Below are 240488 nucleotides of genomic sequence, written 5' to 3' on the forward strand. Positions count from 1 at the left end.
CATACCTCCAGGGTAGTAGCAGAAGAAAAGCAAAGTGCTGCTAACATGGTAGTTTGCCGCAACTGACTGGAGGTCAGATGGTAGGTGATCCCAGCCACTTTCCTATGTCAGGGAGACAAATTATACAGAGAATGTGTTTGCTTTCCTGAGTCAACTGGCAACCAGACAGTATTGCCAGAAAGCGAGGCCTTTTGGGACAGTCATAGGTTTTCCAGAGGAGGTTATAGTTCTTCTCTCTGTGCATGGAGTCAGTTTAGAAAAAACAGAACCACACCTCACCATACCACATCTTACCTCACCTTCCCATCACACCACACTCACCATACCACACCTCATCTCTAACACTCCTCACACCTCACCACAGCTCACCACACCTCACTATAACTCACCATACCACACCTCACCTCAGAACACCTCCCCACGCCTTACCACACCTTACACCCCCCTGGGAGAAGGCAGCCTGCATGCTGAGATGGCACTTGGAAGAGTGACTTCAGCAGCACTCAGGCAAGCCATGGCGTCAGCAGGCAGAAAGGAGTTGAAGCAATCACAGTAAACAGTAGTCAAATGTGGCACAAATTATGCGATTATAGAAAAGATGCAGGACAAAGTGTATACCAGAGGGAAGGACCAAAAAGCAGCATGCGTAAAACGAGAATGGAAGGGGAAAACAGAGAGACAAAGTGAATTTATTAAAAAAAACTCTGTCGTAGGATGAAGAATGCCCTGGAGCTAGTGGCAGGAAATGATGCTGTGAGTTTTTCTCTTAAGGCACCTACCTAAAAGGATAGAGGTAATGCAAGTATGCAATGACTTTAACAAGATCTACATCAAAAAAGTAATCCAAGAGGATAAAACAAGACACAAAGGACTTGAGACTTTAAGTAGTGGAGTCATATATCACAATTAGTTGGATATATTTCATTTAATAAATTGGTTACGATTCTTTCCATGTTATCTTTATTAAATTGTTTTAAAGTCTTCTTTTCCTTTTAAAATTCACCATTTCAGAACACTAACACAGTATTGTTTGATTCTGAAATTTCTGATTCCAGATGGATTCTCCCAACCCTCTGTACAGTCACCAATGTGGTTTCAGATGGAGAGCAGATATCTGAGCGCATCTACGTGTGCTTCTGTAAACCTGGGCAGAGAAAAGAAAGGAGCTGAGAGCTATTGCGTTAAACTCAGAATAGTGATGATTTACAATAGCATCTTCTTTTGTCAAATGGATATTTAGGGGAAAATCTATTTTGTGCTGCCAAACAATTTAGTAATTGAATTAGGAAACCGATTCCAAGTCATTGAGTTTTGATTCCACATTCTTTTCAGTTGATACTAGTTATAATTTTTAGAAGAGGAATCAAGATGAAGCGTGTGCTGTGACAGTCATCTCAGACTTTTAGAGATATATTACTTTAGAGATCTAGTCCCACCTTTTAAAGGAAGCTGAGAAGTGACTTCCCATGGTGGCAGGAGCAAGACCAGACCTGGGTCTCTTGATTTCCTTATATCAGTATTTGATAAATACTGTATAAATGGATCAGTATTTGATATAATGAAATCAGACTCTGAGACAGATTTGCATGCAGGAAATATATTGGGAAGTGCCCTGGGGGTCTATCCCTGTGGAGGAGTAGAGGAGATAGGGTTGGGCAGAAGGAGTGATGTAATTGCAACAAAGTTCAAGTGTTCCCACAGGGTGCTCTGGAGCTGAAAAGGCTCTTCTGAGTTGCCCTGCCTCAAGGCAAGGGCCTGGGGTCTCTAGTACTTCTTCCTAATCATGCAGTCATGGGATGCAGGCTGCTCTCAGTGGGGGAGCATGACCCTAGGGGGGACAGCAGTCTTTGGCTGAGGGCAATTCAAGAGGGACTTCCCTGCAGGCTTTGGGTCACGTCACTCCCAGTAGCTGGAGAAGTGAGAGCCACAGTGCTGCATAAGAACGTGTTACAGCCTCCACCACGATACCGAACACTAGCTTGATAATGGTGCGTTCACATATGTCCACTTGATTTCTCCCACTGGTTAACAAGACCCTTGTTGACAAATCCCTGATTTATATCAGGCTCAAAAGAAGCATAACATGTAGCATATTGCTAAAACGCTATCAAACTCAATAATATTTATTGACAGATAAAAATCAAAGAAATTAATTATAGTATTAACTGTGGTTCAAAGAAGGTAACTTATATAATGACATGTTTTTCCCTGGATTAAAGCTATATATTTTGAAACTAGGAATGTGGTTTATCACGTTAAGTGCATTAAAACATCTTTGCTTTTTGACTGGCTGTTAACCTACATGATTGGGGGGCAGAAAAAGCAATTAGAAACCAACATGGTATGTTAAGATAAAAGAACATGAGGTAAGCCCGCAGATACAACGTTGATGAAGGCCTCCCTGTTGTCCTAATTAATTGCACAGAAGCCAAAGCAGGAAAACCCTGCTAACTTCTAACTTAGCTCGATGTCCTTTTTCATTTGTGTCACCAAGGGGTACCAAGTGAATAAGTCAATATCCTTGCAGCACACACTTAAAAACGCTGAACTTTTTATCTCCCTAATAATTTCTTTTTTCATTAAGAAATAGGATCAAAGAGAATCTTCATATTTAAAGCAAGATGAAGACAAAGTCAGAAGGCTGTAACACTAAAATGTAAGACATTGTATGTCACTTATTAAACATGTGGGTTTGTGTTGAATACAAACAGGTATTCTCATACTCTGTGCCTCTGTGCGTGTGCACAAAATAGCTTTGATCTACGGAGAAGATATCCCCAAGTTTTAACTAGTACTCCAAACAAGAAGCAACCTTCGAGAATAACAGTAACAACAGAAGAATCCAAACATCACAAATAGCATTGAGAACTGTAATGAAAGGCTTTTTGTGTCGCTAAAGCATCACTTGGCAGGTCCCGCTGCAGCTGTTAACGTTTGGGGAACATTCTAAAAGGGCAGATGCACCAAAGTGTGGCAGTGCCCCTTTTCCTGGGGGCAGGACATCTTGTCTCAGTTATGGGCCTAAAAGAGCCACCTAGAAGCTCTCACCAAGGGGGCGGCCTTGGCTGTCTCAGGGTTAGTGGTATGAAGCGAGAAGCTGTCTCTTATATTTGAATCACAACTTGTCAAAATGCAAAGAATCAACTAGTTGAAGCTTCAGCTGAGATTTAATTTTTAAGAATTTTATATATATATAGCAAAAAATAAATATATTTATTTGGATACATTAAGTCAGAGCTCAAGATAATTTTCATAGAATTTTATAATTTTTTGCTTTCATGAATAGTTTGCTAAACAATTAATGATGCAAAGAAAAGGCGGTGCCTGGTCTCCAGCGTGCCCTCCCAAGCAGCATCTGGGGTCGGGGAGTACACGATGACCTCGAGGGATCTTTGCTGGAATTCCAGAACCAGTGGAATTCCAGAACTGGAATACCATTGCTAGTGGGTGCTCTAGCAATGCCGAAATAAGGCAAATACCCTCACCCCATCTCCCCAAACCACCTTACCCTTGTAATGAGGTCTCATTCCACGTTTTCCTGTTTTCCTTTTCTCGAATGCGACATTCATGTGTCCAGATTGGGTTGCCTTCACTCTAGTCCCCAGTGTCTTTCCTTTATTAGCAGTGTGTCCATATAAAAACAGAACTATTTGTGATTTGTTATCTCACAGACAACAAGAAGTGATTATCTTGTCTACAAGGTATTATGGTGTTATATAGATGAACAGGGCATATCCGGATCCTGACCTTCGTCCCCAAAGAGAACCCTTTAAAAATAAACGAGAAACCTTTTTTGCAAGGGGACTGTTTATTTGGCTTTGACTACTCTGGAAATCTAGATCTCGACTCAAATATATGGCCCATCTTGGCCAGGTATGTATATATTATTAGATATATTAATATATTATAATTACATGTATATATTTTTTAAATTATTATTATTTTGAGGAAGATTAGCTTTGAGCTGACATCTGCTGCCAATCCTCCTCTTTTTTGCTAGGAAGACTGGCCCTGAGCTAACATCCATGCCCATCTTCCTCTGCTTTATATGTGGGACGCCGACCACAGCATGGCTTACCAAATGGTGCCATGTCCACACCCAGGATCCGAACCTGAAAACCCCTGGCCGCCGAAGCAGAATGTGTGAACTTAACCGCTGTGCCACTGGGCCGAGCCTAAAATTATTTTATAATTATGTTTTATTTATATATTTATACATATTTATATATATTTTATAATTATAATATATTATAATATATAACTTATATTCTATATTAATGTATATTGATAAACATTAATATAATATATAATTATATAAATTATAATAATATAATTATATATTATTACTATATAGAGAGTAATAATTCCAGAGGGGTTTATTAAATTGAAACTTTATAAAAATCACAAACGATTTGTTGACAATGAAGTTACTCTCTGGAATTAGAACTATGTTGCATAGAAACATATAATTTGCTTTGTACTGTTTTTTCCCCAAAACAAATTAAAAGTTTTCTGATATCATTCTCCAGATCTTTCTAGTGAGTTCTTTTAAAATGGTTTAGAAAAGTCTTTTTGCTTTCCAAGCCTCAAATATGTAGTGAAAACCTTCTGGCTTTTTTTTGAGTGGAGGGTGAGAGCATCAATCAAGAGCATCTTAAATAGCCTCAAGCTGTGTTTGGACCAGACCACAGTTCTCTATAACAGACTCCTTCCTCTGCCTACCACAGTCTCAGGGACTTTTCCCATTCTCCACTTCTATTGTATTCTGGTTCTTGCTCTCTCCACCCCTTCGAATCTGATACCTCAGACTATCCCTTTCTCCCCAAGTTCACTATTGCCCAAGTCAGAGATTGTTTCCTTTTTCTGGTACCCCACTGCTAAGGGTCATAGTCCAATGTCCAAGTCCTAACCTCTGTACCCTAACCCAAGTCATACCGGATTCTCCACTTGAAAGAAAGGTATCCCCTTAAACTGTGTGTTAATGACCAGCATTTTACATGACTTTTGATAGTGTAAAGCAATGACTCAATATCTCATGGTGCTCTGGTCTGCGCAATTCTCAACTACTGTCCATAGCATTGAATCCTAGCCAATACTGTGAAATGGGTTTTCAAGAACCCTGAATGGGAGCATATGGACCACATCCCATCTAGCCAAAGGACCTCTGTATAGGGTCAAACAACATGTCATAAGTTTAGGACTAGAAGCTGCTCTCTCCCTATTCAGAGTTAGAGTTTTTCCAGTGTGTCCCAAAGAGCACTGGTTTCTTGCTCTTTTTGGCCTCTAGTCATTATAGTTGACTTCTTCAAGAGGGAGAGAAGTGTGTTTTATCTGCAAAGACCACTGTGTACACATGTGACAGGGTGCTAATTTATCCTGACCCAGCCCCCCCAACAGTCGTGATACCCACTGTTTCTTTGTATTTGTTTCTCTAGTCGTTTGGGGGATGCTGCTTAAATTCATCCAAGTCCACATTTACCCATCTACTATCCTCTATCCTCAGAATATTTACCTCATATTTGAAGAACATTTACATACCTTGACTTGTATCTGGTACATGTCCCTCCCCACAGGATTTGCGTACAATTCCATGTGCCACCTCATTCCATCCAAGCTATGGCTTCTGCTACTGCTGGTCTCCTACGTCCTCAGCACCGAGCTTCTGCACAGAAACTAGGACAAGAAGTCTGTTCTCTTAGTCCGCACTTAATGCTCATACTATCTAGCCTGTCCTTTGTTTTGTGCTAGGTTCTTGCTTCGCACCAACCGCCTTGAACTTGACCATCAAACTGTTTCTTGCTTCTGACATCTGACTGCACCCAGAACTTCATTCACCTTTGCTCTGTGCTCTACGGCCACGTTATACACTTAATGCTCTGGTTACGTACAATTACCTCTTTGCTTTGCATATGCCATTTCCTTTGCCTAGAATAATCCTTCTTTGACACTGCTTTCCTGGAGAATATGAGCATATACAAAATTTCCCTAATCGTCCCCCCCAACCCCTATTAAGTACTGACCTTTTGGGGCTATCTCTATACCTTGAAATTACTTCTATTGATTATCATAATATATAGACATTATTTATTTATATGTCTGTTTCTCCATTGTACTTGGATTTTTTTTTTTTTTTTTAAAGATTTTATTATTCCTTTTACTCCCCAGAGCCCCCCAGTACATAGTTGTATATTTTTAGTTGTGGGTCCTTCTAGTTGTGGCATGTGGGACACCGCCTCAGCATGGCTTGATGAGCAGTGCCATGTCCGCGCCCAGGATCCGAACCGGCAAAACACTGGGCCAAAGAAGCCAAGTGCACGAACTTAACCACTCAGCCCTGGGGCTGGCCCCTGTACTTGGATTTCTTGACATCAGGGCCTTTGTCATTTTTGATCCTCAATTTCTAGCATAGTGCTTAGAACATAATAGGCCCTCATTCATTCATTCATTCATTCTTTTTTTATTATTGAGGTAACATTGGTTCATAATATTATATAAATTTCAGACGTACATCATTTATATTTCAGTTCTGAGTAGATTATATCATGTTCACTACCCAAAGACTAATTACCATCCATCACCATACACATGTGCCCAATCACCCCTTTCACTCTCCTCTCTCCCCGCTTCCCCTCTGGTAACCACCACTAATCTCTGTATCTGTATGTTTGTTTGTTGCTGTTATTTTTATCTTCTATTTATGAGTGAGATCATATGGCATTTTACTTTCTCTCTCTGACATATTTCACTTAGCAAACTACCCTGAAGCTCCATCCATGTTGTTGCAAACTGCAAGACTTCGTCTTTTTTTATGACTGAGTAGTATTCTATCGTGTATATATACCACATCTTCTTTATCCATTTGTCCCTTGACCGGCACTTCAGTTGTTTCCCAGTCTTGGCTATTGTGAATAATGCCACAATGAAAATACGGGTGCATCTATCTTTATGCATTTGTGTTTTCACGTTCTTTGGATAAATACCCATCAGTGGAATAGCTGGATCGTATGGTAGTTCTACTCTTAATTTTTTGAGGAACCTCCATGCTGTTTTCCATAGTGACTGCACGAGTTTGCATTCCCACCAGCAGTGTATGAGAGTTCCCTTTTCTCCACATCCTCTCCAGTACTTGTTATTTCTTGTCTTGTCAATTATAACCATTCTGGTTGGCGTGAGGTGATATCTCATTGTAGTTTTGCTTTGTATTTCCATAATAATTAGTGGTGTTGAACACCTTTTCATGTGCCTGTTGGCCATCTGTATATATTCTTTGGAAAAATGTCTGTTCTGATCTTTTGCCCATTTTTTAATTGGGTTAATTGTTTTTTTGTTGTTGAGATGCATGAATTCTTTATATATTTTGGATATTAACCCCTTATCAGATATATGGTTTGCAAATTTCTTCTCCCAATTGTTTAGTTGTCTTCTCATTTTGTTGATGGTTTCCCCTTTGCTGTTCAGAAGCTTTTTATTTTGATGTAGTCCCATTTGTTTATTTTTTCTGTTGTTTCCCTTGCCTAGTCAGACATCGTACTTGAAAATAAGCTGCCAAGACTGATGTCAAAGGGTGCACTACCTATGTTTTCTTCTAGAATTTTTATGGTTTCAGGTCTTACATTCAAGTCTTTAATCCATTTTGAGTTAATTTTTGTGTATGGTGTAAGATAATGGTCTGCTTTCATTCTTTTGCATGTGGCTATCTGGTTTTCCCAACACCATTTATTGAAGAGATTCTCCTTTCTCTATTGCATGTTCTTGGCTCCCATGTCAGAAAATTAGCTGTCCACACATGTGTGGGTTTATTTCTGGGCTGTTCATTTTGTTTCACTGATCTGTGTTGCCTGTTTTTTGCCAGTACCATGCTGTTTTGATTACTATAGCTTTGTAGCATATTTTGAAATCAAAGAGTGTGATGTCTCCAGCTTTGTTCTTTTTTCTCAGGTTTTCTTTTGTCATTCAGGTCTTTTGTTGTTCCATATAAATTTTAGGATCCTTTGTTCTATTTCTGTGAAAAATGTTGTTGGAACTTTGATAGGGATTGCACTGAATCTGTAGACTGCTTTAGGAAGTATGCACATTTTAACTATGTTAATTCTTCCAATCCAAGAACACGAAATACGTTTACATTTCTTTGTGTCTTTTTCAATTTCTTTCAACAACGTTTTATAGTTTTGGGTGTACAGGTCTTTCACCTCTGTGGTTAAATTTACTCCCAGGTATTTTACGCTTCTTGCTGCAATTGTAAATGGGATTGTATTCTTAATTTATCTTTCTGCTACTTTGTTGTTAGTGTATAGAAATGCAACTGATTTTGGTATGTTGATTTTTGTATCCTGCAACTTTATCATATTCATTTACTATTTCTAAAAGTTTTTTGGTGGAATCTTTAGGATTTTCTATATATAAAATCATGTCATCTGCAAATAGTGACAGTTTCACTTCTTCCTTTCCAATTTGGATCCCTTTTATTTCTTTTTCTTGCCTGATTGCTCTGGCTAAGACTTCCAGTACTATGTTAAGTAAGAGTGGTGAAAATGGGCTTCCTTGTCTGGTTCCTGTTTTTAGAGGGATAGCTTTTGGTTTTTCTCCATTCAGAATGAGATTAGCTGTGGGTTTGTCATATATGGCCTTTATTATGTTGAGGTACTTTCCTTCTATATCCATTTTATTCAGAGGTTTTATCATAAATGGATGCTGCATCTTGTCAGATGCTTTCTCTGCATCTACTGAGATGATCATGTGATTTTTATTCTTCATTTTGTTAATGTGAGGTATCATGTTGATTGATTTGCAGATGTTGAACCATCCCTGCATCCCTGAAGTAAATCCCACTTGATTATGATGTATGATATTTTTAATGTATTGTTGTATTTCCATTTGCTACTGTTTTGTTGAGGATTTTTCCATCAATGTTCATCAGTGATATTGGCCTGTAATTTTCTTTTTTTGTGTTGTCCTTGTCTGGTGTTGGTATCAGGGTAATGTTGACTTCATAGAATGAGTTAGGAAGCTTCTTCTCCTCTTCACTTTTTTGGAAGATTTTGAGAAGGATAGGTATTAAGTCTTCTTTGAAGGCTTGGTAGAATTCACCAGGAAAGCCATCAGGTCCTGAACTTATTTTGGGGGAGGTTTTTGAATTCTGTTTTGATCTCCTTACTGGTGATTGATCTATTCAAATTCTCTATTTCTTCTTGATTCAATTTTGGAAGGTTATATGATTCTAAGAATTTATCTATTTCTTCTAGATTATCCAATTTGTTTGTGTACACCTTTTTGTAGTGTTCTCTTATAATGTTTTGTATTTCTGGGGTGTCCATTGTAATTTCTCCTCTTTCATTTCTGATTTTCTTTATTTGAGCCACCTTTCTTTTTTTCTTGGTGAGTCTGTCTAAAGGTTTGTCAATTTTGTTTATCTTTTCAAAGAACCAGCTCTTAGTTTCACTGATTTTTTCTATTGTGTTTTTAGCCTCTATTTCATTTATTTCTGCTCTAATTTTTATTATTACCTTCTTTCTACTGACTTTGGGTTTCATTTGTTCGTCTTTTTCCAGTTCCATTAGGAACACTGTTAGATTGTTTATTTGAGATTTTTCTTGTTTGTTGAGGTAGGCTTGTATTGCTATAAACTTCCCTCTTTTTTTTTTTGAGGAAGATTAGCCCTGAGCTAACATCTGCTGCCAATCCTCCTCTTTTTGCTGAGGAAGCCTGGCCCTGAGCTAAAATCCGTGTCCATCTTCCGCTACTTTATATGTGGGACGCCTGCCACAGCATGGCTTGCCAAGTGGTGCCATGTCCACACCTGGGATCTGAACTGGCAAACCCTGGGCTACCAAAGCAGAACGTGCAAGCTTAACCACTGTGCCACCAGGCTGGCCCCTAAACTTTCCTCTTTGAACCACTTTTGTTGTATCCCATAAATTTTGGCAGGTTGTAGTTTCATTTTCATTTGTCTTCCAGGCATTTTTTGATTTCTCCTTTGATTTCTTTGTTGACCCAATAGTTGCTAAGTAGCATTTTGCTTAATCTCCACATATTTGTGGCTTTTCCAGTTTTCTTCCTATAGTCGATTCCTAGTTTCATACCACTGTAGTCAGAAAAGATACTTGATATTATTTCAGGCTTCTTAAATTTATTGAGACTTGTTTTGTGGCCTAATATGTGATTTATCCTGGAGAATGTTCCAGGTGCATTCAAAAAGAACGTGTATTCTGCAGTTTATGGATGGAATGTTCTCTATATATCTACTAAGTCCATCTGGTCTAATGTGTCATTTAAGGCCAATGTTTCCTTATTGATCTTCTGTTTGGATGATCTACCTATCGATGTAAGTCGAGCGTTAAGGCCCGCTACTATTATTGTGTCACTGTCTATTTCTCCTTTTATAATTGCTTTATATATTTAGGTGCTCCTATGTTGAGTGCATAGATATTTAAAGTGTTATATCCTCTTATTGGAATGTCCCCTTTATATTTATGTAGTGCCCTTCTTTCTTGTTACAGTTTTTATTTTAAAGTCTATTTTGTCTGATATAAGTATCTACCCCAACTTTCTTTTCTTTGTCATTTACATGGCGTATCTTTTCCCATCCCTTCACTTTCAGTTTGTGAGTGTCATCAGGTCTGAAGTGTGTCTCTTGTATGCAGCATATACATGGGTCTTGTTTTTTTTTTATCCAATCAGCCACCCTATGTCTTTTGATTGGAAAGTTTAGTCCATTGACATTTAAAGTACCTACTGATAAGTATGTACTTATTGCCTTTTTTTTTTTTACTTTTTTTCTGGGTGTTTTAGCAGTTCTTTTCTGTTCCTTTCTTCTTCTCTTGCTCTCTTCCCTTATGATTTGATGGCTTTCTTTAGTATTATGTTTGTGTTCCTTTCTCTTAATTTTTTTGTGTGTTTATTATAGGTTTCTGGTTTGTGATTAACTTGAGGTTCATCTATAATAATCTATATTCATTCATTCTATAGGCAAATATTAATTGGAGAACTGCTGTGTTCCTACTCTCATAGAGCATAGAGGAAAGTACAGGCAGCAATAGCTATTTGTTTTTGTTTTAAATCAAATTCTATTTCTTTTCATTTTGTGATCCACCATAAATCTTCAAAACATCCTTGTTGGAGTCTTCATTTGAGTTCTGTGGTTCTTGATTCCTGTGTTTGCTTTGACTTTTCTTCTTTAAAAAATACCTCCAAATGGTCAGTGACAGGCATTTCCATGTGTACCTGAGCATGGTGATGTCTTATTTTATCTTAACTTTTGGTTTTTAGTTAGGAAAAATACTTTAAGTCATAATAATCTAGAATTTTTTAAAAATATTACATTTTTTAAATTAAAGAATGTTTAAGACTGAAGTATATAGTCATTTTTCCTGTGAATTTTGTTTTCACAGGAAATAAAAGTTTAAAGTTCTAAAAAACTTTAAAACTCTTTTAAAAAGTTGTTCTTGGCAGAGCTGGTTTAGAAGGTAGTCAGTGTGGTATGGTTTGTGGGCAAAGGGGCCTCTGGGTTCAAGTACAACTCAATGTGCCACACAACCTCCTTCTCGCCTTCCCCAGCCTTCAGCTTCACCAATCCACCTCTCTTGATCTTGGACCAAAAAGACAGCCACTGTGAAAATGCCTGGTTCCTGCGATGTAAAGGAATCTGGCCAAGTCGGTTTAGACTAGGATGATAACACCAAGAATTATTTTATCATAGTTGCTAATCGGGAGGCAAATGAGGCTGCCTGGGGCTGGGGGGTAGGTGGGGAGGGTTAACTGTAAATGGACATGAGGGATCTTGTCAAGCGTGATGGAAACAATTGAAAACTGATGTATGGTTATGGTTGCACAACTTGATAATTTACTAAAAAGAATCATTGGATTGTACACTTGAACTGGGTGAATCTTATGATATGTAAAATATACATCAATAAAGATATATTAAAAATCAAAGTGTAGAAAAGTGTATTTAATATGCTACCATTTAAATGAAAAAGCAGGAAACCATAAAGAAAGGCAAAGAGGCTGAACCTTAATGAAATGGTATGCAAAATAATTTTTTCCAATGAAAATAGTTACCTTTCTATATATTTGGGTTTTCACACTTGTTCTATGCTTTAGTCTAGACTTACCATCGAAATGCCAAAAATATGGGCATGGGAGAGGGTTTGTCTAAGGGGAGGAGAGGCGAAGGCGTCTGTGCTGCTGTTCTCCCCTGGCCCTGCACGTCGAGGATTCAGGGGGTTGTCTCCCTCTCAACATGTCCTGAATTGCGCATAGAGCTGTGTGGCAGGCATCTTGATTTCATGTGTGACCCAGCTAAAACTCTATACGCCACATTGAACAGGAACGGGCAGGGATATGCTTGGGTATCAGGTGGGCGGCCTTCAGGTAGAAGGGCAGGCTGGAGGTGCAGGCCCTCAGTAAGGCTAGGCGCTGGGGGGTGAAATGTGCGTTTGTGCGGAGAGGGTATGGAAAAGAGGAACAGCTAGACCAGCAGAGTAGGGTGTGATTTTTGAAGAGGGAATGCACTAAAGTGTGTGTGTGTGTGTAAGAGACAGAGAGAGACATGAGAGAGGAACAGACAGACAGAGAGGGGTGCAGAGCATCCTCATCATCTCCAGACATCACTAGCTCATGGTTGCAAAGCAGCCTCATGTGCTCCATATCTTCTCCAAAAGTGTTCTGTGACTTTATTCTGAGGGGACACAGTCATATAAAAATGTATTAAGACAATGTCATTTGAGGAGCATGGCTGGCCACAGCAAACCCGGCTGGTCAAGGTGGCAGGGCACCACGTGCTCCTTGTTGACCTTCTCTCCTGGGATTTCTTCCTGGACTTTGGTGAACCAGGCCTAGAAGGCACATGGAGGGGAGTAGCAGATGGGTGAGTCTGGGGAAGAGATGTGATGGTTTAAGAATTTGTTTGATTATTATTTTGTGTTTATTTGATCATTATTATTTGTCAAGGTTGAAATTATCTTACATTTTTGTTTCATGGAGCCCAAACGCGTTCCCTTTTAAAAAGTAACCAGGAGAGGATTGGCAGCACTTACCTTACGTTTCTACTGGGCAGAGGCCCTGAGCACAGACCTGCTGGACTGCCTGGCCACTCATTCCAAGAGTCAGGGCTAAAACCATCCTCACTGAAAGTCGTTTTGTGGAAATGCCTTTTTTGTTCTCTAATCGAATGTATATGTTCACGTATTCTTTGGAAAAAATATGTTCACTATTACTTTGTAATCAAAGTTCACTATTACTTTGGGGAAAAAAAACCAGATTAGCCCCTCAGATATGGATTTTGGCCTTCTTATTGATACTTTGTTTTCAGCTGCTTCCATCTTGCTGAGGGATCAGCTCTCATTTCACATGGTGTTTTCCTTCCCATAAACTGCAGAAACGGACCTAAATCTACTATTGATTAAAAAAACAAAGTACTTTTTTCAGATTATGAACCTAAATGCAATATTTTAGTGGTAGGTGTGTGTAGTGAGTTGTATAGTATCCCCCCAAATTCATGTCCATCTGGAACCTGTCAATGTGACTTTATTCGGAAATAGGGTCTTTGCAGACGTAATTGGTTAAGATGAAGTCACACTGGATTAGGGTAGGCCTTAAATCCAACAACTGGTGTCTTTATAAGAAAAAGGAGAGGGAGATTCAGACACAAAGACACAGAAACACACACATGGGAAAAAAGGCCATAGGAAGACGGATGCAGAGGTTGGAGTGAGGTAGCTACAAGCCAAGGAGAGCCAAGGATTGCCACAACCACCAGAAGCCAGGAGAGTGGCATGGAACAGATTTTCCCTCAGAGGCTCCAGAAGAAGCCAACCTGCTGACGTCTTGATTTCAGACTTCTAGTCTCCAGAAACGTGAGAGAATAAATTACTTTTGTTTTAGGCTACCGGCTTGTGGTAATTGGTTACAGCAGCCACCGGAAACCGAAATAGCATGTATTCCATGCTTTTACTCCACAGCAGCACCGCCAACACGGCAGCCTGAGAGATTTTGTTAAAATGTAAAGCAGATCGTGCAGCTGCTCTGCTCAGAGTAGACGGCAGTCAATAGAATGGTCTACAAACTCTGCATGATCTGTACCACTTCCATCTCTCCCACCTCGCTTTATCTCTGCCTTGTCATACTGCCCTTCTTGGTGTTTTTCTCATGCACCACAGGCCCTTTGCCTTTCTGCCATTCCAGAATGTTCTTTTGCTGATATACCCATGGCTCTCTCCCTTATCTCTCTCAGGTCTTTACTCTACTGCCCCCTTCTTGCCCTGACCTCTCCATTGAAAAGCACTGCCTATTCCCTAGCCCCATTGCAGCCTTATTTTATTCCTTAACACTTATCACTGTCTAGTATATCATATATTTTACTTGCTTATTTCATTTATAATCTGTCTTCCCCAAGAGAGGATTGACTCTCTGAGGACACGGACTTTCGTCTGTTCAGTTTACTACTGTATCCCCAGCACATATGTGCCTGACACATAGTTGGTACTCAACAAATATCTGTTGAATGGGGTCATGCGTACATTGGTGTGCCGTTGTGCTTTCAGTTTATATATGAAAGTGCCTAATTTCTGAATACCTTGCATATGAGTAGCTGCCAAAGCTGACAGAACTTACATTATTGTTATTGATTCTGGACCTGCCCCTAAAGCTGGACATGTGGCAGCCAGGGCAGGGAGCACCTGGTGTTCCTGTGTCCATGCTTTGAAGCCTGAAACACTACGTCCACAGAATCCACATGGTTCTTGGAGGTTAGCGTCTTAGTCTGCTCTGGCTGCCATAACAAAATACCGTTGGCTGGTGGCGTATGCAACAGACACTTATTTTCTTACAGTTCTGGAGGCTGCAAGTCCAAGATCGGGGGCCGGCATGGTCACGTTCTGGTGAAAGCCTCTTCCTGGCTTGCAGATGGCTGCCTTCTCGCGGTGTCCTCACATGGCAGAGAGCGAGCTCTGGTGTCTTCCTCTTCCTATAAGCCAGTTCTATGGGATCAGGGCCCCACCCTGATGACCTCATTTAACCTTAATCACCTCTTCAAAGCCAAGACAGTCACGTGGGGGTAAGGGCTGCAATATAGGAATTTAGGGGGACACAATTCACTCCACAGCATCAGTGCAAATCCAGCAAGATGGGGCTAAGTAGGCTTTTATGAATAACGTTCCATAATCTTTTCTTTAACAAAAGTGGATACAGGATTCCAAATATTAAATTCTTTCAAGTAATGTAGACTATCTCTCATTCATATTTTGGCAACTGCCTGGATATAGAAATGTAGCTGATTGATAACGTGTAGACAGACCCTGTGTACACTTATTTAATTCCCACTGGGTATTTTGTGGTGAGTGGTTTGACGTGCAGTCTAGATTAGGTTAGGGTTATAAATAAATCTTGCTTCTCCTTTTATACTCAAAGACCACCTGCTCTTAAGTAGGTGTGTTGTTAACAAGGCTGATTTCAAAGGTTCAGTGTCTCCTGAGCTTCCCTCCCAGCATGACCCAGTCTGAATGCTTTCAGTAAATCACTGCGGATATCTCAGATATGTGTCACCTGTCACAGGGTGGCTGGACAAGAGGGTGCGGATGAATCACTGCCACTCATCCTCAATATTAGAACAACTTAAAGCACGTGCCATACAGACTGTGGGTAGAATGTATGAATTTCCTAATAATAATGAAAAGAAGAATGGACTTTGAGGTGGTGAAGCAGCTTTGCCTGATCAAGTACGTGATCTTGGGTAAATCATTTATCATCTTTGGGCCTTGGTTTTCTCAACTTAAAAATATAAGAATTGGGGCGAGTTCCTTCCAATTCTAACATTCTGAGACAATGCCTCCCCCGCCTTTTTTTCATCTGCTGACAATCCTCCTCTTTTTGCTGAGGAGGGCTGGCCCTGAAGTAACATCTGTGCCCATCTTCCTCCACTTTATTTGTGGGACTCCTGCCACAGCATGGCTTGATGAGCGGTGCCATGTCTGCACCCGGGATCTGAATTGGTGAACCCCAGGCCGCCAATAAGCGGGACGTGTGCACTTAATCGCTTCGCCACCCGACCGCCCTAACAATGCCCCTTTTATGAAACTTACAAATTAAAGGGAAAAGGAAAAGACCACTGGTCAACAAGAGACTGGATTATAAGGTGTTCATTTTGGAGAAAGAAGCAGATGGAGAGGTCTCATCAGGCCAGAATTGAGAGGACCATTTAGGCCGGCTCTGTTCCTCCTGTGCCTCCGGAAATCTCTCCACTAAGGATGCTGTAGGGGATGCCAGAGGCAGCAGAGTTTTACGTGCCTGCAGGGAGCAGCTGAGTGTCTGAAAACTGATAGAAATCAAAATAAAACTTCTTGGACTCCCTAGAGCCCTTTGAACACCATATACAAGTTTAACGAAGAAAGAAATATTTGCCTTCTGGGAAATCCCAGAGAACCTCCAGCAGCCTCCTGCAAGATCACATGGCCGTAGGGGACGTGCCTTGAGGATGTGGTCTGGGTTGGGCTCATCTACCGTCTCTAGGATCTTCCTCCTTTCATTTGGTGTGCTCTGGGGACAGCATGACAGCATGCCTCGGGTTGGAGTAGTGTGAACATATTTGCCACATTTTCATCCATCCCAGGGAATCAAAATTGAAAATAGTCACCTGAATATTGACTTTAATTTGTTTTTTCTTTAAAATGAAGTTTTAAATTTATTTTTTAATGTTAAAAAGGCCATGTTTAAGGCCACTGGTTCTCTGGCATGGTGACGTTAGTGGTTCTGAATCTAGCTGCATCTCAGAATTACCTGGGGTGGGAGGGGGATTTAAAATACCTATGCCCAGGTCCAACTTGCAGAGGTTCAGATTCGGTCACTTTGAGGTGGGGCTCAACATGTGTATATTGGCAACAGCTCTGCATGGTGGAAAACTATGGTAAAATGACACCACAGAGAGAGCCACAGTAGGAAGCTCACAGAGAACACAGAAGGGTCAACTCTATAAAAACTCAGCTTTTATTTGTGATTTATGTGGATATATCCTTATGGTATCCTGTCAATCTTCAACTGAAAAGTTGACGTAAAACAAAACTTGAGACATTTTTATAAGAAGTAAAACAAACTCCTAATTCTTCCAACTGAATGCAATTGTTTTCATTTTTCCATTTCATCTTCTAGTCCTCCACATGTTCATCTGTTTTTCCATATTTATAATCACAATGGAAATGCCATTTAAAAAATACTGTCTTTTAACTTAAGGTTTTTTGAAGATATTTTTGACATTTCTGCAGTTTCACGGTTCTGACTTTTAATCATCACATAACATGACATCATGTTGATGCACTATGCTTTTCTAAGTCACTTTCCTGTTGTAGAAACTCAGGTTGTTTCCAGGTTTTGGCTGTTTAAGATAGCTGTATAATAAAAATCATTGCGCGTCTAGATTTTTGCTTCTGTGGATTCATTCTTTTGGATCAGTTCCCGGGAGTAGGATTGCTAGGTCAAAGGGACAGAACGTCTGTTGACTCTTTCTCCATATTGCAAAGAATGCAATTTAAAAATATTATGAATACAGCTACCATATAATTCAGAAATTCTACTTCTGGGAATATATCCGAAGACAATGAAAACACTGTGTTGAAGAGATATCTGCACCCCCGTGTTTACTGCAGCATTATCTACAATAGCCAAGACATGGAAGCAACCTAAGTGTCCACTGACAGAGGAATGGATAAAGAAGTTGTGGTGTATATATATATATATATATATATATATATATATATATATATATACAAAAGAATATTATTAAGCCATAAAAAGAAAGAAATCCACCATTTGTGACAACATGGATGGACCTTCAGGGCATTATGCTAAGTGAAATATGTCAGGCAGAGACAAATACTGTATGAGCCCACTTATATGTCGAATCCAAAAAGACTCATAGAAAAAGAGGTCAGATTTTTGGTTACCAGAAACGGGATGGGGGGGGCGGATTGGATGAAGGTGGTCAAAAGGTACAATTTTCCAGTTATAATATAAATAAGCACTAGGGATGTAATGTATAACATGATGACTTATAGTTAATACTGCTGTATAGCGTATTTGAAAGTTGTTAAGAGAGTAAATCCTAAGAGTTCTCATCACAAGGAAAAAAGCATTTTTTTCTTTTCTTTTTCTTTTTTTTGTATCTGTATGCGATGATGTATCTATATGAGACGTTAACTAAACTTATTGTGGCAATCATTTCACAATATATGTAAGTAGTCATTACGCAGCACACCTTAAACTTACACACTGGTGTATGTGAATTATATCTCAGTAAAACTGAAAGAAAAAGATGTCAAAAAAGTAAATAAACATAAGATACTATGGATATATATATGTTTATAAGTAAAAAATGGGTCTTATCATAGTATCAGGCTCCCAAGTGCTGGATGCAGGCTGAGTTCGTGCCAACATAAGAAATCTTGGAGACATCTCTGTTTGAAGGCAAATACAGGCAGATATAACTTCTAACAAAGGTGTAGTCAGTTTTTGAACATACAAGTCAGTGGAAAAGATATGATTTCCATGGGACCTTTGGGGGATTCTCACAACTGTTTCATCTCAATCAAACAAGACTGTAAATTTACAGATTCATTTGGATAGTTATTCTCCACACTATAGATCAATGTATTCCTCATGGTTATTTTAAGAAAAGAGAAATAGCTACTTGCTTTTGTGTCATTTGGAATCCAAAACCAAATTACTTTCCTTGCTCATAGTAGGCTCTCAAATAGTTGTTGAATGAATGAATGTGTAATTGTTCTGTTCATTGCCTGTTTTTAATATTTGATATTTGACTCTGATGAAGTTAATAAAAAGGTACAAGATCTTTAGCTTTACAAATCAAATTAAGGAGAATTGAAAAACAAGAAATATCACTTTTAAGAATGAAAATACAATATTATAGTTCATGATCAGTTTACTAAAATTTTCTACTCCTCATTGCTTGATTTAACAATTCAAATATATAATAATTTATATAACATCAATCAAGTCAGTTTAACAACTGCCAAAAAATTTGGAGGATATCTTTCAATCCACTTAAATTTACATCTGTTTCCACAGCCCTCTGTGTGTTACATCATTGGCATTTTTCTCCTACATAGCTTGAACTGTAAACTGATGATGAAAATAGGCTTGCACTGGGCACCAGCTATCATTTCTTTGGGAGTTTCGATTTTGGATTTGAGTAGTAATCAAAAATCTGTAATCAATTAAAAAATATAAACCCTTTCAGCTTTTTGAATTTTAAAATGTGCATATTTTTATAATCTCCTGCCTTAAGTCTCACACTCTGGGATCATGAATGCATATTTATTTATAAAGTAAAACGTAGGTTGTAAAGGTATCATCCTACAACACCTAAAGGATAAATAAGTTTTAGACAGAAAAGGGAGGCTTTGTAAAGCAGTGGACAAGACACTGGGAGACCAGGGTCTAATCTGCCTCCATCTTTCATGGCTGGCTCTGACTAGCCCTCTAGACCGCCTCTCTCGACCCACCAATTCACTTTCCCTTCTCCTCCCTTCTCCACCCTTCCGTGTGTATACTCAACTCTTTGGCTTTTATCACCATGCCATGCTTTTGCAAAATATTCTGCTCTTGCTCAAGCTATTCCTTCTACCTGGAATGCCCTTCACTCTCTGCTCTGTGTGGAAAATTGCTGACCACCTTTCACAACTAAGTTTAACTGTCACTTCTACAATTAACTCTTCCCTAACAGCCATCAAACTTTCCCCCTATCTTAGCTACACCGCCTAAACAAACAAACATGGACTAGTCACAGAAGCAAACGCACTCATTTCCTTCTCTAAGAGTACTAGGCACATTGATTCACTTATTCAAATGTATTATTGAATGCCTGTTGTAGATGCTGGGAAAACTGGTGAACAACAAAACCTTCTGAGGGCTTTTGGCCTAATGGGGACAAACAGACAATGAACCAAATAAGTAAATTTATTTATGTACTATATTTAAGGTGCTAAGTGTTTATGGAGGAAAAAGAGTGGGAGGTGTACTACAGAGTGCCTGGGGAGGGAGTGTGTGGATGAGGGATATGCTTACAAATTGAAATTGGGTAATCAGAGGAGAATTCAGTGGGAAGGCAACAGGTGAGCAAAGACTTGAAGGAAGTGAGGGAGTAAGCAATGAGTCTATCTGCTGAAGAGAGTTCCGGGTAGAGAGAATAGCAAGTGCAAAGACCCTGAAGTAGGAGCTTGCCAATAATATTGAGGAACAGCAAGGAACCCCATACAGATGTCTTACTGCCTACAAACATAGGCTGTTTGCCCACCAGACAACAGGGGCCAAATAAAAACTGGAATGCCAGGCTTACAGCAAGGAAAGGGTTTTTATTTTGGGTGATATCAGCTGGGAGATGAGAATGAACCCTCAAATTTGTCTCATTTCCTCCCATCTCCACGAAAGAGGGGAGGCGAGGGGTTTTAAAAGTTTGTCAGGAATGTGGCTGCTTATAGAGAGGTGGGGAGAGTCAGTGGTCTGAGCTTTCCTATCAGCCTGCATTTGGCCTTGGGATGCTGCTTGCTGGGAGGAAGAGGAGATAAGGAATCCAGGTGGTTGTCCTTGGCTGTTTGTCTTCACAGCAGATAGTGGATTTGGGAGCCAGGGAATAAGCAGAGAAAGAGTGCTTTGGTTTTAACCCCACATATGCTGGGTCTAATTTAGGGGAACTGATATCAGGGCCGGCATCAGATGGAACAGAGTGAGCAGAAAGAGCAGTATTAGAGAGTAGATCAGAAGGATAATAAAGTGGAGAGGGGGACCCAGATTTTATTGGATCGTGGAGGCCATTGTGAGGACATTGGCTTTTACTATTAGTGAAATGAGAAGCCGTTGGAGGATTTGATTAGAGAACTGACTTGACATGAGTTACAGTCTTAAAGCTTCCTTTGATTTATAGAATAAGGACTGTTGGAGGACAAGGCAATAAACCAGATGAGAGAAAATGGTGGCTTGGACCAGAATTGCAGAAGGGGAGGTGGTAAGAAGTGTTCAGATTCTGGATATATGTTGAGGGTAGAGCCAATAGGATTTTGTGATGGATCAAATGAGAAAAAAAAACAAGTTGAAAATGACTTCAAGATGTTTGGCCTGAGCAACTGGAAAGACAAATTTGGTAATGAATTGAGATGATGAGGGTTGTGGAAGGAGCAGATTTGGAGGGAAGATTAGGAATTTGGTTTTGGATGTGTTGAGTTTGAGATGCTAATTAGCCTTTAAAGGAGAGATGTCAGGTTGTCAGTTGAGTGTATGAGTCTGGAGTTTGGGACTGACATCTGCTGGAGATAAAAATTTTGGAGTCATCAGCATACAATTGATATTTAAAGCCATGACACTGAATGAGATGTGAAGGGAGTGGTTGTAGAGAGAAAGCATAATAGGTCTGAGCCTGAGCCCCAGGGCTCTCCAGTGTTAAGTGGTTAAGCATATGGGTCTGTTAGAGCATGTTCACATTTCATTGTAATTGTTTATGCCTTTCTTACACTTCATTACACTGTCATTTCCTTGATGGAAAGGACTGGATCTTATCCACTTTTTAACAACTTTATCTGAGAGATAATTTACATACTATAACACACACCTGTTTTAAGTACACAGTTCAATGATTCTTAGTTCTTTCTCATTTTATATCTTCAGTGACAAGTGTATGGTAAGCACTTAATAAATGTTTTTAGAAAGAATCTTGAATTTTTAAGTGAATTAATAAATGAATGAATGCATGTCATCTTAGATCAGCCCTTTACATGTCTGGATATCACTTTTCGGTGTACAAAATGAGGGTGCTGACTAAGGATTTTTAATTCTCTTTCAACTTTGAAATTTAAATGTTTCAAATGTTTGTTCCAGGGGCAAGGAATAAATCTCAGTGAGCTGCTCAGGTTTCCCTGTCACTAGCTCTAATAACGGTATAATGGCATGAAATGTTTCAGGAAAGTTTTTACTCTGCTGAGAATTGGTTTTTACTTTGCTGGGTCAGGTTATAACTATTACAACTAAGAGTGCTGTATGAATGGAATACCTCACCACAAATCAGGCATAATAGGGCAGAAAACTTGGGATCCAGTATTATTTGGTTTATAATACAAACAGCTATTATGTACATATATATACAAACTAGCACAAAAAAATGGGTGAAATGTTAAGTGAAATCTAATTGTTACAGGGTTCCTGTATTTCAGTATTAGAGTTAATTCAACATTAACTCTGAGCAGATCATGATAAGTTAAAGATTGTAATCCCTGGGGCAATCACTAAAGAAATAATGCCCAGAGATATAGTGAAAAAGTCAATACAGGAATTAAAATAAAATGCTACAAATAATTGATTAACACAAAAGAAGGTAAGAAAGGAGGAACAGAGGGGGAAAAAGCAGATGAGACAAATAGGAAACAAACAGCAAAATGGTAGACCAAAATCCAATCAAATCAACAATTACATTAAATTTAAATTGACTAAGCACTCCAATCAAAAAGCAGAGACTGTCAGACTGTCAGACTGGATGAAAAAGCAAGACTCAATTATTTGCTGTCTGCAGGAGACACACTTTAAATATAGAGACGTAAATAGTGTAAAAATAGAAATATCAAAAAAGATATGTCTGACAAACTGTAAGCATAAGAAAGCTAGAATGACTATATTAATAAAAGATAAAATAGAATTCAAGAGAAGTTTGATAAGAGGCAGTGAGGGACATTTCATAATGACATATTAAACTCTGTTATGATGCATAATAATCATACATTCAGAGTTTCAAAATATATGAAGCAAAAACTGATAGAACTAAAGGAAGAAATGGACAAACGCATAAGCGTAGTTGGAGATTGTAATATACTTCTCTCGGTAATTAATAGAACAAACAGCCAAAAAATCAGTAAGGATCCAAAAGATCTGTGCAACGTTATCAACCACTATAACCTAATTGACATTTATAGAACAATACACTCAACAACTTCAGACTACACGTTCTTTTCAAGGATGTATGGAATGCTCACCAAGGCCATACTCAGGGCCATAAAATAAGTCTCACTAGATATCAAAAGACTAGAATCTTGCAAAGTACGTTATCTGACTACAATGAAATTAAATGAGAAATAATAACAGGGGCCAGCACTGTGGCCGAGTGGTTAAGTTTGCACGTTCTGCTTCAGTGGCCCAGGGTTTCACTGGTTCGGATCCTGGGCACGGATATAGCCACTGCTCATTAGGCCTTGTTGAGGCGGCATCCCACATGCCACAACTAGAAGGACTCACAACTATACAACTCCGTACTGGGGGGATTTGGGAAGAAAAAGCAGGAAAAAAAAAAGTAGAAATAACAACAGTAAGATAAATAGAAAAGCACCAAATACTTTGAAATTAAATAGCAAATATCTAAATGACCCACAAGTCAAAGCAGAAATCACAGAGGAAATAAAATATTTTGAACTGAATGATAATGAAACCATAACATATCAAAATTTGTTTTGCTAAAGCAGTACTTAGAGTGAAATTTATAGCTTTAAATGTCTATATTAGAAAAAGGGAAAAGGTCTAAAATTGATTATTTAAGTATTGATCTTAAGAAATCAGAAAAAGAAGAGCAAATTAAACTCAAAGTCAGCAGTTAGAAAAAAATAAGAAAGATAAGAGCAGAAATAAATGAAACAGAAACATAGAGAAACAGAGAATATTAATGAAAACAAAAGTTGGTTCTTTGAAAAGTTCAATAAAAAAAGAGAGATGGTACAAGTTACCAATATCAGGGAAAAAAGAGGAAACACAGCTAAACAGCCTACAGCATTAAAGGATAATAAGGAGATATTATAAACAACTTAGGTCAATAGATGGAATAGACAACTTCCTTGAAGGACAAAATTTACCAAACTGACATAAGAAGAAATAGAAAATCCAAATAATCTTAAAGCTACTAAAGAAATTGAATTAGCAATTTAAAACCTTGACACAAAGAAAACCCCAGTCCCAGATGGCTCTACTAGTGAATTCTATCAGTCATTTAAGGAAGAAATAATACAAAGCCTTCAAAAACTATTTCAGAAAACATAGAAGGAAGGAATAATTTCCAACTCATTACATGAAGCCAATATTAACCTGACACCAAAACCGGACATAGATGTTACAAGAAAGTAAAATTACAGACCAATTTTCCTCATGAGCATAGATGTAAAATTCCTAAACAAATTCCTGCAGATGAAATTCAACAAGATATAAAAAGGATAATACGTTATGAACAAGTGATGGTTTATTCCAGGAATGCAAAGGTGGTTAACATTTGAACGTTGATCGATGTAACTCACCATATCGAGAGTGAATTTTGATAAAATCTCTTTTGATAAAATAAACTTGGAATAGAAAGTAACTTTCTCAATTTAATACAGGACATCTACAAAACAAAACAAAACAATACAAAACAAATCTTAAGGCTAACATCATCCTTTATGTTGAAAGACTGAATACTTTTTCCCTAGATTTGGCAACACAGCAAGCTTGTCCATTCTCACCATTTCTATTCAATATTGTGCTAGAGATACTGGCAGGACAATAAAGGGGGAAAAAGGAAAGAGAGAAACAGAAGACACAGAAATTGAAAATGGAAAAATAAACCTGGCTTTATTCACAAATGAAATAATTATATTGATAGAAAATCCTGAAAATCAAGAAAAATGCTACCACAGCTCATAAGCGCCCAAGGTATAAAGTTAGTATAGAAAAGTCAATTGTATTTTGATACAATGAAATTAAAATTAGAAAACGAAATTAAAATTTTGTTTATAACATAAAAAATGTAATACTTCTGGCAAATTAAATATGTACAAAGCCTATACACTGAAAAGTACAAAACACTGCTAAGAGAATTTAAAGGTCTGAATAAATGGTGAAATATGCCATGTTCACAGATTAGAAGGCTTCATGTTGTTAAGATGTCATTTCTCCCCAAATTGATCTATAGATTCAATGCAATTCTAACCAAAATTCCAACAGGCTTTTTTGTAAAAATTGACAAGCTGATTATAAAAGAACCAAGAATAGACAAAATAATTTTGAAAAAAGAAAAAGTTGGAGAAATTACTGATTTACCTGATTTAAAGCCTTACTATAAAGCTAAAATAATCAAGACAGTGTGATTTCTCATAATCACAGACATGTAGACCAACAGAATAGAACAGAGTACAAAAATAGAGATATACATTCACAGTCAATTGATTTTCAACAATGGTACAAAAGTATTTCAATGAGAAAGTATAGTCTTTGAAAAAATGGTGCTGAAACAAGTAGAAATCTGGATAGAAAAAAATGAACCTCAACTCTCACCTCATACTATACACAAAAATAAATCAAAATGGGTCATAGACATAAATACAAAAGTTAAAACTTTAATAAAGCTTCTGGAAAAAAATAGGAGAAAATCTTTGCAACATCAGGGTATGTAAAAAAAAGATGTTTTGATAAGATACAAAAAGCACAATACATAAAAGAAAATGATAAATTAGATTTCACTAAAATAAAAAAATGAGCTCTTCTAACAAAAATATGAGGAATAAATAGTACAAAATAATAATATGAAAATGCAAGCCACTGATTAGAAGAATACATTTGTAACACGTATATCTTACAAAGGAATTGCATTCAGAATATATAAAGAACTTTTACAGCTCAATATTAAAAGGACAGCACAACTCAATTAAAAATAGACAAAAGATTTGAATAAACACCTCACACAAGGAGGGATAGGAAATGGCCAATAATCACATGAAAATTCATCAGGGAAATACAAATTAGTCATCAGGGAAATGCAAATTCAAATCACAATAAATAGTTTCACACCGACTAGAAAGACTAAAATTTAAAAGACTAGTATGATAGTTAATTTTATGTGTCAATTTGACTAGATCAGGGGATGCCCAGGTATTTGGTTACACATTATTTCTGAGTGTGTCTGTAAGGATATTTCCAGATGAGATTAGTATTTGAATTGATGGACTCTGTAAATTGCTCTCCTCAATGTGGGTGGGCATCATCTAATCCATTGAAGGTCTGAAAAGAACAAAAGTGGAAGACGGAGGAATTTCCCCCTTTTCTCTGCCTCATTGCTTCAGGATCTCATCATCTCTGACCCTTGGAGTGGGAATTACATCATAAGCTCCCTTGGTTCTCAGGCCTTAGGACTTGCTCTCCCACTTGCAGATGGCAGGTCATGGACTTAGTCTCCATAATCATATGAGCCAATTCCTTATATTAAATCTCCTTTTATATTTTATTTGTTCTGTTTCTCTGAAGAACCCTGACTAATACGACTGCCAAGCCCAATATTGAGTGAAGATATGAAGTGACTGGTAAATTTTTGCGTGTGTGTGACAAAGATTGGCCCTGAGCTAACATCTGTGCCAATCTTCCTCTATTTTGTATATGGGATGCCGCCACAGCATGGCTTGATAAGTAGGGTGTAGGTCTGTGCCTGGGATCCGAACCTGTGAATCCTAGGCTGCTGAAGCAGAGCACACAAACTTAACCACTGTGCCACCAGGCCAGCCCCAGTGACTGGTAATTTTTTATAAAATGAAATATGTACCTATCCTATGATCCATCAGTTCTACTCATAAGTATTTACCCAAGAAGAATGAAAATATATATTCACAAAAAACCATATACGAGGATGTTCATAGCAGTTTTATTCATAATGGTCAAAACGTGGAAATAGCTCAAATGTCTATCAGCAGAAGAATGGATAAATAAATTGTGATATGTCTTTATAATGAAATACTACTCAATAATAAAAAAGAACACTCTTCCAATATATGCAACAATGTGGATGAATCTCAAAGACATGTTGAGCGAAAGAAGCCAGATACAAAAAGTACAAACTGTATGAATCCATTTTTATGAAATTCTAGGAAAACAATCTATAGTGACAGAAAGCAGATTAGTGGTTGCCTGGGGATAGAGGTGGTGGGGGGTGGGGGGGGTTGGCAGCTGGGATCCAGCTAGTGTTGTGTCACTAATTAGCTGTGTGAGTTTGAGCTGGTCCCCCTCCCTGCTCTTTAGTTTCTTCAAAGGTAGTAGATAACCAAAGAAACCCAGGTCATTTGTGCTGGTTGATCTTCACAGTCCCTGCCAGCACTATATTCTTGGTCTCTTGTGCATCCAGACCCATGGAAGAGTAAAGGAAATGAGTTTGTTAGTGGTATTTTCATTGAATTCCTAAAAATTAGCATAATTGTCATGAAGTATTTTTGTCAGAGAAGGGAATAATTTAGCATAATTTTTTTATTGAAGTATAGTTGACATACAATATTATATTAGTTTCAGGTGTATAGCATAGTGATTCAACATTTATATACATTACAAAATGATCACCATGACAAGTCTAGTGACCACCTGTCACTATAGAAAGTTATTATAATATCATTCACAACATTCCCTATGCTGTATGTCACAGTCTTGTGACTTATTTTACAACTGGAGGTTTGTACTCAATCCCCTTCACCTATTTCATCCATTCCCCCACCTCCCATAAATTTTCTCTGGCAATGTCAGAGAGAATTATGAATTAATAGCAAAATGGGCCAGAAAATCGAAGAAAGAGATTTTACTGCAGGAGCAAGAGGCCTGTGATTTTGATAGGAAGTGCTGAGTAAAGGGTGTGGTAAGTAGCAGAAGGAAGTGAAAGTAAAGAAAGTAGAGAAAAGAAAAAAAGAATAAGCAGCACAACATCCGACAAAGTTCTCACCAACCAAATTACTTTCCTGATACAAATCAGGCAACTGTAAAAGTTATATCCACTTATTTTCTTAGTAAGGCATAGTTCATAAGCTATTATGCACTATTTATAACCATCAAATAGACCCCTAAAATGCAGTTAATAAGGGATCTCACTAGTCTCTTCTCTAAATGAACACATTGCCTGTTCCGCAACAACCTCCTGAGGAAGGTACTCTCCTAGCACTTATCCTCCCCACTTACAGATGGGGAAACTGAGAGGCATTTCATTATATTGCCTTTCTAAAAAACAAGACATTCTGAATTTGGAAGCACAGCTGGCCTCATGACTGGATAAGGGATCATGGGTCGGTAATACCTAACTTGCTCAATTGTGGTGAGGATTTAATGTACCAATGTTTGTAAATCCCCAGCACATATTCAGTTCTCTATAATGGATAGTTATTACTTGAAGGAACAATTAATTTTAACTGTTAAAATTAGTAAAGTGTCAGGGGCCACCCCAATGGCATAGCAGTCAAGTTCATGTGCTCTGCTTCGGCAGCCCAGGGTTCACCAGTTTGGATCCCGGGCGTGGACATACGCACCACTTATCAAGCCATGCTGTAGCAGACATCCTACACATAAAAAACACGATGGGCACAGATGGTAGCTCAGGGCCAATCTTCCTCAGCAAAAACAGGATTGGCAGTAGACGTTAGTTCAGGGCTAATCTTCCTCAAAAAAAAAGAAAAAAGAAAAAAAAATTAGTAAAGTGTCTTGGAAGATGCAAGCTTAGGAAGAACCCGGTGGCAAGGCTATTATTGAAGACAAAGGAAAAAACTTCAACCAAGTTAATTGTGTATAGTGGAGGGCATATTCTGAGAATGTGAAACAAGGAGGTGGCATTAGGTTTGGGGATTGTAGAGATGAGGCCAGAAGGTTTGGTTGGGGCTACAATCTGTGCACATGCAACAGCAGGGAGACTTAAGCTTTGGTGTGTGGGGAGAGTGCTGGGGTTTGATGAGACCCTGTGAGGGTTGAGGAAAAGAACTCTAGTGACAGCGTGGAGCACGGGCTGAGGTGGGGGGCAGACATGTGACTGCAGAGAAAATCAAATGTCAGGACACAGTGATAGACTCAAGCAGGATATTAAGTGGGAGGGAGTGAGAGGGAGATGCTGGAGCTGAAACGTTCCTGAGATGTCAAGTCTAAGTCACACCTAGCTCAGTTGTGACTTGTGATCAAGCGCTTCAATAAAAAGGACTAGGTTTGTATGGCAGGATGAGTTCAATTCAGGACGTGTTGAGTGTGAGATGTTTACAGAACATCCAGTTGGAAATATGGGCCTGGGGCTTAGGAAATGAGTCAGCTGGAGGCAGATGGAACATCACCCCCTTAAAAGATCACAGCCGAAATTGCCCAAGTGGATGAGATCATTGAGGAAGAACGTGTAGCATGAGACGAATACTATCAATATTAGTAACCATAACAAGAATCTTTCTTTGTGCTTGGGTGATCTTGGCTGATAGGGGAAAGAGCATCAAACAAAATTAAAACATCTGCGTGTAACTCCTGCCTGGGCTCTTACACATATTCTCTTGTTAATTCTTTCAAGAACATTGTGGGGTAGAAAAAAAGAGGAAGGAGAGGGAAATCCTTGTTAAGGTCCCTATTTTCAAGGTTTATGCAGAAGAGGAACTAGAAAAGGGAAGAAAGACCAAAGTTTTAAAAAGTTATATTAAACCTCCAACAGCCAACTTACCATCATCAGACAGAGATCTTGCCTCCAGTATTCCTGGAACCTAGATGAGGATCAGGATGCACACATCAAAAGATGTGGAACAACCTAGGAGGACATTTGGGAAGTGCCAAGTGCATGGGACAACAGGTGCTATTTAACCGTGGATTGGGCTGGAGTGAGCTGGTCCAGGAAGGCTCTGAGAGAAGACATGTGTGCTGGGTCTTGAAGGACAGCAGAGCTCAGAGGAGTGGAGGAGAGAGCAGGGGAACAATGCAGGGTCACGGGGCCCATGGCTTTAAAGGTCAAGCATTTTCTTTTAACTCATGTTTACAACTGAAGTATACCAGAAAGTCTACAAACTCATAATACTCACAGCCTGTCTCCATTTTAACTCTAAATTTTCTACCTACTCCGAATGCTACTGGAACATACTTATCTATTCATCAGGTTTGATAAAACAGTAGCGTTTGATCTTCCTTTTAAACGTCAGCACCTTTTAGCTTTTCTTTCAGTTTCTTGTTTATTTTAGTTCAACCTTTATTTACATACCTGTGATTTTTTTCAATGTTAACTCTCAATGTTAAATAGTGTGACATTCTGCACTATTGACATTACACCTAGAGACCTTTAAATAACAATTAATTTGCCATTACTTCCACATTAATGGTACCCGACCCCCAACTGGAGGAAGGTCATGTCCCAGAATGCAGTGGACATTCGCCTCTCCTTGGCTTCCCAGCACCCATTCACTCTCCTGTTCTTAAGAGCACTCTGAATTCCTTAGGAATTACTGGCTCCTTATTGTGACAGTCCCAGTGGGACTGTCGGTCGAGGAACCCTGCCTTCTTCTTGCCAAAGTAGTCATTAACCTAAGTTGGCCAATCATATTTTATTCCATGACAGTGCATCTTGAGCAAAGTAACTCCAGGACTGTTAAAAAAAAGGAATAGGATTTATTTCAACAGCGATTCTCTGAGGAGATCATTGATAACTTCCTACCACTTGGATAATCTGGAGCTGCCCTGGTCCTGCCCTCAGTGACCCTCATTCTTCAGGTCCCTTTTTGATTCTCTGAGCTCTTTCACATCTTTCTAATAAATTCTCCCTTAACTTAGAGTCAGTTTTATTGTTTAAAAAAAAAAAATAAACAAATAAACTCATTCGCCGACCCTGCTAGAAAATCCAATGTTTTCAATTGTCTGCCAAAGTTACCTCCACTGATGTGGGAAATGAGGAGTGATAAGGATGAGTAGGAAAGTATAATTAAGAGATATTGTGACAAATAATACTTTGTCTATTTTTCTTTCAGTAAATTGAATCACTGTCCACACAGTTGCTCACCGAAGAAACTGGAGACATGCTTGATGGTTCGAGTAGCACACACCAAGAGACTCCTGGGGGAGTCGGGTCCTCCTTCTATCTTGAGAGTGAGGTCTGTGTGTGAGTTTTTCTTAGCTCCCACATCAAGAGGTTGTCTCAGGCTGGCTGTGTCCAGTAGTGTGCTTGTAAATGTTTAACAACTGGCTCTCTGAAAAGAAGAAAAGAAAAAGTTCTGGTTTGTAGTATTCACTGATTTCTGCGGTATAATATCACCACCACAACCTGTGTGGCTACCAATGTTACATCACTGAAGGCCGAGTCGGGAAAAGACATGAACAATCAGCTCCCACATGTCCTAGCATATCGCAGGCAGTGTTTCTCATCAGAATAACACAGCTCCCCTCAAGGTGGGCCTGCTCTCCAAGATTCTCTCTTCAGAGGTCCAGTAACCTCTCCCTCCTCTTCTTGTCCTTTTGGGTGTAGGGTGAAAACAGCTCTACTGCTTCTAGCTCCGGGCACTTGCAGGATTCCTTCGTGGTCTCCCTACTCCTTGCACACACCTTTGTAAATTGTCCCTTTGTAAGAAAACAAACTATTCACAAACACACAATTTCTCAAATTATCCTAATTTGAAAGCCATCTTTTTCATACGGGCACGGTAGTAACCAGCCTCCAATGTGGCCCGTAATGAGCTCTGCCTCCTGATATACATGTCCTTGCGTAGTCCCCTCCCATATCATATCTGACTTGATCTGTGTGAGCAGTAGCATATGGCAGAAGTGATGGTGTGTCACTTCTGAGATTAGATCATAAAAAACACTACAGCTTCCTTCTTGGTCGCTTGCTCTCCCTCTCTCTCTCTGTTTGATCACTTACTCTGGGGGAAGCCAACCTCTGTGTCAAGCATCCCCCATGTGGTAAGGAACCGAGGCCTGCAAACAATCATGTGAGTGAGATTGAAAGCAGATCCTCCAGCCCAGGTCAAAACCTAGAGGACTGGAACACCTGCCAACAGCTTGATTGCAACCTCATGAGAGACTGCGCTAGAACCACCTAGGCAAGCTGCTCCCAGATTCTTGACGTTTAAAGACACTGTGTGAGATAATAAATATTTACTGTTTTAGGTAATTTGTTACACAGCAATAGGTAACTAATCAGGCACACTGACTAACGCACTCCCTCTCTCTTACCCTTCATATTTAGGCAATCACCTCCTAAGTATCTGTTTATTTTGCCCTTTCTCTACTGCCATCCTCCCAGTCCAAGTGGACTACTGCAATAGACTCCTAACTGACCTGCAATCAATGGAAATTTGTTGGTGACATTCTTCTTATGAAAGCCCTTTCCTGGCAAACTATAGTTCTTAGAATCAGGATAAAAATCTTTATATGGTTCACATGATCCTGACCCTCCTTACCTTCTCGTTTTGTCTTAGGCTACCCTCTCCTGCCCTCTATGTTTTAACCTCATTGGTCTACTTTCTATCCCTTCTATTCACCAAGGTTCTTCCCTGAATCAAGCATTTCAGGCAGGCAGCTTAAAACACTCCTTTCCTGCGAGCTTCTCCTACTTCCCAGTCAGCTCAAACCATCCTTTAAGTCTCAGCTTCAATGTCACCTTTGCAGAAAAGCCTTCTTTGTCCTCGACCAAGACTGGGGTAAGTCCACCATTATCTACCTTCATGGCAACCGTATTCAATATTCAACTAATATTTATTGGGTATCTAACACAGGCATTGTCTAGAAGTTTGGACTATATCAAAGAAAATCTTCTTCTGTTTGCTCATGGTGTGCATCACAATCTTAATTCAAATAAACTATTAACATCTATCTATTGCTAGATCATAAATGTCATGCAGACAGAGAGCATTTTCTGCCTTGTTTACCAATGCCTGGCTCAGAGTGGGTGCCCAATTAATACTTGTTGAAGAAATGAAATAAATGACTTTGGAGTCAGACAGACCTAAGTTTGAATGCTTGATCTACTACTTATAAATGGGGTGGCTTGGGCACAGTTTCACCATCTAGCAAATGTGAATAATGACAGTACCTACCTCATAGTGTTGATGTGAGGATTAAATCAGATGGTGCAATGTGCTCCGAACAGTGTCTGATACTTAGTAAGTGCTTATGCAAATGAAACATCTGATTATTAAAAATGATTCTTACATCACATTCATGTCACAGAGCTATCATGTGGAGACCGTCCGTTTATTGCAGTCTTCACTTTCCTAGTCATGCCTTCCTCTCTTCTTCCCCAGAATTATCATCAGGGTGTTGTTGCTCAGCTTAGCTAAATGTACTTGTTTCAGTTCCTTCAGGATTTCTCTTGAACTTGAACTGATGCAGCATTTTTTGTTTGCTATAAATTTCCCCAATTACAGGAAAAATTTTTAACATGCATTTACATTCGGGAAAAAAGGAAAATGATACATACCCTTCAGGAGGATTCTGTGTCAAGGAATTAGCAGTAATAAATACGAGTAGTTGTATGTCAAAGAGCATAGTAGATATAAATCAAAGTGAAAGAAAAATAGGAAGTCACATGGCCACAGCTTTTGGTTATCCTGAACAGGATTATTTATATCAAATCTTGGTGTGCATTTCTGTTGAAGGTACTAAATGCACAGGAGAAATAACTTCCAACATATGCATCAAACTGCCAATGGCTAGGGTAACATGCTCACTTCTAAAGCCTCGAGGTGAGATTGGGAATACCAATAATTATGGGAAGCACGAGCCTGGGGGTAGTAAAAGCCATCTGGGCAACCTATTTCACGGTTTAGAGTCCCTTCCTGGTAGTTTCCTCTTTAGGCAAGGGATCAAGCTTTATCCACCAAATCACTCCGGCCTTCACAACTAAGCCTAGGCTCCACCCAAAGTACATCCCTACTGCAGCTGCAAAATGCTTTTTTAGCAGCATCTGCCAGCCTTATGACTCCTGCTGCAGAACCCTGACAGCAGGACCTGTCACCCCTCAGAGATCTACCACCCCTGGCCCTCTAACACTGAAGGGCTTGGAAGCTTCTCTGGGACAGCTCATTCTCAATGTTTTCTCAGGACCAGGGAAGCTATACTACAAGTCTGACCAGTGACCAAAGAGACACTCAGAGGCCCCAGGAGTCTGCCTTTGTGTGATAAGAAGATGAGGAACAGCTCCATGTTCCCAAAACCCAGTGGTCTTTAAACCTCAGTGCCTGTGCTTATTCACCACTTAGACACGTTTCCTCAACTATCAAAGACTACCTCTTTTTCTCCTGAGACCTAAAGCTTATCTTGGTCTGCCATGGCCACAAACCCTGTGCTTAGAAATTCTTCAGCAATTCAAGGACAGATCAAGTTCCAGAAAGGTAACCAGTCTCCCCTTACCCTAGAATTACAGGAGTTTCCCTCAATAATTCTGATCACTAAAATATTTTCAGTGAAAAAGAGCATCAAGTCCTGAGTTCGTCTGTTTCCATGATTGATTCAGCCAGATATCTGGAGCTGGATATTCCTGTCCTGGAAGTCTTCTTTAAGCTAGAGAAAATCAGTATAAGATATAGCTGAAAGTCAAGAAGCATCTGAGAAGCTGGGCTACCAACAACAGATAGCTACTGACCTCCTGGGTAGCGCTGTGTTTGTTCCACATGGTCAAGGAGCAGGGAACCTTTTGCACCTTAGAGCATTTGCCTGAGACTGCCAGTAGTGCCCATCTTGAGAGCATTGAGAATCAGGGATGCTTTCCTCTCATCTCTGGGTGTGCTCACTTTCTTCATGAGAGATCAGCATCTTTAGCAGAAAGTGTGGTATTGGTTTTAGGCCTAGGTGTGGCTTAGTTTGATTACCAAAGCTGCTTTTTTGTTGTTTTTTTAAAGATTTGATTTTTCCTTTTTCTCCCCAAAGCCCCCTGGTACATAGTTGTATATTTTTAGTTGTGGGTCCTTCTAGTTGTGGCATGTAGGACGCTGACTCAGTGTGGCTTGACGAGCTGTACCACGTCAGCGCCCTGGATCCGAACCGGTGAAACCCTGGGCCGCTGAAGCAGAGCACATGAACTTAACCACTTGGCCACGGGTCTGGCCCCCAAAGGTGCTTTTTAATCAATTGCACAGCAGGATCTGGGTAGGAGTGCAAGGACTAGGTAGAATTATGGCTGAAATTAAATTTTCCTGTTGATTCCAACAAATAAAAGGAGCTATTGATTGGGGGTAGGACAATGTCAGTGTTCTCAGTCATAGTCCTAGTCAACACTTACTATTCAAATTAGAGTTTAACAGGTATAACAATAAGAATTGCAACAGAAAACAAATGGAACACTCAAATTAGGATAAGTTAGGAAGGTTTATAAGAGGCTAATTACAAACTTCTGGGCAGGGAACCATAAGGAAAAGAAAGAATCAATGTGATAGTAGTTGAGCAGTTACCACTCTTGGGCCCAAGGGGAAGAGAGGAGGGGAAATTATGGAGCTTGTAAGGAGAGAGAATCATGCATAACAGGTGCCTTGAGAGAGGAGCAATGAATGACCTTTGGACAAGGGTCACAGCCAGTCCAAGGCAACCTCTCCCTCTCTTCCCTCCTTTGGGTCTCCTGCCAGACTCCCTTTTGAGTAAACCCATCCCTAAGCCAAAGGCATAGATCCAGACAGGGCAGCCTCTGGGGCTGGGAGCAGAACGGAGAAGGGTGGAGAGGGAATCTGGAGGAGCCAACATAAGTTATCTGGCACCTTGGATTTCCGAAGCATAATAGGATCTCCTTCTCTTTATCCCTCTAATCAACTTATCCATGTCCATGTCTCTTCTTTTCCAGGTTGTTCTTAAACATGGCCATCACCCAAGGCTTCACCCTCAAAGGGCTCCCTTCAGAGTTCCTGCTCCCTTTCTCTTACCTATGGGTTTAACTCTCACCATTATGCATGATTCCTAGGAAGGTAGCCCTAGCTCTAACCTAATCCAACTGTCTGCTGGATAACTTGACCTATATGGCCATTGGTACTATAAAATCAACAGATCCCAGACCCAACCCATAATGTCCCACTACTGCAGCTCCAAAATGGCTCCTTCTCCTAACTTTTACTACTTCTGTTAATAGCACCAATTACTCAATATTGCAGGCTCAGTCATGCTTATCAATACCTTCCTTTTCCCCCCACCTCTATTGGTTGTAAAGTCCTATTCCTTATCCTTCCTGTGTGCTTTCCGGTGTGTGTCCAATCTCATGACTGGCCTAGTTATGGGCCTTTACTTTTTACCCTGACTGTAGTAATAGATTCCTAAATGTTACCTTAGCTCCAGTCCATTCTGTACATATTCCAATGGACAAATATTTAAGTTGGTGGCACCACGTTGCCTCATTGATAACTTTTGCCTCTGTCCTCCTTGAAATAAGACATTTGAGGGGAGGGAACAATCTGTAAGCAAGTCTTCCTAGAGCAGTGCTGTAGCAGCGCATAGAGCACACCCCCCTTGTTTTGCATATGACAACCTGAGGCCCAGAGAAACTGCTTGTCCATATGATCTGCCTCTAAAACCCAGTGCTCTAAAAAGCCTTTGATGACTCCCCCTTCCCTTTGTAGTTAGTAGAGCATCAGCTCTGCGGCTTGCCATTCTAGGCTATTTCCACAATGTGTTCCCAACCCCTCTTTTTAGGCCTTTATCCTGCAGCTACCCTATATATAGCCTCTTCTTTACCTAAAGTCAACATGCTGGAATACAATTTGTGATCATCCCCATTAGTGTTTTTGCACATACTTTCTCTTGCTTGAATTGGCCCTCTTTCCCCAAGTTCTACATGTTGAACATCTGCCCACCTTTCAGAGCATATGCCACAGCACTCTTCCTTCAGATCTTCTTTCACAAAGTCCTTTGCAAAACATTTCTGGATTTTCCCCAACCAAATATGGTCTTTCTCTCCTTTAAATCTCTAAAAAACGTTCAGCATTGTTATTTTGCTGGTCTTCCAAGTGCTTGTATTATCTTCCTCATGGTTTTTGTATACTTGTTTTAGTCCCTTATAATATTATAAGCTTCTTATAAGCATGGCCTATACCATCTTCTTCAATTTTATATTTCCTATAGTATTAATGCAGTGTATTTCACAAAAATATTTTTAATTCCATAAACTAATTTTAAATTAAATACTAGGCACACCTTCTGTCTCGTTGGATATCTTTCTGTTTAAATCCTCCCTCTGCTGCTCCCCAGCTGAAAGGCGCCAGGAAAGGTAGTTACTTTCTCTGAACCTTAGTGTGGATGGACAAGGTCTAAATTTTCAAACTTTTCTGTTAAGCTGAGTAACTCTTTTATCAAGAAAAATCTTACTCGGACACGCACTGGGGAAAACTGATGAAATTAGAGTCAAGAGTAGTTTGGTTGAAAATTGGGGAGGGAGATTTGAGGAACAAAATGTGAAAACCAGTGGACAAGGTGACCTTGAAAGTCTGTTCCACATCTAACTCTCCATTAACCACTTTATCAAAGAATATAGTGAGGTCTAGAAGATTCAAAGTAGTACTGACTGGTAGGGGTTTCTAAAATTCTAATTGATCAAAGACGTGAAAAATGAGAGGCAGATACCACTTCACACCCATCAGGACAGCTATCATAAAAAACAACAAACACAAATATTGGCAGGGATGTGGAGAAACTGGAATGCTTGAGCATTGCTGATGGGAATGAAAAATGGTGCAGCCACTGTGGGAAACGATACGGTGGTTCCTCAAAAAATGTAAAATACACTCCAGCAATTCCACTTATCCATATATACCCAAAAGAACTGAAAGTAGGAGCTTGATCAGTTATTTGTACAACCACACTCACAACAGCAAAAGCTCTATGTAGCCAAAAGACGGAACTCAAGTATCCATCAACAGATGAATGGATAAGAAAACTGTGGTATATACACACAATGGAATATTATTCAGCCTTAAAAAAGGAATGAAATTCTGATACATGCTACAACACGGATGAACCTTGAAGATATTAGGCTAAGTGAAATATGCCAGACACAAAGGATAAATATTGAATAATTCCATACTTCATACTTCTGTGAAGTACCTAGAACAGTCAAATTCACAGGTACAGAAAGTAGAATAGTGATTACCAAGGGCTGAGAGGAGGAAGTAATAGGGATTAATGTTTAATGAGTACAATATTTGAGATTGGGCTGATGAAAAAGTTCTGGAGATAGGAGCAATAGTCGCACAGCGTTTAGAATGTACTTAATGTCACTGAATTGTACACTTAAAAATGGTTAAAATAGTACATTTTATGTTATGTATATTTTATCCTAGTAAAAAAAATTTAAAAAATAGAGACAGAAATAGAATACATTTATCAGTTTTGGAATTATTGGAGTATAGAGAAAATCTACATATTACATATGGCAACCAGAATGAATTTCAAGATATTTAATGATAAAGGAGTTCTCCACTTTCATACAGGGCATTTCTTTTTTTTTTTTAAAGATTGGCATCTGAGCTAACATCCATTACCAATCGTTTTTTTTCCTTCTCCCCAAAGCCCCCCAGTACATAGTTGTATATGCCAGTTGCGCAATGTGGGACGCTGCCTCAGCATGGCTTGATGAGTGGTGCTAGGTCCGCACCCAGGATCTAAACTGGCGAAACCCCGAGCCGCCAAAGCTGGAGCACGTGAACTTAACCACTCAACCACGGGGCCAGCCCGTACAGGGAATTTCTTAAATGCTGGTCTCAGGCTAAAGTTCATACTCACCAGTGAAAGACCTGCACAGCCCCAAATCAATGGTCATTCAGTAGCTTTTAGGACCAGATAAATCATCCTTGTTCACTACGGTGGTCTCTGAAGTCTGTATCCAGTTCTAATTTTCCATAGAAGCCAGGAGACAACCTCAGGAACAAGGCTAAGGACTGTGACCAATGCCACCACACCATCATGCCTGCCTACGAAAGGCTCTAGGAGTCCAGAGTTAGCTCTGATAGCCTTGTGTCAAATCACAGAGGGGAACTCAGTCATGGGACCTCATACTGGGGCAGACTTCAGCAATTGTGGCCATAAAGTAAGGGAGTAATTTTGAGGTCACAACTTGGAGCCAAAGCTGCCACTTCCCAGGGAAAGTACAGATTGGGTCCATAGGTTTAGCCTGTCCTTTATACCTAAGCTATTTCTGAAAAAACTTACTGTTAGATAATTAACAGACTTTTCTATGATCTGCTATATATGAGTTTGGCTGTCCTAACACAAAACAATACTAAAGTGTAAGTTTAGGCAGTTCAAGGCCAATATGGCAGCTCTACAAATGGCAAGGACCGAGGCTTTTGCTATCTTATTGCTCTCCTCTTCTGGGTGTGGTCCTTGTCATCATGATCCAAGATGTCTAATTATATGCAGCAGCAAAATGGAGAAAAGAGGGTGGAAGACATGTTCTTTTCCTTTCAAGTTATAACCCCAAAGCTGCAAACATCACTCTGTTCCCATCCCAAGACCACAGAGCTCTCAGAGGCAAGGGAGATTGGGTGACAGAAGCAATTCTGAGTGTCCAGTTAAAATTCTGGGCTTCACTTACCGAAGGAAGAAGCCTGGCCCTCCCTGACCCGAGCACTCCATCTACTCGGAATATTGGTGCTGGCCTCCACCCTCTCAAAGTGGGTGGATGCCCTGCATCTTGAGTATTGAGTGCAGTCAGCTTGCTCTGTCTTGGACTGATCTTGTGTGTGTAGGTCTGCCTTCCACACTTATATCCTCATGTGCTCATTGTTAGAATCACAGATTGGTTATGCTCTACAATTCTGTTACCACCTAAGCCTGTAGATCTGTCTTCATTCCTGAGCCTGACAGGACATAAAATGGCTCATTTCATTGCCACACAAGCTTCCCTGGAGATTAGTGGAATTAAGTTCAATTTTCACACTATGCTATGTATTTCACAATGAGCATGTATATTCCCGGGACATTAATTCAATAAGAAAATTATTATCCTCATTTAACCGTGAGGTAATAGAGGCTCAGAGATGTGAAGTAGCTTTCTCTAGGTAACTCAGTGGTGGAAGTGGGATAGCATAATTCCTTGTAGGAAAATTATTGTAACTACAAATCACTTCAATGTAAAGAAGGGTGTTTGAAGAGTTCAAGGAATCCATAGTAAAAAAAATAAACTACTTCTGGCTGGAGTGGTCACAGATTAGGGAGGGGATGGACCATGTGGGACAGGTAAGATTCTGATAGGTTTTGATATGGCTGGTGTATTAAGATTTTCCAGAGAACTTAACCAATAGGATTTGTGTGGAGAGAGAGAGAGACAGACAGATTGTTTTAAGAAATTGACACACATGATTATGGAGGCTGGCAAGTCTGAATTCTGCAGGACAGGCCGGCAGGCTTGAGAATCAGGGAAGAGTTGATGTTGTGGCTCAAGTTTGAAGGCAGTCTGAAGGCAGAATTCCTTCTTCAGTGAGGGACCTCAGTCCTTTTCTCTTAAGATCTTCAACTGATTAGATGAGGCCCACCCACATTATGTAGAGTAATCTGCTTTACTCAAAGTCTACTGATTCAAATGTTAATCTCATCTGAAAAATACCTTCACAGTGACATCAAGACTGATGCTTACCGAATATCTGGGTACTGTGCTAGCCAAGTTGACACATAAAGTTGATCATCACAGATAGGAAGAGGAGAGGCAGACTTGGATGAGCTTTGAATGCTAGATGAATGGTTTGACTTTATTAAATTATAAAATGTGTATAGGGGCCAGCCCAGAGGCATTGTGGTTAAGTTCGTGTGCTCAGCTTTGGTGGCCAGGGGTTCATGGGTTTGGATCCCAGGCATGGACCTACACACCACTCATCAAGCCATGCCATGGTGGCTTCCCACATGTGAAATAGAGGGAGACTGGCACACACGTTAGCTCAGGGACAATTTTCCTCACCAAAAATAAATAAATAAATAAAATTACATGTGTATAATAGCACCTAGGGCATAGTAGGCACTCAAATTGTAATTCCCTTTATCTGCAGGAAGATTTTCAAAGTTGTTGAGTAACTGAATAGCATGATCAAAGCAATACTTACAGAAGATGTTTTTGGTAGTAATGGTATAGTGTATTGAAAAGGAATGAGAGAAGGAGAAGGGATACGAGTTAGAAATCTATTGCCATGGATCATACATATGGGAATAGACTGATCACTTACTATGTTTCAGGTAAGAATACATGCTTCAGACACATTATCTCATTTAACTCATAACCACCCTATGAAGTAGGTACCAACTAACCAATGAAAAACTGAGACTTCCTCCCCATCCCACTCCAAATGAACTTGCCCGAGGTCTTATAACTAGTAAGGGGTTCAGATGGGATGCAAACCCAAGTCTATCTGATTCCAACCTATGCTGTCATAAACGAGGGTGGTGCAGTAGAAATAAAAAAGAGGGGGACAGATTCCAATAACATCATGGAATTGAAAGAATTTGGCAACTGATGAGATGTCCTAGTGACAGACAGAGACAAAGATAACTGCAAAAATATGAGTCTATATGGATTTTTAGCAGGAGAAAAGTGTGGACACTCAGGAAATATAGGGTAGTCCATATTAGAAGCTGGTTTTAGCAGAGTCAGATATGTTTGGATTCATTCAAGAAATATTTATTTAATGATGATTGTGTGCACAGCTTTGTTCTAGGCACTGGGGCTCCAACAGTGGACAAAACAGACTAACATCCCTGTCCCTACACTTTCCAGTGTGGAGAGACCAAAAATAAACAATAAGTAAGTAAATTGCACTTTATGTCAATGATAAGTGTTGTGGAGACAAATAAAATGAGAAAGGGCAATATGGAGCACTCAGCATGGTCAGAAAAGTCCTCGCTGAGAAGTCATTCAAGTAAAGACCTCAAGAATGGGAGGGAGTAGGACAGCTAATCTTCGACAAAGGAGCAGAGGGCCTACAATGGAGAAAAGAAAGTCTCTTCAACAAATGGTGCTGGGAAAACTGGACAGCCACATGCAAAAGATTGAAAATTGACCATTCTTTTTCACCACACACCAAAATAAACTCAAAATGGATCAAAGACCTAAAGATTAGGCCTGAGACAATAAGTCTTTTGGAAGAGAATATAGGCAGTACACTCTTTGACATCAGTTTCAAAAGAATCTTTTCGGACACTGTAACTCCTCAGTTGAGGGAAACAATAGAAAGAATAAACAAATGGGACTTCATCAGACTAAAGAGCTTCTTCAAGGCAAGGGAAAACAGGATTGAAACAAAAAAACAGCTCACTAATTGGGAAAAAATATTTACAAGCCACTTATCCGACAAAGGGTTAATCTCCATAATATACAAAGAACTCACACTGCTTAACAACAAAAAAACAAACAACCCGATCAAAAAATGGGCAGAGGACATGAACAGACATTTCTCAAAAGAAGATATGAATATGGCCAATAGACACATGAAAAGATGTTCATCATCGCTAATCATCAGGGAAATGCAAATCAAAACTACACTAAGATATCACCTTACCCCCGTTAGATTGGCAAAAACATCCAAAACCAAGAACGACAAATGTTGGAGAGGTTGTGGAGAAAGAGGAACCCTCATACACTGTTGGTGGGAATGCAAACTGGTACAGCCACTATGGAAAACAGTATGGAGATTTCTCAAAAAGTTAAAAATAGAAATACCCTATGACCCAGCCATCCCATTACTGGGTATCTATCCTAAGAACCTGATATCAGATATCTCAAGAGTCCGTTGCACCCCTATGTTCATCGCAGCATTATTTACAATAGCCAAGACGTGGAACCAGCCTACATGCCCAGAAACTGATGATTGGATAAAGAAGATGTGGTATATATACACAATGGAATACTACTCAGCCATAAAAAAAGACGAAATTGGCCCATTCACAACAATGTGGATGGACCTCGAGGGCATTATGTTAAGCGAAATAAGTCAGTCAGAGAAAGACGAACTCTATATGACTCCACTCATAGGTGGAAATTAGCATATTGATAAGGAGATCTGATCGGTGGTTACCAGGGAAAAGGGGGGGTGGGGGGAGGGTACGGAGGGGGAAGTGGTGTACCCACAACATGACTAACAAAAATGTACAACTGAAATCTCACAAGGTTGTAATCTATCATAACATTAATAAAAAAAAAAAAAAAAAAAAAAAAAAAGAATGGGAGGGAGTAGATCTCGCAGGTGTCTGGGGTATGCATTCCAGCCAGAGGGAACAACGAGAAGAGAGAAGGAGGAAAAGAAGAGAAAGAGATGAGGTCAGAGGCTCATTGCATAGACCTTATAGATTATTAAGAAATTTGGCTTTATTTTGAATGAAATGGGATGCCATCGGAGGGTTTTGTGCAGAGTTGTGTCAGGATGTGACTTTTTAAAGCACATTTTAAAAGCACTACTCTGCCTGCTGAGCTCAGAAGAGTGAAGTAGCGTAAGGATGGAAGAATCATGGAGACCAGTGAGCAGGCCACCACATCAATCCAGGAAGAGGTGTTGGCGGCTTGGACCAGGACAGAGGTGGAGAGAAGTGGTCAGAGTCTGGAGGCATTTTGAAAATAGATCAGATTTGTTGATCATTTCGATTGAGATGTAAGGGAGAAATGTGTGAATTTTAGGGTAGAATTTTTATATTTAAGTAGCAATATCTAATAGCTCTTGGAAATCTTAAGACTGAAGCACAAGGGAGGGGCCAATGCTGGAGACAGATTTGAGAAACATTCACAGTAGGGCCAGTAAGATGACTTTAAGAGTCTCTGAGAAGTGGATGTGTGTGCGTTAAGCAAGTGTATAATGGAGAATATTGAACGTTTACAGTGCGAAGGTTCAGTGGGTAGGAGGAGGAACCAAGAGAGACGGGGGAAGAGGATAGTTGCTGTCATCAATTCCAGTTCACCAGATTTTGTACTTGGTGACTCAATCTTTGAAAGAGAATGAATCAACATAGCACTATTACTATGGCTATTTTTGGAAGTTTCCTATTAATGGTGATATTACCCGATTCTATTTGTGATTAAAGCATTTGATCATTTGAATCATCACATAAAACATCTGACAGAACTTTGACTTGAAAAATTGGAAGGGCAGTTGGTATTCTTTACCTTCCTTTTGTTTCAGGTTGCTTAATTTGTACTTATGAAAAATGTGTTACATCCACCTGTGATGAGCTGTTCTACTCTTCCCACAGGCACTAACCTCATTCTTGTTTGGACTCAGCTTTTTTTTTAATGTATAACACACTAGGATTAATTCAATGTTCACTTTTGGGCTTATAAATCCTTAATAGAAATAAAACTGACTTTCACTGGACTATAGTTAAAAATGAGAGTTACATAAGCAAGGCCCTCTGTGTGCAAACCACAAATCCAAGACTTAGCTGCAGAGTGAGCAGTCTCCTCTTTTACAGAACGAAGCATTTAACCATTCAGAATGTTCCAAGTCTGCACCAATAGGTTCAAGGTTTACAGACCCCATGGAATTACAAAGTGTTCCACGAGGGTCCTCCAACTTGACTGTCGTCTGAAATTGATTTTTCCTCGTGGTCTGGGCCAGTAATAATCTCTTCTTGGTTGCATCTCATCAACTATGATCAGTGCCCTGCAAACGCACGGTTATAATTTGGTCAGACCTCCTCTGCATCCCTTTACTCTGCAAAGTGTCCACCTTACAGTCTTCCTTTTTCACAGCCCACACAAATTTTCTTCAACCTGGGAAGACTTGCCGTTCCCACTCTTAACCTTCTCCTGCTGCTTTGTTGGAACACATTTAGTGACTGAGAGCATGCTTACATTCTGACTGTTCTCATCAAGAAATATTTTCTCACACATAATGGATTCCAGACTGAAGAATTTTAAATTTAGAAGCTTCAGGTTTCAAAAACATATTTGTACATCCTCTCACCAATTCTAATTAATGTAATAAAATGAAGGACTTGAGTGAACTTGCAATAGCAATAGCCAACATTGAGAGCTTGCCCTATTCTAAGAATTTTATATATTTTAACTTGTTTAATACTATACAACAAAATTCTATGAGGCAAAAATTACTAGTATTCCCATGTTACAGATGGGGCAACTGAGTCTTAGATCATTTAATTAAATGGCCAATGTCATACAGCCGGAAACTGGATTTGAACTCAAGCTGTGTGGCTCCACAGTCCACACAGAGCCCTTACACTCCTCTGCCTCTGACTTTTTCACAATGAACACTTCATTTACCTGAAATAGCTAGGTCCCTTGTGTTTCTCAAGGGTGACAGCACCCCTGGCATTTCGGTGGAATAATTCACGGTTGTGCTGGACTTGCAGGATGTTTCATATCCCTAGCTCCCAGTGCTGAAGGCCGGTAGCTCGCTGCCAGCCACCCCCTGCATCACTGAGAAATCAAAGGTGCCCTCATACATTTCCAGATGCTTCCCAACTAAATGTCTCCAGTTGAGAATCACCAGGGAAAAGTTTTCCTAAAAATAAATAAATACATAATTCTCTCTCTATATATCACAACTTTCCTAAAAGTCTCATAAAGTTTTAAATTTATAACTTTTTAAAACTTTTATAACTTTAAAAACAGCAACACAACTGATAGGTAAAGAAAAGGATCCGGTTACGAAAATTAGGTAATTTTTCAGATGTGTTTGTAATGTCCTTCTTTGTTATTTGTGAATAAACAATTTTGCGCTTAAAAGATCTTGGATAGTTTGACACTCATTATCAAGTAAGATAAACTCTACTGTTTAGCCACCTGCCTAGTAAATGCTTTTTCATAGTGCAAAGGTAAACTAGAATTCAGCCTGGGCCGAATCTCAAAGTCTTGCATCTGAAAGTCATGATTTTTTTCCTATGTTGATTTTTGGTTGTCAGACTTCAGACCATTAGGCAAATGCCTGTTGCCCTTTTACTGGAGCCAACCCTTCCTCAAGGAAATCATAACAAGTAAAAAGATTTACCAGAATAAAAATGAATTTGAGTTTTTAAAAATTTTCTAACCTCTTCTAGGTCCACTCTGCTAGACTTTGCCTAATTGGAGCTAAATCTCCAAGGTCATCACACAACTCAGCCACCTTCCAAGGCTGAAATGTGGACTTCAACTCCGTTTTTAAATGACTGCTCTCCCAGGGATGTTATAACAATGCTCTGAGCGATGTATGAGGAGGAATACACTTACTTAAGGAGGAAAAATGGTCAATCATACCATGTTTCCTGAAATAGACACACCTAGAAGTACCCTGCCCCGCACTTCTGGTTCACTTGTTAAAACAGCCTACTAATCTTAAACAAAATATTTTATAATCTTATGCAATATCTTAGGTGCTATCAACAACCAGGTAACAATGTTAGGTTTTCTTCTTACCCTCTGTTGCCTATTATCTATCTCTTCTGCAACATTTTGCCAGAGCTTAAACCACATAGTAGATGAGATAACTCGATGTCCCTGAGGACTTGAAATTTAGGCCTTTTATTATTAGAACTATTTAACGATGATGTAGAGATTTAAAATAAGAATTTCCCTTTGACAGCTGTGAAATGACAGACAAACCTGCATACTCTGGTATAGCACAGTGTTGAAATAACACTATAATTCAGACAAAAGGAAAGCAACTCACAAAAGATGCTTTAGTAGTTTCTTGACAGTCAATGTATTGAAACTTCCTTGAAATATTTTAATACCTGAGAAAATAAGACAGAACATACCTGAAAAAGTAGTTTATCTGTATTATGAGTACACATTTTTCTTTCATTTTTAAAATCTACCATGCCAAACATTTTTACTTACCGTTTCCTTTACTTGAGTAAGAGTTAGAGACCCTTCAGAGAAATAGGGCACTGCTAGCACTTTCCAGGCTCTTTTTGTGAAGGAATGTGGCAATCTTCTGCAACTGAAGGGAGCAAGCCATTGGATCTGAGTAGCTAATAGGTTTCAGAATGTTTATGAAAGGGAAAATGGTAGTCTTCAATGTAAAAAAGGGTTGATGGAGGCATTAGTGAGAAAAATGAAGCAGACTTTAAAGTAAAAATTTTTTATCTGCAAAAGATCCAATGGATTAAAGAGAGACGTGCAATTTATTTCAGTTCTTTTCATATTGGCATTGTTATGCCTAAACAAATTCCCCTTCACAACTGAGCTTGACTTCCAGCAGTGAGAATGCTGCCAATGAAATGATAATATTGACACAAGCGTGACAGGTGAGAGCAGGATATGTGCTAAACTGAGGTTGGGGTAAGGGTGGTGGCATGGAGCTGGAAGAGGTGGAATTAGACTAAATGAAATAATTTAAAGAAAGTCAAAGACTTTCTATAAAACAGGCTTAACTATAGATGATGGGATAAATCTAAGCAAGAAAAAATTCAAAAGCAAAAAGCATGTACATGCTTCCTGGTGTAACTATGGTAGTTAAAAACTACACTTTGAAGATACATAGACACACGAATACATGTATAAAATTAACTGGATAACTGAGTCAAGTATTTTGGTAATTATAGAGGAAAAAAAGACAAATCTTGCAGTCAAGGGGAAGTTTGGGTTTGAACTTTATAAATTAGTTAAATTCATCATTTGATTATTCATTTCTTCATATTACATTGCTTGTAATGTCTTGGGTTGCATTTTGTAAAGTAAACCTGAACCAAAATTACATTTCACAAATCTGAAAATTAAAACCACGATACATCATTAACATCAAAGGTCACAAAATTCTTACATGAAGAACTTAGGGGCTAAGTCATATTCATGAGACAATTCCGTGTCTAGGGCATGCAGTAGAGGAACCAACACAGGCTGCAGAGTCCACTCTGCATTTGAATCAGAGCTTTGCAGTCCCTCTTCGGGACACTTAGTCTCTCGCTGTCTCCTCTCCATGTGATTCCTCTTACTGGAGTAGTAAGTACTCTGAGTCATCGTAAAGATTGAGAGATGAAAGTATTTGTAAAGCACTAAGCGTGATGATAGGCTTCTAAAATGGCTTGATTCCATTCCTTTTATTACACACACATACACACACACACACAACCCTCTCACATTTAGTTCATTTTAAAGAAAATATTTAGACAGAGGTTTTTTGTGTTTTTTTAAGGAAGATCAGCCCTGAGCTAACATCTACTGCTAATCCTCCTCTTTTTCTGAGGAAGACTGGCCCTGAGCTAACATCCATGCTCATCTTCCTCTACTTTATATGTGGGAGGCCTACCACAGCATGGCTTGCCAAGTGGTGCCATGTCCACACCTGGGATCTGAATCGGTGAACCCCAGGCCGCCAAAGTGGAATGTGCGAGCTTAACTGCTGTGCCACGGGCCAGCCCCATACTTTTGATTTTTGTACGCAAAAAATGGTTAATTTTCTTCTAAAACACGTTTGTCTTTGGTCTTCTTGCTGCTTCACAAAATCAAGTACTTTACATAAAACTTCTGGTATTGCCATGCTAACAATATAGCAAACTAGAAATTCTTGCAACTGAAATCAGAAACCCAACGATCCCTACAGATACATCTTTTGCAGGTCAAGATCTTTATTTAACAATATATGATCAATACAAATACTTGTGGTAATATTTTAATGATTCAACAGATGTTATTTTTTCAATATGTCACCAATTTGAACATGCTTTAGTTATGATAAATATATTTTTAATGATAATTAAATACAATAAACAAATATTTTCCAACTCATAAAATAGAGAAAAAAGTGATTTATATTTAAAATTTTTGAGACTACAGTGCACATTCATAAACTATTGACCATTGTCCAAAATGATAATCTAGTTAATCAAATGAGTTTTAAAAGTTGCCAGACCAATGTTTTAGTGCCAAATGAAAGTTTAGTAAAAATTTGTTTTTCTGCTAAAATTTATTATATCACTACATTGAATTCTTTACATGTGTAAAAATAGTTCTTCATAATTACTGTGGAAGAAATTTGGAGACATCACCACTAGTTTCATTTTCTTCTAACAAAATAAGAGCTACCAGTTTTTCAGCAGCCACTGGGTGCCAGGCACATGCTAGTTACCACACATCCATTCTTCCCAGTCTTGGCAACAGTCCTGCGGGAAGAGAGACTGCTGGTTGCTCTCCCAACATTGATTCTCTCCTTCTTCCTTTCTAACTGCCTTAGTTTTGTTGGAGGTGGTAATATGCCCAGCCAAAAAAACGACATTTCCCAGCCTCCCTTACAGATGAGAGTGGCCATGTGACACAGTTGGCCAATCAGATCTAAGAGAATTATTAGGAGTGGTTCCAGAAAATCTCTTTTTTAAGGAAGGACAGCTCAGCTGACGCTTTCTTTTCTCCTCCCCTTATTTCTATCAAAGCAAACCTACAATACTTGAGGTGAAATAGCTAGTTACCAGTTGACAAGGACACATTAAGATTGGCTGAACAAGAAAACAGAGAAGGCCTCATGCTTAATGACATTGTAACACTTAGAGTGGACAAATGAGGCCTGGACTGCCTACCACTGACATATGTGGAAATAACAACCCTTGTTTTTCAGGTTTCTTATTCATGGATGAATGCAACTCTCAACTGATTCACCCGCAAAGAAAACGTTGACCTTTCACAGTCAGTGTCTGAGAGGAGGCAACCCAGTCTGTAGAAAACAGAATAATTTGATACATAGGAATCAGAATCATTAATGATTGGATTTAAAAGTGCTTTTGAGATCCTTGGATTAGAATTCTTATATATCATGAGGAAGATACAATGTTAGGGGCTATTTAAACATTTCCCTTAATTTTATTTCAAAAAATTTTTACCTTGGGAAATTGTCTTTAACCCAGTCCTCAGTTTACCGATCTTTAATACAAAAGAACTGCACTAGATTATTTCTAAGATTCCTTAGAGAAAGAACTATTAAAATGCTGCACATATTGACCTCTAAGGAAACAACAACAACCTGGGCCTCAAATGCATAATTCCTGGTAATCTTGTGAATACTAGTGAGCCATAAATGTTCATAGTACAAAATTTAATACATAGAAGTCATACTATTCCTAAGACTTAGAGGAATCGTTTAAACAGACATGTAGTATTATACTCTGTATTGAGGTTTCACATAAAATGCTGAATGGAGTCACTAAGAGAACACGGACTCCAGTCTTGAATTTTGCTTTTCTAGACAGATTGTGCCTTTTTAGAAGAGCAAACAAACGTGCTACACAAGTACAATACAGAGGATAGTAAAAGCTTTCTTATCCAACACTAGGAGGTGATTAGTGGATTGAAAAAGTAAATTAAAGCAGAGAAATTAAAAAAATGATGCTCTACACCTTAAACTTTTAAACTTAAACTACAAATGCATTTCTTGTCAATCTTTTGAAATGCAAAATACTTGTAGACTTTTACTTTTTCTAGGCTTTTGCAGTTTTCCTGCTTACACCTAATCTGACAGCAATTTCCTTAGTGACTTTTGTTTCACATTCCATTGGTTCACATAATATTTAATTAATTAACATAATTACAATAACAAGTTCAACTGGTACAAAGGAGCTTGGGGAAAAGTCACAACTGACTCCACAAGCATGGAACTTGTACTGGGAGCAGAAGTTCACAATTATATTAAAGGGAATTAATTCTACTAGTTTTGAGCATATATCATTTTGTGGGCATGTTTTAAAGAGGGAATGAGGAGCATCAGTTAATCTGGCAAATTAAGTGGATGTCATGAGAGGTCCTATGCGCCCATCATCAACGATAGATATCGCATAATAAGATGTTAAGCTATTTTACTTGCTCTCTTAGAACATGGGTCTTTGGAGGCTAGTGAATTGATATTAAAATTATATTCTCGCTAACATCGTTAGAAGCTCTAACCCCTTTATCCTTTCCATTCTTGTTCTTATGAGCAAATTCCTCCCTTATAAGATATTTTGTTGATTGCTTCTCTGTCATTTTCCTCTGTGCCTGAGTCTCTGCCTTGTTTTCATGCCAGGTATCCTATAGTGCCTGCAGTCTTCACAGGGGTTGGAGCCCTTAGCATGCAGGTTTGTTAGAAGATTAAATGATCATGGGAAGCTCTAGCAGAGTGCTTGGCACAACTAGGCAATGAAATGTTTATTTTCTTCCCATTTCCTTGATGCCAATAACATTTGGTCTTTGCCTGTTACTTCCCATCACATTCCTGGCTCAGAGCTCTGAACGCTGCTTACAGGAATGCTTGTTGAAGCTCCTAGAGGTTGACCATGGCCCGCCAGGATCTTTGCCCATTAAGAGCCCAGATGATCTGCTTGCTTGTGCACACTATCCCCCATTAGCCACAAAAGGGATTTTCCTTGAGCACTTAGCTTGGCCCTTGGTCTCACTGGTCAGCTTGGGCGACCATCCATTTCCTATAGCTCCTTCAGCATCCATCCTTGCCACCTCTGACTTTCTCTATAATAGATTTTGTCATTCAAAATATATTAAACATTTACTATACACTGGTGTATTAGTCAGGGTTCCCCAGAGAAACAGAACCAATAAAAACAGAACACAGAGGGGCTGGCCCCGTGGCCGAGTGGTTAAGTTCGCGCGCTCCGCTGCAGGCGGCCCAGTGTTTCGTTGGTTCGAATCCTGGGCGCGGACATGGCACTGCTCATCAGACCACGCTGAGGCAGCGTCTCACATGCCACAACTAGTAGGACCCACAACGAAGAATATACAACTATGTACCGGGGGGCTTTGGGGAGAAAAAGGAAAAAATAAAATCTTTAAAAAAAAAAAAACAGAACACAGAATATATATACATACAGCAACATGTACATATATAACAATATGCATATAACAATATGTGTGTATATATGTGTGTGTGTGTGTGTATACATATAGAGAGAGAGAGAGAAGAGGAGGGGGAGAGAGAGAGAGAGAGACTGATTATAAAAAATTCCCTCACACGATTATGAAGGCTGAGAAGTCCCAAGATCTGCAGTTGGCAAACTGGAGACCCAGGAGAGCTGATGACATAGTTCCAATCTGAAAGCTAACAGGCGCCAGACCCAAGAAGAGCCAGTGTTTCAGTTTGAGTCTGAAGCCAGGAAAAGATGGAAGTCCCAGCTCAACGCAGTCAGGCAGGAGGAGTTCCCTCTCACTGGTGGGAGGGTAAGGCTCTTTGTTCTATTCATGAGGCCTACCCACTTTGGGAAGGGCAATCTGCTTTATTCAGTCTAACCATTCAAAGGTTAATCTCATCCAAAAACACCCTCACAGACACACTCAGAATAATATTTGACCAAATATCTGGGTAACCATGGCCCAGCCAAGTTTAGACATAAAATTAACCATCACATTGCATCGTTCACGCTCTTGTCATTATTTTTGGTCTCAGAAGAAGAAGCCCCTTCTTTCACAACCCACCTACGCTCTTGACCTGTCCTTTTCTGCTCCTGAGACTGGCCATACCTCTCTCACACCTTCAGTCCTTCCCTGCTTTTTATCTACCTAAAAACATGTTTGGGTTTTCCTTCACCCTAAAATAAAGCCTCTCTTTGGTCCTTTGGGCTACCATCCCATCCTCTTTTTTAGTGCAAAAAGAGAAGTTTTTATTCTCTACTTTCAATCATTCACTAAAATCCCTGGTGACCTAATGTACCTTATTTCTTTTGTCTCTATATTCCACTAACAAGACCCTTATAAAAGTCAGCAATGGCTTTCTCAAGTCTAATGGCTTTGTTTGGTCTTCACTGTGTTTGATGTTTTAGTAACTTTTGAAAAAATGTATTCTCCTTTCTGAAATTCTATTTTCTCTTTGCTCTGGCAAGTCGAGTTCCTGACTGTCTATCTTCTTCTCTTGCTAATTTTTTGGTTTCTCTTTCTTGTCCTGTCCTCTTAGGTAAATGTTCCTCATGGCAGTTTGAACTTCTTTTTTGGTACTTATCAAATTCCATTCCACATTTTAGTTATTTCTATAGTCCACATTTACAAGGAAAACACCCAGCCCCACCATTTCTTATTCCTCTTCCATGCTTCATTTTTCTCCAGAGCACTTATCAATCTCTGATATAATATATAGTTTACATATTTATTGTCTATCTTCCCCACATGAGGGCAGGGATTTGGGACAGTTTGTTCACTAATGTATCTCCAACATCCAGAGCAGTAACCAGTGTTCAAATAATAGTTGCTAAATTATTACAAAAATTTACTTACAGGGCTGTTCAAAGCAAAATATCTGCAAATAAAACATAGTTATAAGAGGAAAATAAATAATGGGATTGAATATTATGCATTTATTAAAAGCCATATTTTAAAAATTATTTAATGAAAAATGCTCACATTATTTTAAGTGGAAAAAAAGGCAAGATAGAAAGAATATATAAAAAGACCCTAATTTTATTTAAAATATAAAGGAAGGTGTTATATACTAAAATGTTATCAGTGGCTATGTATGGATAGTGATTAAAAGTGATTTTTGTTTTTCTGTTATTTTTGCATTTTGTGAATTCTTGATGAATTCTTTTAAATAAAAAAAATTAAAGATAGAAGATTGTAAAGCTTTGAAGTAAAAACTGCATCCTCATCAGTTGCTTTATTTTATTCTGCTCTAGTCTGACTGAATTTCACTTCAATTAGAGATACTATTTGCACTTATCTTTTGGCACTGATTATATTCTGTTTATTATATATATATCTTTATTTCCTCTACTAGGCCCTACACTTCCTGAAGTAAGAAATCATGTCTTATTTATAATTTTCAGAGCCTCCAACACCTAACCTTACGTTTAATAACTGTTTGAAAGAAAAAGTATCTGAAATGTTGTACTAGCCAGGAATAATATATACAGTGTTAGTTGCTTAATGAAACCATCAAAGTTTTCCTTTGATGATCTGATACCCTTCATGACTGCCTCAAAAATACTCAAGCTTAAAGCTATATTAGAATGATGGCTATAGTACAAGCATTTTTAGGGTTTGGCTTACATCTCTGTTGCCTTTATTCACATATACTTTATTAGCTGTTGGTAAATTATACAAAAACTTTTGACTCTGGAGTAAATTTGGGCATGACAGATTTCAGGGACTGACACATTAAGTTAGTTACACTAGGCTGGTAAAACAAAGAGACCAGGGTACAAATGGATTCAAAACATATGGCTCAAACACGACAAGTTTATTTCTTGCTCTTAAGGGTGGGTGTTCTTGGTTGTCAGGCAGATTTCCTCCATACGTTGAGAGTCCCTGTGTCTTCCATTTTATGGCTTCCCAGGTTATACAGCATGCCCACGGTATGCAAATTGTATTTACTAATCTCTGCCTCCAGTAGTCAGATTGTAAGCTAAGTGAGGGCATAGAATTGCCAGATTCAGCAAATAAAAATATAGGATGCCCAGTTAAATATGAATTTCAGATAAACAATGCATAATTTTTTAGTCTAAGTATGTTCCATGTACTATTTGGTACATACTCATACTAAAAAATTATGCATTATCTGAAATTCCAACTTAATTGTGAGTCCTGTATTTTGTCTGGCATCTCTATAGGGTAGAGATTAGGTCTGTTTCGTGTAACACTGAATCCCAGGAATCTAAAACAGCACTTGTCAACTTTAAGATAAATAAATCTCTCAATAATATTTTTTTTGGGTTTTTTTTGAGGAAGATTAGTCTTGAGGTAACATCCGTGCCCACCTTCGTCTACTTTATATGGGGGATGCCTGCCACAGTATGGCTTGCCAAGCGGTGCACAGGTCCACAGCCAGGTTTCGAACTGGTGAACCCAGGGTCGCTGAAGCGGAAAGCGAACTTTAACTGCTGCTCCACTGGGCAGGCCCCATAGTATTTAACACATAATTGGTGTTGTGCTTCTCAGGGAGAACCTCTATCAGCAGAGAATACTTATTATTATTAGTTAGAATAATACTGCTATTAATAAGAATATGTATTAAATATCAGCAAAGAACACTTAATACTTATTGTTATGAATAAGAATACATATTAAGTATCAGCAAAGAATACCTACCAACAGATGACTAATATGTATCAGCATTTCAAACCACTATGTTTTACTAAACTTCAGTAAAGTAAATGGATAAAATCTATCTTTCCCTAGATATCTGCACAGCTCTGTCCCTCACTTCTTTCAGGTCTCCACTCAAATATCATTTTCTCAATGATATGTCCTCCATATCTAAAACTCCAACTCTCCTCCCTCTGCGACACTTCATTACCTTTCCCTGCTTTACTTTTCCCCCTTAGCACTTAGGGTGAACACGCCATATAATTTACTTATCTTGTTTATTCTCTACCTCTCCTACTAAAATGTAAACTTCACAAGGACAGGAATTTGCTTCCCTGTTTCATTCACTGCTAAATTCCCAGCTCCTGCACATGCTAGAGATTCAATAAATAACTGTTCAACATTTGCCCCATTGGTTCTTCTTAGAATTTATAGTTACCAGTAGTTTGATGATACTTACATGACACAAGATGGACTCAATCTCACAATACCATGCTTCTGCCTGCATCTACTCAGTTCACCAAGTCCTGTCAATTCTCTCACCTCAGTGTCTTTCATAACCCTCTCTTGACCTTCCCTGTTGCCACTTTCAGTGATTCCTATTTGTTCCCTGGACTAATACAGAAATTGCCTGATCAGTCTCCTTGCCCACTGTCTTCCCATTCTAATCCATCTTCCCAATTGTTACTGAAATTCTTCACAAAATGAGAATCTGATTATATCACTTCCTTACCCAAAATGTTTGTCTCCCTATCATCCAAAGATAAAATTCAAAATATCTTAGTTAGGCACATGAAACCCTTTATGATGTGGCCCAGCCTCAGCTCCTATCACTCTTCCACACACACGTTCCAACCCCATGTGATTTCTGTCTGCTCAACTATCATTTACTTTGTGAGACTAGCTGCTCTATCCTCAGTGGTCATGGAGCTCTTTGTATATTCTAATGACACATATTTTAAGAGCTACCAGCACTAAATGGTATTTTATCGATTCTAAGAGGTACATTTTTCTATTTTAACATCTCTAAAACTGGAATTCAGCTTGGAATAATGGCATCTTACAATCCTGTCACCAGAAGGCAGTTGTGATGTAGCTGTCATAGCCTGTACATGTGCAAACTTCATGGTTATTCCTGGTGGTATGACTAGACAAATGCAAACCCTAGGCATTTCAGGCAACCAACATTTAAAGAAAGGATATAAATCCTGGCTGTGGTCTGAAAACTTTCTAGTTGGATCAAGAAAGCACAGCATCAAAACTCATAGAAGTCAATGGTTTGAAGAAAATACCAAAGACAAAAGCAGAGTATTCTTTTAAAACATGTTATATTACTAATGCTCCTGGCTGGCAGAATTCAGTACTGTGAGGAAAAATTCTAATTGATTAAGAAAGTATTGTTGTAGTTTAACTAGGAGCATTTTTTTTCTTTCAGTGGTTCAAAAATAAGAGCATTTCTTGGAAACCATGGTGTCTTAGAATTGATGAAATATGGTGTGTTACTTCTCATTTTCAAAACAATCCTCTAAGACACATCTCATCATATCACGCCTGGGGTCTGCTGACTTATCATACTGTCAGAATTCTCATTATCTGTTTAGTGTATTTTCATTATCTGTTTGTCTTCTGTCTTTCCATTAGATTATAAACTCTCTATGGCCTACCATAGTGCCTGTGACATGGTAGGTGTGCAATTAATAGTAGTTGAAAGAATTACCCCAGTGTTCATGTTTTTTTGCTAGTGTTCTACTTTGCTAGTTTGCATGTTTTTGCAGTTTTCATGTTTTTGCCACTGTGATTCTAATTCTCAATTTGGATATGGCCATTTTCAGGACTGATCTTGACTTACCTGAGACTTTTTCTGAGCTTTTCTGTGAAATACTGCTCGTTCAAAAGGTCTAATTTCTTTATAATAGTAGTCTTTAATAGCATTTTTTTCTGAGGATTGACATTATATAATATTAGGATAACCAAAATTAAATTCCCTTATATACGTACTACTTGAATGCATTCTGCTGCATAGTTTCACACCTAATTTTTTATGCTTATTACTTCACGTTTTTTTTGATGTTCTCAACTTCTCAACATCATTGACTATTGTGATCTCAAAGAGTAAAGCAGAGCTGAGGAAATGGTAAGACAGCCATAAGAAACTTTGTTAGGTTACAAATGAACAACACTAGCTTCATCTGATTTATTCTGTTCAGATAGCACATGCAGATACCATAAGCCAAGTCACTGGCACATTATTTTTAAACCGCGTTGCTCTGCTTAATTGGTTTAAAATAATTTGAAAGGGCTCTGGTTGGCTCCTACAAATGAATCTAATCCATCAGTTCTTAATTCTGTTAGAATAGCTCCATTTAAACAATTTAGGCTATTGTTTAAGCCAGAGTCACCATTCTTTCAGAGGGTTTCCTATAATTTTTTCATTCCCTTTTAAATTGGCGGCATAGCATTTGGGCAGCATTCCTTTAAAAACAGCAGTAAAGGGCAGGTGGTTTTCTCCCACATACCTCTTCTGACCAATGCCTCCCAGAAGAATCTTCCCTAACCCCCTAGACTGCAACAAATCGGGTTCAGCACACACTACTCCTACTAGTTTTCCCTTGAGCACTGCAAGAGCTGTTTCTTCAGCTGAGTCTGATGAAATAGTTGGCTTGCATGTTTTAGAAAAATCAGCCTGAATATAACCAGAATCTTTCCAGAATCACATTCTAGAATCACACAGATCGAGTGAAGAAGAGATTCGTGTTTCACATTTCATGCTTACTCCAAGGCCTAAGCTCACTGAGGGGAACAGTGGGAATCTCCGGCACTATTTAGTTCTTTTTATTTTTTGTCAAATGTAGTTGAATCCAAGTAATTTAAATACACATATGAATCAAATTCACTGTTATCTATATTGGTGTCACATTTATAGTTTTTTTTCCTTTTAGTTTGCAGATTTGTTTTAGGAGTTCTTTTAAGAAACGTAGTAACTCTAAGAGTGTGTGAATTTTATTGAGTACTATTAGATGCTAGACACATACATTATTCTTATATTTTAAGCATATAGTTCTTAATTATTATTTATGATTCACTTGAAGAGCTTTTTTAAAAATGAGATGACCAGGACCCATCCCAACTCTATTGAATCACTTTCCTTTGGGTATGGGGATTTGGTACATTTATTATTAAGTATTATTATTATTATTTTGTTTTTGGTGAGGAATATTGGCCATGAGCTAAAATCTGTTGCCAATCTTTCCCTTTTTTTCCCTCTTCCCAAAGCCCCAGTACATAGTTGTATATCCTAGTTGTAAGTCATTCTAGTTACTCTATGTGGGATGCCGCCAAAGCATGACTTGATGAGTGGTGATAGGTCTGTGCTCTGGGCCACCAAAGTGGAGCGCACGAACTTAACCACTCAGCCATGGGGCCGGCTCCATGGTACACTTATTAAGTTCTGCGGGTGATACTGATGTGCATCTCCTGGCCCAGAACCACTGCTTTAAGCCATCATCAAACCAATAGATTAATTGTCAACCAGAGTCACTAACAATAACCTTGGCCTACTTCACAATTTTATCTAGGGACCACTGTCAATGCTTCCTAGTTTCTGATGGCCTCTTGATTTGCTCCCTATGTGTGTCCTGATTTCTTTCCTATTGTGCCTCAGGGCCTTGCCTTCCAGCACTTCTGGGCTTCTGAATTGGAAACTTGCCCTTTGATCTTAGGTGCCATCAGAAGCATAGGTTCTGGTTATATGCTCCGCGCTGGCTCATTGGACTTGGCTCTCCTGATCTTTGCATCTAATCCTGGCTCTCCTAGACCCTAGCATGACAATCTGCCAATTCCACTGATTCAGGGAAGAAAAATCCAGGATGGCTCCGTTGGAAACGATTTCAAATAACTGTAATAGGTAATATACGCTCATCTACTTCAGTAGTCTAGTTTGATTCCCTTCAAACACTGCTTTGTACTCAGCACCCCAACTAAAACTCTAATTTATACAGAAAAAAGTCCTTAGCCTGGAATAAAGACCCTGTACTGTCTAGACTTGATCTACTTTCCTGGATCTTACACTATTCTTTGTGCAGCTAGTGGACCAGCCCAGCTGAACTTCACTGTTCCCCAACAAGCACTGGCAATACTGTGCTTTCTTTCTTCACTACATTTTCAATGCCTAGGTCTTTTTCACCAGCAGTTTCCTCTTCCTTTACCCACATTTCCATATCCTACCAATCCTTTAAAGCAGTGTTTCTCACATCCGAATAATGTGAAAGAAATTCTTATGATTCTAGAGAATACATTTTTGGACAGGCAGGGGTCTATAGAACACAGTTTGAAAAGCACTCATATAGAAAACTGAAGATTCTATGAAAATCTCTTTCAGATGCAAATTACCAATTTGAAAGAAAAATTCTGTCGTTATAACTGGTAAAGGGATTTGTATATTGTCATCAAAATGACAAGAAACATCTTAAAGTATTAAAGAACTCTGAATCCTATCTCCAGGTCTAGGATCTCAGTTTGAGAAACACTGCTTTAACACACAGTTTAAACACACTGACCCTGGAAAATGTTCTTTCATCACCCTAGGGTAATAAATTTTTCTCTTTTCTGAACTATTTACTATCTAACCACTTTCTGCCTCGTAGTAGCTAATAATGTACGTGTAATATTTTTCTAGAAAAACCATAAGCTCTTCTAAGGCAGGGACCATATTTTAATCATTTTTTAACTCCACTGGTCCTCAGTAAATATTGGATGTAGGACCTGTATTTATCTTATTTCTAATCCAAATCTCTTAAAAACATCGCATTCTTCTATGGTACATACTCACAGAACAGCTTATTCCTGAAGTAGCCCTACTATAAATTAACAAAAAGTTCAGAGGTTGTCTTAAATAGGAAAAGTCCAAGTTACGAAGCAAGATTTTAAAAAAGTGCCACAAAGCAGGACTCTTCTGTGACAATGTTAAAAGGACCAATTTCTTTAAATGGTGAGTAGGCAAATAATTAAGGATTTCAGGATAAAGAATAGAAAAATCGAAATGCAAGGCCAGTAGAAGCCGTCCTATAAACACCCACATGGTCTTCTAAGGGTTCTATGTCCTTAATTCAACTTGCATCTCAGGCAATGTCTTCAGTTTTTCAACGAGTATATTTGAGGAAACTGTTTTCCTGGGACCTTTAGGAGAGGACTCACTACTTCCGGCACGATGACAGGGGCTTGTTTCCACAACCGAGGGTGTCTTCCCTCAGAGTACTTGGAACGACGCTGAGAGACGGCATATGGTGAAAGGAAAGAGCGCTGGCACGACAACGGGGAACCCGTCTGTGTCACCTGGGCAACCCGAAGTCAGCTTTTCCATTTAAAAATAGGAGTAATGGGTTATGATTTGCTAAGGTCCCTTTTAGCTCTGAAATTGATCTTATATGGCCCTGGGGAAACACGGCTCGAGAAAGGTATTTCTTCGGGTAACACCGGTTATTTTTCCCTGAGACGGGTAACAGCCTGTTTATGGATACTGGAGTCTTCCCCCAGGCCCTTTTAGGGCTGCGTTAGGAAAACGGTGGGTGTCCTTTCTCGTGGGTCCGCCATCGACAGGGCTCCTGGTCTGCTCCGGGCCCAGCCCTCACCCCTGGTCGCTCCCCCAAGGCCGAGCAAGACTGCGGGCAAGGTTTGCCCCTGGTCCCCACTCCCCAGCGGGAGCGGTGTGACTCGCGGAGATTAGTCCCTGGTCATAAACAACCTCTCACTTCCCCTCCCCCGCCCCGGGCCCGCCCGCGCTGGGGCCGGCCCTCCGCGGCCCGAGGAACCTCCTCCCGCGGCCGCAGGCTCGGAGCCCTCCTCGGGAGGGCGACCGCGGGCTTGCCTCCTTCTCCTAACTGGGTGTTTGATCTCTTTACTTATCTCCTCCTCACTCGCCCCCGGGGGAAGGGGTTGGCTACAGAGAAGTCGGAAGGGGAACCGAGGCCAGCCTCCATTTCCCTTCCCCCGACCCCTATCACCTCCAACAGCCAAGGCGAGGCCGGCGGCCCTGACGCGCAGACTCACAGGCGAGGCCACCCTGCGCGCGCCGACGCGGCCCCCGCCCCCAACCCGCGGTCCTTCCGCGCCCCGCCCCGCCCCGCCCCGCCCCGCCCCTTCCCGGAGCCCGCCTCCGCGTCTGCCGGCCCGCCCGCTCGCCCCTCGCGCTCGCTCTCGCGCGCACCCGACGCCCCGCCTCCGCGCGTGCTCAATAACTGTTCCCGGAGCCGGCCTACAAGCTTCCCCCGCCCCTCAGCTGTTTGAATATGCTAATAAGAGGGTAGGGACTGGCCAATAGAATAGCGGGGCGGTACGTCACATGGCTCAAGGACGTGTCAGGAGGCGGAGCCTCTGCAGCCCCTGCCCGAGTTAAAACCGGAGTGTGAGAGAGAAAAGCGCTTCAGTAGCGAGAGGGGCTGAGAAAGTGGTGACACCGCCGGGGTGCGGAGGGAGTCCCTGAAACTTCTCCCAACAGCCCCAGGGCCAATCTCCCCTCAGCCCACTCCCCTCTTCGCCAGCTCCCAGGTCCCCACTCCCTGCACCGGGGGTGGGGTGGGGAGCCAGGCCCGTCTCCCGCTGGGACACACACAGGGGCCGGGAGCGGGGACGGGACCCCCGAGGCGGGGGGGGACGGACCGACAGACAGACGGCCGGGCGCCCACCCCAGCGGGCAGGCAGGCAGGAGGAGGCGGAGGCGGGGGTACGACGGGGAGGACTGGGTCTGGGGAGTTTCCTCTCAACTATCGGGGGAGAAACTCCCCGCAGCCAGAGGAAAGACCCAGACGGTGTTTTCCTCCCGGGGGCCGCGCTCCCCCGCCCCGCGTAGCGGCGGTCGCCGCCGCCGCCACCGGCGCCTCCACCTCTACCATCTCCTCTTTCTCCACCACCTCGGGCCCCGGTGTCCCCGGCCAGCACTATGCCCATCTTACTGTTCCTGATAGACACGTCTGCCTCTATGAACCAGCGCAGCCATCTGGGCACCACCTACCTGGACACGGCCAAAGGCGCGGTAGAGACCTTCATGAAGGTACCGACTGACCGAGCCCGGGCGGCGACCCCGGCCCGGCAGCCGCGGGCGGCAGGGGTGGGGGGAGGGAGGCCGGGGGCGGCGAGGCGGAGGTGTCGGGGACCTGACTGCGGGAGCTGCCGGGCTCGGGGACCCCCTCCCCCACCGCGCGGGCGGCGGGCGGGCGAGCGGGCGCTGCGAGCCGGGCTCGGCCCGGGCCCGGGCTCCGGCCCCGGGCGGTGTGCGGGGGCCGATCTGTGTGCGGGGGGCGGCGTGGAGGGGTGGCCGCTGCGTGTGCGGTACTGTGGGGGGCGGCGGGGCCGCCGGGCGCCCCTTCTCCGCCTCGTAACCTCGCCTCTGTGCTTCCCTCTCGCCCGCCCTGTTCCTCCTCCCGTCCCCCACCCGCTCTCCCGCAGCTCCGTGCCCGGGACCCTGCCAGCCGAGGAGACAGGTATATGCTGGTCACTTTCGAAGAGCCGCCCTATGCTATCAAGGTAACAGCCCTCGCCCTCCCCCTCCCTTCCCTTCCCTGTTCCTGCCTCGCTCGCCCTCCCCGCCCCCCCATTCACCCTTCATTATGCTCCCCTCCCCCACCCGCTGTGCTCCAGGCGCTGAGGTCTTTCCCCCTGCGGGCGCCCACCCCCTCCCCCCGCTCCGGAGCGTCCTGGCGCGGCGCAGAGTCGCCGGGCCACCGCCGTCCCCTCCCCAGCCCGGCCCGGCGGCGGCGGCGGCGGCGGCGGCGGCGCTGCGATCAACATGGCCGACATTTCCCCTCCGCGGCGTGAGCGGCAGCAATGAACTGTGGGGGATATTTATTCAAGTTCGCCCGAGTGACAGCCGGGCCCGGCCGCGCCGAGCCCCGGTTTGCATTAAAGGGGCATCGGCCCGGGGCTCGGCCGCGCTCGCCCGGGCTGGCGGGCCGGCGAGCGGGGTGGGGGGCTGCGGGGCCGGGTCTTCGGATCCGTCCCGAGAGGGCCGCGGGACAGCTCTGTGGGTTAACTTGCGAGGTCCTGCTCACTTCTGCTTTCCGCTAGTACCTTTGCATCCCCAGATTTTGGGTATTAGGTTAGGGAGTCAGTTTCCCAGGGAAGCTCTGAAGTATTAAGGCTGTTAGCTACCGAAAACTGTAGAGCCAGCAGATTTATTCTTGGCCACCTTTGGAAGAGAGTTTCCTCAGCAGTGATCCGGTATTGACACGTTAACCAAACCATACTGTAAAGTGAAGCAGCTGCTTGGTGAACGGCAGATTGTTAACGGCTGTCCGTGTATACAGGGCTTTAAAAGATGAAAAAAAAATTCTTACATTTTTCTTTTCAGGCCGGATGGAAAGAAAACCATGCAACGTTTATGAATGAACTGAAAAACCTTCAGGCTGAAGGACTTACGACTCTTGGCCAATCCCTAAGGACAGCTTTTGATTTATTAAATTTAAATAGATTAGTAACTGGCATAGACAACTATGGGCAGGTAGGTTGACTATTAAGGTGGAAAAACAGTTAACTTTTCTTTTTGGGGAAAAACACAGTCTGGCCCAAAAACTATATAACATGAAATACAAGTATAAAGCATTTCAGATTAAAACACAATGTGCACATAATACAAAAGTGAAACCCTGACCATACTGTATATGGTTTTATAGCCCTCACTTTTTACAGAGGTATTTGTATTCAGAATTAGAATCTGAATTCTTTGCTATAAAGTTGACATGAATTTGGTTTTAATTCCTTAAAGTTCACTCGGGACATAAAAGGGAAAACATCCTGTCTCACCATACACAGTTCCTCTGATATACTCACAGGCAGTTTTGCAACTATTGCAATGACTTGCAGACACTAGTTGATCAGTGGTCCTCATTTCTTTATTGGTATAGAATATGGAAATGCTAGAGGAAATTATTTGTTATGTCAGGGTTTAATTTAACCATATTGTGTAACTACTCTGAAAGGTGAGAAGGTTTTCATTGGAGTGCAATAACTGGCTGAGTACAGTAAGATTCCACAGCTTTATGAAGCATATACAATAAGCAACTATCCAGGAAGAATTCTGAATTCATTCCTGAATTAAATGGCAGGTCCAGAGTATAATACTTGCGTTTATTTATTGGAAGGTGAGACAAGAGCTTTAAATCAAATGATGGTTCACTGTAGAATAACGCAAGGTGGTCTGTTATAACTTTTTTTGAGATTGCTGACCTGGAAAATAAAAGATACTGAAGAGTGTGTAATGTTAACACATAACAAAGGAAGATTAAACCCAAAAAGTTCAATTTTTATGTTGTGCAAAGCACTATTACCACAGTGATATATTTAGGTATACGTTATGTTCTTTCCCCAAGTTGCATGAGCCACAATTTTCATGAGTTTCATGGAAATTCTTCCTGTGACTACAACTTTTGGTTGCTTTGTATGGCAAGAAACAGAATTGTTCCCTTGTTTTAGAAATGTTTATGCTTTACTCCTTGGGGGTAACTGTTCAGCGCCTAAACATCTTTGGAAATGGTTGAGTATAGTCCTATAGCATTTAAAGTATGCGTTGCAATTCAGAGTCACTTTGTTTCTATTTTTACGAAATTGCACTTCCATTAATTAAGTAAATGTGTGTTTTCTTACCATGTTATCCTTTTTATGTTTTCTCTCCGTGCTGCTTTATTTTGCAGTTCTTAGTAATTTGGGCAGATTTGCCGTAAACTTTTTCAGTTTGTTTCTGTAAAATAATGGATTTCTTTCCCTTTCATGTTCCTTTGCTATATATAATGCTATATAGTCTTTTATTGCTTAAGGTTTTGATGTAAACTTCTTTGAGTTCAAAGACAAATTTGAAACTTACTGTTATTTGGTTATCCTTATTTGGTTGTCAGGTGTTAGTGTATAGCAGAACTATTAATTTCCTGTTTTGTGCATCACATTTCATAAATGGGACAGGCATTTAGACACATTTACATTCTACCACCTATTAAAAATGTTTCTTAGGGTGCTTCCTTAGAAAAACTTATCGTCATGGAGAGGTTGAGGAAATTTGTAATTTAAACCTGTATCTTCATTTTCCCAGTTGCCATCTTCCACCAGAGAACACTTAAGTTCTTGTCGATAGGGCTTACGGAAAATTTGAGGTTGAAGGTAGTCCTGCTGTGCTGTTACCACTTTGACGGAGAGAAGAGCCTAGAGATTAGGATGTTTGTGCATGTTAGGATTTGTTAATTCAACAAGGGAGAGGGGTAACACTTCTCAGTTATTTTGATGAATAAGCAAGGATGCAAGGAGTCATGTTAATGCTTCTGTCCTGAATTGGCACATAAAAATGACACTAGCATTAAAATAATTTAGGAAGTCACAATTTCCAAGTGAAAAATGAAAATGATTGAGTAAAGTGTTTAATTAGAAGAAAACATCTTTCCAGAAGATATTTTTCCTCGTAAGACTTTCTCTTGCTGATTTAAATGTTATACATTTTCCCTTCAAAAAAGGATAATTTATCAAGCATTTTGGTTGTCTCAAACTTTGAATACTAAATATGGTTCTTGTATTTTCTTCTTTGTAAAGGTACTTTGTATCTGTCTGTTTTCTGTGGAATACCTTTATTCTGTCACCTCAGTGTTTTCACATGAGTACTTCCCCTATCATGCTCTATATTAGGATCTGTGGAGCCCACAGTACTAAATACTTGTATGTAATCTCGGTACATAGTTAAAGGAAATGAGAAAAGATGAGCTAGATGAAAGATCATATTAATTCAATAGAGCATCTAAAAACCTTTATATGGGTTTCTGAATAATTTTCTTAAATATCTTAATGTGGGTATATATATGTATGTATTTATATAGCTACTCTCACACCTGCTCCCCCTGACATACATGAACATATGTGATTTTCCGTAACCAATTCCAAGAGTATTTTTTTGTGAGGAAGATTCTCCCTGAGCTAACATCTGTTGCCAATCCTCCTCTTTTTTTTTGTTGAAGAAGATTACCCCTGAGCTAACATCTGTGCCAGTCTTCCTCTACTTTGTATGTGGGATGCCTCCACAGCATGGCTGATGAGTGGAGTAGGTCCGCACCTGGGATCCAAACCTGTGAACCCCGGGCTGCTGAAGCAGAGCTCGTGGAACATTAACCACTCGGCCATGGGGCCGGTCCCCCAAGGGTCTTTTTTTTTTAAGGTATGGTGTTTTTTTTTCTTTCTTTCTTTTTTTGGGGTGAGGAAGATTGGCCCTGAGTCAACATCTGTTGCCAATCTTCCTCTTTGTTTTTTTTCTCCCCAAAGTCCCAGGACATAGTTGTGTATCCTAGTTGTAAGTCATTCTAGTTCTTCTGTGTGGGATGCCGCCTCAGCATGGCCTGATGAGCAGTGCATAGGTCCATGCCCAGGATCTGAACTGGTGAACCCCGGGCCACTGAAGCAGTGTGTGCGAACTTAACCACTTGGCCATGGGGCTGGCCCCAGTATTTTTAAGACCTATATTGCATCTGTTAATTTGCTTAGCATGTTTACAAATAAATTATCTTTGAGATACTAGCTAGGATAGTAACAGAGTTTGCAGGGTATCAGTAAGGTTATAGTGGCTGAGAAAAAAGAATGAATCTTGATGAATGTTTTCCTCAAGCACTTTGAATATCCCACTAAAAAATTTCCACTTTGAATAGCCACTGAAAGACTCCTTGCCTGTGGACGCAATCCTTATAAATATTTTATTTTAATAATCAGTACCATTTGCTGATATTTCATTAAACAATGTGTAGCTTCTAATCAGTCTTTTCCTTAACAGGAGCACCTTATTAAAGTGCTTATCATTGCAGCTAAATTTGATACATGATTTTTCATGTGTGTTCACCAGAGTTTCAAATAATGCTGATCTTTTGAGAACCACTGAAAATCTGAACCAGCCTTAATATCTAGAGTGAGGACATGTATAAAGTTTTAGAGGTCTGATTAAAGTTTTATATGTAGATCAGTTTATTTTTCATATTGTTCCAAATTGTTCTGTTTTCTATCACTGTTTTCAGTGTTATCTTTTTTGATGTTGTTTGGTTCCGGTTAGGTTTAGCTGCTAAATATTAGTCCGGCCTGCAATTCATCATTTTTGTCACTGAACTAATTCCACACTCCTGCTAGCCAACATAATAGTACTGATTTGATTGTTCCAGGGCTGAGGATGGGACCTGTCCTACTACTGTGTGCCCTCCTTGACCAAGACAATCCTTGACAAATACCCTAAAAGGAGGTACAATATGTACTTAGTTTTTTGAGGATTTTCAGTGCCAAGTGTTTACCTCATTGAAAAATGGTGGCTTTTAGACAAGATCAAATTGAATGAATCTTAGGGGGAATAATTTTAACCAATTTTATTCTTCAGCATAAAGAACCATTGTGAACTTAGCAGATGATTCAGGTAGTTTTAATAATACTACTTTTTTCCCTTTACCCAAGCAGTACCCGTTTAGTACTCAGGTCATACAAAATACAGGTTTCTCTTTTAATGTTAGTAGGTGAAGTAATGAAAACTTAATTCCCATTTGGGTTTTTGGTTTCCCTTAGGCTCTCAACAAATATATTTACAATAGTTTGGTCTTACTGACCTATGGACATCTTTTCAAAAAGGGTGGTTATACTTGAACATAGTACTGTGCTGAATATGAACTTGAAACATAATGGTGAATGGTATTTTATAAATTTTTTAAGTCCCTGATGTTTTTTTTTCTAATTTTTAATTTGTGATGAAAAACACGTAACATCATATTTATCATTTTAACTATTTTTAAGTGTCCTTGAGTAGTGTTCAGCATATTCACATTGTTGTGCAGCCAGTTTCCAGAACTTTTTTATTGTTCAAAACTGAAACTCTATGCCCATTAAACAATAACTCATTTTCCCCTCCCCCACCCCCTGGTAACCACCGTTCTACTTTCTTTCTCTATGAATTTGACTACTTGAGAGATAGCTCATATAAGTGGAATCATAGAGTATTTGTCTTTTTGTGACTGGCTTATTTCACTTAACATAATGGCCTCAAGATCCATCTTGTAGAAGATTTCATTCCTTTTTAAGGCTGAATACTATTTCCTTGTATGTATATACCACATTTTGCTTATGCATTTGTCTGCCTATGGATACTTGGGTTGCTTCCATCTCTTGACTATTGTGAGGAATGCTGCTATGAACATGGTGTGCCTGTGTTTTGAGATCCTGCTTTCAATTCTTTTGGATATATACCTGAAGTGGAGTTGCTGGATCATGTGGTAATCCTATTTTTAAATTTTTGAGGAACGCCATATTTTCCCTAGCGGTTGCACTATTTTATATTCCCACTAACAGTGTGCAAGCATGCCAGTTTCTCCACATCCTCACTGACGCTTAACTATTTTCTGTTTTTCTGATACTGGCCATCCTAATGAGTATGAGATGATATCTCATTGGTTTATTTGCATTTACCCAATTATTATTTATGTTGAGCCTCTCGTCATATCCTGGTTGGCTATTTGTATATTGGCTTTGGAGAAATGTGTATTCAAGTCCTTTGCTTTTGTAAAATTGAGTTAAATTTCCTTTGAGTTCTGGATATTAACCCCTTATCAGATACGCGATTTACAAATATTTTCTCCCATTCCATGGGTTGCCTTTTCACTCTTTTGATTGTGTCCTTTGATGCATAAAAGTTTTAATTTTTGATGTATTCCAGTTTATCTTCCCAAGAAATCATTGCTGAATCCGACATTGAAGCTTTTCCCCTATATTTTCTTTTAGGAGTTTTAGGTCTTACTTACCTTTAAGTTATTAATCCATTTTGAGTTAATTTTTGTATCTAGTGTATGCTAAGGGTCCAGCTTCATTCTTTCGCATGGATAGCCACTGTTCCCAACACCGTTTGTTGAAGAAACTGTCCATTCCCCATTGAAAGGTTTTGTCTGGTCCCTGAACTTTTAAGCCTCCTAAAATTATTTTCAATAATTATTATTAGCAGATAGAAGATTCTACAGCTAAACTTGCTTAAATGTTTTTTTCTGCATCTTTATTGTGTGAAAGAACAGCACTGGCCAGGAATGTGAAAATTGGAATCTCAGTCCTGACCTTGACATTGAATTGCTGTGTAACATTGGGCAGTCATTTTACTGCCCTGTGCCTCCGCTTCTTCGTATTTTAAGTTGCCAATAATGAGCCATTGTACCCTTATTATAGAATCGATGAGAGGTTTAAATGGGATGGTGTATTAAAATGTACTTTAAAAATTAGGAAGTACCCAATAGACACGATGCATACTATTTTTCCTTAGTAGATTAGTTTATCTCTAGTTTTCTATTATTTTTCAGCTTTAAATTTGAAATTACAATTATAAAAACCTAGTGATATTTAAAACTGATTTTTATACATGCTTTGAAATCTACAAGTAGCATATTAAGTGTATATATTGCCTTGGGCTTTGTATTGCCTCCTGGTGAAACAGTGTGAAAAGTAAATACTATAGCTTGGCCAAAGTTGTGTTAATGGTAGTTGATAAACATGGGTTAAAGTACAAGGATGGTGTTTAAAAAAAAAATGTTAAATGAAAACTGGATATAAACAGTTAAGCAGACAAGTCAGAAAGTCATTCTTTCATGGGATATGTTAGAAAAGGAATCTTTATGAGACAAAAGCACATGCTTTAGGATTCTTTCAAATAGGGAGCTCCCCCTAGTGCATTTAAGATGAGATTTACACAAGTTTGATTTGCAAGGAAGCTTTGAGGAGCACATCTGTTGGGTAAATCAAGGGATAATTTAATTAGAATTTGAGCTCAAAGTAGCATAAAATGGATATGATTTATTTTCTATGGAGCATTAATTTTAAAGGCGGTAATTTAAATGAAAAATTTCAAGACCCAGGTTCTGTTTTCTTTGAAAACACTTGCTATGATTTTTCTTTATAATTTTACACTCTAAATTTCCATTTTCTGAAGGATCAAAAAACTACCCTGTTGTGATCTTTCAAAAGAAAATGAAAAAGAATGTCCTAAGGACATCATTGCATTCTTAATTGGAAATTATTGGAAAGAAAGCAAAGGACAAAAGGCAAAAATAATAAGTTCTACTTCAAAGAGAATTTTATTTTCCCCTCGTGAAAGAAAATGTCAATAATTATGTATTAAAGTATGCATAACTGAAAATTAAAAGGCCGGGAACAAATTAATATTTGAATGAAAGAATTCCATTTATTCAAGTATTTTGAACTGATTTAAGGTCATTTGTGGTCAGAATTAGCTAAAAGGATTGTTTAGCTATGTTCATGTCATGGATTTCTTCAGAGATTGTGCAGTATTTTATAACTTGAAATTTTCTTAAATATTTAAAATTATTTTTAGCCATCGTAATCCTTCACTCAAATTTATGATCTATGAATAAAATCATCTTGGTGGGCTTTCCTTCTTTGACTGATCAATTCTTACATATACCAGCCCTGTTTTCTTCCATTTTAAAAAAGTAATTTTCTTGTATAAACCAATTTTTGTTTAGTCTTATTATTAGTCTATTTAAGCGTGGTTGCCAGACCATAAACAAAATACTGAAGTGTTTTTGGTTTTATTTTAGTTTATCTTTATTCCTTGATCCTTTTTTTGCCCCCAACCTTTTTATTGAGGTATAACTTAAATACACAAATCCTAAGCGTGAAGCTTACTGAATTTTTATATACACTTTTGAAAAAAAGAATGGAACATTTGCATCTATTGAGAGAACTTTTCATTGGACTTTCCATAAGTATTTTATTATGATTATTGTTTCATGGGCTTTAGAATTGAAAGTGATGTTAGAAGTGTGCTCCATCTTCCTCATTTTATAGGTGAAGAAAGGAAGGCCCAGAAAAGTTAAAATCTTTCATTTCTTCACATTTATGAAATATTTTAAAAACTTGCAATTGGTTATGAAACAGTTATGCAGATTTTGTTAGAGATTTTTATATTATTTAAGAAGGAATTTTATGTAAAGTTATAATCAGTAGATCTGAGTCCTTTTTTGGGGGGGTATGTCTGTAGTTCTCTAATGTAATGTTCATTCTTTCCATTCCTCTGTGAAAACCAGACATTTCATTTTGTCAGTGTGTTACATTTAGCTTTTCTTGTAACATCCTATTAAAATACTGTTTGTTACATTCAGTTGGATTTCCTTCCCACTCCCTTGTTTGGAAAAAAATAAGAATATGAATGTGGAGGATAGTTGACAGGATTTTATACCCTTATTTTAAGACCTAGATGCTGATATGTGTATTTATTTAATGGTACTTTTTGATTTTGTATTTCATCGTTTAAATTTCTGATATGGTTAGTTAATATAGAGCTATAATTAGTCGACTTTTCCAGTGTAGTATGCCAGCCAGTATTAGAAGTATAATTTTTTACCTGGACAGTTTTCTAATTAGTTAACTATCCTGTTTCCTTTGATGTAAGGTAATTTTGAATATCTCTATTCGTTGCGTTTTAAGATTCAGAAAGATCTGATGGGCTCTGTGAATTCCCACTCCACCCATGAGTTGCTGGCAAGTCATGTAACCTCTCAGCCTCAGTTTCCCTATTAGGGAAATGAGATGAAAGGATCTATCTTGAGGATGGTGGTAAAGATTAAGTAATATACAACATACTTTATTATTGTAACACACCTGTTACCATTTTTGTGAATTTCCTTTTATTTGAATTTTAAAAATTGGAGTTGTTGGTACGTAGGGTATTTTATCCAGCTTTTTTCAGAACAAGCAGTGTGGTGATATGGAAAGAACTGCTTCGTTAGAACTGGCTGTGCCTGGCTCTGCCACTTTCCAGCTTATGTTGTATTGACAAGTACCTTCATGTCACTGAGCTTGAAATTTCTCATCCGCAAAATGATGATAATACCAATCTTAAACATTTTAGTAAGGATTAGAAATAACGTTTGTTAATTATCCAGCTAAGTGTCTGCTTGCACACGGTTGGAACTGAGGCGATGATGATGATGATGATCATCCCCAATATTATGGTAAACCCTTAACAGGATAAAACCTTTCTAATCTGAAACCTTTGAGAAGAAACATAATAAAAATTGTTCGTAACCCAACATATGTCCATCACCAGAAGCTGGAATTAACTCTCCAGTAGTTCCAGCTAAAGTAAAATTTCCTGCCATGGTGAACATAAATGGTTTTTGGCTTTGGATTAAAGCTTATAGATTGCTCCAAAAATACTTTCCCCTTGGTGTTACAAAAGTCTTTTCCCCCAAATCTCTATTTCTTGTTCAAAAACAGTTTGATAACAATAAGTAGTTAAAAAAACAGACAAACTAGGTTTTGATTTTCAAAGCAAGAAACGTTTTAAGCTTCTTTGAGGAAATTTAGGTCGGAGTCCAATTCCAGGGCTTTGTAACAGTAAATTAAATTTAGAGTTTAAGTTGGTGATGGTTGGGATAGGGGTGGAGGGAGGATGTGCTTGTCCAGAAGAAAGGTCACATGTAAAATGTATGATCTGTTTATTGTTTGTAATGTAGATTTATGTGAAAAAAACATAATAGGATAAGCCTAGGAAGATTTTTTTTATGTGATGATATTTCTTTTTTAGGGCATATGTAATGTGAAATTTGCTTATTGGTATATTGAGAGGGAGTTGCACATAAAAAATATTTTAACTTAAAAATCTTATAACCAAAGGACAAATTTATATCACCCTAGTGATAGCTCATCAAAATTTATTCCAGACCCTAGGTACCCTTGCCTTTTTTTTTTTTAAAATCTGTGCCTTAAAAGGGTATGACATTTTTAATATTTTCCATCCATTATTTTTGCCCAGATAAGCTGTGGAACTTGTGGCAAAGGTCCTTGGAAGAATTATATCATCTAAAAAACTTTATTATAGAAAAGAAAATAGTTCTGAATGTGTGAGAAAAAGTAATTGTAGCATTAGCTACTAGGTAATACAATTTATAACTAGTGTTAAAGGAAAACTTTCCTTTTGTCAAAGCTGGTGAGCCTAGTTAGATATTAGGAAGCACGAACAAAGTCTTGAGGTTATTCTAGAGTTTAATACGGGAAGCATCCAAACAATTATTCTGAGAGGATTAAAAGTAATACAAGAATTGAAGATGATTGAGTATGCAGTGTTCTCTGAAAGGTTAGGCTGCAAACCACAGCGGGTGACGTTACAGGGGCTCCATCCACGAGATAAATGAGAGGGTATAGTACTTTTGGATTATCAGGAATAAGCAAAACGGTGTCTTTGGGGCCTCTGGTAATGCCTGAGTTGTGTTGGTTCCTGATCATTTCTATACTTTGGCAGGTAATAACTAATATAAAATTTTGACTTTTGATGTGCAATTTTGGTTGTCAATCCTATTTCTCAAACCAGGATAGTTAGAAAAACCATGAAATTGCCCCCAGAAAATTGGGCCTGAATCAGGTAATAGGAAGACTAAAAGGTCTGTATATCTAAATTTTATTGTTAATCCAGAGTGGATAATGTCTAATGCCAAACGAGATTATATTCAGTGTAAATCCTAATGTAAAAAAGAGTTATCTTGTTATGTTCTTAGAGCTTCCATTGGAGTGAGCTATAGCAACAATCTAAAACATGTAAAAATCTTGTGCAGTCATTCGTATGTGACATCTGCTTTTTCATGAGGTTCATTTCTAAGGTAAAACCTTGGTGGATTTGTATATCTAGTTAGAGAGGTTTATAAAAAAATTTTTTTTAAGCAGTAGAGGTAAATGTTATGCGGTTTTTTGTTTCCCAAAATGTCGTCTATTTTGAAAATTTAAAATCTAATAAATATTTGGGGAGGTATTTAGCACAAGCATCAATAAATGTTTGAATCGGAATCTAGCAAAAATGAATTTCTAGAAACTATTTGCTCAAGTACATATACCTATATAATTGCTTTGGAGAAATTTAAATTTTTCCTCCTAAAAAAATCTTACTGAAATTGGACCAATTCTTTCCTAGAAAAACAAAAATCCGTATTTTTTACAAAGCAGGCCCCCTTAAAACTAATCTAGTATTATGATTTATCCAATTAAAGTCCTTTAGCCGTAGCATATGGGAAACAATAGACTGTCAGTTTTTTCCTTTATTAGATTTGGTGCTTTGTTGCTAACTCTTCTGCTATCCAATGTTTGCTAGGCAGTTCCTCTTTAGTTTCAGCTGTAGTCTTGAAGATACTTATGTAGAATGCAATGGTCAAATTCCATTTTTTCTATAGGACAGCTATTGTGTGTGTGAATGATTCTTTTGAGAGCATATTCATACTGTGGATGTTTAGAAGGAACTAGCCATAATGGTCAAAGATGTGATTTAACCAGATTTCTGCAAGGGTAATATCTGTAGATTTGGTGGTGATCAGCAGCCCAAGGAGACGATTAATCTTGATGGAATAGGGAGATCTTTATGATTTATTGAGGTCAAGTTAATCTTCAGCATTATTGCTATATAACTTCAGCTGTTTTTGAAAATATGTTTTTATCTTGGCTTTTATTTTTTTGCTTTTTGTGCCGTGATCTAGCATGTTTATTATTAATATGCTTTGCTGGAATAATTTTTTTCCAAATTAATATTTTGCAATCTATTTACTAAGATGGATGTATAGATTGTTAGTATTTCTTTGGCTGCAGAGTCCATGTTTTGTTTTTTTTTTTTGCTAAGGAAGATTGGCCCTGAACTAACATCTGTTGCCAATCTTCCTCTTTTTTTTTCCCCCTCCCCAAAGCCCCAGTACATGATTGTATATCCTAGTTGTAAGTCATTCTAGTTCTATGTGGCGTGCTGCCAGAGCATGGCTTGATGAGTGGTGCTAGGTCTGTGCCCAGGATCTGAACTGGTGAACACTGGGCCACCAAAGCGGAGTATGTGAACTTAACCACTTGGCCATGGGGCTGGCCCCCAGAATGTTAGTATTTCTTAATAGTTATATTTCTGATACCCTCATTCCTTTTTTTATGCCAGTATAAGCACTGTTTACCTGCTACTGCTTTTTAAATATTTTCAAAACCAATTATTTATTTTTTAGAGTAGTCTTATTCAAACTTTAGATTTCAGTTCAAATGTAAAACTCAAGTTTTGTGAAATTATTAAATATTTAATATTTTGGATATATTGAATTTATATTACTGTCCTCTGATGCGGTAATGCTTAGCCCTATCAATTATCTAGTTTCCTTAACATTAATTTTTTTCCCACAAAGTCAAGCTAGTAATTCTGTAGTTCTTTTTTTTTTTTTAAGATTGGCACCTGAGCTAACATCTGTTGTGAATCTTCTTTTTTTTCCCCCCTTCTTCTTCTCCCAAAAGCCCCCCAGTATACAGTTGTATATTCTAAGTGTAGGTCCTTCTGATTATGCCATATGGGATGCCGCCTCACCATTGAGCAGTGCCATGTCCCTGCCTAGGATCTGAACTGATGAAACCCTGGGCTACCGAAGCAGAGTGCACGGACTTAACCGTTTGGCCACGGGGCCGGCCCCTCTTTAGTTCTTACATTACTGTTATTTGGTTTATTACTTAAATCAAATTTCAGGCTGTTGCTCTTTAGTCATAGTAAAATAAATATGTGGGATTCCTTCCTACTTTTGTTTGTCTTATTATTCCATCTATTTTTAATGCTGTTATATTTTTAAGGTAAAGAATTATATGGTTCGATAAAGGAACTGTGTTAGTACACACTTCTATAATGGAATTACTTGAAACTAAAATATATTTCTTTTAATGTGGAATTTTAACGTTTTTCTGTAGTTATATTCCTTAATGTATTCTAAGATACTAGGTTTTTATACACTAGCAGGTTTTTACAAAGTTTTGTTTTTGGATACTGAACACGTTTTAATTTTGAAGAGTACTTGTTTTGAATATATGGAATAAATGTGCATGATTAAAAAGTTCAAGCATTATAGAACATTATGCTGTTGCTCACTTCAGTTCTTCAGAGGTAACTGTGCTTAATCAGTTTGTAACGTATCCTTCAGAGATCTTTTGTATGTAGTTAAAGGTACTATTTTAAAAGCACTAATTTCTTAAGATTAATATTTCGGAGTTTCTGTATCAAAAGATCTCATTTATGCCACACCACTTGAGATTATAAAAGTACTAATCTTGCTGAGTTCTAAAACAAACATAAAACTTATAATTCTGGCCTTGGAATATTGATTTAAATGAAGCCTGTCAGGCTTTTATTTAAATAATTATTATATTTTGTTTGGACTGTGTACTTAACCAGTTGTGTATTCATCCTCATAATATAATGAACCTTCCCACCCTTAAAAAAATATAGCTAACAGTATTAATGACAGTGAATTATTGATTAGAAAATAGCATTAGTACGCCAAAACTATGATTTCATAGATATTATTGTTTGAGACTAAAATCAAAAAATGGAACTGATTTAAAGGAAAATATTAAGTAAATATTAGTGGAGATAATAAGCAGATATTGAAGCAATTCTGGTTGTGGCATACAAATGTCTGAATTTTGAGCAATATTGAATTAAAGAGTGTTATTCTAGTTGATTTGTGTTGCAAAGTATGTATTAAAAGCTCATCTTAGTTCTATATAGTTGTAATAGTGTTTATTATCAGTATTATGACTAATAAGTCTTTGGATGTGGATTGCATCTTAAAATGCTTTTCTTTTAGAGAGAAGCTTAAAGTAGAAGACTGTTGTGTTTAATATTAATGTTTCTGTTTTATATTTTCTTTATAAAGTCAAAATTCTGACAAATTATATAGGGAAGTTCAGAAAGTTTCTAAGTGATGATGAGGTGATTTGTCATATTTAAGAGGAACATATATTGTTGCCTTTTTATTATCTATGGTAATAGAGGAAAATAGTAGGATAGACAATGCAGGCTTCATTTCATGTTTTTACTATTTATGTAGATTCTGCAAGGATGTAAATAAAGGAAACCTAAAGGTCTAGTCCAGCAACTTAACTGTTAGAAAATTTTTAACAGCAATCCTACTTAGCACTTGTCCAGTATGTGCATCAGAACCTTTGGTGAGAGAGTACTTATTTCTCAAGGCAGCCTTTTCCATCTTTTTAACATTTTTGTTATCGCTGTTATTTACTTGAAAAGGATGTTTTAGATTGGAAAAAGCACAGGCTATTTCTGGGAGTTTTTGATTTTCTTATTAGATGATGTGCTTTTAGCCTAGATGTATAAGATGTTATACATCTTAACATCTCTTTTGTTGATTTCTATTGGCCCTAGCTTTCCTGGCATATAGCAAAATAGCTAGATAGTAGTAGATGTAGATTAGCTGAAGATGCTGTCGCAGGAGAGCCAGAGCTGACCTTTGGTGCACATCTTCCCTTCAATAGAAGCCTTAAGTCAGGGAAAAGTGTTTCACAGACAGGCACTTGGCTGTCTTTATAGGATTGTTCAGAGGACTGGTAACATGGTTGAGCATGGTGCCACCAAAAGAAAACTTGAGCCATTTGGTCCTACAGCAAAGGTAGCTGCTAAAAGTTTTACTGACTGCCCAGGGCTGCCTTCCTTTTGCTTCAGGTTATACTAGTTAAGACCTGTTTAAGGGTACAGTAAAATTCCTGTGCCCCTACCCCCACTACATTTTAAATTTCTTTGGTCAAACTAAAAATTGTGATTCTGAGAACCAAGTTAGTTTATATTTGGGGGAAATTAGCCTTATTTTTATATTTTCAAAATGATTTTCTTTGCAAAATAACTAGTTTTAACATTTTCAAAAGCATTTTCTTTGCAAAAAGGAAATAGGTTCTAGTGAATAAGGTCTACTTTTTAAAATTTTTTAATTTTTAAAAAATTTTTTCTTGGGGCCGGCCCGGTGGCGCAGCGGTTAAGTTCGCACGCTCCGCTTCTCGGCGGCCCGGGGTTCGCTGGTTTGGATCCCGGGTGCGGACATGGCACTGCTTGGCAGCCATGCTGTGGTAGGTGTCCCACGTATAAACTAGAGGAAGATGGGCACGGATGTTAGCTCAGAGCCAGGCTTCCTCAGCAAAAAGAGGAGGACTGGCAGTAGTTAGCTGAGGGCTAATCTTTCTCCAAAAAAAAAAAAACCAAAAAAAAAAAATTTTTTTTTCTTTTTCTCCCCGAAGGGCCTGGTACATAGTTGTATATTTTTAGTTGTGGCATGTGGGATGCTCCCTCAGGATGGCTTGGTGAGTGGTGCCATGTCCGTACCCAGGATTCGAACTGGCAAAATCCTGGGCTGCCGAAGTGGAGCGTGCGAACTTAACCACTCAGCTACGGGGCTGGCCCCAGATCTACTTATTTTAATTCTTGAAATTTTCTTACTGAGATTTTTATGCCTTAATTTAATTAACCATCATACTGTTACATTACTGAGAGAACTTAAGCAAAGTGAAAATATTTATATTATCTTTAGCAAAACTCTTTACCTGAGGCTTTTGACCAGTATTAAAATCAAATTTTCTAAATGACAGGATTTCCATTAGAAAACAGCTCTAGAGGTAGAACATTGTACTGTGCATTGTATTTTCTAGTGACATGTCTAGATTTCTTCATGCCAAGAGCCACTGCTTTGAGAGTAAAACATCTGAGGTTAATTCTGCTAATGGCAAAAGTAAACTTTTAGTCCCTCTACTGGCTGCCTTTGTCGTAGCACAGCTTAGTATATATTTTTTGGAGATATTTATAACTAAGGTAAAGGCTATTTATAACTTTATGTCCAAGATGAATATTGAGGGAAATTCTCATATGAACTGTCCCCAAATTGAGTGACTTCATAAACATGCTTACTAAGAATGAAAATGTAAAATAGTTACTCTTAAACTACAGAGGCTTGGCACCAAATAACATTGTATTGCAGTGATTAAATCACAACTTTAATTTAGACTTTTGAAATGTTAAATTATTTTTTGGAAAACCTCAAAAGAAAGTCTTGTGAATGCTGATAGACAACCCAAACCATGTTTGAATTTCTTGTGTAAAAGGTAATGCTGTCAGAGAAAGATGCCAATTATTTATTATGCTTTTGCCAACAATAAATGTACTACAAGAGGTGGGGAAGGAACAGTGAAACTATGTGAGAAAGCTTTATTGGAGCGACATGGTCTGGTCATTTTCTGAAGAGGATTTAGAAATTTATGCTTAAATAAATTTGTTAATTCAAACGTTTATATATAAAGGTAGGGATAATTTTTTTCCTGAAGCAATAGAAAACCCTTTTATGTATAAATTGATATTCATTAAATTATTGTAATTTTTGACATAACTAATGCTGTTGCTTTTTCTAGTGTGATTCTTGACAAAACTCTTTAATCTTAGAGAGGAAGGGATCTTAGGCATGGTAGAGTTAAATAATTAAATAGCTGAAATGAGGATGGTCATATTTTTCTGTACTTTTTTCTGCCTTTGATCTTTATCTGAGTTTTCCAAAATTTAAAGCCATTATAGAACTTGCTGTTAGCTTGTGTTCGTATACATAGTCTCTGAAAGTTGGTTGAAGTTAACATAGTTTTCACAAGTAAGCATTGATATATATATTGTTTTGTTTCATTGTGTTTTTGTTGGGAGAAGATATGTTGATTTATATATAGAAAAATTGGTGGGTAAGGAAATCACAGAGCAATAGGAAACCAAGTTAAAAGAATAGGCCTATTGTAGTTAATTTCCATGCATATAGAATATAGTAAATAAAACCAAATTGATTGTAACATCATTCGTTGTTGGGTGAATATGGCATAATCCATGTTGGTGTAGAATTGTATCGAAGTGAATTTAGCTGCTACCAACAGGATCTTCAGATGCTGCAGAAAGACCCTGTGATTTAGAGTTGGAATAAGGTTCTAGCTTTTCCAGTAACCAACTGAGTGACTTTGAGTTATATCATTTAATCTCCCTGAACACTTTACCTCACCTAGTTTTTAGGGTCAAATGAGGTAATATAGGTGCTTTATTATTATTACCAAGTACCTGGTTATTACAGTAATTTCAGGCATAACTCCACTCTGTGGGGAGAGTGTTATGTTAGTACTACTTAGTGCTTAGTAGTAGTATTATGCTGGTAAAATTCAACTAAAAGCTGTGTTTTGTTGTCAAGGAAAAAGTAACTTTGATTTTAGTGTTTGAATTTAGCTTAAATTTGAATAACTTGAGACTTTTTGCTAAATTTTAATACATTTTAGCTCGATTTTTAGACATTATGGTTCTTGAGTATGTATTAGTTTTTGGATGGACATCATGATAAAGTTCTGAGGACACGATAGATCATTGTTCTTTAGTTATAAATATGACAGTTTTCTGGCCTCTGGAGGGTAATTCTCAAAGTACTTTTACAGGAATAAGAATGCATGGATGTCAAACTTTTAGTCAGAAAATATGATTTTGACTTAGGTTAAAATGCAGAGGCGATATAGAGACACTCCCACAAGTATTTGCTCCATGCCATGGTGGCTTTAAGACATTTTCTGATTTGTTTTTGAAAGGCAACAAGTCAAAGTAGTTTCAGTTTAAGGGTGGAAGCAAGATACAGTAGTTTTGACGATATTAGGATATTTGGTTTTCTTTATCTCCCTTTGCTAATTTTTGAGCTAAAATGGTATTTGTAGAGACCAGGAGAGGAGAGTCTTTGTTATATGTACACGGGTGCCTACATTTACTATTTGTGAGAGTAGAGATTATTTATCATGTCCTTAACAATGTCTAATGCTTGGTAGCCACGTAGTAAATGTTTGAATGACAAACATGAATGAATGGACAGTGGATGGCTGGTCAGATATAGGAGGGAGGTATTATACCCTTGTAGCCTAGCAAATTCTTGAATTGTTATGTGTTAAGTTTGGGAAGCATTCATTTATATTGAGGTAAAGGTAACATATCTGTATTTTTTGAAGGTTGTTGAAGTTTGAGTAATTTTAAATGGCTCTGTGAGCTTGGACAAATTTGTATTAGGCTGTAATCAGTGAATCAATGAATATTTAAATACCCAATGATTAAATATTTTGTGCCCAGTGCTGAGGAAGAAATATGGCATGATCCTTGCCTTCACTGTATTCAAACACATGAAATAATAGCAAACAATACAAATTGTAGCATTGGCACATAGCAAAATTTACCATCTTTACCATTTTTAAGTGTGGATTCAGTAGTGTTAAGTATATTCACATTGTTGTGCAAGGTGTTATATATTTACATTAAAAATAATTTGAGAAGGAGAGAGGATAAATTCTGTAGGGAAGTGGTATTCAAAATGTATTCCTTGAAACCACTCCAAGTCCAGTTTTATTCTGTTTATCTGTATTTTTATTTATTTAATTTAAATTTGACAACTACCACTATTAGAATTTGGAGAGGGAGAGGGGTAATTGTTCAAGACCAGAGTAATCATGGAAGATTTCATGGAAGAAGAGGAAGACTTAAACTGGGACTTAATGATCAGGAATTGGATGAGTTGTGAGCAGGGAAAAGGAAAAGTCTTCTAGTTGAGGGAACCAATCCAAGTTTAGAGGTGGAAATGAACATTGCCTGTTTCTAGATCCGTGAGAAAACCTGCATTATTAGAATTTATTATTTATGTTGGGAGCGAATGTTGTGAGAAGCAATATACTATAACTTAACGTTTCCCAAAATGTGTTCCATTTACCATGATTGTTGTAGAGGAGGAAGGGGAGATAATTTCATATTTTCTTCCTGCAGGTCTCCTGTAACATTTGAATGCTACTATGCATTAGAAATCTTCTAGAGGTTATATCCAACATATTTTAATTTCATTTGACCAGAGGAAGCTTTCTCCTTTTGGAACTATTGTTTCTAGGACACCAGTTTGAAAAATATATATGCCACTTAAAAGTTGTGTGATTTGATCAAGAAATTTAGTCTACCAGATCCTCCCTTCCCCACTTTATGATGATTAAGTTATAATCACAGTTACTGTATGTGAAAGATGTTTATAAATTCATTCAACAAATATTGAGGCTGTACTGTAATATGCTAGCAAGTGAGAGTTATATAAAGGTAAGGGAAAGGTTAGAACTGTGGAATATTACATGAATATGACATTTCTACATCCTTGCTATTCTAAGTATGATCTGTGGACATTAGCATCTCCTAGCCTGCAATCTTGTTAGAAATGCGGAACCTTAGTCTTCATCCCAGACCTACTGAATCAGAACTTGCATTTTCTCAAGATCTCCAGTGATTCATAGGCACATTAAAATTTGTCATAGACTTTTCTACATCATATCCAACAAAACTTCATTCTGCTGTTTCTTGAACACTGTTAGTAGCAGGGAATTTGATATACTTTTGATTTCAAACAAAAGGTTTGCCCTCTTGAAACTTCTACCCTTTGGTCATAGTTTTGTCTTAAAGAGTTGTACAGAATGTCCTTAATATCTCAAATGAAAGCCATTTATATCTACAAGATAAGCTTATGTTTATCTGAGTCCCTCACAAAATGTGTCACCTAGAATTGATCGTAGTACTGATAGAGTGACTTGGCCAGAGATTTGAATGGAAGTTATTGAAGTTATTTCACCATATGTATAGAACGTTTGAGAGCTCTGTGTCACTGTGGTCTCTTGCCTCTGCTACTGCTGATTTGTACTCCTCTCACTGAGCGATTTCTTTTAGCTATCCTTAATTTTACTTTTTCATATTGGACTACTGTTAAATTTTGCTAAGCTTGGAGTAGCCCTATTGTTTCCATGGAACCAGCTCTTAGAGTCCTTCCATCCATATACCCCGTCACTTGGTTGGACACTTTGATTACAGGCGTAGATTATATTATGTGGTAAAGTTCACCTACTATTTTGCCTTCCTCTTTAGTAAGTTTCTCAGAAAATAATCGTCTTTCTATTGCTTTAGTTTGTAATGTCTAAATATGTCAGATTATTAGAACTGAACTATAGGATCCCTTTTAAGAAATTAAATACATTTAGTTACACAAATATAAATGCTCACTCTAAAAAAAAAATACAAGAATGTAGAAAGAAGTGAAAAATCCACCTTTTTTTCTGCTTAATCCCGCTCCTTCAAGGTTAACCTCTATTCATTTATGTTTCCTTCTGAGCCTTTTTTTAATGTTTGAAAGGTATATACTATACATAAAATTTAGCAACAAGAAAGGGGGATTTATACACTATTCTGAGAATTAATTTTTCTCAGAAAAATTAAGCTAAAGTTTAGGCCTTAATATGATCAATGTGTTTTTTTGACTTTAGGGAAGAAACCCTTTTTTTTTGGAGCCAGCAATAATTATTACAATTACTGATGGGAGCAAGTTGACTACTACCAGTGGAGTCCAGGATGAGGTAAGTTATATTTATATTAGCATGGATTATGCAGATGCAGTTGAAAAATCTTTACTTGTATATGCACTGTAAGATATTGAACACCTTTAAATAGGTTTTCTCTAATTATTTGATGCACTCTAGAGTCATCTGTCTACTAGAACCCATCTACCTTCTCAGTTCTTTGTAGCAATGGTCTCCAAATTTTCTTGAATTGGAACCCCTTTCGTGGAAAATTTTTGAGCCTACCCCCATCCCAATTATATGTGTATTTTTGAGTTTATGTGAGGGTGACAATGTCAGTTCGTGTAGTAAATTTAGTAAACTAAATTCTTATTTTCAGGTTAAAAAAATTTGAGACAGCATTCTATAATTTCTTCCCATATTTCAGTAGATTATCATGTGAACTCTACTCTGGAGACTCTTAGACTAGCGTACAGCAAAGCCAAGAGGAGATGAAGACTAGGAAAAGTGAAGATTTGGGTGATTTTTATTCTAAGTCAGTATAGTATTAATAATTTTTAGCTAACTTCGCCTATTCTCTACTAGCATTGCATTATGCAGAGTTGGTGTGTGCAGTGTAGTAGGGTGAATACACTAGATTTATTTTAAGGTTAAGCTGTTTTTATTGTAGTATTTGAACTGCTCTTGAACATTATATTTGGTTTTTAAAATATGTTGATATAGAAAGGAGATGGTTTAGACTATTTACTGTTTTCATTTGCTTTAGAATCTTAATTTTAATTCTCATTGTATCTACAAAGGGTTTGGTTAAGTAAGAAAAGTGTGGTTTTTAAGTTCAGTAATTTTTAGAAATACTTTCATTTGTGTGACATAATAGAATGCAAATTGGACATGGAGTCAGGACACGTGGGTTCTAGTCTTTGTTCAACTACTTTCCAGCAGTGAGCTTTGTCCCAATTAACTGACTTCCCTAAATCTCTATCCTTGTCCATGAAAAAAGATGATAATTCTTGCCTTACCTCATAGGGTTGTTGGAAGACTGAAATGAAATAATGTAAGTGAAAGTGCTTGATAGGCTGTAAAGAAAAGAAAATAGTGCTGTTCTGTGATGAAGGATTGGAACCAGTAAAGAACTGTGATTACCTGACCTTAATTTGGGGAGAAGAGAGCCAGAATTGTTTTGTTTGAGCAGTTGATATTAAAGAGAATTTAGGATATAATTGATGGAGGTAGAGCTGAAAAATTTAGGTAGATTAAAATTCAAAATTAGATAATTTATAGTTTATATGTAATTGGTAGCCTTAGCATGCCCCATAGCTGAACTTAATGGGTTTTTGGGCTTTCTTGAATTTAGTTGATATATGTAGCCAGTAATGTCCTGTCATTATCAGGAATAGGTAGACATTGATTACATACATGAACAAGCAATAGAAATGTTGCTTAACTTTAAATTGGAAACTCTCAAATTGATATTTCTCACTTTGTTTCCTTTTGAAAAATTTGAGAGAAAGATTGAGGTACCAATAGTCAGGTCAGAAATACTATTAATAGAACCCATAATAATTCACTTCTTTATTCAATTTTATTTTGTATAAATTAGAATTCTTTTGATGGTTTTGTTTTGTTTTTATCCTTAATGATTTTGATATGTAGTTGTGATTTCTATTTTTTTATTGTGAAATATTCATAGGTGTGAGAGTATCCATTCAAGGTGCTCTGTCTTACTGGTTTGTAGAAATGCCCTTTGGGATACACTGTATTCTCTTCCCATATATCTGGATGTTTTGTGTGTATTATTTGTTTTGTAGGACCTTTTCTAGCTTTTAAAAATGTTTTGAAATATATATGGATATTGGAATTGCTCACCTTTCTTCCTAGGTCCTAAGGAAGGATATTGGAGAAATGGGGCTATGTGTTTACAATATTCTAAAACTACCTTGCTAGAAAGGTTGGAAAGATTATCCTGTGTGCAGGGGTCTTAGGTTTTAGTTCTCTTATATCTTCTATGATATTTAGCATAGTACTGAGAGTAGAGCTTATGTTAAAAAAATATTAATTATAATTGTATTGAGTCTGGTAGTCATCAAGATATAAATTGATTACTACTACTACTTCTTATCTGAGATGGAAGATTCATTTGTTTTAAGGCAAAGCTTTATTTTGGTTATGTAGTTGGAACATAAGTCTCTGAGTTGTTTTGGCTTTTCAAGTTGCATGTCTTTGATCCTTTGCATGTTTGGTTCTTAGTGTCCCAACAAGACTCATCTCGTGGGGCAGAGAGAGAATGTACCCCACATGTGCATATTGTTGAAGCTTAATTTTTGCTAAAATATTGTGAAATATTGATCTATTCTAGCCCGAAAAATTAAATTATGCGATTCATTTTAAGGAGCCTTTCAGTTCATAAAAAGCATACACATGCATTTTGTTTTGCTCTTGTGCGTATGTGTTTGCACATATGTGTTACATATGATCTATATTGTCATAATTTGTAGTAGGGAATACCAAACATAATTTTGCTTTTATGTCTCTTTCTCTTCAGATCTCTTAACCTTTGCTTTTTGCAAAACTTGATTATTTTTTAGACTTATTGAATGAGTGAAGGTGTCAGTAAAATTTCCACATTAGGTATGTGTGTATATAATTCTTGATTGGCTGTGACTGCTATTGATGTGATGTGTTACTGTTTATGGAGTTGTGCACCCCACCTGTATGATATCCTTTGCTCAAGAGTTATGTTATCTCACATGGTGTATTTATTATATCTGTTTTGTTAGTGCTGTTTTTCAGGAATGAGTGTTCTTGCTGCTTTAAAATCATCCTGATAGCATTTAAGGAAATACAGAGCTCATCTAGTCTCACTCTTTATTTTATAAATGAGGAAATTGAGATCCAGGGAAGCAGAGTGACTAGCTCAAGATTATAACATTTGGTATTGCCAAAATCTGGATTAGAATTGGCCTAAATTCCAAAGACATCCCAGTCCCTCCAGACCATTCCTTTTTTCCCTGATGTATATACTGCCTCTCTGTTCTGTTTTTATGTGTTCTTAAAATTTACCTGATTTCCTGTTTGTCTACTTCAGCTTTCTATACAATTGTGACGTAGCTATTATGTTTTTATTTACTCAGTGTTCCTTGAATGACTATTGTGACCAGGGCATTTCTAGGCAGTGAGGATAACGAAGATGAATAGGATGGGTTTCTGATTCTTAAGTTCACAGTCATATAGGGGAGATCAGGTCTTAAATGGTTTTATGAGTGATAAACTAGAGATACATACTAAGTGTGTGGGAGCACTAAAAGGGGGGGGGGGAAGGTTAATATTACCTATCTTGTATGTGTGTCAAATCCTGTGTAATGTGAATTTTTATAGTCCTTTTAATTTTGATTAAATTCAAGGATCTTGTGGATGATTTTGTATGGGATGTTGCTCATATCTTATATCTGTGAAATTTATAAAGAAGCCTGATATAAAGTTGTTTTGATCCTAGAAAATGTTTAATGGAAAAACTGGTGCCATATTGTCTCTTGACCTGGCTAAGTATGTACAGGCCAGAATGACCCAATTTCTTATAACTTGTTTGTCAAAATAATATAGGGATACTATTTTCACTTACAGGTCATCACTTAGCAGTGTGTTAGGCATTAGAAGAGTAACAGCTTTGTATTACAGATAAAAATCTTGAGCTATATATGATCATTTTACCTTAATTCATGACTTGAATTATCTTCTTTGGCCTCATTTAATAGAAGTCCAGGCCATTGTCTGAGGTGTCATGAGTGTCTTTCTCATGTAGTATTTTTGGATAACTCTCAAGGACTTTTGATGACCGAAAGTATTGTATTGGAAGAGTGCATATTTTTAGCCTTTTTTTTCTTTTTAAATGCAGCTATTTGATAAAACTGGTTGTTTGCAATATTTTCACTTATGAGGAGTGAGTTAGATGGGACTTTGAATTCTGATACACAAGAAAACTATATTGCTTACTCCTGTAGTAGTAATCTTTGATGTTGATAAGCACACTTGTGGGCAAATATTCATAGGTATCATTCATCTGGTTGTATTACTGTTATATCAAATGTTTTGGTAGAATCACCACATTATAAGTAGAATTACGGAAAAAATTTCTTTTTCTGTTTTTTATTCCTGCAAAGATCCTCTCTAGTACTGTTTTGCAATGGGAAAACTGTTCTGTACTATGATTCCAGGAACACGTGGCTAACTATATTGCTCAATAAAGTAGCAAGAAGAAATCCTGCCAGTACTTTCTTGGTGATGAATGACATTCCAGGGTAGTGTAGCAGTTATTTTTCTCTTCCTTGAAAGTGCTAATAGTAGTATTATCTTTCAAATATTGAGATTTCTATATGCTGAAGAATCTTTCTGCATCTGTTTGTCAGTGTTATGATTGCCCTGGAGGCTAGCATTTTAGAGAAGGTATTTGTAGTCAGAAAACTCTTTGCTTTTGACATTAAAAGTTTTGCCATCTTATGAGTTTTCCCAGTTTTTTAAGACAAACTAGGACAACTACTTTCATAACTTCTTGGCAGATGTTCAGAAAGGGCATGTGTTTGTAGAAAGAGAATGTCTGAGTAATCTCAGCTATGCGTTCAAGTGGCTATAGATTGGGGTCTTATCTTTCAACTTGTCAGTTCTTAAAAGTTGTTGCAGAAGTCCTGTCAGTCTTTGAGATGTGGGATTGGTATTAGTGATTTTTCTGGATCATTCTGGGCAGGGTAGATGGTGTTACTTGTACAAGGATAATCTATAATTATAGTTTGTATTTAACTCTTCATGATCTGTGCTGATTAAAACATAATCTAGAAGTTTTTGAATTCTGTTTCTAGTATCTGAAATAATTCAGAAACCATACCCTCTTCCCCCATAAAATGTTTTCATTTCACTAAAATCATTAAAAATATGTGCCAAAAGCTGTCAAAATTATTTTAATGGTGTCAGCAAAGATTTTTAAACATATATTTAACATAGTTGTTTTTTCCTAGTACACTTACAATTTTGGGGAACTTTTTCTTTTTTAAGAAGACTGCTAAAGGAATCTTGAAGGGTGTCATTTTAGTATGATAGAATGTATCAACCAGATCTGTGTATAAATGTGTTCCTGCGTTTTCATGTTTACTCCTTAGTACTGGTGCCTCTTCATATTGATATTACTAGAGGCTCAGTAGCAATATTAAAGATTGGCTCCTCTCTTACTGGTTTGTGATTCAAATGTTCTAAACGTGTAAAACATTACTATATATGTTAGTCTCTATGAATTCAACTTTCTAAGAACATTTAAAAGAATTTTTTGGATGCAGATCATTTACATTTTTTTTAATCCATATTTTTTGGCCCTGTTCTCTCAAACCCTATATTTATTACTGTGGTGTGCTATAGAAATGTATACAGCTGCAATTAGTATATTGAAAATGTGTAATTATAATAAAAATGCATAATTAAAAGTTGATGAAATATTTTAATTTAATACCTATAGTGAATTTTCAGCAATTCATATTTGCAGTACTCTTATTGAATATACCTTTTTTTCCCCAGCTATAACATATCTGTTATTTTATTTATTTATTTATGCTTTTGCTCACTGGCCTTTTTTTTTAATTGCAGTAACATTGGATTATAACATTATATAGCTTTCAGATGTACATCATAATATATTTCGAATCCTGTGTAGATTACATCCTGTTCACCACCCAGAAACTAATTAGAGTCCATCACCAGACATGTGAGCCTAATCACCCCTTTTGCCCTCCCCCTCCTCCCAGAATATACCTTTTCTCAAGTTCATGTGGAAAGAACTCTTAAGGATTGCCTCTAGACAAATACTATAGTAGAATAATTAAAAAGAAATGCTGGCTGATGATTCTTCAATTAAGCTGTATAGCTAGAATAACTAATCTATTATCTAGAATTCTGTGGTAGAATATATCAAAATAGTTTTTATTCAGAGGGTGAAGCAACTTCACTCTGCATTTATTAGCCTGTCAGAACCAATAAACCATGAGACACTTCACATGTAAGGAAAATTTCATTTAGAGGCATTTTTATTATTCTTCTGATTCTAACTCTTCCATATATAAACTCTTGTGATATTTAGAATGCTAGTTTTCAAATGGCTTCATCAGAATCACCCAGAGTGTTTTATAAAATATACGTGCCGCAGCTCTTAATTCTGGAAATTTTGATTTAGTTGATCTGGGCAGGGACCTGGGAATCTATATTTTTTGAAAGTGTCCTAATTTATTCTGATGCACAGTTAGATTTGGAAACCACAGTTTTAGAACACAATATAACTACAAATATATATTTTTTAAAACTTCAGAGAACACGTGAAAATGAACACCTTCAACAAAACAAGTTAAAACTATTTTTTCTTTTTTGAGGAAGATTAGCCCTGAGCTAACATCTGCTGCCAATCCTCCTCTTTCTGCTGAGGAAGACTGGCCCTGAGCTAACATCTGTGCCCATCTTCTTCTACTTTATATGTGGGATGCCTACCACAGCATGGCTTGCCAAGCGGTGCCATGTCTGCACCCAGGATGCGAACTGGCGAACTCCAGGCTGCCGAAGTGGAACGTGTGTGCTTAACCGCTGTGCTGCTGTGCTGGCCCAAAACAATTTTTGACTTAGAAGGCCAGCAAAATTTATTTAAGATAAAAATTAATTTTTGACCTTTAGAATTGTTAAACTTGGGATTGGGTTTCGAAGGGATATGGAATAGGTCTTCTGTGAATATTTTTTAAGATGTTTGATATGATATGTTTAGAATTGATTGTTGGATAGCCCTGAAATGTTAACTTCTGTGCCAGCTACAGTCACTCTGTAGTTACTGCTTATAGTGTGCTGTATTGAGGAGAATGCTTAGACCCTGAGTATGACATGGGGTAGAGGAAGAGAGGGTGAGAAAAGGGGAGTAATTGTTTCATATTATCTGTCATGTGCTTGCTATCCCTGGCTTAGGGCTTTTTATCCAACGGACTATATCGTATTCTATTATCCTTATTATGCTTTAATTCCTGGTTTGGATGTTCATAACTAGCATTATTTAAAAAAATATATGGTTGTATATATGTATTTGTGTGTATGTATACTTGACTCAGATGAGGGCAATTTATAAAGAATTGGTGATAGTTACACTTAATTTTTGCTTTCTAGAGAGTTGCTGCTAAAATAGTGTACAATTGTAAATTGTTCCAATTTTGAATTCTTAAAGTATATTTCAGATTAATTCAATAGTAACTTTTCTTGTGATGCATAGTAACTTTGGTTGTGTATAAGAATAGTGGTGCACCATACGTTTATAGTTAATACTACTATGTTCTAGGTACTGGGGACACAAGATAGAATTAAGCAAAGGCTCTTGCCACTAGAAAGCGTATTGTCTTTGAAGATAGACAAGTAAATAAGCCTTTGTAATACTCTGAGATAAATCTCATGGCAGAAGTAACCAGAAGGTTCTGATAGAACATAAAGAGAGGAGCTAAATTTTGAGAGATGAGTAGGGAGTTGAGCTATGACATTGTAGGAAGAGAGTACAGTGTGCAAAAGTATGAAGGCATGAAAACAGTGTGTTGGGAGACTATAAACTAGTGGAGTATGGAAAGTGTAGGTGGGAGGAGTGGATGCTTGAAATGTAACTAGAGGCCAGATGATACCACCTTAAGGAGACTGGACATCATTTGTTAACATTTGCAGAGGAGGTATTGAAGATGTTAAGCAGGTGAGTCACAGGATCAGATTTGCATTTTAATGAGCTTGCTCTGCTAGCAAGGTGAAAGAAGATAGATTGATTGAAGCATGGTAAGCTGGGAAGAATTAGCAAACTACAGCAACAACCCAGGAAAAACATGGAGTGTGCTAAAACTAAGCCAGTGCTAGATAGGAAGGCAGAAATCTGAGAGATTAGCTAGCTATTCTAGTCAGGTCTTCAAAGATGGTAAGGGAGGAGAAAAAAAGCAGTGTTTGACCAAGGGTTCTGAACTCAGGGTCCAGGTTTGAGCTTCAGAGGTTTCTGTGAATTCTCTGAAAGCTTATCCAGACATTGTCTATCTGTGTGTATATACATTTTTCTGGAGGACAGAGGTCTATAGCTTTAATTATATTCTCAAACAAGTGAAAAAACACTAGTAGTATTTTGAGGTTTCCAACTTGGGAATCTATGTGGATGTTGGTAGTTTAACTGAAATGGGGATGTTGGATAAGTAATAGAAAGAAATATAAAATAATTGTTTGTTAGGGTATGAATGTATTAAAGGAATTATGAGCCAACTTTTAAAACAATAAGCTCAAAGACTTTTTCTTGCCTTTTAACGTTATGTCTTAGGAAAAGTATTTTATATTTAAAACAGAAATAAGCAGAATTTTATCTCTGGATTCTAATGGTTAAAATTTTTATTTTGAAGCAGATTAAATGTCTTAAGTCATCTTATTATTTATTTCTTGGATCTTTGAGTTTTTTAATCTAAGGCCATAGTGATGTGAACATTTAAAATGGCTTATTTCAAACAAGCATGAACATTGAAATTCAGAATGCTAGGACAAGAGCATTGTGGGTGTGGCGTACACCTTGTGCTAGTGTCAAGTGAGTTAAAGAGTATGCAAGCGGGATTCCTCTTCTGTTCATCAGTATGTAATTTAAGAATAGTAGTAGGTTGGCTTTAACTGCATTGGCAGTTTTCTGCTAAACTCAGTTAAAGTCAGCCTCTTAGGTGTATTTCATACTTCTCTAAGTCAGATTACAATTTGAGAGCATGAAAAAATTGGGAGTTCTTGGGTTTCTTGATGAGGCACAGTAACATAAGCCTTAGGCTGCTAGTTGTTTATAGATACCTTCATATAACTATACTTATAGTTATTTTATGTAACTTCCACTTTAAATTGTTCTTTTCAAATGTAATACATATATTTTAAATTTTTTAGATTTGTATAATAGGAATACACTTTGTGCAGTGACTGGAACGATATTGAAACTATGATCTTTACATCAAGGCAAGGCTACAATTTGATCTAGACAAGGCTATTTTGGTATATTTTTCCCCACGCTCTGTCTTTTCAGGTTGAATTACTGATTTTTTCCCCCTTTGTTTTGTTTGTTGTGGTTTTGATGTTTTTTTTCCTTTCAGCTAAAGGAGCAGCCCAGTGGTTTTCAAGAAGTGCCAAAGTGCACTGATCTCATGATGACTGGTGCCTCAGGGAGGGTCATGATTCCTGGATACAGGATCGACCTGATCCTGGATGTCACTTCAAGCAGTCAGATCGTGGGGAAAAGCCTTGTCTAATGGCTAGCCTTCCTCAAAAGTCTGATGCTAGTCATCTCGGAAGGCCTCAGAAAAAGCCTTAAAGGTGAGCAGAGTAGAGTGTAGTTCTCTCTGGGGGCTGTGACTATTTGTTGGAGAATATGATTCAATATAGAATAATAACCCTATCCTGACAAATCCAGGTTGAACTGGTAAATTAACTTTAGTTTATAAACTTGTTGATGATGATGATCAGACCCCAACTTTGAGTTATTAGAAATTAGCCTCCTAACTTTAAGATCTGTAAAGGGAGGAATTTGCTATTTCCTGGCTCTTCAGAACCTTAGGTTAGTCTGTTGTCTTAAATGGAAACAGCCTACTATCACAGCTAAGAAACACCTTGGTTACAAAATTGCATTATGTTGTTAATAATGGATTAAAAAAAATTAGTGAAGTATTCTTTCAGTTTATATATTTATCATCTATCGATTGTATTTCAGGCAGTTGGGCTTCAGAATTTGGAAGGACAAATTTGCATTTGATTTGTCTGTTACAATTTTTAAAAACCATAGCCACCTTTGAAGCAGTTTGGATTTATGCTCATATTTTATTGCATTAAACTTGAAGAATATTAGTACTACCTGTATCATTCGAATAACATTTTTAGCCTCACAAAAAGATTCTTTAGAGATGTTTTGAGCTTTTTGGTTTGGGAAAAGTTTAATTTTAGGTCTGTTTTTCTGTGCTTTGAAGCACTTACAGAACCCAATATTCATATAATAGCCTGATAATAACCATGATGGCTAAATTTTGAAGTAAATTCTAAAACTTGACCTAAGAGGGGCCGGCCTTGTGGTGCAGCAGTTAAGTGTGCACGTTCGGCTTCAACGGCCTGGGGTTTGCCAGTTCGGATCCCAGGTGGGGACATGGCACCACTCATCGAGCCATCTTGTGGCAGGTGCCCCGCATAGAAAGTAGAGAAAGATGGGCACGGATGTTAGCTCAGGGCTAGTTTTCCTCAGCAAAAACAGGAGGATTGGCAGCAGATGTTAGCTCAGGGCTGATCTTCCTCAAAAAAAAAAAAAAAAAAACAAACAGAAAAAACACCTTGTCCTAAGACTTACTAGGATTTTTTTTATTGTCACCTATATTATGTATACATATTATATAAAAATATATAAATTATAAAAAATATATATTATATAAAAATAATATGGGTATGTGCCATCCCCAATGTATGTACATTTTTACATTTAGAAATTATATATATCAGTGCTATACTAGTGTTAGAAAATGTATATAAAATAGAAATATAAATTTTAAAAGATGAGATGAAAAAACTTAATACAAAGGAAGTTCTGATATTTTGTTTCCCACACCGTGCATCATGATGTATACCAGGGGTTGGCAAACTTTTTTTAAAGGGCCAGATAGTAAATATTTTAGACTTTTCAGCCCATATGGTCTCTCTTGGAACTACTCAGTTTCACTAGTGTAGGGCAAAAGCAGCTGTTGACACTATGTTAAATGAACGAATCTGGCTGTCTTCAATAAAATTTTATTTACCAAAACAAGCTGTGGGCTAGATTTGACTGGTGGGCCATAGTTTTCTGTACCCTGGAGTTATACCGTTTTGTAGACCACTGCCTTAGGCCTTGAAATTGTGTTGTATGACTTCTGTTAGGTACTTTTCACGATTAGTTTTAGAGTGCAGTTGATCTTCCTTAATGAAGTGAGCAGAAGAATACTAGTAGTTAGAATGTATTCAGTTCAATTGAACAAATACTTATTGAACACCAATGATGTTCAGACACAAGGTTATGTGCTGGGATCATGACTTTGGTAAGAGAGAGAGGTACACTGCTGTGGCATGGCATAAGAAATAAAATGGTTACAGCACAGCTGCTGAGAAAGTGAGTCTGGCACTGGGAATTGATGTCTCAAGTTGGACTTGGAAAGATTAATTCAAGATTGCAAAGTTGGTAGGTGCAAAGTCATAAAGGTGATAGGAGAGAGCACAGGGGAACCATATATGCCTCAGTACTGATAGTTGGCAGTGTTCGAGAAAGAAGCAGCAGGAAACGAGATGGGACAGAATGGCGTCGCCCATTGTGTATTCTCTGCCAAGGAAATTGGACTTTGCCTTATAGGTGGATGGTAAGCACTGAAGAGATTTTAATAGAGGAGAAAGTGATCAGATTTGGATTTTAGAAAGATGCTGGCAGTAGTGTAGAATATAGAGGAGTCAATATTTTTGGCAACTCTTTTTTTTTTTTTAACCTCCTTGTAAAAGAGGACACAATTGTTTTTGGGTTGGGTTGTTTTATACCAGAAAAATAAAGATGTGCTACATGCATGAACCTCCAAAACTTTATGGTAGATGCAAAAGACCACATATTGTATGATTCTATTTTTATGGAATATCCATAAAATAGATTAGTGGTGGCCTTGGTGTAGACTGGGGACTGACTGCAAATATGCATGAGGGATCTTTTTGAGTGTTGGAAATGTTCTGTAACTGAATTGTGGTGATGGTTGTTAGAATTCTGTAAAATTTAAATAATTGAATTGGACACTCAAAATGGGTGAATTTTATGGTAGGTAATTATACCTAATAAAGTTGTTAAAAAATTAGAAAGACCTAAACTTTGACGTTTGTTGCAGTAAAACTTTGTTAAAGAAATTATTTCTATATTGCTGATTGCCAAGTAATTGCTCTTTCCTCTAAACAAATAATTGATCTTGAATGACTAGAACCAAAAAAAGGTGTTTTTTTAATAACTTAAAAGGTATACATTGTAACTATAAAGTGTAACAGTAGGAACTACCAGCTAAATAAATCAGATTGTTAACTCAATTTTATAAAATTCACTTTGGCTTTAATAATTTTTTAGTTTTACTTTCCTTATTAAATATCATATGAGGAAAATCATCTTAAATGCTTATATTGGATAATATTAATAAAAAGCTAGAAATAGCCTGAGGGAAATATATTTGATTTTTTTTTTTTCAAGGAAATAACTTGGTAAAGAAAGAACCTGAAATACGATGATTTTAAATTTATAAGGTGTTTCCCTATAATCTTGAGAGTCATAAAAAATGATAAAAAGAATAGAAAACAATTAGAAAATGCTTAGTTTCATTCAATAAATATTTATTAAGGGCCTACTAGATACTAGGCACTGTTTCTTAGAAACAGATTGTAAAAGATTCTTACTGTGTTACTTCCTTTTGTTCCCGGCTGTCAAAATAGTTTATGAGGTTGAGCAGTAATCATTAAGAAAATATGTATAAAACTTAATCATATTACTTTTTATTGTTTACAAGGAAACTTCAAATCTTAACTATTCCCAATTCTGTAAGAGTGAGGAAAATGTGTCTAGTATAGCTGATTCCCAAGTTAGAGACAGAGCTGGGACTTGACCATTTTTTCTTTTTACTTCACATCTGTTGCTCTTTACATTCTAGAGTGAGATTTAAAAACAAAAACAAAAAACAGTACTGCATAAGGATAGACATACAGATGAATGGATAAAATTGAGAGTTCAGAAACAAACCCATACATTTATGGTCAATTGATTTTCAACAAGGGAGCCAAGATAGTTTAATGGGGAAAGAATAATCTTTTCAACAAATGGTACTGGACAACTGAATATCCACACTTGGGAGAGTGAAGTTGAGCCCCTGCTTGACACCATATACAAAAATGAAATAAAAATGGACGGGCAACCTAAATGTGACAGCTAAAAACTCTTAGAAGAAAAAACATAGATGTAAATATTCATGATTCGGATTAGGCAGCAGTTTCCTAGATGTGACCCCAGAAGCACACCCATAGAAGAAGTAGATAAATTTGAGTTCAACAAATGAAAAACGTTTGTGCTTCAAAGGATACTGTCAAGAAAAGACAGTAACAAAATAGGAGAATATATTTGCAAATCATATATCTGATAAAGTCCTAGTATCCAGACTATAAAAAGAACTATTACAACACAAAAATGAAAAGACAAGCCAATTAAGAAATGGGCAAAGGATTTGAAAAGATGTTTCTCCAACAAAATATACAGTGGCCATGAAAAGATGTTCACCATTATTAGTCATTAGGGGAATGCCAATTGAAACCATAATGTGATACCACTTCACACCTACTATAATGGCTATAATAAGGAAGATGGATAATAACAAATGTTAGTGAGACTGTAGATAAAGTAGAACCCTCATACGTTGCAGGTGGGAATGTGAAATCATACAGCTGCTCTTGAAAAAAGTTTGGCAGTTCTTTAAGAAGTTCAACACAGAGTTATCCTATGACCCCAAAGTTCCACTCCTCAGTATGTACCCAAGAGAAATGAAAGCATGTCCATATAAAATGTCATATCAGCATTATTTATCATAGCCCAAAAGTAGAAACAACCCAATGTCCATCAACTGATGAATGGATAAACAAAATGTGGTATATCTATACAATGGAATATCATTCAGCCTTAAAAACGAATGAAATTCTGACACTACTACATGGATGAACCTTGAAAATATGCTAAATGAAAGAAGCTAGACACAAAAGGCCACTTACTGCATGATTCTATTTATATGAAATGTCCAGAATAGAAAATTCCATAGAAACAGAAATAATGGCTGCTAGGTGTTGGGGGTAAGTGGAGATGTTAATGGGTATGGGGTTTTTTTTGGGGGTGATGAAAATGTTCTGAAATTAGATAGTGGTGATAGTTGTATAGCTCTGCCTCCCTGGTTTAACCATTCTAAAGAAATGAAATAGCACAAATGGAAAAACTCATATCTTTACCCACCCCATACCCCATTTCCCTCTCTAGTGACTTTCTTAATTTTCTTATTTCTTTTGGCAGCAAAATTGAAGATCATTTCTGATGTCTCCTTGACTTCCCTACCTCCTTTTTACTCCTTAATGTATTACAATCTGGCTTCTGATTCTACCATTCTTAATAAGGTCACTAATGACTTCCTCGTATTCCAAATCCAATCATTGGTTTCTAATTTTTCTCTTTTCCTGAAGTATTGCCAGCACTATTGAACACTCTTTCTTAAAGTTTCTCTTCGCTTCTGGGAGTACACTCTCCTGGCTTTCCTTTGGCTTTCTCTTCTGTTTTAATCCTTGATGTTAGTTTATTGGCCTGTCCCTTAACACTTGTTACTGGTTTAATCTTGGATTTTTTTTCTTCCCTTTTTATTTGACACACTCCTCTTGGGCATTTCATTCATACCCACAGCTTCATCCATCAGTATGTATGGATTCCCATCTATAAACAGATTCCCAAGATTTGTTTTGCTAGGCTTTATCTCTTTTTTTTAAACTTTTCTTATTTTTAATTTTTGATATGATAAACATCACTAGCTGGATATAACCCATGTAAACAAAAACTTATGGGCCTGCAATAATTTTTAAGCGTACAAATAGTGTCAAAGTATAAACTGTACTGCTGCTCTTGGGGGTGTATATATATATTTTTTTTTTTAATTGAGGTATAATTGACATATAACCTTAAATTTGTTTTGGGTATACTACATAATGATTTGATATTTGAATATATTGCAAAACAATTACCACAATAAGTCTAGTTAACATAGATCACCATACATAGAAAAAATTTTTTTTTCTTGTGATGAGAGCTTTTAAGATCTACCCTCAGCAAATTTCAAATATATAATACAGTGTTATTAACTATAGTCACCATGCTGTACATGACATCCCCATGACTTATTTATTTTATAACTGGAAGTTTGTACCTTTTGACCACTTTTGCCCATTTTGCCCACTCCCACCTGCCTTTATCTTTGTTTTTGGTTTTTTTCCCTAAGATTTTATTTTTTCTTTTTTCTCCCTAAAGCCCCCCGGTACATAGTTGTATATTTTTAGTTGTGGGTCCATCCAGTTGTGGCATGTGGGATGCTGCCTCAGCATGGCTTGATGAGCGGTGCCATGTCTGGGCCCAGGATTCGAACTGACGAATTTCGGTCAATTCGTCGACCGAATTTCCTGGGTTGCTGAAGAGGAATGCACGAACTTAACCACTAGGCCACGGGACCGGCCCCATCTAACTGAGCTTTGATGCTGTTTAGGCATTCTCCCTTTTCCCCTTATTTTCTACCTTGGGATATCTGTACTCTCTAACTGGGTATAAAAGACCTTTATGATTTGATTACAAAATTTCCCAGAATGGTTTATTTGGTTTATACTGTCTCTAAGTGCTTCACCAACACTGAACTGTCCCCATTGTTCCTTAAGTACATCGCACTCTTTTATTTATCAGTACCTGTTCCATAATTCTGGAATGCTTCCTATCTCTTCCCACCTTTCTCTCCCCCAAACCTACTCAGTATTTGTTGAGACGCTGGTTAAATGCTACCTTCTGTGAAACTTTTAGGCATTTAGTTGCACTTTCTTCTCTGCACTTCTGGGCTTAGTTCTTGTCACTGTTACCCAGTTTGTATTCATTATGTTACTTGTTTACTTATCTTAATGCCACTAGACTTTGTGCTGGGCTGCTGGCAGGCCTTTTCAGTTTGGAAACTCATATCCTTAAAGTTTCAGAAATGTTATTATTTCTTTGGCAATTTTTTTTCTCTTCTGTGTCTCTATTCTTTCTGGCTATCAGACATCTGACTTGATCCGTTATCATCATCATCATATCATCATGATTATTTATCTTTTCTCTCCTACTTCCATCTTTATCTTTGTTGTTATTTCTTGGAGTTTTCCTTAACTGGGTTGGTCAAGGGGGCCTGGCTTTTGCCAAGGTTTGTATATTTGTTTATTGAGGTGAAAATTAATAACATAAAATTAATCATTAAAAGTGAACAGTCAGTGGCATTTAGTACATCCCTTCCTTGTTAATAAAACTCCTCATACTAGGCAGAAATATAAAGGTGCTGTAACAGAGTGCATTGGTTCTTCTCTAATCCCAAGCAGCAAATTCTAGGATAGGCAGATTTCTTTCATAGACCTTTTCTTGACCAGATAATTTCGGTTTGGGTATCCTTGGATTTTAAACTGTTGTTCTTGGAAATAATCAGAAAAATAACTGAGGATTATGATTGCTGAAGGGTAAAACCTTAGGGAGAGAAAGGAAGTTGAAGGACTAAATCTTGAGTCTTAGAACTATTTCTATGTCTGTTCGGAAGGAGAAAACTGAATCTATAAGGGCCTTTATATGGGTGTGGGTTTTTTTTTTTTGTTATTATTTGTTAGGAGTAAGAGCTAAGGCTATATTTTATTTTAGGAAGGAGTTTAAGAAATACTCAGTTTCACTGAAAATGTTAAAATTTTACTTCAAGCTTTTTTCCATCTATGTTATCCAAGCAAATCTGAGTAATTGGGACTAGTCTGGGGCTTGGTCCTGGAGGTGCCAGCTTTCTATTTATTAAATCACAAAGGCGTTTAGCATTAGTTTGATTAGAATGTCTGCTTCCCTGCCTTTAATGCACATACTGTGCTCTTTGAATGCATATTTTCTGCAACAAAGCAAAACAAATTGACAAGCATCTAGTTGAACCTTCAAAGATCCTGAAAAGCTTCTGGCAAGGTATATTTTTTAGGATATTGGTGCAGCTGCTGTAATTGGGACACAGGTTAATAGTGGCTTAAAAAGATACAAAGCTTCTTTTTCTCTCACATCAAAGATGGAACTGGTTAGTGGTCTGGGAAGTAGGCTGGTTCTGCTCCATGCTATTGTCTAGGCCCCCAGATTCCTTCTACTTTGTTGCTCTGTGTTTGCTTCTATCTGAATGGTTGATACTAGTTTTACAACACATCCTAGTTCAGCGCTGTAACTGAATTTCAGCCTGTGGGAACAAGTAAAGAGTGTGGAAAGCAGGCAGCTTCCTAATATGAGCAAGACCTAAAACTTGTATATGGCTGTTGCAGTCAGAGTCCATCAGCCAGAACTTGGCCACACTTACTGCAAGGCAGAGTGGAAAATGTAATCTCTGCTTGGGTGGCCATGTGTCCAGCTAAGATTTAGGAGTTTTGATTAGGAGGAAAGAGAGATTAGATTTTGAGGGGCTTTTATCAGTTTCTGAAAAAGAGACGGTAAAGAAATTATACCTTAAAAGCTTTGGAAACTTCTTTACTTTCTAGTATGACAGCTTGTTCTAAGTTTATCTTATGCATTTTTGCTCCAGACCTGGAATCATATGAGGTATTAGGAAATGTTATATGATACCATAACCTGGGTGATCGTTGCTGTTGAGTTGGCCATTGTTTTGGGGCCTTTTTAGTGGACACAATTAGGATTTTTTTTTTTCTGAAAGAGAAGATAGGTCATAAATTCGCACTAGTATTTCCAGTTGAAATTTAAGGTAGGTATTTAAAATGTACTGGCTACAGAATGTGTTCGTGTCATAAAGACCTAGGTTTAATTCCTGGCTTTGCAACTAATTAGAGATGTAACCTAATTATCTCTTGTTCTAAGCTTCAGTTTCCTCATCTTTAAAAAGGGGATAATAATTGTATCTCATGGTTCTTGTAAGATTAAATGAGATAATAAGTGCTTAAGAAATTTTACTGTTTTTATTATTCTCTATCATAGTACAAAAAGGAGAGACTCCTAATTCTTCTTGTAGGGGTCAGAGAAGACTTGCCCATGAAGGTAATGCTGGTGCTAAGGAAAGATTGGGTCATAATGGGATGTAGAGGTTTCATTAGAAAAATATCAGGGACCTGGACTCACTGGGGGGTGTGATGTGCATTAGCCAAGACTGGGTCAGAGGTTTCTGTTTTGACGTTTGAAAAGAAAAGCAAACCTTGTTCCCTTAATGCATTTAGCATAGTGTATTAATAATTGCGTAGTAATTTGTGTGCTTATTTGGTTAACGTCAGCCTGCCTTCCAGCTAGCTCCACAAGGGTGAGGACTGTCCTGTCTTCCCTTTGCTTACCATTGTAACCCCAGTGCCTGGCACAGAGTAGTCACTCAGTTGATATTCATATCCTGAGTGAACTTTTACAGAATTTACAAATACCACAAAATTTAGCATTTGATTATATATATTATTCTGCAGTTATTTCATAATTGTTACCTTATCCCTATCTCTACTAACTGACCTTCTTTAAAATCAGTAACTTTTAATACTATGCAGATTTTTGCCATTTATCCATGAACTGACAGCGTTCTTTGTAAGTTTTTATTGAAAGAGTGAATTAATGAGTGAATTTGCTGGTGCTCTATTCTGGATCCAGTTCTCAGCCACGTTGTGAAATATGTGCCAAGTAATTTATTGTTAAGAGCTTAAAGTACTTCAAATTTCCCTTATCATGGAGCCACTCTGATGCTTCCATCTTGATATATTGCCTTAAGTGGGAGAGAGCAGAGTACATAGTTAGATTATCCTCTGAAGAATTAATTCTAGTACTCCCATGGTAGTGTGTGTGTGTGCGCACCTGTGCATGTGCATGCATATCTTTGGTGTCCCAAGATATGGCAAAGATTGATAATGAGTATTCTCACCTGGATCTTTAGAGAGGCTCTCTTAGAAGGAGGCAGCATGGTATAATAAAGGCACCAGACTCCAAATTAAATGGTACATGTGTTCTAGAGCCTTTGCTTTTCTCTTTTCTTTTTTGCCACTAAATATATGGTACTCAAAATTTGCATTTGCATTTATTTCCTTTGTTATTTTTATCCCCTTTGTTTAGCTATAATTTATATGCAATAAAATATAGCAATTTCAAGTATAAAATTTGATGAGTTTTGACAAATGTAAACATTATGTTATTAATAGTACAATAACCATATAAAACAAATCCATCAGTTCAAAAAAGTTATCTTATATTCCTTTGCAGTTACTTTCTATCACCGTCCCCTGAAAACCACTGATCTGCTTTCTGTCAGTGTATATGTATCGTTTTGCCTTTTCTAGGATTTCACATAAGTGGAATCATACAGTGTATAGTCTGTTGTATCTGGCTTTTTTCACTTAGCGTAATGCTTTTGAGATTCATACTGTTGTTGCATGTATTAGTAGTTTAATCCTTTTTATTGTTGAGTAGTATTCCATTGTATGACTATACTACAATTTGCTTATCCATTTACCAGATACAATATTTGGTTTTTTTCCTTTTTTTTTTTTGACCGTTATGAATAAAGCTATTGTGTACACTGGCGTACAAGTCCTTTTTTAGACATGTTTTCGTTTCTCTTGGATATATACTTGGGAGTGCAGTTGGTGGGTCGTATGGTAAGTGTATATCTAACTTTATAGGAGACTGTCAAACTGTTTACTAAGGTGGCAGTACTCTTTTGCATTTCCACCAGCAATGTATGAGAGTTGTAGTAGCTCTGTACCCTTCCAACACTTTTTTTAGTCTTTTAAATTTTAGACAATATGTAGGTGTGCAGTGCTATCTCATTTTGGTTTTAGTTTGCATTCCCTAATGACTGATGACATTGAACATCTTTTCATGTGCTTATGTACCATCTTTATATCTTCTTTGATGAAGTGAATGTTCTGATTTCTTGCCCATTTTTTACTGGTTGGTTGTTTTGCTATTATTGAGTTATAAGTCTTTTACATTTTCTGGATACAAGTCCTTTATTGGATGCACGTTTTTAAATATTTTCTTTCAGTCTGTGGCTTTCCTTTTCATTTTTCATAGTGTATTTTGAAGAGCAAGTTTTTTTTTTTACAAATGTAGATTTTAAAGATTTGATTTGATTTTTTTATTTTTCCTTCTTCTCCCTGAAGCTCCACAGTACGTAGTTGTATATTTTAGTTGTGGGTCCTTCTAGTTGTGGCATGTGGGATACTGCCCCAGCATGGCTTGATGAGTGGAGCTAGGTCCAAGGCCGGGATCCGAACTGGCGAAACCCTTGGCCGCCAAAGCAGTGTGCAAACTTAGCCACTCAGCCATGGGGCCCACCCCAAAGAACAAATGTTTTAAATTTATTTTTTTCTTTTGTAGTTTGTGCTGTCTGTGTCCTATTTCAGAAATCTTTGCCAAACCCAATGTTACTAAGATTTTTCCCCTATATTTTCTTCAAGGAGTTTTATAGTGTGAATTTTTACTTTTAGGGTCATGATTCTTTTAGAATTTTTATGTATGATGGGAGGAAAGTGTTGAGGTTCATTTTTTTTCACCATCACTAACTAATTGTATCAGTACCATTTGTTGAAAAGATAATCCTTTCCCCCACTGAATTGCCGTGGCATCTTTGTCGAAAGTCAGTTGGCCACATATTTGTGTGTCCATTTCTGGACTTTCTGTTCTTTTGCTCTCTATGTCTGTCTTTTGCCTATACAACACTCGGCTAGTGTAGCTTTAAGTCTTGAAGTCGGTTAAAGTCTCCAACATTTTACTTTTCAAAATTGCTTTGTCAATTCTAGGTCCTTTGTATTTCTGTATAAATTTAGAATCAGCTTGTTAATTTTTATGTGAAAGCCTACTGCACCTTTGATTGGAGTTGAATTGAATCTTTAAATTAATTTGGGGGAAATCAACATTTTATATTATTGGTTATTCTGATCCATGAGCATGGTATATCTCTCAGATTTTTTAAGTGATTTTTTTCAGCAGTTTGTAGTTTTCATTATAAAAGTTTTGCACATATATTTTGATGCTATTGTAAAAAGTTTTTTTTAACATTCAATTTCTGATTATTTGTTGCTGGTACATAGAAATACAGTTGATTTTTGTATGTTGACCTCGCATTCTTTAGCCTTCCTAAATTCATTTATTATCTAGTAGCTTTTTCTATATTTCTTGGAAGTTTTTGCGTACAAAATCATGTTGTCTGTGACTATAGATAGTTTTACATCTTTGTTTCCAATAGCTGTCTGCCTTTTGTTTCTTTTTCTTGCCTTCATGTACTGGTAGAAGTGGTGAGAACAGACATCTTTGCCTTCTTCCTGATCTTGGGAGATGGGGTGGGGAGTGAAACCTTTCACCATATAAGTGTGATGTTAACTGTAGGTTTTTTGTATATTCTTTTTATCAGGTTGTGGAAGTTCTCCTTTGTTCGCAGTTTGCTGAGGGTTTTTTTTAAAAATCATGAATGGGTATTGAATTTTGTCAGATGTTTTATGCATATGTGAAGATGATCATGTGATTTTTCTTTTTTAATGTTGTTAATGTAGTGAATTACACTGATTAATTTTTAATGTTAAACCTTGTGTGTGTTTGTGTGTGTGTGCATCTTCCTGTTATATATTTTATAGATGAGGAAACTAATGCACAAAAGTGGTGATTTAAGTAATTAGATATAGGAACCCAGAAAGCAGCAATCTGAAATTATATACTGTAAGGTCCAGCAGAAAAACACATTTTAGTAGGATGACAGTATATGGCACAGTGTAAACCTTAGGTGGGAATCCAGTTATGTAACAAAGATGTAGCAAAGTGGGAGAATGTGGGTTTATTTTATTTTATTTCTTTTTAAAGATTGGCATCTGAGCTAACACCTATTGCCAATCTTCTTTTTTTTCTGCTTTTTCTCCCCAAATCCCCCAAGTACATAGTTGTATATTTTAGCTGTGGGTCCTTCCAGTTGTGGTATGTGGGACGCCACCTCAACGTGGGCTAATGAGCAGTGCCATGTCCACGCCCAGGATCCAAACTTGTGAAACTGGGCTGCCGAAGCCGAGCTTGCAAATTTAACCACTTGGCCACAGGGCCGGCCCCCGCGAATGTGGGTTTAAATCTCGGTTTTTCTAGAACCTGCAGTAGCTTGGACAAATATATCAGTCTCTTTGCATCAAGGTTTCCTTATCCTCCTCCCACCCCCAAATGATAATTCTGTATTTCTTTGATGCTAAGAAATATTATCTACCCATTCCCTACCTACTTCAGCATTTCTTTTTTTTTAAAAATTTTTTCTTAATTTTAACTTTAATTTTTTTCCTTCTTCTCCCCAAAGCTCCCCAGTATGTAGTTGTACATTTTAGTTGTGGGTCCCTCCAGTTGCGGCATGCAGGACACTGCCTCGGCGTGGCCCGATTAGCGGTGCCAGGTCAGCGCCCAGGATCTGAACTGGCGAAACCCGGACCGCCAAAGCAGAGCGTGCAAACTCAACCACTCTGCCACAGGGCCATCCCCTCCTTTCAGCATTTCTGAAATTAGGAGAAGTTTCTTAGCTTTCAGCTGCGAAGTTACCTTTGATGGACTTTTATCTGGTACTGCCTGTGTGGGTGCATATTTAGGCATGGGCGTGGGTCATTTAGCTCTCACTTGGGCTGAATGATTTGCTTTGCTAGCACTTCATGTTAGATGAAATTTTCGTATTTTATTTAAAAGAGTTGAAATATTTCAGTTTAAGTAACATGAACATTTGGCTAATAATTAGTTTACAGGAGAGCTAGTAATAAAAGCAAGACTTCTTATTCTCATTTTTCTTTCCACGGAAGCTTTTAATTGCTTGCGTATGTGATTTGTTGTGTTGGTTACTCATATATGTCCAATTTTTAAAAACTTTTAGGGGACAGCCCTGCGGCTGAGTGGTTAAGTTTGCACATTCTGCCTCGGTGGCCCAGGGTTTTGCCAGTTCAGATTCTGGGTGCAGACATGGCACCGCTCATGAGGTCATGTTGAGGCAGCATCCCACATAGCACCGCCAGAGCCACTCACAACTAGAATATACAACTATGTACTGGGGAGCTTTGGGGAGAAGGCGAAAAAAAAAAAAGAAAAGATTGACAACAGATGTTAGCCCAGGTGCCAATCTTAAAAAAAAAAACCCTTTTACTGTGGAACTTTCAAACATGCACAAAAGTAGGGAAAATAAAATAATAAACCTCAAGAGCCCTTACCCAGCTTCAATAATGATCCACATTTTGCTGGTCTTGTTTTATCTGTTCTGCCCCTACCCCGATACATGCTTTTTGGGGAATATTTTATAGTAAATTCCAGACACTGTATCATGTCCTCTATAAATACTTCCATATGCATCTTTAACATATAAGGACATCTAAATATATATATCTACATCAGCAATGTTTTATAGCCTAACAAAATTTTAACTTATTTTAATAAATTTTACTAAATTTAAATATTATCAATTTTAACTAAATTTATCTTTATAGCTTAATGACAATTTTAAGAGGTCCAATAAATAATATAATATCCAATCTATAGCTCAGTTTTCCCACTTGTCTCAGAAATGTCAACATTTTGTTTGAATCAGAATCCAAACATGGTTCACGTATTATATCTGATTGTTATATGTTTTTAACCAGAAGTCTCGTAGAGGTTTAACATAAATTTGGATTCATAATTTTTCCTTAAAATTTTTTTTTAAAGATTTAAATTTTTTTCTTTTCTTCCCCAAAGACCCCTGGTACATAGTTGTATATATTTTTTTTAGTTTTAGGTCCTTCTAGTTGTGGCATGTGGGATGCCGCCTCAGCACTGCTTGATGAGCGGTGCCATGTCCATGCCCAGGATCCAAACTGGTGAAACCCTGGGCTGCTGAAGCAGAGCACGCTAACTTAACTGCTCAGCCATGGGGCCGGCCCCCCTTAAAAATTTTTTAAGGAAATTATTACCTTATGGTGAGTTAGTATTGAGACAGAAAAAATATGATACATATAATAAATCAGCTCACATACAACAGGCAGTTGCAAATAGAGGCAGTTGAAATTGCCAAATTTCTGAGATGAGAGGTAAAACTTTAAAAGCTATGAGATGGTATTATGACTGTTTTACTGATTATGAAGATTACTGAGGAATCAAACATCTGTCCAAAGCCAGCTTTTTAAAGAGAAGCACTATATCACCAAGTAATTTATGATTGACATAAAGAGAATACATACAAAAATATTCTAAGACTAATACTAGTAGACTTTGATATACCTTGAAATTACACTATTCAAACTAAAGGTGCTCAAGAGGTCAAGATCATAAGCACAGGCTGTAAAATATGACTCTGATGTTCTGCTTAACTTCTAATGGCCGAAAGGGATTCAGAAGAACTTCTAGACCCAGCGTGGAGACTTAGACTCAAACTCTGTGGTACTCAAACTCTATGAAGCTCTGTGATATGGAAGAAGAAAGGGATATGCACTTGTGTGGATAATTATGTGCTATTGTTGGAAAAGTTTTTATGTATGTTTAATGTTAAATTTTGGGGAAGTGAAGAAATGTATTAAATCGATGATACATTTTAGAGTCTGAGTTATAGGTAATTGGTATGTTGGAGGATTAAATGAGATGATTCAAGCAGGATATCTAATTGAAACCTTGTTACAGAGTTCAGTCAGTGATGGAATTGCCAGTCTGTTAATTTGCTGTGTGATTTTGGGTAATATTTGGTGTGAACAAGAGTTCTTTAAGTCTTTTTATCTCCCTACTTCTTTGAATTAGGGAAATATTATTGTTATTTTTAGGAGGCACAGTCTGTTTCCAGAAGTTAGGGACATATATAATTTACTGTTGAAAGTTTGTTGATAAGTTTTTTTGCTTGAAGCATTTAGTGCTTTCAGTTACCTACAAAATAATGGCCCACAAAATGATTCACAGAGCTTTCACTGTATTATTATGTTTTAAGTTTCTTTATCAAGGTGCTTTAACTTAACCTTCTGATCTGTTTATAATTTATTCCAGTTTAAATGTTTTATGTTAGATGCTGAATAATTTGAAATATTATTTAATGGTTATGTGTAGTTATACATTGGAGTTGATAACACTATTGTACATCTTTTGAGAAAAATACTCTTTTCTGCTGTGTGTGTATGTATTTGGAACTGAGTTTTATAGTTTTTTAAAAAAATTACGGCTCATATATTACAGTACTGTGTTATTATTTTGAACATGTTCAAATGTTTGAACATGAATCATCACTATAATAGAGGTAGAGAAAGCATCAGGGCATTAGGACATATCATATTCTATATTTTTTTTCCTCTGTAATTGTCTTTGGTATCAGTCCCTTGCTTTTTGCTTTCATTAATCTGTTTCTTCCTTTCATTCCTATTCTTTTTGCTATCAATCACCTTAGTACTTTCCTTAAACTATTACAGTAGCTCCTTAACTTGTCTTGGTTCCCTTCAATCTGTCATACTATGGCAATCATTATTCTAAAGCACACTACTCAAGTGTATTATTCTACAGTTCAAAATGTTTCATTGCTTTCCATTGTCCACTAGATTCTCAATATCCTTCACTAAGTTGTATACCCTTCACTAAGTTGCCAGTTACCTTATTTATTCATCTATCCATTTATTCATTAAGCCATATTTACTGTGTCTCTTCTGTGAGCCAGACACTGAGCTAGGCTCTGAGGATCAAATGGTGAGTGAAAACAAGCAGGTGCTCTGCCCCCATGGGTCAAGATGAAAAGACAAACATTAGTAACAATATCACGTAGATAAAAGTGGAATTGCAATTATTATATATCACGCAAAAAGGAGGAATATATGCTATGAGAGCCTACAATAAGGGTGCACTAGATCTAGTCAATGTTGTCATGGAAAGCTAAGATCTGAAGAGATGAGTAGGATTTATTACACAACAAGTGGGAAGGATGGTCATACTGGGCAGAGGGACTGTACGAAGGCTCTTTCCCAAAGGGAGTATGTTTTAAGAACAAGGGACTGGAAGAAGGCTTATGTGACTTGGAGCATAAAAGAAGAGGTATCATTGTACAAAATGGAAAAGAAGGTTGGGTTTGACCACACAAGGGGCTTTGAGGCCATCCTAAGTAATGTTGTTATTTACATAAAAGCAATAGGAAGCCGTCCAAGAGTTTTATTTGGAAGTCAGGGGCAGGGGAGGGGAAGATAAGTGGATGTTGGAAGATCAGTTAGGCATTGTTGCATTAGTCCTGACAAGAGCTTGGCCAAGGAGATTCGTGATGGTAGAAGAGACAGAAAGAAGCAACAATATCAAGAGATATTTAGAAGGTTAAATTGACTAGATTTGCTGACATTATTGCATTTGGGGGTAGAAGGAGGAAGGAGATGGTTTCTTGCAAAACTGGATAGATTATGGTGCCATTCACTGAGCTAGGAAATGTTGAAAGAGTCCCATTTTGGGTGGAGAAAAATCATGAGTTCAGTTTTGAACATGTTGAGTTTGAGGTACTTTGAGCCATTCATGAGGGAATGTTAAGTAGGCAAAAGAATATTTGGTGCTCCGAAGAAAGATCTAGGCTGGATGTATAAAATTTTTAAATATTATCTGAGTATAAATAGTAATTGAAGCTCCGGGTAGGTGGGTTGAGGGTCTAGAGTATAAATTGGCCAGCGCTTAAGACTGATCCTTGATGATCTACAGCATTTAATGGCTAGGTTATTGGAGGTTGAATCTGGAGTGGAACACAGAAGAGCAGCCAGAGAAGAGGAAGAAAAACATGAGAATATTTCAGTGTGAAAGCCAAAGGAAGAGTGTCTAGAAGAGTGGTAAATAGTTTTGAATACTGCTGGGAAGCCAAATCTGAAAAATCTCCACTAGATTTAATGACTCCTTTAGTTATCTATTTCTGTGTAACAAATCATCCTAAATCTTAGTGGCTTAAAACAGCAACAGTTTATTGTTTCTTAAGATTCTGTAGGTTGGCTTCCTTCAACTAGGGGCTTAGCTGGAGCTGGAACATCCAAGATGGCCACATTTATATGTCTGGGGCTTTGATGCACTGTTGCCTGGGCATCTTGCTTCTTGTCCCTGTGACTTCTGTCTCTCCATGTGATCTCTTATCAATCAGTAGTCTAGTTCAAGCTTCTTCACACGGCAGCCGGCTCCCAAGGGGGTAACAACGAAGCTGTGAGGCCTGTTAAGGCTTAGGCCTGGAACACTTTCACCACACTCATCTACCACAAGGACCAAAAGAAGATCATTAATGTCTTAGAGTGGGAGTTGTTTTAGTAGAGTGAAAAGACTAGGAAATGACTAGCAGATGAAGAAAAATTCCTTATCATTTCTCTATATTTTCTCTAAGCTTGATCCTTTGGATTAGGCTACTAATTTCCTGAATGCTTCCTATTATGTTCCTTGCATGCTGCCTTTCCTTGAATGTTATTCCTCTGTCTCCCACAGATTAAAACCTTACCCATTCTTAAAATCTTCAATTTCTCTCCTTCTCTGTACCTTACTCTCTAGTAGTTTTGAATTTTAATTTAGTTTTTTATCCCAGTATTTTTTATTTCTTACCTCCTAGGTTTTTGATCATAGTCTTTACTCTGTATATGCCTTCTAATCTGCAAACGGTTCTAGATTCTCAGTAAACTTCGTTCTTCAAACTTACTCAGATGCTACATCCTCTGTGAGCCTTCCCTGGTTCATCCCCCAGATGATCACTTATTCCTCTGTACATCATGCATACTTTTACTATTGTACATGTCATAACATATTACAGTTATTTATTTACATGTTCTCGAAGGTAGGAAATTACAATGTCTAATGTGTTGCCTTTCATTAAATAATTTCTTGAGTTATGGCTTGATTTTTTGATCCCCATTCTTATTTTTTTAAAAAGGCCTCACATGATAACAATTAAAAATTGTCTATTAATAATGACCTAATTACTTCTTTGATACTGTGCCAAGTTCATTGGTACTAGCCCAATGCATTAAACTATAAAGAAAAGTCATGGTTTGGTTTGCGAGGTAAGAAAACTTGGCAAGAAATAATACATGGTCATGTTCTTTGTATCTCTGAATAAGCCAAGAATTTATGAGGTTATATTGTGTGGGCCTCAGTGGAAGTATGTCCATATGTAACTTCTCATGAGTATTATACACTGATCTAGATGGGGTAGTTGTTATGGCTCAACATATGGAATCGTTTCTCCATCCCTGCTCTAGGTGTCAGGCAGGTTTTTCAGCTTATGTCTTTGTATCCTCATGTGTGGACACATACAAGAGTCATAGGATTAGCTACTTACGTTAGGAGAGGATAACGCTCGCAGCTCTTGGAAATAAGACTGTAGCTTGGTTCTCTGACCTACAGACATTACCATGGAAGCTGTGTTTGTGTGTTTGTATCCACATCTTTATGTGTGGTGGTGGGAGGGGAGCACAAATCTTGTTGGCAGGACACTAAGAGGTGGTTGTCTCTGATTGCACCCCTCACGCTGCCCCTCTTACTCTTGTACTGTTCTTAGGCTGTCGGAATGAGAGGGACCTCCTTTATTCTTTCCTTTGACAAGTACTATGGGGGAACACAGAAAAGAGTCAAATCCCTCTCCTTGCACTCTCTCCAACTGGTAAGATAGGCAGCCAAGTAAATAGGTCATTAAAACTTAAGGTGGGAAGGTGCCAGCCCTACGGCCAAGTGGTTAAGTTCGTGCGCTCTGCTTCGACAGCCCAGGTTTCACCGGTTCAGATCCTGGGTGCAGACCTAGCACCACTTATCAGGCCATGCTGAGGCGGCATCCCACATAACACAATTAGAAGGACCTACAACTACGTGCTGGGGGGCTTTAAGGAGGAGAAGAGAAGAAAAAAAAAAAAGATTGGCAACAGATGTTAGCTCAGGTACCAATCTTTAAAAAAAAACAAACAACTTAAGGTGGGAAGTACAATTATTAAAGGATGTATAATTTGAATTACTTCAGTAATAGAACCAGTTGGTAGAATATCCAAGTGCAAGGGGAAACCTCCTAAGTGTTGGTACAAATCGTTCAACCTTGACTCTCATAGTAGGCTCTGGTGTGATCATCATCCAGGAGCCAGTTAGATTGTATGCCAGGAGAAATCTGTTTGGTTCCTGTATTAAAGATGTTTTAAAAATAAATTTATCTTCTTTCACTGTTTGCTGACTTTTATTTATTTTTACATTCTACAAATTATGAGAATCCTGGTCATCTGAGATTTTACAATAGTTTCTCTTAACATGAGCTAGCTAAAACATTATCTCAGATCTTCTTTATTTGGCTTGGTATATTCCTTACTAGATCCTGAAATAATGCCATGCTTATGGTAGGTGTTCAGTGAATAAGTAAATAATTAAAATTTGAGCTTTAGTTCAGTGTTAGCTGAGTCCCAAATCAGGTTTAAGTGTAAGTGGTAAAATAATAAATCTTTTAGAAGAAAGCGTAGAACATTTTCATGATCTTTGAGGACACAAAAAGTACTAACCATGAAAGGAAAAAATATATTAAGATAACAAATTCTATTTATTAAAATATACCACTAAAACAGTGAAAGAGATCACAAAGTGGGAGAAGATATTCGTAATACCTACATCCAATAAAGGACTCATCTGGAATATATTAATAATCCTTCAGATCAATAAGAAAAAGACTAGGAACTCAATTTTTTAAAAAGCAAGCAGAAGACTAACAGGCACTTCACAAAAGAGCACAGCAAAAATGGCCAAGAAATGTGTGAAAGGTATTCAGCTTCCGTAGATGTCAGGGAAATTAAAACCCCACCAAGACACCACTACACACACACCAAAATGGCTAAAATGAAAAAGACAGCCAATACTAAGTGTTGATGAAGGAGATATGGAGCAGCTGGTATTCTCATGCACTGCTGGTTGGAGTATAAATTGGTCCAACCACTTGGGAAAACTGGCAGTACCCGATAAAAGTAAATATATTCATACTTTATGACCCAACAATTCTGCTAGTAGGTGTGAACCCAACAGAAATGCATAAATATGTTTCCCGTAAAGACATGTACTATAATTTTATAGTTGTGCATATTCATTATATGCCCAAACTAGAAACAACCCAAATGCCTGTCAAGAAAAAATTGGATAAATAAATTATAGTATATTCTCTCACTCTCTTACACACACATGCTATATGGCAATGGGAATTAATGATCTACACTTAAATATGCAACAGTATGGATGAATCTCACCCCCATAATATTGAATGAAACAAACCATAGACCAGAGAGACCATACTCTATAATTCCACTTATATCAAGTTCAAAATCAGGCAAAACTAAGCAATTAGAGAGGAGGTAGTGGCTGGAGGGGACATAAATTTAAAAGATTCTGTTTCTTGATATAAGTGTTAGTTACACAAGGGCATTCAATTTGTGAAAATTCATCAATGTATGCATGCACGAATGTATGTATGTTATGCTATCCAAAAAATATTGCTTTGAGATCTATCCATGTTGGATCTTAGAGATCTAGTTTATTAATTTCAACTCTGGTTTATGAGCAGATCAGTTTATTTATCGATTCCCTTATTGGACTTCTAGGTGGTTTCCAATTTTCCTCTGTTTTAAATAATGTTGTAGACAGTATTCTTTTTATGTGATTTCTTGTGAAACTATGTGAGAGTTTCTCTAAGATGTATAACTAGAGGTGGTGTTGCTGGTCCTAGGGTATACTCTTCTTCGGCTTAACAGATATTATCAAATTGTTCTCCACAATGGTTGTATGTAGGAATGATGGAGGGTTCCCATTGCTTTATATAGTTGTCATCACTTGATATTGTCAAACTTTTAAATGTTGCTAATGTGATGGGTGTGAAATGGTATTTCACTGATATTTTAATTTGTCTTGTTTGATTATTAGTATATTTGAGCATCTTTCCACATACTTGTAGGCCTTATGGATTTCCTGGGTTTTTTTTTTTTTAACCTGTTTTTTACTTTTGGGAATTATCTGTTCATATTTATTGCACATTTTAATGGTTAATTTTATATTTTTCTTGATTTCTGTGCACTTTGCCTTGATTCTCAAAGTCCATATATTCAGAAAGACCTCACTTTGTGATTTTAAGATGTTGCTAGAATTTCGGCTGTAGACTTCAGAGTAATTCAATTCTCTTAAGAATCTTTTTCCTTCAGACTTTTTGCCTTTTGCCTGCCTTGCTCCTTCCTATTTTACTAGTACATTTCAGCTATAGGGGATTTTCCCCCTCCTCTTTGGTGATGAGAGTGGGTGGTAGTGATATGGGAAAGTGGAAATAATCAGAAATAGAAAAGTGAATAAAAATTTGACAAGTTTATAAAACTGATATAGCTATGTGTAAAATATGCCTGTGACCCTTCTTGGTTTTTTTGTTTGTTTTACTTGAAATACATTCTAAATCTAGCAGTTTACAGCCGAAGGCCAATTATTTCATTATGTATTGTCTCCCTTGTAGATGCTCATCATTATCTGACTAGTTTTGTGTGTGTATGTGATTATTATCTCATTAGTTTTGTGGTGTGTGTGTGTATGTGATTATTATCTGATTAGTTGTGTGTGTATGTGTGTATATGTACATAGTTTGGGGTGTCCTGTCCACCACTTATATATTATTATATATATATTATTGGGGTCTGTGCAGTACTGTTATCTACTAGATTCTTGAGACAGTTCCACGTATCCATTACTTCCCAGAGCAACTGCATTAACAGTTGAAACCCTCTTCTGCCAGTGTCACTGATGCTTTGATGGTTCTATGATCTTGGAGAGAAAATGACCAAGCACTTGGTAGTTGTGCTTCCCAAGTACAAAGTGGTTGGTTTGGAGTAACAGGAGATGATGGAAACAGTATTTTCTTATTTTCTGACAGGGTGTGGTAATAGCAGCAAGGGCTTGGAGTTCCTGAGCGGTTTTGCAGTGTCACAGAGCCTTTGCAGTTAGAAAACCTTCCTCAGAGAACATCCTGGCCCAGATTTCTTCAGCATTCCTTCCTTATTGCAACTCTGACTTCTGCCTTAAGTAGGATTAGTGCCAGAGGAAGAGCTCAGGACTCCTGGCCGTGGCCATAAAACCTTGGCTGATCTTGATAAAGTCTTGCAGCACATTCTCTTGTCATGAATCTTTTGGAGAGAGGTGCCAGTTTAGAAGAGCTTCAGTACGAACTCTTAGAATAGAGTCTGATCTTTTTTTTTAATGGTTTGGTATAAGTCAATGAAGAAGCTTGAGTCTTAAGTCAGTATAGAATGACTTCAATCCCTAGATTTATCAAGCTCGGAAATCTTTGAGGTGAGAAATAGAAAGACTGTAAGCAATACAATCATGTCTTGCTTTATGACTAAAGTAGTATAAACTCTAGCAATTAATTTGGAAGTGATAATTTTAAAGTGTGTTCTATATTTTAAAGAAAACTCCAATATTTATATAAATAAGTCCCTGAGTATGCTGATCCTGGGCTTTATTTTTAGTTTTTAAAATTTCATAAGTGATACGATTTTTGTGTTTCTGAGTACCATGTCATTATTACACTTAAAATATTAATAATTCCAGGAAGATATATGTCAGATTTTTTCCCATTGTCTCAAAAATCTTTGCTTTTGATTGTTTTGTCTCTTATTCTATAACAGTTCCAGCAACCCTCCCCACGCTTTGCTTTTTCATGCCATTGATTTATTGGAGAAACTAGGTCATCTGTCCTGTGGAATGTCCCACATTCTGAATTTGACTGATTGCTCCCTTGTGGTGGTGTTTAACTTGATCCTGTATCCCCAGTAGTCCCTGTAAAATGGTAGTTAGAACTAAAGGCTTGATTAGATTCATATTCAGTCTTTCCTTCTCTTTCTCTTTTTCTTTCCTTTCAATGTTGTGTACTTCTGTTACATCACATCATAAGATGCATGCTGTCTGGTCGTCCCCATTGAGTTATGCTGAGCTTGATGTGTGGACTCTGTTAGTACTCTGTTACTCTGTTGGTACAGAGGTGCCCCTTAGAAACATCACTTTAAAGCTTTTTAAGATTCTTAAAAATCTCAGTTTTTGATTTAGCAGCTTTGATGGGGATGGGGAGAGACATCTATTAAGAAACACTTGAAAAAACTCCCAAACCCTCTACCTTTACTCATACGTGGTAAGAATCATTACCTTTGATATATTTAATGTGTAATTAGAATGACAAAATTACTTTTATGCAAACACTTTGGGAATGTATGTTTTGTATAAAATGAAGCATTTTTGAAATTATTAACTGTGGAGGTACTTGAGGCTGCTGTGGTATAACAGAAGGACTGACTTGGACCCGGGAGGCTAAATCATTTATTCTCTGAGACCCATTCTCTTAAATCTAGAAAATGGGAATAATAAGGTATCTATCATAGGGTTGTTTTAATGATTAAATGAAATTTATTTGGAAGCAGTTTAGCACCTGGTGGTTACTTGAATTGAAATCTGAAAAGCGTTACAGTAATAGATTTTTATCAATTGAGGACTTCAGAGTAAAGGTTAAGAAAACTGAAGTAACAATATCTCATGTGCTATTTTAGTTATATCTGTATAAGCTTTTGTTTTTGAGCTTATTTTTTAAGTCATAGGAGACTCATGATTAATGTGTCCTTTTGGGAAAAATAGCATGTGGAAATCTTATTGTTTTTTTCCTCCCCTTACTTTCAGCTCCATTTACCTCTTAATTCTCCTTTGCCTGGAAGTGAATTGACCAAGGAACCTTTTCGCTGGGATCAGAGACTCTTTGCATTAGTGTTGCGGTTGCCTGGCACCATGTCAGTAGAATCAGAACAATTGACAGGTGTGCCTTTAGATGACTCTGCAATCACACCAATGTGTGAAGTGACAGGCGGTAAGTTTTTTGCTGGCAGTAATTCAGTGACTTAAAGTAGAGTTTTCTGATGTTTTAAAATGTACATTTCAAAAACTTCATGTTTATTTTTGTTTAACAAGTTAATACTAGGAATTAGTAGACATATGGTTTTAAAACTACATTGATGAAGATCTATGATCTGATTTAAATAGGATATGAATACCATTGGATCTGATAATGAATGGTAATTTTTTTCTACCCATATAGAAAATGCTGGTATTTGGAGTTAAGTTTTTTTTATCCACAAAGACTGCCAATGATTTACAAATGCTGTAGAATTATTTTCTGTGAAAAATGTTTTGCGAATCATCTCATTATCCATGTAATGATTAATGTCTGGTTAAGTGCAGTTTTCCCCAGAGGCAAAGAGGAAGCTAAATTAGAGGTGAGAGGAAACAGGTAGTGCAGTCTTAGCCAGCTAGTCCAACTAGTCTAGCCATGCTAAGTGAATGATACTCTTGAAACAAAATGTGTAATAGACTCAGCACTTCTATAATGTGGAATTGGTTAATAGGTAGGTTAAATTCATATGCAAATGTGTTGAGTGCCTACTGTGTACCAAGCACTGTTCCATGCTTTAGGATGTCAGTAGTGAATATGACAGACACGGTATTCTTGCTTTCATGGAACATTTTAGTTCTCACCTCAGGAATTTGATACTAAAATGTCCAAGTCTTACATATCACTTTTTCACCTATGTCAGGGGTCTGTGACATAGTCTCCAAACATAGTCGGTGCTTTATTGAGAGTCCATCATAGCCAGCTACATAAGTTAAAGGAAAACATAAAATCTAATTAATATTTTAGGTGCCTTTCTTCTAAAATTCTGTGGGTTTTAGAAATCTGCAAAATTCACAAACGAAAAGGGTATCCTACACAAGTATGTGAAGGGGATAACTTAGGAAGTGGTTAGTCACACTATTAAATGTTTCTATTTTATAGAAGTACTTTTTGGTTAACTCTTGTAATACCTCACAATTTGATTTATAATAGGAAAAAGGTATAGGAATATATTTTTTTAAGGGAAAACTTATCTAAATTTGAAAACTCACTGCTAACAATTCCCTCTGCATGGATATATTTTTCAGTGATAGTCATAATTGTTTCTATAGGTAGAAGCACATTTGTATTCAGGGAATTTTAGTGTTCAGCCTTGAACTGGCCCACTTGCAAAAATCCTGATTTTTTGGGGTGTTTTTCCTTAACTCTAGGATTTTTATTTAACAAATTGATGAAGGGCTCTGAGGCTATAATTTAAACGTTCTCCCATTGGAAATTCCTTCTATACTTTACTTTGAACTTAGAGTTATGATAAAGTTAGAGGACTGTATGTACTATAACTTTTGTCTTCTAGGATCAAAAATATTCAGAGTGTGAAATGAAGTGAGTAGTATAATCACAGAGGGTCTAAAAAGAACCTGAGACATCATGTAGTAGTTAATATCCTTGCCTTTGGGCAGTAATGTACTAAAGTTATTTTGTTTATTCTTTGAAAGGAACATCTCCAGAGGAGAAGTTTCTGAAGTCTCCCTTGGTAATATCTTCCAATGACCCACAAACCTTAGTTGGTCAAGAAATTAGGAAGCTTTCCGCAAATATACATCCCAAATCTCCCCTGATGTAGTGGTTTATTTGTCTCTGTTCGTGCTCTTGCTAGCAGTAATGGGAAGCTGCTCAAATGCCACTCATCTTTTCATATCTCTGAACAATGTTTTTTTTTTTAATTTTAAAAGAATTCACTAAAGAAAGTTCTGAGGATAAAACACTAGAAAAGTAGAAAGAACAGAAAAGCTAATATCCACTGGTATTGCACTATCCAAATATGTAATTCCTGCTAATAAATTCCCTTGCACTTTTTTAACTTGATAAGAGTAGTGTGTGTACATTTATTTTCCTCATTATAGAATAATTCATGTTCACTAGGTAAGAATTGGAAAGAAATTTGCCTGTGTTGCCAAAATAATTGATTAATATTTTGTTATTTTTTGTGTATGTTTTTTAAAAAATTGCAGAATTGTCATTGTAAGCATTTTTCTTTTATTGTCAGGTAATTAATGAATACCCACTCTATGCCGGATAACTGTTCTTGATGCTGAGACTATAGCAGGAACAATAGACAGAAAGCTTACATTTTTGGACTGTGACAAAAATCAGTTAAAATGAATACATAATATTTTAGGGAGTGCTACTTACTAGGAAGAAAAAACTAGGGTAAAGGTGTAGAGAGTAACTTGAGGTAGAGAATGAATATTCTTGAGAAGTCTTCTGAGCAGGTGACTTTTGTTTTGTTAACCTAAAGGATACACTTACCCCAGTTTGAATCAGTTTAAAATGTTGTTTATCCTTGGAGATACTTGTTGTCTAAAGAAGTAAATAAAACAACCATTATTCTTTTATAAATTGCATTTGCATATCTCTAACCTTGAAGTTTAAGCCACTTGTTTGAATAGGGATTAAATCAGCCCTGGTTGTATCTTAAAAATATTAATCCCTCTAAAATTATTGTTACAGCATGTTCATCGACCCTCTTTTTTTTCCATTTTTTAATTAAGGTATAGTTGACATACAACATTGTATTGGTTTCAGGTGTACAACATAATTATCCAATATTTGTATATATTACGAAAGGATCACCAGAATAAGTCTAGTTAAGGTTTGAGCAGAGATCTGAATAATGAAGTAAACCATATGAAGATTTAGGCAGAGGAAATATTAAGGGAAGTAACATGCTCTATATTTTTGGGAGCAGCAGGAAGGCTGCTGTGGCTGGAGCTTACATAGGGAGGAGTAGAAAGTTAACAGGTGAGTTTAGAAAGGTAGGCAATAGCCTTTTAGGCCATAATAAATATTTTTCATTTTCCAAGTGTGATGAGAAGCCATTGGAGGACTTTTGTGTTTTTTAGAAGATTTTATTTTTCCTTTTTCTCCCAAAGCCCCCTGGTATATAGTTGTGTATTTTTTTTAGTTGTGGGTCCTTCTAGTTGTGGCAAGTGGGATGCCGCCACGGCATGGCTTGATGAGTGGTACCATGTCCGCACCCAGGATTTGAACTGGTGAAACCCTGGGCCCCCGAAGCAGAGCTCATGAACTTAACCACTCAGCCACGGGGCCAGCCCCTGGAGAACTTTTTTATGGGAGGTGACATCTGGTTTCTATTTCTGAAAGGTAACTTCAGCTGCTAGATGAGAATATACAGTAACGTAGTAAGAATGGAAGCAGATAGACTAGTAGGAGATAATAGTACTTTGGTCTAAAGTGTTAGGTTTAGAGGTGGTAAGAGGTGGTCTGATGCAAAGGAGAACAAAGGATGAGGACAATGAGGGAAGAAAGAATCAAGGATGATTCCTAGATGATTCAGTTAGCTGATGACTGGAGGGTGAATGGCTATCCATGGACCTAGATGAGTACACTGGGGAAAAGCAGGTTTAGGGGAGGTGCAGGCATGATATCAGATCAAAAAATGCCCAGCAGACGTGTTTTTTGGTGGGAGTATTGAGGATAAAAAGCATTTTATAAAAATTAGGAGACTTTTCCAGATTAAATAAATTTCACTTTCTTAGCCTCTGTAAGGGTTGTTGTTCAATTTAGAAATGTTCTTTTTGTCTCTTTTGTTTTACTAAAATGCTAATCTAGTAGACTTCTGTGGGAGTTTTCTTTTTAACTTTACTGCCTTCAGACTCAGTATATTTAGCTTGATTTTTTTTTTGTGGACTCTACATAACCATGAGTGAGACAGCTTCTTGACTTGAAGGTGTGTGCCTTTCTCACAAACATAATTAGTGATCCTAGAAACTTTGTGCTTCAATACAAAGTATCATACATTCCAAGGGCTGAGTTTTGACACAGAGAAGAGAAACATCACATAGGATACAGGCTCATTTTGTAAAGATAGCAATATTTGCTATTTCCTCTTTAATTTCCAAAAGAATTAATAGATTTTATTTTCCAAGTGATTCAGGTTTATTCACTTTTTCTCTAATTTTCATAAAATATTTTTGTTAGTTATTTTATTTCATGCTAAGAACGTAACTCATTTACTTATCTTTTCCTAATCAATTAATTCATGGTGACACAGGTTAGGAGAGTACAGAGAATTGCTGTAATTTTACACTTAACATTTTGGGAATATGCTAAAGTCTTATGAAGTAAGATATTCAACCTTTGTATAGTCTTCGAAATACTTTGTATGTTAAGATGGTCAGCCTTTTTATGTATTGTTTTATGTATGTGTTTATCTTGGAAGTTGTTTTTTTTTTTTTTTTTTTTTTCTTAAGATTAGCACCTGAGCTAACATCTATTGCCAATCTTTTTCTTTTTTTCCTTTTCTTCTTATCTCCAAAGTCCCCCTCCCAGTACATAGTTATATATTCCAGTTGTAGGTCCTTCTGGTTGTGCTTTGTGGGATGCCGCTTCAGCCTGGCCTGATGAGCAGTGCCAGGTCCGCACCCAGGATCCAAACCAGTGAAATTCTGGGCTGCTGAAGCGGAGCACACAAACTTAACCACTCGGCCATAAGGCTGGCCCTGGAAAAAATATTTTTAATTTACTAATTCTTTCACATAACTTTGACTCCTTATAGACATTCTGTTTTAAATATTGATTTCAAATTAACATCATGATTTCCAAGGAACAAAGCATACCCAGATTAAAGTTTCTAATACCCTGTAAGGATTTGAATCTTGGCTGTACTACTTTATTAGCTTGGATAAACTAAACAACCTCTACATGCTTTAGTTTTCTCATTTGTAAAATGAAGAAAATCCATATGGTTGTTGCTAGGATTAAATAAATTAATATGGTAAAGTGATTAGAATAGTGCCAGACATATAGACACTCAGTAATTGATCAGTGTTTTTCTGATTATGACTAACGTTATCATATACAGGTAATACAGGTAAGTTGTTTGTTATGTATAGGATACTTATTTTTCTAAATAAAGCTGACTGAGGATTTGAATCACACTACTGCCTAATGTTCTCTTTTCCAAGTAACCTTTAGCAAATCATGTTAAGTATAAATCAATATGAGTAATGTGATATGTCACATATGATTATAGCCATGTGCAGAAATCATTGGTTAAATTTATAAAAGAGTAGGACTTTTCCATATTGAGCTTATTGCAAATAACTTTGTAAGGTGTTGGATTAAAGATTGAATTTTAGTTGTCAAGGTTTTCAGCATTGGTCTAGATCAGCACACATAATAGAAATATGATGCAAGTCACATATGTGATTATAAATTTTATGGTAGTCACATTAAAAAGAAATGGTGAAATTAATTTCAATAATACCTTTTATTTAAATCAATATATGCGAAATATTTCAACATGAACTTAATATTTAAAAATTGAGATTTTATATTTTTTTCATATTAAGTCTACACAATCAGGTTTATATTTTATATTTACTGTACATCTCAATTTGGACTAGCCATATTTCAAGTTTTCAATAGCCATATGTGGCCATTGACTATAGTATGGGACAAAACAAGTCCAGATATATTTATTGAAAATCTCTGAGATCTTTTCACGTAATCACTTAATCACTAAAATCGCATTTTAATACTTCTGAACTAAAAATCCTATAGGTTAAAATATACAAAATATACAAAAGGGAAATTCATTTATGATAGGTAATTCCCAAGTATATAAGCTAAATGAAATTCAGAAAAGCACATGCTACTATCTGTATATTAAAGTGCAAATATTTAAAATATGCAATAACTGCCAGCAATTAAATAATTAAATGATTGAGAATCTATTAATATATAATATATATACTTTAAATCACCTGTAATATATATATAATACAATAAATATAATGTGGATCTTTTTCACTGTGGTTTGTTCAGACCAAGATTACTATTTTCTGTATACCTATAATTAGAAAAAAACTCTCACAAATGAAATTGTTGGTTGATTGAAAATAACTGTATTTGTTCATTCTTCCGTAAGATAATGAAATAAGTCAAAATTTACCATTGAACTTTGTTAATCAGCAGTGTCAGAAACCCCATTATGGTTCTTTCTTGCTAAAGGTAGGAATTTCTGCAACTAACTAGTTCACTATTCCTTTTATCTCAGGCCGCTCATATTCTGTATGTTCTCCAAGAATGCTGAATCAGTGTCTGGAGTCCTTGGTGCAGAAAGTGCAAAGTGGGGTAGTGATAAACTTTGAAAAAGCAGGACCAGATCCTTCCCCTGTAGAAGGTATTATTGCACTTTTCTTATAGACATTCTAAACTTGCTTTATCAATTATTCAGCTAGAAATGAAAAATTACTCTAATTTGGCCTTAAGATTGACAAGGCCAAACAGTTAAGATGACAAAACGGCTCTTGGTAAAGAGGGAAGATTAAATAGGAAAGTCAAGGTAAACTGATAGTGGTTCAGTAGCGTCATTTTTTTATATTGATTGTTCATAGCCTGAAATTTTCTAAGAGCCAAAAACCGTTTTAAGCATTTACAGATTAGCAACCTCATGTTTCCTTTCTAGTGTTTTAACGTTGCCTGTCTCTAGTATATGTGCTTCTCCTATGTCCCTTAATTCACAAGGGTGTTCAACCCTAGGTGTTTATTTAATTCAAATAACTATATTTTTTCTAAGGATCAAACTGGTCAGCGCAAAATAGTTTGTGTGGTTCCAAAAATGAGGAACCAGTCTTTGCCATTAAGCTTGATTCTTTTAACTCTAGCTAAGCTCCATGTGGCTTTATTCTAAGTTCTGTGATCAGGAGCTATTTATATTAGCCATATGGTGTAAGGAGTTAAACTAGAACCAATGGACAGCTTGTATCTGGGACCTTCTGCATTGTACAATGTAGCTTATAACAACAATTAGAAAGTCATAATGACACTTGGCAGAGGTGTTCCACTAGAGTGGGCAATTGGGAGGAGAGAAAGGTCATAGAGACAAAAAAAATGGGTACTCTCAGAGGGGATTACAGGGAAGGAGCAGAAGATGGTAAGATTATATAAATTGTATCACTGTGTCTGGTTTAAAAAAACAAACTTTTTATTGTAATTGAATGTTAGACATGGAATGTATTTTTAAATTATTTTTGTACTTGGCTTAGAGTTAGGCACTAAGTACATGTTTACTGAACTGTTGAAGAGAGTTGCTGTTTTGCTAGAATACTTTTGTATTAAAAGCAGATGCTTTGGATCTGGATTTGCATGTTAAGCTTTTTTTAATCATTAGGCTTTAGTTAAAATGATTTTAAAGAAATATTCATTTAGCAATACTTACCTCGTATTTACTAAGCTACTGTGGTAGGCGTCCCAAATATAAAGTAGAGGAAGATGGGCATGGATGTTAGCTCAGGGCCAGTCTTCCTCAGCAAAAAGAGGAGGATTGGCAGCAGTTAGCTCAGAGCTGATCTTCCTCAAAAAAAGAAAGAAAGATAGAAAGAAATTGGGCATTTGCTCTCATCATCTGGTGGGGAAAACATATCATCTGTTAGACAAGTATTTACCATAAAGTATGGTTTACATATCTTTACTGGGCAAGCAAAGGGTGCTATGGGACCTATCAACTGTTGAACTCAGAGTGGGAATTTGCAGAGTCCGTGCTTTAGTGAATTTTAATCTAATCTAAATGTTAACCAGTCATGATAGTATTCTACCATATAAGAAAAATGGGAAAATCCAGAATTGACCAAGGATGAGGGGACATTTTAATTAAGTTAAATGCTAATGGATATAATTTAATCTTTCATGTTTTTTTCCCTTAATGATATATGCTTTCTTTGTCTTAACTTCTTTGCTATAGATGGGCAGCCAGATATATCAAGGCCTTTTGGATCTCAGCCTTGGCATAGCTGTCACAAACTCATTTATGTCAGACCAAATCCTAAAACGGGGGTTCCTATAGGTCATTGGCCTGTTCCAGAATCTTTTTGGCCAGATCAGAATTCTCCAACACTAGTAAGTACTAGAGAGACTGTGACTTTGTAATAGTACTATTTAACTGCTTTCAGTTTAAAGTTCTGCTGTCAGTTAAAGGGGTGGCTAATTTACAGGAATTACATGTCCAAAATGCTATGATATGCTGTCACTTGCTTTAGTATACTCTATTGTACATTATGGGTAATAGAAAAAAGGCATTTTTTCCTTCTAATACTACACTTATGTTTTTATTATTGGCATCTGTGTACAGAATCAGAGGTGTAACGAGTTTCTCTTTGGACTCTAAACATCGCGTAACATGAGGATTTGTCTCTGGGACACAATTTAGAATTTAAATGAAGACTTAGAAAACAGTTCTGATTGTTTGCCTGCAATCTTTTAGGACTTAGTCTTGGAAATTCATGTTGACTTGCATGGTTATAGTTATATTCAGTGTTTTCATTCTGGAGGTTTAAGGTAGAAAAGATTTTCTGGTCTTGTTTACATGAATTTTTTTGGAAATCATGATGAATTATCAGAATTCACTATATGGTTCTTATAATGGGTAAATTTATATAAATTAATATCTATTCAATCTTGTTAATACACTGTTTTTTTCAGATTAGTATTTTTTCCAGTATCTCAGGACATCACAGGATATTTTGTGGAGAGAATGACAGTGGTCCTTTTAATATTACCCTTAGAAGACAAGAATTGTATTTCAAAGATCGTTAAGCAGTCTTTAATAATGTTCATGTACCTATCATTTATGAATGAAACTGAACCCTTTTGGAAACCTTTTATACTTAAAATCTATATCAACTCTTCAGGATAATTTTTACTTTTACTTTATACAAGGTCTGTAAAGTAGTATTCCCTTTATTTGTTAGAGATTCAATGAAGTAGTACATGAAATTAAGGTTTTGTAAATTTCACTGAGGTTTTTTATATATTCCTTTCCTTTTTTTCTGATTGAGCCAGCATAGTTTTTTAGTCTGGCCTTATAGAGAGGTTCTCAATTTCTGTGGTCATTTTACTTTCTCTTCTGAAGTCCTTTCAACTCTTACAGAACAGATATTATATTTGTATGAAGTATTGTCTGTTGGTTCTTCATTCTATTGTATTTATTTAACACCTACAGTAGTATGAGTGATACTTGTTAAGTCCTAATAGAAAGAAATCCAAAACCCATAATCAAAAGCATCGCCTGTTAATATTGCTCTAGTGGTCTATTGAAAATTGTTACAGGCCAGGGAGAGTTTCGAAGTGTGGGTAGGATTTCAGTTGGAGGAGGAAACTGTGAGAAAAAAGTATTGAAGTGAAAAAGAACAAGGTGTTTAGAGGAATGAAAAGGAGCTAGTAAAGGTGAGTTGTGACATGTATGCAGGACATTGAGAGTACTTTAAATAAACCAATTGCTCATGATGTTAAATGCAAGGTTAAGGAATTTGGACTTTTTTCAGTGGGCTCCATAGAACAACTGAAGACATTTTTAATGGAGTGCTGCTTTAGGAAAATTAATCTAGTTGGTGGTTATATGCAGCAAAATTAGAAGCAGATGAGTTGGAAGGTAAGCAGGTTACCTGGAGGACTATAACTAAGGTTCATGTAAGAGATTTTTAAGAGTTTGAATTAAGATGATGGAAGGGAAAGTCATAGAAAACAGATAATATTGGAAAGAACTGGCAAAATTTAGCAACTGAAGGATATTAGAGGGGAAATGAAACTTTTGTAAGTAATAGTATTTCAAATAAGAAGTATTGATACTGAAATTAAATGGGATTCATTAGAGACTGGTTCAGAATTTGAATCATAGCGCTACCAGTTATTAACTATGTGCCTTTGGTTAATTATCTTCTCTAAGCCTCAACTTCCCATCTCTTAAATGGAGATAATAGCTCCTCTCTCATAGGATTGGATGAAATAATGAACGCAAAATGTTCTTTACCAAGTTCTGGAGGATTACCCCCCCCCCCATTTTTCCTCTTGGATCTTAAGATTTTCATCCCCCCCAAAAAAAAGTGAGTTTTGCTTTTTTGTAGCTATGTGTCAGGTGCATGTTAGGCACAGGAGCACAAGATGAGTAAAACATGGTGCGTCCTCTCTGGAAACTGACCATCCATAGGAAGGTCAGCCCTGTAAACATAACAGAGTACAGTGTGCTAACTGTAACAGAGGGGCAGAGGATGTGGTGCCTAACTGCTTGGTGTGTGTTTGGAGTACGTGGCGAGAAAGAGTTTCGGGGAAGAAGTCTCTTAGAGGCTGGCACTTGCCAGTTCAGACTTCAAAACTTTGTTTGTTTGCAGTATGCAAGGGAGAAAATAATAAAGCAGCCAGGGATAACATGTGACACACAGGAGCAAGAAAGATGATGATCTCTGTGGGTAACTGCAAGTAGTTTGGGCTGGCTGGAGCACAGGGTATATACATGGTGTGGTGGTTGAAAGGCAGACAGGGACCAGATCATTAAGGATCTTTGTATAGGATACTAACAGAAAAGCGTCTGGGCCCTATTTTTAGGTGATTAACTGCTACTTTTACCAAGTAAACTTCAGATAAGGAAAATTATATGATCATATTTATATTTCATGGCCATAGGATTGGTTGGAGGGGACTAACTAATTAGGGAGACTAATTAAAAATAAGCAGTTGGACTAGCCTAGTCTAAGAAAGATGAAGGCATGCATTAGAATGGTAAGAAATAGAAGATCAATTTCTAGAGAGAGGAGAATTTAGTATTGACAGAGGACAGTAACTAAATACTGAGCATCTGCCATGTTTCTGTGTTCTGTTAAGTGGCTTAGAATTTGTGGTATCATTTTGTCTAGGCCTTTGTGACAGTTAAATATGGAGGGTGTGGGGAAGATATTAAGGACAACATCTAGGTTTTTAGAACAGGTTTTGTGGTTTGAGGGAGAAATAACGAATTGGGTAATAATGTGCCTGAGGGACCTATAGAAGATTCAGTTTATGTCCACTAGGCAGTTGGATACATAAGAGAAATAACAGAGATCTAGTCCCAAACTGTAGATGTTGGAGCCATCAGTGCATAGGTAGTAACTGAGGCTAATGAGTCCTTTATAGTTATGAAATTTCGAATTATTTCCTTATAGCTCATATTTTCTTCAACAGTCTTCAATTGGTGAGATTTTTAGGAAGGGGAGACTATTAAGGGGGGAAATAGTGTAAGATGCCTTATTTTTTTTTTCTTTAAAGTATTTTGTTTTGTGTACCTCTAGAACAGGGTCTCCAAAGTAGGGTGTATGTACCACAGGGATAACTAAAACAGTCTACTGGAATAGGGAAGGAAAACATTGGAACTTCTATTTGTTTATTTTTTTCTCCTACTTTTAACATTATTTTGGTATGTATTTTATTATGTACCTATAAGTTAATAATTTACAAATTATAAATAAATGTGTATATGTCCTAATGTATTATATATTCAAAAAATTTTACTGATCAAGGTGTATGATCAGTTAGGAAGCCACTACTCTATGCAAGTAATTAAATTGCTACAATTGAGAACTTAATGAAAGTTTCTATATACATTAGTTGTTTCTTGGATGTAAAAATTAATTAGTACTTGCTAAATTCCAAAATTTTGCATTTAACGTATCTATTTGATTTTAAGACCTAAAAACACTTTTATTCTGTATAGATTTTGAAGTGTTTTATCTTTTTCTTATGAATATTGTATAATTTAAGCATTACATTTTTAAGTATTTTCTTTCAGCTTAATGGTGCTTTCAGTAGTAAATTAAACTCTCCCTAGCAAAACTGAGGAACTGAGTAAATTTTGCTAGTGAATGATACTGAAAATGAGTTTGTTTCTGATATTTTCTGTAAATAGTAATAATAAGATTTTCCCCTCTAGCCACCTCGTACATCTCACCCTGTGGTGAAGTTTTCCTGTACAGACTGTGAACCGATGGTTATTGACAAATTGCCTTTTGACAAATACGAGTTAGAACCTTCACCACTAACTCAATTTATCTTGGAAAGGAAATCTCCTCAAACATGTTGGCAGGTGAGCTGAATAACTATAGTGATTTAAAAACTTAAGTGAAATGTTTCTTAAAAGTTAAGTTGAATCAATGGTTTATATAACATTCTGTAAAGGTTATTAAATATGAAGTTTTAACCACTCCTTTTTAACAGGTGTATGTGAGCAATAGTGCAAAATATAGTGAACTTGGTCATCCCTTTGGTTACTTAAAAGCCAGTACAGCACTGAACTGTGTCAACTTATTTGTGATGCCTTATAATTACCCAGTCCTCCTCCCCCTTTTAGGTAAGTCATTCTTGTCACATCCTCTGTGGCTCAGCATGCATACAAATTTTCCTAAAAACAAACTTTGGGAACATCTGTAAGTTTTCTTGTCTTGTAGAAATTAATGAAAGTGTTTTAATACTCTAAAATACTGAACCTATCTAAGGTTGTTTTGTAGCAAACTATGCATTTTTGTGGTAAATTGAAAGTCACTGTCAAAACACCTTTGATTCTACAAACTATTGAAGATATTATATTTAAAAATTTTAAATTAAATATTCTAAGTTCTCTGCAAGTTAGATTTCGTACATAGTTAGAATTGGTGGTGCAGGCTTTGTATTTGGTAAATAAGACATTTTGTAGAAGTATATTATATTTATAAGATCTGAGTGTATTTTCTTTCTAAGAATTTATCTGTACTTTAATTTTCATTTGGCAAATATTTTTTTAAAGAACGAATTTGTTCCAAAATAATATGATAAAAGCCTAAAAAGTTAGTTTCTGGGGACCGTCTGGCTATAATTTTTTGAGGAGTACTGTCGGAGATGTTTTTCCCTCCATGGAATCACATGAGATTTAAACGTTATAGTTATAATATTAGTATGTATATTTTCTAGAAAACATTGTGTAAAATTTGTTTCTGTTCTCAAATCTGGTTCATGTCTTGGTCTAGATAGGAGAGAGATTTCCCTTGTGTATTTTCTGATTCTACTTTATTATTACATGTAATTTTTGACTAATTGGCACCTTTTCATTTTTAAAATGATATTACTACTCAAAGATGCCAGAACCATAAATTTTACTGCTTTCAATTTTGTTAAAAACTTGTCAGATGTTACTGTCTTTCTTACAAATAAGAAAGGAGATTTTAAAAATGAAACTTATTGGACTTGATTTTCGTGTGTGAAAACAATGAATGATGATAATTTGTTCACATTGTACATTTATAGATGACTTGTTTAAAGTACATAAAGCAAAACCAACATTGAAGTGGAGACAGTCATTCGAAAATTATTTGAAGACAATGCCTCCCTACTATCTTGGGGTAAGAATATTATTGTTAAAAATGGAACTTGCTATAAATTTTATATTATGCTTATAGTTTACTATAGGTATTAAAACTCTTATTTATTGCTGTTATAGATTAAACATCATGAAAATTGAGTGTACAAGTGACCAATACAGATATAATAGGAAAGAAATGTTTCAGTGATTTGCAGAATAATGATGATGATCATGAGAATATATATATATATAATGCTTAGCTAGGCCTGATACCATCCTAAGCACTTTACATGTGTTAACCTCATTTCATTTATATAGTAACCATACAAAATAGAAATCATTGTTCCTATTTCACAGATAAGGAAACTAAGGCACTAAAAGATTTAGGAATTCACCCAAGGCTACATAACTAATATATAGGAGACTGAAATTCAGTCCCAGGTAACCTGGCTTTAGAATTTAGCCTCTTAACCTTAATTGTTATACTCCCTTTTTAAATTGCAGTTTTATAATTATTTCTCTTTAAGGGTTCAAAATGGTTTTTGTTGCGTTATTCCCTAAATCTCCAGAAACATGTTTTTAGGTAGATAAGTATATATTCTCATAGAACATGTATTTTTAGAACCATGAGTTTTCTGATTACTTAAAAGCTAGTGTGTCATAGTGGATAAGATCAATAATGTATTTATTATAAATACATTATTTATTTTATGAAAAGTAACTTCTTAACAAAAACACCTACACTAAAAGCACTTTTAAACATTACTTCTGCTTTTAATGCAGGAATATTATAGCATTTGACTGTAACTAATCTTTCTAAATGATCCCTAATAAGAACGTTAATTTCTTGAGCTTTGAAAATCATATTTTATAGTTAGATAAATTGTGTGAGTGTCTAGCACATAGTGCCTGCCATGTAAGAGAGTGAAAAGGAAAAAGCACTTAGAATATGAACTGTTCCATATGTTGAATCATTTATGTTTCATAGCAACCCAGAGGGCTTAGCCAGAGCTACATGGATAGTAAATATCAGAGCTGGGATTTGATTCCAGTTTGACACCAGTGCTTACACACTTTCTAATATGTTAATGAATAGTTATCTTTTTTCTGACTTTGTCCCATTTATATATGTGAGACAGTCCTGTTAGTGATACTTTTCATTGCACAAAGTGGTTCTCAATTGGTCTCTCCTTACAATTGAACATTATTTCACTATACCACATCCATAGTAAATATTAGACTGTTTTTTCCTCCTCTTTATTTTTCCTTCAGAGCTTATTCCTGTTTTTTCAGCTCAGCTAATGATAATAGCGGTAATGTTTAACACCCACTGAATGCTTTCTGTGTGCCAGATGCTTTTATATGTGCTTTACATGTGTTAATTCATTTAATCCCATGACAACCCTATGAAGTAGATACTATTATTATCATTTTACACATGAGAAACTTAAGGCACAGAGAGGTTATATTTCTGGTCCAGGGTCACAAAGCTACTGAGTGGTCCAGCTACAACCCATCCAGTTACCCAGGTAGAAATCTTCTCTTTTCCTTAACTCCTTTTTACTTACTCCCCAAGTTCTATCAAATCTACCTCTGCAATGTGTCTCCTGCCCATTTCTTCCAAACTTGGTATCTCCAGTGATACTAAGTGTCCAGGCCTTCACACTCTCTTGTCCCGGGTGTTATTGTTATAGCCTATAATCCTTTTTAAGTATTTCAAACTGCCTTTCATACTGCTGACAAACATTTTACTGAAATACAAATATGATTCTGTTACTCTCTTATTGAAGAAAGGAAGGAGAAACGTTTTTTGGAGAAATTTTCAAAACTGATAATACATCTAGCCATAAATTTTGACAAGCTTAGGATTGAGTGGTGTTTTCTTTTCTCCTGCAGCCTTTGAAGAAAGCTGTTAGAATGATGGGAGCACCTAACCTAATAGCAGACAGTATGGAATATGGACTTAGTTACAGTGTCATTTCATACCTCAAAAAATTGAGTCAACAGGTAATGTTAAAAATTAGGGAGAGCCATTAAGTATTTTGAATGGTTTTGGCTAAGATGGTTAAAAGGCCAGATGTTAGTTTTTGATGGTCCTTATGGAACTAAGAATATTATTATATTTGAAAACCACATAAATCATATATTAACATAATTCTGTTAGGTACATGATATGCTATATTTTGAAATGTGAATTTTGAATAATTCCTAGTTTATGAAAATGGCTTCATTAATGTGGTCCTAGACTTCCTGTATGTGAATAATCTTTGTTTTCTTTTGAGAAATTTATGTTAGAAAGTTGTTTTTCTTACACAAAAAAATCAGTTTCTTTTGATTTATGTTATGAAACCTGTAGTTTTTTCTTTCAAAATGGGAATATATTAGAAATGTTTGTAAAAATACTGAATTTTGTTATTTGGGGCATAAATCACATTACTAAATACTATGGTAGTAGAGCAGTATACAGTTTGACTGCCAGGTTATTAATGTATAAAATACATTATTTTCCCAGTATTTTTACCATCTCTACTTTAACTGCTAATTGAAATGTATGTTGGAAAGACTCAAAATACTGCTGTTTGCTTTCCAGTGAAACCTTATACCACCATTTGCTATATCTATGAACATTGGGTTATGTGCTGATAACAGGGTCTTTAAGTAAATATTGATGAGATTATTTTTTCTAATTTCATATCACCTCTGAATTGGAAATATATATTTTCATTTAGGGTGCATTTACGTTTAATGGTTTAAGTGTGTAGTGGATATTAATGAAATAAATTGAAGTTGTATTTGTTTGCTCTGCTCCAAAAGATTAGAATTGTAATGATTTAAAATCATAAGATGTTGTTGTTTAAACTATGTTTAGCTTATCAAGTACTTGACATAAACTATGCTACTTGAGTTTTTAACTTCTTATATCCTTTTTTAATATAATAAATATTTAATTTATAGAAGACCAAAACTATTAGTATTCAGTTTATCAATTTAGACTATGTAAAACAACTGTTGTTTATTTTTACTTTAGGCCAAAATAGAATCTGATCGAGTCATCGGATCTGTAGGCAAAAAAGTAGTACAGGAAACTGGAATTAAAGTCCGAAGCCGATCACATGGTTTATCAATGGCTTATAGGAAAGATTTTCAACAGCTGCTTCAAGGAATTTCAGAGGATGTTCCTCACCGACTGCTAGACCTTAATATGAAAGAATACACTGGGTTCCAAGTTGCTTTGCTCAATAAGGTAATAATTATATGAATTTAGTATCGCTCTAGTTATTTTCTGTTGTATTGTTGAATAAATCAAATTTTCTGTTAAGTGATATTCAGTCTGTCTGAACTTTAAGAAGTACTTCTGTAACTCTGTAGAATAATGATCATTTATACAATTATTGAATCATGGAATTTTAGAATTAAAACAAACATTGTACATGGTTAGTGGGTGAATGGATGAATTAATGAAGAGTAAACCAACTCATTTATTTTATAGATGAGAAAACAGAGGCTTATAGATTGCCTAACGTTACATAGCTAATGGTAGAGTTCACTGTAGTTTGGTACTTAGACTAATGACGTTGGGCACACAGCATGATCCTAAAATGCTTTATCGGTACTCATTATTGAAAAGATCTTCATCTTGGTAGCCTTTGTAGAAACAGACAAACTGATTCTAAAATTTATATGTAAAAGGTCCTAGAATAGCTAAAACGATTTTGGAAAAGAAAAAACTTGCACTATCTGATTTTAAAAGTTACTGTAAAGCTACAGTGATCAACGTGTTGTATTGTTGGCATGAGGATAAACAGATCAATGGAGCATAGAGTCTAGAAGTAGGCTGTCACACATATAGTCAATTAATTTTTAACAAAGGTGCCAAAATAATTCTGTGGGTAAGGAGATAGTCTCTTCAACAATTGGTATTGGAACAGTTGAATATCCATATTCAAAATAATGAACTTGATCTTTACCTTACATTAACGGAAGTGATCATGGTCTTGCAACTAAAAGTCTCATATATTGTTAATGGAAGATGGTTTGCAGTTTCTTAAGAAGGTAAATATATACTTGCTGTATAACCAGCAGTTCTACTTGTAGGTATCTACCTAAGAGAAATGAAAATATATGTTCATGTAAAGGCTTTGTATGCAAATATGCATAGCAGCATTATTCATAATAGCCAAAAACTGAAAACAATCCAAGTGTTTATCAACTGGTGAATGGATAAAGAAATGGTTTATCCATATAATGGAACAGTACCCTGCAGTAAAAAGGAACAGACTACTGACACATGAACAACATGGATAAATCTCAAAAACATCATGCCAAGGGAAAAAAGCCAGAAGGAAAAGATTAGATATTGCAAGATTCCATTGATAAAATGGAAAATAGAGAGACAGAAAACAGATCAGTGGTTGCCTGGGGATAGGAATAGGGGTTGACTACAGATGGGCACAAGGAACTTTCTAGGATGATGTAAGTGTTCTAAAACTGGATTGTAGTGATGGTTTCGCAACTATAAATTCACTGACACTTGCGAAACTGTATACCTAAAACGCGTGATTTTTTGGTATGTAAATTAAACATCAAAGCTGGTTTTCTAAACCTTCAAAGTCTTTAGAATTTGGAAATTCATTTTATAAGATATTTACTTCTCTTAGCCAGAATATATGGTAAAATCTTGAGAGATGTGAATTTGAGATTATGTGGTTGAGCTCATTACCAATTTTTTATCTTTTGGTTTGCAAAACAGTACATTATTAAGATTGTATCATAACTCTCTGTTCTTTTTTTAAGCTAATTAGTTAACTTGTATATCTTATTTCCAAACCTATGCTTCAGGCTAGAGATTTTAGTCTAATTCTGTGTTTGAAAATAAATTTTGTCTTTGAATGTCTTTCAATAGGATTTGAAGCCACAGACATTTAGAAACGCGTATGACATACCAAGACGGAATCTTTTGGATCACTTAACAAGAATGAGATCTAATCTTTTGAAGAGCACCCGTAGATTTCTTAAAGGACAGGATGAAGGTTAGATGGTGATTTTAATATTGGTATTTCTTTTGTAAATTTATTTCTCTATATTGAAAAAACATAGTATGGTAATGTAACTTTTAAAGAATTGTTATAGTAGTATCACATTCTCATTGTAAATTCAAACAAATGAAGTAAAAAGTGAGTCATCTCTGATTCTGTATATCTCTTCCTACCATCTCTGTTGCCCCAAATTCTGTTCCAGAGAGGTAACAGCCTTTGTTAATAGCTTAGTTTTCTTTTTGGCTTTCTTCATACATTCACACACACAGACAGACACACAAAATCATTTTCTCATGATATGCTAGTATCTGATGGTTTAACTCTTGATGGTCAATAAGTGTTACGTTCTGGTATTTCCTTCAGCTATATCCATGGCACCTACTACAAATCAAATAGACGAGAATTTAACCCTTTGCCATCTCTGATGTAAGCATTCCAACTATAGCCTTATGTAAAAAGGGTTATCTGTGTGATACCTCTTTTCTGTAAATCCTACTATAATTAAATTCTGCTTATTTGGAATAGAGTAGAAGAGACATTCCTTCTCATGGTAAGGTTACACATATGTATTGCTTATTCTGTGCACTGAAATTAACTCAAATATTTTTGTTTTGTTTAGAAGATAAAATCAATTATTTTAAATGCTATTTAAGAAATCTCAGAGACTTTATGTCACAATATTTATAATGGCAACAAATTAATTTAGAATATGTGGTAAGGGAAGACTGCCTAGAATAACACCAGGTAGCATTCATATATAAGAAGACATTATTTGATAACTAGATAGAGTGTAGTTTTAATGAGGTTAACTTTTATTATTGCTCTCTTCTGTCTGAAAAGATCAAGTACACAGTGTTCCTATAGCACAAATGGGGAATTACCAGGAATACCTCAAGCAAGTACCTTCTCCACTAAGAGAACTTGATCCTGATCAGCCTCGAAGGTTGCATACATTTGGCAACCCCTTTAAGCTGGACAAAAAGGTAAATTTGAAATGTTTCATTATATAATTCATTTGTGCTAGGCACTGTGGATTTAACACTTCTTAATTTAACTGAAGTAACCTGAAGCTGTTTTCTTGGTAGAATATTTAATAAATGCCAACATAGTTATAATATAGTTGTTTTAATGGGAATTGAAATTAGTTATGCCATTTAAAAACTATGTCTAAATTCAGAGAAATTATATTCTTTTTTGTTATAGGGTATGATGATAGATGAAGCCGATGAATTTGTGGCTGGACCTCAGAATAAACATAAACGACCTGGAGAACCAAATATGCAAGGGATCCCTAAAAGACGTCGCTGTATGTCTCCACTGCTAAGAGGCAGACAACAGAATCCAGTTGTGAACAATCATATTGGAGGAAAAGGACCACCTGTACCTGTGACTCAAGCACAGCCAGATCTTCTTAAACCCCTTCCTCTTCATAAAAGTAAGAGAGATTTTTAAACATTATTTGCTGCTTTTTGGTTCTTTAGGAAAGAGATTTTTGTAATAGACTGTAGAAAAAATTGTTAAAGTCCAAGAATCTCTAGAGAAGATTTTTGTTTATTCTAAATTAGCAGGTAATCATTTTTGTATGTCTTTATAATGAACCTTTGAACATTTCATATGTTCATTATGCATTATTATCTATCATGATCTAAAATACCATTTGCAAATCTTAAGTATTTCAAAATAACAGTTTTTAAAGGGGCATTATCAGTACCCACAGAAAGATGGTTTTTAATTTCAGTTTAGTTCAACAACTGGTTATTAAATACATATGCTCTTTTAGACAGTGCTAGTCATTGAGGTATAGCAGTGAACAAGACAGTAGTGATCTCTGCCTTTATTTATAATGAGTGAGGGAAAAGGGAAGGGAAGTCAAGTATGCTGTAGAAGCATTTGACAAGAGAATTTAACTTAGACTGTGGGGTCAAGATGCTTTACTGAGGAAGTTATGTTTAAGCCAATACTTGAAGGATGAATGGGAATTAGTTAACGAAGGCTCTGCATTTGCCTGTGCTACAGTGGTAGTCTAAGAAGAGTATGTGCAGAGGCATAGAGTAAAGAGAAGGGGATTAAGGGAACTGAAAGAATTCTAGTATAACAAGGGTGTTGGGAATGAGGTAAGGTGAGAAATAAAAGACAGGCAGAGGCCAGATCATGGAGCACCTTGGAAGCCTGTAAAGATTCTAGACTTTATTCTAAGGACAATGAGAATCCATTGAAAGGTTTAGAGAGGTAGTGACATGATTTGATTAGCATTTTATAAAGATCAGGTTGGCTGTACTGTGTGCAGTATTATCAGGGAATAACAAGAATGGATGTAGGGAACCCTTAATGAATTAATGGATTTAATTATAGGTAGTGATCATTCATGGCTTATAACATCTTAAATGGAGAGAAGCCAAATATTGTATACCTTCTGATGAAATTATACAGTACTACCACTGAAGTAGTCTTGCAAAAAAAAAAAAAAAATTGAACATCAATCTGATCAAGCCCCTAGATCTAACTACCAATTTATAGGAAATATAAAGGACAGAGAAACATATTAAATGACAAAAGAGGCATACAAGTAGCAAAATCCAGATTGTGGAAAACTCTATGGGACAGAGAATCTGGGGTTGTGTGTGTGTATGTTTCCAGAAAAAAAAGTGCATAGAAAAAAGAGAGGTACAGGAGGATATTATAGATTAAAAGGTAGTTATGAGACATATAAACCAATTGCCATGTACAGGACTGATTTGGACCCTGAATCACACAAAAATCAAACTTTTCCACAAACAAAATATATAAGGTAATTGGAGATTGTGGACACTGACTTTATATTTGATGTTGTTAAATAATTATTATGGATGCACAGGAACTAGTTAGGAAACCCAGGGAAGAGCTAATGGTGATCTGGCAGTGGGGTTGCAAGAAGAATATTATTGAGAAATACTTAGATATATCAGCAAAGGACTTGGTGATGACTGATTAGATGTTGGAACCAGGGCAAGGGAGGAGTCAGGCTTTTGTCTTGAGAGACACTGAGTAGCTCACGGTGTCAGGAGTGGAGTGTAAAAGAGATGATGAATGAATTTAGTTTAGAAGTGCCTGTTAGATAGCCAAGCGGACATCCTAAGTTAGAAGATGGATGTTTGAGTTTGGAACTCAGAAGAAGAGGATTGGGCTAGAGAGGTAGGTATGAGAGGCAGCTTAAACCTCATTGGAGTGAATAAAATCTCACCAAAGGAAACAGTGAGAAGGATAAAAAAAGAGCCTAGAACAGGACCTCGAAAGTGCCAAAGTTAAGAGGAGATAATAAGGTTCAGAAAAGGAGATTGAGACGGAAGACTCCAAGAAATAGAAAATAGGGAAAGCATTTAGAATCATGGAAACTAACGGGAAAGAGAATTGAGTGGTTAATGGTCTCAAATACATCTTAAACAGATCAGTTGGAAGGATTGGAAGGGTTCTGTTAGTCTTTGGTTATCTTAGCAAGAGTAATTTTGGTGGAGTAAAGGCGACAGAAGGCTAAAGAAGTAGGTTGAGGAGTGAGAGATGAGAAAATGTAAACAGTATAAACAACCAGTTTAAGAAGTCTAGCAGTGAAGAGAGGGTGGGAAAAAAGAGTGGTAGCTGGAAGAAGTCATGGGGTTAAAAATGGTGATTTTGCTTTGTTTTTAAGGTGACAGAGAATTAAGCATGTTTACCTGATGGTGTGATGGAGTTAGTTTAGAGGGAGAGGTTGAAAATGGTGATGAGAGAAAACAAAATCAGCACAAGATCACTGGGAAGGCAGAAAGGAATGGTTCAGAGCCCAGATGAAAGAACACTTCTTTCAGTGAAGCAGAATGGGTGTGGGTACAAGTTTAATGGTGGGAAGTAGAGGAAGTTCCTGTCCCACGGATTTGCTTCCTTTCCTCTGTGAAATAGCGGGTGGTGGATACTGCTGAGAGGGAAGAAGAGTTTAGGAAAATCAGAGATGTGAAGATAGTGGAGATTTGAATGATCTTTTGTGGGAGAGGGAGAAAAGGTTGTAATAAGATTGGTAGGCAGTGACAAGGTCCAAGTGCAGATGGTGATTGTGACCACTCTGCAGAGCTGGGCCGTATTTCTCTAATAGTGCTTATCATTGCAACTACAGATCTGGAACAAGCAGATAGATAGAGTCATCAAATTCAGGGTTTTGCCTGGCAGGTGTCATGGCAGGACAATAGTATGAGAATTTAGGACATGGGTAAAAAGTGATACATGGGATTTTAGTTAGCTAAGAAAGTGGATATTTAGAAGGGGTCTGATTAATAGGGAGAAAGTGGAGGAGATGCTCAAGTAAAAGTCTGGCTGAGTTAAAGAGCAGTAATAACAGGAGTACCGCAAAGATAAGCGTATTCCTCCATCCCTGAATTTGTGTTTGACTTGAGAGGCAAACGTGTAGGTGGAAAAGTTCTTCAGAGACAAGAAATTGAGCAACAGGGAGGCTATGTTCTTGACAGGTGATCTGCTTAGATATTGAAGTCACATACTGCAGCACTTCTCAAACTTTAATGTGTATATGGATCACCTGAGGGTCTAGTTAAACTACAGATTCTAATTCATTGTTTGCAATAGGGCTTAAGATGACATTTTTAGCAAGCTCTCTGATGGTGCTAATGCTCCTTGTTCACAGACCACACTTTGAGGAGTAAGGACCTACGATGACGTCGTGAGGGACATGGGGGTGGGAGGAAGTCTGTGAACCAGGTGCCAGAGACATCCGTGACCACAGAGGTGTGCCCTGGAGATCAATACAGATAGTGATGAGGAGAGAAAGGATGAGAGGAGTGGCATAGTCAAGCCTCAAAAGAGCAAGAGTTTTTAATAGTGTGCATGGAGAAATGATCTTGAAGTGCCACTGGGAAGTGAAGGAATCACTGACTCCACATTCTTATTTTAAGTCCATGGAGAGTGTTTGAGAGAAAGCGATTTGTACTTCAGGTCTGAAAAAGAGAGCAGTTTCTTTGCGGGAGAGCTGGGTTTCAGTTAAAGCAGAAGTTGTACAGAATATTCAGTGAAGTTTGCAAATCATGGAATAGGATTTAGGAGGGAGTCAGAAGTTCAAGGGATTTTTGTGGGGGGATGAGTTTACATTCTGGACAGTAAATGAGAGAAGTTGAGATGAATTCAGCTGGTGTCTTGGAGGTTTGGTGAGCAGTCAGGGAACTTAGAATTCTGCTTTCTCTGGGCAGCAAGTGTGGTAATCTAATGCTAAATGGCAAGCTTGCAAGCTTTTAAGTCCAGTAGTCTAATGAGCTGAAGTGGGCACAGGTTGTTCTGCATTGCTCAAGTAATGAAGGCTAGATGGATGATTATAAGAAAAGGGTGTAGTGTGAGATGACCTGTTTGGTGGTATGTTCTCAGCAGGATGTTGAACAGTTTAAACTCCTTATGCTTACTTTGCCTAAATGATAATAGATGTATAAGTCTAAAATGTATATAATAAGATGTATAAGAGGTAGGTTAGAATGAGCTAGGGCTAAGGAAAAAATGACCATGATAATCTTGATCATATATATTTCCCTAAAGCATTAAAAACCTACTCGTTCAATAAAATTGCCATAGAATAGGGTCTGGCCTGGTGGCACAGTGGTTAAGTTTGTGTGCTCTGCTTTGGCGGCCCGGGGGTTGTCAGTTCGTATCCCAGGTGCAGACCTACCCACTGCTTATCAAGCCATGCTGTGGCAGGTGTCCTACATATGAAATGGAGGAAGATAGGCACACATGTTAGCTCAGGGCCAATTGTTAATTTGCCTTATCAAGGAGATCAGCTGTGATTTGCTATCTGATGTTTCTGTGTAGCTTTCTTTACTATGTGCTTTGAAATTAGCTCTCATTATTTTTTTTCCGTATCTTTGTTTTTAGTTTCAGAAGCCAATAATGATTCGGCAATAGATGATGTGGTTGAAAATCATGTTGCAGACCAACTTTCATCAGATACTGCACCAAATGCTATGGATACTGAATTTTCAACATCTTCTCCATCCAATTTACTAGAACGACCAACCAATCATACAGAGGCTCTTGGTCATGATCATTTAGGAACTAATGACCTAGCTGTTGGTGGATTTTTAGAAAATCATGAGGAGCCAAGAGACAAAGAACAATGTCCTGAAGAGAATATGCCAGCATCTTCACTCAACAAAGGAAAGAAATTGATGCATTGTAGAAGCCATGAAGAGGTCAACACTGAACTCAAAGCACAAATAATGAAAGAAATCCGGAAGCCAGGAAGAAGTATGTATAATTAGAGACAAACCTCAGATTTGATTTCTGCGTGTGCGCAACAAAAAAAGTCAAATTAACTAAAAGCGTAGATCTGATTCTAGATCAGTCTTGAACAACGTATGAGCTATACAAGATTTGATTCTTTATTCAGCTGACAAACCCTGAATATTTGCTATATCCAAAGTACTATGCTTAGGTATGGTGAGCAGGGGAAGAAAACACAGATAAATCATGCATAGTTCCTATCATGACAGGAATCCATAGTCTTGAGTATTCTAACCAGCAACTAGAATTTTAACATAGCAGCAAACCCCAAAAAGATGTAGGGAATATTAGATGACTTCTTGTCTGTAAAGTTCTCAGCATAGTGTCTACCACTGTGTTTAAGATTTAAACTATGATAGTGACCAGAGGTGTATTTAGGCCAAAAACTAAAGTTATGAAAGCTATCTGTTGTATGCATACAAAAGAACTTTGTGGGATAAAATTTCAATATTACTAGCATTCATTCAGAAGATGTTGACAGATCACCTGCTGTGATGGTACAGTGACCCATGGGTGGTCCAGAAGTGGGTAAGACTCAGTCCTGCCATTTAGGAGCTCATAGTCCTTGGCAGAGTTTTATGTGAAAATTTGAAACTGCGGTAACACTCTTAACCTGTTTTATTTTTTTCCTCCACCGCCCCCCGCGCCACCCCCCCCGAAGTCTTGTTAGCTGTAGGTTAGAACTTAAATTATAAGCGTGGATATTTGTGAAGGCCACTTGCTTCTTATTTTTCAGTGGCACTACCAAAAAGCTATTTATTCATCCTTCTAAGCTTTATGTTTGATACCTTAATGGGAACTTTTACCAGAAAACAGTGTTTGACAAAGTTATTTTATCTTTGTTAATGTATGATGAAATATATGTGTTATAAAATCTCTGAGCGGTGAAAATTTTATATAGAATGTTCTTGTCTTAGTATATCTTGATATAGTAAACTACAATAGAAAAATATTGAATAAGAGTGCAAAGGAAAGCCACTTAATTTTTCTTTTTGCTTCTCTTGTTTTAAGAATATGAAAGAATCTTCACTTTACTGAAGCATGTGCAAGGCAGTTTACAGACAAGACTAATATTTTTACAAAATGTCATTAAAGAAGCATCAAGGTAAATAATCTGTTGCACATTATGAAATGATGAATTGAGTCCCCAGGTTATATAGTCAGTATTTTAACAGTATTTATTTTGTACTTCTGTTGTTATGCATGTATATGACACACACGTGCATAGAAGTACTTCTTTTTTTTAGTTTATTGGAAGAAGTTCACTTAAAAAATAGCCAAATTCTTCAGAAATTATGGAACCTTTCTTCTTACAAATTACTATATACTTGCATAATTCTCATTGATCCTACTCTCTGGCTTTTTGGTGTCTTTATATTTTATAGCCTTTAATTTTTCTCCTTTGTATATTTGGACTACAGTTAATATTAATCAGTGATTAGAAATAACCTGGAAAGGCAATATTTGAATGCAGTTCATTTGTACGTGGGAAAACATGTAATTAAGGGGACCAGAGTTGGACAAATGGGCCTTATTCTGATTGCTTCAGTAGCCCAGGATTATGTACTTTAGTACAAGGAATGTGGATCAAGATTATAAGGTAACTACGAAGTGCGATGAACTGGAAAGCATAGTTGTATGAGTTTAGTGAATACAGAAAGCATTATTTTATTTTTCTTTCAAGACCTTTAGAATTTTCGTATTTAAGTTTAGGAAAACTTAGGGTTTAATATTCCCACCCTTTAATTAGTCTCCCAGTTTCTTCCATGCTACATGTAAAGGTTTTTTTGAGATAGCGCAGTTAATTTTTTTTGTTTTTGAAGTGGCTAGAGCCTAGGCCACTTTGAAGATTCAGGATAAGGCCATAACTTTTCATATTATTCATTTTGAGTATTTAACCTATTCTGCTTTTTATGTAACATTCTGTCAGCTCAAACTTCATTATGGATTTAGCTATATTCCTGGTGCCTGCACTCTGCTTCTGCCACCTTTTAGAGAGTTGTGTAATACTGTGTTGGCCATTTAAGTTTACAGGTAGAGAGGAAGAAGGTATAGATTGGGCAGTGTTTTTGGATATTGTAAAAAGCATGGAGAGTATGAATACGTATGTAGACGAATGCAATTTTAGTCTACTATATTTATTACTGAAAATTTTTCAAGGATTACCACTTAAACTGTTTGCTATATCATGTATTACAGATGTCTAATTATCCTGGATTTGCTAGCTTTCGAATTGTGATAGTAGAACACCATGGTTTTTAAACGCTACTGCCCAACTTTCATTTCTTCCTGTTTTGTGGGGGATTATGTTCATGCTTTGTTCACATTCCTTTCAACATTCAACTTCCAAGGAGCATAAGGAGAAGCTATTGGAGTCATTGCTTTGGGAGGCCAAATTTTGCTGGAATATTTGTGACCCTTGTGTGTATATTAGGTTTCTTTTCCTTTTTCTTTTCGTTGTGGAAGGAATCACCTCTTTCCCATTGTGCCTTGGCCTGGATTGTTTGTTTTAGGAACAAACTGTAATACTGTACTGATAAAATAATTTGCTAATCTTCCAACAGATTTTATATATCATAAAGTTGATTTTTCATTTCACTTTGAAAAACTTCCCAAGGCAGTTTCTCTTTCTAAAGACACAGTATACTGATATATAACTGTTCGTTAAAAAGAAATTGAGAGTGCTATTATTTCTTTATACAGGTTTAAAAAACGAATGCTAATAGAACAACTGGAGAACTTCTTGGATGAAATTCATCGAAGAGCCAATCAGATCAACCATATTAATAGCAATTAAAAGAAAACAGAATGTGGCCACTTATTTCACTGTCTTCTCCAAATACAAAGTAAATACAAGACTGTTGTGATCTTGCATTCATTTTTTGACATGCATTGTTGGCTATTTGAAATACTAAGAGCAAGTCTACAGATCCTTTTTCCATCATTTTACAGTGACCTTTTCTTCATTTGGTTTATTTTTGTAATGTGAAAAATATCACTCTAAAAAACATTTTTATTTAACAAACTAAAAATATTCCTCCAAATCTCCTGCTTGTTATTGACTCTTGCGTGTCAATTTCCCTCAGGTTCTATTTTCTTAAACCAACCTTTAAAATTGTCACCTCTGTTAAGGTTGAACTTTGCCAAAAAAATAAAAAAGAAGTTACTTTGTAATTTTTGGGGAAAAAAGCACATACATTAAAACTAGGTAATGTTTTGTATATACAGTTATTTTGGATATATTATTGTAAGTTGTACAAATGTATTTTGAAGAATATTTAAGAAAAGCACTTTTGTTATTCCATCAATAAATGCTCTATTTTACTCTTGTGTGGTTTAGGAAATAATCACATTTAAAGTAATCATTTAAAACCATCTTAAGATAATGGAATTTTAAAGGCCTTGCTTTTTAGCATTGGAAAAATACACCACTTGAAGTTCTTATTTGTTAAACCTAACTGTAATTACGTGTTACATGAGCTGCATTGTCTTTTTACTATATGTTCTTAGTTTTTGTTGGCCACACCAACATACTCCCATTTCTGCCTAGATAATGCAAACGACGATATCTGTGGCAGATAGGCAGACGCTTTAGAAGCTGTTTAAAAAACAGACATTTTTGGACATTATTGGTTTCCTTACTTCCCTTCACCGCCTTTTCCTTTCTCACTAGGATTGTAGATGGCAGTGAGTTGAAGCTGTTAGTTAGAGGGTGGTAAGTTTGGGGTACGCCACATAACTCTGAAATGTCTAGCCTTTAGCAGCTTTTGCCATGCTTACAAAAGGCCCACAACAAATTGGGGGTTCAAAGGGGATCTCTTTGTTCTGCTCTGCTAGTATCACACTTAAACTCTCCATTTTATTTAGAAGTGAAATGGAAAGGAAACACATTTAAGATGGCTTTGCTCATTTTGCATTCTCCCTGAGTTACCCAGGAAAAGGAAAACCCCACATTATTCATGGTCCACCCTCAGTCCAAAATGGCCTCGTATGTCCTTACTGAGGATGTGACCCTATTACCTGACTCAATCACCATTCATAGATCACTGCTGTGCCTTGTAGTGCTTTTGGGGTAACCAAGAGAAAAGAAAGTTAAAATAAATTTAGATTAAGAGAGGGCAAAATAAATTTATTAAATTATAGTAAAATTGAAGTATTTTTAGGTTCATAATATTTGAAAATCACATACCCTTATCTTTTTACACTTTAGCAGAACATTTTTTAAATTTCAAGGGTATAGCAAAATGAAATTGTAACTTTTTATGAAGAAAAGCATACATGAAAGTGGAGAACATGCTTGACATCTGTTAATTTAGTCTAGGGGATTTGACACTCTCCCAATGCTGAAGACAAACCCTGTCAAGAAAAAGAAACATTTAGTGTAATGTTATATAGTATTTTCATATGCAATTCTTTAAACCTTTTTTTACCTCTACAAAATACCTTTAAGTAAAGCAGAATATCATTTAATAGATGGAATTGTTAAGGTAATTACCTGCAGCCACATTGCTAAATTCAGTAAGAGCTACACAAAATCCAGAATATACTGTCTGGTCTTAAATTATGTATATTTAGATTCTGAGATTAAAAGAAGGGATTACAAGTCATTCAGATGAAAGTTCATACTTTATAAGAATATTTAGGAAAGGGATTCAGTCTATTCCAATATTTAGCAGCTTGCTTTATCAGAAAATTCTTATTTCCATTCCACAGTTGGCTTGTGAGGTAATAATCCTTTTGAGCCTTCTCCTTTAATACATTTTTGGGGATGAACCCTTGGGGGAAGTTGGGAAGAAGCGGTTTGTTCAGTCTCCTCTTTTTGTCCATAATCTCTCTGCCACTGTACTCTACACCCTCACCCAAAAACCTAGTTATTAAGTTTGAAACCCATCGAAACTCAAGCTTAATATCCCATCTCTTGCAGGTTTTTATGTAGAAGTCTTCTTGTAAGCAAAGGGGCGGGGGTATATCTGAGGGAACCATGTGTCTTTAGGCCCTTTAGTTCACTGGATGACTTTAGGCTGGACAAATGATATTCTCTAACAGTTTATTCTTGAGGTTAAGATCCTTCTTCTTCCTATATGTGCCCTGTTTGTCACTTGATTGAGTCTGTATATGCCTGTATAAGATTTATCAGTTTGGTAGATTGAAGGCTGAGACTCACTTCTGTCTCTTCAATATCCCTGTCACCAGAAGAGTAGCCCCATCCTTTGTGTGATAGAGGTGAGTACCTCCCAGAAAGAGAGGTAAAGGAATTCACAAGGACTGTATTTAGATGTGCGGCGGATTATGGAACTGGCTTTGGATTAGCCTTGTATTTTCTTTCTGTTTTCTAAGGCAGTTCTGAAAACTCATCATTGAAATAGTGGTGTGTCCTTTACTAGTTCAGAGATTTTACGTCATTTTTTTGCAGTTGAATTCCCAAAGAGAAATCATTCTCTTTTAACTGTCATCGATCTTTATTGGCTATCAGCTTTTGGCAATGACCTTTCTGTTCAAGTTTAATCCTGTCTCTTTTCTTGAAGGAGTAGAACTTGTCATTTTTTTCATCTTTCATTTTTTGACATGTATCCTTTCTGAGAGAGAATTCTTTGTTGCCTGTTCTGAATGATAAGTGACGTTTTCATCTAATAGATAGGGGGTTGGGATGACCATGGTAAAATACTAGGAGGATATAGTCTGTTGATGAACTTTTTCTTCCCAAATAATTCCAAAATTATTTCCTAGTGAATGATTATCTTCATCCTTTTTGTCACAAAAGTGTTCCTTTGATTTCTAGCACAAGTTTCAGCAGTATGCAAATGATTCTCAGATAAAATGATGTTGACAGTATTTTCTTAACAATTTGTGTAAAACCTATGCGTAATTTTCATTATTCTAACTTTTGACTTTTTTCCTCTCCATAAATAAAAATAATGCCTGATGTTTATAGTTAAAGTAGATCCACTTTTGCTTGATTTTGTTAGTCTTGTTCCATTCTATTTCTTTTTTAACACATTGTTTAGACTTGCCAACAACTCTTTACTGAGAATCTCTTTTCCTTCCTAGGCTGATAAATAATTGTCAGAGAGCCAGGGCCGGGGAACATTGAGAGAGATAATTTGAATACGTTATTCAATGTTGATGCTTAAAGGACTTCTTGTCCCACCGATGTGCCAAGGCTTTGCCTGTGCAATGCCATCATTGGATTAAGATTGAGGTTGAACTATAGTGGGACTTAAAAGACTAGGGCAAACATTTTATTTTTGTGTAATTTCAGCTTGAGAAAAGCTTGAGAAAGGTCAACAGAAAAGCTATAGAAATCCAGGTGCATTCACTAGCATACTAGGGTTGCTGAGAGTCAGAGGACTACTCGGATACTCTATTGGCCTGAAGGAACTATCTTCTGTCCTACAGTGGCGAGAAAGCTAAGCAACAGCTGGGGAAAAAAGTGAAGATTTATCATTTAGTTTACTTTCATGATTTTTCTAAGTCTCCCCAGAAGTAGAAACCTGAATTAAAAAAAAAAAAAAAATCTACATCAACTATAAATGAGCTGAGAGAAAGAGAGGGCAAAAAACCCCGCAGAGGATGTTAGTTTCCTTTGTAGTTATGAAATATTCCTCCTTTTCAGGACTCTTGACACAGCAACTGGGAAGCTTCTGAAGCACCATAGAAACCAGCTAGAAGGAATGCTTTTAGGCTACAGTGGACAAATGAGCCTTGTTGCTAGAGAGACAGTGATAAATATTTAATTTATATGAATTCTATCAAAAAATACTGTAATACCTGTGTTGGGTTCTCTCAGGAAAAAGATGAATGGCCGATCTGCTTTAAAAATAGGAATCCGAGACCTTTTCAGTAACAACAGAGCTGCAGGAAAGATAAAGAAGAATCCCGTTGCATTTTCTATTCATTTGCTGAAAGTCACTATTAAAATCGGATACAAAGTCCATTACATCCCTTGATTTTTGAAGAAATAAAAGCATCCTAATGATATTCATTGTTTAGTGTTATTATGGGGTGCAAATGGGAAAATTAAAGAGAAAAGCTACCACATAGCCAATCCTGTGTCCTATTTTCAAAATATTCCGTGAAATAAATTCCTTACTGAAGCTAATTTTCAGAATGACTCTCTTCGTTGTTTATGGGGATGATGGTACAAATCCTTTTCAAAATGGATACCTTTTTTCTCCCATCATTTTTGAAAAACTGCTCTCTGTTAAAATTTATTTGTTAAAAATGATGAATAGCACATCTAGACTTGGGGGTTGTTAGTGGGAAGGTTTAGAAGTATGAATGTTGATAAATCTAACAAAGGTAGATTTGACTGAGTGTCGCTGACTTCCCCTTGTGAACATACCTGTGGCTGCAGATGTCTTGGTGCCTTCCTCTGAAACCTCAACCTTGGCTTTGTGGATTGCTTCAGAAACATAAAAACCATCTTGCCCTAACCCCAGGAAATAAAAATATGAATTGCTTATTTGCATTTTTGATGCATTTAGTTTAAGGATTTGAGTACATTTTTAAAGAATGTACTTAGTTTGAGTCTCTCATGCTGCTTACTGTGTAGCTGGGGAGAGATTTATTTGGAAAATTCTTAAAGTTCAATATTTTATGCAATGTTCAAAACCTTAAATTTGGTAAGTTATCTAATTAATGTTCATAGCTGTGCCCAGTTTTTAGTAGTTAACTTTCAAAGATAATTTCCAGTTAATATTTAAATTTTTCCTTCAGTCAGTATTTCTAAAACTTCAGTGGTCATAAGAATTACCAAGGTATGTGTTAAAATGTAGATTCTGGAGCCCAGGAACCTGCATTTTCAGCAAGTTTCTGAGATGATTTCCCTTGAATGCTGCTTTGAACTGTGTTTTAAGAGCTACTTTTGAATGACAAAGTCACAGGTTTGTACTCTGGGCTTTAAAAGGCATAAAACAGTATTAAAAATGTCTGTAGTACTCCCTGACTGCATTCTGTAGACTGAGGTATATCAGTTATGCAATTGACTTGTCCCATAGGCTAGAATCTGCAAAGAAAATGAGAGGTTAGAACTATGATTGTTCCATGCTAACCGTTTCAAAAATACAAGCTTAGCAAAGAGGAATATGAGTGGTAAGTTAGAGGAGTTGACAGATCTTTGTAATTTAACCATTAATCATTTTTAAACAAATTTCCACAATGAAATGGTACTTGATGGCACACTCAAGAGTGAAAGTAAGTATCTTTAGAACTAGAGAATCTTTGGAAATCATTCAGTCTAACCCTTTCATTTTAAAGTGAGCTGATAAGTCACTGAGGCCGCACATGTGCTAAGAGTTCGGAATATGGAGGCTTTCTGACAGTGCAGTGCTCGTTTCCACCCGGCCCCTCCGGACAAACAGTACCAGCTTTAGAAAGTATATTCTAGTCAACTCTAGCTTGCTACTGCGAAGGGGTCTGTGGCATGTCTTAAACATTTTGATGTACATGTTGTATTTTGAGGGAGCTAATTTGTTTCATCTTAGACTAAAATTTAAATTGTTTTGCATTTTTCTTGCACGTACAGGGAGATGACGAATTTGTGAGAGAATAAAACCAACCCAGAGTCTAGAATATTTGGCATTTCATGCATCTTGTAAATAAGTATACCCAGGAAATTGTGAGTTGGCTGTATTCACTGTAAGGAAGAGTTATTTTCCAGCGTCAGTGAAGTGGACCAGAGAAGAGCCAAAGGAAGGGAAAAATTAATGGAAACATTTACCTAGCGTCACTTGTCCTAAAACCAGTGAAGAATCTTATTTATTTTAGCAGCTGGTCATTTTCTGCAGGATATTTTAGAAAAGAAAACAAATTTCTCTATAATTAATAATTAGGTCCTCTCACTAGCTGATTGAGCAAGCTGAAATGCAGTGCCAAAATTAGAAAGAATTTTGGGGCTAAAGAATGGTTCTTTGATGGTCATGATAATGTTCTACTAATCTGTGACTTCATTGCTATCTAGTATGGGTCTTAACAGTTTATATAAATGTAGATGAAATGAGGAGGAGTCCACCCTGAAACCCTTTGTCAGCTCAAATAGAGTAAATGTGCTTGTATTAAGAGTCCAAGCACCTTGGCACAGTGTGAGAAATGGGACTGATTGGTATGAATGAGTCTTTGGTTAGACGGGCTTGGCTATTTCACTTTCTTGAAACTGCAACTGAAGAGTTTCATTTAAATAATTTTTCTCCCTCAGACTACAGGAGTTATCCAAAAATTGGCATTTGCATGTTTGCACAGACATAAGCCAAGATCCATGGCCTGTCATGTCCCAGTATTTGCATCTCTTAAATTCTATCTCTGGTGAGAGTTAATATTTCAGAAGACCAACTTTGTGATCAAAATAAGAATTCAGGAGTTATCTGTGGGTTTTTGTTTTTCTTCTTGCTTGATCTTGTATTACAGATCCCAATTTACTTACTTTTGTTAAGTAGCTATTGAAATGTTATGCAACTAACAAAATCAACCTAGAAAAGGTCAAGCACAAAGGGATTCTCCTGGCTTTGGGCTTGTCCTCTCCTGCAGTGTTGGTAGCTGCTGAGTGTCATTGACGGTCATACAACCCGTTTTCCCACAATTTGTTCCTAAGATTGTTTATAGGTGCTATTGTGTAGAAAAGGTTCCGTGATTAATTAAAATGGGAGGTGCAGATTGAATAGTTTTGTGCTTCTGTTTTTAGTAGTGGACTTCTTAAAGCTGCTGTTTTGCTAATGTTCGCAGTGAAGCTCTACAGGAGGACTATAACGTGTAATTTTTAACCATGGAACTACCCACACCATCCCCTGTCTCCAAATTGACCAGACTAGCATTCTGGGGAACATACTGTGGGAAACTAGCCCACCATAAACCCATTTGCTCCATATCGCATTTTAATATCCAAAGCAAAGGGGTAAGATTCATCTTACCCTCCCTCCTGGCATACTCTCCGCTCTTCCATAACATCTTGTACAAGTGTTTGCATATCAACCTTCCTTTTTAGATTGTTGGCTCCTATAAGGCAAAAGCTGTCTTATTCATTATAAATATTTTTTTACTTTCTTTAGCTTAATAATGCTTAGTACATGTGTGTGTTCAGTCAATGTTGGATAAATGAATGATAGACACTCCTCACACTTTATATTTGTTTCTTTTACCTGCAAAAACAGCTGCCTTAATGTTCTTTAATCTGATTTCCCTTAGAGGGAAATGTCAGTTGGTGTCTGTAGACCTATGGGGGCACAGCACAGAATAGGTCTTCGGCAAGTCTCATTCAAATGATTGTTTCAATGCCCCCTTCTCCTTTGTTAGTGGAGATCATCACTCTTTGTGTGTGGTTGGTCATACTCTCAACGATTAAGAGTTACATGTCATGGTGAACACAGGATTTGCAAAATGTGAATCAATGTCCCTACATTTGATCCTCAGCTTCTCAGAAGGCAGGATAAACATATCATTTGCTGTGTCCTTTGTCTTTCCAATTATTATTTCTTACTATTGGCAAAGTTAGTGGCTTTTAAAAAGTTATTGCCAGAATTTGCTTCTGGCTTATCTTTCTCATCTTCTTATCACTTAAAAGATAGAAAGAGTGTGTCATAGCACCCAGCCCAGGATGTGTAGTATGCTAAAAAGAATCTGAAAAGCCCTCTGAAACCAGGCTGTGGTTAGTTGCATTCTCCATTCTTCTCCTCTAGTCCACTCCTCACACCTTTCTTTCCCTGCCCTCCCAGGCTTTCTGAGATGCAATTGACCTATAACATTTTGTTAGTTTAAGGTGTACAATGTGATGATTTGATATATCTATACAGCCATGTCACTTAATGCCAGGGAAACACTCTGAGAAATGCGTTGTTAGGTAATTTCATCATTGTGCGAACATCATAGAGTGTACTTACACAAACCTAGATGGTAGAGCCTACTACCTAGGTTATATGGTACTAATCTTATGGAGCCACTGTCATATATGAGGTTCGTCATTGACCAAAATGTCATTATGCGGTGCATGACTGTATATTGCAAAATGATTACCACAATAAGATTAGTTAACACATCCATCACCTCACAGATACAAATTTTTTGTGTATTGAGAACTTTTTAAAGATTTACTCTCTTAGTGAGTTTCTAATATATAATACAGTATTATTAACTATAGTCACCATGCTGTACATTACATCCCCAGAACTTATAACTGGAAGTTTGTAACCTTTGACCACCTTCACTCATTCCCCCCAGGCCCCTGCCCCTCGCAACCACCAGTCTACTCTCTTGTTTCTATGAGTTTGGTTTTTTAAGATTCCACATATAAGTGAGATCGCTTTGTCTTGCTCTGTCCAACTTATTTTGTTTAGCATAATGCCCTCAAGGTTTTTCTATGTTGCTGTAGATGGCAGGATTTCCTTCTTTTTATGGCTAATATTTTATTGTAGCTGTCTATCGATCGATCTAGCTATCTAATCTATCTCCACACTACATTTTCTTTATCCATTCATCCGTTAATGGACACTTAGTTTTTTTCCATGTCTTGGCTATTGTAAATAATGCTGCAATAAACATGAGGGTGCAGATATCTCTTTGAGATAATGATTTCATTTCCTTTGGATATATACCCAGGAGTAGAATTGCTGGATCATATGGTAGTTCTATTTTTAATTTTTTGAGGAGCCTCCATACTGTTTTCCATAGTGACTACCAATTTACATTCCCACCAACAGTGCACAAGGGTTCCCCTTTCCCCACGTCCTCACTAGCATTTGTTATCTCTTGTCTTTTTGATAATAGCCATTCTAACAGGTGTGAGGTGATATCTCATTGTGGTTTTGACTTCCATTTCCCTGATGGATGAGAGATGTTGAGCACCTTTTCATGTACCTGTTGGCTATTTGAATATTATCTTTAGAAAAATGTCTGTTTGGATCCTCTCCTTTTTTAGTTGGCTTATTATTATTTGCTATGGAGTTGTATGTGTTCCTTAAATATTATGGATATTAACCCCTTAACAGATACATGGTTTGCAAATATTTTCTCCCATTCTGTAGGTTGCCTTTCATTTTGTTGATTGTTTCTTTTGCTGTGAAGAAGCTTTTAGTTTGATGTAGCCTCATTTATTTTTGTTGTTGTTGCTTTTGCTTTTGTTGTCAGATCCAAAAAAATCATGTCAAGGAGATATTCCCTATGTTTTCTTCTAGGGTTTTAGGATTTCAGGTCTTATATTTAAGTCTTTAATCCATTTCAAGTTAACTTTTGAGTGGTGTAAGATAGGGGTCCAGTTTTCCCAACCATTTATTGAAGAGACTATCTTTCCTCATTGAGTATTCTTCGCTTGCTTGTCAAATATTAGTTGACTGTATTTACATGGGTTTATTTCTGGTGTCTTGATTCTGTCCCATTGGTCTACGTCTGTTTTTATGCCAGTACCATACTGTTTTGATTACTATAGCTTTGTAATATAGTTTGAAATCAGGAAGTATGATGCCTCCAGCTTTATTCTTTTTCCTCAGGACTGATTTGGCTATTTGGAGTCTTTTGTGGTTCCATACAAATTTTAGGATTGTTTTTCCCATTTCTGTGAAAAATGCCATTAGAATCTTGCTAGGGATTGCACTGAATCTATGGATGGCTTTGGGTAGTGTGGACATTTTAACAATATTAATTCTTCCACTCCATGAAGACAGGATATCTTTCCGTTTATTTGTGATTTCTTCAATTTCTTTCATCAAGGTCTTGTAGTTTTCAGTGTGCAGATCTTTCATCTCCTTGGTTAAATTTATTCCTAAGTATTTCATTGTTTTTGATGCTATTCTAAATGGGATTGTTTTCTTTATTTCTTTTTCAGATAGTTTGTTATTAATGTATAGTAACACAACTGACTTTTGTATGTTGATTTTGTATTCTGCAAGTTTACTGAATTCATAGATTAGTTCTAACTAATTGTGCACCATTACAATATTAGAAAATCTCATTTTGACTATATATTTACCATTACCAGCGACTTTTACACATCTATATGTTTTTATAATGTTAATTAGCATCATTTTTTTCAGCTTAAGAATATCCTTTAGCATATCTTGTGAGGCAGGTCTAGAGGTGATAAACTCCCTCAGTTTGTTTGTTTAGGAAAGTCTTTATATCTCCTTCATTTCTGAAGGACAGCTTTGCTTGTTACAGTGTTCTTGGTTGACAGTTTTTTTCTTTCAATGTTTTGAACATATCCCACTGTCTCCTGGGGTGCAGAGTTGCTGTTGAGAAATCTGCTGATAAACTTATGGGGGTTCCCTTGAATGTGACAAGTCACTTTTCTCTTGCTGCTTTCAAAATTCTCTGTGTTTGGACTTTTGAAAATTATGCTGTGTCTCGGTAGCCCTTTTTGAGTATTTGGGGTCCTTTGGGCCTCATGAATCTGGATGCCCATTTCTCGCTCCACGTTGGGGAAGTTTTCAGCCATTATTGCTTTAAATAGACTTTCTGTCCTATTCTCTTTCTCGTCTTCTGGAATTCCCATAATGTGTATATTGTTTCTCTTGATGGATGTCACCAACTCCCATAGGCTTTCTTCACTCCTTTTTTCTTTTTGCTTCTCTGGCTGGATAATTTCAAATAACCTATCTTCCAGCTCACCGATTCTTTCCTCTGCTTAGTTGAGTCTGCTGTTGACGCCTTCTATTGAATTCTTCAATGTAGTCCCTGTTTTCCTCAGCTTTAGGATTTCTGTTTCCTTTTTTTATGGTTTCTGTTTCTTTGTGGAACTTTGTATTTTGTTCATGCATTGTGTTCGTAATTTTGTTTAGTTGTCTGTGTGTTCTTGTAGTCTACTTAACTTCGTTAAGAGAATTATTTGGTGAATCCTTTGTCAGACAATTAGTTCATGGATCTTTCGTTAGGGTCAATTACTGAAGATTTATTAGGTTCTTTTGGTAGTGTCATGTTCGCCTGATTCTTCATGATCTTTGATTCTCTGCATTGATGTCTGCACATTTAGGTAAGTGTTCTCCTCTTCCAGACTTTACAGGTTCACTTCACAGGGAAAGACCTTCACCAGTCAGCTGGTAGCATCTGTGGATAGGTGGGACTTGCTTCGAGGTCTATATTTGGGCAAGGCCACTGCACATGCTCTGAGGTTGTGGGTGCTGCTACTAGCTGGGTTCTGTGGTTGGGTGGGCCTGCTGGCTAGGCTCTGCATTCAAGTGAGGCCATTCAGTGAGCTACCTGTTCTGGTGGGACTTCTGACTATCACAAGGGGCCCTAGTTGGGCTCTGCAATCACCTCTGGTTGGCGAGGTTGCAAGCTGTGTTCCCTGGCAGGGTAGTGCCACTGGTTGGACTCTATGATTGCGCTGGGCTCCACATGGCTCCTGCTTAGGTGGGATCTCAAGTTATGCTTCCTGATTGGATGGTATCACTGGCTGGACTCCACATTCAGGCAGGGCAACAGGCTGTGCCCTGAGTTGGGTGGGGCTGCAGTCTGGGCTCTGCTGCTGGTTAGTTTTGTAGGCAGGGCTCTGTGGTGTGGTGGTACCATAGGCTGGGCTCCAAGGCTGCCCAGGGTTACTGTTTAGGCTCCCTGGTTAGGCAGGGCCAGGGGCTATGTTCAACAGTGGGTAGGGCTGCTGGCTTGGCTCCCTGCCCAAGCAGGGCTGTAGGATGGGCTTTGTGGCTATCCAGGTTCTCCAGCCAGGCTTCCTGGATAGGCAAGACTGGAAACTGTGCTCAGCAGTTAGGTGAGGCTATGAATTTGCTTCCCTGCCTAGGTGGGATGGTAGAACAGGCGCCACTGCTGGTATGGCCTATTGACTGGGGACCCAAATCAGACAGAACTGCCAACTGAGCTCTCTGGCCAGATGGGCCACCAGCATGGCTCTGCAGACGGACATTGCTGTTGGCTGGTGTCTCTGCTTGGGTACCACTGAAAGCAGGAACACAGTCTGCCAAGGTATGAGCGCTGGTTGCTATAAGCCTCACCTTCCTTCTCCATCTCTATCTGATCCCCAGTGATTCCCATGAGGCAAGGACCTAGTGGACCTCCAGAACATCCTGCAATACAGGTGAGCTGGATGTTCATCTTGAGCTCTTTTTTCCCACTGGAGAAACTGTAGGCTCGGGGGGGGTCCCTCTTGGTGTAGTGCTGTGCCAGCCTGAAAGAGGGGTGACGTGATTAGATGGTGACCATTCCTCTTACCTTTCTAATGTGGTCCTTCTCAGTCTCTGTGGTTCGGGGGATGCTTCAGCCTTACCCCTGGGTGCTGAGATTTTTACACTGGTGTCTTATCTGTGGATAGTTGCTAGTTGGTCTTCTTGGGAGGGGGACTAAAGTTGGGAACAACCTATGTCACCATCTTGACGACCAGCTGCAGCTCTGACCAGCCATCTGGTGTAGTATAAGTTAACTTCAGTACACAACCAAACAACTATGGCTGGTTTGCTTGTTTAAGTCATAGTAACAGGGAGCTTGTATTCTTACTGAACAGACATTGGAAGCTAATTACTCACTTATAAAAGTCAAGGGTAAGATAGTTTCTTCAGAGTTTCAAGTTTGTGCACAAGGAGTATTTCTTGGATTAGGAGGCAAGGGTTTGTATCAAAACCTGCTGATCCTATAGAAAGTGGGATTTCTCAAGAAGAGATATTTCTAGCTGGTATCTTTAGTGTAAGTGAAACTGGAATTACTCTTAAAAGCTTCATAGCATGTAGTGTGAAGGATGTCTGGGGAGAAAAATTACACCCTGGGCTCCGTTGGGCCTTGAAATGATATTGAACCAGTTCTTCGGGCAGCAAAATACAATTTGATGCCATGAGGGAAGAGAAAAGTAACTTATAAATGGGGAAGGAGTAAAATGATTCTGGGCTAGGGTTGGCAAACATATCTGTAAAAGGCCAGATATTAAATATTTTAGCCATTGTGGGCCATATGGTGTCGGTTGCAACTACTCAGTTCTGCTGTTGTAGCAGAAAAGCAGCCATAGATGATTTGTAAATGAATGGGAGTGGCTGCTTATTATTTATAAATAAAGTTTTATTGAAACTTTAATAGTTTTCAATAAAACTTTATTTATAAGAACAGGTGGTGGGCCGTCATTTGGTAACCCCTATGTTAGAGGAACAAAACTTTATGGGAAAAGATCATAAGGCTGTTTTATTTTATCAGTAGGAAACATAATGCAAGGTTCACACTTGGCACATGGTACTTCCTTGATAATTATTTAGCAAGCAAGATCCATGAGCCTATAGTTCTTCTGATTTGAACAAATATAAATACACTTGAAATGCATGATAAAAAAAGAGGTTAGGTGTCAAAAAGATACTTTTTAAACTAGGTTGCTTGTTAGATCTTATCAAAGGAGCTTATAGGCCTCGGAAGTCTTTATCAATAGAGCAGCTGTGTGATGTGGGTTAAGCTCAGTCCTATTTGAGGACACAGAATTGATGACATTTTAAGGTAAACTTCTAGGACATAAAGGGAGAGAGATTGAAGAGCTACAAAGGAGCAATAAGTAAGTCATAGTGATTAATTGAATGCAGTGGTGTGGAAGAAAAGGTTAAGAATGGCCCCAAAGTTTTGAACTAGGATGTTTAAAAGAAGAATGATATCACCATCAACAACAGGGATGCCATGGCTGAACTCCAGAGTCACAAGAAGACACTGTGATTGGATTTTGTACATTATTAAAGATAGAGTGCACTCAAGTTCTTCATCCTTTTTCCTTCCTTGCACTTTGTTCCTTTCACTCTAGTCTTCCTCGTTTCCCTACAGTGTCAGATTACACCTGTGTCACTAGGGAAAATTTATGGTCAAGTCATTCAATCAAGTCAACAATATTTGTTGGATATCCAAGCATTTTGGGGGGCACTGCATCCAAACTTGATTATTAGTTTGCTTATCTCTTTGCATGCTTAGTCATGCAGAGTTGGTGAATTTTACATTCTCTAGAAAGATCCCTCCTCCTGTGTTTTATTTGATAAGGAACTTTGCCAGTTAGTCTGTCTGGTCACATCTAAAGTCCAAGCCAAGACTTCTCTTGTGAACCAAATTCCCATTTTTTCTGTGATTGCTTAAGAAAGAAGATTCTGAGTGGAGCTTTAGAAAACTTCTCTGTGCTATGAGGTTCTAGCATTCAAAATAGAGATTCTCAAGCTCATTGTGTTACACAAGGAAAATGTCAAGACCAATGAAAACACCTGCTACAGTGCCATCTGCATACAGATAATTTACTACTATCTAGAGCGAAAACAAACCTGAGCCTTTGGAGTTGGCAATAGTTTAGCCAATGGTCTCCTGAGAGGATTCTGGAAAATAAGGTTCTGGCATTCCACTCTCTTTTAATATTTGATCTAAGTTCCCTGTCAGATCATAGGCAAACACAGCTCCTATTGATTAGTGGTAGCATGTCTACTATGGGCAGAGATATTCAATATGGACTCTGGGAAGGATAACATTTTAGGGCAAAGTTATAGGTGCATGGGTAATTTGAAAAAAAAGTTAGATGGAAGAGGGAGAGGAGATACTGGGAAGGAGGGAGGGAGAGAAGACAGAAGCAAAGGGTGACTGTGAGGCTGGCATGACAGCGGGAGATGAGAAAAAAGAGCTCTGTTGTTGCACCAATGTCTCTGGCATGCCCCTGATCACGATGGGCAGACAGAGGGTGAGTTGTATTGTGTCCTGTAGCCATTGACCTCACCCTGAAGGTGGTCTCTGAAAATGGTGCTTAGAGGTCTCAAGAAATACCCCTCCCTGACAAAGTCCAAAGCAAAACACTTTCTTTTATTCTTTTAAATAATGTTAACACTGGCTGTTTACCACTAAAAGCTCTGTAGAAACAATGAGAATCCCTTCATCAAAGCCTGATAAAACTACCCCAAACACAATGCCAAAAAGTTTGGAAGAAGAACTGTTGTTACCTGAAATTCCTTTCAAGTTAGCTTTGAGTGGATCAAAAAGATCGGTGACTCCCCAAGAATTTAAAATGCTTTTTAAGTTGAAATGATTTTGTATCCGAAATCTAAAAAACAAAAACAAACCATCAACTTTCACTTAAAATTCTCACTCAATATACTTTCATACACACTATGTGCCGTCCAAACTCTCTGACTTGGAAGTCAGGGATCTCCAGACTCATTTCCAGCTTTATCTTTTATCGCTCCTTCCCGTAAACTCTACCCACTGATGCGTCTGACCGCACAGGGCTCTCTCCCACCTCTGTACCTTTGCTCCTGCTGTGTTTTCCAGGTCTCTCCCATCTCTCTTGATTGCCTTTGAATTACTCTTTCCTCTAAGCCCACTTCAATTTTTATCTCCTCCACTTCTTTCCAGCTGTTTTGTGACCTTAGGTTCTTGAAGTCCCATTAATACTTTGTTCTACTCTTTTCATGTATAGAACATTCTTCTTCCTACTACTGTTATTTATGTTGTTGTAAACTACTTGAGGAGAGGCTATCCCAGCCAATCTTTTATTTCCTATTTATAATGAATTTTTACTGCGTGCTTACCATGCGCGGGGCACTCTGCTAAGTATTTTATGTGGATTATTTCATTTCATGTTCACATAACTGTTATTATTATCCTCATTTTTTACAGATGAGAAAACTGAGGCTTAAAGAGTTTAAGAAACTTGCCCAAGAGGACCTAACGAGTGTGTGGTGGAGCTCAACTCAAATTGAGGCTGAGTGCATAGCCTTCGCTCTTGTTGTCTACACTTTGCTACCTCCCATCTCGTGTGGCATCTCACACATAGTAGGTGCAGAAAAGAAGTTGTTGACTATCTGACAATCAATAGAGTGTCTCATTTGATAAGACGTATTTTCATGACTGCTGTGGGCAATGTGTGCCTTTGACACCCAGCGGGGGAGGAAGTCAGGTGAAAGCTTTGCTTTTCCTAGTAAGTCCTGAGGGTGGGAAGAATCAACATACCTTGAACTCTGCAACATTTCCCCAAGGGCAAGGTATTTAACATTTTACTATTGAAGCATCCTTTAAAAGAATTACTGACATTATTTTTCTTTGAAAATAAAAAAGTTCAAAATGGAATTTAGATGGCCTTTTTCTATAAACCACACAAAACTTGTAGGAGAGTAAAAATACTGGATAAAACCATTTAATATCAAAGGTCTCCATTGCTGTACAAGACAATGTGACCAATATTTTAACCAAAAGCATCCAATTTTCTCCTAGATGTATGTTTTGGATCTTCAGAATAGTTTCCAAAAAAGGTATGTGCTTTCTCCAAGCATGCTGATGTTTCTCAAAAAAGTTTTGGGTCACCTCTTCTGAAATGTTCTTAAATACCTAAAACACATACTATGAAAACTCCTACTGCTGAAACATAGCAGTGAAGAGCATGAATTTGGGAATCCAGTGCCGGGGTTTGAATCCTGGTCCAGCCTCTTATTAGCTGAGGGATGTGGGGCAAGTTACTTTACCTCTATTTGCGCCAGTTTCCTCATTTGTAAAATAAGCTTAATAGTAGTGCTTAGTTCTTACTGTTGTGAAGATTAGGTGAAATAATCCTTGTAAAGTGCTCAGAACAATGCCCACTATAGCTCATGTACTATACTGTTACCACTGTGGTTTTATTGTTTCTCAATGATATTGAGAAAGAGCTAAGGGATGTTTGAAGCCAAGTGTGGTGATTATGGTGAGTGATAAAATTGGGTAGTATCATTTTCAGTAAATTAAAAACAATAGTAAAAGTGAGGTATGACTATAAAAGGTGAGAGTGATTTTTTTTGGTATGGCTATGAAGGCCAGTCCAGAAGAAATGCTACAAAACTCTCTTGAATAAAAAACAACGGTCTTTACCAAAATCAGACAAGGACATCACAAAAAGGAAAGCTATCTATAGACCAATATCCCTTATGAATATAGATGCAAAAAACCTCGACAAAATACTAGCATCTTGAATCCAACGGCATATAAATTCTACCATGACCAAGCAAGATTTATTCCGGGAATGCAAAGTGGGTTCAACATATGAAAATCAATCAATGTAAAACACCATATAAATAGAATAAAAGACAAAGGCCATGTGATTATCTCAATAGATACAGAAAGAGCATTTGACAAAATTCAATACCCTTTCATAAAAGCAAAAACAAAACTACTCAACAAACTTGGGATAGAAGGGAACTTCTTTAACCTGAAAAAGGGCATCTACAAAAACCCACAGCTAGCATGATACTTAATGGTGAAAGGCCAAATGCTCTCCCCCTAAGATCAGGAACAAGACAAGGATGTCCACCACTTCTATTTAACTTTGTACTGAAGGGTACGCAGGGAAATTACACAAGAGAAAGAAATAAAATGCATCTAGATTAGAAAAAAAGAAGTAAATCTATCTCTGTTGACAGATGACTTGGTTTTGTATATAGAAAATCCTAAGGAATCTATACACACACACACAAACTGTTAAAGCTAATAAATGAGTTCATCAAGGTGGCAAAGTATAAGATCAAGATACAAAAATCATCTGTGTTTCTTTATACTAGCAATGACCAATCTGAAAATAAAATCCCATCTACAATGTACCAAAAGGAATAAAACATTTACAAATACTTAGAAATAAATTTAACAAAAGAAGTGTAAAACTTGTATACTGAAAACTACAAAACATTGTTGAAAGAAACTAAAGAAAACCTAAATAAAATGAAAGATATTCCATGTTTGTGGATTGGAATACTTAATATTGTTAGAAAGCAACGTTCCCCAAATTAATCTACAGATTCAACACAATCCTTATCAAAATCCCAGCTGCCTTTTTGGCAAAAACTGAGAAGCTGATCCTAAAATTATATGGAAATGCAAGGGACCCAGAACGGCCCAAACAATCTTGAAAAAGAACAAAGTTGAAAGACTGAACACTTCCTGATTTCTAAACAAAGTAAAAAGTACAGTAACCAAGACTGTGTCAGACTGGCAGCAGTATAGACATTTATGCCTATAGAATGGCATTGAAAATCCAGAAATAAACCCATACATTTATAGTCAATTGATTTCAACAAGGGTGCCAAGAAAGTTTAATGAGAGAAAGAACAGTCTTTTCAATAAATGGTGCTGAAACAGTTGAATAGCCACATGCAAAGAATGAAGTGGAACCTCTACCTCATACCGTACACAAAAATCAATTCAACATGCGTTGATGACCTACAGACAAGAGCTAAAACTATAAATCTCTTAGAAGAAACATAGACATAGATCTTTGTGGCCTTGGTTAAGCAATGGTTTCTTAGATATGACCTCAAAAATAAAGTACAAGAAACAAAAGAAAAAATAGATTAATTGAACTTCATCAAAATTAAAAATGCTTGTGCTTGAAAGGACACCATTAAGGAAACGAAGAGACAAACCACAAAATGGGAAAAAATATTTACAAATCATTTGTTTGATAAGTGACCAGTATCTAGAATATGTGAGGAAATATTACAACAATAAAAAGACACCCAATTTAAAAATGGCCAAATAATTCAAATAGATATTTCTCCAAAAAAAGATACATAAATGGCCAACAAGTACATGAAAAGATGCTTGACATCATTAGTCTTTAGGGAAATGTAAATGAAAGTCACAATGAGATACCACTTCATACTACCTATAATCAAAAACATGGGGGCTTTCTCCTACAGTTGTTGTTATACACACTTGTGAGGTCAGACGGGCTGCAGCCATCTTGCCTCCAGCCTGAGGAGGAAGGCAAAGCATAGAGGAGGACATTGCTGGGGGACAGAGGAGGTGAATTTGTCCTAACTAATACAACTAAAAATAACTATACAGTTCCTGAACGAAAACTTTACAACATCCCTACTTTTTAATCCATGTTTTGGGAAGGCAGTCTTTGTCCTCTCCCTACCTTCCTTCCTCCATGAAGAGGGGCTTTTTTAGAAAAATTGTGGTAAATACACACAACATAAAATTTGCCATTTTAATTATGTTAGGTGTATAAATCAGTGGCATTAAGTACATTCACATTGTTGTCCAACTATTACCATTGTCTACTCCAGAACTTTTTCATCAACCCAAACTGAAACTCCGTAACCATTAAACACGAGGAGGGACTTAAGAAAAAAAAGGACAATAGCAAGTGTTGACGAGGATATGGAGAAATTGGAATTCTCATACATTGCTAGTAGGAATGTAAAACAGTGCAGCCACTTGGAAAACCGACAGTTCCTCAAAATGTAAAATACAGAGTTAACACATGACCCAATAATTCCATTCCTAGGTATATACCCAAGATAATTGAAAACATATATCCACACAAAAATGTTTGTAGTAGTCAAAAAGTGGAAAAGTGCCAAAACACTTTCTGGGGGGAGGGGGAATGCAAGTGACTGCTAGTGAGTATGGAGTTTCTTTTTGAAGTGATGAAAATGTTCTGAAATTAGATAGTGGTGATGTTCATACAACTCTGCAAATATACTGAAACCCTCTAAATTGTACACTTTAAAAGAATGGATTTCGAGCTAGCCCTGATGGCCTAATGGTTAAAGATCTGCGCGCTCTGCTTCAGTGGCCCAGGTTCAGTTCCTGGGCGCAGAACCACACCACTCATCTGTCAGTAGCCATGCTGTGGCAGCTCACATAGAAGAAATAGAAAAATTTACAACTAGAATATACAACCATGTACCGGGGCTTTGGGGAGGGGGGAAAAAAAGGAGAGAGAGGAAGATTGGCAATAGATGTCAGCTCAGAGTGAATCTTTCCCAGCAAAAAGAAGAAAAATAAAGAATGGATTTATGATATGTGAATTATAGCTCAGTTTCCAAAAAAAGGAAAGAAAAAACCCTTAGAAAAGCATAAACCCTGCATGACAATGATCAGCACCTCCTTGAAGGAAGGGCAAAACTCATTTTGGATATGAGAGATCTGGTGGACTTTAAAAATACATATATCACTTCTGATATTAGGAAAAAAATGCTCATGCTTAGCTTCCTACTTTGTTGACCTAAAAACTAAATGTGTTATTCATTAAACAAGTATATATTTGACGTTATTAGTCTTTCTTGTAAGGCATTACGGCATTATGGATATAAGTGACCCCTGTTACCACTCGTTGATTTTCTTGATTATTCTTTTGGGATGATAATGTACCTAAAGAAGACTAATAGTCCCTATACTTTTTATTTTATTTCTTTATAAATAAATAAAAGTTTACTTTGGAAGCTAGACATCATAATTCATCCAGAATTTACTTGCTTAATGATGTTTTGCCACACAAGTTTCGCGTTGCTACCCATGGTATGCACAAGGTTTTGCTCTTGCTAAATGAAAAATTCAGGCTGACTACAGAACAAGTCATATGAAATGATGAATGATTTGTGGAACTAGAGCTAAATGCTTACCCAAAAGCTGACCTGTGTCTACTATGGTCCAAAGTTTTGTACCCAAATCTAGACCTAAAATAGTTTTAGCTTCTTTCTCTATTTATTCCCTGAAGGGTTTAAAGCTAGGTTTTCGTTTTTTGTTTTTTTTACTTGGTTCATTTGGCTTGTGAAATAGCCTTATTTCCCTAAACACTTCTCTCCTTCTCAGACAGCAGGTTTGATAGTCTTAGCGAAATAAAAAAAATTTATCAGGATGAGGTCAAATGTTAACTACTACTTGTGTTACTATCATCTCTGCCTTCCCGTCCCTTCCCTGTCCTCCAGTGTTTTTCAGGATCATTCCTCAGGGGATTGCAAGTTCTAAAGGCAGAATCAGTGACAGTGGAGGGTCCTCAGTGGAGCAGGCACCTCCCTGGGCCGTCTTCCAGGAGGAGGCCGGCATCTGTCTCCTAAACTCAAAGACTGTGGCAAATTCCTGCACTAGGCTGCACTTTCTCTCTGCTTTTAGCAGTGACAGCTCCTCTTCCTTCTCTGAGCTTCTATCAAATGTAACAGAAAGATTAAGGTTGCTTCTGCTCCTTGCTAGAGAGACCTGTTGAAATATCCAGGCTCTGTGCTTTGATTTGGGGTCCAAATATTTGGCTTGGAGAGACAGGATTTATGTTAGAGTTGAGTTCTCTTTCTGCCCTGGCTATGCCAGATCCCACTTTAGCCCTTGGCCCTTAACTCACTAGGGTTCTCCTTGTGTGTTTTTATTCCACTGCTTGAATTTATTTTTAACTCCTTTAGGGAGCATTGCCAGGGCCTCTGGCTCAGCACTGCTGAGAGCCTGGTGAGTGGAGAAGGCCAGGATGGCCAGCGGGGAGGAGCATGAAGAAGCCACACGCTGAACATGAGCCCTCGGACAACATTCTTGGCTCAATGCTGGTCTACAGATTAATTCTAAATTCACTCTGATTTCAAGTGTACCAAAAAAACTTATCATTTAAGGAAGTTCAATGAGGAGTCCTTTTGTAAAGTAGTGACTTTTGCAGATAGGTTTTGCCTTGGAAAAGCAAAATCAAGCGCCATCATTTAACTTTTTGACAATTTGTATTGGTACCTGTTGGGTTTTCTTAAAGAAGGGGTCACCTCTATTTAGAAAGAAGGAGAATCTTTAGCACAGAGACTTAAAGTCTTGAATTTTTATGCCTTAATTCTGATCAGAATTACATCTCTATTTGCTCAGTTATATTAGCTATCTTGCCTTTTTGGTTCTGGAAAAATGACAGTTGTGTACTCTAAGGATATGATAAGGTTTGGGGCACATTCCTCCAAGGGAACTGACTGCTCTTCTTTCCCTGCCCAGAGAACTGGCTGTGGCGTGAAGCTGGAGTGGGTGCCTGGGGGCTCCAGCCTGACCCAGTGAAGGCAGAGCATCTCCTCTTAAGAAGACCCCAGGAAATTAGTTCCTTTCAGTCAGTGTCATGAGTTAATGAGCAGTGACTCTCAATGGACCTGAACTCTAGGCTAGCTCCACTTTGGCCAAACCTCTAGGGGTACATTAGGTGAGTCAGCCGAGTGGTTAAGGAGGGACTTGAGTCAGACCGCCTATGTTCTAATCCAGGCCTGGTCGGCTGGATTAGGCTGCAGAGCAACCTGTAAGGAGGACACAGCTGCTCACCTGGGCAGGAACACGTCCATCCTGGCTCTCCTCAGGCTGGAGGTCCAGATGTGGATGATGCTGGCTGTAAGGTGTGGCTCAATGTGGGCCAGTGGGGTGTCTTTGTCACGGGGCAGCACCAGGAGCAGACTCGCTGTGCTTCCCAGGTAAGGCAGCTCCAGTACCCCCACCTGATGGCCCGCTGGGTCCCGGAACTGGCCTGGAGGTTCAGTGGATGGGGGGTTAGTTTTGTCCCAGGAGCTAGGGGAACCAAACAGTGCCAGGCCCTGGAAGGACCAGCTCACAGAACTGGAAACAATGCATTTTGTTAACAAGGTGTCCACCTCACCCTCAGGAAGCAGTTTGAGGCCAAAGACTGCTGGGTGCTCTGGTCACCTTTCTGATCCTAAGGCCTACAATCTCTAAGATACCCTAACAAGGCTTGAGTCCCAGGGCCTGCAGTGGCTGGGCACAGTGGCGATGATGGCACATGGGAGAACAATACACCCTGTCTTACAGAGGCAGTCACTCCAGTCCTGGCCTAGTGTGGTCATGTGGGGACCCAGGCTCTTTGTGCTAGATCTTCCTATCTTTCAACCAAAGCTCTAAACCCAGACGTTCAATGAAATTTCCCAATTTTTAAAACACTGCGTAGGCCTAACAAAGCATGAATCCAGGCTGGATTTGATCTGGGGGCTGATAATTTGTAACCAGTGACCTAAACAAATATGTCACAGGATGGGCACCTGGCAGCTTGTGGGCAATGGCAATGGCTGAGTGAGGACAAGTCCAGCCCATTGGGCAGAGCATGATTTTGGAGGCATGTGATGATGGTCCAGGTGGCAGCAGACACAGATGGCCAGAGACGGGGCGCCCCAGTGAGGCTTGCTGGTGAATGCAGAGGCAGTGGCTGGACCTAGTGATGGGAAAGGAGGACAAGGAATATGGAGCAATCCAGGTGGGCTGGGGAGAACTGGCGGCCTGGGGCAGCTCCAGCCTCGGGTGGAGCTCCAGACAGATCCCTTCCCGGGGAGGACAGCAAGGCTGGCCCTAGCATTGTGGGATGGCAGACCTGACTGGCTGCTGAGGCAAAAATCTTAGGCTTAGTGGGGAAAGATAGGGGCATGGTTCCTACTCCTTACTTTATCTATTCAATAAATATTTGCTCAGCATCCATTAAGTGCCAGCTACTGTGCACTGCACGCTGGGTGTTAAGAGAAGAACAAGAGTGTCATAGAGCCCCCCTGCCACTATGTAGCTGACAGTCAGATGAACCAGCCTGGGTCACAGAGGCAACAGGAAAGTATTAGGAACAAGAACTACAATACATCTTAAAGGGATGATTACTTATCCAATAGACGTTCTTCTCTTCTCATCTTACTTGACCTCAATTAAGAATTATTGGTTGAATAAACAAATGAATAAATTCACTGAGCACTCTGTGAGTCCTGCGTGGAATCAGAACAGGATGACCAGCAAGTTTTCTAAATGCCAAAGTTCCTGAAACACTGATTTAAGTCTCACTAGCTTTTTCCTGAATAGGAAACTAATTAGTCCTACAAGCTGGAGGGGGCTGCACCTGCAAACGAGGGCTGCCAGGTGAGACTGAGAAAGGAGGTGTGTAGGGGCAGGGTGCTGGGGTCCCACTGAGGTACACACACCACACACCAGTCTGCCGGGATGGGGGCTGCCAGGTGCTCGCTGGTGCACCCCCACTCTGACCAGGATGAGTGACCATCAGGCAGAACAATGGTATTTTAGGACCGGTGGCACTTTCAGTGTGGTCATACTCCTGAGAGCCTTTTAGACTGGACTCTCAATTTCCCATCTTTTCTCAGCACCAAAGGTGAAGCGGGTGTTCATTTTATGGAGGTGCCTCCCAAGGGAGGGGTTTGGTCCAAACGTCTTTGGTTTGACACTAACTCCTCCCTTTACTAAGTGAGGAGGGAAATGTCAAGCATGAAATTGGGTTTCTCTTTCACATCTGCTTCCTTACCTTCCTCAGAGTCTCCCGGCTCCCTGGTCTTTCCTTACGCCACACCCACCATATGGCAGAGAGAACCACAGAGAAACTCAGCCTGATCCTTTGAGAGCAGAGACCTGGCCTCCTCTCCCCGCCCGCATTCCTCTCACCCTGGTGTTCCTCTCACTAGGCAGCACGGCTGTGGGGAAGAAGCTCACCGTAGTTGACCTCGGCCATTTGGTACATCGTGGGGACCCGGAGAACACGGCCCTGGGCGCAGGTGAAAGGCAGGAGCTGAGTGTCCGTGGAGGAGAATCTCTGCCGCCAAGTGCTTCGGAAGGACATGGTGCTCACCAGCGCCAGCTGAGCAAGTGCTGCGTTGCCGCGCTCCCTCATCGAGCCACCTGGGCCCTCACCTGCAGGTGGAGAGGGACTGTGTTGCGGACACCTGTGCATTCTCTGGGGGGTGCTGAAGCGTCCCTGAAGTGGGCTTTGTAGCCTGCTTGTTACTATCTATGAGTTGTGGAATTGTAGTGTTTGTAACTAGCTGCAGCTGAAGACCATGCTTGTATTCTTTTCTGAACAGGTTGGGATGCTCTGCTGGTTCCAGCAGGTTCCAGCTGGTGCAGTTTCCCAGGAGGCATCAGGTGTGCACCCCTGAGGCAGACCCCTGGGAGGGCCTGGGTGCTGTGATGGGAGATGCTGCACGATGTTATCCCCACCCCATCGCCCTGGCTGCCAAGCCTCATTCCTGGCAGGGCCTCTGCTCAGACAACTTTCATGGTGGGGTCATTGCGATTCCATGTGTCACCAGAGAGAGCAGCAGCCTGAGTGCCCCTCAAGGGACAGCTTTTGTCCCAGCCCTTTATTTATTTAATAAACACCTACTTTGTGCCGGTCTCTGTTTAAAGGCTTTACAAGCCCTCACTGACTTCTCCCAACAGTCGTTTTGTTATTCCCAGTTCTACAGATGGGGTCACCAAGGCTCAGAGAGGTTGTGCAAGGTCATGTACTTGTGAGGGGCAAAGCCACTATCTTACCAGTTGACCAAGATAGAAACCTAGGATTTGAACCCAAGCAACCTGGCCCCAGACTCCAGGCCTTTCAGGGCCACACCGATTGCCCCTCTTTCTTAGAGGACAATCTGCCCTGGGGGTTGAGAGCAGCTAACTGTGGCCTTGGGTCCCTGGCAGCACAACCAGAGGAGACAGGGAATTAAAACATTTTAAAATAAATTGAAAAGATACTGTGAAAGAGAGAAAGAGGAGGAAAGCTTCTTATCAATAAAGATCTTCATGTTTGCATTTTAACTCTGCGCACCTTGTCCATGCATACTTTGTTCTCAGTTCAATCATAAAGTTCATATCACCTTCTGTTCTGCGTTTTAAACAACACTGGGTTTTGAACGTTCTCCCTATTTCCAGTGACCTTTGTAATTATCAAAGATGCTGGAGACAGACTACCTGGATTAGAATCCTGGCTCTGCGGTCCCTGGATGGGAGACCCAATCTCTGTGTCCCAGTTTCTCCGTTTGCAAAATGAGGATTTTCCCTCCTAGGATTACTGTGAGGGTGAACTGGGATAATAAACGTGGAGGAGTTAGAAGAGTGCTAAATAAATAAACTGAGCACTCAGCAAACGTTGATAATTTTCATTGTCTTTAATAACAATTACAACCGCATCATACACAGGTGCTGTAATTCACTGAATCATCCCTAATTGCTGGACAGTTAGGTTGTTTGTAAATCTTTTTCTTTGATAACACTGGGCTGAGCATCTTATCATATAGCTTTTTCTTCTCTTGAATTATTTCCTTAAGCTAAATTCCCAAGAAACCACTTTTTTGGGCTCCTACTGCATTTTGCTGTCACAGGGGGGTTAACTGTAGGTGACAGTAGAGCTCGGAGGGACTCACTTCCGGGACAGTTGCATGGGTCAAAGCCTGCAGGGTTTCCTGGAGGTGGGACACTCTGAAGAGTCCTTTCTGTGTGAGTGGGTGTGCGCACGTGTGAGTGTGAATGACTGGGTTGGGGGGGAGAGGTAGAAGGGGGCCAAGGGTCAGTTTGCTTGCTGCATAGAGGACGTCATTCAATGTAGGCTCCCCCAAGAGGACAAACTTCTGTTGCAATAGAGAGTGGCCTGAGTACCCATCCTCATGGCTTCTGGTGAATCTGTCTTTATAGCCCTCTGACTTTAGCCTCACTGAGGCGGATGGTTTTCTTTTACCTGCAGTCTGCCTGGAGGCCCATTCATCCTCCTGGATGGCGCTGATGGGCTCACTGAGGTTGGCTGGCTCCAGGCTGCTGTTGGCCCAGCGGGAGACCTGCTCCACAAAGCAGGGGGAGAGCGTCGTTCCCACCTGCACAAAAAGGGTACAGGCCAGCTCCATCCTGGCGCCTTGGCTGGAGTTGGGTAGTGTGGCATAAACGGCGTGCAAGAACTCTTTCACCCTTTGGTCTGTGAAAAAGGTGTTGGGATAAATTGACACTGGTGAGTGTGAGTAGGGAGTTAGCACAACTCTGTTTGCACATTGCATTGAAATGGGGCCTCAGCACCCCCACTCTGCTTTCATAGGGTTCCTCCACCATGTACAGTCAATCTGGAAAAGTCATAGCTAAATCGCTCAGGAATTAGCCTGTATCCACAGATTAGAAGTTCGGGGAAAAACCCATGCCAGATCTAGAAGAAATCAGGCTGTGATTAAGTCAAATAGAAAAACACTACCAACATCCCAGAGGCTATTCTTTCCTAACTTTCAGAGTCAAAAATGTTGACCAGTGCTAGAATAGAGAAAGCTGGGAAAACCGCAGGTCTGGTATGCAGGGTGATGGGGCTTCGAATAATGACGAAGTCAACCGATTTTGGGGAACCTCACAAGTAACAATGATGCACGGTGGCCGGGTTGTTGAATTGTCAATATATCTTGTGCAGCTCCTTAAATCCATTCCCAAGACTGCATGTCATAAGCCTGAGTGACAATTGAATGCAGCCTCTTTTAGAACTATGCCTTCAATTTGAGAAACACAGAGGACAGGTAAGAACGCTTCTCATTCCCCATCTCTCTAAGACCCAGCAGGCAGCTCGTGTTATTAATGTCAGCGAGAACCTGAAAGAATGTTGAGGAAATAATAAGCAATTGAGAGAGTCGATAGTTTCCGCCTTCTTCATGGCAGCTGACCTTCTATTTACTTACTACTTACACAGGAGATTGCTTCCTTCCCTCCATAATCAATAGCGGATTTTTTTTTCCACACTGTTACTCACAAGCTGCAGCTCCCATCCTCCCCTAGGCATCCGTAACCGGAGTGAGGCCTCTCACACATGGTAAATGAGGATACAGCTGAATATCCCAAGCTCCTTGCTCCTGATACCTGCAAGCTGGGCATTTCCAGGCATCAGGTGCCCTTCCTGTGCAGGCTGCTCTGGAATGTGGCCGCCCCCTTGTCCTCTGGGCCTCTCCTTCCTCTTAGTCTCAGCCCTGTGGCTCTCCATGAATCTCCCCTGTGAGATGCATGCTTGGTACCCTCTTCCTGCACCACCTTGCCCCATCTGGCTCTTCCAGGGCTCCTGTTGAGATGAATCTCTGATTGGTTTGGGGTCCATCCACTCTGACACCCTTCATGTCCCAGAGGCCAGGCCAGGAGGCAGCAGCAGATCCCCGACTTGCCTGGCCAAAGTCCTCTGGGGTGGGTAGGACGAGGCATGGGCACCCAGAATACACCCTGGCCAGGGCCCCCCGCCACCAGGCTGCAGACCACAGTTGCAGACAGATTTCACTCGACCACAAAACTTTCACTACCAAAGCAGCTGCTTAGAATCTGCAACTGTAAAAAAGGGACCCAGAACATAAATCTCATGAATTACAGCCTACCTCCAGTGCTTGCTTTTTATTTTAACAAAAGAAATAAATGAAAAAATACTTATGATCAGATTTTCCTCTACTGAGGAAGGTCATATGTATTTATAGAACCGTGTCTTTGTAGAATGTTCACTGTCTCTGCAAGAACAAAGTGAGACATTTCTCTGGTCCATAGTGTACTGTGACCTTGGGAAATGGTCACAGAGCTCTCCCCTCTGTCCTCTCACCTGATCTGGGACCAGTGTTCCTTTAGCCAGACACACACATTAAAGTAGCAGAGTAAATTGAGAAATCTTTTCTCCATCCGAGAAATGTGCCTGCCCGTTTGCACACAGGAAGAGCTTTTCTGGGCGCTGCCAGAATATACATCACTAGCATAAAAAATACTGAAGGTTGACGGTGTTCACAGACTCTGTGCTAAACACTCTACATTCACGATCACATTTAATCCTTTCAGCAACCCTGTGAATTAAGTGCTGTTATGATCCCCATTTATAGGAGAGGGAGCTGGGACTTAGACAAATTAATAAACTTGTGCAGGGCCATGGGTTGTGGGAGGTGGTGCTTTACTGCCTTCCCACAGACGGGTGAAGGACAGGTAAGCTGGGAAAGCCTCTTGCTCTTGGAGCACAAAGCCCAAAGCCTCCTATTTTGCTGTATGTAATGTCATGAGTTTCCCAGGTCCCTGTTCGTGATGGGGCAAAAGGGACTGATGACAAACTGCCCCTCCCTCACACCCGGAAAGAGCATCCTGTCACTGCTGGCTTAATTCCTCTCCACCTCCCCCGCCTCCTGCCCACCACCCCCTTCCCCCCCAACCCCCAGGAAGCCATCATTCTTGCAGGAGAGGGGCTAGGTGGCTCTAACAGAATGCTGAGCAGGGAAGGAGGCAGAAGGAAGGAAAAACACGGGGGCTGCAGGAGATCAGGAATGTGGTGGGGGAGGTGTGGAGGGTTTGAGGAGAGGGTCCCTGGGATGGGCAGAGAGTGGGAGGAAAGTGCTGGAAGGAGAAGTGATATTTTCATGAGTCTTGCTGCAGACAGCCCAGCCTCCTAACTGCTTTGCAAGACCAGCAAAGAGCGCCTTCCTTTTTAATGCATTTGCTGAACTGGACTTCTCGAATCTGACACTGAATCTGGTGGGTCCGGACTTTGTAATGTTAATGTATAGGAAATTCTCAAACTACAAGAAACATCTTGGTGATGCTGATGTTTTAATTGCCAGAGAATTAAAAGAGGGTTACGTTTTAGGGTGATGTCTGTAGAGTCTGGTTGTGCTGAGAGATTAATGAGAATAGTCCTGGTGAAAAATAGAGAAGGTAAAGTCCTAATGTATTCATGCAACTGCTCAGTGGCTCAGACCGGAGCTAAGGGAGTGTGGAAAGAACACAGGATTTGGAGTCAGAAAATCTGGAACTCGAATCCTGCCTCCGCTGACTTGCCTGTTGAGTGAGCTGAGTCTTGCCAAATCGTTAACCTCTGGTCTCACTTGTAAAATGGGGCTTATTAATGGCAGCCTATAGATTGTATGTGGTTTCTATGAGGGTCAAATGACATAATGACTCTAAAAGTGAAATCCATATGCAACATCAAACAGAATTCTTTCCCAAGGGCCAGGCCACCTCCATCTCTGAGGCCTCTGCTCCTAGCTTCCATCTTCTGTTTAAGCGAGAGAGCTCTGTTCATTTACCTGGAAAAACAATGGAAATCCCAAGAACTTGGAACATTGGGAAATCATGCGTTGCATGTGGTGAAAACAAGGGTACTCTTTGGAGACACCACTGGTGTCTGTTCTGAATCTCATGCTGTGCTCCTATGACCAGCAGGGGGGAGTCCTGGCAAAGCTCCTGGTTGTCCCATACTGGCTGGGTACTCAGTGGGAAGACACTGCTGATGTGCCCACTGCAAACCTGAAGAGATCTTTCTGTAGATTGAACAGGAGCAATGCCCCAAGACCCTGGGATGTGCTTTGCTGCTGCTTTTTGCAAGTATTTTTGGTCAGTATTGACTTTTAAAAGAAAGACTGGGCCAGAGCAGGTGGTGGGTTCTAGCCCGTTGGATTAAGCAGCACACACATAATTTTCTGAGCTATCTTGGGGCAAACCAAAGTACAGGGTATTCTATTAACTAGAGCTCTGTAAGCACCACATTCCTGTTCATAATAATTAACCATGGCTCCATGAGATAATGAGGCAGTTTATGGCTAAGAAAACAAAAGGTGGGATAATGTTCCACGGAGTTTGACTGTTAAGCATTCTTGACATTTGGTAATTCTTGAATGGGCTCTATGGAAACGCTCTTAATCATGTTTGGTTGGGCAGGTACCCCAACTATATGTGACAACAGAGAACTGACTGTGATCAGTTCCCTTTCTCTGCAGGATAGTGACGCTTGCATTTCTCATTTCCCCCAATCCTGAATTCTGTGAGTGTTTTAAGGCTGAAATGCTTGCCCCTCTTCATTTTCCTATTGATTCTTCATAACCTATCTCAGGTGTCCTGTCTTCTGGGGAGCCTTCTTGATCTGCCAGTGGAATAAATCATTCCTTCCTCTGTACTAACTTATTTCAAAGAAATTCACTTACCGCACTGCGTTAGAGTGTATTGCCATGCGCATCATTCCTATGAGACTGAGCGGCTTCCTTATATATCTGGAGGCTGAGTTCCTGGCACGGCACCAGCCCGTGCAGCAGGAGCTCAAGAGAACTTGATGAATTGCATTGCCCTGAATCTAGTGTGGCTGAAGAATAACTCCAGGGACACGTGCATTTCCGTGATACACTTGCTGAGAAAAATTAAGCTCGATAACTTACGTCTGTCTTCAAATAGCCTCAGACAGAAAACATATTTGTCTGTTGGCCACGAGAACTGTTTTGCCAGGGGACAGGGTGTGGATGGAGGGAGATGGGAAGCTCAGCTGGTGCCTTGTGGCCTGACATCTTGAGAGCTAACCTTTACTTGCAACTCAAGATTCTGGCTCCAAAGGAAGCTGTCACCAAGATCATGTTGGTATTAGTTCCTGTACTTTCTAAAAAATATTAATTTACACAACTGTCACTCCCATCCTTTTTTATTGACATCTTATTCTAAGATAGAGAAAAAGAACTTACGTCTGTGAGTGTCTGTGTTAGTGTGGAGTGGGTGGGTTGGTATGAGGTCAGCCACTAAGCCAGAGACCCTGAATCCCGGCCGGGTGTGGCTGACCTGGCATTCATGGGACTCTTACTGCTGTAGGCAGAGCTGTTCTAAAATGCATAAGCACAGCATTATGTTGTTACATATGGCACTGGCTAGAGGTCACAGATTTATGAAAGCAGGTTGGTTAAGAGCATAGGCTCTGGAGCCAGATAGCCTAGGCTGGAATCCCAGCTCTGCCACATACTAGCTGTGTGAACTTGGGCATGTTGCTTAAACTCTCTGTGCCTATATGTTCTTCTATAAAATAGGGATGATAATATGATTACCTACCTCAATAGTGTTGTTATGACAAATAATTGAGTTAATATTTGCAAGATGCTCTGAACACTGCCTGGCACCTTGTAAGCACTATCAAAGAGCTTGAGAAATAAAACTGAAAAATTGCCGTGGAACCTGAGCTTAGAAGGGGACCTTAAAAATCCTCAAGGGTAACCACGATCCAAAGTTTAAGTGCATTCTGCTACATTCCTGCCAAGTGGTCATTATTCTCTGTGTGCCCGCCCTGGTAGCTGGGAGCTCTCCCCTCCGGAGGCAGCCCGAGCGTGTGAGTGAGGAGCACAGTGAGTGTGAGTGTGAGAAGGAGTAGGAGAGAGTGTGAGCATGAGCGTGAGCAGCAGAGTGAGCAGGAGAGCAAGCAGCCCTCTTACCACGGACCGTGTAACCCAGGGCCTCTGCCAGCTGCCGGCCTGTGTTCCCTTGGGCTCCAAATTGCAGGATCTCTAGAGGGATGGACACGCCGACAGGCGAAATGACGAGGTTGTCTCCACTTCTCTCTGCTGCCACGCTCCGGTAGAGGCGAAGTGCGTGCTCAGTCTTCAGAAACATCAGGTCCTCCCGGAGATCGCTGATTCCTCCCGGGAGGCAGGAGTGAAGGAGGAAGAGAGCCAACAGGAGAGGCCCCATGGAGGCAGGAAGAGTTCCTGCAGTTCAGAGGGAGGAGAGGCAGGGTGAGGTGAGAGTGGCAGTCACATCCTGCAGAGAACTGTGCCATCCTGGCTCTGAGTTCAGGGGCTGGGAATGGCCAAGGGAGACGTTCAGTCAGCCGTCTTGGTTACCCACCTCCAGGCTCACCCTGCACCCGGCTGCGTTACTGCATCCTGTTGTGTCTGCATTGGAAATACTCACTGTGAAACCAAACTGTGAGTTGGAAGACATGGATTTTAGGTCTGCGTCTGTCACTTACCAGGTGTGTGATCTTGGGCAAGGCCCTAGTCAGACCAGAAGGAAACCATTATGTTGGAAAAGAAATGTAACAAGTACGTCCTACTCATTTTTCTTGGTATTCAGCCAGCTTATAGCTGTGCCATGTCTGCCGTTAATAATAATAATAATAATAAATATACTGTGTTAAAAGGACTTTATATTTTCTCAGTTAATCATCACAACAACCTTAACAGGTAGCTGCTATTATATTTCAAATACAGAGATGATGCGGTTTAGAGAGCTCGGTGAATCATTTAAGAAAACACATGGGGAAAGAAACAGGCCTGTGACTCAAGTCCTAGTCTTCCATGAGTGTATATAAAACACTGAGATATAAATGCACATTAAAATATTGATACATGAGCTGATTGTACCTAGAATATCAGCATTCTTGTGATGTGAATTATTCTTACAAAAAAGAACACTTTGACGGAGAGCAGAATTATACAAATATAGCTCCTACCACAAAACGTACCCCTCAAAGGAAGAGAGAGTATTAGCTGGCAGTTAATGCAAAGAAGAGAAAAGCAGAGCAAAAAGTGTTGTCAGTGACTCTGCCACACACGCAGCCTGCAGCAATGTTTGCCAAGTGTTCTAACTTTGCTATCATACAGGATTGGTGTGAGCCAGGCCCAGTGCAAAGTCACTTCCTATGAGAAGCTTACAAGTAAACCCACTGGACTCAACCATGTTTACTCCAGATACAGGCCCACAATGGAAAAGCATCCTCTTTTCCCCAACTCTTCCTTCCTGTAGCCAAGCACAAATGCAGCGCTTGGATGACTTGGCATCGTAGGGGTGGGCATGTGCGTGTGTGTGGGTGTCTTTCTGTGTGTGTGTTTGGCGGAAGCAGATCTCAGCCTAGAGTCATTTGTGAAATGAGCCAGTCCCGGTACTCTGGCAGCAGCTATAACCTCCCACAAGGACACTCAACGATCAGACCTTCATGCCCCTGGGCTCCCCATGACCAAATCCCCACCATGGTTCACTGTGGAGGAGCTGCTTACTCACGGACTCTCGTGTGGCACTGTTGTGTTTCCTTGCTTGATTCTGTTCTTGTGGGTCTCCAGCATTAACATGCTCCCCTTTTAAAAAAGTGGAGCCGAATCTGCTTTGAATCACAAGACAGCACAGGGAGGAAGCTGGCAATTGCCGTCTCTGTCGGCGATGTCTCTGCCACTCCGTCCAAATTCCTGGAGCCTGAGGTCCTGCAGAGAGCCAGGGGAAGGAGCGCAGCAAAGCCCTGATCGGAAACAGAGCGGGCCTTGGGGAGGGAGCCAGCCACACCCGTCAAGCCTTCTTAGGCTTGTGACCTGGTTGTACCAGCAAGGAACCCCTCATCTAGCCCTTTGTCACTTTGAGGAATTCCACTGATAACTCTGCCGTTAGGGCTTTTGCTGGGTACCAGGTACCTAATGCTTCTCCCCTCCTCCTGTGAAGGAAACAATAGATCAGTCATTGGGCACTTGAAACTTTTAGCAAATGAAATTCTGCAAAAGAGAAAGAAAGCAATGCAAGATGTGGCACAATCAGATTGGGACAGGGTGACTTGCCTTATTTATTATTAATAAAAGTGAATGTACTCATTTATTTATATGTAATATAAGCACTATTAATGATCTTGTTCTTCTCAGATACCACAGTTAATAAATTCAATGACTTAATTTGAGGAGGAGACCATGTCATTAATGAGTAAATGCATGTTTTGGGAAAGTATAAACAGATTCTGTCAAGGGTCTGTCCTTGTGACCAATTCAGCATTACATACATTTCTGTTAAGGTCTTAGGTGTTGCATTAAGTTCAAAATAGATGAAAGGTTATATATTGTTAAAGATTTAAAAAAAGAAGAAGAAGACATTTGGAAATGAATTCAATTCTTAGTAATTATCTCTCAGACACCTGTTAGTGTTAAAAATGAATGAGACTGTTTTTCATCTGACCACTAGTCACTTTAGTAATTCACTTTAAAGCAGAGTTTTATTGCTGACACTCAAGCCTGGGATAGTTTACAGGTCTTAGGATGGTTACAGCTCTATAACTGTTTCACATGAGATCTCCCCAAATCTTTAATTTAGATCTAAGTGCAGTATTGCGTTCCTTGGACTCAGTATGATGAGAGGATAAATATATACAGCTTATTCTATAGCTCCTAGCGAGGACATTCCATCCATCCATCCATCCATCCATCTATCCATCCATCCATCCGTCCATCCATCCATCAAATATCTCTTGCTTGCTTCTTAGGTTCCAAGGTGCTATGCTGGGTCCTGTGGACGTGGCAATGAACCAGCAACCTCAGCCCAGTTCTTATGGGACCTAGAGTCTTGTCCACTGACAGCTGACTTTTGATGTTTATGCTGACGGTTCTTTTTTATCATGAAGATTCGCCCTGAGCTATCTTGTATGTGGGGCATGCTACAGCATGGCTTGATGAGTGGCACATAAGTCCGCTCTGGATCCGACTCGGAGAACCCCGGGTCACAGAAGCGGAGCATGAGAACTTAACCTCTATGCCACTGGGCTGGCCCCTGTGCTGACAGTTTTAAGAAAAAGAGCCGACCGTGAGGAGGACCGTGGTAACTTCCAGAGGCTGTCTCCCAATATTGTGAGTCCCCTGTGACTGCCATTATCTGAGCAGAAGCTGATTTACTGTTTGCCAGTGGTGGGGTTGGGGAGATGCTTGTAAAAAGATTCCCAAATTGGAAAAAGTTCAGGCTATGTGACTTCTAGGAACATTCCTTCCTAACTCTAAGAATTGATCATTCTAAATTGCTTTTAAAAGCCATTCTCAAGATAAAATATGCTAGAGAAACTTAACATACAAAACCATTTCCTGTATAGGTTAAACATTTCAAAGTGTGAATGAATGAAAGATGAACTACAGCTAATTTTCTTTGGTGTGCTCAGCTGTGCACCTAGGTCAGTCAGTGTGTTCTCTGACTGTGTAGGCAGAGATGAATATGCTTGTTTCTACCTTGCTGGGATGTTGGTTACACTGCTAAGGGAGCCTCCATTCTTGGAGGTATTTATTCGTAATTATAACAAGAAAATAGGGAACATTATGACCACTGACTTTGTTCCAGGTACTGTGTTATATACTTTCCATTCACAATTGCAATGAATCCTCACAACAACCCTATGAGGAATGGATTATTATACCCATTTTGCAGATGATAAAACTAAGGCTTGATGAGCTTAAGGTACTTGCCCAAGTTCCAGGTTTGAACCTAGGGCCACCTTGACTCCAAGGCTTGTGCTCCTTGCCACAGTCTTGGTGATGTCTGTCAGAAGCCATGGGGCTCTTGAAATCCTTCTTGCCTGTGGGACTCTAAGACATTTGGTGGCCAGCCCAGACTATTGGTTCAGAATGTGCGTCCACTCTGCCTGCATTCTCCAGGGATGCTGTGTTGAATCACCTGGAGACAGACTGCTCAGAGGTGCAGCACCTTTTTAATCATGACCTTTAATTTGTCACAACCTGATTTCTTACAGGCACAAACAAATCACTTTCAAACCCAGAGGACTACCAAACTAATGTGATAGATAGAAGCACTGCATTTTAATTAGGTTGGAACCTAAGTAAGACACAGACAGCTCCTCTTTGCTGTGTGGGCTGCTTGTCTGGGGTTGTGTGGAGAGAGTCCCCACCGTCTCTGCCCTTGAGGAGTTGGCCGTGGAAAGAGAGCACACTGACCGATAGAGACATGGAAACCAAGGAAAGAAGCTGCAGGGCCCCACTAGACCAAGCCAGAGAGTGCGCAAGGGACCCCAGCACACGATGCTGCGGAACCCAGTGAAACTGGCGAGTCCTTCAGGGGAAACTGTGCCCACCCATCCTTCCAGGGGGAGAAGATGGAGGGGGCCACCTCTGGGCTTCTTGCTGCCACAGCTGATGCCTACAACCTGGCCCTTAAGTCTTCCTGGGTGCCCAGTGCAGGGACTCAAAATGAGCAGCTAGACCTTCCTGCCTTTCAGTATGGCATAGTGGAGATAGCACAAAGGCCTGGCTTCAATCACTGCTTCTTACTAACTGTGGACCTTGGGTAAGTCACTGAACTGCCCTGAGCTTTAGTTAGCACATCTGTGAAGTGGGCATTATAATACCTACCTCTCACTGTGAAGCTTAGATGAGACGGCTTCTATGAAGCACCTAGCCTGGTACCTGATAAGGAGGAAAGGCTAAAAATGGCTTGTTCTTTGGATTATGCCCCAATCCCTCCCTTTTATCTGAAGAAAGCACCACTGAGGTCACTTTCACGCTCGCACAGGAAGGGGCTCTGAGAGTCACCATGTAAATGGCTAGGATGTGAATCTGTGCTGTTTTATCCAAAAGTGTCTTTTTGGATGTCTTGTAAGAAAAAGGTTGGACAAGGGGCACTGGACTTGAATTCAGAGCTAATTTTTATCTAACTTGTGAAAAATAAGTCATTCAGTGTTGTCGTGACCTCAGGTGCAGAGGGTTGAGCTAACCCTTCTCAGTTCATGCTAAATCATTGCACCAGCCCACGCAAGACCTCTCCTCGTCTCTTTTAGGAATGTGCTCTTGAAAAATGTGTATTGTTGTTTTGTGTGCATGCATTTTAGACTTACATACATGATTTTATGTTCTACATTTCATGTTCCCTAACGCTTCTCAATAAACACTGCATTTTTAAGATCCATCCATGTGGTGCTATGAATACATCCATTCCTTGCTTCCAACTGCTGGGTGATTCTCCATGGGGTGCAGCTACCACGTTATCTTTATCCATTCTTCGGGCGATGAATGTCCAGGTTGCCTCTAACTCCTTGCCAAAACAAACAGCTCTTGGACATCTTTGTACATGCTGTCTTGTGGACTGTGTGGGAATTTTCTGGATAACATCCCCAGGAAGAGAATTTAGGGATCGTAAGATATATGGCTGCAGACTAAGTTCTGGAAGATCAACGTTCATCTATACTCCAAAACACACCCATCCCCGCCAATACTCGGTACTTCCCAGCTGGCTTATTTTTCTGGTAATAGGTGCAAAACTGTATTGCCTTGTGTTGCTTTGCATGTGGATGATCGGTAGTGATTCTGAGCATCTCGTTGTATGCTTTTTATTTTTGTTTCCTCTTGTGAAATTACCTATTCCTATCCTTTGTCCATTTTTCCATATTGTGGTTGGGATTCTTTCTTGTCGATTTGCAGTCCGTATATAGCATAAATCCTTTGTCAATTGTAGATATTGCAAATATCTTCTCCCTTTCTGCCCATTATCCATTAACTATCATCATGATGTCTTTTGTTGAAAAGAAATCCTCAATTCTGATGTATTTAATTTATTCTTTCCCATTTATTTGAAGTGCCCCTTTTCTCGGATGTTAAGTCCCCATATACACAGGGGTATGTCTCTGAGATCTCTGCTACCTTCCATTGACTGATTTGTCTTTATCAAACTGTTTTCATTATTATGGCTTTAAAATATATCTAATTACATGATAGGGCAAGTCCCTCCTCTTTACTATTCTTTTTAAAGGTTTATTCAGCTTTCCATAGACTTTTATCCCTCCAAGTCAATATTAGAGTAAGTTTATTAAGTACCTCAAAAATCCAACTAAAATTTGATTATGATGGCATGGAATATATAGATTAATCTGGAAAGAATTAATGTCTTAATAATATTAAATCATCTCATCTAAGACTATAGAATGTCTTCTCATTTATTAAAATCATCTTTTATAATAGACTATTTTAAGAAAATGTTAAAGTTTTAAAAATAGAGCACTTGTATGTACTCTTGATTAAATTCATGTGTTTTATACTTTATTGTCATTTAAGAAAATTAATCAACTATTTTTAAAAGTAGGTTTAGGTTTCTGGAAAAATTAAGCGTGCAATACAGAGAGTTCCCAAAAAACCCTTCATCAAACAATCCCCCCCACCAAGCTCCCCAATTACTAATATGTTTCATTGCTGTGATACATTTGTTATACTTGATACATTATTAACTGAAGTCCATAGTTTACATTAAGGGTCATTCTATGTGTTGTATAGTTCTATGGCTTTTTTTTGTGTGTGTGAGGAAGATTGGCCCTGGGCTAACATCTGTTGCCAATCTTCCTCTTTTTGCTTGAGGTGTATTGTCGCTGAGCTAACATCTGTGCTCATCTTCCTGTATTTTATGTGGGATGTCGCCATAGCGGGGCTTGACCAGCAGTGCTAGGTCTGTGCCCAGGATCTGAACCTTCGAACTCTAGGCTGCCGAAGCAGAGTGTGTGAACTTAACCACTACACCACTGGGCCGGCCCAAAGTTCTATGGCTTTTGTCAGACGTATAATATTGTGTATCCACCATTATGGTAACATATGGAATAGTTTCATTGCCCTAAAAATCCTCTGTGCTTTACCTAGTCATCCTTCCCCATTGCCAACCTCCAACTCTGGCAACCACTGACCTTTTCACTGTCTCTATAGTTTTACCAGACATTTTACAGAATGTCATACAGTTGGAATCATGCAGTATGTAGCCTTTTCAGATTGGGTTCTTTCACTTTGTAATATGCATTTCAGATTCCTCCCTGTCTTTTTGTGGACATTGTATGGATGCACCACCGTTTATTTATTCATTAACCTATTGAAGGACATCTTGATTGCTCCTAGTTTTTGGCAATTGTGAATAAAGTTGCTTATGAATTTGTCTGCGGTTTTTGTACGGACATAAGTTTTCAACTGCACTGAGTAAATACTTAGGAGCATGAATGCTGGATCGTATGGTAAGAGAATGTTTAATTTTGTAAGAAACTGCCAAACTGTCTTTCAAAGTGGCTGTACCATTTTGGATTCCCACCAGCAATGAATAAGAGTTGCTATTGCTCCACATCCTCACCAGCATTTGCTGTTGTCAGTGTGTCTGTTTGTTTTCTTATTTTTGAATTTAAAGCATTCTTTGTGTATTTGGGTTACACTCCTTTATTAGATGTGTTTTTCAAATATTTTCTCCCAGTTTGTGACTTGTCTTTTCAACTCTCCATCCTTTTTTTCTATGTCAAATTTACAGAATGCACAATGGTAAATGTTTGCAAGAGTCAAAGGGAAGTAGGTGATTGACCAACACATGGTTGCCATGTCTCGAAGGTTCTAACGGAGGGTGGATGTCATGAATAGAAGCAGTGCTGGGCAGATGCTAGAGGGATTAATGGTGATTTTTTTCCCCCTCTTATTTTTGTTCTGATTGGGAAGAGTGATATTTGTGGCTGTGAGAAGCTTAAAGTGTAGATATGGTGCGAGAAGCCACGTGCCATGAATTAGAAGGAAGAGACTAAGTGCTAAGGCAAAGAGATGGAAGGGGCTTGGGGACAATCCAAATGCTGGGCCATATGCTCAGAGCAAGTCATGGATTTGTGCATACTGATGAGCTCCAATGCTCAGCCCAGGGCTCTGTAGTCCAGTTGGTACCAGAATCAGTGTGAACAGTAATTCTTCCTCAAAGCTGGCTCCAAATAAGGGTTTGGGATAAGCTAAAAGCAATTACTACTTAGCCTGGAGAATAATCCTGAAAACGGAGCAAATTAAGCAGAGAGTAACTAAGGTTGAAAATAGAAAAAAGGCACCAAGTTGTATTTGAATGTTCTGGTTCTTTATATGTTGCTTTCAGTGTTACTTTCTCATATATTTCTGAATAATTAGCATTTTGGCCATTTTTATACAATTGGATTTAAAAAATGAAAAACAGCGGCTGGTCCCATGGCCTACTGGTTAAGTTTGGTGTGCTCCACTTCAGTGGCCTGGATGCGATTCCCGGGCTCAGACCTATACCACTTGTCAGCAGCCATGCTGTGGTGGTGACCCATATACAAAATAGAGAAAAATTGGCACAGATGTTAGCTCAGGGCAAATCTTCCTCAGCAAAAAAAGAAAAAGAAAAAGAAGAAGAGAAGAGAGAGCTGGGACTATCCCACGTTTTCTTCTCCAGCATTCAGGCTGGGAAAACTAGATAGGAGAGGCTATATTCCTCTCTAAGCCAGCATCACTGTGAGAATTGGCAGGTGTAATTATTAGGAAAAATTAACCCAGGAGCTGCAAGCCCAGGACATGTGCCTTTTTCCCTCACCCATGGAGCTGTGGGCATCACTGACTTATTACAACAGTGTTTCCTGCGAGCTTGGCCTTGACCTACAAGGCTTCTCAGAGTGGGACTTGAGGGGGCCACTTCTAATTTATCATAGTTGGTCCATGTCTCAGTCAGTTCAAGCTGCTACAAGAGAATACCACAGACTGGGGGCTTAGACGACAGAAATTTATCTCTCACTGTTCTGGAGGCTGGAAGTCCAAGATCAAGTCGCCAGCAAATCGGGTGTCTGGTGAGAGCCCACTTCCTGCTTTGCAGATGGCTGCCTTCTCCTGGTGTCCTCACACAGCAGAGGAAGGGAGAGCATCCCTCTGGTGTCTCTTGTCATAAAGGCACTAATACCATTCATGAGAGCTTCACTCTCGTGACCTAATTACCTCCCAAAGTCTCCACCTCCTAATACCATCAGAGTGGGGATTTAGGCTTCAATACATGAATTTGGGGAGGGGGATGAACATTCAGTCCACAGTAGACTATGGGAGGAAGTGTATTTGCCATCCCTGAAGTAGCGTGAACTGTCTCAAAGGAACCTTCTGGCTCAGCGCTGAAAACTCCAATGGCCTCCGGTGAACCCACCAAGTGCAGGACGCTGCTGGCTGCCAGATGACACAGCTGGACAGCCATGTGGGCACGCTGCCCAAATCAATTAACATGCACTGAGGAGACTGATGGATCATGCACACACCCAGGTGGCCCTGAGAGCTGAGCTCCCAGCTGATGCCACTGGGCTGAGTCTGGCCCTTGCTGTGGCTGTGATTCCACTGGAGGCCACACGGCTGTGTTCTCTTCATTTCTCACACCGTCCTGGTGGCTCAAGCCAACCACGAATGCCTGGTGCTGGTCACATGGAGGCCACAATCTGAGAAAAAGTCATGAGCCACTAAGAAGCTGAGCGGAGGTTTGTGACTGGGAGCAAGGACGGGGATGCTGGCAAATCTTTAAGTGGCGGCTTTAGGCAAGTTCTGCTAGAAGGAGGGCTTGGCGCTTGGGGAGAGGGGTATGTGGTTCCTGGGCAGACCCTGAGGACTCCAGGGAACAGCCTGTGAGCAGGATGCCACGTGGATAACTCAACGCAATCAATTCTCATTCTATGTTCAAATTGTACATTAAAGCAAATTATCACTTATTTTCTTTTGGCAGGGAGAGGAGGGGGAAGAGGGAGGGGGTGGGAGATGGAGAGAGCAACAATTAAAACAAGTTTAAAGCATTTTGTGAAAGCTCTGACACCGAAAAGCCACCCTGTAGTGTGTGGGGTTCATGTCCTGCCCTCGGGGAGCCAGCTCTCAGAGCAGCCCCAAGTGGGTACCAGGGAGGCCGAACCCCCATCTTTGAGTCTGCTGCTGAGACATGGCAGCGAGGCCCCGAAGTGACATTATAAGGAGGATGTTACAAAAGCAGAGGCAGATTTCCCAAAACGCTCTTTCTGTGAACATTCCCCTACAGGAGATCAGGAGGTGAGAGGAGGTGGGCGTGTGTGGGAGTGAGATTTTGAAACTTTAGTATTTCTATTTTCAACACAATAGTGATAGTGGTTGAGATAATGATGCGGTTGGTTGGCAGTGGAGCGGAGGAGGAGAGAGTCTGTGAGTGCTGGGAACCCGGCAGCGCAAAGAAACCTCACACGCTAGCACTGTTCTGGACTTTCTGGATGCACAAGCCATAGATAAAATGTCTGTGTGACCTGCAATGACAAAAAAGCACCAATTCAGTGCCCCAGTGTTCCGAACCCAGCAAGCCAACTGGGAAGAGGGGTGTGGCGCTGGGCTGCAGACAGGCAGATCTGGGGAGGCCTCCAAGGGAGGCTGGAGGGCTGGCCTCTTGGATGATGGAGGCCTCTTAGCTGAGGGTGTGGTGTGGGGAGATCTGGGTGGACAGGTCAGGGCCTATCACAAAGTTTGCTCCTTGGGGAAGATATCACACCTTAGAGGCCCACTGAATCTCCCCTTGGAGCTGCCTCACTCCAACAGTGCTGGAACGTGGTTGCTCGTGAAGAAATGGGGGAATTTCATGCCTGGTGGGCTCTCCTCAGACTCCCCTCAGATTCCCCTCAGCTTGGCGGTGCATATGATGATGATTTATTCTGAGGAATTACACCTCAAATCAAAGCATGATCCCAGGTTCAAGATATGAAGGCATAGGAACCACCTGGCACAAACACCACTTAGCCTAATCAGGGTTCAGGCCTTTATTTCCTTCCTTGTGGGCCAGCAAGAGAGGGTGGGGCTGGAAGCCACGCCCACCTGCCCAGCACTGGCCAAGAACCCTCATTCACTGAGGGCTTTGGCCACCACTAGTCTCAGCCGCCTTCTCTAGGGTCTCTCCTGGCAGAGGTCTTGGTCTCCATCTTCCCCCGAGGCAGGAGTTCCTTATAGTCAGCATGTGGTGGACCTTAACCTTCTCAGGACATGCTGGAAGAGGCAGGGAGTTGTCAGTGCTCACGTGGTCTGGCAGCTGGGACTATATGCCAACTGGGGAGCCGGGGCACTGTGAGTTCCCCTCACGGTCTACTGGTTTGCAGTTACATCCGCCATATTGGTTGTACCCCAAATTACATAAGCCATGACATCATTGGCTGTATAAGTTCTTTGTAAGTTGCCTCAACTTACCATATACTCTGTAATTTTTCTGTACCATCCAAAACATGTTTATGACTCTGCGGTACAGCAGATGTTAACCTCCTTGGATGGAGGTAGCCATATGCTAATCGGTAATGGAGTAAATGTGTTTACAACTCTAACTACTTTTGAGAAAAACATGTTTACGAACAAAGGAAGTTTTTGGTGGAAAATCCTGTTTATCAGTTTTAAGCACAGCAAACAGGTTTTTCTTCACGCCTGGTAAAATGTAGGACGAGGCATCCTTTACAAAAACCCATTTCTCCTATCACAGACTGGACAGCGGGTCTCCCCCACCACCAATTGCGTGCCTCCATATGTATTTAGGTTCTTTCGCATTTTCCAGTACACTCGGCTTCTCATCCTGGGAGCAGGGCAGTGCCACCATCATTTGGGAGCATTTCGTTGAAGAAAATGCTACCAGAAGTTCTTAGGAGAATAATGGTGAGCTGACTGTGTTGGGCGCTGGTAGTCTGGCTTTGGATTTTCTGGACACTGTACTCCTTTGGGATGGGGGAAGTTTTTTCTTGTTCACAACTGTATTTCCAATTCTGAGAAAAAAGAATGAATGAATGAATGAATGAAAAGACGAATAACTCTTTTAATGGACGCCTTGTCACCCCTCCTGCCCAATGTCAAGGAGTTCAAATTACTACATAGGTCTTTTTATTCAAGAACTTCTTCCCTAGGAGGTATTTTAGCCATTATACAAATAAGGAAAAAGACATACTTTAAAAGCTTTGCCCTCGGTTTCCCAGGTGGCTCCTTGGTAAGGTGGGGTCTCCTGGCTCCTCATCACAGGCTGCAGGAAGCTGGTCCATGCAGCCAGGTGGGGAAGCTGTGAGCTGTGGCCTGCCTGGCAGAGGCAGCTTCCTTCCCCGCCCCCAGCCCTGGGGTTCCGTGTCCTGCCAGTCACATGGGGGAAACCAGCCTCCCTTCTCCTCCTGTCAGGCCTGTGGCTTGTCCTGGTTCCACAGAGGGAGAGGGGCTTGCGGGGGTCAGGGACTGATGCCTGGTTTCTAGACTCAGGAGTTAACCAGGAGTCCAGGGTCAGGAATAAGGGCCAGGTAATGCTGGACTTCATTCTCAGAGACACGCAGGGAGCTATCTGTGAGGCCCAGGGCCACGAAATGGACAGGAGCTGAGGTCCTGTGAGCAGGAGTTTTGCGCTGTGGCCCCTTGTGGTGAGTCCATGAGCTGGATAACAGTCATGGCCCCACCACTTAATCCCGGCTCAGCCAGTCTGCCACTCAGTACATCACCAGGGTCCAATCTTTTCAATGGCTTTGAGCCTCAGTTTTCTAATCTGTAAGGCAGGAATAATAAATCCACCTCAAGTGAGTTGTGAGTATCTAAATGAAACAAAGCATATGACAGTAGTCTGTAAATCATGAAATTCTATAAAAATACATCACTGCTTTTACTTAGACCTTTTCATGAGAGCCAGCTTTTACTGACAGGTGCTGTGCGAAGCCTTTTATGAGCATTATCTCATTTAATCTTCGTAACCTTCCTGTCAGGTAAATGCTTCTCTTGGTCATGGCAGAAATACTTTAATGAAATAGAAAAATATAAAGAAAACTAAAAATACCTGTGATTCCACTGATCCAGTGATCCTAGTTGGTTATTTCAATTTGGTTTCACTCCTTTGGAATACTGATGCTGGCTGAGGTGAGGAAGAAGAATTGGGGAGAGGTATGTGTGTGCAAGGCGTGTACCCAGGTCTGCGCCCCGGCCACTGACTCTTGTGGCAGTTGGGATGGGGTGGCAGGAGCTAGTAGCCATCATGCCATCTACTCTGAGGTTTGCCAGGCTCAGCTTCCTGGCAGTCAAAACAGAAAAAGTGTCGAGACGGACTTAGCATGCTCCAAGCTCGGGGGTGGGGGGAGGGTATAAAAAACCCTGGTGGTTCCCATTTGTTGAGCCCTCCCTGTGTTCTAGGCACTGAGCTAAGAGCCTTACCCATGTCTCACTACCTCACAATACCTGGAAGGCAGACGTAAGCTATGGCTCCCGTTTTATAGAACAGAGATGGAGGCATAGAGAGACACTTCTAGGAAGGATCAGTGCCCAGATTTGACCACGGATAGACTAGTTCCAAGCCCTTGAAGCCCCTGGGTCTTCCAAGAAGTGCGGGGCCTGTTGAGCATCTGTTTTTGCCACCAGTCTGCTGGGATTTCTATTCTTCAAAAAGAGTCCCAGTCTGGAGGGGATTGTCCCCACACAAATGGAAAGAGGAGGTCCCTGACACCACTGATAGATTGCTAGTCTCTGGGCAGCCAATGGGAGGCAACTAAACACACAAATGATAAATAATGTATATTTGCTTATCTGCCTGCTGTGCCGGCCCAGGCAGTACCTAATTAGTTGGCTTACGTGGTTTTAGGTAGTTTTGTCCAAAAGGGGGTGGATTTTAGAAGTCAGCTTCTTTGAGGGCTGAATGAACACCCACAGCAGGCTCAGGACCCTGGGCTACATGGCCAGTGGCAGCCAGTGGCCTCTATGGCTCTTCCTTCCATCTCATTCCAGTCTACAAGCCAAAAAGTGCAGACAGTCCTACAGGATGCTGCTGAGGAAGGAAGTCAACAACTGCATGGATATTGTGGAAATTTGGGAGATGGGGTGTGGGATATACGTACTGGAGTCAGCAAACCTGAACTCCGATCTTGGACAAATTACTCACCTTGCAAAACCTTAGTTTCCTCAATCTGTAAAATGGGGGTGATGATAATGTTACCCATTTCCCAGCTGGGCAGGAGGAATAAGTGGAGGACTAAGTGATGTCACGTACATCTAGTGCTTAGTACATAGAATGTGCTCAGTAAAGGTTAGTTGTAATATTAACAATTACTATTATTCTGAGATACAGACAAACCATCAACCCACCCGCCCTGCCATATACACGCTCAAAAAATTATCACCAACGTTGTATTAGTTTCCTATAGCTGGTGTAATAAAAAGTACCACAAATTGGATAGCTTAGAACAACAGAAACGTATAGTCTCACAGTTCTCGAGGCTGGAAGCCAAAAATCGAGCAGTTGGCAAATTTGGTTCCTTCTAAAGGCTCTCAGGGAGAATCCGTTCCACGCCTCTCTCCAGCTTCTGGTAGTTGACGGCAGTCCTTGGCTTGTACCCCCATCATGCCAAGCTCTGCCTCTGTCATCACATGGCCGTCTTATGAAGACACCAGTCATACTGGATTCAGGGCCCACCCTGATTGAGTCCGACCTCATCTTAACTTGATTACATCTGCAAAGACCCCTTTTCCAAACAAGGTCACATCGACAGTCCCTGGGATTAGGACTTCAACATATCGTTTTGGGGGACACAATCCACAAAACCCACTTACTTCACTTTTGCTAGAGAGTCTGCGATTTTCAGTTTATTCTTGTTTGTCGCCATCCTCTGTCTAAGAATTAGTTATTTAATTCTCCCAGAAGCTCAGGTGAGTTACTCTCTGTGGCCGAACTGCCAGGTCTTTGGTTGAGATAGGAATGTTCCAGGTAGAAGGAGCGTGCTGTCTTATCCGTGGTTTTCACTTCGGTGTGAAAGAGTTCAGTCATTGAGGCAACAAGTGAATCCCGAGGTCCTGCTACATGGTCCTGGGAGACAGAGTCAGATAAGACACAGTCCCTGCCCTCAAGCAGCTGGGCCTGGTGGCAGAGAGACAGGTAAAGAAACAGATTTTAAATATTGTGATACTGCGGGGCCTATGCAGGAGACCAGAGAGGGAAAAGGTCCCCGGGGGAGGAACACACCTGGCTGGGGAGTGAAGGGTGGCCTGGGGAGAGGCCCCTCCTCTGGGGCTCACAGAAACAGAGAAGGACCTTCCCAGCAGGGCGCCCAACATGGCAGAGGACAGCAAGATGTTGTGTGTGTCTGGAGTGGAGGGCAGAGGGTGAGAAGTGGCAGGAGGAAGGCTGCAAAGGTTGAGGCTAGAAGACCCTCTCCAGAGAACAGGCACGGGACAGGAGGGGGAGAAGCATGGGGACGTGGACACTGGGATTCTGGGTGGTGTAGACGGCCCCGGGGAGAGGAGCCAGTGCAGAAGGGCAGGATGGAAGGCCTGAGTCTGTTGTCCTCAGTCTACACTATGTTGTCCTTGGCAGGTGCATTAGTCAGTGTTCCCAGAGAAACAGGACCAATAGGATGAATTTATATATGCGATTTATTATAAGGAAGTGGCTCACAAAACCCAGGAGGGCCAGAGCAGTTCCACTCTGAGCCTGAAGGCCTGAGAACCAGAAGAGCTGATGGTGTAAGTCCCAGCCTGAAGGCCGGCAGGCTCTAGACCCAAGAAGAGCCAATGTTTCAGTTTTAGTCTGAAGGCCAGAAAAGACCAGTGTGCCAACTCAAGCAGTCAAGCAGGAGGGGCTCCCTCCCACTCAGTCCTTTTGTTCTATTCAGGCCTTCAACTGATTGGATGAGGCCCACCCACATTGGGGATAGCAATCTGCTTTACTCAGGCTACCCATTCAAATGCTAATCTCATCCAAAAATACCCCGACGGACACACCCAGAATAAAGTTTGACCAAATATCTGGGTACTCCACGGCCCAGTCAAGTTGATACATAAAATTAACATCACAGCAAGATATGGTACCAGCAAGATAAGTACCAGAATCTTAATTTCTGAAACTTCTGGATCCTTCCTCATGCTTGGGAGGCCTAGGGGACCAAATGACTCTGCTGTTAGTTATTGTAAGAGCTGGGAATGCAAACTGGTTTGAACATGGGCAAAATCTGCCATCCATAGGAAGGTAAGTCTACTGGAGAAAAATCTCCCATTGGAGATGCTTGGGAGCTCTCCACCTGTTAGGGGCAGCCTTGGCCACAGCTCTGGGGTCCGGGCTGAGTGGGCTGAGCTCCAGAGGTGGTGACCAGGACCCTCTGGTCTGAAGTGTGTGGAGGAAAATAAGACCAACCAAGCCCACCACATAAGGGAGCTTTGACCACACAATGCCCTTGAGAGGGAGGACCTTCTCTGTCTGGGATACAAATTTATGAAAAATAGCAGATACGCCCATGAGTCCTGGCACTCTTTTCCCACCACAAGAGCAACACTGTTGACTCCTCACCGGTCTCTCGCGTTTGTTTCTCCCTCTTGCTTGCCCCTGCAGCCCTGGGCATAGCCATTCAGTCTTATTAAGGGAGGCAGCTGGGATGGCACAGAACCGGCTGTGGGTGGATGTCTGGGCTGGCTGCCTCCGCCAGGGTGCCCTCTGGGAAGTGCACGGTGGGCCTCAGCACACCTGGGAGACAGGAGGCACACCGGCGGGTGTTAAACGCTCACTGTGTGCCAGACACCAGTGGGCTGAGGGCAGGCACTACACAGGGAAAGAAACAGCCGCTGCCCTGGAGAAGCACACAGTTGAGGGGTGACAGACATGCAAATGCACATCCACGGTAAGTTCTTAACAGTACTGGGTACAAAGGCCACCGGAAGACAAACGGAGCAAATAGTTTATTTAATCATCACTACAACCTTGGGAGATAGGGATTATTGGCCCTGTGAGGAAACTGAGGTCAGAGGAATTTCCTTGCTTCTTGCCTGCCTTCTCTCTGTCTCTGTCTCTGTCTCCAGCCATGTCTCTCTCCTCCTCACTCCCCGTTACACCTTTCTTTCTTTCCTCCCTTTTTAATTTCTTTCATTAAACAAATATTTTCCGAGCACCTCCTATATGCCAAGTGTGGTGCTGGGTGCTGGAGGTGAGCAGTGAGATGCACACTGTCCGGGTCCGCGTAGGGATTTACAAAAGTGCAGCCAGTACAGTAGCGCACGAAGAGCATCGAAAGCAATGTGATCACTATTACAGTAGGGAAAGGTTAGGGCACATAGGGGCACTAACTACGGGGCTCCCTCCTAGTCTGGTGTTGACCAGGGTCACACAGCTGGTAAGAATCAAGGCCTCTGTTACCTGACTTGAGTCTTGGGTCTTGCCTGCTATGCGGTGAGGAAGGGGATATTTAACCTTTCCTGGGTAAGTTGTGATCAGGTACTGGCAGACAACAATTTCCTGGACCTATGACTATGACCTTAGGAAAAATCCCCAGCTGAACAGCAGCGGAATTTTAATACTAGAGAGTAGGCTGCTTCTAACCAGTGTTAGCCAAAGGTCTCCAAGCCCAGACACAGTCCTCAAGAACACAAGCCACGTCCGCACCAGTCTCACAAGTGTCCTTTCACCTAATGTGATCGAGTGCTCCAGGGCTGCAGGCACAACAAACGGAATGTGCGGAGACACCAGCCCAGGGATGGGCACGCCGAGCTCCCTCAGCCCCTGGAAGCTGACAATGAGCTTGACTAGGATACCATCTCTGATCGTAAAAACAGAATTTTTGCGGAGAAGAGAGACTTGAAATTAGTTAACTATAACAAAAATTCACCCATTCATATATTAATTAACCCAAAAATATTGTCTTTTGAGCATTGCCTTTGGGCTAAGGCACAAGGCGAGGTGCTGGAGAGAAAAAAAAAATCAAGGTATGGTCCTTCCCTTCGAGTCTGAGGGTGAGGGAGACAGTGCATACGTTCTTTCCCAACCTGTGGCGAATGAGAGCTGTGCCCAGGCTACAGAGGCAGAGAGCAGGGGTGCAGAGCGTCAGGCAGGACAGGTTCTGGGAGGAGAGGTGAGGTTAGACAAGGCTGGGAGCTGTTTGGACAGGGGTCCTGTTTCCTTCCAGCAGAAGGGTGTTTCATCCCTGCTGTGTCCAGGCAGCAGAATGGCCTGGTCAGACCTGCACGTGAGATGGGTGCTGTGGAAGCTGAGTGGAGGATGGTTTTGAGAGAGTCTGCAGAAGACCGTCCAGGAGGCTGATCCAGGGCTGCGCTTAGTGCTCAACAGGGGCAGGAGTGAGAGGCGCCCTGGGAGCCCGCAGGAGGCATGCTTGGTTCTGACTCGGAGGAATGGGGTCCGTTTTTACCCAGGAGTGGCTGGGTCCGAGGTGTGGGCACACATCATGCAGAGGGGAACTCCCATGTGACCAAGGGCATGAACACATATGGCACTTTGACTTGGCTTTGGCTTCCCACACCCCTGCTGGCCAGCAGACAGCTGTGGGGGTAGCTGCAGAGTGCCCTCCATGGCCTGACCAGTTCCATGGGTGGGACCCTGGTAGCCAGGCCTGAACCATGTGACACAGTAACCCTGGCCCAGGTAATGGGTGGACACCTGGCCCACCCTGGCCTATCGGCTTCTCTCTCTTGATATTAGGACTGAGAGCCTCAGAGGCTGCAGGTGGGAGCTGAGCCCCGTTTCGGGCAGGACGGCAGAGTGAAGTTCCCACACCTCCGGCTATGGGGCCCTCAAGCTATCATGGGTCTCTTTTCTGAACCTCAGTTATTCAACTCTCCTTAGAATTCTCTGCGATTATCCTCCCCCAAAATTCCTCTTTTTTTTTCTAAAGTGGGTTTTTGTAATTTATAACCAAAATAATATTAACTAATACTCACTGGCCAGGTGAATTTGTAAAGCAAAAATAATACATATACTTTTCAAAGCCAAGTTCAAATACCCTCATCTAAAAGTTGGATCAGCCAAATTATGTCTTAATTTCTGGTCTTATAAAATGTGCACTTCTTCCAAGATCACCTGCTAACCTCAGCCTGGATGGGAGGCTAGCTTTCCTCATGGGCCGGGCTGGCAGCTGCCTCTGGGACACAATGGAAGGAGAGCAAAGAGGCCTCTGCCACCCACCCCTTCTGACTGGGGCCTGGTGTCCTGGCCTCAGCATCAGTGGGGCCTAGTTATTCCCAGGGTGTGGTAGGAGCCTGCCCAGCCAGTGGGTGGGTGGAAGGTGTAAAGGAGAAAGAAGCAGGCAGGGGTAGGCTTGCTCCTCTCCAGGGTGACCAACCCTCAGCAAGTGTGACCTAGACTCTGCCATTAAGACCTGAATTTGAATGTCCTGGATGCTCAGGCCCAGTAACAAAGATCCAGTTGCATGCTTGTCTTTCCCGCTCTGCTGCTAAAACACATTTCAGAATGCATTTTGGAAATTCCTATTGGTCAGAGGGCAATGTAGGCCTCTACTATGGAACTCAGCAGGAAGCTAGAGCAGCATGCATTCTGGGTGCATTATAAATTTAATTAATTTCCCTGAGAGTATTTCAGTTGCTTTCTCCCTCATATGAATGAAATCCACATGATTTCCAATCTGTTTCTATGGTTTCCTTCCTCTGTTCAGATACATTAATTAGCTTGTCAGTTCATTATGGATGACGGTGCCTCTTTTTCCCTTCAAATTTGAGTCCATATTAATTTGGGTTTGATTTTAACCGTGTTTAAAAATAGAGCCAAATCATTTTGACTAGCATACAATCAGGCCTGTAGGTGTTTAAGGAGTTTGTCACAGTAATCTAGAGTTTCGCTGCTTTTCTCTTTCCTGGGCTGAAGATGTGGCTGTGATCTCCTGTTTTACCTTGTAGCAAGGTGAGTCAGCCTCAATTTTGTCTATAATATTCAGTTTCACTTAAAACCCTTGGCACTTCAGCCTGCCACGCAATTGTGTGCTCTAAAAATCATCAGGACTCTCCTTAGGGTAGGCCTAGGCAAATGTATCTTCATGAGGAGAAAGATTAGTTATGCCTTTTTTATTTGGTTTTTGAAAAGCACGACAACCCTGACTCCCACCTCCTGAGGCACCGGAGGCCATCATTTAGTGCTGCTCCTGAGAGCTGATGTTTTCAATCCAAGTGCTTGCCTGGTTGCTCAGCCACTCCCCAGCATGCCAGTGGTGGGCACACTGCTCCTGCCAGCAAAGCTGCCTCGGGGCCCGCCCGGGCACAGGAGGGCCCTGGTGTCTCTGGCTCCCTGCCTTTTTTAACTCCCAGGACAGAAGTGCTCAAACCGGTCATGCTTTTGGACCACCTGGGGGAAATTGTAGAATATGCAGATGCTGGGGCCCCAGCCTAGCCCAAGTGAATCAGAATCTCTGGGGTGGGGTCCAGATGTTGGTATTTTTTAACATCTAATGGGAAGCTGGGTTCGAAGAGAACTGACTCCTGGAAGGCCTGGTATAAAGGTGTGTAATGGTTTGAATTGCGTCCCCCCAAAAGATATATTGAAGTCCTAATCCCCAGCACCTCAGAATGAGACCTTATTTGGAGACAGAGTCTTTGCAGATGAAGTCAAGTAAAGACGACCTCATTAGCGTGGGCCCCAATCCAAGATGGCTGGTGTCCTTATAGAAAGGGGAAATTTAGGGACAGCACACACAGGGAGAAGGCCACGTGAAGATGAAGGCAGAGGTCGGGGGGATGTTCCTACAAGCCAAGGATTGTAGGCAAACCACCAGAAGCTGGGAGAGAGGCATGGACAGGTTCTCCCCCTCACAGCTCTCAGAACGAACCCATCCTGCGCACACCTTGATCTCAGTCTTTTGGCCTCCAGAACCTTGGGACAATACATCTCCGTGGTTGTAAGCCCCCCAGTTTGTGATACCTTGTTATGGGAGTCCCAGGAGTCTAATACAAGGGATCATCACCCATGTTTGGAGGTGCCCAACCCAGCTGGGAGTCCCACAGTGCTGCTTGGAATCACATTTGGATGTGTCTGAGACCGGGGGCATCCTGCACAGACCCCCTTCGCCCAAGCCCTGGGCCTCATCTGTGAACATTGCAGGCTCGCTGTAAGAGGCCCAGCCTCTGGCCACTGTTTTAGGCACACCCGGCTCTCTCAGTTCACTGCATTCGCTGCTGCCAACCCTCTGTTTTGCCTCTGGAGTTAGCCTTCACCCACTCCTTAGGAAGTTAGGCTTTGAGACTTTCCATGCTCCCTGCTCTGGCTGTTGACTCCAGCAACCCTCTGGGCTGGCCCTACCCACACCCACACTCTTTCCTTGTTCCTGAAACCCCAGCAGGGGTTGAGCCCTCATTTCCCACGTGCTGGAGGTTGGGCAGGCCCCCAAATGCCTGGGGCTCTCCCTCTGGTACCAAAGGTAGGGATTGGGTCTGGTGCCTGGAACATCCTCAAATCCACCACGTTGGTGTTCTCTGCTGTCCCCTGGCTGAAAGTCCATTTCAGTTTGTTTCATGGATCTGAACATAATGACCTTCTTCCTTATGAAATAAACATTTCTAGTGACTGGTACTGCAAGGTGCGTCCTCTGGCTATTTTTTCTAGGTAAGACTCTTCATGAAATCTATATGGATGACATGCTGGATGAAACATAAGCCATTTCTACTCAGGACTTACCATATTCTTTAAGAATGGCCAGAATGCCTATGAAGCATCAGAATATCATTTTAGAAAATTCCTGAGTACGAGAAAAATAAGATAATCTATAATCTGTCAAAACTAGAAAGTAGAAAACTCAGTTTTCCATCCAAATGTTTATTTTCTATATTTGGAATAGAAGAAATGGAGGCCCTGAATTTTTCACTTCTTATCTGTTTGTGCTGTTAGCTCTTAACCCCTGCCTCCCCCACCCCTCCTCAGCTGGAATAACTGAGGCCAGGCACCTGTGAACTCAGCCTCACCTGGCTCTCAAGCCAGTGCTGACCAGGCCAGTAAATACAGGAAGGTCTTTCTCCCTGAGAGGACGAGGCTCGGAGTTCATCTTGCTACTGGGAGCCTGACGGTGTGGCCGGCATGAGCCCTCATTTACTGAAAACCGAGGGGCTTTACCTCTAGGCAGTGAGGTGTAAAGTTAAAGATAGGAACCTTGGAGTCAGACCTGGGCTAGGTTGCTGCTCTCTGCCTGCTGGCTATGAGATTTGGGCTCCTGCTTTAGCTCGCCCAGCCTCTGATTCCTCATCTGTAAAGTGAGGGTAGCGAAGGACTACCCCTTAAGGTTGTTTGAGGCTCACGTGAGGTGCTACACTGAGGGCACTTGGCACAGAATACGTCCTGGACTAAGGGTGGCTCCTGAATCTGTAAGACCTCGCCTCTTCCTGTTATGTGCCCCCTGTGCTACGACTCCTGGTCCAGGTCCCTCTGAGACCAGCGCTCCTCCCTGAATCTTGCCTCTGCCTGGTCTGAGGGATGACCCCTTATCTCTTATCTGCTTGGGTCCCTCCCTGAACTCAGGCAGACCACCAAGAACTGCATTACCCCCACCTGACTTTAAGTATTTCCTCTGCCCACACAGACCCTCCAGAAGAATGACAGTGGCAAATGGAACCCAATTCTCCACCTGCTTTGGTTAGTGCAGCCAGGTGTCTGCTCAGACTCCAGCTCAGCCTTGTTCAGACCCACCTTCCTCATCCCCCAGGTCAGCTGCTGGGGCCTCGATAGGCTGTATCAGCAAACTGCCTGCCTCAGGACATTGGCATATAACAAACATCAAGACTTTAGGGAACAACAGACTACATATCTGTAACTGTTTTATATTTTGAATCATCATAGACATTCATCTTCTCATTTTCTGTAGAAGAGGAAATAGAAAGCAAAAACCCATCACATTGCAGAAACCCGAAAATGGATGCAAATCTATGTGGGTCCCTTGGTGCCATTATAAACAAAACATTGGATTGCAAAGACAGTGAGAACTTCAATAAACTCTTTTGTGTGTGTGTGTGTGTGTGTCAAAATGACACCTGGCTTGATAGCATCAGTGACTGGCCGGATGAGTCGGTGTTACAGGAGCTCAGCCTCCCCGGCCCCAGGTGAGAGTGCCCTCGCACCTGCTTCGTACCTGTCTGGTTATGGCTTGTTCACCTGTCGGCTGCCGGCTGAGTGGGAACGTCTTGTGGAGCTGGTCTGGAGCTGGGCTTCTAGTACATAGTGGGGGCTCAGTAAATACGGGACAAATGTAAGAACAAGGTCCCACCACATTAGTTTCCTGTGAGCATCCTTCACTCGCTGCTGATGCAAGCATGGCCTCCATTTGATTTCCTCTTTTTAGAAAGACGTGCTGGGTGCTTAGTTGAACACTATTTATAGATCCTGTTCAGTTTCATTCTCACAAGAATCCTGTGATTCTTATACACCCCTTTGGCACAGGGAGCCCTGAGACTCGGGTGGAAGAGCTAACTGGAGACGGCATCAGCAATCAGTTCTGGTCTTTGCTTAGTTACTCAGCTCTTTTATTTTTACTTAACCTTTGAAGCTCTTAAACCACATCAATCCCAACTGTATAGTCACTGTCAAGGGTAGGAACCTAGGGAATCTTTCTTTGAAATGCCCACAGTGCCGCGAGTAACTGATAGATAACTGTTGATTGATCCCATAAAAGGCCTTGCTGTCAGACAGCTGACCAGTCTTATGACCAGCCTTTCTCTTTGAGAAACTTCAGATCCATGAGTTGGCTCCAGGACACAGAGATGAAAGCAAGTATTATGTGTGAGGACAGGGTCGGGCATCAAGTCTGTAACCCTGGAAACCTGCTTTACCAGTAACAGCAAGAATGAGTCAAGTTCCTGGTTAAGGTTCTTAATACTTTTTAACCTTCCGTGCCCTGTGTACACAGAGACAGGCAGTCAGCATGGATTAAAGGAGCTCTGATTAACCCCTAACTCTTCATAGCTGGTCATTGCACAGAAGTGGGCTGCCAGGTACTGAAGATTAACTGGTCTGGATTATCGTGGGCAGATTAGCTGGCCCCAGCTGGAGCAGCTGAGTGTCCGTATGCTGAGTGGAGCTAGCCGTAGGTCAGGGCAACGGAAAGTGCTGTGCCAGGCAGAAGTCTTGAGAGAATTCCGTTCTATGTTGTGTTACGTGAGTGTCTTAGTCTAATCGGGCTGCCGTTACAAAGTACCACAGCCTGGTGGCTTCAACAACAGACACTTATTTTTCTCACACTTCTGGTGGCTGGAAGTCTGAGATGAAGGTGTTGGCAGGGTTGAGTCCTCCTTGGGCGTCTCTCTTTGGCTTGTAGTTGGCTGTCTTCTTCCCGTGATCATTTTTCCTCTCAATGCGTCTGTGTCCTACTCTCCTCTTCTTATCAGGAGCCCAGTCATGTTGGATTAGGCCCACCCTAATGGCCTCATTTTAACTTCATCGCCTCTCTAAAGACCCCACCTCCAAAAACAGTCACATTCTGAGGTACCGGGGGCTGGGGCTTCAGCATTTGCATTTTTGGGGGACACAACTGAGCCCATAACAGTGAGATTGTTGGTATGGTTACCAAAAAAGGCTTATCATAAATGTACCCCCAGCAGTTGCCATGACATTCGGTGTTGTACAAGGAGCTTGTTTCTCATTGCGGCTGGGTGGGCTGTAAGATGGCCGCCTCTTAATCAACTTTGACTTGGGGGCCTGGAATCAAAGTTATGCCCTGGGACTCAATAAGTAGGATGTTCTTATCTTCCAAATCAGAGAGTTTTTGAGAGTGAAAGAGAAAGCTACTGAAATTACACGGGGTCAACAAAGATAGACTAGGATTATCTGGCAAACTGGACTAATTGGTCTTCTTAATAAATCATGTTACCATACTTTTCTGCTCTGCAAAATCCTACATTGAGTTATGTCAATGTATCACTTGTGTTGAACACACAAGAACTTCTGATTTGTTTGTTACTGACCTTAAGATATGGTTAGCCATATTGGAATTCTTAGTTGCAGCAACAGAAACCAATTCCAGCTGCTTTGAGCAGAAATAGAATTTATATAAAGGATATTGGTGGCTCACAAATTCTCTGAGAGGGCCAGAAAACCAGGCTGTGGGACAGAGCCAGGAGCAATGCCCTGAGTCCCTCCACAGAACTGTCCAGTGAAGGCCTCACCGGATGCACGTGGCAGCCTGTGCTATTGATAACACACATGCTAGAGCCTGGACACTGCCTCTGGACTGGACAATTCTGCTGTCACTCTGCTTCCTCCCTTGCTCCTTTATATTCCATTCTCTGCACAGCAGCCAGAGTGATCTTTAAAAGGTACAAATCACATCCCATCTCTCCTCCTGTGGCTTCCCATTACGTGTGGATGAGTTAGCCCCTCCCTGCTCCCTGACCTTGTCCTCTTTGCATCTGTCGATACCACCTGTTCCCACCTTGGTGCCTTTGCACATGTTGCTGGTCCCTCTGCCTGGGACTCTGTGCCCCAGGGTGGCCGGTTTCTTCTTAAAATTCAGGTTTCTTCTCAAGTGTCACATTCTCAGAAAAGAGGCCTTTTCTGACCATCAATCCACAGAAACTCTCCCCTCCAAAGGACTCTAGTCGCTATGACACACTCTGTGTTATTGTACCTGCAGCACTTCTCTGAAATGCTCATTTATTTGTTCATACTTTAGTGTCTCTCTCGCTCTAGAATCAGTTTTCTGTGAGCACACCTGCTAGTTCCCTGCTGTCTCCTTAGCCCCAGAATGCTGCCTGACCCAGGTAAGTCATCGGTGAACGGTAGAATTCTTCTTCCACAAATGTTTGCTGAATGAATAAATGAAGGGGCAGCATTTATCCGAGAGGAGAGGAGGGGACTTTTTGTGTCCCACGGCAAGGATGAGGGATTGAACACTCCTGTCTTTCTCCACTCCATGGGAGTGGGAATGAGTAAGCTGAGTTTGAGAGTCCAGGACTTACGTTTCTTCCTAGAGGGAAGGATGACTGTGTCTGCCTTGCAGAACAGCAGAAAGGACAGGCCCTCCTGCTACCGCCCCCCCCCCCCCCCCCCCCCCCCCCGGCTCTCAGGCAGGGGCTCCCTTTGGCCCGCCAGCCGCAGAGTGCAGCACGCAGCCTGGAAAAGTGGCCTCCCAGGCCTGTGGGCTCAAAAAAAAAAATACCCATGTCTGCCCCGCCTCCCCCAGGTTCAGGGTTAATTGGTCTAGGTTGGGCCCTGGGCGTAACCCAGTGGTGAGAACAGTTCCCCTGGTGGTTCTCAGATGAGGCCAGGCTTGAGAAGATGGCAGAGATCAAACTTCAGCACGCCTGTGAATCCCCGGGCTTGCGTGTTGGACGGCAGATTCTGACTCAGCAGTGCAGGTGGGGCCTGTAATTCTGCATTTCAGCAGAGCTCGCAGGGAATAAGGCCGGCTCTTGGACCTGTCTTTGAGTGTCCAGGGTCTAGATCTGCCCAAAAGTATAATTTGACAGGGGAGTAGGAGGCTTCAATTTGGCCTTAAGTTCCCAAAGCAGTTCCTTCTAGAAGGCCCTGCATTTCAAAGGTACGGGTACTTGCCCAGACATTAGTGAGATTTTCGTTCCAATATTGCTAACGTAATGTGTGTGCCTTTTCTCTAACGGCTAGAATCTCCTAGTCCAGGAGGAGCAGCTGTGGGGCGTCCCTCGGCTTAGCTGATTCCCTAAGATGCAATCCAGTGGTAAGATATCACAACTTCACCTCTAACCCCCAACATGCAGTTTCTCAGACTTCCAAACCCAGTCTGCTTGGCACGCCCAATCAAGCTTGTTTCCTTTCCCAGGTTTGTATACAGGCCTTCGAATGCATCTGCTCCTGCATTTAACATCTCAGCTTTGCTGGGACCACAGTACATGCTCTGAGGCCTGGGTGACACCAGGCAGCTCCTCTCAGCTCTGACTCCTTCTCTGGACTGAATGGGGTCTTGTTCCCCTTCTTCTCTGTGTCCTTCTGATGTTCACAGTCCCACGCCTCTGCCTTCTTCTCTAGGACCCTTACCTGGAAAATTTTCAGCAACTTAGACTGACACTGTAAATTCCATCCATAAAGAAATTGCGTCCCAGTCATCATAATGTCCCCAGCACTTAACACAGTACCCATCATAGAGTCTTCTCCCAGTAAAGAATTGAAGGAGTGAATGCTCTCCCACCCTCTGGTCTCCAGTTTTGACTCTAAGCACAGTCTCCTTTAACATGGTTATTTGGAGTAAGAGATATGCTTCCATTTCACCCATACGTGAATATGCTATGTGGTACTAGACTTTAGTTCAATAAAGAGACACAGCATGGCTCTTGGAAAAACCTGCTCAGTGATTGCAGGTTAGACATCTGCAACAATTGTAAATTTTGGTTGAATTTACCAGCCGTGCTCTCAATTAGTGCTTCTCAATGTTGGCTGTACTTTAAAATCACCTGAGAAGATTTATAACTATAGATGTTGGGTTCCCATGCAAATCACTGGAAACATGATCTCTGGGGTTTGGGCATCTCTACAGGTAATTCGGCAGCCCCCTGAAGGCTGAGAGTCACCAATGTAAATAAAAGCAAGGTTGACAGGACCTGATGTGTTGGTCACTCTAGGAGCAGCTTACTGAAATGCTTAGGAGTGGTTGGGTTGCTCCTAGCAGGCTGTGGGGATGCAAATGACCTGATGCCTTGGAACAGTGGTTCTTAGAATGGGGTCCCAGGACCAGGAGCCTCAGCATAACCTGGAAACCTGTTGGAAATGCAAATTCCCAGCCCTAGTCCAGAGCTACTGGAGCAGGAGCTCTGGGGACAACACCCAGCAATCTGCGTTATAACAAGCCCTCCAGGTGATTCTAATGCAGGCTCAAGTGTGAGAACCGCCACTCTGGGCCAAAGGGCACATCCATGGCACCTGCAGGAAGTCTGCACTGTGGTGTCTGCTCCCCTCCTCCACCTATACTGTCTTGACTGGCTTCATTATCAGACCCAAAACCGTCCATGCAACCTATGTTAATCAGTCCTCTACTATGGCTAGGTATTATTCTAGGCTCCAGCGACACAAAAGTGACCAAATCAGACAAGGTCCCTGTCCTTTATGGAACTCACAGCCTATTGGGGAGGACAGATATTATTTCAAAATGATAGCTTAGCACGTAATAAGCAGTGACACCTACTGTGCAGGAAAAGAGTAGCTAATGATAGGGGACTTGACCTAATCTGAGAGGATAGCCTTCTCCAAGGAAGTGACATTTAAGCTGAGACCTTAAGGATTAGCATGAGTTAGTAGGTGAAGGATGATTATGGGAGGAGAGAGAGATTCAGGTGTGGGAAGGGCATGTACTGAGGCTGTGCAGTGGGCAACAGCATGACACGGTCAGGTACTGAAAGAGGCCAGTGTGTGATGGGAGCAGGGAGGCTGAACACTGAACAGATGGGCAGTAGAACCGGGGTAGCTATAGTGGTGGCTATAGTGGCCATAGTGTATGTGTGTCTATATACACATGCACTCTATATATAGTATACTTATAGTAGTATGTACAGTGGCTGTAGTATATATATATTCCATATATATACACATATATACCCTATATATAGTATATATTTAGTAGTGCATATTGTGGCTATAGTATATATATTACATATGTGTGCGTATTATATATATATATATATACACACACACACATATATTTGTTGCATATATACAGTGGCTATAGTAGTACGGCCACCAGCTCTCTGTGGCTACCTTCTTCTTGGATCACAACCCCTCATTTTGCCCTAGACATGATTTTGCATCCCTGCCAACTCCACAGCCTTGTAGTTGCCTTGCAGCTTTTCATCTACCAAGTTCACCTCCTTTTGCAGTAATGACAGCCCCCAGGAAAAGCACAGATTGGATTAGCACATAGTACTGTTATTTCAGCACCCTGGGGATTCACAGCTGTGATTCACAGCTGTGAAAAGCTGGCTCAGCCCCACTCACTTTCTTTAAATCAGCAGGGACCTGCGCACACTATCCCCGATGGTCAGGAAATTTAGCTGGAATCAGTGCTCTTAAAACTGAAAGGCACCGGACAAGAATGAAAAGTCTGTGGTTCTCAAAAGCCAAAGCTGAACCCAGAATTCGGTGATTTGTCCATGTAGCCCTCTAGAGCTCAAATTTCTCAAAGAAATTGCTATTCAAAATTGTTTAAATGCAAATGTTATAGTATTTCAGTCTCCCTAGGGAACTTCACTTTATCGTGAGACTAAGTTTGTGGCTCTATTCCTCACCCAACATTTTCAAATCAAACTTCAAAGCTATGCATCTTTGAGCTCCTAAGAGCAGTAGGGTGCAATGTGAAATTCCTAAGGAATTCTTTAAGGAAGTCAGACGGTAACACAGAAGTCACATGTTTGCAGCAGCCCATGAAAGCCATGCACAGAAGCCGCTGAATGACATAGGATGTCAGCATGTGGGAGGGAGAGATTAATTCTGATACACGTGTGGAGTGATAGACGAAGCATCATTTGCTTCTGGAGAGAATAGGGAACTGGGTCTTCTCAGACTTTGTTTCTTCCATTACTTTGAGTAGCCCTTTGGACAGAGAGATTACTGAGGATAGGAGAGGTGAGTACAGCACGAGGACACACTATGCCCATGTACTTGAGACAATTGATAATGTAGGCAAGAACAAAACCTAGTCAGGTGAAGCTACATAAAGACAGTAAAACAAAAAGGACCTGGGGACTAGATAAGGCAGGGATCACCTGTGGTCAGGTTGGTTTGAGAGGGCTTCGCTGCAGAGACTCATGACATGTGTAAGGCAAATGGGTGGAAACGCTGGCCAAAACTCATTGTTTGAAACAACACATTGGTTAAAGTGGTGAGCTGGTAAAAATGAGCATCACCCTTTTTGTTTTCAGATATCAATGATTTTATTTTGCCAAAGGGGCAGTTCAGCAATATGCTGTGTGTTATTAAGCATTTCTGCTCATTTTCTAGAGTACTGAAGATTTTTTTTATTGAGGTATAATTGACATAACATATTAGTTTCAAGTGTAAAATACAATGACTTGATATTTGTATATATTGTGAAATGATCACCATAGTAGGTCTAATTACTATCCGTCACCACACATAGTTACAAAAAAATATTTTTTTCTTGGATGAGGACTTTAAAGATCCACTCTCTTAGCAACTTTCAAATATGCAATACGGTATGATTAACTATAGTCCCCAAGCTGCACGTGACATCCCCATGACTTAATTATTTTATAACTGGAAGTTTGTACCTTTTGACCCCCTTTACCCATTTCTCCCATGCCCCAAACCCCCCACCTCTGGCAACCAGCAATCTGTTCCCTATGTCTATGAGCTTTTTTTTTTTTTTTAAATTCTACGCTAAGTGAGATCACATGATATTTGTCCTTCTCTGTCTGACTTATTTCACCTAGCATAATGCCCTTAAGGTCCATCCATGTTGTCACAAATGGCAACATTTCATTCTTTCTTATGACTGAATAGTATTCCGTTGTATTTCATACCACTTTTTTTTATCCATTCATCCATCAATGGACACTTAGGTTGTTTCCATATCTTGGCTATTGAAAATAGTGAACATGGGGGTGCATATATCTTTTCGAATTAGTGTTCTCATTTTCTTCAGATAAATACCCAGAAGTGGAATTGCTGGATTATGTGGTGGATCTTTCTTTTTTTTTTTTTGAACAACCTCTATACTATTACCATAGGGGCTGCACCAATTTATAATCCCACCAACAGTGCACAAGGGTTCCCTTTTCTCCAAATCCTTACCGATACATGTTATTTCTTGTCTTTTTGGTAATAGCCATTCAAACAGATGTAGGGTAATATCTCATTGTGGTTTTGATTTCCATTTTCCTGATGATAAGTGATGTTGAGCATCTTTTCATGTACCTGTTGGCCATCTGTATGTCTTCTTTGGAAAAATGTCTATTCAGATTCTTTGTCTATTTTTAAATTGGATTGTTGTTTTGCTATTGAGTTGTTTGAGTTCTTTATATATTTTGAATATTAACTCCTTATCAGGTATATGATTTACAAATATTTTCTCCCATCCAGTAGATTGCCCTTTCATTTTGTTGATCATTTCCTTTGCTGTGCAGAAACTTTTTAGTTTGATTTAGTCCCACTTGTTGATTTTTGCTTTCCTTGCCTTTATTTTTAGACTCAGATTCGAAAAATCATCAGCAAGACCAGTGTCAAGAAGCTTACTGCCTATGTTTTCTTCTAGAAGTTTTGTAGCTTTAGGTCTTACATTCAAGTCTTCAATCCATTTTGAGTTAATTTTTGTATATGGTGTAAGATAGTAGTCTAGTTTCACTCTTTTGTATGTGGCTATCCAGTTTCCTCAATATCATTTATTGAAGAGGCTGTCTTTTGCCCATTGTATATTCTTGGCTCCTTTGTCGTAAATTAACTTCAATAGATGCATTTTTTTTTCTGTGCTCTCTATTCTGTTCCATTGATCGTTGTGTCTGTTTTTATGCCAATACCACACTATTTTGGTTACTATAGCTTTGCAGTATGGTTTGAAATCAGGGAATGTGAGGCCTCCAGCTTTGTTCTTCTTTCTCAAAATTGATATGGCTATTCGAGGTCTTTTTGATTCCATACAAATTTAGGATGTTTTATTCTATTTCTGTGAAAAATGATGTTGGAATTCTGATAGAGATTACATTGAATCTGTAGATTGCCCTGGGTAATATGACATTTTAAATATATTAATTCTTCCAAGCCATGAACATGGAATAGCTTTCCATTTATTTGCATCTTCTCAATTTCTTTCATCAATGTCTTATAGTTTTCAGTGTACAGGTCTTTCACCTCCTTGGTTAAATTTACTCCCTAGGTATTTCATTCTTTTTGATGTGATTATAAATGGGATTGTTTTCGTAATTTTTCTTTCTGATAGTTCTTTATTAGTGTATAGAAATGCAACAGATTTTTTTTTTAAAGCAATGTACATTTCTTTCTTTTCTCTTTTAGGAAGATTAGCCCTGAGCTAACATTTGTTGCCAATGTTCCTCTTTTTTTTTTCTCCTGAAAGCCCCAGTACATAGTTGTAAATCCTAGTTGTAAGACCTTTTAGTTCTTCTATGTGGAACACCGCTTCAGCATGGCTTGAAGAGCAGTGCTAGGTCCATGCCCAGGATCCGAACCAGGGAACCCTGGGCCACCAAAGTGGAGTGCACGAACTTAATCACTATGCCACTGGGCTGGCCCCACAGCAGATTTTTGTGTATTGATTTTGTATCCTGCAACTTTGCTAAGTTCATTTATTAGTTCTAACAGTTTTTTGGTGGAGTCTTCAGGGTTTTCTCTACATAATATCATGTCATCTGCAAATGGTCCCAGTTTTATTTCTTCCTTTCCAATTTGGGTGCCTTTTATTTCTTTTTCCTGCCTAATTGGTTTGGCTAGGACTTCCAATATTATGTTGAATAGGAAAACACTGCCCTCCCACTTTTATTTTATTTATTGACAAAATTCAACATCCATTCATGATCAAAACTCTCAACATACTGGGTATAGAGGGAACGTACCTCAACATAATAAAGGCCATAGATGACAAGACCACAGCTAACATCATTCTCAATGGTGAAAAGCGGAATTTTGTCAAATGCTTTTTCTGCAACTATTGAGACAATCACAATTTTTATCCTTTATTTTGTTAATGTGGTGTATCACCTTGATTGATTTGCAGATGTTGAACCATCCTCGCATTCCTAGAATAAATCTCACTTGATCATGGTGTATGATCTTTTTAATGTACTGTTGAATTCAGTTTGCTAACATTTTGGTGAGCATTTTTGCATCTCTATTCATCAGGGATATTGGCCTTTTGTTTTCCTGTGGTGTCCTTGTTTGGTTTTGGTATCAGGGTAATGCCGGCCTCATAAAATGAGTTTGGGAGTATTCCTTCCTCTTCTAGTTTTTGGAAGAGTTTAGGAAGGATTGTTATTAATCCTTTGAATGTTTGGTAGAATTCACCAGTGAAAACATCTGGTTCTGGCCTTTTGGTTGTCTGTAGGTTTTTGATTACTGATTCAGTCTGCTTACTAGTAATTGCTCTATTCAGATTTTCTATTTCTTCATGATTTAGCCTTGGTAAGTTGTATTTTTCTAGGAACTTACCTGTTTCCTCTAGGTTGTCCAATTGTTGGTGTATGATTTTTCCTAGAGTTCTCTTGTGATCCTCTGTATTTCTTTGGTATCACTTGTAATTTCTCCTCTTTCATTTCTGATTTTATTTATTTGAGCCCTTTATCTTTTTTTCTTGGTGGGTCTAGCTAAAGGTTTGTCAATTTTGTTTATATTTTCAAAGAACCAACTCTTAGTTTCATTGATCTTTTCTAATGTCCTTCTAGTCTTTATTTCATTTATTTCTGCTCTGATCTTTGTTATTTCCTTCCTTCTACTAACTTTGGATTTCGCTTTTTCTTATTTATTTATTTTTTTTTACTTTCTTGAGGTGTAAAGTTAGGTTGCTTATTTGAGATTTTTCTTATTTCTTGAGGTAGGCTTTTATTGCTGTGAAGTTCCCTCTTAGAACTGCTTTTGCTGCATCCCATAAATTTTGGGTTGTATTTCCTTCTTCATTTGTCTCAAGGTATTTTTTTTTTTATTTTAAAGATTGGCACCTGAGCTAACAACTGTTGCCAATCTGTTTTTTTTTTTTTTTTCTGCTTTATCTTCCCAAACCCCCCGTACATAGTTGTATATCTTAGTTGCAGGTCCTTCTAGTTTTGGGATGTTGGATGCCACCTCAACGTGGCCTGATGAGCGGCGCCATGTCTGTGCCCAGGATCCGAACCTGGGCCACTGCAGCGGAGCACACAAACATAACCACTCAGCCACGGAGCCAGCCCCTCAAGGTATTTTTTGATTTCTCTTTTGATTTCTTCTTTGACTCATTGGTTCTTCAGTACCATGTTGTATAATCTCCACATATCTGTGAATTTTCCAATTTTCTTCTTGTAATTGATTTCTAGTTTCATACCATTGTGTTTGGAAAAGATGCTTGATATGCTTTCAAACTTCTGAAATTTAAGACTTGTTTTGTGGTCTAACATATGATCTATCCTGAAGAATGTTCACTATTACTTGAGAAGAATGTGCATTCTGTTGATGCTGGATGGAATGCTTTGTATATATCTATTAATTCCATATGGTCTAACATGTGATTTAAGGCCAATGTTTTCTTATTAATTTTCTGTCTGGATGATCTATCCGTTGATGAAAGTGAGGTATTAAAGTCCTCAACTATTATTGTATTGCTATCTATTTCTCCCTCTAGATCTGTTAATATTGCTTTATATATTTAGGTGCTCCTATGCTGGTTGCATAAATATTTACAAATGTTATATCTTCTTGTTGAATTGATCCCTTTATTGTATGTAATACTCTTGTTATAGTCTTTGTTTTAAAGTCTATTTTGTTTGATATAAGTGTAGCTACCACAAATTTCTTTTGGTTTCCATTTACATGGAACATCTTGTTCCATCCCTGCATTTTCAGTCTGTATGTGTCCTTACATCTGAAGTCAGTAGAATATTGAAGATTTTTAATAGTGTTGGATTTTATTGTTTTTATAATATTTTATTTCCAATTTGCTTTCAGGCATTAGTGACTATTAATTGCTGGTCAACGTTTTCATGAATTCTTAAAAATTTGCGTTTAGTTGTTAATGAATTCTCCATCTGAAAAAAAAATTAGTTTAAAACTAATGCTTCTAATTAACTGCTCAGGTTTTCATACCTCTATAAAACTCTTGAATGCACATAAAAGCAATTTTGTCCATTTTCTAAGTTGTTATTATTTAAAGTTGCTAATTCATTTTCCATTAGTAGGGTGACAGCTGTTGCAGTTTGCCTGGGATTTTCAGTGCTAAAACTAGGAGAGTCCCAGGCAAACTAAGATGCTAGCCACCCTAGATAGCAACGTTTGCTGAAGCAGAGATGGCCAGCTGTCCCCTAAACATTAACATTTTCCTTTCATACTGTCACATTTTTCCCAGTCAGTGACACCTTTTCCAGCCTCCATTGCATCCAGATGTGGCCATGTGCCTGTGTCTCTCAATGACTATAATGTGAGCAGAAGTGATGCAGAACCAGATGCTTCTCTAATTTCTCCTCCTGTATTACCTGGACATTGACACGAAAGGAAACCTTGGAAATGCCATGAGCTGAAGATGGCAGAGCTACTGTTGACCTGGGTTAGTGATTGACTGCACATGGCCAAGGACCACCACCATCCACCTTGCCACTGCTGTTATGGGGCTTTGTGCAAGCAAGAAACAAGCTTATATTGGGTTAAGCCAGTGAGGTATCAAGGTTCCAGCAGCTGGAGCTATTATAATTAATATAGCTCTCCAACCTTTTTTTTTCCTTGCTGAGGAAGATTCACCCTGAGCTAACATCCATTGCCAATCTTCCTCTTTTTTTTGCTTGAGGAAGACCAGCCCTGAGCCAATATCCATGCCACTCTTCCTCTATTTTGTACATGAGACACCTCCACAGCATGGCCAGTGAGTGGAGCAGGCCACACCTAGGATCTGAACCCATGAACACAAGCTGCCAAAGCAGAGTGCATGGAACTTTAACCACTTGGCCACAGGGCTGGGCCCCCTCCAACCTTGTTTAAGCTATATATATATATGTGTGTGTGTGTGTGTGTGTGTATTTTACCATTTTGATTGTATGTTCTTTTCAAAATGAAAAGGCTAGGGCGTTGTGACATATTTTTTTGGTAACCATTCCATGATATTCTATAGTTACCATTTGATATGATTTCTGCTGTCAGGTTTGAAGGTTCAACCCAGACTTTGGCAGACAATTCTTAGAACAAGAGGGGTGGACATATCAATGAGGGAAAGGCCTGCTGGCAGATTTATTGTGTAAGACGGGCTGGGGTGAAGGAAGGATGTGAGACACTGAAGATAATATTCTTTGTTCCAATCAACCTATCACATAAGGCGTTTATTATCCCCTACCATAGGGTCGTGAGAGTTAGTCAAGATGAATTGCATCTTGACTCCAAATCTAGAATTTCCCTGGAGAGCTAAGCAGAGCTGGGAGTTCTATAAATACTGAGGGCAACAGTAGTCACTTTGCTAACCAGAATTTCACTTAGATATTTTAAAATCTGGGAATAATAGTGATTACCTTTATGAATTAGATGACACAATGTATTTAAAAATATCTAGTAATACCTGATACTTAGTAGATGCCCTGTAAATCTTATTTTCCTTCTTTCTTTGCAAAAACAAAACTGGCATTCATTTTTTTGCCCTTTTACTCACATGCTTCAAATGTTCTAGGGTAGTGTATCGGTCTGAGTCCTTGAGAAGCAGATGCTAAGAGGAGACTAGATGTGCAGGAGGTTCTTTAGGGGGAAGTACCTCCGAAGAATAAAGGAGGGAGAGAGCAGGAGGTGGGAGAGGCTTCGACTGTGATGCTGGTCCAACACCTGGGAGAGGAGAGAGAGAAGGAGGGAGGGTTGGGTAGGAAGAGCTTGAGGGTTTGGTGCAGCTTCTAAGCAAGTCTTGGCCAGGCAACCGGGAGCTCCAGAGCAAAGATTGCCCAACAGGGGATCCTGCGATGGAGAGGAGCGGCCTGGCTCTAGCACTCCCATACACCCAGGCTTGGTTGGGAGAAGCCCAGGGGGAGCGTGACTTCCTGTGAGCTGCTTTGCATCCTGAAGGTGCAGCAGCCGACAGCAGATTACATCGCCTGCAGCAGCTTCTGTCTGGAAGGGAGAATTGAATGGTGCATTCCCATAATTGTCAGTCACACAGAGGAAATGTTTCCCCCCAAATGCACAGGAAAAAACATCCAACCGAAAAACCTCTATTGAGGGTTTCTCATAGATTTTGTGTTATAGCTAAAACCAAACCTTCACTAGCTGAACAGAACACACTGGTGAAATGTCCTGCTACGAAAGATTGGGTTTCACGTAAGAGCCGTAGGTGGAAAAGCCTCTCATGTAACAAAATTTAAATCAGCGCAGCAGCCTGCGAATTCGGGACTGCCTGGCACAAACTGGGTTAACGTCGAGTCCTACGGATGACACTGCAAAGTGTGTCACTTGGCGGAGGGTCTGTCACTGAGAGAATTGTCTTATAATTAATTCCCCACTTTAAGATCGGAAATGAGAAGTGCGCTGACGCCTTGAGCATATTGGGAGAGTGATGACACTTGAGGATTAGCAGACTGAGGCAGCAGCGGATTTGGAGGGAAAGCCTAGTTTTGTTTTCCACGCTCTGAAGAGACAAAGGTTTAGAAGAGTTCATGAGGGACGTAGAGCCCTGGGCCTTGATTCCAGCATTTTCACTGGTTCAAGTTCCGTGACGGATCTGGATGTCGGAGTCTTTAGTATAAAAACGAGAGTTGGCCTGTGCCGCTAGGTCTTGTCGCCCCTTGGGAGATGGGCAAATTCAAATTTAAACTGATTGTAAAGACCGGATGTGAGTCCAAGTTTTCTGGGGCCTAAAGCTGACATAATTTGTGGGAACCCCTTTTAGAAAAAGGATAGGAAATATTTAAAATAAATTAGGAAAGAAAATGAATGCCTCCTTAGAGTAAAGGACGGAATCACAACAGATTACAAATTGCAAATATCTGACAAATAGCACAAATCACAAAATCCAGAAAAATAACCTAACATTTTAATGAACTAAGTCCCTGACACACCTCTATAATACTTTTTCTCTGTATTTTTTGGCTGCATACTTTTTGTCCACCTCTTCCTGCAAAGGTGATTTTGTAATATTATACTAAATTATATTTTTAATATTATAATAATTAAATAATAATTAATGATTAATTTTTTAATATTATACTAAATTGTATTATCTTTCTATAGAGGAACTAGAAAGATCAAAAATTTTTTCCAGTTTTACCTAGGTATAATTGACATATAAGATGAAAAATTTTAATGGATAGTTGGGATGCATACAACATGCGACTTCACGTACTGAAGTACGAAGTATTTGTGTTATTGCCGTAGGTTTGTGTGTTATGCACACAGGAATTCTAATGAATTCTGTTTCATGTTATTCCCACAGGGAAAAAAGCGTGTGGCATGTTCATAAGTATGTATATTGTATTATTGAGTATATTTCTGATAGGAGAGAACTTCTCTTTTGACTAGGCATTCTATGGGGACTGAATTCTCTGCCCACAGTTTACATGTCTGGGGGTCGGAAGGATTTTCCCCAGACAAGCTTCTGGCTTGGGACATTTCAAACCTGTTTCTCCCCTACTACGCAAGTATTTGTAATGCCAGGTGCCGAAGACGACAGGTTCCGATGCCAACGTGACCCCTGACCCCGTGGGCTGATAGGGGCCTTCCTGGAAGCCATCCTACCACTGTGACAGCAGCCTTGACTTAACTATACGTGGAAGAGACTGTAAAACAGCATGTAAGTGTATCCCACCAGACCCAAATGAAGTGTATCCCCAGCTTAACTCCCCAAATGAAATGTATCTCCAAAATGCTTATAGCCGCTTCAGTTGCCCAATGGAGGGAATGAATGAAGGGGAAAATTGCGGTTGAAAGAGACATCCCTGTCTACCACTTGTGGTTAAAATAGCTTACTTTGCAAATATACCCCAGTGTCTGACCACATGAGCATGTTGTCAGGAAAGAGCCCTCGCAAAGGAGGGGCCCTTCTCAGTAAACCCACCTCTGGGGAGGGCTGAAGGGAAATTTCTCTGTAAATGGGGAAGTGCCTGTATTTTGAAATGAGATTAAAATCTCAGAAACTAATGTGCAGACAGTTCTCTCTTCATACAAAATGTTCCTGAAAATTTGCTAAAAAGTGGAGTGTGAGAAAATTAAATAGGAAGTGTATGAGATTTATGGGTGAAGGAGGCATTCTGATTTTAGATGGCTCAAAAATAATAAAATCTCAAGTTATACATTCTCTTTTTAGGCAAAAATCTTTAATTTATATTGTATTTTTAGAAAAGTTACTACATTCATAAGGTTGCAAAATTAAAGAGGGACAAAAGAGTATACATTGAAAATATTTTCTCTCATTCCTGTGTCCCCAACACCCAGGTGTGCTCTCTTGAGGCAACCAATAGTACTGGTCTCTTGTGTTTCAGTTCTATTCATGCCAAAAATTATGTATATTTATAATCATATTAGTATTTGCATCTAAATTTTGTACTGTATATGTATGTGTGTTATACTCTTTTTTCCTTTATTAAAAAATATATGCAAGCATACTACAGGCATTATCCTGCTCCTTGCTTTTCTCATTTAATAATATATCTCAGAAATTATTCCATATCAGTAAAGATATTCCTTTTTTTCCACAGTGTAATATTCCACTGTCAGAATTCATTTAACCAGTACTCTATTAATGGACATTTGGTTCATTTGTGATTTTTCCTATTATAAGCAATGCTTCAGTGCATACATTATTTCTCTATGTGCAAGAAAGTCTATAGGATAAATTCTTTGAATTAGAATTGCTACTTAATAGCATTAAATGTGTCTGACTTTTATTAGATATTCCCAAACTGTCATCCATAAGATTGTACAATAGCCTCTTGCCTGCAGTATATGATGATGCCTCTTCTCTCGCATCATTGCTAACAGTTTGTCTTAAAACCTTTTGATCTTTTCCAATCTGATAGATAAAAAGTGGTATCTAAGTATAGTTTTTCATGTGCTTCTCTTTTATTATGAATGTGCCTTTCTGACCCTGTTTCTGTTGTCACCTCTCTTTCTCTGACTCTCCTCTGCCTCCTTCTTCCACTTTTAAGGATGCTTGTGGTTAGTTGGGCCCACCCCAACTTTAAGGTCAGCTGATTAGCAACATTAATTCCATCTTCATTTGGGCCCTTTTCATATGTTTCACTGTGTTCTTTTGCTCTGGTGATTTTTGTTATTGATATGTAGGGGTTCTTTGTATATTAGGAAAATTAGCCCTTTGTTTGAGATGTGAATTGCAAGTGGTTCCTGGCCCTCCCCACAGTTCGTCATTGGGGTTTGACTTTGCTTATGATGATTCTTGTCTTGAAAAATCGTAAATTTTATATAATAGAATTTATCTGCTTTTCCATTTTGGCTTTGGGTTTTCGTGACATCCTTGGGCCTTCCTTGCTCTGAGATTATAAAAGAATTCTCCTGTGATTTCTTCTGCTTTGATGATTTTGTTTTTTTACATTTAAATATTTTAGCCATGTGGAATTTATTTTGGTGTAAGGTATAATACATAGTTCCAACTTTCTTTTTGCAGATGACCACCCAGTTAATTCACTGTTACCTTTTCCAAATGGGTTAGAAGTTCTTTTGTATTATTATATAATAACTTCCTCTGTGTATCTGGACTCCTCTCGGTTCAGTGTCTTCGATCTGTGTGGTTCTTTATGCACTAGTACCACAGTGTAGCTTTATGTTTAAATGGGATAGGGATGGTTCCCCTTCGTGATTTTCTTGGTTATTCTTATTTGTTTGTTTTTCTGTATGAACTTTAGAATTGACTTGTCCATTTCAAAAGTCCTGTTGCTGTTCAATTGGAATCATGTAAAATGCATGGACTAACATAGGGAGAACTGATGGTATCTTCACGATATAGAGACTTCCTATCCAAGAACACAGTAGGCTTTTCCATCTCTCCAAGTCTTCCTTTCCGACCCTAACGAGTGATTTAAAGTTTTCTTTATATATATCTTGTACTTTTTAAAAGTTTATTGCTAGGGAATTTTATTGTTGCTGTTGGAAATAAGATATTTCTTCCATTTTTCTCTCTAATGGTTGTTTGTATACATGAAGGCTATTGCCTCAGTTCCCCACCGCCCCCCACCACACCCCTTTCTGGCAACCACTAATCTGATCTCTGTTTCCATGAGTTTGTTTTTTTTTAGATTCCACATATAAATGAGATCATATAGTATTTTTTTCTCTGATTGACTTATTTCACTTAGCATAATGGCCTCGAGGTCCATCCATGTTGTGATAAATGGCAGGATTTCCTTTTTTCTCATAGCTAAATAATATTACATTGTGTATGCATGTATGTGTGTGTATATATATATAAAACTGAGATTTTTCCTGTGTTTTGTCTGTTGTAAATACTGCTATAATGAACATGAAGGTACAGATTTCTTTGAGAGAGTGATTCCATTTCCTTTAGATATATACCCAGAAGTGGAATTGATGGATCATAGAATAATTCTTTTTTTTTTTTTAAAGCTCTTCCCTTTATTTATTGATTGATTTTAAAGATTGGCACCTGGGCTAACAACTGTTGCAAATCTTCCTTTTTTTTTTTTTTCTGCTTTGTCTCCCCAACACACCCCCCCCCCCCCCCGTACACAGTTGTATATCTTAGTTGCATGTCCTTATAGTTGTGGGATGTGGGACGCCGTCTCAACGTGGCCTGACGAGCGGTTCCATGTCCGCGCCCAGGGTCCGAATCCTGGGCCGCCGCAGCGGAGCACACGAACTTAACCACTCGGCCACGGAGCCGGCCCTAGAATAATTCTATTTTTAATTTTTTGAGGAAGCACCAAATTATTCTCATAGCAGCTGCACCAATTTATATGCCCACCAACAGTGCACGAGGCTTCCCTTTCTCTCACATCCTCACCAGCACCTATTATCTCTTGTCTTTTTGGTAACAGCCATTCTAATAAGTGTGAGGTGATATCTCATTGTGTTTTTTTCCAGTTTTATTGAGATAATTAACATACAGCACTGTATTAGTTTAAAGTGTACAGCATAATGATTTGACTTACATATATCTTGAAATGATTACCACAATAATTTTAGTTAACATCCATAATCTCATATAGATACAAATTAAAGAAAAAGAAAAAAAATTTTCCCTTTGTCATGAGAACTCTTAGGATTCCCCCCTCCCCATCCTCCACCTCTGGTAACAACAAATCTGATCTCTTTATGAGTTTGGTTTGTAAAAATTTTAGATTCTGCATTTAAGTGAGATCATATAGCATTTGTCTTTGTCTGGCTTATTTAACTCAGCATAATGCCCTCAAGTTCCATCTATGTTGTTGCAAATGGCAGGATTTCCTCATTTTTTATGACAATAGTATTCCACTGTGTGTGTATGTGTGTATATGTATATATGTGTGTGTGTGTGTACACAACTTCTTTATCCATTCATCCATCAGTGAACACTTAGGCTGTTTCCATGTCTTTGCTCCTGTAAATAATGCTGCTACGAACATGGGAACACAGTTATCTCTTTGACTTAGTGTTTTCATTTCCTTCAGATATATTCCCATTACTGCAATTGTTGGATCATATGATCTGTTTCTAATGTTTTGAGGAACCTGTATAGTGTTTTCCATAGTGGCTGCACCAATTTACATTCCCACCAATGGTGCACAAGGGTTCCCTTTTCTCCACATCCTCACCAGCATTTGTTATTTCTTGTCTTTTTGATCATAGCCTCTCTAACAGGCATGAGGTGATATCTCATGTGGTTTTTATTTGCATTTCCCTGATGATTAGTGATGCTGAGCATCTTTTCATATACCTGTTGGCCATTTGTATTTCTTCTTTGGACAAATGTCTATTCAGGTCCTTTACCCATTTTTAATTGCATCTTTTGTTCTTTTGCTATTGAGTTACATGAGTTCCCTGTATATTTTAAATATTAACCTCTTATCAGATAAATGGTTTGCAAATATTTTTTCCCATTCCATAGGTTGTCTTTTCATTTTGTTGATTGTTTCTTTTGCTGTGCAGAAGCTTTTTAGTTTGATATAGTCCCACTTTATTTCTGATTTTTTGCCTGTGCTTTAGGTGTCATATCTGAAAAATCATTGCCAAGACCCGTGTCAAGGAGCTTTTTTCCCTGCTTTATTCCAGGAGTTTAAAGTTTCCAGTCTTACATTCAAGTTTTTAATCCATTTTGAGTTCATTTTTGTGAGCAGTATAAGATATGGGTCTAGTTTCATTCTTTTACGTGAGGATATCCAATTTTTCCAACGTTTATTGAAGAGACTATCTTTTTCTGAGTATTCTTGGCTCCCTTGTCAAATATTAGATGACCATATATGCTTGGGTTAATTTCTGGGCTTCAATTTTCTTCCATTGGTCTATGCATGTGCTTTTATGCCAGTAACATGCTGTTTTGATTTCTATGGCTTAATATTATAGCTGAAAACCAGGTAGTGTGATGCCTCCCACTTTGTCCTTCTTTCTCAGGATTGCTTTTGCTATTTGAGGTATTTTGGGGTTCCATATATATATTAGAATCATTTTTCTACTTCTGTAAAAGATTCCATTGAAAAATTGGTAAGGATTGCATTGAATTTATAAACGGCTTTTGGTAGCATTGACATTTCAACAATTTTAATTTTTCCAATCCATGAACATTGGATGTCTTTTCATTTGTTTGTGTCTTCTTCAATTTCTGTCATCAGCATCTTGTAGTTTTTGGTGTAGTAATCTTTCACTTCCTTGGTTAAATTTGTTCCTAAATATTTTATGGTTTTCAATGCGATTATAGTGGGATCATTTTCTTTATTTCTTTTTCAGATAATTTGTTGTTAGTGTATAGACATGCAACTAATTTTTGTATGCTAATTTTGTATCCTGCAACTTTACTGAATTTGTTGATTAGAACTAACAGTTTTTTTGATGGAGTTTTTAGGGTTTTCTACACATAGAATCATGTCATCTGCAAACAAAGACAAATTTATTTCTTCCTTTCCAGTTCTGATTCCTTCTATTTCTTTTTATTGCCCAGTTGCTCTGGCAAGGACTTCCATTACTATGTTGAATAAAAGTGGCAGGAGTCTGCATCCTTGTCTTGTTCCTGATTTTAGAGGAAAAGCTTTTCACTTTTCACCATTGAGTATGATGTTAGCTGTGGGCTTGCCACAAATGGCCTGTATTATGTTGAGGTACCTTCCCTCTATATGTAGTTTGTTAAGAGTTTTGATCATGAATGGATGTGGAATTTTGTTGAATGCTTTTCTGAATCTATTGAAGTTATCATATGATTTCTTTTTTTCTTTTTTTTGGTGAGGAAGATTGACTCTGAGTTAACATCCATTGCCAATCTTCCTCTTTTTGCTGAGGAAGATTAGCCTTGAGCTAACATCAGTGCCCATCTTCCTCTATTTCGTATATGAGATGCTACTGCAGCGGGGCTTGATGAGTGGTGCATAGGTCTGCGCCTGGGATCTAAACCTGCGAACCCTGGGTAGCCAAAGTGGAGCATGTGAACTTAACCACTATACCACTTGGCTTGCCTCCAGATTATCACATGATTTTGATCTTCATTCTATTAATGTGATGTATCACATTGATCGATTTGTGGGTGTTGAGCCACCCTGGCATCCCTGGAATAAATCCCACTTGATTGTGGTGTATGATCCTTTTAATGTATTGTTTTATTTGATTTGCTAATATTTTGTTGAGGATGTTTACACTGATGTTCATCAGAGATATTGGCCTGTAATTTTCTTTTCTTATAGTGTCCTTGTCTGGTTTAAGTATCAGGGTAGTGCTGCCCTCATAAAATGAGTTTGGACGTATTCCCTTCTCTTCTATTTTTTGGAAGAGTTTGAGAAAGATTGGTATTAATTCCTCTTTGAATCTTGGTAGAATTCACCAGCAAAACCAAAAGTCCTGGACTTTTGATTGCTGAGAGGTTTTTGATTACTGATCCAATCTCCTTACTAGTAATCGGTCTGTTCAGATTTTCTATTTCTTCCTGATTCAGGTTTTATGTTTCTTGGTAGGTTGTATGTTTCTAGGAATTTATCTATTTCCTGTAGGTTGTCCAATTTGTTGGTGTATAGTTTTTCCTAGTAGTCTCTTATGATCCTATATCTTTCCATGGTATCTGTTTTAATGTCTTCTCTTTCAGTTCTGATTTTATTTGTTTGAGTCCTCTCTTTTTTTCTTAGTGAGTCTAGCAAAGGTTTGTCAATTTTGTTTATCTTTTCAAAGTACCATCTCTTAGTTTCATTGGTTTTTTTCTATTGTCTTTTTAGCCCCTACTTCATTTATTTCTGCTCTGGTTTTTGTTATTTCCTTCCTTCTGCTAATTTTGGTGTTAATTTGTTCTTGTTTTTCTAGTTCCTTGAGGTGTAAACTTAGGTTGTTTATTTGAGCTCTTCCTTTTTCCTTGATGTAAGTGTTTATCGCTCTGAACCTCTCTCTTAGAACTGATTTTGCTGCCTTTATAAGTTTTGCAAATGGAAATAACGTTGTATTTCCATTTTCATTTGTGTCAAGGTATTTTTTGATTTCCTGTTTGATTTCTTCTTTGATTCATTGGTCGCTCAGTAACATGTTGTTTAATCTCTCTATATTGAATTTTCCAATTTTATTCTTGTAATTGATTTCTAGTTTCATCCCTTTGTGGTTGGAAAAGATGCTTTATATGATTTCAATCTTCTTAAATTTATTAAGACTTGTTTTGTGGCCTAACATATGATTTATCCTGGAGAATGCTCCATGTGCGCTTGAAAAGAATGTGTATTCTGTTGCTATTGGGTGGAACGTTCTGTATGTATCTGTTAAGTCTATCTGGTCTAACATGTTGATTAAGACCAGTGTTTTCTTATTGATTTTCTGCCTGGATGATCTATCCGTTGTTGAAAGTGGGATATTAAAGTCTCCTACTACTGTTGTATTGTTGTCTATTTCTCCTTTCTGGCCTGTTACTATTTGCTTTATATATTTAGGTGTTCCTCTGTTGGGTGAATAAATATTTACAAATGTTATTCTCTTATTGCATTGACCTCTTTATCGTTATATAATGACCTTTTGTCTCTTGTTACAGTCTTTGTCTTAAAGTCTATTTTGTCTGGAATAAGTGTACCCACCCCTGATTTCTTTTGGTTTCCATGTGCATGGAATATCTTTTTGCACCCCTTCACTTGTCTGTGTGTGTCTTAAAGCTGAAGTGAGTGTCTTACAGGAAACATATATTCAGCTCTTGTTTTTGGTTTTTTTGGCCAGTCTGATAAAAAAAAGACTTTTATAATGTGTTTTGTTTGGAGAATTTAGTCTATTTACATTTAAAGTAATTATTGATAGATGTGGACTTACTTTTGCCTTTTTGGTAATTGTTTTCTGGCTGTTTTGTAATTCCTTTGTTCCTTTTCTATTCTCTTTGTCTCTTCCTTTGTGATTTGATGTTTTTCTGTGATATGCTTAGCTTCCTTTCTCTTTCTCTTTGTGAATGTATTGTAGGTTTTTGCTTTGTGGTTACCATGAGGCTTATATAAACATTTTATATTTATAATTGTCTATTTTAAGATGATAACACCTTAAGTTCAAATGCATACTAAAACTTTTATATTTACTCTCTTCCCCCATGTTTTATGTTTTTGCTGTCACAATTTATATCTTTTTAGCTTGTGTATTCTTTAATTATTGTGGTTTAACTTATTTTAACTACTCTTGTCTTTTAACTTTCATACCAGATTTATAAGTGATTTACTCACCACCATTACAACATTAGTGTATTCTGAATCTAACTATATATTTACCTTTATTAGTGAGAATTATACTTTCATGTGTTTTCCTGTTACTAATCAGCATTCTTTCAATTTAGCTTGAAGAAATCCCTTTAACTTTTCTTGTCAGGCTGGTCTAATGGTGATGAACTCCGTCAGCTTATGCTTGTCTTGAAAACTCTCTCTCTCCTTCAATTCTGATGGACAGCTTTGCTGGCTGGAGTATCCTTGGCTGGCAGTTTTTTTCTTTTGGCACTTTGAATATATCGTGCCACTCCCTTCTGGCCTGTAAAGTTTCTGCTGAAAAATCTGCTGATAGCCTTATGGAGGTTCCCTTGTATATAACAAGTTGTTTTTCTCTTGCTGCTTGTAAGATTCTTTTCTTGTCTTTAATTTTTGCCAGTTTAATGTGTCTTGTGTGATTTTCTTTGGCTTCATCTTGTTTAGAACTTTCTGGCCTTTCTGGGTCTGGCTGTCTATTTATTACCCCAGGTTAGGGATGTTTTCAGTCATTATTTCTTCAAATAAGTTTTCTGCTCCTTTCTCTTTCTCTCCTCCTTCTAGAGCCCTTATTATGAGAATAATGGTCAACTTCATGGTGTCCCGAAAGTCCCTTAAGCTATCTTCACTCTTTTTCATTCTTTCTTTTTCTCCTTTGTGTGGATTCCACTGCCCTGTCATCAAATTCACTGATCCTTTCTTTCACTTGATCTAGTCTGGTATTGAACCCCTCTATTGAATTTTTTAGTTCAGTTATTTTATTTTTCACCTCTTTATTTTCTGTTGGGTAGTTTTTTTTTTTTACAATTTCTGTCTCCTTGTTGAAATTCCCACTTTGTTCATTCATTGTTCTCCTGACCTCACTGAGCATCTTTATGGCCATAATTTTGAACTCTGTCAGACAAATCACTTATCTCCATTTCATTAAGGTCTGTTTCTTGAGTTTTATCTTGTTCTTTTGTTTGTGACATATTCCTCTGTTTCTTCGTTGTTCTTGATTCTCTCCGTTGGTCTCTGTGCATTGATAAAACAGCCACCTTCCCCAGTCGTGATGGAGTGGTCTTGTGTAGGAGATGCACCTTATTATTCAGCCTGGCCCTGGCTCTTGGTTTTCTCTCAAACCCTTGTAGTTGTACAAGCTCCCATCTTTTCTCCTAGTGGCTCCCAGCTGAGGATATGCCAAGACTTATCAGTGTCCCAAACAGGAAGATCTCAGTTAGCACCTAGATGCAAGTTTATTGGAAGCTGGACCATCAAGCAGCAACTTTTAAAGTATAACAAGTAGGCTTCTTTCCAGGAAGGGCAGAGGCTGGGCATTTCTGTCTTCTCCGTCTGTGCTGAGCACTGGAGGACAGCTGGTTAAGAAGTATTTCTTTGTTTGCCACAATTCTGTTGGACCTGGAACTCGGGTCCCTCTGGCCGCCGAAGCCACTCTATAAAAGGGTGTGTCCTCTGGGCAGCAGCTACAAGAGGTAGGCCAGCAGATGTGTCTACAAGTTTCTTTCAGCAAGACACTGGTGACCTAGAATTGGGCTGAGAGAGAGCACAAAGATGGTGCCTGCTGGCCTTCTCAGTCTCCAGGGAGGATCATAGTCTGTTCCTTGATGTGTGCCTGACCCTCAGGCAGCAGCTTTTAAAGTATGCAAATAGACCTCTTTCTGGGAAATATTGGGAGATGGATGCTTCTGTCTGCTGTCTCTGCACTGAGCCCTGGGAGGTAGCCATGCTGAGTCCTCACAAGCCTTTTAATAATTCTTTCTCTGTTTGTTATATAGTCTCACAAGTCTTGTAGATGCAAGCTGTGTTGACTTTCAGAGCTAGGTGTTTTGGGGACTTGTTCCTCAGGTAGGAGTTTTAGAAGGTGGGATGCTAAATGTTGAGTCCAAACCTTTCATTCAATGAGAAGCTGGGAGTTGTAAGTTCCCTCCCCATTGTGTGTCACTGTGCCGGCAGTGGGGTTTATGTCAAGAGTGTGTCTCAACCTTTCCTACTTGTGTCAATGTGGGTTTTTTTCTCATTCACCCAATGAGGAGTCACTCAGCTAGTTTCTGGATTTCTTTCAGAGGGAATTGTTCAATGTGTAGCTACAGATTTGATGTGTCCATGGGAGGAGGTGAGTTAAGGAGCCTCTTGTGTTACCATCTGGGACTGGAACCTTTGAATTCTTTTTGTTTATAATAGTTTTGGTTCTCTTAGCTTTTTCATGTGAACAATTTTATAGTCTGCAAATAGTTCTAATTTTATCTTTTCCGTCCAAATTTTTATACCTCCAAATTTTTCTACTGGTTGATTGCATTGACTAGTACCCAAGAACAATGTTATATAAATAATTAGGGTGATAGTGGGTGATCTTGTCATCTTGATTCTGACCTTCATGAGAATGCTCCTAGTATTTCCTCATTAAGCTGGCTTTTGGGCTGAGAGAGAGATTTATTTTATTATCTTAAGCTAAGCATTCATCTATTTCTTTAAGTAATTAAGATTTTATATTAATAACAAGTGTTGATGAAATACGCAGCCTGTCTATGTATTCAATTGAGTAAGCTTTTGATTGAGCACATGATTTGAAGTGAAACTTCATTTGCCAGTTTTGGCATGGCAAATCTTCCAAGTATATAAAACTTATGATGTCTGTATCTCATATCTCAAGAGAACCAAGAGAATCCATTGAAGTGTTACTCATTGTGCCTTGACTACCTCTCCCGCCCAGTTGATGAGAAGCATGCATATCACTCAGAAGGATTATTATCAAAGGAGAGCAAAGGGAAAGAAATGGTTGAGTCACGGTGTATTTCTTTCCTATTGCTGCTGTAACAAATAACCACAATTTAGTGCCTTGCAACAACACAAATGTATTATCTTACGATTCTGTGATTCAGAAGTCTGAAATGGGTCTCACGGGGCCAAAATCAAGGTGTTGACAGAGCTGTGTTCCTGGAGGCTCTAGGGGAGAATCTGTTTTCTGCCTTTCCAGCTTTTAGATACTGTCTCCATTTTTTGACTCATGGCTCCCTTCCTCCATCTCCAAAGCCGGTGCCACAGCATATCTCTGACCCTTCTTCCGTTGTTAGTTTTTTCTCTGATTCTCTTCTTCTGCCTTCTCCTTCTACTTGTAAGGACCATTGTGACTCCATTGTGCCCACTCCAATGTTTAGTTCAGTTGGTTTGCAACGTTAATTCCACCTGCAACCTTAATTCCCCTATGCATGTAACCTAACATATTCAGAGGGTCCAGGGGTTAACACATCTTTGGGGGTCGGTTTTCTGCCTACCACAGGTGGCATAAATTTAGGGAGAGTCTGTGGTATCTGAAAGGAGGGGACCAAACTTAAGGGAACCATGTGAAGAGGAGAGGAGTTGGCCAGCACTGGGGGATGGCTGAGCCCTGGCGCATTGTGCACACCAGGGAGCCACCTGGCAAGCCAAGCCAATGCTAATAGACCACCACTGTCTTTTTAAAAAGTTAATAACTTTTATTTCTTTAGAGCATCTTAACTTAACGGCAAAATTGAAAAGAAAGTACAGAGAGTGCACATATACCCCCATCCCGCCACACGCACAGCCTCCACTGTCTTTTGAGGGAGCCCTGCATGTTCCCTGTGCTGAGGAAGTGGTAAAAGTTGTTCTTCCCATCAATATTTGGGGTGTTGTGGAGTGATGTCTGCTCTCGCCCTGAGACCCAGGTCCTATCTGGGCTTCCATATGTGACCATTCCTTTTCTAATGGCCTAGGACACTTGTCAGGGGCCCTAAACAGAAGATAGGATCCTGGATGACTAGGGTGGGTGGAGGCAGAGATGCTGAAGAAAAAGTCCTCAACATAGGTATTGGTGAAGATCATTCTTATGGCACTAATATCAACACTTAAATTCTTACTTTCCAGTAATGTGTATAAGACAAAGGCAGAATGCACGTGAAAGGCAGAACATACATGTTAAATAATTGTACCGTCTAATGAGCCAAGGTGGCATCCTGGCTGAACCGAATAGTTGTGGCTTGGAACTGCTGATACAAGCTCTAAGGATGACTCAAAGGCCAAGTCAGGCCTGGGAAGAGGGTTTAGCAGTCTCAGCGTAGAATGTGAGAGACTTTGAGCTGGACAACACTCAAACATATAGAAATTGAGGGCCTGGCAGGGTCTTAGCGATCCCAGATGAAGCCCCAGGAGGGCAGACCCTCTGGCTATTAGGCCCTGTGTAGTCAGACAACATGAGGGGCAAGCTGGCTTCAGTGAACCTCCCAAGGCAGCTGCCTTTGTGGAGTCCTTGAAAACCAGCGTGCAATAGTGAAGCGAAGTAGAATTCAGGGTCAAGAGCTGTCCTAGCAAACTCTCAGGGGTGGTTTGTAGTCTTGGTTGCACCTGAACTTGATTGCATTTATTATTGCTTGACATGGATAGACTGCTGGCTGGGGTTGATCTTGTTTTGCTACTTGGAGATTTTTATCATGATCGTTTTTGTAGAAGAGATGTCAACAGCGAGGCTTTGAACCTATACTGCTCTTCTCATCTCAGTATCTCTCACTTCGGAGACGGTCTGATGACAGTGTGCTTTAAGGGCTTTATAACATGTATTCTAGACTTTTTCCTTCTCTCTTTTTTTTTATTTCACAGCTTTGGTGGTGGGGGAGGGGGTCCCTGGACATGGCATGGAAAGAAACAATGAAAGTCAGTAGGTTGTCAAATTTGATAATCTTGGATTGTTCAATTTCCCTTTGATCTCCAGGACTCTACAAGATACGAAGTGCTTTATTAATTGTTCATTTAAATTTGGGGTAAATGTAATACCCCATTAAACAGAGAGCAAGGAAAGTCTTACTATCCTTTCCTTCGGCCTGTCAGAGCATAAAAAGGAACAAATCATAGCTTCTCAGGCTAGTTTTAAGAGTCTTATTTATCAAAATGGTGAAAGATCCTTGTTTGCATCAGGCTCTCAGAGTCCTTTCTCCGTGGATGGTGGCTTTCATGGGTACGTCTGTCTGTCCCTTTCTCGTGGAGTGCTTCTGACGGGCAGGTGCCCAATGCAGGATATACTGCCTTTCTTGATTTAAAACAAAATCAAATAAAATACTACCAGCTTGTTACGTGTGTGTTGGGTTTAGCATTTACAAAGCACCATTGTATATAATATCTCATAAAGACCCGTCAAGTGGAGGAAACTAGTACTCGGTGCTCCTGGGGAATATTAATACACATTAATATGTATGTGGAATGTGTGCATACATCCCTATAGCATTTGCATGATGATTTATAATTTACAAAACACTCTTACAAATATATCCTCTCAAGGAGAGGAAACTACTTAGCCCTCCTGCTCCTTTGGGTATAAATAAATATTAAATTGTGCTTAATAGCACCAGGACTGCTTCCGCTGTTAAATTAGATCCTTTACTTAAAGCTTGGACACTAGCAGACTTGTAGCTTCACTGAGGACCACTGATTTGTGCCGGGAAGGACGGCATTATTCTGTTATTACGAGACAATTCATCAGCTCTTTCGAAGTTTTCCCTTGATGTGCTCATGATTTCTTGCAGCTGGGAGAATGGAAGTTGCCGTGATAGCCCTTTAGCAACCTGTCATTGCTCTTCCTGGACTTCCTGCTCAAATTTCTCATTCTTTTTCCATTTTTTAAGCCTCAGGTAAGTGGCCATTTCCTTCAGACACCAGTGAGCACTTGGTGGGTCAGACGCCCGGTGGAGGAACAGGCTTGCCGTGGGCTATCTCACACTCACGGCCACCGTTTCTGAATTCAACTATATTTTGGAAACTCAGTTTTCTTGAGTTGTAAGTTATGTCTTTTCCTGGCATTTCTTTTCTATGTCATTATGGTTTGAAATGAATTAAAATCCCCATCAGATGCTGGGTCTGCTCACATTCCTTGCCCTCCTCCACTGCTTATTAAGGGTGGCGACCCTGCACCAGGTTCTGTCTTTGTCTGCCTGCCACCTGCTCTACATTCAGAGGCCAATTAAATCTGTATGTCATTGAATCAGTGATAATAGTAATTATTCAATGAAGTGAGAATTATTTCAAATATATACCTTTCAGAGTCTTATATCATCTGTTCTACTGTCAAAAGGATTGACTGATTTTAAGCAAATCTGATGCCCAATGTCAAGAAGCACCTTGAACTATACTTGTGGATAGTCTTAAAACAAAATTTCCTCTGAGATCCATTTGCCTTCTTCTTTTTAGTAATAATGCTATGTGAGTTTTAGCTAGGCACATGGCTTCCGGCTCTAAACTACAATTCCCAGCCTCCTTTGCAGCTATGTATGGCTATGTGACCAAGTGTGGGTAAATGGGATGTGAATGGGAGTGATATGTGCAACTTCTGGGTTTCTACTTAAAGATCCTCACCCTGGCTTCTCTCTTTCCTCTTTTTATCACCTTGGAAAAAGGCAAAGACTGGAGTAACTTTGCAAGCCACATGTTGAAGGCTGTGGAGCTGGCCCTCATGTCTCCTTCCACTTCCCCCAGACCACTCACCTGTGGACGATAGTGTTTGGCACAGCAGCTTGACCTGTTCTTTAACTAATAAAAATGTTAAAAATGAGTATTCCTGTAAGAGAATGCACTCAATGTTAGTGAAAGCTCTGTCTGTGAAGGTAGGGGTTATAATGACTAGTGTTTGTAACTGGTCCCTGCCTTCCTTCTCTCCTTTCTCCAATCCATTCTCCAAGTGGTTGTCAAAGAGAGGCTACTCTGCTGCTAAAAATCTTACAATTGTTCACTGACTCCCCAGCTAACTAAAATCCTAAACCCTTAGCGTAACCTAGAGGCTATATCAGGATTTGTTTTGGCTGAAAACAATAGAAAATAATTTAAAGCATAAAATAATTTAAAATGTTGTTTCAAAGAATGATTTAAAACATTAAAAATAATTTAAACATTAAAGCTTTGGTCTTCTCTCATAATAAGAGGGAGGTGTTTCCAGGGTTGGTTGAGCATGTCAATGGTGTCAGAACTCTGGCTTGCTTTTGCTTCAGTTCTTTTGGCTTTTTCCTCATGATTAGAAGATGGCTGCAGTGGCTCCAGGCTTCACACCCTTTCACCTGTCCAAATGCAGGAAGGGAAAAGTTGCTTTTCTTTTTCTTTTCATCAGGGAGGAAAATCTTTCCCCCAACCCCCTGGCAAACTTCCTTCAGGTCCCTTTGGCCAGACTGAATCACATGCCTATACCTTAACTATAAGTTGGCTGAGAAGTGAGAGTCTATCATGGAAGGGAAACTGCTTATGATCCACAAGGGGAGCAGGCTTGGCTGCAGGGCAGACAGTTGAATGTGTGCTCCAAGAGCCTCACATGCTTACCTGAAGCAAAAAATATGACTGTGAGCTTAAATATAAAAAGTTTATTTTATGTGACCATAAGGTCTGTTACAAACGTTTCTTTTGGATTGCTATTGTTATGATTTATTGGTCAGAACACAACAGATCAAAATAACATATAGTAAAAATTTTGATAAATAATGAAAGAAAACAAATAAATTTGATTTTATTAGCAATATATTTCTTAGTGCTATTAAAACACATACAGCGGAAGAATATTGTTTGTTGCTAGAATAGGGTAGGGTTTAGCTTCAGTCGCATTCTAAGTTTCATGTTGGTGGATTTCGATGTTGAGTAACCTTGCTCAGAAAAATAGGTTGATGGAAAAAGAAGGCATTTTATAATTGCAAGTTTGATTAGTTCTTTGGCTCCTTCTGAGTTATGTGCTAAAGTACACATGGTGATCTATAATAAGCATTAAGTATAAGGTTCAGGATGGGGAGAAGCATGCCTTCCTCTTGCAAAGTGGGAGAAGGGGAGATGCCAAAGGGGATCCTCATAACACCTCCCACAGGGCCTGCTCAGCACATCAGTTGTTGGAAGAGGGCAGAGGAAAGTTGAGAGCTGAAAACTGATTCCCTCAAAACCATCCATGCTCAGGATTCCTCTTAGAAAGTCTTTGGAGACCCCCACTGATACATGTACCCCAGCTTAAAGACGACTGGTTGTGAAGATCAAATGAGATACATGAAAGCCTTTTGCATGCTGTAAAGAACGTCATTAAAAGGGATGTTTTCCCTACTGCATGCTTTGTTTTTCCGAAATCGTGACTGGAACCACAAAGAAAAAAAGGTTCTAAAAGTCCGGAAAGCTGCTCACTGCCAGGTGAGCCAGCTCCCCACTGGGCTTGCTGAGAACACACCACTGCCCGCCCCCAGTGTAGAAGACAGGGGAAGAAAGGGCGGGAGAGGTCACCCTGTCTGGGGAGAGTTGGGAGGCGTTGGGGAAGGCGTGGTAGAGGTTGAGGCAGGTGCATGGGAGAGGGTGTCCTTTTGTCTCCTGGCTGGATGTCTGCTTTTCCATGGCATTTGCTGACCAGGTCTCATATATGTGAAAGGAGGGGAAAAGCCACTATTACCCCCTTGAGGTCCTCATTCTAGGACATAGAGAAGATGTAATCTGCCCAGATGTTCAGGCTCAGGAAACCAGACAAGACGGGTTTGCAGGCTTGCCAGGCTGCAGAGTGGGGCATAGGGGCTCGCCTGATGGTGTGAAGTCGCTAAGTAGGGGCGGCCAGGCCGCAGGGTCACTGTCAATGGCTGGGAGAGCTGCCTAGGGCTGTGTTCTCTGCCAGCAGTGCTGGGGGACCACAAGTTAGGTTGGCGATAATGGTCAATAAAGGGGGAAGGTGACCTCAGTGAGGCTACCAAGTGATTGCCGAGGTTGGAAAGTCCTTTGGCTCTCTTACCCTTCTCTCTGCCCCAACACCAGGAAAGGCGATGGGAACCCAGACCACACACATTCCTCTGTCTGCTCCACACATTGCTGTTCAGGTATTATCAGCTTGCAGCAACTCCAGGTTCCGTGACATCACCTTGGTAGCTTGAAATCCACCTGGTGGGGCTATTTACATCCCAAGAAGCAGCCAAAGCTACAAGTCAGTGCTGCCCTGCTCCCTTCCAAGTTGAGAAGGGTGTTAGGGTGTCTGACATCTACCAGCATGGCACTGACTCCAAGTCTCTGGGACCAGGAACCTAGCATGTGGTGGTGGCAAAGAACGTGAGTCAAACATGAGATTGAGATTAGACAATGGACAAGGCTAAGGCTGAGTAACCAAAACGTGATGATGTTGATAGTAGAAAGTGATTGAAAAGCTGTTAAATGGGACTAAAATGTCCTTAAGGGAAGCTACTACCCAGCAGAAGAGTACAGTTTGGCAAAGCATAATAGTATGTTAGAAAAGTAATCTGTGTTACGTCTATATTTCATAAATTGAACCTCCTCAATCAAATTGCATATTTCAACACAACTGCAGGTATTGATAAGGGTCCACTTTGATAGAGAGCTGCTGAACATGATAAAGCGTGGGAGTCTTGAAGAATTGTTCCCCAATGTAATCCAGTTGGCCTCGAGCCTTTTCCTCCTCTTGGATGTGAGCCGCTGTGGCCTCTTGACCACAGAGCGCTGCTGATCTGGTTAGCAGCCTCGTCTTGTCTCCAGCTAGGGGTGCACTCCTGCCTTGGCCAAGCTGCTTCTGGCTTCAGAAGCAGATTCTGCAGAAGTATCAGGATCACCCTCCCTCTGGTACTTAGGCCGTTTCTAAGGATGAGCAGCTGTGCAGAGAATTAGTTCTTTCGCAGAACAGAATCCTTTAACGAGACTAATTGTTTTTATAATAGGACTTTCACAGGAAAAGAAAAAAGCCTCTCTCATAAAAGCAAATGGATTCTCTGCTCAGAATGCACATCTTCTGCCCAGCAGGTACTGAATTGCAGATGGTGTTTTTGCATTCCCAACTGGGTGTTTAATGAGGAGGGAGAAGGGTCTAGCTCTCCTCTCCTCTCCCCGCCACGAACACTGGCAATGCACTTTCCCTATTCCTTAGTTTCACTCTGAAGGGGGAAAATCTATTTTAAACAAAGGTAAAAGATTCGAGATTTAGATAGAATCTAAATCAAATCAGAAAAAAAAAAAAAAAGGGAACGCGCATACTTGTCTCCAGGCTGACAATATTTTAAGAACCAAGCCTGTTGTCCATAAACTGCCAATTTCAGGTGATTTTGGGAACATTGAGCCTTCTGAACCAGTTAGGACTGAGCTTTGCTGAAATAGTAGCATAAAGAAAATGGGATCTCTTTTTCTCATGTAACAAAAAGTCTGGTTTGGGCAGTCCAGGGCTGGTGTATCTACCTAACGAAGCTACTGTGCACCCAGGTTCTCTCTAGCTTCCAGCTCCTTCCTCAGCATGGAGCACCTCTGCTTGGAGTGGCAGGATGGCTGCCCTAACTCTGGGCAGTGCCCAAGTTGCAGGCAGGAAGAAAGGCAACAGGCAAAGTGCAAGAGTGATGGGCCACCGTCCAGGATTCGTGCTTCTTGGTATTTACCCAAGTGAGTTGAAAATGTATATCCACACAAAAACTTGCACACAGATTTTTGTGGCAGCTTTATTCATAATTGCCAATTGGAAGCAACCAAGCTGTCCTTCAGCAGGTGAATGGATAAATAAACTGTGGTACATCCAGACAATGGAATATTATTCAGTGCTAAAAAAGAAGTGAACTATTAAGCCATGAAAAGATGTGAAGGAAACTTAAATGCATATTACTAAGTGAAAGAAGACAGAGTGAGAAGGCTGTGCACTGTATGATTCCAACTTTCTGACACTCTCGAAGAGGCAAAATTATGGAGATAGTAAAAATGTCGGTGGTTTCCAGGGGCTAGAGGAGAGGAAGGGATGAACAGGCAGAGCAAGAGGATTTTTAGGGCAGTGAAAAGTATTCTGTATGATACTGTAATGGTGGAAACATGTCATTATACATTTGCCAAAATCCATAGAGCATACAACACCAAGAATGAGCCCTGATGTGAACTAGACTTCAGGTGATCATGGCGTGTCGATGCAGGCTCATCAGTTGTAACAAATGTACTCCTCTGGGCAGGATGTGTGCATGTGCCGGGGCAGAGGGTATATGGGAACTCTGTACTTTCTGCTTAATGTTCTTGTGAACCTAAAATTGCTCTAAAAAGTAAAATCTATTTTTTAAAGAAGTGATGAGCCAGTTGAGTCTGTCCCTTTTCATCAACGACATAACAGCTTCTCTAGAAATCCCATGCAGTAGCCTTCTGGTTGTACCTCACTGACCCAAACTGGGTCATATGACCACTCCTGGCTGCAAGGGAGTGACTATTTTCATTATTTACTTAGGGTTTTTTGTTTCTTCCAGTTTCATTGAGATATAATTGACATACAGCTCTGCGTAAGTTTAAGGTGTACTGCCTAATGACTTAACATACATATATTATGAATGATTACCACATTATGTTTAGTTGACATCCATCTCCTCATATAGTTACAAAAAATTTTCTTTCCTTGTGATGAGAACTTTTAGGATTTACTCTCCTAGCAACTTTCAAATGTACCGTACAGCAGTGCTAACCATAGTCATCAGGTTGTATATTACACCCTCTGTACTTATTTATCTTATAACTGGAAGTTTGTACCATTTGACCACCTCCATCCAATTCCATGACCTCCACCTGCCCTGCCTCTGGTAACCACAAATCTGATCTCTTTTTCTATGAGTTTGTTTGTTTTAAGATTCTAAATATAAGCGAGATCATGAAATATTTTTCTTTGTCTGACTTGTTTCATCTAGCATAATGCCCTTGAGGTCCATCTATGTTGTCACAAATGGCAGAATTTCCTTCTTTTTTATAGCTGAATAGTATTCCATTGTATATATAGCACTTTTTCTTTATCCATTCATCTCTTGATGGACACTTAGGTTGTTTCCATGTCTTGGTTATTGTAAATAATCCTGCTATGAATATGGGGGTGCAGGTATCTCTTTGACATAGTGATTTATTTCCTTCAGATATATACCCAGAAGTGGAATTGCTGGGTCATATGGTAGTTCTATTCTTAATTTTTTGAGGAACCTCCATACTGTTTTCCATAGCGGTTGCACCAATTTACAGTCCCACCAACAGTGCACAAGGGTTTCACCAACATTTATCTCTTGTCTTTTTGATGATAGCCATTCCAAGAAGTGTGAGATGATATCTCATTGTGGTTTTGATTTGCATTTCTCTAAATGATTAGTGATGTTGAGTACCGTTTCATGTACCTGTTGGACGCTTGAATATCTTCTTTGGAAAAACACCTATTCAGGTCCATCGCCCATTTTTTAATTGCATTATTTATTTATTTATTTGCTATTAAATTGTATGAATTCTTTATATATTTGGTTATTAACCCCTTATCAGACATATGATTTGCAAATATTTTCTTCCATTCCATAGGTTTCCTTTTCATTTTGTTGATCATTTCTTCTTGTGTATAAGGTTTTCAGTTTGATGTAATTCTACTTGCTGACTTTTGATTTTGTTTCTTGTGCTTTAGGTGTCATATCCAAAAAATTGTTACTAAGATGCATGTGAAGGAGCTCTTTTTCTATCTTTTCTTCTAGGAGTTTTATGATTTCAGGTCTTATATTTAAATCTTTAACCCCTTTCAAGTTAATTTTTGTGAGTGGTATAAGATTGAGGTCTAGTTTCATTCTTTTAAATACAAATATCCAATTTCCCCAGCATCATTTATTGAAGAGATAATCTTTTGTCCGTTGAGTATTCTTGGCTCCCTTGTCGAATATTAGTTGACTGTATATGCATGAATTTATTTCTGGGCTTCTTGAGTCTGTTCCATTGGTCTATGTGTCTGTTTTTATTCTAGTATCATATTGTTTTGAATACTATTCACAGAAAAATTAATCTTTATAATATGGTTTGAAATAAGGAAGTGTAATGCCTCCAGGTTTGTTCTTTCTCAAGACTGCTTTGGCTATTTGGGGTCTTTCTTGGCTCCACACAAATCTTAGGATTGTTTATTCTACTGCTGTAAAAATGCCATTGGAATCTTGATAGGGATTGCATTGAATCTATAGATGACTTTGGGTAATGTGGACATTTTAGCAATATTAATTCTTACAATCCATAAGCATGGGCTATCTTTCCATTTATTTGTGTCTTCTACAATTTCTTTCATCAATGTCTTGTAGCTTTCACTGTGCAGATTTTTCACCTCCTTGGTTAAATTTATTCCTAAATATTTTATTGTTTTTGGTGCTATTGTAAATGGGGTCATTTTCTTTATTTCTTTTTCAGATAATTTGTTATTGGCAGTGACTATTTTTAAATAGCACTTTGCTGTCCCCTTCCCTCTGGCTAGAGTAGTTCACACTGTCACTCTCCATACTCCCCACCTACCTCCGTTGTTTACCCTGAGGACTGTCACGCACAGGGAAAATATCCTAATGGGTGAGGAGGCCCTAGACACATAAAAACAACAGTAGATGCCAAAGGCCTGCTCTTGCACATGGGCATTGACGAGAAGACAGGCAAATGCACTGAAATGCTCTCATTCCCATGAACGCCATGTGAAACTCTGTGACCAACAGAGAAGAGGCGTTCTGGTCAAGCCCATATTCCAAGCAGTCAGAAAAACTAACCAAGTAGTCATCAAAAAGGACAATTCCTAAGGGAATCCCTAGTTCCAGCTGCCAAAAAGATAGCCAAGGATGTCACGAGGGAATTCCTCTAGGACTCCAAGTGCCCTCTCTAGAAGGTATAGGCCAAACTTGAGGCTCCAGGGGCCTGGAGGGGGCAGGAGGGGAAAGGCGAGGCCTGCTCCGAGAAATAGCATCTGTGCAGGGCACAGGACGGAGCCCGGAAAGGGCTGCTGAAGACTGCACTCAAACGCAGACCATGGACCCAGTCCCAACATCCCCTCTAAAGAGCAGAGCTTTGGGTCACCTGGCCCGGGCCTGGCTTCTGGGTGGGCCACACATGGATGCAAGCTCTGGAGAGGGAAGACTGTCTATTTCCAGGCAGACTAAGAAGAAATTGGGTCGAGACAACATATAAAGATGTAAAGAAAACGAGAAAATGCTTCATTCTTGAGTTTGAAAATACTGAATTGGTCTGTGTAAATGTGTGTAGGTATGTGCATGTGCGTGTTTATGTATGTGGATGTGTGTGTGTCTGTATAGCATGTCCCATAAGTCTTGGTGAAGCTTTTCTAACTTCAGAAATGTAAATGCTACTAACATAAAACACGTCATTTGGAGGTATAATCATTCATATTTTTATTATACTGAATTTAAATGATAAATCATTAGTTTGAATTTTTCCGTCAGCCATTCTGAGTGAAGATGAAGAGGTTAATGGAAAGAATAACAACTTAAATATTCAAAATTAAAGAAGGAGAAAACAGGGTTCAACTTCTGAATTGACGACACTAAAGAACTTATGTGCAAAAACGGAATTGAGATTTGCACAACATGGATAAAGCTGGAGGAGATTATGCTCAATGAAAGAGGCCAGACAGAGACAGACAAATACTGCATGACATCACTCATATGTGAAATCTAACAGCAACACAAAGAGGTCAGCCTCATAGAAACACAGATTAGAAAAGTGGTGGCCAGGAGCTGGGGAGTGGGGGATGTAGGGAGAGGCTGGTAAAAGGCTACAAACTTTCAGCCCGGAGACGCATAAGGTCTGAAGATCTATGGTATGGTGACTGCAGTTGATAACACTGAAATGAGCCATTGAAATTGGTAAGAGACAAGCAGTGAAATGTTCTCACACACATATACAAAGTCAAGATGGGAGGTGAAAACTACAATGGGACTCAAGGACAGAGGAGATCGTGAGAGGAGAAATCCCTGGGCAATACCCAAATTCCTGGGAGAACTCGGACTTTTGAGGCTAAGGAATTGGTGGGTTCAAACCAAGATCTCCAAGAGATCCAGGGAACCAGACGATACCTGGCTTCTGGGGGGAAGGAATAGAAAATCGATTAAGGTCTAGAAGGCTCAGGACGGAGGCCTGGAGTTGTAGGCTGGATGGTGGGGGAGGGGCTGTGGTCCAGCCTGCTCCCCTTTGGTCCCCTCCCCAGCCCTCAGGAGCCCTTTGTGACAGGGACACAGGTCTGTCATGGGGGCCTGGGGTAATTGTCTCCGGGCCACTCCCAGAGCTCAGTTGCTTCAGGGCAGCACTGCATTTCAGACATGGAGAATCCTCTCCGGTTTCTGAAAAGCGTTCTTGCCACCTGGCTGAGCTCCACTTCCACTTCCTGGGCGATGGATCCCATCCTCGCCTTCTTGTGTGGCCTGGGGCTCTTCCTCGTGCTCCTTCCCTCCCTCCACAGGAATCCATCCTTACGACCCCCGGTGAAACGGAGAAACGTCAGGAAGGTAAGAAAGCCTTGGCTGAGACCTAACAGAAGATGATTCTTCTTCTGTACTAGGATTCTCACTTTTCTGAATGAACTCGAGGGACTCTGGGAATGGGAAAGAATAGAATAGCATCCTTCTAGGGACGAGCTGGGCTGGGCAGGGAGGGGTTAGAGCAGGCAGAAGAATGTCCATCCCAAGGTCTCAGAGCAGGAGTCCAGGTGTGGTAGAGGGCTCCAGGGCACAGGCCCCAATGCAGCGACGGCAGGCAGAGGACTGAACACTGGGTTGGATCTTTGTGGGAGCACAGGCCCTGAGGACTGCTTCCCCAGCCACCTTCCCCTGGAGGAGGTCACGGGTGAGCCATCTTCTGTCGGGGCGGATGTGAGGGTGGTGCTGAGCCCCGAGAGTCTCCGGGCAGGGGCTGGAGTGGGGCTCTGGCCTCGGGCAGCAGAGTCCTCCCTGAGGAAGCTCAGAGGCATGTGTAGGTCAGACAGCGTGCGTGTTCTTGAACAGAGGAACAGTGGTGGGAGCAATCCATGGTGGGGTCTCACCTAGAACATCCTTCTTGATGTTCCTCAAAGAAGGAAGACACAAAAATACCCAATTTAGGTTCAATTATCCACTTTCAAAAGGAGTCGAAAGAAAGAACCACCACAGAGCTCCAGGAGTTCAAGGTAGAAAGTCACCTTGCTCCTGAATGCTGAGCTTCTGCCCCTGGTCTAGAGAGAGGACAGGGAGCCTTGGCTCTGAGCCCCTGGAGTTGTTTGCTTGTTCTCGCCTCTCAGCCTCAAGTGGAGCCGAGGGGGAGGAGCAGCAGGAGTCGGAAGAAAAGTGGAGCTCTGCAAAGTAAGCTTCTGACGTTGGGTCCTGTGTCTCGAGAGCTGGCCGTCATCTCTCCTGTCCCTGGTCACCCAGCTCCATGGCCTCCGAGGATGCCAGAGGCAGAGCGTGTCCCTCAGGAAGTAGAGCCCTCTGGGAGGCTCCCAGGAAGGAGATGAGAACCTAGATCCTTGCCAGAGTCTGTGCCAGGAAGGAAGCCCCAAGCCCGGAGGGGCCAGGAAATGGGTGATGAGTAGCAGGGGCCTGTGGGCTATAGTGGATGTGGAGGCACATTGTCAATGACAAACCTCAACCCGTCATGTGCCTTGCCATCCCCCTTGGGGACCACGTAGCCTTGGACTATGCTGCTTGGGCTCCAGAGTTGGCCTTCCCTATGGTCTCCGCTAAAGGGACATTGCAGGCAGCCTCGGGTAAGAGCCTCGGGACCCTGCCTTCAGCGCCATGATCCAGTCTCCTGGTTTCTAGCTTATAGAGAAGGCAGAAAGAAAGAATGGATATTGGGTAGCAATCTGAAGAGTTTGCCACAGCCTCCCCTCTCACCAACCAGAAAATATTTGCCCCACTGGCTGCCTGATACCAAAAATTGGCCAATTATTAAGTTATCCCTTTTACTTAAAGCATTGTTTTCTATTAAAATACAGAATCCCTGGGAAGGTAGCCTATGAGCATTGTTGGTCATTTATACTCAGGATGAGTAAATTTATTACAGATTTTCAGTTTTCCTCAAGGTCCAATTGCCCAGAAGAGTCTGGGACCCTTGAGGCTTTCTCTGCGGCTGTAGGAGATGTTGCCTCCCGGTAAGGAGACATAAATCCAAGTCCTGTGTCACTTGCCCTAAGCTGATACAAGAGGTCAGCTCACACTGTGCTTCTGTCATGGATATTTGTTATGAATGTGGCCACCCAGATCCTTGAACAATATTCTCACAATGTTTGTCTGCTTCCCCAAGGGAGAAAGCAGAACTTGTTTCCCCAGGCTTCCCCTGAATCTAGGGCACGAGCGTGTGATAAAGGCACCAACAGAGAGATGCTCCTATACCAGAGCAATGTGAGGAAGATGGCACTTGTGGAATCCATTTTCTGGGAAGGATGGCAGCCTGGCTTTGGGGGCAGCTCTGTAAAGTTTGAGGGGCTGTGAGGCTGTCTCCTCAGCAGCAGCAGCAGAGGGTCTTTGCTGAAGTTGTCCCAGGTGGGAATCTGGGCTTGGCTCCTGTCTGCATAACCCCCAACCTGACCCTTTGGCCCTCCCAGAGATTCGGTGAGCCAGCCAATTTCTTTCACAAATCCTGGCTCTTTAAAGAAGCTAGGGTGAGTCCTGTTGTTTGTAATTCATCACCCTGCCGGGTACAATCTTACAACATGTCCTCCTTAGGCCACGGTGCAGAATGCAGGTCGCTTTGGACATCTGTCCTCTTCTATGCTCTCATGATCACAGTGCTCTCTGCTTTCTTTCCCTGTCAGTAGCCTCCTTCTCCCCTCACTGCCCACCTTCACTGATTCCCGAAGAAACTCCACTCCATGGTAAGTAAGTTCCTGCACCCTTGGGCTCTCCATCTGGCTGGAGTGGAATCCTAAATCCCCCTGGCCTGTGCAGATGATGTGGCTATTCTTTCCCGCCCCCTCTACCTTGAGGCCAGGTTGGGGAGAGGGCCAGCATTTCCACCCCTTTCTCTTCTACCTTTGTGGATGCCATCTACACCTCTCAAGTTCAAATCATCTCATCATATCTTTTCATCTGTTACATCTTGATGTCCCAGTTTACAGAGATTGTACGTGACTCTCTGACTGCTTATTTGGCGCCTCCATAGGTGGCTGTCTTGGGTAGTTGGTCACTTACTTTATTCAATACGATTACATTTCCTCCAAGGACCAGATCTTGGACCACATTTCCTCATACTTGAAAGCCTTGAGTCTAGCACCTTGCTCTGCACATAGCAGGCCCTCAGTAAATGGTTATTTAATACTATTTTAGGGGACCTACATTTTTTTGTTCACCCTCTCCTTATTTTCATTGTTTCCGTATTGTGATTCTTGCCTTCCCAAGAAAAACACCCGCAAACTACATCTCCCAGACTCCCTTGCCCACTAGGTACAGACATGTGATTCAAAGTCTGCTAATTAGAAGCACTTGCATAAGACATGAATGGAAAGTGAGCAATGACAGGCAACAGACCTGATCTCCTGGCAAGCGTGGTGGCAGAGGCCTGTGGCTCTTCTGGGGCAGTTTTATTGGAGAGTCTGATGTCCAATCCCAGGCATGATCTGTGCCAAAGATGTGTCAGAGCAGCAGTGCTGTTCCTGCTGGAACTCCACCGAGCAGTTGGGTATCCTTCCTGGCTGCATTATTTCTGGCTGCGTGGCAGTCAAGCCTGGGTCCCTGTCCGTTGCAGAGACTCTGGGATCTGCCCGGCATCCTTCAACAAATTTCTTTTGAGTTTCAACAAGGAGACTGGATTCTATGTTTACAGCTAAGAACTATTTCCAACCAAGTGGTGGGGAGGCAGCACACTGTAGTGTTCAAGAGCGTGGTCTTTGGAATCAGATAGACGTGGATCTGAAACTTGACCCGGCTGTTCACTAGCCGTATGCCATTGGACAGC

The 240488-nt window shown here is 39.5% G+C and overlaps 2 protein-coding genes and 2 long non-coding RNA genes across 7 annotated transcripts; 2 read left to right on the forward strand and 2 right to left on the reverse strand.

Annotated features, from left to right (window-relative positions):
- Nucleotides 1–910: 910 nt before the first annotated feature.
- Nucleotides 911–61851, reverse strand: LOC106781884 (uncharacterized). Of its 2 annotated transcripts, XR_011427953.1 has the most exons (5): nt 61677–61851; nt 30806–30992; nt 5539–5673; nt 3509–3613; nt 911–1144 (listed from the first exon to the last, which is right to left on the reverse strand). It is a non-coding gene; the product is annotated as an uncharacterized lncRNA (long non-coding RNA). The 2 variants fall into 2 exon arrangements; XR_011427954.1 differs by lacking the exons at nt 911–1144; nt 3509–3613; nt 5539–5673 and adding an exon at nt 26671–28454 and having other exon boundaries at nt 61677–61849.
- INTS6 (integrator complex subunit 6) lies at nt 60990–146949 on the forward strand. Of its 3 annotated transcripts, XM_070240301.1 has the most exons (19): nt 60990–61129; nt 61630–61715; nt 62111–62188; nt 63012–63161; nt 82820–82909; nt 116328–116511; nt 122615–122740; nt 124301–124455; nt 128294–128446; nt 128578–128710; nt 129640–129734; nt 131591–131701; nt 132723–132938; nt 134598–134724; nt 135571–135713; nt 135934–136165; nt 140605–140976; nt 142024–142117; nt 143716–146949. In XM_070240301.1, the coding sequence occupies exons 2-19, from the start codon at nt 61644–61646 to the stop codon at nt 143807–143809; spliced, it is 2625 nt and encodes an 874-aa protein (XP_070096402.1). In that variant the 5' UTR covers nt 60990–61129; nt 61630–61643; the 3' UTR covers nt 143810–146949. The 3 variants fall into 3 exon arrangements, with proteins under 3 accessions (XP_070096402.1, XP_023477313.1, XP_023477314.1); XM_023621545.2 differs by having other exon boundaries at nt 61086–61715; XM_023621546.2 differs by lacking the exons at nt 60990–61129; nt 61630–61715; nt 62111–62188; nt 63012–63161; nt 82820–82909 and adding an exon at nt 91993–92212.
- On the reverse strand, nt 145118–175942 carry SERPINE3 (serpin family E member 3). Its single transcript, XM_070240303.1, has 8 exons — nt 175596–175942; nt 170120–170350; nt 168112–168309; nt 165952–166150; nt 158874–158974; nt 148355–148441; nt 147781–147864; nt 145118–145368 (listed from the first exon to the last, which is right to left on the reverse strand). The coding sequence occupies exons 1-8, from the start codon at nt 175849–175851 to the stop codon at nt 145325–145327; spliced, it is 1200 nt and encodes a 399-aa protein (XP_070096404.1). The 5' UTR covers nt 175852–175942; the 3' UTR covers nt 145118–145324.
- LOC138918514 (uncharacterized) lies at nt 159550–169208 on the forward strand. Its single transcript, XR_011427955.1, has 2 exons — nt 159550–159705; nt 168084–169208. It is a non-coding gene; the product is annotated as an uncharacterized lncRNA (long non-coding RNA).
- Nucleotides 175943–240488: the final 64546 nt, after the last annotated feature.

Source organism: Equus caballus, chromosome 17, assembly GCF_041296265.1.
Source record: "Equus caballus isolate H_3958 breed thoroughbred chromosome 17, TB-T2T, whole genome shotgun sequence".
Lineage (NCBI taxonomy): Eukaryota > Metazoa > Chordata > Mammalia > Perissodactyla > Equidae > Equus > Equus caballus.

Coding starts and splice junctions, on each gene's coding strand:
- SERPINE3 (XM_070240303.1), bottom strand. CDS start 175,851: ATGGGGCCTCTCCTGTTGGCTCTCTTCCTCCTTCACTCCTGCCTCCCG. Junction 147,865..148,354: donor CAAGACATCTGCAGCCACAG/GTATGTTCACAA, acceptor TCTTTCCTGCAG/CTCTGTTGTTACTGAAAAGG. Junction 145,369..147,780: donor CCTGAGAGAACCCAACACAG/GTATTACAGTAT, acceptor TTTTCTTGACAG/GGTTTGTCTTCAGCATTGGG.
- INTS6 (XM_023621545.2), top strand. CDS start 61,605: ATGCCCATCTTACTGTTCCTGATAGACACGTCTGCCTCTATGAACCAG. Junction 131,702..132,722: donor TCAAAAAATTGAGTCAACAG/GTAATGTTAAAA, acceptor TTTTTACTTTAG/GCCAAAATAGAATCTGATCG. Junction 134,725..135,570: donor TCTTAAAGGACAGGATGAAG/GTTAGATGGTGA, acceptor CTGTCTGAAAAG/ATCAAGTACACAGTGTTCCT.